The sequence below is a fragment of the Sarcophilus harrisii genome, chromosome 3 (genome assembly GCF_902635505.1).
Source record: "Sarcophilus harrisii chromosome 3, mSarHar1.11, whole genome shotgun sequence".
NCBI classification, from domain to species: domain Eukaryota; kingdom Metazoa; phylum Chordata; class Mammalia; order Dasyuromorphia; family Dasyuridae; genus Sarcophilus; species Sarcophilus harrisii.
In genome coordinates this window covers 312,387,811-312,676,168 of record NC_045428.1, presented here as the reverse complement: position 1 = coordinate 312,676,168, position 288,358 = coordinate 312,387,811, and the positions used below count along the sequence as shown (strand labels likewise).

General features: G+C 34.6%; 1 protein-coding gene and 1 long non-coding RNA gene across 8 annotated transcripts; one reads left to right on the top strand and one right to left on the bottom strand.

The window, feature by feature from the left end:
- Positions 1-52,973: 52,973 nt before the first annotated feature.
- Positions 52,974-85,981, bottom strand: LOC116422391. Its single transcript, XR_004233006.1, has 3 exons — positions 85,940-85,981; positions 80,412-80,521; positions 52,974-53,080 (listed from the first exon to the last, which is right to left on the bottom strand). It is a non-coding gene; the product is annotated as an uncharacterized LOC116422391 (long non-coding RNA).
- A 13,813-nt stretch (positions 85,982-99,794) lies between these two features.
- NMNAT3 (nicotinamide nucleotide adenylyltransferase 3) lies at positions 99,795-251,987 on the top strand. 7 transcript variants are annotated; one of them, XM_003763739.4, is made up of 5 exons: positions 99,795-99,948; positions 197,255-197,405; positions 228,785-228,968; positions 242,467-242,561; positions 250,987-251,987. In XM_003763739.4, exons 2-5 carry the CDS (start codon positions 197,297-197,299, stop codon positions 251,325-251,327), a joined length of 729 nt encoding a protein of 242 aa, XP_003763787.1. In that variant the 5' UTR covers positions 99,795-99,948; positions 197,255-197,296; the 3' UTR covers positions 251,328-251,987. The 7 variants fall into 7 exon arrangements, with proteins under 7 accessions (XP_003763787.1, XP_012400075.1, XP_031815687.1 ...); XM_012544621.3 differs by having other exon boundaries at positions 99,798-99,948; positions 197,255-197,267; XM_031959827.1 differs by lacking the exons at positions 99,795-99,948; positions 228,785-228,968 and adding an exon at positions 202,920-203,069 and having other exon boundaries at positions 197,317-197,405.
- The last annotated feature ends 36,371 nt before the right edge of the window (positions 251,988-288,358 follow it).

The window sequence follows — 288,358 nt, the reverse complement described above, 5'->3', positions numbered from 1 at the left end:
CAAGTCTTTGCTTATTTTATGAAGAGTAATCAAGCTGTTTCACTATAAAAATTTTGGCATATATTTTGGACATATTTCTTTGGAATTTTGTTACAGATGATCCTCTTTTACCTTGAAATGTTTGACTTCCCCACACCAACAACCATTGAAACAACTTTAATAATCATTGAGAAGTTTTCTAAAAGCTACAGCTTTAGCATATTTTCTTGAAGTAATATCCTTTTTTAGAAAATACATAATTAAAAACAAAGAACAATAAAATACACATGCATAGCATAAAATTTAGCACTCAACTTATAAAGAACTGATTAAAATTAGAGAAATAAATTCAAAACAACTTCATACAGATGTTATAAATCAGACTAGTATCAGTAAATTCTCATATGTATGACTATTGCTAACACAAAATGAAACCACTTAAAAAGTATCTTTTCATATATACCAATAATCAAAACAACTAGACCTACAGCCAAAAATATCATATCCAGGAAAATTATTCATAATATTGAATGGGAAAAAATGGACATTCAACAAACTTGCAAATTTTCTGGACTTTCTTTCAAGCAAATGCAAACTCGGTAGAAAATTTACTATATAATAGCCAATATCAAAGATCAGTTTCAAGGAGCTTAAGGATAAGTTGTTTATGCTTTTTACATGGAAATATATATAGTATATATTTAAGATTGACACCAGCAATTAGTTGGCTCAAGAGAAAGATTGGGGCAGAGTTGAATACACTGTTAAAAATAATCAAAACCTCCTAGAAAAGGTAAAAATAAAAATTATGTTATATAAATGAGGTGCAAAGGAAAATTAGACACAGGGGTATTAGAGGGAGAAAGGAGAGCTCAAAGTTCTGAAAACCTATTCATACTGGGAATGTGTTAAGTAGGCAACATTACATATATATATCATCAGGGGTTTAGCATCTCCCAAACTCTATAAAGAAATAAGAGTAAAGGCACGGGCAAAGAGAGAAGCAAAAGGTGGGAGAAGACAACAGAGAGATACATGGGTGAGAGAAGGTTAAATAATAGCAAGATAAGGAAATTTAAAGCTAAAGAGTTAGTTGGAATAGGAAAGAAGACATAAATTAAACTTAAGATTCAATTAAAAGAGAAATTTAGATTATATGTCAGCCATACTGATGAGGTTTTGGATACATGTTTGCATGTGGATGGATGCATTTATGTGTATGTGTGTATGTGTATTTGAGTATATATAGATGTATGCATGTTGCTGTATCTATGTGTATATATGTGAGTGGGTCTGTGGGTATGAATGTGTGTGTTCAGATATATATATATACACATATATGTTGCAGATATATATACACACATACAGATGGGGTATATGCATGTGTATGTGTGTGTGTATATATAACATATATCTGTGATTAAGTATATCCTGCTTGGGAGAGGGGAGGGAATAAAAGGGGGGGGGAAATAAAGTTTTAAGTGTGCAGCAAAGAACAAAAGAATAATCTTCAAGGAAGCACAAAAATGGACACTCACAAATATAATTTATTCTATTATTATATATCCTTTCTTGAATTGGTAACTTATTGTTATATATTTTGAATCCTCCCTGATGTCCTGCTGGGTATTTGACCATGTTCTGGGTTTTTTTGGTCTGTTTTGTTTTGTTTTCCTTTTCTGTTTTTCTTTTTTCTATTTTTTTAAAAAAATAATTTTTAAAAATATCTTTTCTCACTAAATGTTTATACCACTGTGCTTAGTCATAGGACTTAGATTAAAAATCAGATCTTCTGGCTCTTAATTCAGTGCCCTTTAAACTATACCACTATTGCCCTTTCCTGACTGACAGGAAGTGGGCATTTGAGATACTTTCAAAACTTTCTATTTTTGACTCTATCAGAAAGGATGGTTGTCCTTTTAAGAGACAACAATTTAAGATAACAAGGAGAAATGTATTCAAAAATGGTAGGGAAAACATATATCAGTTAAAAAAAAAAAAAAACCAAACCCCAAACCCAACCCACATATATTGTATCACACTTTTACTCAAAATGACAACTCATAGATAAATGTATATTTAGTGTATTAGTATTTTTCATTTAATCTTACCTCAGAATTAAGATCTCTGAAAGTTTATCCTGGACCTCCAGGGGAAAAAAAATGACCTGCTGCTCTTATATCCACGTGCAGAATTCAGGGCCATGCTTCATTTATAACTGAAAGAAGTCTAAGGGAAATGTGTCTCCTTAGCCCTCTCCCTGTTTTCTGCTTTGACCCAGATCCTTTTAAAGGCAGACTTTTCTATAAAGCCGGATCCTTGGAGAATTAACTCAAAGAAGAAAGCAATGTGGTTCTTCTGGCAAGGACACTAAACCATAATTTAGGGAACCTGGCTTTTTATCCCAACTCCACCAACACCTAGTTAGTGTATCTGTTTCAGCATAAAGCTTAATCTTAGTTCTGCCCTCTGTGATTTTGCATATATAATTCTCCATATCATGAATGCTTTCTCTACTCATTGTACTATTTAAAATCTCCAGTCTCTTTTCAAAGCATATCCCAGATTACACCACCTACATGAGGTTTATCTTATCTCGCCCTCAGTTTTAATGTTTCTCTTTTAAATTACTTTATATTTATTTTAATATGTATATATTTGTGCACATGATATGTTCCCTTCACCCCACCTGCAGCAGAGTATAAGCTCTTTGAAGGCAGGGGTTGTTCTGATTTTGTCTTTGCATCATCAATATTTGCGCAAGGTCCTCTACATTTTTAGAGGAGGTGGGTGGGTGGTTTGGATCTGCAATTTCATTCATGTGGTCAGCTCTCAGTACAGAAACTCCATTCACCAAAGCAAATTGAAAAGTCACCCATAATTTATATTCTGAGGGTTAATTAGGTAATATTCTGAGAGTTGAGACTTACCCAATCATATTGCTAGTCAGAGGTGAAACTTTAATTCAGATATTTCTGACTCTAAAGTTAGATCAGTAGTTATTCTTCCTCATGTCTTGCACATAGTATGTACTTAGTGTTTTTTGAATTGGATTTTACATATTTATTTATCTGAAAAAATAGTTGCAAGTTTATAAGGATAAAATGAGAAAATGGGTAGAAAGATGTCTTAAAATATAAAAAGACACATTTTAGCTATTCATTCCCTTGGCCAAAACTTATCCTAGGCTCCATCAATTTTCATATTGTGATCATATCAGTCCACAATGTCAGTCAGCCTGAGTGATAAATGATGTTTAGGCTCTTTTAGCAGCTTTTTTTCTTCATTCTACATTCTTTACTGAGTACCCACAGAGAGCTTAGCCCTCTGTTATGTGGTTGGAACGAGGTGAGCATAGAAAGGACTAAGAATATATGATTCAATTCTTTTTCTCAAGGAGTTCATAGTCTTGCTGAGAGGGAGAAAGGAAAAAACAAAATGAATGTACATGAAACATTTAGAACAATACAGGACTATAGCTACACTACAATTCTATTTGAAAGCTACAATGTTTTCTCCTCTGTGATCTCTGCACCTTTCAGAATCTTTACTGGTACAAAGTCTGTTCAACAATCTCCTAGGGAACCAGTATACTCGAAGTTCATTTTTTATACTTTTCCTAGGGATCAATGGAGATTAAAGACATGGAAGGCTAGATGGACAAAGTGGGATTCCAATGATGAACTCCAGTAATTCTCTCTTGCCTCTAGTGTCAAATACAACCTCTTCTGTTTAACATTTAAAGATTTTCACAACCCGCCTCCAACTGACCTCCTTAGATTTATGCATCACTACCTTTCACATACTCTTTGGTCCAGACAAATTGACCTTCTTACTGTCTCTTATATATAACACTCCATATTGAATTTTTGGACCTTTGTAATGACTTTCCCCTTCTCCTTTCCTCATCTGCACTCCCTTCCTGCCCCCCTTCCTGACCTTTGCCTCTTAAAATCCACCCCTCTTTCAAAGCTTAGCTCAATTGCTACCTTCACCTCATAGTTTTTCCTTATTCTTCTAGAACCTAGGACCTGTGCTTCTTTATTTTCTGTATTATTTTACAAGAGCTTACATACAGCTTATTTCCCCCAGTAAAATGTCAACTTCTTAATATCAATTATTAGTTAATTTTTACCTTTGCAAATAGCTTAGTGCCAGGTATATAGTACTCATATAAATACTTCTTTATTGATCACTGTTAATTAATTATTTTGGTTCTCCTTAATTGGAGTATAGCATGTGTTTTCTGGAGTTACACTATCACATTGGTAAGATAGGATGGGGCCAAATTATGGAGTTTTTGAAACTAGGGAGAAGAGTTTGTATCTTATGCATCTAAACAACAGAGATCATTGAAGGGAGCTGAGAATAGCTTATTTACAATTTTAAGACGTTGGGTCTTATTAAACACTTGTAGAATTGCATACTGAAAATAGCAAGCAGGTATAAATCAAAGGAAATGAACAAAAATAACCAGAATACTGTTGGACTTACACAAGGACCAGGCTAGCTCAGTTCAGAGAAGTATCTCATCAGAAAGATGGCCAGCAACAATTCATTATAACACTTTCTAAGGCACAGAGGGACTGTAATCTGTATCACTAGAGGGAACATTGTCAATAATGAAAATCACGGATTTTTGAAGTGTGAAGATATATATATGTCAAATGTCAGCAAGAATTACAGAATCAGATATTAACAATGAATGAAATAATTTTTGGAAGCTTTTCATATTCCAGAAAAACAAACACCCTTATCTAAAGGGTGAAGTTTATGTAAGGAAAAAAAAAAACTATGAATTAAATAGGGGATTTTATACTTTAAATAGGAGTGATTTAAATGACCTCTAGGGCCCTTTTTTGTTCTAAGATTTCTAGATTCAGTCTTCCAAAATCACTGCTGAATTTGACTTCTGCAAGCATGACCACTCTTTCCTAATACTTTTCCTTTTTAAGGAGAGTGCCATAACATGAAATATTGCTAATACCTGAACAAAAAGTGCAAATGTTAGAATCTCATTGTATTAGTGACTTTGACAACGTAAAGGGGCTGGAATGGGTGGAGTGAATGAAAAAACCTAAATCCAGCTCTTCCTGACTCCCAAATTAGCTTTCTGGCACTAGTGTATCAAGAGTAGGTGAGCAATATATGAAAGTCAGCATGGCATAGTAGAGAGCTAGAGCAAGAGAGAGCATTGTATTTAATTTGTCTGGACCAAAGAATGCAAGAAGAGTAGTAATACATTTAAACCCCCAAAGATTTAGGTTTAAATCCTACTTGAAGTATCAATTTTGTGACCCTAGGCAACCCTTAATACAGGTGTACTTACTAATTGATTAACTCACTGTTATTGGACTTCAATTTTCTTTTCTGTAAAATGAGAATAATAATATCTATGTTACAGTGTTATGAGAATCAAATGAGATAAAGGTTTTTAAGCTTAAAGAATTACATAAATGTGAACTAATTCAAACACATAGAGCTAGGAATCAACTGTCTAACTGTCTTAAATTCAGTTCCCACTTCTGCTACTAAATAGCCAAGGCTACTCTTGGATAAGTTATGTGATTTCTCTCAACTATAATGTGAAGATTGGACTAGCTTTGAGGTTCTTCTCCTGGCATCTATAAATTCCTAAGGGGTTCACAAATAGATTTCAGAGGATCTGTGAACCTGGATGGGAAAAATAAAAATTACATTTTTATTTTCACTAACTTTTGATTTTTTTTTGTAATCCTATGTATTTTATCTTATACATTTAAAAACTTGATTCTGAGGCGTCCAGAGGCTTCACAGACAGACAAGGGCACATAACTCAAAACAGATTCTATTTGGTCTATGAAATCCCTTCCAGATCTCCAAGACCTTTCTGATCTCTAACATTCAATGATTTTATCCTTGGAGTTTGAGAACATTCTAGGGCTCTCATACAAACAATACTCTGTTGCATATTGACTTAAAGTGGCAAGCTTTTCCTTCATGAAATTGAGGGGACAGGGGAGCTAACCATAAAACAGTCACAATTTGCATTCAACATTCCTTATATTTCCTTTTATAATCCCTGTCTACCTTTCTTCCTTTCTGATGAATTGATCCAATCTTTTTCTCCTTTTTTTTTTACCCTTAATACAATATTTTATACTATTTCTTATTCCCTTATTGATTTTTATTCCCCTCTTCCAAGTACCTTGTGACTTTATACTTCCCTCTGATTATATAGGATCACCTAATTCATTGTCCTATCACAACTTATCTTTTCAATACTTTCTCCTTTGTAGATTGCCCCATCCTCTTGGGACATATGAAGTAAAGGGATTTTTTCTGAAGAAATAATTCAGAATAAGAATTTGATGACTGACAGCATATTAATACAATACTTAGACATCTTATCCCCCAAAAGTCATAAATTTGCATTTTAACAAGGTCTTCCAATGCCTTAATCCATAGATTATGTTTAAGGTTAAGGTTACACTTGGGTTCAATAAATCATCTTTACAAGTAAAAGATAGTAACAGTATGACCAGCAGAATTATATCTACAAAAAAACTTGAGAGTGGAGGGAAAATTACCGATATGATTCAAACATGTGATATGGTAGCTGAAAAAGCTAATGCAATCCTTGGCTGCATTAAGAGAGACATAGTGGCCAGGACCAGGGAGGTGGCAATCCTGCTATACTCTACCCAGTTCAGAACACATCTAAGGCATTGTGTTCAAATCTAGGTCCTATATTTTAAGAAAGATATTGATAACCTAGAGAACAACCAGTGAGGGATAAACAGAATAAGATTCTTTTAAAAAAATCAATTTCACAAGTACTGATGGGGGAAGCATGGTTAGACAACAGTTCAAAAAAGATCTTGGGGGTCTTAGTAGACTACATTCTCAATGTGAGTCAAGAATAGATTATGGAAGTGAAAAAAAAAACCTAATAAAATTTTATTTTGCAATGAGAGACATAACATATATAACAAGAATGTAGAGGTCATAAGCCTAATTTTGGTCAAATCATATCTGGAATATTATGTTTAGTTTTGTGTGCCACATTTAAGAAATATAATGATAAACTGGAAAACATCCAGAAGAGGGCAACCAGAACACTGAAATACCTTAAATTCACAAAAATGCTTTGCAGTAACTGGGGATATTTAGCCTAGAAAAAGAAGACTTTAGAAAGGTTTGGGGATGAAAAGCTGTCTTCAAATACATGAAAGGACATGATGCAGAAGAGAAATTAGACCTTCTCTGAATGACTCCAAAAAGTAGAATGAAGAAATCAAGAACACTGAATAGGAGTTGCAAAGAGGAAAATTTAAGTTTGTTTTTTTTTTTTTTTTTTTTTTTTTTTTTTTTGCTTTGAGGGAGAGGAAAAAGCCCTCCAAATACCTAATGATTAAAGCCACCTAGAAGTAGAAGAGGCTACTTTAGGAAGTAGTTGGTTCTTCCTTACTAGAATTCTGTAAGAGAAGGTGGATAAATATTTGCCAAAAATTATATATTGGTGAAATTTCACTCAGGTACAACTTAGACCAGATGGCTTCTGTGTTCCTTTAAGTTTTCAGATTCTTTTCCTCTATGTGTTCAGTTTGGGATGCTATACATGTTAGAAAGGACATTGACAATCTGGAGAACATCAAAAGGAAGGCAGTGGGAAAACTTAAGAATCCTGAGATCATGCTGCAAGAGAATTGGTAGAAAGAATTAGCCTACAGAGGAGAAGACTTGGGGAAGTGGGGTGCTGCATATGCTATTTGTCTGCAAGCATCTGAAGAACTCTCATATGAAAAAGAGATCTTATGCTTAGCCTCAAAAGACAGAAGTTGAAGTAGTGGGTAGCACCTAAAATGAAGCATATGTGAGTTCTATAAAAGAAGTGACAGCATAGAAATTAGAGCTTTCTAGGAAGAAAGGATAAAGTATATTTGCCTTGGGAGGGAGAAAGGTTTTTTTCCCCAGAAGTCTTAAAGTGAAGTCTCAATAGCCACTTGTCAACTTTGACTTCTTGATAAGATATAGATTGAATTAGATTATTCATGAGGTCTTTTTTCATCTTTGAGATTTTGTCAATTTTAGACACTATGCTGACTCATAGAAAGATAATGAATTAATGTAACTTAGTGACCTCTCTATAAATATAAACCAAAACAACTGCCTGTTTTTAAATATATATGTATATGCATATTTGTGTATATATGCAGAGGTTTTTTTTTTTGTTTATTTTTTTAGCAATAGTAGCAGCAGTTGTAGTAATTCATCTTTATATAGTATTTAGCCTCAAAGGTATTTTCCTCACAACCGCCTTGTCAGAGGTTGTGGAAATGGACAAAGAAATCACACTAAAAATGCCAGAGCTTGGATTCTAGCTTAACATCACTTAACTCCAAGTGCTATGTTATTTCCACTTAAACATACATTATTTCAATCAGATTCAATAAAAAGTAATTTCATCAATTGAAATTCTGGTAAAACAACCAAAATTGTGTTTCCTTAGATACAAGAAGAATTTAGGTAATTTCAACTATAATTATAGTTTCAAAAGAAGTCAGGATTCTCATATATAGATATAGATACATCCAAAAAAGATAAGAAACTAATTCCAAAGAAGAGAAAATAATTTTAAACATGCAAAACCCCCAACCCAACCACAATAAAAGATAAGCAGACTAAAAATGCAATTTAAAAAAAAGTATATCATCTGTACCATATAAAGTATCAGAAACAAAACAAATGGAAAAACATTCACGACATCATGATGTTCTCAAATGGTCAAGTGATACAAAGAAATTAAACAAGTGTTAAGACATGAACACATTAGGAAATTATAAGATCAAATAAAAGAAGGGAATGAAAAAAGCAACAAATAATGGAAGGAAATCAAGCAAAAATTAAAAGATGCTTTTAAAAAAAGGATTAAAAGGAAACAAAGAAGAAAATAATCAATGTGCAGAATAGAAAACTCAAAAGACTCAATAGACACAACTAACAAGGGACACCAATGGCAATTATATACAATACAAATCATCTGATGGGAAAACAAGCATAGAAAAATAACTGGGGGGAAAAGGGGAAAGAAAAGACATCCAAACAATTGGCCAAAGAAACATATGACAGACTTGGAAAATGAATCATTCTGTGACTATATCAGAATAGTTGAAATTTAGAAATTTAGAAAAAAACTAAACAACTTTAATAAGCTTTTTAAAAAATCATTTCCCAGAATTAGCAAAAAATAAGTTGTATTATGCAAATTGAAAGCATCCAAAGGACCTCAGAAAGGAAAAGCCTAATATCCAATGCTCTCAAATTCATTATGGTTAAACTCTAACACTATAAGAATATGAAAAACAGACTTCAAGCTTCCAGAACAAAGCTGGAAATTATTTTAGTAGCTTTTTATTGACAGAACATATGCATGGGTAATTTTTTTACAACACTGCCCCTTCTACTCACTTCTGTTCCAACTTTTCCTTTCTCTTCCCCTGCCTTAGATGGCCGGCAGTCTTATACATGTTATCCTAGATATAATATATGTGTGCAGATCCGTACAGTTCTCTTGTTGCACAAGAAGAATTGGATTCAGAAGATAAAAATAACCTGGGAAGAAAAACAAAAATTCAAGTAGTCCACATTCATTTTCCAGTGTTCCCTCTCTGAGTGTAGCTGGTTCTGTCCATCATTGATCAATTGAAACTGAATTAGATCTTCTCTTTGTTGAAGAAATCTACTTCCATCAGAATACATCCTCATACAGTATCGTTATTGCCGTGTATAATGATCTCCTGATTCTGCTCATTTCACTCAGCATCAGTTCATGTAAGTCTCTTCAATACCCTCTGTATTCATCCTTAAAGATGGAAATTATTTACCAAGGAACATTTATTAGGATTACATCAATTTTCTCAATAAAGATGGACAACTGTGAAATTGGAATGGAAGCTATAAGCTTAATAAGTAAGGTCAAGAATCAACAATTACCTACCCATTGAAAATTGATATCCTGTTTCAATGCCTAGTAATCGCTGGTAGTGACTTTGAGGTATAGTTTCAAATTATTTTCCATAAGAACTGAAATATTTCACAATGCCACTAACAGCACATTAGGTATGCCTGTCTTCCTACACCCCCTCTAACACTGTCATTTTCCTTTTTTACAATCTTTGAGTATCTGATGGGCACCTCAGGATTTCTTTAAATAAGAGTTAATCAATTCTAATTTATAGTCTGATTTTTGTCAAATTAAAGATACTATGTAGGCATTAATATAACAAAGAGGTTAGGATAGTTTTTTCAAGTACAGGCTAATAGAAGTAATTATGATAAGAAAGTTGATATTCTTTTCTAGTAGAAAGACTAAACAAAAGGCAAAACTAATTCAGTTAGTCAATAAAAAAAATTGTTAATCAGCCATTGTTGTTATTTGATACACAGATCTTAAAATTGAAAAGTATATCAGAGGTCATCTATTCCAAACTCTAAAACATCCCCAACGAGTAGTCAATCAGCCTTTACCGGAAGACCTCTAATGGAACCCATTACTATGTCCACCTATTCATACAAGCTCTAATTAAAGATTCACTTTTCCCCAAAAGACTTTCTTCTTGGCTTACTCCATATATAACTGTGGATCACTTCAAACTCAGTCAAATCAATAAATATATATTAAGTATATAATATGTGTTAGACTAGGAATTCAGAATAAGTTAGAAGGGCTTGAGAGCTCCTGCCCTCAAAGAGCTCACAATCTAATGGAAGAGGCAACAAGCAAACACATATATACAAACAAGCCATACTAAGGGCAAATAATTAAAAGAGGTTAGGCACTAGAATTGAGAGAAGTTAGGAAAGCCCTCTTATAGTAGATGGGATTCTAATTGAAGCTTAAAGGAAGTCAGAGAAGCTAATAGATGGAGATCAGGAGGAAGAACATTTCTGGTAGGGGAGCCACCAGAGAAAGTGCCTGGGGCTAAAAGAGGGAGTATCTTGTTCGTGAAAGTATAAGGTGTAAGAAGACTAGAAAGTTAGGAAAGGCTTTGTAAAATTGTAAAGGGTTTTGAACATCAGAGTATTTTGCATTTGATCCTAGAGATAATTGGGATTCACTGAAATTTAGTGAGTGGGAAGATGACATGGTCTGATCTGTGCTTTGGTAAAAATCACTTTGGTGACTGAATGAAGGACTGACTGGAGTAGAAAGAATCTTGAGTCAGGCAGACCCACTAGCAGGCTATTGTCCTAGTTCAGATAAGAAGTGATAAGGGTCTTATCCCTTGTGGTGGTGTGAAAGGAGAAAAGGGGTCATATTTGAGAAATATTGCAAAGGTGTACTTGACAGATCTTGGTAACAGATTGGACAGGATGGGTAAAAACAGTGAAGGGTGGAGGATGATATCTAAGTTGCAAGTCTGGGGGATTAAAAGCCTTAATAGTGATATGGACATTTGAAAGGAGGAAGGGTTTAGGAAAAAAGATAATGAATTTACTTTTGCATAAATTGAGTTTAAAGAAGTCCACTCAACATCCAGTTTAAAATGTCTGATAGGTAGATTGAGATGCTATGAAAATTTAATAATCATCAGCATAAAGATGGTAATTCAATCCATGTATAGAGAGGGAGAAGAAATGAGGGCTCAAGACAGAACTTTGGAAGACACCTACAATTATAGGACATGATCTAGATTAGGATCTAGCAAAGGAGACTGAAAAGAAAGAAGCAGGTAGATAGGAGGAGGACCAGAGAGAGAAGTGTCCCAAAAACATAAAGAGAAAAGTAATGATAAAGGTAAGAAAATGGACTAAAATCATCATTAAAAAACTAGGGAACAGATTGGACTGTTTGTCCAACTATGAAGTGAAGAACATTTTTATCAAATAAAAGAAATAGGTTTGATTAAGTACAGATAAAACAATCTTATACAATGAAAAAAATCATTATTTCTAAAATTAAAAAGAACAGAAACAAATTGGAGAAAATAGGTGGTAAATGTATTAGATAAGACTAACATGTAAAAACTGTAAAGAATTGATACAGAAAAAATCTTTACATGGCTTCAAAACATCAATTTTACAAAATACAAGATGGAAGAAACATGGCTAGACAGTACTTTGAGAAAGATCTGGGGCTTTTACTAGACTGCAAATCCAATGATTCAAAAATGTGATATGGTGGCTGGCAAAGCTAAAGAGATCTTGCAGTGCATTGTGAGACATAGCTTCCAGTAATAAGATAATGATGGCCTTTTTTATTTTATTTTGCCCTGGTCAAATAAATTTTGCTCATTCCTGGGACCACACTTTAGGAATGACATTTATAAACTGGATAAGGTCCAGGGGAAGGCAACTGAAATGATGAACAGCCTTGACTTCATGACTTATGAGGATTGGTTGAAGGAATTAGGGATGCTTAACCTGAAAAAGACAGGATTCAGGAAAGATGTGATATCAAGTATTTGAAGAGAATTCATGTAGAAAAAGGGATTAGACTTATTTTGCTTGACTACATAGGGCAAAATGTTAGGAGTACTCTTTCAAAGTTGCAAAGAAGTGAATTTTAGGTAGATGTCAAGAAAAGCTTCTGAATAATTAGAATGGTCTAAAATAAAAAGTGTAACTTTGGGAAGTAGTCGATTTCTACTCACTGGAGAATTATAGAATAATTTTTTGGGGTAGGGGTGGGATAAGAGGGGGAGATGAAGTGAAGTAATGCTGTATTAGGTGAGATTATCAGTATTATGTAGGCCTCTATACTCCACTGTGTCTGATTAGATCTGTTCCCCACCATAACAAGGAGTAGGGCCAGAAAGTATAATTTATATTACTCATTAAATTATATAATCCCAGATTTAGATGAACCATCAAAACTTATTTAATACATGAATTAGAATTCCCTCAGCAACAATTCCTGTGTTTTGTCTTTATTTGAAACTCTTCATTAATAGGGAATTTACTAACTCTAAAACTTGAATTCTTAACCTGGGGTGCTAGGATCCTCAAGAGGTTAATAAACAATTTTCAGCAGGGCATGATTTGGATTTTTAAAATTATTTTGATAATTGTTTTAGCATCATTGGTTCCCTTTGTAATCTTATGCATTTTATTTTAAGCTTTTCAAAACATGATATTGACCAGTGATCTTTAAGTTTCACCAGACTACTACCATGACCTCAAAAAGGTTAAGGATTTCTGCTATAGAGGGAAAATAATCTATTATTAAATAGCTCTAATTGTTAAGGAGTTTTTCTTCATATTGAGCCAAAATTTGCTTTTCTACAACTTCTACCTATACTTCTTTCATCTGGACCTAATGGAAAAAACCTGATTCCACTTCTACATAATAATACTTCAAATACTTGCAAAAAAACTATTATGTTCTCATAAATTTCTTCTAGGCTATACATCTCCAGTTCCTTTTAGGGATTTTTATGTGGTATTATTTCAATGTTCTCCCACAATCCTAGTCATCACTAGTTTCTTAATGTCCTTCTCTAAATATGGCACATAAAACTAAACATAATACTCCAGAAGTGTTCTATATAAGTCCAAAAGAAAAAAAAAACAGAAGGACTATCATGACCCTAATTTTGGATACTTATGTTTTTATTACTGCAGCCCATGGTCACATCAGCTTTTGTTTTTTCTTTTTGGCATTGCCACATGCTACTCCATCCATTAGGGGTGCTTGGGTTATTATAGGACCATAATGTAATAGATCTACAGTTGGAAGGGACCTCTAAGACCATATAATCCACCCTTCTCATCCTTAAATTTTCAGTTAAGGAAAGAATTATGTATCAGAGAAGTTAGATGACCCCATGTCTTCCTGATTCTACCAGTTCTTTATCCAATTTACCACACTACCTCTTATAAGTAATAGTTACTAGTATTGCTCATTTGTTCAATTGTCACCAATTCTTTGTGACATCATGGACCATAGCATTCTGGGTCCTTCTGTCCTCCACTAATATGTTAGACACCTTCCAACCTGAGGGAATCATCTTCTGATGTCATATTTTTAGTATTTTTAATACCACCCATGGAGTTTCCTTGGCAAAGATATTGGAGTGATTTACCATTTCATTCTCCAATGGATCATCTCTTGTCAGAACTATCCCCTGTGACTTCTCTATCTTGGGTAACCCTACACAGCATAGCTCATAGTTTCATTCAGCTGTGTAGGCCTCTATGCCATAACAAGATTATGATTCAGGAACGGTATACAATAGTATCTGAACATAAATGTTTTGGCTTCTGGTTAAACTGGACCTTAATGCATAACATTGAGGAAAACTTACCATATTTTTCACAGTTACCCAAGCCTCAGGATGCTTGTGTCAGGGCCTTAGTTTAGCTTTCCATTTGATTACCAACTAACTAATTGAGAATTCATACACTTCTGTGGTGAATGGCTGATTTTAACTATTAAGCATTCACACTGAAGACTGCCTTTCCCAACATGAGGGTTCTTTCTCTTTCACTTTCACTTTGGCAATTCAGATGTAGTGAGATGTATCTCCTTTATCACCCTTCCTTAAATCATTTACTCCTGAACCTATTGTCTTTCACATGGGTGTACCTCCTTGCCTGTACTTGTCATTAAATTAGGGAATGACAGACATGGCACATTTCATTATATTCCTAGTTGTGCTTTTTATTTCTAAGTGACTTATCTCTTCAATTGGGCTGCAAGCTACTTCTGGACTTTTCTGTTACATAATCATATACACTTTGCTATTTCAGTGCATCCATATTGTCATCTGTGACTTTTTTATCCTGTATAATTTTCATCCATATCTTTCTGAAACTCCTTCATAGAGCCACTGCTGAGGCAATTGTAGTTAAGTGACTTGCCCAAGGTCACACAGCTAGGAAGCATTAAATGTCTGAGGTCAGATTTGAACTCGGATTCTTCTGACTTCAGGGCTGGTGTTCTATCCTTTGTGCCACCTAGCTGCCCCATATAGAGTTGTTTTTAATGTCCATATTACCTCCTTCCAAATCTAAACCACCATGGTAATAACTCCTCCTCTCCTACTCTAATCCAGGTCATTTTATCATCTTATCACCTAGTTCATTACCTCATCCTTCTACTCATCCAGGTTTTTGCTTCCTTTCCCTTCATCCTTCAAGCATTATTAAGTTTAATTTTACATCTCTTGCATCCCATTGTTTCCACAAAGGTGGCCACTCCTCTCATTCAAGCTTTTGTTCTCAGTCTGTTCTCTTTGTATCCAATCTCTCCCCTTTAAAGATTGTCTTTAACATATACTAAAGTATTCTTCCCAAGACAGAGCTATGGTCATATCATTTCCCTGGCTACAAATCCCCAACGGTTCCCTTTTGCCACCTAAGAAAATTGCTTGGTGAGGTATTTACAATCTACAAGTTATGGTCTGTAATCCAGCTCTTCCTATCTTTCCAAGTTTTATAGTAATCCTTTTCATATTTTCTACATTCTAGCCAAAATAAACTATGTGTTCCCCCAGATTCCACATGCCATTTCCTATCTCCTGGCTTTTGTACAAGTTATGCTCACATCTAGAATGCCCTCTCTCCTCATTGCTACCTTTTAGAATTCTTAGCTTCCTTCAAGGCTCAATTCAGATGTGTCTTTCTGCAATGGAATTTTTCCTGATAGAACTTTTCCTTATTTAGTCTGTTTCTTGAAATTATTTTATATACGTAAATGTTTACAGATTATATCTCTCCAATCCAACAGAACCTGAGTGCCTTTAGGGCAAAGACTATTTGGGTTTTGTATTTTTTTGTTTCAATACAATATTTTGAATATAGTAGGCATTCATTGTTGTTGTGGTTGTTCATCCTTCATTCTTGAAGCATTATGTCTTCACTTACACATGAATTAGATTTATATAAGGTAGAGCTGCAAAAAATCATCAGTTTTATTCTCTCCTTCAAAGTCATCAGAGTCTAGAAACACAAAGGTCAAGACAATTGGTGATGGCTCAGGATGCAGTGATCTTGGCCTTTCTAAAGTAAGGTCTTTTCCAAGTCTCAGTTTATCTGAAGCCATATCCATTCAATGACTAAAGTCTGTGTAAGAATTGAGAAAAAAAGATGACCCAATTCATTATTCCAAAGATATCAACCTGGAAAGAGAAGGAGGAGTTTGAACTGGCAGACTCGGTCCTCAGAAGATAGCTACTTATGCTCTCAGATAACATGTTATAGTCAATTAATTCAAATTTTTTTCCTAAGAAGTTAGTTCACTCTTTCTCACAAATATTCACAGCACTGAAGGGAAGAACAGGCTTAAACTTAGACCATAATAGTAGTGGAAAGATAAAAGGTCAAGAATATCAAGGGAAATTTCATGAAATAAATATGAAGGAAGATGACCAAAGTATGTCAGATATAAAACTATATTATAAAAATATAATCATTAAAATAATCTGGTTCTGGCTAAGAAATAGAGTGGTGGATCAGCAGAATACATTAACTACACAGTAAATGATCATAGTAATCTGGTGTTTGATAAATAGAAAGATCCAAGCTTTTATAAGAACTTACTATTTGACAAAATTGGGAGGGAAATTGGGAAGCAATTTGACAGAAACTAAGCATAGATCAATATCTCATAGAGTACATCAAGATAAGGTCAAAATAGGTACATGATTTAGATATAAAGAATGATACCATAAGCAAATTAGGGGAGCATGGAATATAAGCTGTCAAACCTATGAATTTGAGAAGAATTTATGACTAAACAAGAGACAGAAAGCATTGTGAGATATAAAATGAAAAAATTTTATTCCATTAAAAACAATACAGATTAGAAGGAAAGCAGAAAGTGTTTTTAATAAAGGCTTTTTTTTCCTCAAACATATAGAGAACTGAGGCAAATTTATAAGAACACAAGTCATTCCCTAGTTGATAAATGGTCAAAGGGAATGTGAACAGACAATTTTCAGAAGGATAAACCAAAGTTATCTGTAATTATATAAAAAAGTTCTAAATCACTGTTTATTAGAAAATATTAAATTAAAACAATTCTAAGATATTATTCAGTTTACCTAATATGTCAGAAAAGGAAAATGATAAATACTAAAGGAAATATGGGGAAATAGGGACACTAATGTACTCCAGTTGCAGTTGTAAATTTGAATTAATTGACTATAATATGTTATCTGAGAGCATAAGTAGCTATCTTCTGAGGACCGAGTCTGCCAGTTCAAACTCCTCCTTCTCTTTCCAGGTTGATATCTTTGGAATAACGAATTGGGTCATCTTTTTTCTCGATTCTTACACAGACCTTAGTCATTGAATGGATATGGCTTCAGATAAACTGAGACTTGGAAAGACCTTACTTTAGAAAGGCCAAGATCACTGCATCCTGAGCCATCACCAATTGTCTTGACATTTGTGTTTCTAGACTCTGATGAGTTTCTAACTCTGCAGTTAGAATGATCTAATCATTCTGAAAAGCAATTAGAAATTATGCCCAAAGGGCTATAAAATTGTGTGTTCCCTTTGAACCAACAACACCAAAGAGATTTAAGAAATAAAAGGAAAAGGACAAATATGTACAAAAATATTTATAGTAGCTTTTTTTGTAGTTTCAAAGAACTGGAGGGGATTGAGGGGATGCCCATGAATAGAGGAATGTCTGAAAGAAGCTGTTGTACATTAATGTGATGGAATACTATTACGCTGTAAGAAATGATGAGCATGATGCTTTCAGAAAAATGTGGAAAGATTTCCATGAACTGATGCAAAGTGAGCAGAACCAAGAGAACACTGTCTACAATAATAGCAATATTACGTGATGATCAATTGTGAATGGCTTAGCTATTTCCAAAAGTACAATTCCAAAGGACTTAAAATGAAAAATGCTATCCATCTCCAAAGAAAGAACTGATGGAATCAAGTGCAAATGAAAGAATTTTTTTTGCTTTATTTTTTTGGTCTGTGTTTTTTTCCCCACAACATGATGAATATGAAAATATGTTTTACATGATAGCACATGAGTAATCTACATCAAATTGCTTGTTTTCTCAAGGAGGGGGGGACAAGGGAAGAAGGGAAAGAATTTGGAACTCAAAATTTCAAAAAGAATGCTGAAATTGTTTTTACATGTCATTAAAAATGTGCACACACACACAGACAAACACACACATACTAGGGGAAGGAGATCCCGGGTTGGGGGAAAGCTTACTGATAAAAATAGGTAAGCAGATTGTGCCTTTATTAATAGTGTTTGGGTTCTCTGTGGGAAGTCAGCTTTTGAAAGGAAGGAAATTACTATTTCTGATCAGTTGGAGTAACATAAATCCATATAAACTTTCAGAATGGACAATTTGTTATTTGTTTGGCATTTAAAATGGGAGAAGCAGATGGAAATCAGACTTTCTAATGCTCCAGGCCCAGGTTGTCTGAGCTGAGCTATGCAGAGAGGAGAATATCTTGGCTTGTTTTTACGAAGCTCCCTCTGCTGGTTCCGGGGAGATGTTTCCATTTGATCAATCCAATGTGTGAGCTTCACTGTACCTTCTCTTTAAGGGAATACAGGCAATACATTTCATATTTGCAAGGTTAATTTTCTTTTAAAAAATGTATATCTTTTCCAAATATAATTTCTCCCCTGCCCTATATAAAAAGTCACCCATAACAAAAAAATACAAAAGAAAGAGGAAAACTCTGTGCAACAAAATGATTCAATGTATTGATTGCCCTTGACAGTATATATAATGTTTCATACTCAACTCTCCTAACTCTGCAGAGATGGAATGTTTATGCATTTTCTCATCCCTTCTGAGGGACAAAGTTTAGTCATTATAATTGCCCAAAGCACAACAATAGATGCTGCCTACATCTACCCAATGAGACAGCTAACTGGTTCAGTGGATAAAGGACTGATCCTGGAATTAGGAAGACCTGAATTCAAATCTGATTACTAGCTATGTGATCCTGGGCAAGTCACTTAACCTTGTTTACTTAACTTTCCTTATCTGTATATGAGCTGGGGCAGGAAACAGGAAATCACTTCAGTATCTTTGCCAAAAAAACCATGCTAAAGATGGTAATAATATGATCTGAGGATCACAAACAATTGGACACAGCTGAGTGATTCAATAACAACAACAAACAACAAGAACAATATTTGTTTTAAAGTAGTAGAGAGAAAAAAAATTGGCTCCGGAGTCAGAGGTTCTGGGTTCCAATCCAGTTTCTTACATTTATAACCTATATGATCTTGAGCAACTTACATGACCTTGAGCAAAGTCTCCCAACCTACCTGGACCTTAATTTCTTCATCAGAAAAATAGGACAACTAGACTAGATGACCATGTTAAGTCCTTTCTAAATCTATGACATATGTACATTGTTGCTATCATGGTATATCATTTTCTTGGTTCTAACTTCACTCTATATCAGTTCATATAAGTCTTCCCATACTTTTTTGTGTATTCTTCATACTATCCATTATGGTCTAGGACATTGTTAGATCACTCAGTTTAATTATCCACACCTTATTTGATGGAAACTGGCTTTGTTTCTGGTCCTTTGCTCCTACAAAAAGTTTTATTAGAGATATTTTGAAGTGGATGGGGTCTTTCTGTCTTTGTCCTCATCTTGCATATAATGGAATATCTGGGTCAAAGAGGGAAAGACTAACTTTAAAGATGTTATGCTTATGACTCCTTCCAATTGCATAGAACAAAATACTCCTCCTATTATTTACTAAAGCAGAATTCAAACCTGGGGAACATTTTTTAAATGGATACTCAACATGCCTGATAGTTGGAAATGCGATCAAGTGAAAAGAACATTAACTGGAATCAGAAAATCTTAATATGAATCCTGTTTCTGTGTCTTCATTCATGTGTAATATTGGCAAATTTCTTCCCTTAGTTACTTTAACTATAAAATGGTAGGGCTAGATTAAATAATCTCTTGAGTCCTTTCCAGTTGTGTATTTTTTGACTAGATTCTACCCAAATTAGTTAGGAGCAGACTGAGTTTTCAGTAAGTACTAACCCATGACTATACACACATGTACACACCCCTCTTTCCAAGGCTGTAGGTCTCCCACAAAAAGGTCCTGGATTATCACTTACATACACATTTTCCTGGCTGATTCTCAGAATCACTCAAAACACTCCTCTTCAAAGCATGAGCTTGCCAGGAGCAAAGAAGAACATGGGATATTATCAAGAGATGCATGTGGCAGCCTTTGAGGCCCACATTACAAAGCTATTTAAAAATAAATGCATCTATTTCAGTTTTTCTGCCTCCTCCTGAGATTGCTTCCCCCTCAGGAATTCCCATTCCCATTTTTATCTGGAGGATGAAGCATGATTTGTGAACTATGTCCAACTTAACTTTAGCTGCTTGCTTTTTATTCTGTCAAAGGACTCCAGAATTCTCTCTCTTGTCATTAAAACCACTTGAGGTGTAATTATAGCCTCTTTCTGCCCACTAACCCCTCCAAGCTAAGGCTCTGAAGGAATGGAATGGAATGGAATGGAATGTGCTTCTTTTAGATTTCTCGGCTGTTTTCCCCTATAGTAGCTATTTAAAGCTTTATCATATGAGAGATCACTTCATTTCTGTCAGAAGTATTTCTAGCTTTCTCTTGTCTTCCCCCAATTTAGCATTAAAATCCTTAATGGAAGGTATACTGAGGGGAAAATGCATGGCTATCTAGATAATGTGAAATATAATATTGTTTTTCTTTCTTGGGAGCTTTAGTTTCAGAATATTTGTAATTAATAGGGAGTAATATCTACCCTACAGTGTGAAGTTAACTCTAAGCAATTTCACAAGACAGATTCTCTGCTCTGGTTTAGTCTTTATATCGCATATTTGGAAACATCTGGATGAGCTGTTCATTTTTCATCCAGATATGCTTTTTAGTATATCTTTGTCCTTTCCTGAGTACATGGTCAATTTTACCTTACAGAAAGAGAGAATGAATGATATTCACAAAATCTATACTGTCCAGTTCCCTTCCCCATTTGCGCATCAAATTTCATCAAAACATGGTACTAATGTGTAGGATGAAGTTACTGAAAAACTTTGAATTATGTAAAAATTGTATACTCAACTTTATTTCTGCTTTCCCTGGTACTTTTGTACTCCCACAAGCCCAATTCCAATGTCTTCATGCTGTCAGATTCTTCCTATAAGGAGAGAAAATAAATGTGCTATTTCACCAGTAGTAATTGTCTTTAAAAAATTACCAAAAGGAACCCAAAGGAATAAATTTCTAATGATGAAATGTTTCCTATTACTTTTGCTCCTAATGGAAATGAAATAAATACGAAAGACATCTCTACAAATCTTAGTCCAATGAGTTTGACACTCAGAATTTGACATAAGCAAGTCACTTAATTTGTCTGAATTTCCATCTCATCTGTGAAGTAGGGATGATTTCATTTGCTTTAGCTACCTAATGAGTAATGTTTCTCTTTGTTCCTTACAATAGTGAGTAAAGAACTTTGTAAACCTTAAAGTACTCTGCCAATTAGAATTGAGATGGAAAAATATTGGGAGGATAAAAGGTTTTGTGGCCTCCCTTCTTATCTCATAGTATAGGTTACCATATCTTCCTGTTATAGGTAAGGATGACTTTTTTTTTTTTTTGTGATCACACTCAAAATTAACTCCATAGTTAAATTATTCACAACTCTGATTCTCAACAAAATGGGAGCGGTAAATAAACTTTTCATTTTCCATGTTCTCTCTGACTTTAATATTTAGACAAGGATATCTTATTTCCTTTAGGTTATCTCCTTTCTATTGTAATCATAGACTCATAAAATGTCACAATAGGAAAGAGAATTAGTGTTTCTCTCCTCCAATTACTGAAATCCAATGAAGTTGAAGTAATTTGCCCATTCGTAGGACAAAAATTAGAATTCATACTTGAAGTTGACTGAAATACAGACTTCAAATCCAGCAAAGCTTGAGAAAAAGAAATAACTAAACCCTAGCTCTTCCAAGTTCTTAGGATAGGTGTCATTTGGGAAGTAACAATATTAGTCACAGGATGTACTGAAGAACTGTTGAATTAAATGTAAACTGCACTTAATGAGGAAAATGTAGAAGTGAAATCTGGAGGATTGTGTGGAAGATTTGCCATTCATTTCTGTTTAGGAATGGCAATCCAGACTATTGACTTTCTATATTATTTTTTAGGTTTTGCCCAAGGCAACACAATCATCCAGTGGAAAGAGCAAAGGACTACGTAGGAGTCAAAAGACAAGGGTACTAGGCACACGTGATTGTAGTGGGAAATCCTATTCATCTTACCATTGCCTATTTCCTTTTTTGTAAATGTGTGAATCATAATAATTTACATTGCTCTACATGTTTATTCATTTTGATTCAACAGCCTCATTTTGTTATTTTTCCAAAAAAGAACAACATACATTTATCTCTTTCTACTTATTTGTCTTTCAAATATTTTCAGTTTTTATTCTATGTTCCAGGAGGTGTTGGTTGGTTGTTGTCCTTCATTTTCTAAAAAGATCAGTGCCATTATGTCTTGATTCTTTGATGATGTCTTCACTTGTGTGTGTAAATTAGATTTAAGTTTGCCAGAGTTTCATAAAGTCATCAGCCTCATTCTCTCTTTCTACGTCATCAAAGTCCAATGGCAGGAGAAAGGTCAAGATAACAAGCAATGGCCTGGGATGAAATGAATGACCTTGGCATCTTCTATGTTAGATCAAGCTGAATGTGCTCCACAGTTCCTGCTTCAGTTGTCTTCATGGCTGTTGGAACAAATTATTCTATCTTCCCATTCCATCCAGGAAAAGTAGAATAGGGAATAGAGAGGATCTGAAATTTGCTAGAAGAAATTGCTTTAGCTCTGTATCTGAGCAGAAGTGGAAAGAGAATCATAGAATCTCAACAAGAATTCAAGAAGCTGTATGGTTCAAACTAATCAAACCAATTCTTTGATCACTCTCAAGTACTCAGCTAGACTTTACTTGAATAACTCCAATAAGGGGAAGCTCACTTTCTCTCAGGTAACCTATTTCATTTCTAGCCAGCAGTAATTGTTTGAATTTTTAAAAATTATATAGAAATAAAACCTACTTAACAAAAACAAAACAAAGGAAAAAAAAGAAAGAAATCTAGGGAGAAAACAATGACTGACCTTAGTAAACCCTCAAGGATCAGCTAGAAAAGAGGTCTACACTGAAAACGAAAAAAAAACTTCCTAGTCCCAAAGTTATTTTATCAATTTTTGTAACAAAATTATTGTTTCCATAGATTAGCAAATATATTCAAAACCTAGTTCCTAAGAGAGCAAAGATATATAACTTTGCTGACTTCTCAGCTTAAATATTTTTGTGTAGTTTGTGCTCGGTGCCACATTTCCCAGAACAATGCATCATAACTAGAACTTTATCTTTATTTCATTTTTTTGTGCAAAACCCTTACTGAGCATCTACTGAGTGCCTAGCCTTATGCTGGATTCTGAGAGGGATAGAGGAAAAGAAAATCATTAAAGACACTTATTTGAGAAGTATAAGTTAATGTACATGGAACAAGACAAATTGAAAGTATAAAATCCTATGTCTATGTGATAAAGACCAGAAACATCTTTTGTATAATGATCTTTTCTCTCTATTCATACCAACTTCATTCAGGATCTCATAACTTCTCTCCTCTATTATTTCAATAGCTTCCTATTTAGTCTTCCTATTTCAAGTCTCTTCCTACTCCATCCATTCTCCAGGCAGCTTCCAAAGTTATTTTCCTAACACACAATCCTGACTATATCACCCTCTCCCTTGCTAAATGAACTATGGCAGCTTCTTATAAGCTTCTAGGATTAAATAAAAACATTTCAGTTTCACATTCAAAGAACTTTACAACTCGGCTCCTTCCTCTCTTGCCAGTTTACATACCCATTATGCTTTCTTTGATCCAATCACTCTTGTCTCTGTATCTTAGCACTGACTGGTCGTCATTCATGAAATACTTATCCATTATATTCTGCCTCATTGAATTCCTGATTTCTTTCAAGATTCAGTCCAAATGCCACCTTCTACAAGAAGCTTGCCTTGAGCCCCATCCTGCTGCCTGATATCAATGTCTTTCTCTCCAGTGCTGTTATCTTTGATTTAAATATGTCTTGTATTTACCTAAATATGTCCATATGGTCTCCCTCATTTGAATAAAGCTTCTCAAAGGTAGGGACTCATCTTTGTCTTTATATCTCCCATGTCTGGTATATAGTGTAGATTTAATACTACTAAGGAAATATAGGGGAGTTTAAAATATCAAACAATAGGGGAGAGTTATTAAGTTGCAAGAAGGGGGGAAAATTGTAAAGTATCTATTATGTGTCAGGAACCAGGCTAAAAATTTTAGAAATATTATCTCATTTGGAGCTCCACAAAAAGTCTGTATCAGTAGGTTTTATTATTGTTTCTATTTTTATAGTTGAAGAAACTGAGGCTGGCAGAGTAACTTGCCTAGCTAGTAAGCATCTCAAAATGAGAGGAACCTACTACAAGTCGGATGGAAGAAATGAGCCCTATGGCAACTCTGTCCCTACCATAAACAAGTGATTTGGATAAGGAAAGTATCAGTCATTCCCCAACTTTTTATTTAAGCTTGGTCTTAATAGCCAGCCTGAAGGTCTATTGATACTTCATAGGTACAGGAAATAATCTTTTTGGCTCTTGAATTATCAAGATTATCAAGGATTTAACTGAATAAATAAAAACTAGCAAAGGCATTTTCATACATTCATATCAACATTCAAATGAGAACATTTGAGAGTTGAAAATATTCCTTGGCTCATCTTCTTAATCCAGCTCTTCTTGATCTCACCCTGGTCCTTGTCTTCCTCTGAAATCCTTCTAAATTCGAAAACTAACAAATTCTTTATTCTAGATCTCTTGCTCTAAAATTATTTCTACCTTTTTAGTGATCAAGAAAACCTAGATTTTTCCAGAAGAGTCTTCATTCCTTACCATACTGTTCAATGTTAGCCACTCCTTTTACACATTCTGACACACAGAATAGGAAGAATAAGCGCACTGTTTGCTCCCAGTACCATTTCTAGACTTTCCCTCTGCTACTATTCATTGAGAAACTCAGTTATATTTCCATCTGACCTATACTGCTGTCAACTTTTCCCCTTTCTACCCCATCCTTTCTCAGGACCATTTATTAAATACTAATTATGTATTAGGAGCTGGGAAGCAACGACAAAAATGAGATATCCCCTACCCATGAGGAGGTTACATTTTACAAAAATAAAAATACAATGAGGACACATACAAAATAAATACAAAATAGTATACTAAGAATAAGGAGAGAATTAGGAAAGTATCCATAGTCTAATAATCATGAACCCCCCCCCCAACATTTCTAACCTAATTTCACATTCCCTCCTTTCATTCATTGAACATTTTTTCTAAATTGAACTATTAATTATGCCTTGAACTCAACATGCCACCTTCCAATGCCATATTTTCACTTGCCTGAAATGTACTCCTTTCTTATTTCTCCCATTCATGAATTCTCTTTTCTCAAAGATCAGCTTGGGTACCTTTTCTTCTTCATAGTTACCTTTAATTTTTTTCATTTGAAAAGATTTCCTTCTTCAAATTTTCCTGGAGAACTTGGTATGGATCTCTCATCTGCCCTACACTACTGCTTCCTCACTTAGTTCAATAGACCTTTCAATTCCTGAGGTTTAAGATAGGTAATTTATTTAATATAAATAGTATTCAGTAACCACCACTTTAAAAAAAAGTAATTCATCAAAAGATAAAGGCAAATATAAGAACTACACATACTGAATTGTCTGGCATCTCAGGAGTTCCTCATAAGGGCACTGACATTATCTTTACATGTTCCTTATCAACAGGGACCACATATGCATCCCAGGTCAATCTATTTGAAGGCCTAGTTAATCCCAATCTGACCCAAGTCTGTTTTTATCTCATCATAGTTGTGGCTGGTGGTAGGGGAGTGTGGGGATCGAATTCAGCCATTTTACTATTCTGGACTACATCACTTCTCTACCTTATATTATACTTATTTTTGTATATATTGAATTTACTCATTCCTACCCTCTGTATAATGGAGACAAAGACTATTTAATTTTCCCCTACATGTCTAGTTATTATTTTAATGCCTAGTTCATATTGAGTACTTAATAAATACTTGCCGAATTGAGAGAAGAAGGGCCCTTAGCAGCCATAGAGATTGATTTCTCCTTCTTAAGAAAGGGAAAGTAAAGACCAGAGAGATGAAGTAATTTTCCCAAGGTCATTTTGTAGTTAGTTGACTATTTTCTATGTTTAGAGTGAATTGCAACCCTCTGAGATCCCTATGACAGTAAAATTTGGAAGGCTTTTTCTTATGGACAAGAAAGATGAAAAAATATTGTAATATAAAATTTTAAATAACTTTTTAAAATGTCACAATACATAAAGTAGAAAACAAGTTTTCATCTGTGAATTTTTTAATATTTTTGTTTATATTTTAAGATTGACATGACAATAGGCAATTGGTACAACTATTTTTAGAACATAAACTAAGGACTTATAATTTTTTTAAAAAATGTGGATTCAGAAAATATAAAAATGATCCCAACTGTAAAATTACATACATTTTAAAAACTTGAGAAAAGATGATAATTAAATGAAAAACAATCAACAGAATAATATATTTTTCAAAGGAACATCAGAGCAACTGTTTCACATAATAATACCAACACAATAGGAAAGAGGGAAGGAGAATAAGAATAGAGGGAGGCATCCTTGGAGAGAGGCAGCAAGACACAGGGGAGAGCTGACCTCAGCCTCAGAAAGATCGTTTTCTTGGCAAAAATACTAAAGTATTTTTCCTTTCAATTTTCCTATCAATTTCCTTCTCCAGCTGATTTTTACAGATGACAAAACTGAGGCAAACAGTTAAATGACTTGTCCAGGATCACACAGCTAATATATAAAACTGGATTTCAGTTCAGGTTTCCTGACTCTAGGCCTGGAGCTCTATCCACTGTACCTTCCTTAAGCAAAGATCCATTTTTCTCAGATAGGTAGATAGCCCTGAGATGGATAGAGAAGAAACAGGAAGGAATTTCAGCCAGAGAAGCAGAATAAGCAAATGCTCATAAGAAGAAATAAAAATGAGTAGGGTTACAGAATGGACCAACTATGGTCTAGTACAGTTTTGTTGCCATTTAAATTCAGTTTAAGCATATCATAGAATGTAATTTCTATTTGGCTGAGAGATTATATCAATTTCAACTTCTCTGCCTCGTGCTTGAGACCTACCCCAGTCTGGTCACACTCTATCTCTAAGCTTACTATTTAGCTATTCTCAAAATGAATCTCACTCCATCACTCTAGCCAAGCTGTCACTTTACTTCCAAGAAGACATCATACTTATTTCCTCCTCTAGAAAAAAATTCCAGATATAATTCCAGATTGGATTCCAACTTAGCTGATTACTTTGGTCATTTTGAGATTGGTTCTAATACCTACATCTCTCTAAGTCAGTACAAAGGCTTATGTGAACCCCCAAAGCTTATTTTTAGCTTTTTCTTTGGAAAGTCAATATGGGTTAAGTGACTTGCCCAGCATACAGCTAGAAAGTGTCATGTTTCTGAGGCCAGATTTGATATCGGATCCTCCTAACTCCAGGGTCAGTGATCTATCCATTGTACCACCTAGCTGCCTATATTTTTAACATTTTAAGTAATCTTATACCTGTTTTTTTTAAAGGTTAATAAAATCCTGAACTCTTGCTGTTGTCCAAAATTCTTTTAAAAGTAATCTCGATATGTGAGGCCACTTTTAATTTATCTGAACAACCTAGGACAATCATTTTTATTTTCAAAGTACCCAATACTATTCATTTTGCTTTCTAAGTAGCTGCTAATGAAATGCTACAAGAACTACTCTTCCACACCCCTAAAGGGAATAATCATTCTCTTTGCTTTTGATTTTATGAATTCAGATATTCTTCAAGATTCCTCAGATATCTTGTTATAGATGGAACATGAGTAGGGAGTAGTACCCTTTTACTGGTAATCATTAATTTTTTTTTCCAACTTCAACACTGAGATAAAGAACATAATCTGGAAAACAAAGTGTATATTATTATTATACAGCATGGCAACAACTGGACTTTACTTAGTCCTGAAAAGTATTCTTTAAATTACTCTGTTCCCTAAAGAGGTTTTTTACAGGCAGGCCTTCCAAACACTGAAAGCTAAGGCCTAGAGCAATATCCAATTCTTTTTTTTTTTTTTTTCATCAGTGATGTAATTATGAGTTTACTGGTCACTGAGGCACTGCAAAGGGGTCCATTCATTTCTATCCCTTTTTTAATACCATTTGTCCATCTGCCTATCTGTATTGTTTGTATGGCTACATTTGTAGTGTAGTATTAGAATGAACAATGTCCTATAAGTGCATGAAGATATGGAAGAGTCTTTGATTTTAGTGGCAGTGGGGGAACTCCTGCTGTAGAAACCCTTTCCATTAAGGCAGATTACAACTCAGGCAACATAGAGATTGAAGTGATTTTCCTAAAGTCAATCAGCTATTGAATGTTCAGAAACAACATCTGAATCCAGATCTCATTGACTCCAAAACTTGTTTTTTTTATCAGCTATTCCACATTGCTTCTTATCCTAAAAAATAGTCCCATACTTCAAAATACTAATACAATTATAAGAAATTCTTCAAAACTATTCAATCCTCCTGAGACCTTTGTGCCCTCTAGTTCATTTACTCACTTCCAGGCTGGAATAAAAAACATTTCCTTCTCTGAGCCTTAGTTTTCTCCCATGCAAAACCACATCAAGTGTTCCTTCCAGCTTTAACTTCAGAAAAGGTTCTAAACATCTCAAACCATACTATTCAATAATGAAGTAGCAAAAAATATTAGCCAAATCTTCTAATTCCTTTGTCTCATGTTCAAGGACCTTCACGTTATCTTTCTTTGTTTCATATGAATTCCCTTCATATCATTGCATTCTATTTAAATTGGAGGATTTTCAGTCTTACAAACATACATGACACATTTTCATATATATACCTTCACCCATATTGTTCTGTCAGAAATCTCCATCTCTTCTTTTTCACTTATTAAGTTACTATCCATCCTGTAAAATTTAGCTAAATGTCACCACCTTGATGAAGCTTTGTCTAATCCACTTTCCATCCTCCAATTTTCTGCACTGGGTCTTTCCAATTTGTTTTTCACCTCTGTAATATATTTAAATTTATCATTATATCTTCCTCCACATTCACCCATTAGATTAAGCTCCATAAGTATGGGTATTAAAACTTAACTAAATTCTCTAACCTCTCCAGTGTCTACTACAATGATCTGTACTTAATAGACACTTAATGAATATTTGTCGTATTTCATCATACTGAATTGAATGAAAAATTCCAATTCAATTGAATAAATATCAACAGTAATTTTTGCTTACTTAAGATGTTCTCCGGAGTTACAGATGATGATCACTGAAGTGTACAAATGAAAGAGAGATTTCCTGGTCTCCAAATATTCTTATTTACAAATAACTTTGTACTGATTTAATTGAATTATATTGATTTTCATTCAGAACTACTACAAAGCTTCCTCAATGAAGTTCACTGTAACTCAAAGATCAACCTAATCATAAACAATGGCAAAAACCTAATGGATGAAAAAAATGCACATAGTTCAGATTATGACATTCTTATGGGTAAGCAGTTTATAACTAAGTTTCTACAATTAGAAAATTAACCAAGAAAAAACTTAATTAATTGGATATTAGGGAAAATCCTATCTAAGAAACTCCCAAAGATGCTGGATACTACAAAAGCCTTTTTTAAAAATATAGATATTGCTGAAAATCATAAAACCTAGGCTCTGAGAGGAATCAAAATCATAGATGATCTAATGAACCAAAGAACAATTTACCATTGATGACTTGTGCATGAAAAGTGATATAAAAGATGCTATCAATGATATGTATGAGTAGAAAAAGAGGTGGGCTAGTTATACAACAAAAGAGAGAGATAATAGATAGACAACATTAGTGCCACAGGTAATCCACAAAATACTAAAAGAGTCCCCAAAAGACCTTCAGCACATTGAGCAGAATTTGTCAGAATGAGAGAGTATGAGTAGCGGCCATCTGCATCCAGAAGGAGTATGTCCACACTGATGACATCAGGGAGCTATTTAAGTTTTTCTGAGGTGCCGATCTAATCATGTCATCCTCTAGTCAAACTACAGTGACTCCCTATTACATCTAAGATTAAGAGCAAAGTTTTCTGTTTGGCATTCAAAGTCCTCAATGATATAATCCCCTTCTTCCTTTCCAGTCTTCTTACGTACATTAATTCCCTCACATATAAACCCTGATCTCACAATACTGACCTCCTTGCTGCAAGCATCATGAACAAGACACTCCACCTCTTGGCTCAGGACATTTTCCTGGTTATCCCTCATTCTTGGAACACTCTCGCTCTTCTACTTTGTCTACTGATTTTCTGGGTTTCCTTTAAGTCTCAACCAAAATTCTATCTTTTATGGAAGTTTTGCCCAGTCCTTAATTCTAGTGCTTTCCCTCTCTTAATTATTTCTTATTTACTCTGTATATAGTTTATTTGGTATGCATTTACATGTTTTATGCCCCATTAGATTATAAGCTTCTTGAGAGCAGGGGCTTTTGCCTTTTTGCAACCCTAGTAATTAACAAGTACCTAGAACATAACTTAATAAATGTTGCTTGTGTGATTGAAAGTTTTTAAACACACATACACACATGTACACAATCTCTGAGTATATTATTTAGGTAGCAGAAATTCACATGACAAAGTGGTATAAATTTTCACAAGTTTTGTGACTGAACAGATCTTTGAATCAAACATTTCTGAACTCAAAGAACAATCTTAATATATGTCATAGAACACTTTTCAATAATCTAATCCTAAAGAATGAGGTCAATGAACAAATTACTGAAACAATCAATAATTTCATTAAAGAGAATGACAAAAAAAATTAGACAACATACCAAAATTTATGGGATATATCCAAAGAAGTACATAGGGAAAAATTATATCTCCAAATGTTTACATTAAAAAAGACAGAGATAGACAGACACACACACACACACACACACACACACACACACAGAAAGACACAAGAGAGAAACAGAGAGACAGAGACAGAGATAGAGAGACAGAGAGAATAGATCAATGAATTGGACAAAGAAGTAAAAAAAAAAAAAAGGTAGAAAAAGAACATATTTTAAACACCCAGTTAAACACAAAACTGGAAATCCTGAAAATCAAATTGCAATTTACAAAATTACAAGTTACAAAAATATAATTAGAAGTAAGAAAAAAAAACATTGAACTAGGAGCTAATTTTATGAAAAAAGAAACCAATAACATTAATAAATCATTTTGGCAATTTTGATTTTAAAAGAAAGAGGAAAACCAAATTATCAGTATCAAAAATAAAAAGGATGAATTCAAGAAAAGTGAAGAAGAAATTAAAATAATTATTGGGATTTATTTTGCCAAATAATATGCCAACAAATATGCCAATCTAAGTAAAATAGATGAATATTTACAAAAATATAGATGACATATATTAACAGAAGAAGAAATTGAATACTTAAATAAGCCCATTTTAGGAAAAAAAATATGAATGAGCCAAAAATAAGCACTACCCACCAAAAAATCTTTAGGACTAGATGTATTTACAAGTGAATTCTAAAGAACAATTAATTCTAATGCTAAATAAACTATTTGGGGAAATAGGCAAAGGAGTCCTACTATTCTTTTATGACATAAATATGCTTCTGACAACTAAATCTGTAAAAACAGAGAAAGAAAACTATAGGCCAATTTCCTTGGTTAATATTAATTCAGAAATTTTAAATAAAATACTAGCAAGGAGGTCACAGCAATATATCACAAAGATAAATACACTATTACCAATTGAGCATTATACTAGGAATTTAGGCTGGTTCAGCATAAGGAAAACAATCAGCATAACTGACCATATCAATAACAAAAACAAAAATAAAATATGATTATCTCAATAGATGCAAAAATGCTTTTGACAAAATACAACACTCATTCCTATTTAAAACAACAACAACACTGGAATGCATTGGAATAAATGGAGTTTTTCTTAAAATGATAAGTAGTATCTATTTAAACTCATCAGAAAACAACTGCAATGTCAATAAGTTAGTTTTCCTGTTAAAATTAGTAATGAAGCAAGGATGTCACATCTCATTATTCAAAATCATATTAAAATTCTAGTTCTAGCAATAAGAAAAGAAAAAGAAGTTAAAAGAATTAGAATTGTTAATGAGAAAATAAAATTATCACTCTTTGCAGACAATATGATAGTATACTTAAAGAATCCTAGAAAATAAATTTTAAAATTAGTTAAAAGAATTAACAACTTCAGCAAAATTGCAGGATATAAAATAAAGCCATATCTATCTTCAATCAATCTTTGTATTACCAACAAAGTCTAGCAAGAAGAAATAAAAAGGAAAATTCTATTTAAATCATTGCAAAAAATTTAAAATACTTGGAAGTTTACCTGCCAAGACAAACCTAGGGATTATATGAATACAATTACAAAACATTTTTCACACAAATAAAGATGGGTCTAAACAACTAGAAAATCATAATTGCTCATGGGTAAGCCAAGCCTATATAATAAAAATGACAATTTTATCTAAATTAATTTACTTATTCAATTCCATGACAAACTATGAAAAGATTATTTTATAGAAAAGAAACAATAAAAATTAAATGCAAGACTATCAAGGAAATTAATGAAAAAAATATGAAGGAAGGTGATCTAGTGGTACCAGAAATCAAACTACAAAATGATAATCATCAAAATATTTCTAGTACTGGAAAAAAGTAGAATGGTGAAACAGCAGAATAGATTATACTATATATTAGTGAATGACCATAGTTATTTAGTGTTTGACAAAACCATAGACCTAAAATAGTGAGTCTATTTGACAAAAACTTAAAAGCAATTTGTCAATTGCTAGATATAGATTAACATTTCACACACATACTAAGAAAAGGTCAAAATGGGTATGTGATTTAGACATAAAAGGTGATGTTAAAGCAAATTAGAGGAACACAGAATATCATACCCCTCACACTAAAGGAAAATGGAAGAGTTTATGATCAAATGACATAAAGAAGACCATGGAAAGCAGAATGGATAATTTGGATTACATGAAATTAAAAAGATTTTGCACAAACAAAACTAATACATCCAAGATGAAAAGGAAAGCAGAAAATGAGATTGGGAGGTGGGGAAAATTACAGCAAGTTATTCTCATAAAGGCCTCATTTTTCAAATACATAGAGAGCTGAGACAAATTTATAAAAATATGAGTCATTCCCCAATTGATAAAAAGTCAAAGGATATTAACAATCAATTTTCAGAAAAAAATTGAAGTTATCTGTAGTTATATGAAAAAATGCCCTAAATCACTTTTGATTAGAGAAGTACAAATTAAAACAACTCTGATCTCACACCTCATACTTATTAATTTGGCTATTATGACAAAAAAGGAAAATGACAAATTTGGAGAAAGGCATATAGAAAAATTGAAACAAATATATATATATATATATATATATATATATGTGTGTATATATATATATATATATATATATAAAGTAATTCAATCATTATAGAGAGTAATTTGGAACTGTGTCCAAAAGGTTATAAAATTCTGAATACCATTTGATCCAACAATACCATTACTACTCTCAAAGATATTTTTTTAAAATAAAGAGAATGATTGATTTATACAAAAATATTTATAGCAGTTCTTTTTGTAGTTGCAAAGAATTAGAAATTGAGAGAATGACTGAACAAGTTGTGGTTTATGACTGTCAGAGAATACTATTACATCTTAAGAGATGATGGACACAATGCTTTCAGAAAAATGTGAGAAGACTTACAAAAGTCACTTGTAAGCAAAGTGAGCAGAACTAGGAAAACATTGTATATAGTAATAGCAATATGATCAGCTGTGAATGATATAGCTATTCTGAGCAATACAATGATCAAGACCATTCCAAAGCCTTCTGATGAAAATTTTTTTCCACCTCCAGAGACAGAGTCTAAATACAGATTAAAATATACTTTTAAAAAAGCTTTCTCTATTTTTCCTTCTTTTTTTGGCTACATTTTCTTGCAACATATCTAATATGGAAACATGTTTTACATGACTATCTGCACATGTATAATCGATATCAAATTATTTGCCCTCTCAAGGAGGAGCTGGGAAATGAGAGGAGAACTCAAAATTTTAAAGAAACAAATATTTAAAGTTGTTTTTAAATGTAATTAAAAAACATTTTTTAAAAAACTAAAATTCAGTAATGTAATAAAACCTAAGTATCAGAAATAGTAGAACCAAAATTAAAGATTAGCGATAGCTACCATCATGTATTTATTTTTATCTGAAATTTGGTCAAAACTTGGTCTGTGAGTGTTTTTTAATCATAAAAATTATGATTATTAAAACTTTCATTTTCTTACTCCATTAAAATTCCTGATTTTACCCAATTATTCATAATGGTCATTTGTACCAAATGAAATGTTATGTAGACTAAAAAAGAAACAACAAAAAATATAAGTAGATGCTACTTGTTTTACACAAACTTTACAGAAGCAGAATTACCCAAAAAAGCCATTAATTGCTTTTCAAACAATAATTCAATTTTTCATTCAGATTAAATTTATTTAACTGATTTTCAATCAATTAATCTCCTTATTAATGAATGACCATACTATATATAATCAACATAGAAAGATTTTTTTGCCCATATTTACCTTACATTAATACTTTTTTCCTTTGTGGAATTCCTTCAGGGCCTTTATAGGACATGATAATTCTATAGAAAGTCTGAATGAAAAAAATTTCCAGCATCTTCACTCAGATTTCTCAGAAGATATGAAGTGGGCATCTTTTTTTAAAATAATAGCAGTAAAGTTGACATCCTTCCAATTATTTCAAGGTAGCAGAAAACTTGGTGGTCTGCAGGATAGATTGGGAATATGATGGAGACCTAGAAGAAAGACATATTTTATATTTAGTTATATTTAAAAGCTTATTGCTTTCAAGTACCTAAAATGTAATACCTAGAACCCACTACAGTGCTCCCAAGGTGAGCTCACCAGGCCAAATGAGAGTGATCATATCATAAGAAAGCAACTTCTGCTTCTTTTTTGGGGAAAGAGAAGTTTTAAAATCAAAGAAGTAGGTTCAAGTTTCTGTCACTTGCTGACTTTATATAGCTGGGTAAATCACAACCTCAGTGGGTTTCAGTTTCCTCAACTATAAAATGAGAAGGTTGTAATAGATAGTTTTTGAAATACCTTCTGGATCTATGATCCTATATCCTCCCTTTTTCTGGACACTATGCTTATATTAGCACAGCCTAAAAGCCAAATTCTATGGCACACACTATTGACTGTCTCAGAATGAGCCTATACTCATCTGTTCTTTGCCCTCTGGGTTTTAACTGCAATTGAGAAAGTATTCAGTACTTTCTTTAAAAAAAAATAGATTTTGTTTATATCTTTTATTTTACATTGCCCAGATTCTCTCTCATCTCACCTTCTTCCTCACTCAAAGAGCCAGTCTTTATATCACATAATTTTTTTAAAAAGAAGAAAAAACAAAAAGAGCAAAATCAATTAATACATTAAATAAACTTGGTGTTTTATGCATTTTTTCTCACCCAAGAACTCCATACCTCTGCAAAGAATTAGGAAGAACTATCTTCTCATAAGTATTTTTTGTGGCTAAGCTTATTTTTAATAAATTTACAACATTAATTTTCTATTTTTAAGTGTTGTTCTTTTAATTTACATTATTGTAGTCATTGCTTTCATTTATTTTTTTTTATTGTTTCCTGGTTCTGCTTCTTTCACTTTGCATCCGTTCATGTAAGTTTTTCTTTTTATTCCCCATTCATCATTTATTACAGATTACAGTGTATCATTACACTCAGTTGAGGACCACGCTTAAGTGTGGAACCCAGAAAGCCTGTAAAAAAGTTTAGGGAAACTTTATCTTTAAGGAGTGGCTCAGTTTTCCAAAGTCCCCTCCTGCACCACAGTTGTGAATCCCAGCCTCCACAGCTGTGAATCACAGCACAGTAACCAAAGGAATGTTTTGGTAATTTTTATCAGCTCTCTGAGCAGAACTGAACGACTCAAGGAAAGACCATATGATTTAGAAAAATCAGAGGTATTTGTCTGAGATCACAAAACAAATTTACTGATGCAGATGTTGCTTGCAAAAGAATATATGCTTTTATTTTAATAACCTTTTTTTAAACTTTAATATATTATATGTTCTTTTTAATATATTTTAAAAATATTCTTTTATATAAGAATATAACTTTTATATATTCTGTATTGGAAATAGAATAGAGAGGTTAAGAGATTTTTCACTGCAACTGTCTCCCTATCTCCTTATTGTCATTATTTGTCCTTTCACATCATTATTGTCCTTTCACATAACACAATCTATTCTGCTGGTCAGAATTAGATCTCCAGAAACTATTAACAGGTGGCTCTTATGATATTTATGTACCACAATTTGTTTATCCCATTTCTCAATTGATTGACATCTATTTTTTTCAGATTTTAATGATAGTTTTTTTTATTTTCAAAATACATACAATGATAGTTTTCAACATTCACCCTTGCAAAACCTTGCATTCCAGATTTTTCTTCTTCCCTCCCCTGGATGCAAATAATCCAATATAAATTAAACATGTTTAATTTCCTTTAACATATTTTCACATTTATGATGCTGCACAAGAAAAATCAGATCAAAAAGGAAAAAAGTGAAAAAGAAAAAAAACAAGCAAACAACAAAAAAAGGTGAAAATATTATGTTGTGATACGTATTCAGTCCTCATCTCTGGTTGAAGATGGCTCTCTCCATCACAAGTCTATTGGAACTGGCCTGAATCACCTCATTGTTGAAAAGAACTGAGTCTACCACAATTCACCATATAATCTTGTTGTTGCTGGGTAAAATGTTCTCTTGATTTTACTCACTTCACTTAACATCACATGTAAGTCTCTCCAGGCCTTTCTGAAATCATCTTGATTTATATCTACTTAGGTTATACTTCTTTACTATAATAAAAAAGTGCTACTATAAATATTTTAGTGTGTGAGAAGCCTTTCTTTTTATCACAGATATTACTGCTGAGATATATGCCTAGTAGAGGTATCTCCGGATCAAAAGGTATAGACACTTTAAACACTTTATCTGCATATCAAAATGATTTCCCACATAGTTGTACTAATTTATAGTTCTATCAAAAATGTATTAATATTACTTTGCACAAGTTTCCTAATATTGATTTACTCTCACTTTTTGCTATCTACAAATTTGCTGAGTGTGAGGTGAAACTTTATCTGTTATTTTTAGATTTGTATTTGTCTTATTATTACTGCTTTGGATATGATTATTAGTAATGTGTAATTCTTATTTTAAGAACTTCTTATTCAAATCTATTCTTTGACTACTTTCCTACTGGGGAATGGCTTTTGGTCTTCTATATTTCTGTTAGTTTTCCATGTCTTAGACACCAAACTCTTATCAGAGATGTTTAATACAAAGATTATTTTCCCAATCATCTCCTTTTCTCCTTATCCCAGATGCATTAATCTTTTGTGCAGGACTTTCAATGATCTGAAGCTTCTCCCAGTTTGCAAATTTTTCCTATTAATATTCTATAGTTATAAATTATGGGGCACCATAATCTCAGAAGAATCAAGCATAAAAATAATTTTCAAAAGGTTCTTTAAAAGATGTGAATATGACAGTATGGCTCCATGGGGATGACGGCCTCTAGCAACAAGTCACCAATTTTCCTGACAAGGATCCATTAATCAGAACCAATCTAGACAATATGACTCAAAGCTTTCAAAAGTTTACATCCCAGGTGAAGATTTGGAATGGAGGGAGAAAATTTCACATTACACTTTCTGGATGCCAAGAGGAAGTTCTTTCCTTCCCTGGACAATTTTCCCTATCTTCATTACTATTTCCAGAACCTATTTCCAGAAAAGGATACGAGATGATGTTCCTATAGGGCAGGATTAAGAGAAGCAGAAGAAATTAATCAGAGACGTGTGTGACAATCTTAATGATTAATCAGCCACTAATTTGTTCTTGTTTCATTTCATATCAATGATTTTTGGGAAGAAGGAAATATGGTTGATTATGGCCTATTGTCAATGACATTCTGGCTTCCTCCTAAAGCAGGATAGCTACCTTTACTTTTAAAAATTGTCGTCACATTATTATAACATTTTATCACACAAAATTCCTATGCAGTCAGCAAGACAAAAATATTATGCTTCTCTTTGATAGACACAATGTGTATATGGGTGTAGGAGGGGCAGAGTATGTGTATGTATCTATATATCTACATATATGTACATAAATATATCTTTTCTTAACTGTAGCTTGCATGGGGGGGGGTGGAAATGAAAGGGGGGAGTGGAATAAAATAAATAAATTGTGCAGCAGAAAACCAAAGAATAATTTATAAGGAAGTAAAGAAAAAATGGACATTCATGAATATAATCTCTTCTATTAATATATAAATATATATATGTATATATATATATAGATATATATAGATATATATATAGAATCCTCTCTCATGATCTGTGGGCCCATGACAATGTTCTCTTTTGTTTTGCTTTTGTATTTCTTTTATGTTTCTTTTTTTCTTACTCTGTTTTTCTTTCAAATAAAATAAATTTTTAAAAATAAAAAAGAAATTAAAGCAAAAAAGGTGAAATTATTTGTTTGAAATGCCACAGATATTTAGTGCCAGAACAAAGATTAAAACTCAGGTCTCCCCTAGTCCAATACGACTCTTTTTTTTCCCCTGAGGCTATTGGGGTTAAGTGACTTGCCCAGGGTCACACAGTTAGGAAGTGTAAAGTGTCTGAGACCAGATTTGAACTCAGATCCTCCTGATTTCAGGTGCTCTATCCACTGTGCCACCCGGCTGTTCTGACTCTTACTATTAGAATATGCTGAAATCCAAGATTGCATAAGATTGAGAAATTGAGAATACCAAAACTAATTAAAGGATGAAGAGCTAAAATTTAAGCTTGAACTCTGACCCCAAAGGGAAAATGGATTAGAAGATGGTCTCTTATAAGCCTATAACTTACTTAGCAAATCATTAGTTTATGTAAAAATCTCCCAAAGCTGGAAAAATTGAAAGAAAAATCTATTCTCTCCTCTACTTCAGCCCCCAACATCTGCACACATAACTGAACTCTTTCATAATCAGTATGCTATTATCATACTGGTTGTGAAATCTTTGTCCAGATGATTCCAATACTCTCATACTCAGTCTTCCCACTTCTTCTCTCCATCCTTTACATCATTTAGCCTTAGTAATTCTCCTAATGCCCAATGCTGATCACAAACCTTCAGGGACTCCCTATTGCTTACCAAATAAAATAGAATACATGATCCCATCATTCAAGTTCATCACTTCCATCTGGCTTTAACTAACGTTTCTGGCCTTACCCTTTCCCCTAAAATATTATCCTAGTTAAATTGAACACTTCAGTCCCCTCTTCTCATCTTTTTTTCATTTCTGTGCTTCTGCTCCCCTGAATCTCATGCCAGGAAACAATTCCTTGTTTCCTTCATTTCGATGTATTAAAGTTACTTCTTTCATTCTATTTGGGTGCCTTTTCCTCTTCTCCACTTCCATTCCCTGAAGAAAATGAGATTTTCTTCCTCAAATTTCTCATAACATTTTGTCTTTGCCTCTTCTTTGTATATATTTTACTCTCCTTTTCATTCCTTCAAAAGTTGTTTCTGTGTTTGCCTTTTTCTCCAACAAGTTATGAGCTCCTAAAGAGCAGTATCATAATTATCATCAAACCACAAGGTATAGTACAGTGCTTTGTATTTAGGGTTCAATAGTTTTGAAATATAATTAAATAATGTGGTTTATATTAAAATATCCTTTGATTGTGGGTTATTTTTTTTAAAGACATTTAGTAACATATTTCTAAAATTGAGATTAAAATTCTCTGTTATTGATGAATCATCTTCCTTGCCATCAGCATATCATATTTGAATTTACCCTTCCCTTTGTGGCTCCCCTTTATATTTTCTTCCCCCATTAAAATATAAGTTTCTGCAGGACAGAGGCAGAGATTGTCTTGCTTGTTTATATTTATATCACCAATACTTGATACAGTGCCTCACACAAACTGCTTAATACGGGCTCTGTCTCTCGAACTCTAGATCCCCACATTTATTTCCCTGAGTGCTATTTTTATGATCACATAACAAAACAGAAATTGCTAGGTTGGAGATGAGAAAAATTTTATCCTCATCAGTATTATCAATGTTCATAAAAAAACAAGAATAATCAACCAAACCACAAACATTTAATAAATATCCATTTTATATTCCTAACTGTGATAGATACCATGAGATATATAGAGAAGGAAAAGACATTATGGTTCTTTTTCAAGGGAGCACTAATCTACTTGGGAAGATTAGACATGTTAAAAAGCAAATAAGGACAGACATTTTTGTTACATAAGATGACAATTTCTGGGAAATCTTTCCAGGGAATAAAGATGGGGTGAGGGTTGAGCTCAGCCACTGAGCTATAGCAATGCTTAGGCTGAATCTGCAGGATTTGTCATCACTGCGATGATCCCCTCTCTGATGTACTTTGTGTTTGGGTTCCAGAGAAGCTTGCCTGAATACCAACACACAGACATCTGCTGGGAGGAGTGAGAGCCAGTCAGATCACATAAGCTCCCAAAAGTTTTTCTCCCGAAGAACAAGCAGATAGACATGTGAAAAACAAGCACAGCAGAAAACAATAAGCAATCTCAGACCACCAAAAGTGAGCAGCTTCATTAAATTTTACCCTTGTACTCTCCCACATACTATGTCATGAATCTTTTACAAGATGAACCAGTTTACCAAGTGTACATCAGAGCTGGATACAGTATAAATGTAATAATACACACACAGTGTCTCAAAAGTCTTAGTGAAAATTTAAGTCTATTAAAGCTTAAACTTACACAGAGCATCACCCGAGATGATATTATTGTGACAATAGGCTTAACTAAATACAACATATAACTTATGCACATTTTAAGTTAATGAAAGCTTAAATCTGCAGTGAGATTTTTGGGACACTATGTATGACTTTGCATACATTATCTTATTAAATCTTCACAGAAACCCTGTGGTACCAATATTGACATCTCCATCTTATAGACAAGAAAACATTAAAGAAGCTCAAAGAGATGAAATGCTTTGCCTATGATCACACAGTTACTGTGTCACTAGTGAGATGCAAACAAAATTCCTGAATCCAACACTATGTCCCATTATTTTCCGTGACTTATATGCCTCATTTCTCCTAACCTAGGTGTGGGAAGGATCCAAGGTGCTGAGCTCTCATAAATGAGACCATAGAAATAAACCACTTCACAAATATTAAAATATTATATAAATGATAGTTATTAATGTCTGTATTATTATTGTTGTTAGTGTATAGTCTTATCTACCCATTCTACTAGGGAGTTTTCTTATGCTTGAGACAGACACCCCCCTCACTCAGTGCAGGGTTTGAGACTCTTTGGTTACCTTCAACCTGGTTTAGCTGTCAGCCAAAACAGTTTATCGGGGTGTGGCTGCTGTGCACGCTATAGCTTCTTGGAACCACAGGTGAGAAATTAGGCAGATCAGATGGACACCAAAGATGGAAAGCAATCCTGAAAAGGGCTCAGAAGTTCTCATAATAGAAATATCACTCTTCCCTAAAAATACCCTAAATCCCAAGTTGATAGCAAAATAGAAATCAGAGGTCAAATTCTCAAAGATATTGAAGAAACTCAAGAGCTTCAAGGGAGTGAACCTCTTCCCCTCCTTCTCAACAACTCTTTTCTGCCTCCCATATAAGCACAGGGAATTGATTTTCATCAGCAAAGAAAGAGTCCCATATTAATGGACTTTGGGGCTCAGATTACATTTCTCCCTAGCCTTAAATTTTGCAGTTCCTTGCAAAGATCAACAAGGATAAGTCTAAACTTGGCATAAAAAAAGAAAAGCATCAGTGCTTTTAACAAAGGTGATTTTTTTCTAGTGTTCAGGTTGGGAAGGGGACCCCAAAAGTTTGGGATCACAGACTGGTGTCACAAGGTGTCTCAAAAGAATTTGCAGGCTTGAATCCATTTCCAAGTCAAGGGGCAAAGTTTGTGTTTGTAATGTCCTTACAAAGCAGGCTGAATTTCAAAAGAAATTCCTCTAAGAGAGAGGAGACCCCTTTATCCAGCTTTCTATCACTGACAAGCTAATTCTATGATCCATAGGGGAGGAGTGGTCTCCAGAATTTGGTTATCAGACCAACAGATTATCTATCTGAGTCGGCAATGAACTGAGGAGTGGTCTACTCACTCTTATCTCAGGAGTTTGATTTGTGAGACTATCTTGACTGAGAACTGATCTATTCAGAATCAGACAGATTGGGCATGGGAGTTTCCTGAGGCAGACTCTAAAGGCAGAAGATTTAGGATTTACTGACCTATTGTTAGAAGTCCCCTCCCCCCCTAAAATCAGGGGACCACAGAATCATTTTCCATCACTGATATGCCAGATAAGTTACTTTTGGTACCACTGAAACAGAGATATAACAAATGTACGTTGAAATGAAAGGAATGATTTCATAGAATCTGGGAAGACTTATATGAACTGATACAAAGAGAAGTGAGGACAACTAGGAGAACAATCTATCCAGTAACCAGAAATCTTTAAAAAATAATCAATTGTGACTGGGTAATTCTGATTAATACAGTTAGATACCACAACTCCAAAAGACTCATGATGTAAATACTATCTATCTCCAGATAGAGAATTGATGATCTCAGATAACAGACTGAAACATTTTTATTTCCTTTATTTCTCTTGATTTTTTTTGGGGGGGGGGAGGAGAAGGAGTTATGCATGGTTAATGTGAAATGTTTTGCATGATTTCATATATACATATGTACAGAGCAAATAACAAGTAGACATTGCTACTGAACACAACACAAAACAAAGTCACCCAAATATAAAAGCAAAATTAAAATTAAAAATACAGTAATTCACATGTATATCACTAGACATATAATTGCATGCAAGTAAGTTTTCATATGGAAAATCTCAAATATTGTTGCCTAGATACAAGTGAAATTATATCTTCAAGTTTACCTATAACATCATAACATAGCCTAGTGACTGATCTAATAAGCCTAGTTCTGACACTGAAAGATCTCTCAAATCCTATACTAGAGCTAGTACAGTGGTATGAGCTGACCATCAGGATCATTTATAAACTTGTTTGTCTATACTTCGTAGTTATTTTGAATTGCTGCTTTTATGTTTAATCCGCAGTATTAACATTTTCTTGTCTAGGCAATCAATCAAACAATAAATCAAGTCCTTATTTGTAGCAACTTCTGATTTCTAAATTGAAAATTTTCACACTTACAATTTAACAATTAACTTATAATTAACAATTTCTTTCAAGCTGATTAGAGCTGCCTCCTGCATATTCCCAAAAGAATCTCTAAAATTTATTTGTAGTATATGAAGAATAAGATATAGAGATATAAGGAGTCACCTAACCCAACCCCTCCTTTATATAAGTAAGGAAATAGAGCTCCAAAAACATTTTGACTTGTCCAGGAATAATGAGTGACTAATCTGGCATTCAAACCCAAGTCTTCTTATTCCAAAGGCATTGTCCTTTCTGCTATACCACACTATTTCTATCCCTATCTGTGTTCCTCTGCCCCCATACCAGTTGTTGACCTAATCATATACTACTATAAATAGTGCAAATTATAAACACTAAAGGATTTCAAAAGACAAAATGGTCAAAGGGAGCTAGCATAAGGAAGAAAAATTTTATAGAGAAGAAATTGGAGGTAGGTCTTAAATTATATCTCATTTGATGTGAAGGAGGAAAGAAAAGGGGTTTTCAGGAAAAAAGGAACAAAATAAATGAAAATAAAGATGAGAATGAGAATGGGTTGGGGTGAATGGCAAGAACACTGTTTCACTAATAAACATCTTTATTTCGTTAAGAAAGAATAAGAATGGATAGCCAATGAATTTTCATATGTGAAAAGGTCAGTAGTTACTATTTATCCAAGAACTCAGATCTTGGAAAAGCAGAGCTCAAAGCATCATCAATTGCTTCACAGCTAAATTACTTGGGAAATGGACTTTTTAAAATTGAGGAAATGATTTTATTTTTATAAATGATATTCTGATGCTGCTGGGAACTCCAGAAAACTTTACAATAAAGAAACCCAAATTCCCAACGATTGAGGATTTTTAAAATTGGAGTTGGCATTTGTATAAATTTTGCTGAATCTGAAATATTTCCTTTTTTCTCCCCCAGTATGATGGTTGGGAATAAAAGTGTTCCATTTCTAAAGTCTAGGTAAAATACTTCTGAAATTATATCCCAAGGGAATAGATTAAGGCAAGTACCTACTGTTGGTTTCATCCATTAAGACGCTCATGATAGCAAACAGTGCCTGGAATTGATTGCCAGGTTCCAGTATGATGCATCCTGCTTTCACACTTTGAATAGATGTCTCCCCATTGTCTAATTCCATTGCCTCCTCTTACCCACAATCTGGAAGAGAGGAGGGAGGAGAGTGTTAATGAATGGACCAACCTGTTAAGATGTCTCAGGAACACTAGCTTGAAAGAACCACCCCTCAGACAGTGCAAAACGATTTTCAATATTATGTTTTTGATTGATTTTGATCAAGTTCTCTTGAGAGAAGTCACCTGGACTGCTGCAACAACTCTCCTCCTCTCCCTATCCCAAATCTGTTCTATTGATTGCCATGAGATCAATCTTCCTGAATCCATTTTGCACATACCAGAAATGCTCTTATGACTCCCAATTGTCTATTGGATCAAATCTAAGGTTTACTACTTCAGGATGGAAGCTTCTCCATAATCTGTACCTGGCCTGCCTTTATAATTTTGATTTTTAATATTCCTCAGCATGCACCCACTCCTCTAGAGCTACCTCCCTGTCCCCTGCATACACCATTTTTATTTTACCTCCTTCCCCCTGCCCTCCTCCTCCCTCTCCCATTTTCCCACTGCTTGCACCCCATACAATTCATCCCAACCTAAAAAGCCCAGCTTCAGTTCTACCTCCTCCAATAAGTCTTCCTTAATCATTTCAGCCCACTTAATTATCTCTCATCTGAATTACAATAATACTGATTTTCTACATAATTCACTTGGCAATAAATTATAAAGAGCTCTGTAATATGCTTTAATTGTTTCATGTAGGTATGCCTTGTTTCCCCAAACAAGATTTTGAGCTCTAGGAGAACACAGTAGCACAGTGATTGATGTATGGTAGGTGATAGAAAGTAATTATTAAGAAAATAGTTTAATTAGCGTATTAAGTAATGTTGGCATTTTTTGTTCTATGATACATGAAATACTAGGTTTTTCTCTTCCTACATTTTTCATCACCCCTCGAGGCCAAGGCTCACATGTGCTAATTATTAAAGATCAAGAAAGCAAGCATTTATTAAACATCTTCTATGTGACAAATGATGTTCTAGGTATTGGCTGTGCAAAGAAATGAATGAAATAGTCCCTTTCCTCTTACAACTTACATTGTATAGAAGGAACTTGTCAAAACTTAAATTATCAAAGTTAAGCTTAACTAAAATTGTTTTTTAAAAAATATTTTGATGATTGTTTCAAAAAAAATTGGTTTCTTCTATCATTCTATTACTTTTATGCATTTAGAACTACCATTCTGAGAAAGATTTTATACATTTCATCAATCTTTCAAAGGGGTTGTTACTATGACACAAAAAAGGATTAAGACCTCCTGATGTATAAGAAGGAATACTATGTACACAAAAAAGTTATGCCAAAAATTAAGTATGCCAAAAATTAAGGAAACACTCAGGAGAATGGTGACCCTCCTTTGGGTCTACTGAGTTTGAGTCCAAAGGGGGAAGAGACAAAGTGTAAGCAGAAAAGTCAAGCCTGATTAGTGATGAGGTGTCTAAAGAATGCCAGGATTCATGGGACAGAAACAAGTAGGAAATTGCCAATCAGAGAATGCAGAACCAAGGAAATGGATAGGAGATTAGGAAATTAAAATCAAAATTGGAAATAAAGAAGATGTCCATCAATTGCAGAATGGCTAAACAAATCGTAGCATGGGAATATAATGGAATATTACTATTGTATAAGAAAGGATGAGTGTAGTAAATACAGAGCATGGAAAGATCTACTTGAAGAGTAATAAGAGTCAAGAAAATAATATACATAGTCATTACAAGTATGTAAATAGAAAGAACTAAACACCAAAAAAATCAGGAGTAAATGTCACAAAATTATAAAGATCAAACTGCATTTTAATAAAGTGATATGACAGGGCACTCCCAAACCACTCCTTTGTGCATGTGAGAGACCCATAAGTTGTTACACAGAGTATGTTTTCAGATCTTTCAATGTATCAGTCAGTTGTGCTTTTTTTTTTTCCTCTCTGAAAAATACTATTTTATATAAGATAGCTCTCTGAGAGGCAGAGGGGGAAAGATACTTGAGGTAATATGATAATGTAAGAAACAGAAGATATCAATAAAAACCTATTTTTAAAAAATTCAGGGAGTCCCAAAGAGTTGACATTTTGTCTGACTTTAATTTCCTGAAACTTGTTCTTTTATTTTTTTTTAACTTCAGCTGTTTGTGTTCCTTGTCCCCAATGAATGTGGGTCACCCTGCATGATCCCTTGCTGACAGTCACCCCCACTGAGCTGCAGACCCATATGTTTCTAAAGAGAGAAAAAGAAAAAAAAAACCTCATCATAAAAGTCACGGTTTGCTTTTGCTGACATGCTTTCCCCAGACTTCCAAGCAACAGTGGTGAGGTTATATATTATGAGAGGAATCAGAAAACTGCTATTCTAAAAACTCCAAGAATAGATTTTTCAGTTCTGTTCAACACTAGTCCTAGGCCATTCTTGGAAGAGGAAATGATCATTTCATCATCGCTCTGTATAGGTTGCATTTCTGGCATCACTTCTATGCTAAGTGGGATATTTTTAAAATAGTTTTAACAAGCATTCTGACACAGAGTCCATTTTAGACATGAGAAAAGATGTACTCTCAGAGAATTCCATTTAGTGAAACCTGAGTTGCTGTGAGAGAGAACTGATCTCTTGGTGGAGAGTAATCCTATGGAGGGAAAGCACAATACTAGAATTGAGAATGCAGTGTAGGTTTGATACTAATAGCCCTAAATGACTTTCTCCACCTCTCTTACCTGCTGCTTCAGAGATCATGACAATGGATTCATCTATACAAATTAAGTTCTATAAAAGGTCTAGAACCATCTTTCAAAGGTGGTTTGCCTCTAATGAAATAAAAAATTCACAAAAATTATGAAATAATTCATAAAAATTATGAAATAAAAAAGCTCTAATTAGCTTTATAGATGGGTATATGAAATGTTAAAAGATGGAGCAGCTGTCTGAGGATGATATCCCAAGATCTGAGAGCTAATTCTCACAGAATATACATACACACACACACACACACACACACACACACGCCTTGTATTTGCAGACATTTCCATTCCTAACCCAGAAGATAGGCTACCACAGAATGAAGAAATGAAAATGTTACAAATGTCAGTCCTGCCCAGATGGGGCAAGACTCACTAAGGGAGTTGTTTTTTGGTTGTTTTGTATTTTAAATTCTATCTCAGACTCAAACTACAGTGATATACAAGACATTAATGTCTAATCAGACCTGCAAATCCAAGGGGAGAAAGGATGCATGATCCCTGATGCAATTCACACCACCCCATGACACTATTACACGCTAACAATAAGAGGAACTGAGATCTGAACATGATATGTTTTTCTCCCAAGGAAACATTCAGGTCCACAAAGGTATTTATTTATCATATAGAAGCAGGGATTATCTGAATAGCTACGCCATAGCTGTTTACATGATTCAGAAAGACAGAACTGAAACACAAAGATGTTTAATGAAATTAGAGGTGTTATTAGATACAATTGCATATTAGCCCTATGTTGTTTTTTTTAACTATATTTCATTTAACTTGATAAAAAATTGTGTTATGCTATATATGAATCGATTGTTTAAAAATTCCATGGTAGAAATAATAAGAAACTGATTTTCTTGGGGGAGGAACCCCATTGGCAGTTTTTAGGGAAGAGTCTTTAGAAAATATTTTTGGGGAAGAGAATCCCTTTGACAGTTTTTTGGGGGCCAATATTGGAGCCTTGTGGCAAGACACTTGTGAATTAAAGCAAGGAAGCAATACCTGGAAACAGATTCTCTCCATTAAAAGAGAGAAGAAGGTTCAAAGGCCAAAATCAGCTGCATCTAGGTGATGTAGGACATGGAGTATTGAGCCTTGAGTCAGAAAGACTTATTTCTTGAGTTCAAATCTGGCACCATGCACTCAGTTCCATCAACTGTAAAATGAGCTGGGGAAGGAAATGGAAAATCACTGCAATGTCTTTGCCAAGAAAACCCCAGATGAGGACACCTATAATCAGACACAATTGAACAACAACAAAAAAAAGAGCTTAAATTTTGTGTCAATGGTGGTCACTCTAGCAACCACAAAAACAAAAGGTATATCTCAAAACAAGGTATATCTATCTGCCTGGTATAGTGTCTATGCATAGAACTTTTCATGCACATCTTTCTTCTCAGTTTCTTTAGGGCATGGACCTTATCTTTCCCTTTTTTATATCTCATGCAGTATCTATGTTATGCACATGTCAGCATGGCAACTCCTTTCTCTGGCTCTTATTAACTGTATCAGTTTGGACAAATTTCTTCACTTTGATGAATCTATTTCTTCTTCGGATTTTGTTTTAGTTAAGAATTGTGTAATGGGCTGAAGTTTGAGTTGATGCACTGAGGTCCCAAGTACATGAGGCTAAATAGTAATTGGGCTATACTCTATTAATATACATGATTGGATAAAGAACGGTCCCTTCCCACTCTTTGTGCAAGTCCTGATGTGTTGTATAGGAAATGACGATTTTGGTGGGTGGAGGCAGAGAGAGACAGGAAGTGAAGCTGGGGGAGATTGGGCCTGTGTTGGATACTCCTAGCTGCTGGTTGTGTGGCTGCTGGTCGAGCTAGCTTCTTGACTCAGCTACACACATTGCTATCGCCAATTCTCTTCCACCTCTGATCCTTCTTCACTGAGAATAAAGATAGACGATTTTCCCCTAACCTGAATTCCTGACTCCTGCTGATTTTAAAATACGCAATCTTCACAGAATTGTTATTTCATTGATGAAGGAAATTCTAAATGAGGAAGCTCACTCTACCAATACAGAGGGGTATCTCCAGATTATCATTTTAGAGGGTTATCTGAGGACATTAAAAGGTTAAGTACTTGAGTCACCCAGATTTTTTTCAGTTGAGCCAAATACCTTTATTCCTCTCTGGGTAGCAGCTTTCCTTGTAGTAGTTTTAGATTATCTTGGGGTCTCCCTGAGGTCTCCTTTGGAGCAGGTGATCAGATTTCATCTCCTCCCCTCCTCAAGCTGAAGTGGTCCCTAGACTTTGTTTCAGGCTATTCATTTTATATAATAAAATTTCTAGTTAAGACTCTCATGGCCAAAGTAGTACTAGAAACTGTGATGAAAATAGGTAACCTCATCAGCCTTAGGGTATCAAGAATCACCACAATAAGTAGCATCAATCAGTACAAGAAAGTGTGAAATGGGGAGCCATACTATATATTTCTGACTTCATTACTCTAAAAGTTTCAAGAAAAGAACGACTAGAATTTGAGGAGATAGAAGTAAGAGACTTTGGTCTCAGACACTGAACACTTCCTAGCTGTGTGACTCTGGGCAAGTCACTTAACTCTAATTGCTTCAGGGGGAAAAAAAAAGAAGTGAGAGACTTGAGATGAGTCTTGATGACCAAATAGGTCAGTGGTTCATTATGTTGAATATGACCTAGAGCCAAAATGTTTGTCACAGACAAGAAGCATTTGAAAGTCTCTAACTCTAAAGACTAGGAGCATGTGCCATTCTAACACTGTTATTCCTGTGTCGGATTTTCCAGAAACATTTATCATTTCTGATAGGCATTGCTGCATGCAAATGGCCCCTGATGCTCTCTCTTCAATACAACTTTAGAAATACTAACTCTATCCTTATTTCCAGCTTGTTTACTTTTCTATTTCCTTCTGCTCTCAACACTTTTTCTTGCACTGAGAGAGCTATTAAGAACTACCTCCTGGTAGTTCTCTGCTTCTTTGCTTCATGCTTCTTCCTTATCCACTATGCAGAAATATATCTGTACTCTTCTTGGGGGACCTGAGAAAACTGCTATCTCATCCTTCCCATGGGAAAAAAAAAGAAACTGCTTTTTATCTATTTATTTTTTCTACTTTAAAGTATATCAGTGAAAGGCAACATGGTACAGTAGACAGAGAGTTGGCTTCAGAGCCAGGAACATTTTGAATTTTAGTCCTAACTGGATATGTGAACATGGACAGATCATTAAACCTCTCAGTGCTCTAGGCAACTCTCTAAAATTCTTCTTTGGTAGAGGGAGTTTCCTCATCAGAAATCAATGGAATAGAAGTCCAGTTCTTCTCCCTATCCTAAAATATGTTAGTGCTTTGAAAAAATGAAAAACAGTGACCATCTAGACCAGTGGTTCTCAAAATATGGTCTAGAGAATCCTGGGGATCTCTGAAATCCTTTTAGAGGGTCTACAAATTCAAAAATAGTTTTATTTCCAATATGGTAAATGTCTATAAATACAATCCAGATAAACAAAAACGCTTAGAAGATATCCTCAATAATTTGTAATAGGATAAAGATACTGAAAACAAAAGTTTGAGAACCACTGATTCTGGAACCTACATCAGAACTGAATTCTCCTAGTTTTTTAGGAAATTGTTAAAAGATTACTCTTATCTATAGGCAAAGAAGAGTCACCTGTAAAAAGTTATTAAGTAAATACAAATAGGGACCAACCCTAACAAACACATAACTTTACCGTGGACTTGTCACAGTAGCTAAAATTCTTTTATTAGAGATTCATTCCTTTGGATGGCGAAGCTTTTCTTTTTTAAATCTCTTGTTAGTGTTTCTGTTTGTCTGTGGATTTCTCCCTCTAGTGGGTAGATACTGGTGGGATCTCACAACCTTGACATTTAGAAACAAGATCTGCTGAACATTAGCCAGTTGTTAATGCTCATCACCAGATCCTGGAGTTCAGAACTGGAAACAGTCTAAGGGTTCATTTAATGCAAACCCATAATCTTACAGGAGAAAAAACTGAATAACTTTCCTGTGGCCAGCAAAGTAATAGGCTGTAAAGACCGGATTCAAACACTGATCTTCAGAGTCAGCAGCCAGTTCTCTTTCCTTAATACCAACCAGTGTTACCATCATTTTCATAATCAATGTTTTGTATTTTTGCCCACTTAGTGAGTTGTTGCAGCCAAACCATATGTCATCTGATGGCCAAACCTCTGATGAGCTTCTTTGCCCCAAGGAAGACATATAGAGTCATGTCTGACTCCTCATAAATATATGGACCACACTATATATGAAGTTTATGTTTTTGACAAAAGATACTGGAGTAGTTTGTCTTTTCATTCTCTAGTGGATTGTATATATTATATGGATATTAAACTGAGGTTAAGTGACTTGCCCATAGTCATATTTCTGGTAGTATTTGATTAATGTACTATGTAATATGATTTCTAGTAGTATTTGAGGCTGGATTTAAATTCATGTCTTCCTGACTCCACTCTTGGTGCTCTGTCTACTGAGATATGTAGCTGTCTTACTCTTTTAAGGAAGACTAGACCTAGTTATACATTATCTATTATTGTTATTAATGTTATTTTCATATTTCCCATTTAGCAGACTCTCCCAGAGCCTCTGTTCTTCTCACACTTCTTTTGAGAATACAGAATCACCTACATATAAGGCAAAGAGGCCTTTAAGATATCATTATTGTTCTTTCCATTTATAATAATAATGATAAAACCAATATACATTTAATAAATGACTGATCCTCCTAACCACCTAGTATGCTAGATTATGTAGATGTTATCATCATACTACAGATGAATAAACAATCTCAAAGAAATGAATCAACCTTGACTTAAGTCATATAGCTAATGAGGGTGCTAGAACCAGAAACAAAAACTAAGATTTTCTTAGTCCACATACAAGATTCTTTTTACTCTTTCATGCTATGTCTTAATGGCTCTTTAACTAACTCATTGCCAGGCTCCAAAACCTTTCTGTCTAATCCACTATAGTGGGTGAAAGATGAAATGACTGAGGAAACAAAAATTAAAGCTTCCAAGTATTTTGATTTATTAAGCAATGTACACCAATTCTCTTTTTTATTTATTTATTTATTTTTATTTATTTAATAGCCTTTTATTTACAGGTTATATGTATGGGTAATTTTACAGCATTAACAATTGCCAAACCTCTTGTTCCAATTTTTCACCTCTTACCCCCCACGTCCTCCCCCAGATGGCAGGATGACCAGTAGATGTTAAATATATTAAAATATAAATTAGATACACAATAAGTATACATGACCAAACCGTTATTTTGCTGTACAAAAAGAATCAGACTCTGAAATATTGTACAATTAGCTTGTGAAGGAAATCAAAAATGCAGGTGGGCATAAATATAGGGATTGGGAGTTCAATGTAATTGTTTTTAGTTATCACCCAGAGTTCTTTCTCTGGGCATAGCTGGTTCAGTTCATTACTGCTCCATTGGAAATGATTTGGTTGATCTCCTTGCTGAGGATGGCCAGGTCCATCAGAACTGGTCATCATATAGTATTGTTGTTGAAGTATATAATGATCTCCTGGTCCTGCTCATTTCACTCAGCATCAGTTCGTGTACACCAATTCTCAACAAGCTGAGACCACTCCTTCTCAACTTAGGCCTGGACCTTGAATACAGGAGAAACAATCTTTTATATATTAAAAACAATTAATCAAGTAATACAAATTAATTAAAAGAAAATAATTAACCAGGACAGAAAATTAGGCAATATTATTTCTAATTGAGGGAAAGATTAGGGATTTTCCAAGTTGAAAGGGTGAGAGTGAACAAGTGTAATTCCCAAAATCATAAAAAGAGGTATATCCCACTCCCCCCAAGACTGTGTGAACAATCAAAGGAGCATAGAAACAATACTTGTTTGATCAGTACGGGACTAGTTTTCAAATAAAACATATGGGTGACTTGAAATGTATAATGTTTTGAAAATAAAAAGCTTTAACAAAAAAATAAAATCATAAAATAAAATAAATACATAATGTGAGAAAACTCCTTGCATCAGTCTTTGGATCTGACCAGGTTTTTAGTTAGTATAACCTAAGTTCTTAGTTAAAGATCACTAAAGAACAAGTAGAGGTGTTCCAGCTATCCAGCCTAGGTCCAAACAGCAAGGTAAAGTGTACTCCAGCTCCCACAATTGAATAGTTTTCTGGTTAGACAGAAGTTGAACCCATCATTGAATAGAAAGGAAATTGAGCTGAGAATTGAGTTACAAAATGGATTCATTGTGGTTCACTTAGATCTCACAATTAGCCATTTGCTATCTTAATCCCCTTAATTTACTGGCCAATGGAACTTCCAAAACTGAAAACAACTCAGAAAAACTGGAGACAACTGATGCCTCTCATGAACTAATTTCCAATCCTTGATAACACTTAGCACCAGATTCTTAATCTGGTGTTTGTAAATTTATTTTATAACAATTTTATAACTACTTTAATATAACTTACTGCCTTTGCAATCTTTTGTATTTTATTTTAGCATTTAAAATAATTATTCTGCAATGGAATTCATAGACTAGCCAAAAGAGGGGTCCATGACACAAAAAATGGTTAAGAACCTTAGCACTAGAAAGAAGAAAATGACTATCAAAAGCTACAAATATAGAATGCCTTGAGTAGGTCATGCAACAAAAGGTCATTCAAATTGCATAGTATCAGCCATTTCTTTGAACAAACCCCTCTCTTGGGCAGAAATTCAAGTGAAACAACAAGGAATAGGGTCTTTTTCCTGGGTTTTATATAAATGGCCTTATATAAAGCCGGGCCAATACTGGACGAAGCTGCTACTCTATATCACAAGCCGTAGATAGAAAACAAGACAGTCTATTTACAGATTAGCTATCTATGTCCAGGACAGGCTGAGTCCTCAGCTATTGAACATGGTTCTGGTGCCTTAAAGACTCAGAACCATAATCACCTACCAGATGCTTTTCTTTGTCTCCGAGTTCCCATTAAAATACAAATACCCATGAGAATGTATCAAACTTGGGCCAGCCGTTACCTCAGCCTTTCTGTCACCATCTCCCACAACCTACCACCTCATGGTCGGATCTATATGTGCTGACTTCAACTCCTCCTCCTCAACCCCCATTCTAGCGTCACTCCATTACCGCATACAGTGGGATGGCTCTACACTGTGATTTATTCATTGACTGGCAATTCCATGCCTGGAATATTTATATGGTAAAAAAGGTCCAATCCCACTGCTCCCCTGTCATACCCTTTCCAGCATGGAGGGTACGGATTGTTCATGGAAGGCAGGCTCCTCTGGTAGGAGGGTTTCCTTAATTAAGCCCTTTTCAGTACTGCTCATTCAGGCTTCAGTGTTCTCCTCTTACCAGGGTCTCAGCTGTGACTCCAGGAACACGTAGCATGCACAGGGACCACTCCTTGGTAAAACTGTCTTGGCAGATAGATAGACTAAATAAGGTTGAGGACAACCAAGGGGCTTTCAAACCCATCAGTTTGTTAGGGGGATATTAAACCTAAGCATAGGGAGACATCCCCCAGTGGAATGAGTGGATGAGAACAATGTGTTGCAATGGTCACAAGACTAGAGCATTTAGAGCTTGGTCAGACATTGAAAATTCCAAAATCATCCACAGCAAAGTGGGCCATCACCAGAAGTTCCAACTTTTGTCTTGCCACTGGAGTCTGATGAATCTGTAAACCTGATTTTACCTGACTATGCAACTCTGCTTCACATAACTCCAGTTCGTGCAAGTCATCACCCTATGTCATTGGTTCTCTTTGAAAATGAAGGACAAATAGCAATACCTCTTCAGTGATTCTGAACACCCAGGTGTCATTGAAATCTTTATGACCTCTTTCATCATTGCCCATTCACTTATTCTCATTTCCATTAAATCAACCTGCCCTCCCTCAGGTCCACTCAACGTGGTCTCTATAACGCATGCTCCATAGGTAATAAACTTGCTTTCATCTTGAACTTTTTCCTTTATCAACCTCAGGCACTTAACTAGTTGTGTGATCCCAGGCAAGTCATTTAATCTTTGCCTATGTTTCCTCAAATGTAAAATGAGAATAATAATGGCACCTATCTTCCAGGGTTATTGCGAGGATCAAATGAAATATCAATTGAAATGCACTTAGTACAGACCTGACATGTAGGAAGAGCTATATAAATGTTAGTTATTATTATTGTTATTATTATCATCATCATCATAATCATCAACATTATCATCAATCCTCCTCTTCTTGAACTTACTGAGACACAATTTCATTGGTCATCATTTATAGCACTGGTTATACTTTCACTCATAATCCCCAACTCACTGGTCATGGTAGAAGATTTAGAATTTTCCTGACTTCCCATTGTCATTTCCAAGTTCTCCATATACTTCTATAACTTAGTAACCTTTCCTCCTTTGAGTTTCATTCAAATCATATTTATCACTCAAGATTTTGGTGGCTGTTATCTAGGTATGATCAATACTTCTAAGAATCAATACTTCTAATAAATCCATTTCCTGGTTCACAGTCTTTCTCTTCTCTCTAAATTCTGTCCTCATTCTAGGAGACCTAAGATACATGATACTCTTTCAAATCACAATTCCTCAACTTACTCATTTCCCATAATCTTAGCTATGCACAAAGATAGTCATACTCTTGATTCTACCATCACTGACAAGTGTTGCACTTTCACATTCATGAATTCTGAAATTCCTTTATCCGATCGTTGTCATCCACCTTTCCCTCTGCCTTGCAACCCTAAAATCTCCAATCCTTCAATTATTCAATTTTTTCTTAGGCCATAATCCCTGATTCTTTCTTATATTGCCCCCCCCTTGAGAAACCAGGTTAATCTTATGGTATTCTCTCTTCTAGAGCCCTCTGCCCCTTATTCTATCTCCTATCTTGACTTGTTATGCCTCAGCCTTAGATTACTACCACAACTATTCTCACTCCTATTCACATGCTCCTAAATAAAGATACCCACCCTTTGACTGGGTCCACTACAAATTTTACATAATTTTAACTAGACCTTTACTATGACAAGGCAATCTTTTTATATTCCCTTAAATAATTCATTATATCACACTCAACATATCAGCTTTCCCATTGCTTTTCATGCCTCTAAAAAACTTTATAACTCTCCCTCCACCCCCACCTCATCTGATAACCCTGCCTCATATTTCACTGAAAAAAAACTGAAACCATTTATCAATGTTTCTCTCTTTTCCCCTCCTTATTTCATATTTCTTAGATGCTTCCCCACTATTTTCTCCTTCACTGAGGTGATGAATTCCTAGTATGGAAACTCCCTTCCACCAAGACAGATCAGTAACTCATCAATAATGTATAGTTTTAAAGCTCCATCTGGGGTACTGAAGGTTTAAATGATTTGCCCAGGGTCACAGAGCTACTAGGTATAAACCATACAAATTGAACTTGGGTTTCTGGTAAGTCATTTATCCACTGTGCCATGATGTGTCATGATATGTATAAAGTGTTTACATGAATTATCTTCCTTAAACTTCCTAACAGTCTATTATGCATTACTATCCCCATTTCACAGACAAGAAAACTAGCTTGGAGAAATTAAAGTGCTTTGCCTAATTCACAAGCTAGATATTAGGGGCAGAAATCTAGCTAAGTAAGGTCTACCAATCAAAAATGCTATGCATTATGTCCTGCCTTACATCACTGGATGTAATAGATAAGGTGTTTAGAATTTTCTGATTGGTAATCAGGAGCCAATGAAGGTTATTTTTAGAAAATACGCAAAATTATTGAATTTGTGCTTTAAGAACAATCTATAGTCTAGTTTAAGATGGATCCAATCTGGGAAAGATGTGGAAGAAAGATAGAGATGTTGGGGGACTAGTAAGATACTAGTGCAACAAAGCCATGGCCTAACATTATTAACTGGCATATCGCCCAAATCTTTAGGACATATGTAACTAAAATACAGGTTCATATAGGTACAGTATATCCATACTTTGTAGAATTCAGGTGTTTCACCAGATGGTGTAAGGGTATTCCAGAAGGACTGGTGCTTCTGACATGAATGCTGGCTAAACCCTTTTCAGGAATGCTCATTCACCTTCGGTGTCTCCCTGGCTCTCAATTCTCACCTGTGGTTCACCTGTATCAAGAACAGAGGCCACATCCTACAAAACCGTTTTGGCAGATGGGCTAAACTAGGTTGATGGTAACTGATAAACCTCAAATCTGTTGGTGAGTTAGGGGAATATCTACCCCAAGCAGGTGAAGACTTCCCACAGTGAATGGGGTGGGGTGGGGAGATAAGAACAAGTTATTCCAACAGCCATGAAGCTATCTGAAGCAGGAACCATAGAGTGTTTAGAGCTTGGTCAGACATCAAAGAGAGCAAGGTCATCACTGTATCCAGGCCATTGCCAGTCATCCTGTCTCTTGTCCTGCCCTGGACCTCAATGACTGGAAGACAAAGTGAAGTTGACAACTCTGTTTAATCCTGCCTCGCTTAAATCCAATTCACACACAAGCCAAGACATCACCCCACACAACCAGCCTAATCCTAACATCCTCTTGCTCTTACTTCTTCTTACAGGTTCTCTTCTGCTATCCTAAACCCAAACCCGTAAATACTTTAGGACTTATCATAGTGTTACAACAAAAATTAAGGCCATGGTGAGCCCTGTTCTCTCTAATCCTGAAAAACCTGACTCTTAGATGCATGGGCTCAAAATCCATTTTTATCCTTTACTGACATTTCTCACTCTTTTTTGTCTCAACTCTGACCCTTCTTATGTAAGTACAGAGGCAGAACTTATATATACTATATAAGCAGAACTGTCACCTTAACTGGAGTGAAGTACCTTACTGGCCAGTCATGGACCTCCTCATTTAGATCCTCCTTTAAAATCTCTTAGATTTGACTGTTACAGCTGGAAGAGGCATTAGATTCAATTCCTTCATTTTACAGATGAAGAATCTTAGACATAAAACAAACAAATGTATTAAATCTGCCAAAGCTCATGTTCTTAACCAATGCTTGTTATTACTGAGACGGTGTCTCTAGACTCCATACCATCTTAAGCAAATAATTTAACATGACGGAAGAAGGGGATAGTCTGTCATACACAGTGCTCAATACTGGTTCCCGCTTTACTTTTGATGAAAGACTGGGAATAAGCCCAGTTGATAAAATTATATAGGTAACTCTAAATTCAATCAGAAATGCAGTTTAATCACTGGCCATATTCCCTGATTCTGGAGCAGATCAAAGCACAATTCCAAACCAGCAGATATACCAGTAAATACCCCATTCCCATTACAGTAATAACATAGGAGAAGGAAAATCCCCAAAAGTTTCAACATCAGAGGCATCACTGTTAACTATGCTTTCTAGTCTCACCTGTCTGTTCCACCTACACTCTTACCACACTGAGTTCATTATAATGTTCAGGTTAGTTTGATCAGAGTACATCAATTTTATCTCTGCTCTTTGACTGCATAACCTGAATAGCCTCAGCCTCTGATAAAATCAATGTTATAATCGGCCTTCAACTTGATCCTGCTTTTCCTTCTCTCCTGATGCAATGGAAGTATCCCTAGGGAGTTTTCCAGGCTCCCTGGAATTAAAAACAAATTCCTTTTTTTTTATCCACGTCTGTCTCTGGGGTCCATAAAGTCCCATCTCCCTCACTCCCCACATTATGCTGGCTGTCATTAGAAAACAGAGAGGAAAATGAGGAATTCTTAAGAATTCCCTAACTTATAGTTTAAGATTTGGCCAGATATGACCCAGGACATTGTTTATATCTATGTATTTGTATATATGTACATATACATGTGTATATGTGTAATATAATAATATATAGTATAATAATAATATAATACATATGATAAATAATAATATATAATATGTATGTAATATATGTAAATACACATATATTATATGTCTACATAAATACATATATATGCATAGACATTCACACACAGATATATATATATGTATATGTAAATGTAAATTACATACAGGATGTTCCAAAAGTTTAATTATGTTACTAATGCTTAAAACTGCACTAAGACTTTTGAGACTATATGTATATGTATGTATATATAAATACATATGCATATATATGTGTGTGCTTATATATAGGTATGTACACACCATTGTATATGTGTGTTTTACACATATGAACACATGTATATATTATGTATTGTGTGAATGAATGAATATATATATGAATGCATGTACTATAATCCAGAGCAGAGTATATGTGTGTGAGGTGGGATGGGGGATAATAATGTTACAATCCTTCTCTAGATAACAGGTATTGTTAATCTTTTTATGTCATAGATCGCTTTGGCTTCTCTGAAATGATCTAGTGAAGTCTATGGGATCACTCTCAGAATATATTTCAATACATAAAATGACTAGTAATAAACAAAATGATAAACATTCTCTGTATAAAACACCATACACAAATGCATAAAAGAAACCAATTACATTAAAATATAGTCATCAGAATACTTAAACAAGTTCACAGACTTCATGCTAAGAACCTCTACTCCAAAAAAATTAATCAATACCCACCCAAAAAAAGTCTTCAACTCTGATGCCCTCATAAAAACAAAACAAAACAAAACAAAAAAACAGTAATTGATTCAGAGTCTGGGGATTAAGGACTGAGTCATCCTGATATTCCTTTCCAGAGATCATAAAAAGAGAACAAGCAAAGAGACAATTACTCTAAATCTACAAATCTGGGCTACAAGTTTCAAATCCTATTCCTGGGGCAGCTAGGTGGCACATTGAAAAGAGCACCAGCCCTGAAGTCAGGAGGATCTGAGTTCATATCTGGTCTCAGGCACTTAACACTTCCTGACTGTGTGACTCTGGGCAAGTCACTTACCCCCAATTGCCTCAGGGGAAAAAAGAAAGAAAGAAATGAAAATCCTATTCCTACCTATACCTACTCTTTTCTTTTCCTCTGTGTTCCAAAAATATGTAAGAGAAACAAATTTCACATTCAGCTTTTTGCTGTGAATGGAACTGCTGCAAATAAGAGCACACCTCCCCCTTTCCCATTAGTCAACTAAATAAAACACTTAATATCTTTCAGTGATAGTTAAAAACCCAAGTGAAGAACAAAAATTGGACTTGGGAACTAGACTGAGCTGAGCTATTCTGGGATTGCCTAAAGTTTATGTTCAGTAATGAAACTTGGGTGATTCTGAAAGACTATTTTGAAGGAAAAGAAAAAAAAAAAACTTTATAGAAGGTGTGCCTACACAGTTCAGGCAAGAGAATGAAGACGTGGACTAGGATGAGAGCGATAGAAATGAAGAGGGGGAAAGATGGAATAAAAGTTTAGAAGTGGAATGTTAAAAACTTGAAGATTGATCAATTAATTGGGTATAAACATAAGAGCAGGGTGAGGAAAAGAAAGGAATCAAATATGTGTAGCCTTCCTTTATGGTAAAGAGAGAAACCTTCAGTTTCGTCTTCCCACAATTCCTTTATACTCTTGGAGATTTAGCTGAGATTTATTCTGAGTAGAATAGCGATGCCATTAAGGGAGAGAGAGAAATTGGGAACAGGTTCTAGAAAAAGAATAATGACTTCTGTTTTAACTTTAAAATTTATTGCATAGCACTAATCATGCCAATGATTCATTTCAGTATACTGCACAGTGAAACCAAGTGTTTTACATTCCAAAATACCAAATTAAGTTAAAGCAAATTCAGCTACTTTATATTTAGATCCCCTTCAAAAAGTTTTATCATAATTCAGATTATTTAGGTGAAAAGAGTTTGAATTTTGGTTTGGTTTAATTTGGAGAAAGGGAACAGGATTTATTTAAGTTGGAGGCTTAATTATCAGAATAATTTTCTCAGTTCTCCACTTCATTTCCCACCAATAGACTACAACCAATTTAATACTCATCTCTAAATATCAAACAGTCATTTTCCTGATGTGAGAACCTTTTTTATGGAGTCCATTGAAACCTTACCCAGGATCACTGCTTTTGTGAAGTATTTGATTGTTCTAATTTGAATTTTTTTTTGTTTGCAGAATTACTGCCGAGAATAGCTAAAAATTATAAGCACACTATATATGTATGTATATATATATACATACATATATATGTATGTATGAGTACACATATGTGTACAAGTATGTATATCTTCATATATAAAAATATGACAACACTCTGACTTTAGTACATTCATTTGTACACTTGAGTATACAGAGCATTTGTTTGTTTCTAACAGATATCACAACAGTTCCTGAATTTCATTTCAATGGTCCCATAGTCCCATAGTGAACCCTGAGTTCACTTCAGCATCTCTTTCCCACCTATTATGCTCCTGGTAGTGAAGTTGTACCAACTAATCCAAGGATATGACATAAGTTTCCCCTTATATCCTAGTTCTCTCTCCTTTCCAGGGTTATCAAGACTATGTCTTCAGGCTTTGGAAGCCTTCTTGGGCTTCAACAGCCACACTGTCCAAAGCTTTTCAGGATCAAAAGCCTGTCAGGAACAGTATCATTGAAGTACTGGGACTGCAAAGCTCTAAACTGGCAGTTCTGGGGAAAACAGGCTCTGAATTCCTGGTGCTAACTGAGGAACAGAGGAAGTGAGACAGGTAATCAGACAGCACTGTGCATGTATGAAACTGTTCACAGTTGCTGTGAACCACCAGCCCCGTAAAAAAGAACCAGGATGGGGAGGACAGGGGAAAAGTTCTGACCACCTGTATGTAAGTCAGATGGGGACAGAGAACTTAGGCTGGTAAACTGTGAATTGTGCAATGCTTTGAGATCCAACACCCAAGGAAAAGACTATCACAGGGGAAGAAGTAAACAAGTGAATAAGGAGAACAAAGGGAAGAAAAGACTGAAGGTACTAAAATTTTCAGGAAAAAAAATCTCAGAGATCTTGACCATAAACAAATAAGTTAAAAGAAAAAATACAATAATAGAAGTTTATATGGTCTCCAGTGCTAGCAAGTGAGTAATGAATAAATCTATAACTATGAATAAATCTGAATAAATACTGCAAAATAAAGGAAAGTCATCTAATACTTTTCAAGACAGGGGATCCTGTGAAATTTGAAGAAAACATGGAACTACCACATGCTCTTCCTGAGTAGTTTGAAAGAAAAATTGTAGAGGGCCACAGATAGTGGGGTAACTCTGGGTAAGGTATAAGACCCTTCAGCCCAGAGGAAACTTGCTAACAATATCTGGTTTGGCTCCCCATTTCCCCTAAGGCTCCCAGTCTTCCTGAGAAGTCAGGGGGCAGTGACAACCTGTATTGTGATTAAAGTAGAGTAAGACCAGGTGGCAAAGATAGCAGGTGGCAAACCACACACAATTGCAGTTGTTTATGTGGTCCCATGTGCAGTATATACTTAGCGCATGCCCAGTGTTACTTTGGTTATATAAGGGTATGAGGGTATATAAGGGTTAGAGAATTTGGAATAAACAGACTCCATATTTCAACCATCCTTGGGAGTCTCACCTCCTCACCCCTCCACTAAGATGGTATGTTTTTTTACCCTGGCATGGAGGCTCTAGAAAGCACAGTACATCTTGTCACCCCAACTTAGGGGCTTTAGAAAGCAGGATACAACAAAAGATAAGAATTGTAAAAGCAGAATTTGACCTACACAGCAAAAATAATGAGCAGAATAGAAAAAACTTGAGTTTTTACTGGCAAGCCTTGGGGAGGGAAGTGAGATGGGGAGAAAAATAGATTGAAAATGCAAATACATAGAAATGAAGGACAACCTACAAGAAGAGAAGCAAAAAACAATAATATTAAAAAATGTTCACTATTCAAGCAAAACATATAGATCTAGAGCATGGATTTTGCAGAGGCAGGTTAAGAATCACAGTTCTGAGAAGAACATGATAGAGCAAAAAACCAATAATATTATAAGGAAGGAAATGATAAAAAAAAAGAACTGCCCAGAGTGTCTGAACATAGAAAATGAAATTCCAATGGAAAGACTTGACAGATTATTTATACACAATTAAAAACTCAAAAATATATAGTAGTTAAATTTCACAATGCAATTCAAAAACAAGTTCTATAAACCATTCAGGGAAAGAACTTCAAAATACCAAGGAAAGGACATTCAAATAATGTAAAACTATTTTGTACCCACTAGAAAAAGGGAAGGTGGAATAAAATAATCTGTCAAACATTCGAGCGCAGGATGCAGTCCAGAGTGGCCTATCCTGAAATCAATCTCATCATTATTACTTCTTATAGAATAAAAATATTCTATTACACTTATATATTGTAGCTTATTCAGCCATTCCCCAATTGATGGACAGATGGATGTTCAATTATAAGGAAGAGTTTGAAATATTTTTATAAAGAAAACCATACTGAAATAGTCATTTGCCTCTCAAACATCCTCAAACACAGAAATTCAAGAGGATCAAATAAATGCAATGGGCAAAGATGGCAACAAGAGTGACCATAGAGCGACCAATGAGAGGTTTTTGTTTTTCTAAATATGCACAAGGAGACTGGAGAGAAGGCAGAAATCTTATAGAAAGAACAGTGAAGAGGACAGGGAGTATTATAGACAATACCCTGTCTACTATGAGTCAATGATGCATGGGCTGAGGGAATGGGGAGAACCATATGACAACTTGGGAGGGCACATAAGATAGGGGGAGAAGAGCAGAGAGATAAAAAAGAGTAACAAATACACTAGTATTAAGGGAAGGGTCAGAAATGAGAGGAAGGTGACCTCTATGGTCTCAAAAAGAAAAAAAGCCTACAGGAGAGTAAATAAGGAAGAAGGAGACAAGACTGAAAAGTGAGGAAGCAAAAAATAAGGCTTTACTGGGAAAGTGGGAGGAGATTCCACTGATAAATGCGTCGGTGGAAGAAGAGACATGGTGGATAAAGGAAAATGAGAGATTTATGCTAAGGCCTGGAAAAAAAGGGAGTTGGAACCCCTAAGAACAAATGGCACATGGAAGAATGCGACATGAGCAGAAGATTTCCTTGAAAATATCTAGAAAATTGGTCAATAAGAGAGAGTATAAATTAGTGATGAGCTAAGTAATCAGGGATGTAGTATAGGAAAGGCTCTATTATATAGTGCAGTGTCCTCCCTGACATTACAAAAATTGACATTGTTCTGGGAGTGAGGCATAATGGGGAAAAAAAGGAATACATGGGGTAAGTCCTATAAGGCAGTGGCAGAAAGAAGCTAGAGGAAAAAGTTTACAATGGATACCTTAGAAACTGTAATTGTATGAAGAATACAGAGAGAAGAGAGATCAAATAATTATAGGAGTCATGAATTAGGGAATAAGAGTCTAGAATAAACAGAAAGAGAAAATGAATAAGAGTGAGAAAAATACTTTTTTTGGAAATGAGTGCAAAAATGAGATTTTAAAAAGTAATGAACAGGATTAGCTGAAAGAGAAGAGAAAAAGGAGAAATCTACTTGATTAACTGAGAAGAAAAAAGAAGTAGGAAATATATAACCAAATAAAAGCATAAGAAAAAAAACTGATAAATAAAACTCTAAAGGAAGAGGGAAAACAACCAAAAAGAGGAGCTCAAGAGTAAAGTGAAGAGAGTGAGTAGGAATAAAGCCAAATTTAAAAAAAAAGGATAAAAGTAAAATAACTGAAGTAATATAATACTATTTGTAGCAGAAGAGGGAACTTGAAACCAAAAAACTTATAGGTAGACAACATTAATAGAGAAAGATAATGAAAGTGATCAAACAGGAAAAAATATTTGTATCAAATTTCTCTGAAAAGGGTTTGATATGTAAGATACATAAAATACATGTGTTAATGAATAAATAGAATAAAAACAAAGGTTTTGTGTGTGCATAGAAATATATAGCTATATGCAATTGCCATTCCCAAAAAAAAGGGTCAAGAGATATGAAAAAAAGTTCATCTCAAAAAAATGAATTGCAAGATACTTTCAACCATATAAAAGTGTTTTAAATCAATAAGAGAAACACAAAACAAAACAAAAAACCACAGATCTAAAGTTTATCTTATGTCCTATAAACTAGTTTTTAAAAACAATCCAAAAAATGGCAACAATCTTTGAGGAGTTATGGAATGGCACATATTGTTAGTAAAACTATAAAATGGTACAGCTATGTTGAAAAGGATCTAGAATTAGGCAATTAAATAAAATGCTCATTCCTTTTGAACATAAGACTGATATTGGGTTTACACCTTAAGGAAGCCATCAATAAGGGGGAAAAAACTCCTCATATTCTACAAAATATTTATAGCAGCACTTTTTCTTGATATCTAAGATTTAGAAACAAAGTAGATACCCATTAATTGGAGAATGGCTAACCATAAGATCTTATATGGATTGCTGGTGAATATGGGATATGAATAAGAAAACTGTGGGGATAAGTCTTTTCCAAAAATAAAACTAATGACAGGCAAAAAGAACATGAAAAAAGAGATTTGAACTCCCCATGTTTTTTGACCTCTTATCCAGTTCCATCCCTGTTTTTAACTTGGGTTCTGACTTTCTCACCTTTGACAGATTAAATCTGTTTCTCTTGCAGCACCCCACCCCCAACTGGAAATTTCTATAGGAATGAAATGTATTGCAAACTTGGGTACATACTCTTTCAGGCAAATCACAAAAATTAAAAGAAATGATAACTGGCTTTTTTGTACTCTCTCTCTCTTCCCCACTTTCTCTTTCCCTCCTTTCTTCCCTCACTGATCCCCATAACTATGGTGGCTTCAAATATCTTCTCTATGTAGCTGTTATCTAAATCTAAATATCCAGCCCTCTTACCTTTTCTGAACTCTAAGCTCATGTTCCCAACTCTCTTCAGTTACATACATGCTCCATTGGCATCGCAAACTCAACATGTTCTAAAATTAATTATCATCTACTTAGGATCCCCGTACCCACTAATTTTTCTTTTTTCCTTGATGATATCACCATTCTTCCAATCACTCAAGTTAGCAACTTCTATATAAAACCTTATCCCTTCTATCTAATTTATAAGTTCTCTCTAGTCTACACTTCATCTGTTTAACCACAATCATTCTGGTTCAATCCCTCACTACCTTTCCCGTGGTCCATTGACTGCAATTGCTTCTTAATTGGTCTCCCTAAATCTAACCTCTCCTTGCCATCATCCATTCTCTATACTTTGCCAAATTGATCCTACTAAAGTACAGTATGCTCCTGCGATTCCCCTGCTTAAAGAACTTCAGTGGCTTCCTTTCATTTCTGGGTGAAATACAGACTTATCCATTTAGCATTTGAAGTCCTTCATAATTTCACTCTAGTCTGTCCGTATGATAGCCACATGTCAGGTCAAGATTTTTGCAAAGCACTTTACAAATAACTATCTCATTTGATCCTCATACCTACCATCAGAAGTTGGTGCTTTTATTGTCTCCATTTAATCATCCCCATTACTCCCCCCCATGTACTACTCCACATTAATCTTCTTGCTCTTCCCATTATGACATTCATCTCTCTGTTCCCTTCCTTCCTTCCTCACCTCACCTTCATTGAATCACCTTTTCTGCAAAATTCAGCCCAAATGCCATCTTTAGGCAGCTAGATGGTGCAGTGGATAAAACACTTAAACCTTGAATCAGGTAGATCAAATCCTACCTTAAACATTTAATGGCTGTGTGATGCTAAGCAAGTCATTGATTCTTTGCCTCAATTTCTTCAGCTATAAAATTGGAATAACAATAATACCTATCTCCTTGGGTTGTTGTGAGGATCAAATGAGAAATTTAAAAACTGTTTTGCAAATCTCAAGATATTACATAAATGCTAGCTATTATTACTCTCTCCTAAAGGAGACTTCCTGATTTCCTTGATTGGTAATGTCCTTCCTCAGAGAATATTTTGTTTTTATTTTTGTGTATAGCTTGGATTTAGTCATATGTGTATTATGTTGTATCCTCCATTGAAATGAACAAGTCTTTTAGGCCAAGGATTGTTTCATTTTTGTCCTTGTACCCCTAGCACCTTGTCGGGCACGTAAAAGGCATTTGATAAATGTTTATTGAATTGACCTGAATTCTTCTTGAATGCTAAACTCCTAGATAAAGTTTACTGTGGAGAAAAGAGAGAATTTCTTTTAAAAAGTTTTTTTTATTTGCTTAACTTCCAGAATCCAAGCAGAGAAGTTAAGAGATGAGTGAGAACAAACTAATTGTACAATATTTCAGAGTCTGATTCTTTTTGTACAGCAAAATAACGTTTTGGTCATGTATACTTATTGTGTATCTAATTTATATTTTAATGTATTTAACATCTACTGGTCATCTTGACATCTAGGGGAGGGGGTGGGGGGTAAGAGGTGAAAAATTGGAACAAGAGGTTTGGCAATTGTTAATGCTGTAAAGTTACCCATACATATAACCTGTAAATAAAAGGCTATTAAAAAAAAAAAGAGAGAGAGAGAGATGAGTGAGAAGAAGCAAAGGGCAAGAGATAAAGGCAAAATGAAGGGGAGAAAATTTGGACCATGTTTTTGACTAGCACTGTGAGTTACCTACTTTGTAAGTCAAGGGAAAAATATTCACCTTTAAATTCTTTCTTTGGTAGAGACAGAAGAGATCAGAATTCTGGATGACTAGGTCCTTAGCAAGATGGAATTCAATGGAAGGAAGTTTTCCTTTAACCTCTAGTAAACATAAGAGGAAGACCTGGGGAACAGTTGCTTAATTGAACAAGTATTTTAAATGTAGATTGCTATATAGATTGAGTAGAGCCTAAAGGGAGGAACAGAGGTCAATTCTCTAACAACACTAAGGGTTTTCCCCTCATTGGAGGAGGCCCTTATCCATAGAGAAGGTAGCATGGATCTGGCAGGCTATATAGTGAGGGCCAATAAGAGAGGGGGGAAAATAGTTGTTTTGACACTTTTTGAGAGAAGATTTGAGTTCTTTTTGTTTTGTATTTTAGTTGCATTAAATAAAGCTTCTTTTTATACTTGATGTATTCTTAGCCTGAGGGCTTGCCTGGAAACTAAAGGTCCCTTTACCCTTTCTATACTAAAGATAGAAACATGCTACAATCTAATGAGCTAAAAAGTTGGTTTTGTTAGAAGTGCCCTAATAGTTACTCCAGTTGTATAAACATAGTCTCAATTCGAGGTTATAGGTTTTTGTTTGTTTCTAATCAAGCCAGCCTTGCTGAAACTAAGGAAGAAGGAAGAAGAAGGAGAGAGGGAGGGAGGGAAGTGCCGGGTAACTTAAATCTCATATATGACTTAGACCACTATTTCTCTTGGAAATTAAAGTGTTCCACCAAACCAACAGTCTTGCTTCCAGCTCAGCTCCTGCAGCCATAACTGAAAAGCAAAATCATTTCCGAGAGAGCCCATTTTCCCCAATCACCACCGGTCACAATTGCTCTCAAACTGCCACCAATAAGCAGATAAGTACAAGAGTGAAAAAAGTAGTAGCTCTTCCTCCACAGCCCGACTATTAGTCCTGCTTTCAGCCCAGCCCTCCTAGCCCTCATTCAAGGAAGCAACTTTTGTAGAAAAGGGGCAATCATCCTTGTCAACTGCCAGCTGACTGCCACATACAGAGCAGATAAGTCATCCTAGCTAAAACATCTTGAAGGAAAGATTGGACCTGCATATAACAAGTAAATCAAACCAATACCATCACCTCAACCACTATCTCCCTTCAGACTGAAATGGAGAAAGTTCAAGATCCTAAACCCATAGCAATGTTTTTAGCCCAGCATACTCTGTCATCCTCCTGGAAAGCAACCCCCATAGAGATGCAGGCTGGCAACTGCTCCTGTAGGTGCTATAAATATAGTAACAGATACTGAAGACCCAGAAAAGAAAGTGCTTTCTGAAAGTCTTTATTACTATCAAATGGTTCAACATCATAAACTGATATCATTTTAACATTTGAAATGAGATTAAACAGGGGTGGGTGCCAAGGACTGTCTCCGCATATATATTTTGTTTTTAACAATAGATTTTTATTTTCAAAATACATGCAAAGATAGTTTTTAACATTTACCTCTGCAAAACCTTGGGTTTCAAATTTTTCCCCTTCCCTTCCCCCTGCCTCCCTCTCCTAGACAACAAATAATCCAATATAGGTTAATCATATTTTGCATGTATTTTGAATGATGGAAAGCTATTATAAAAAATGAAATATTAAAGAAGAGACTGTGACATCTACTTTACTGCTACAATCTAAGGACTATGGGATCTTTCCATATGACTTAAAGGTGAAACATTCCATATGTGTTGGCTGTTTCCCCCATTGGTATGTCAGTTCTATCCTGTCTTATTTTTCTATTTGTATCCTCAGTACTTAGCATAGTACTTTTCATATAGTGTTTAGTCAATATTTTTCATTCATTTATTCTCATCTTAAGTTCAGAACTTACTGTTTTAGTAGTAAATTGTTTCTGTTTTCTTTGAGATATTCATAATCAGGTTCACTGTCATTAGCCATGTAAGTCAGCACAGGAGGTAATGTAGGTTAGATAAGCATGGACATTCTGAGAGGTGGGGTGCTTAAATTGTGACTCAAATTCTTCAGGTATTCAGAAGACTGGTTATCTATATTGTTCCTATTCTAATGCAAGAGAGAACTTGAAGAAATAATAAACAGGAAATGAATACTGATTAGATGTGATTGGAAATGAAAAGAGGGGAGTCAAAGATAATTGAACTTTCAAGCTTGGCTGACTGGTAACATTATACTCCCTCATTCCCACCTTGTTCCATCTTCCTGACTAAGGCTATTTTCATTTTTCTCTGAGATTGTCCCACTGTGTGCAATGAGTTTTACCATGGACAGCACCAATAGTGTCCATATAAGTTTGAGTAAACCATTTAATATTACCACTTATCGGTTTCTCCATCTATGTAATATAGGCAGTGATTGTATCTCTTCTACCACTTAGAAGAATGCTGAGGATAAATGTGATAATAAATAGGGAAATTCTTTGAACGTAAAAAGGCTATGTAAATGGAAGGAATCATTTATTATTTGTTTTGCTTAAATTTATTATGTGTTTGGTCTGATCTTAACCATTAAAACATTTCTGGCCAAATCTATTATAATAATCTATTTCCTTATGACAACTTTTTAGAAGTGACCTCAAATCAGGATAGCTCCCCAATTACAAGCAAAGATTAATCCACCCAGCTTAATTCTTTTATTTTTTTTGTTTGCACTATCTCTATTTATCCATACAAGTTAGAGCTACAAATGAAGATCTTCTAAATCAAAGCACTTAAATACTTCTCCTACCCCTCAGAAAAAAAGGCAGTAGTAATCATAAAAAGAGAAAAAGAATTGTTCTTAGGCCAATACTTTAAAAAAATCAAATTAAGAGTTCTATTCCCAATATGGAGTGGGAACCAAAGATGAATTGAAGGACAAATCAGGGAAATTGATCAACTTATGATCTTCCTTAAAGTATTGTGGGTTTCAAGAAAGCCATTTATATCTATTTTCAAATATATGTACTTAAAAATCCAAAGCCAACTGAACACATAAAAGATTTTTAGATTATCCACCATTTTGAACAATCTGTACCAATTATCTCCTGCTTTAATTAGTTCAAGTAGTAAAGAGCCAAAAATTGACTGGATATGCAATAAAATCTAATCAAAGATTGAAATGGAAAAGTGTAAATAATGAGCAAAAGAATCACAACCACCTTTGAGAAAAGATGCTTATTTTAAAAGTTCTGTTTAGATACCACTAGCCTGTCTAATTTTTCCAGACTTTCAAGACAACCTTCCTTTCCAGTTAAGAATTGTGCAAACATTGCACATCTTCAGCATGCCTTGCTAACCACAGATTCCATTATATGTTTAATAATTGACTATTCAATAGAGCATTGATGCATTTTTGTCGGGAACTAATTCACCTTTGTCTGTGCATCAGCATGAATATACAGCGAATCACAGATGCGATCTTACAAGTGCTTTCAAGGGCTCCATTCAGTTCAGTGTTTTCAGTGTTATTCATGCCAGGCACTGTTCACAAAAAAAGCATTCTCACATGCTAAAAACATCCTGCAAATGTGATTTATGAAAGCAGGCAGATTGTAAGACTACACCTTCTCCCTTCTAATGAGAAAGAACAAATCACTATATGCAAGGTGCTTAACCCATCCACGAAAATTGTCGAATGCAAAATTAACAAAAATGAATACCCTTACAGCCCATTAAAGCAGGGGACCTGCCCAACAGGAAATCAAGTTGAGATAAGTTGGAGGAGAAAGCAAATATTTCATACATCTCAGCTTTTCTGAAGTGAAAAAAAGGAGGCAAGGAAAATCCCCATTGTATCCGGTGGAGATTTCACCCTCCTTTTATCGATTTGAATTTATGAATTTTAGAGGGATTGCAAACAGCACAAATGGTGCATAATATTTTGATGAACTGGCCGCATTGTCCTATGTAATGCTTTCTTGTGAAGGAGAACTCATAATCTTTTGGCTGAATAAATAAGCCCAGGGCTGATGGTGTGGATCAGATGTTTAGGATGATTTGTATTATATTAACTTTGCAGATTAAAAAAAAAAGTTTATGAACTTATTCCACAACCATTCTTATTCACTGCCATCAGTATAGCTATATTAAGTCAATTTCTCTAGACTTCAAGTGAGTGCTTGCTTAGCGGATGCCTGCTTATTCAATTAGATATAACAAAGAAAGAAGACTTCCTGCTAGTTCTGGTTACAAATGCCCAAAGTTCAGCCTGTTTTAGGGGAAGAAAAGAATCAGCTGTTAGAATAGGTAGCAACATAACTCCTCTGCAATACATCTTTTGAATTATCAAATATTCTGGGTGGGTGAAACAGTATTCTTCCTGACTTTTGCAGAGGCTAGGCACATGATTTGATGAGTCATGTGTTGTTATTCATAAGATTAACTGTTCCTTTCAAATACCTAATCACAAAATCTGATTCAACGACTTTCTCACTATTAAAGCACAGGTCACAATTTGAGATTCTCTGCTTGGGTGTTGGGGGAAGAAGTCTAATTTTTTTCTTTCTGAACTTATTCTAAATGAATTATTCATTAATTCCATCAAGGAGCTCTTTGTTATCACATTTTAGACCTAAATGAAATGAAGTTGTTGTCTCCACCCCACAATTTTCTTTGTGTTCTTTGTTGCTTTCATAATTTTCATCAAATTGACTCTAATACCATCACTGAAAATTAGCATGGACTCAAAAGTCTAAAGCCTTCTGAAAGAAACCAAACTGTGTCTCTTAACTCACAGAAAATATAACCCTTCTTCTAATGCTTATTGGAGGCTTACTTAAAATTCACCTCGGTTGGAAGAACAAAATCTGATGACTACTAATTAATATTACATTAATGTAATAAAAGCCATTTGAAAACTTTCCAAACATTATTGCCTTGTGTTCACCTCTCAAATTAGTCTACCTAATGTAATATCCAAAAAAGGACCATGTCATAGACAATCAATTGGATGTAAGATTACAGAGGCTGTCCAAATCAGAAGCCAACCAAGCTCTAAACAAATAATCAGATTGAATTTTTCAAATCTCCAGTAGCTAGAAAGCAGAATCAAGTTAAGAAATTAGTATGTGATGACACAACAGGAGACATTTTAAAAGTCTGTCTCCAGAGATTGGGTCTTTTATGGCAACCACTTATAGGTTGTTGCTTTGAAGGGTTTTGTCTCATTCTGCATTGATATGCTATCATGCTCCTCAACCCCAAAAATGCTGTGACCCTATCTGAACTAGTGATTACATATAACGGTATATGGCTTCAAAAATATTGTGAAATCAATTTTATTTCCTGAACTGCCCTTTCCTGGGTTCTTAATAATTGAAAGGCTATTTAAACTCCAGAGATCCCTCAAAAAGTCCAAATAATTTTAACTATTTCAAAAAAAGAAACCATATAATATAACTGAAGCAATATGGTATAGTATAGCAAGGGCACAGGCATTGGAGTAAGAGGATGGACCTGGGTTCAAATCTTGCCTTACTTTGGAAAAGAAATAAACTCTCAGAGCCTCAGTTTCTTTACTTATAAAATGAGGGAATTGAATTAAATGGGCCTTGAGGTCCCTTCTAATTCTCTATTTATAAACTTAGAGTAATAAGCTACTGATACTTCACTGAAAACTTGGAGACTTTAAATCATATGGTAAAGATTCATTCATTCATTTAAAAGGTACTTATTAAGCAAATATACAAAAGAAGCAGAGTAAAGGTAAAAGTTGACCTTAGTGTCAGGAAATCTGTGTTCTGTCCAGCTTCTGACCCTTGTTAAATGAGCCACTCTGGGCAGTCACTTAACCTTAATGCAAACAATTGTATAAGTTATAGATTAGCTGCCAATCTACTTTGGTAGGTGGAATTTGATAGTAAATTTTTATTAAGAGTCTGTTGTGTTTCAGGGACTATGCTAAGTGTTGCCTACAGAAAGAGGCAAAAAAAAAAATCTCTATCCTCAAGAAGCTCATAATCTAATGGGAGAGACAACAAGCAAGCAAATATGTACAAAGCTATATACAAAGAAAAAAAGAGGGAAGGGATTAGAATTAAGAAGTTAAGAAATGCTTCTGGTAAAAGATTGGATTTTAGCTGAGACTTGAAAAAAGTCAACCAGTAGATAGAGATGAGGAGGAAGAGCTTTCTAGGCATGGGAACAGTCAAAAAAATGTGTAGACCTATAAGATGGAATGTTTTGTTCATGAAATAGGAAGAAGGCCAATATCACTGGATCAAATAGCATATAGTAGGGGGTAAGGTGTAAGAATAGTGAAAATATAAGGGAGCAGTCCTATGTTATGAAAGCTTTGAATGCCAAACAAAATTTCGTTTTGAACCTGGAGTTGATAATTAACTGGAGTTTATTGAATAAGGGATTTGGATGGTCTAATTTTGGAAAATCACTTTGGTAGATGAATGGAGAATGGATTGTAGTGGGTAAAGACTTCACACAGGCAGACCAGCAGGCTATGATAATGGTCTAATAGTAAGTTGATGAGGGCCTGCACTGGGGTGTTGGCAATATCAGAGAACAGGAAGCGTATTGAAGAGAGATTGCAAAGATGAATTTAAAATAGCTTGGCAACAAATTAGATAGGGATGGGGGAAAGTGAGAGAGAATAAAGTTAAGGATGACAAGTAAGTTGTGAGCCTGAGAGATGGGAAGTAGGGTTATGCTCTTGACAATAACAGGATTAGGAATAGGAAGGAGGACACTGGGGAAAGATAACTTCAATTTTGGCCATGTTAAGTTTAATACATCTACTGAACAACAGTTTGAAATGATTGAAAAGCAGTTGGAGATGTAGACAGGAGGGCAGCAGAGTAGCTGGGACAGGATAGGTAAATTAAAGAATCATTAATATAAATCCATGGGAGCTAATGATATCCCAAGGGTAGGGGGGAAAAGAGAAAACAGCCTAGAACAGAACATTAGGAGACATCTATTCTTACTTTCACCTGGATGAGGATCTTACAAAGTAGTTTGATAGGTAGGAGGAGAACCAGGAGATAATAGTGATTTAAAAACCTTGAGAGAAGAGAGTATCAGGGAGACAAGGAAGATCAATAGTCAAAGGCTAGAGAGAAGTCAAAAAGAATAAGGATTCAGAAAAGGCTGTTGAATTTGACAACTAAGAGATCAAAAATAATTTCAGAGAGAGAGAGAGATAGTTCAATAGAAAATTAAGTCCATACTCTAAGTTTCCATATTAGGAATTTGCCATCCTGATTAAATCACACTACTAGGTAACGCTTTCCTCAACAAAGGTTCACACTACTGTGACAGATGCTAGAGGACATGCAACAACTTTGTCACTCTACTGAGTCTGGTTTGGAATATGGTAGTTGGAAGCTGATAATTAGAGCTATTCCTATCTTATGGAGAACAAAGATGATGACTTGGACCTCAGTCTTAAATACACAGTCACAGGCATGCACTGATTAGGATAGTGTTATACCACATGCACACTTCACATATACAATATACATTCCTTTTCTTAATCAGAGAGTCAGGACACTAACAGTGGGAAGGAGATAACTGTCATACTTCCATACATTCCTTTGGCTTTCTGTTAGTAAATTCTTTTCCACCTTCAAGCCTGTTCTTGAGGTTCTTTTAAACTCCATTTGTTCTATATAACAATGTTTGGAGAGGTGAAAACATACTCTGATTTGCCTAAGGTACTTTGGCTCCTAGAAGTGATTCTGATGATGAGATTTATTGATTGCTTCTTGTGAAAGTTTTTATTAATTCTTTGGTTATTTCCATTATTGCTCTGATTCTAGCAGCAATTTGTTCATCTGCTTGTTTTCTCAAAAGGGTGGAGAATTCTTAAAGACACTGCTTGGGATTTTGAGGCTGAAATATTTCAAATTGGATTTCAGTTCCTAAATATCAGGTACATAAATGAATGAATAAAATTGGATAAATAGGCAATGAAATTGACACTGTCATCAATTTAGTCATCTATATGGGAATGAGCTACTACACAGATTATCTTATATTGAATTTTAAAATATTAGTTTTGTCTCTCCTCCCAACTACATCCCTGTGGCATAGTTAACAAATGACTTATCAAACTCTCTAAGAAAAAATCTCCAGGACCAGATGGATTGCAAATGAATTCTACCAAACAATTAAGAACAATTAATTCCAATACTGAGTAAACTATTTGGAAAAATAGGTAGAGAAGAAGTCCTATCAAATGCCTTTTATGACACAGATATGGTATCATATGACATATGACATAATATGATGCTGATACCTAAACTAAGAAGAGTGAAAACAGAGAAAGAAAATTATAGACCAATTTCCCAAATGAATATTGACATAAAACCTTAAATAAAATATTATCAAAAATATTACAGCAATTTATCACAAGGATAATACACTATGACCAAGCAGGATTTATACCAGGATTGCAGGATTGGTTTTATATCAGGAAAACTATCAGCATAAATGACCATATCAGTAACAAAACAAACAGAAATCAAATGATTACCTCAATAAATGCGGAAAAAGTATTTCACAAAATATAACTATTATTACTAATAAAAGCACTAGAGAGCATAGGAATAAATGGAATTTTCTTTAAATTGATAAGTAGCATCAACCTAAAATCTTCAGCAAACATTATATATAATGAAGACAAGCTAGAAACATTCCCAGTAAGATCAGAGGTGAAACAACAATGCTCATTATTAGTAATATTAATATTATTGTTGATATCAATTATTATATTAATATACTAATTATTATCAATATTGCTAATATTATTAATATTAATAATATTATTGATAAATATTGTATTAGTAATATAAGCTTTAACAGTAAGAGAAAAAAAAGAAATTGAAACTATTAGAGTAGGCAATGAGGAAAAAAGCTATCATTCTTTGTAGATGCTATGATGGTATATTTGGAGAATCCTAGAGAATCAAACTAAGAATCTAACGAGAAACAACTTTAGCAAAGTCACAAGATATAAAATAAACCCACATACATTTTCATAATTTCTATATGTTACCAACAAAGTCCAACAGCAAAAGATAGAAAAAGAAATTCCATTGAAAGTAATTATAGACAGTATAAACATCTAGGAGTCTACCTGCTAAGACAAACCCAGGAACTATATGAACACAATTACAAAACACTTTTCACACAAATAAAGTTAGATTTAATTGGAAAAATATCAATTGCTCATCAAGGCCAAGATAATATAAATGACAATTCTATCTACATTAATCTATTTATTCAGTGCCATAGCAATTAATCTGCCAAAAATTTCCTTTATAGAGCTAGGAATGTGTTCAGAAGAATTGTACATGTTTAACCCCTATAAGACTGTTTACTTCTTGGGGAGGGAGAGAAAAAATTTGGAACACAAAATCTTGCAAAAATAAATGTTGAAAATTATTTTTACTTATATTTTTAAAAACCCCACTATTGCGAGGGGAAATAAAACAAGTAACCTATCTTTCATATGTTTAGGAATTATCAATTACTTTTGATATTTATATTTGAAAACCTACGCCAACAAAAGCAGAAAATGAATTTTGCAGCTAAAATCTTGAGAAGCATATCCTAAAGGCATATATGTATTTTAAATTATCAATGCTATAAGGGCAGCTATGTGATGCAGTGGATAGAGCACTGGTCTTGAAATCAGGAGGACCTAAATTCAAATCCAGTTTCAGACACTTATAAGCCATGTGATCCTGGGCAAGTAAATTAACCTTGATTGCCTCAAAAAAAAAAAAAAAAAAAAAAAAAAAAAAGAAAAGAAAAGGAAGAAATGATCAATGTCATAAAGCATCTTCTCTCAATTCACACATATAATCAATATTTGAGTAAATAGTAAATGATCAAGTAAGATTGTCTATCTCAGATATCAGAAGAGTGGTCCAAGTATATAATTTTTATAGTGCATAGTGAAATTGATGATAGATACTAATGATATTAAGTATGGTCTTTACAAAATTTCTCTTCTAAGTAGCTCATTGATCCTCAGCTACCTTGCATCATACAATTTTGTGTCATGATTGAGGTTTATAAGAAGCACAATATATTGAAAAAATGCTGAATTTGGAATTGAAAAATCTTGGTTAATGTTCTGAATCTACCTTGGACAAGATCACAGCTATATGAACTTGTTCTACCTTAAGACCCTCAATTTCTTCATCTATAAAATTAAGGACTTAGGGAAGATAAATTCTAAAGCTTAATATTCTGAGATTCTGTGAGAGCAAAAATAGAAATTATACAACCTTAGATTTTCAACCTAAAAATTAGATACTTTACAGTCAGTGTAAAATTAGGGATTCAATTATGTTTCATGAAATGCAGTTAGAATCTATAAAAATCAGATGAAATCTTCTAGACAAATTTAGGAATCATGTCTCACTGTTTTGAAAAAGAACAGGTTTTCTCACCATCTATTTCTCAGTCGTCAGTATTAGTCAATGTTCCTATGTAGATATGCCATATTTGAGTCAGTCTCACTTCTGTTTCTTACCTTTTCATTCCTTAGGTGAGTATATTATATAGTATTTTGAATTTGCTTCTCTTGATGGTTATCCACTTTGAAACTTCCTACTCTTGCACATAATAGGCACTTTATAAATGCTTATTGGAATAGATTGAATTTCCTTATTGAAGACTATAACCTTCCAGTTCTTGATCTGGAAGAGAATGACAGCCCCTAAATTCAATGGGTTAACTGCTTCATTTTTTACTAAGCTTCAAGCCTAGATGTTTTGTGTTAAAAACTTAATTATTCAGATTTTTAAAAACTTGTCTAAGTAAAATACGTTTATGATTCAAGAAAATGTTTTTTCTTCTGTTTGCAGGTAATATTATTTAATTTTTGCGGTAGAAAAGGGATTTTATTTAGGAAGAAAAGAGGAAAAAAGAGAAAAAAATTTTGTTGAATAGAAGACCTAGGGGAGATAATTATAGAAATACTGCAGATTCTGCATTAGCTAGAAAATTGTAGCCATTTCATTGTATGAGTGAGGCTATTTTCTTTTGTTTCAAAGGGCATACTTCACCTTTCAAAGGGCTAATTATGGCACTGACTACATGTTCCACTCATGTGCTCAAATTTCATCTTTTCATTAACAATAACAAATAACAAAATTGTGGCTGAGCTGCAGAGATATTTCAGTTGATGGTTCATATAACAAGCAAAACGAACACTAATCATTTATTTCACAACTAAGCCTAGATTCTGCGTTATTGACTTAGCTCCCCCACCCCCATCCATGCCATTAGGATACTACCATTTGCCTTACCACACATATATACGCATATACCTTTTGCAAAACTGTGGGAATATTCACAAAATAAAGTCATGGAACAATAGGAGAATGGGATTGCTTCAATAATCATGTACCAAGGACAGTGTAAATCACAAGTTATAAAATAAATGTTTTGCTTGTTAATACATAACACTCCCATCACATAGAAAGAATTTCTTTACTGCACAGGAGGTCCAATTCTGAAAGCATATTCAACTATTTGAATTCAACTTGACCTATGTATATAAGTCTAGGAAAAATGAATAATTTTTATTATATACACATATGTCTATGTAAAGCTGTAGCATCCACAGCAGCCAGACTCTAGGAAACCATCTCGATAGATGGGCTAATCCATGTTGAGGGTAACCGATGTGACTCAAACTTGTCAGTAAGCTAGGGAAATATCTACCCTAAGCACATAAAGACTTCATTGAGAGGAATGTGTGGATGAGAACAATTTGTTCCAGTGGCTTTGAAAGCAGCTGAAGCAGGCCCTGTAGAGCGCTTAAAGTTTGGTCAGACATTGAAGATATCAACACCATCCACTGTTTCCCAGGCCATCACCACTTGTTTTGACTTTTGTCTTGCTACTGGCTTTTGATGATTCTGACTGAGAGAGAGAGACTGTCAACTTTGTGCAACTCTGCTTTACTTAAATCCAATTCATATATAAGTTATACAAACATTGTGATGTCATTGGTCCTCTTTGAAAATGAAGGACAAACAACCGCATATGCATGTATATATACATATACTGAAAAAGAGAGAGAGGAAGGGAGAGACAGAGAGAGGGAGAGAGAGACACAGAGAGAGAAAGACAGAGAGGGAGGGAGGGAGAGAAAAAAGAGGGAAGGGAAAGGGAGAGAAGAAGAGAGGGAGGAAGGAGAAAGACAAAGAGAAGAGAGGAGAGGAGGGGAGGGGAGAGATGAAGAAGAGGGAAGAGAAGGAGAGAGGAGAGGAGAAGAGGAGAGGGGAAGAGAAGGGAAAGGAGTAGAGGAGAAGGGAAGGAGGGGAGGAGGAGAGAGAGAGAGAGAGAAAGAGAGGTAGGGAGAGAGGGAGAGAGGGAGAGAGGGAGGAGGAGAGGAGGAGAGAGAGAGGGAGAAAAAGAGAGGTCTTGACCAGAGTATGAACATAAAAGCACACTTACCCTTTCTGAAAATGATCTTGTGGGAAAAAATTCCTTCTTGAGGGTTTATTTCCATAGTGGCTGCCAAAGGAATAGGGCAACCTGTCACATCCAGTCACCATCATCTGATCCTGATTTGCCAGAGGAAAGACAGGCCAATTAGTATCTGGCAATAAGTCATCAGGTGCAAATGAAGGGAATATGCAGTCTGTTTCTTCCTTTCTCAAGAGGCACTTAGCCTCTCTTCTATAGCAGTGATAACTTGAAGCTCTGTTGCAGGTGCCATCTGGCACCTGAGCAGAGCATGGGCCTGGGCCTAAATGTGAAACAATAAAGATGGATGAAAGACTCAGGGCTTCGTGCAACCAATTACCAACATTTTGTGTGAGATCTGAGGTAATCAAACAACCCTTCACAGGTGATCTGTGTTCTAACACATGATATTGATTGAATATAGATTGAAACATGCTAAAAAAATGAATGAATGAAGAAAGACAAAAGATGGAAAGGAAGGAAAGAGGGAATATGGAAAAAGAGAAAAAGATATGCTGCCACGGAGAAATTACCCAGCCAAAAAGTTGGAGTTTCAAGATAAAAAGGATATATTTTGAAACTTGGGAGTGCTTGCAAGAGGGAAAAAAAAAGGGAGAATTGCTTTTTCATTGGAATTAAATTTTTATGTAAGTGTATATTTTTTAAAGTAACCCAGGGTTGTGATAACAATAATCTCTTAAGAAGACTACAGAATGACAAAATTAGAAGGGATTTGAGAAGTTATTTACTTTAAATTTTATCTGATGGATTAATCCTCTTGACATCAGTTACCCAAAAGTTTGAGGCATAGCTTAAACATTCTTTTAAAAAACCCTCTCACAAAAGAAAACTCACTATTTCAAAAGGTAACTCATTACATTTTCAGATCATTCTATTTGTTGTGTAGGTATATTGAGCTGAAGTCTGCTTCTCCAATTTTATCATCTACTAATCTTAGTTCCACCTGTAGTTATACAAAATATGTCAAATCCCTATTTCCCCAACATGATAATTCTTCAAACACTTGAAAAAAGCTTTCACCCAAAGTTTTATCTTTCCCAAACTAAATATTATGAGTTTCTTCAATTGATACTCATATAACTCATTTTCAAGTCAACTTAATATCCAAGTCCTTGTCTATCCATTAAATTCTCTCTCAAAATACAACACTCAGAATTGAGCACAATGATCCCAAAATGATTTTACCAAGGAAAGAAAGGTGGGCTTATTACCTCATTTATTTTAAATATATTTCCATTAATACACTTAAGTTATATTAACTTAAGGAAAGTTAAGGAGGAAGTGGGGAAGGAAAGAAGAGATTGCTGCTACATAGCACGGTTCTCTATTTAGCTTGCAGTCGACTAAAATGCCCAAGCATTTTTCACATGACCTGTGTGTAAAAGACCTGTGTATGAAGAGGGTGTATTAAAGTACAAAGAATATGAAACTAGACATGAAGCTAGACCTATATGAGTTTGAATTACTACCTTTGACTTTTACTAATTGTGTGGCCATAGGCAATTCAAGTTACTTACCTCTCTGATCCTTGCTTTCCTCATATATAAAATGGAGTGTATTCTTTTTGTACCTACCTCAGTTGTTTTGAAGATCAAATGAGATAAAAGTATATAAAACACTTATGAACATTAGCTATCATTATTTATATCTCTCAAATTCTATGCACGTGTGTTTAATTTTTTTAACTTAAATGTAAGACTCTGTAATTATACCTATTTCATATACTAAAATGCAGCCCATTGCTCCAAAACATCAAGATCTTTTTTGGATACAGACCCTACCATCCAGTATAATAAGTATGTTTCCTAGATTTATGTCACTCTCAAATTGAATGAATATGTTAATTATTTAATAAATAATTGAAAAAAAAATTTGAACAACAACAAAAAAGGATTGGTAAGTACAGTCTTACAATAAGTTACCACAAGTCTCTCTCCAGGTTGATATATATAGTAATCATCTGGGAAAGTCAGTTTATTTAACTATTTTTTTTTATTTAGCCTACATCTCTCCATGTTGTCCATAAAGATATGTTTGGTTTGTTGCTAAATTTCAAATAGATAAGATTTTCAGCATACTCATTAATTATAATTTGTAGCACCTATCTTCTTTCCTCTTTTAAGAGAATAGTGGAAGATAAAATCTAGAAGAAACCTAACAAGCTCTCTAATACAACCAGCATCTAACCATAATTCCCTGTGGCAGCATCACCAATAAATAATCCACTAATCTCTATTTAGTTGCTTGTCGATTCTGACAGCTACTCAACAGATCCTGTTCATTCCTAAGGATCCAAGTTCTGGGGTAGTCCCAAGCTCATCCTACATGTTTGTGCTTACTCTGTTGGACAAAAATTCTAAATTGTGTTTATTGTTCTGGGAGATTCTCAGAGTATCACACAACTTTACCCTTGTCTAGAAGGCAGAATTGATTCATTGCCAAAAGATATGTAGATGATCCAATCAGAAGCCAGATCTCAAGCCTCTACCCACTAATGAAAGCTGCCTCCTTTAAGAACCTGCCTTATTTCAGAAAGCCTTAGATATGATATCTTGACATAGTAGAGACAACTCTCCATAAAAGTAAACAAAAATGCTTAAGTACTATATACAACTAAGTCACAATGTGTTTAGAATCAAATTTGCTAAAGTCATATTTTATTATTTACATGCCCTTGAAAATAGATTGTCTCAAGAACTCTGAGTAACAGACATGATAAAGTAGCTTTTACATATTCTAAATATTAATCTAGGACATTATTTTTTCATTTAATCATTAAATGTAAAATGTTGCAAATCAGGATAAAATATTTCAGAGAATAAACTCAAGGACTTTTGGTAGTATTAACAAGACAAGACATATAACATATAATCTCTGGAAACCTTACATAAGGGATATTATCAGTCTGCAATATTTTAAACAAAGTTTTTTTTTTATTCCTTGTTGTCATAGTTGCAAAACAGTTTCATCCTCATTCAATAATTCTCTTTCGTTTTGTCCTTGTCTCTGCCTCTGTCTCTGTGTGACTCTCTCTCTCTCTCTCTCTCTCTCTCTCTCTCTCTCTCTCTCTCTCTCTCTCTCTCTCTTCAAAATTTAATGTCTATCCATATATTCTACTATTTTTAGGAGGAAACAGAAAACTGATTTGCTGAATGGAAAGCAAACCACATAGCTACCATCTACCTAGCTGCTCCAGAAAAACTTTGAAGTTTACACTAGACAAAGTAATGATCAAGAAATTCAAAGGGAAAATATAACAAAAGACTTCTTTCTTCCAGCCCTAGACAACAGGTTAGCCCAAGGGCAACCAATAAGTCCAGCTACCAGTAAAACTAACATTAACTCAAGGTAGGCTTTAGCAAGACATGTAATTCTTCAAGACTCTTTGTCCAGAGGCAGTATGAGTTGAGGATTCCACTGACCAAGTTCAAGAGTAATAAAAAAAAGTACCAAGGTAGGAAACTTAGAGGTGTCAGAGACTGGCAACAACTATAGCAGCATAGCCGTGTAGACAGTTCTTGTTTTCTATAAATTCACATTACATAAATTCACAACATAAACATTTGATTTTACATAAAAAATACTGAAAAAAAAATCTTCATTCCAAAAAGTACTATATTAACTTTGCTGTACAGAACCGTATTTTCTCTCCCTGTACCTGTCCTGACTGTGTACTCTACACTTCTAGAATAGAATAGGACCTTGACTTCAAACTTCCCACTCTCTCTACCAACTCATTTGCATATCCAGACCCTAGAAGTCTGCCCCTTTGTGTTTTTTCCTCTCAATTCAGGCCAGGTTCCAATGTAGTTAGCCCTACTCTCACATATTTGAGAGCGGTCTGCAGTTAGACTAAGACAGCCCAGGCACATGAGGACATGGAGATTCCTAGAGTTCTGTCCTAAAATACCATAGAGAGTCTATGAAAAATTCTCAAATTTATAGATTGGGGAGGAAGAAAAGTAACTGCCAGAAGTGGACATTAGTGCAAGAATCCAGGTGACCTAGGGTAAGACTAAGCAGGGTCAACCACTTTAGCCAAAAGTACAGCAGTCAGAAGAGACATTTTAACACATTTTATAGTAGATAATGTCTTCTTTGATTTTCTTTTCAGCTCTAGTTCAATGAAAAAAAGCCCCAATTTATCAAACTAGAGCTGAAAAGAAAATTAACCAAAGAAGACATTATCCACTATAAAATGTTATTTTATAACTAAAGATGCTTTAGCCTAGAAAGAGAAAATTACTCTGACAACTATAAACAGAGATCCTAAGAAATAAATGGATTTTTTGCATGGACTATATGAATACCTAAAAGAAATGAAAAGAGATAATAAATAGAAATGCATACACATGAAAGAGAATCATAGGGAGTGATCATCCCTTGAGTCTTGCTTTCATCTCAATTGACCAAAGAAGAGTAGAATAAGCAGACACATACACATACATGCACAAAGAGTTTGGTGTAGAAACATATTCAACCTCACAGAGGAATATCAGTGAAAAGAGATAAGGGAAAGAAAGGAATAAGAGGATGCATAAATTCAAGAAGAGATTAATCACAAGCAAAAAAAATCCTAAACTCAGAGAGGGGATTCTGAAGAGATGTATAAAAGGAAAATAAGAAAGAATAAGAATGTATAATAAAGAGAAGATAGGGAACAAAGAAGATAAAAGAAAGCATGAGAGAACAATAGGATGAAGAAAAATACACAATTAATGATTATAACTGAATATAAATGGGATGAATTCACTGTTAAAATAGAAGAGTGCACAACATCAGAACAACTAATATCTTGACATCCTTTCTCTCACCTACAATTTAGGAGCTCTAGGTATGCTTAGGTAAGCTCCTTAGGGAGTTTGGATATAAGATGACCTGAGCATGCTCCAAATTTCTTATTATAAGAGCAAAATCTATCATGAACTAAATAAACTATTATGAACTCAATAAAAAAACATGGATATCAATCATAACATCAGAGAAGGAAACAAAAAATGGCTTAACTAAAAGAATTAAACAGGGAAAACTACATTTTGCAGAAATATGCCATAGGCAATGAATTAATTTCAATGCTAAGTGTATATGCACCAAATGGCAGAGCATTAGAATATGTAAAGGAAAAACTAGGAGAAGTGGCAAGCAAAATTATGAAGTAGAGGACTTCATTGTACTCCTTTTAGAACTAGGCAATTTAAACAAAGAAAAAAAGAACAAGAAAAAAATTAAGCACTTGAACAGATCTATTGTGATTACTAAGTGAGAATAAAAGGGAGTATACATATTTCCCAACTATATGAGGAACCTTTACAAAATGTGACTCTATATTAGATAGATGGTAGAACAGTAGATAGAAAATTGGGCCTAGAGAGAGAAAAATTTAAATTGAAATCTGGCCCCAAACCTTTAGCAGATTTGTGATGCTAGGCAAGTAATTTAACTGATCTTTGCCTTGGTTTCTTCAGTTGCAAAATAGCAATGATAATTGTACTTACCTTGAAGGGTTGTTGTGAAGCTAAAATGAGATCATATTTGTAAAAAGCTCTTAACAAGTTCTTGGCATTATATAAATGTTTATTCTCTTCCTCTCCCTATAAATTAAAAACATTAAGATCTCATAGCAAATGCAGAATAACAATGGTATAAAAGAGATACATTACTAACAAAAAGTGGACTAATATATATTCAATAAAGGACTATCAAAGAAAAGATTAAAAATGAACTTGAAGCTAAATAACTTGGTGAATTAAAAAAAAACAAATCATAGAAACAACAGATAATTTTATTAAAGGCAATGACAACAATAGGATGATATGTAAAAAGTCTTGGGATTTATCCAAAATGATCATTAGGATACATTTTATATCTCTAAACACTTTCATCAATGAAATAAAGAATAGATGAATGTACTAAATATGTAATTTTTTAAAAAACAAAAAAATTTAAAATACAATAATAAAAAGTAAAAATCTTGAAAATCAAAGTAAAGATTAATAAAACTGAAAGCAAAATTACCACTGAATTAATAAATAAAACTTACAGATTTTTCTTAAAAATTTAATATTAGAATAATCATTAGCTAATTTGACTTAAAAGAAAAAACCAAATTACTAGTATCAAATATGAAAAAGGAAAATTCACAATAAATAAGAAAAAAGGCTTTCATTAGAATCTATTTTGCCCAATGATTTACCAACAATTGACAATTTATACACACACATATACATACACACACACACACACAACCCAAATTAAAATTAAAGGGATAAGTAATAAAGAATTTAAATAATACAATCTTAGAAAAAGAAATTATCCCCCAAAGGGAAAAAAGAGCAGAAGGATTTATAGATAAAGTCTATAAACATCTGAAGAACAAGTAATCCCAATATTGAACAAACAACAAAAGAAGACAATCTACCAAATTCCTTCTACAATAAAAAAAATGTTCTTGATGCCATAACAATAAAGAACCAAAACAGAAAAAAGGGGGAAAGAATGTGCATTAAGCAACTATCATGTACCAAGCACTGTACTAAGTTTTATCTCTTATAACCAGCTCAAGATGGAGTCAAGATGACAGAGAAAAGCCAGGAAGTTATCTGGATTCTGCCCAGGTTCCATTTGATGTCAATATTAAATAAAGCCTCTAAATGGAGTCTGAAGTGACAGAACATACAAAAAAAAAAAAATAAATAAAACAAATTTCTAGTTTAAGATAACTTAGAGGGATTTCAAGAAAGATCTGTCTTACTTGGGCAAAGGGGGAATGCATCCCAGTACAGATGGTGTCTGGGCAAACCAATAGGAGGTTCTTAAACACAATACAGACAAACAGGTGATGCCCCTCAAATCTAACTCATCAGGCCAGTAGCACAAAAGGTTAGCTGTGAGGCCTTCAGCTCCAGATCAGAAGACAAACTGAAAGAAACCCTGACCATAGAAAACTACTGTGGCAACAAAGAAAATCAAAACATAAACTCAAAAGAGTACAGCAATGTCAAAATGTCTACATGTGAAGCCTCAAAGGGTAATAAAAATTGGTCTCAAGGACAAAAAGCCTTCCTAGAGGAGCTCAAAATGAAAAAGTGAGAGAGAAAATAAAATAAATGGGGAAGAAATACAGTTGGCAATAGTAATTATGTCAAGAATTTTGAAGCAAGTTTATCTGATAAAGACTTATTTCTTAAACATATAGGAAAAGGAGTCAAATATATAAAAAGTAAGAGCTATTCCCTAACTGATAAATGATCAAAAGATATGAATAGTATTCAGATGAAGTAATAATCATAGCTGTGTATAGTCATATAAAAATACTCTATTGATTGGAGAAATGCAAATTAAAACAATTTTGAAGTATTCTCTCTTACTTATTAGATTAGCCAGAAAAGGAAAATGACAAATGTTGGATGGGCTGTCAGGGAAAATGAGTTATACTGTTGGTGGAATTGTGAACTGATTCAACTATTTTGTAGAGCAATTTTGAGCTATGCCTAAAAAGCGCTAACAATACCACTACTAGGACTATATCCCAAAAGAGATTTTTTTTTAAAAAGGAAAGGACAAATATATAAAAAAATATTTATAGCAGTTCTTATCTATGAGCGAAGAATTGGAAATTAAGGAGCTGCTGCTGATCAGTTGGGGAATGGATGAACAAACTGTGGTATGTGATATTGGTGGAATATTATTGTGATATAAGAAATGATGAGCAGTATGCTCTCAGAAAAACGTGAAAGGACTTCCATGAGATCATGCAAAGTGAAATGTACTATGTATAAAGTAACAACAATATCGTAGATCATCAGCTGTGAATGACTTTGCTATTCTTAACAATATAATGATCCAAGAGTATTCTGAAGGACTTATGATGAAAAATGCTATCCATACCCAGAAAAAGAACTGATTGTATCTGAATAGATTGAAACATGGTTTTGTTTTATGTTATTTTTCTTGAAGCTTGGGGTTTTGTGGGGAGGATTCTGTTTTCTTTCATAACATAACTTTTATGGAAATGTTTTACACAACTTCACATGTGTCTTCTCACTGGGCAGAGGGAGAATGGGGAGAAAGGAAGGAAGAGAATCTGGAACTCAAAGTTTTAAAAACAAATGTTTAGAAATTGTTTTAGATGCAACAGGAGAAAAAAAATATTAAATAATGTAGAAAAAAACTCCAACAACTGTAGGGTGAACAAGACCAATGAAGATAAAAACTTGCTATTCCACGAATATGTGAATATTGTGCCTTTCATTTTTTTTCTCCATTGTCACAATCTTTATTATGTAGTGTGAAAGTGAAAAAGGTTACTAATAAAATCAGTAAATGCTTAAAGTAGTTAAAGTTAAAGGTCCACATGGTGAAGATAAACTATATGTTTGAGAACAAAAGTCAATCCTCAATAGAACTGTGGTCATTGGAAATGAAATAACAGTTCTTAAAAGAAGAATTATAAAGTATGGACAACCAATATGAAAGAATACTCCAAATGACTAATAATAAGAAAAAATGCATATCAAAATAACCCTGAGGTTTCACCTTCTACATTGCAAATGGAATAGTTAATTTTAGAGGAATTGTGAGGATATAGGCACACTAGTACATGGTGGAGCTATGAATTAGTACAACTATTTTGGAAAGCAATATGTCATTATGTGATTAAAGTGACTAAAATGTCCATAAATTCTGACACCAGGATTCCATCAATGTGGCTATTATTCTATTATGTATTTATTTATTTTATATATGTTACTATATAAACCAAAGGAAGTCATTGATAAGAAGAAAGCCTCACATAGGCAAAAAAATGGGAACAAAGTAGATGCTCATTGATCAGGGAATGGCTAAAAAATCAAGGTACATGAATGTACTGTACTATCATACATATCATATATTACTGAATTATCAAAGATGATGAAAGTGATGAATAGAGAGAAGCATGGAAAGATCTGCATGAACTGATGCAGAGTAAAGTAAATAAAATCAAAAAAGATTATAAACAATGACTGCAACAATGTAAAAGGAAAGAAACACTTCCGCATACACATATACACACACACACACAGACACACAAATCAAAAGTGAAATATTCACTTTTATATAAACAGGTATGTTTATATAGAACAGGCATGGTTACAAATAATAAATTTGAAAAAAATATTTTCAAACTCTCTCCTTTACAGATGTGGGAGGTTCACAAGTATTGTCCATTGTACATATTTTCAGACACATATTTTTTGATACAATGATTAGTTATGCTCATTTTAATCTTCATTTTCATTTTTTTCTGTGTATTAAAAACTGCTGTTCGTTAGAGGATGGCTCTGGGGGCAAATAAAAAGGAAGGATATTGCAGAAAGCTATGGTGATTTAAAAAACAAAAGACATCAAAAAAAACTTGGTTTAAAAAACTATATGAATGCTAAAATATAATTACCTCTTCTAATCAAAGAAAAGTCTTTTCTTTTAGCAAATAGTTGGTGTTTAGTCACCATTTATGAAAATTTTAAGTACAAATTTATTTTGAGGGAGAGAGTTGCCACTAGTCAGAATAAGGCACAATTAACTGTTATTTATTTTATTATTATTATTATTATTTTTAAATTAGTGTGTCTTCTATGGTAGAGCCAAATCTATCTGTTCCTTGCTGATTTTGTAATACAAGATTGTTTCATTTTTTTGGAGCACAGACTATATCTTCAAGGAAAAATTATTTTGTTACAATGCTAGTAGCCCTAGTTTATTCTTATGTTCTAGCAAAAGATCATTGTATTGCTGCATTTAATAATCCATGAAGCACTTTTATTACATTTAGTATATGGTTAGTGCTGCTGAAGAAGAAAAGTAGAACACCAAAATAAAAAAAAAATGTAGAAAATGAAAATAAGTGGAATCTTAAATATTTGATCAAGACTTCTATTTTCAGGTAACTAGTTGCTATCTTGAGCTTTCAAGTGTGAATTGAGTAAAAAAACACTATTCTGAATTATTAACATGACTCGAGGAGTCTTTGTTAGGGGGAAATTTATTTTTAACTAGAATAGTCTTCTAAACCATTCTTTGCTTAAATATTTAACACATGGATTTTATTTTTAAAAAGTATAATATATTCATCTGAAATTGGGAATTAGATTTCATCATGGATCTAAAAAGAAATTTCTTTCTAGGCATAGTAATTTGAATCTAGAAAAAAGCAAGTAAGGATTACTGAAAATTCTGGATTCTAAAACATTCTTAATTTTTTTCATTTAAGATTTAGATAGATATCTATCTAAGATAAGATAGAAACTGAAATTATAATAAAAAATGATATTAATAGAAAATGCTTTATATAAGAATATTTGTTGATTAGCAATATTTATTATTTAAGGTGTTTGTTTTCAAAATATTTGAAGGTGCTTAAAAAGTTCATTCTCTTATTTATTTTAAATACTCTCCCCATTCTTTTTGTTTAATATTTAAATATTGCAGTTAACTTTTTCTTCTCATTAAGTACAGAGTTAAATTTTAGTCTACTCCAAGGAAGTAGACTAAACCATATCATAAATTCTGGAGCAGAATTTCTCTTCACAGTAATCCTAGGAGATAAATGTTATTGTAATCACCATTTTATAGATGAGGAAACTAAACTATGATACCAAACTGCCTCAAGCTAGTAGTGCCTCCTCTATTAAAAGACTTCAATTTATAAGTGAAAATTTTAAATAGGAGGCCCAAAGAAGGGAAGTGATTTGCCAGCTTCATGCCTAACTTTGTGCTATGAACTGAAGATGTTAAAAAATTATAAATTAATATTAAATTATTATTATTTTATATATACACATATATTTTATCAATTTAATTTAAATTTATTTTATATAAATATATAAAAATTAAATAGTTAAATTTATTATGGTTATTATTTAAAAATTTAAATATAAATTAATATTAATTTCATATTTTTGTTTTTATATTATATAAAAATAACAATATCTATGATATTTTGCAATATATTAATTTTATTTAATTAAAAGAGACTTTCAATCTAGATATAAAAGTAACCTAATAATATAAAACAGAGAAGTGAAGAGGAATTTATTAAGTAGTTACTATATACTAGGCACTATACTTAGCATTAGGAATATAAGCAAAAAAATAGGTCCCTATAATTCCCTGTCTTCAAGGGATTTAACAATCTAAGTGGACAGGAGAAGAAGATGGTGAATAACAGGAGGTGAAGATTAAGAAACCTTAGTGAGGTCATGGAAGTTCTGGTCACTGCCTAAAAATGGAGATTTTAGGAGAAGCACAACAACAGGAAAGGGAAGCACAGGGACAGTGGAATGAAGTGAAGTATGGCTGGCTGGGCACTTTCTAAAAATGGAGGTTCCCAACCTATATGTATTAAAATATTTCTAGCAGCTCTTTTCTCAGGACAAAGAATTGAAAATTGAGAGAATACCCATCAATTGGGAAATGTCTGAATAAATTGTGGTATATGAATATGAAGGAATATTATCGTTCCATAAGAAATGATGAGCAGGATGCTGTCAGAAAAACATGGAAAATCCTCCATGAGCTCAAGCAAAGTACTGTATACATAGTAAAAAAACAAAGTTGTGGGATTATCAGTTGCGAATGACTTTGCTATTCTCAGTAGTCTAATGATCCAAGACTACTCTGAAGAGTTTTTAATGAAAAATGCTATTCACACTCAGAGAAAGAACTAAATAAAGACTAAAGCATACTTTTTTTAAACTTTTTTTTTTCTTCAGGGTTTTTTGGGGGTAGAGGAATGTGTTTTATTTTGCAACATGACTTTTATGGAAATATTTTGCACAATTTCACATGGGCCTTTTCAATGGGGGATGTGGAGAGGAAGAGAATCTGCAACGCAAAATTTTAAAAACAAATGTAAAAATATTTACATTTACATTTTTGCAACTGGGCAAAAAATTTAAAAATATTGTAACTAAAAAAATGGAGTTTCCCAGAGGAATTCAGTAAGGGAAGATAGAGGCCTTAGGGATATAGCAGATACTGGTATAGAGAAAAGAGAATCCAAAGACCTCAGCTCTTGGTTCTGTCTATTGACTACACTGTACAAGTGAGTGTGCATGCAAACAAGCAAACGCATAAGCATATATCAGTCTCCTCATATATGCAGTTAAATCTGATTCAGATATGAACTCTTCTGTTGGATATTTAAAGTCTTCAAACCTTGACTCTGTCCTATCTTTCTAAGGTTCCAATACTTTACCTCTGTTCAGTTATTTTGTTATCCAGTCATAAAGGCCTACCTCCACAGGCACACCCAATGTATCACATACCATATTAATGTGTTTGTATTAGCTGTTCATTCTCTTTTAGGAAATTAAAGCAATAATTAGGAGTTATTTTACCCAATTGTATGCCAATAAATCTGATGATCTAAATGAAATGAATGAATACTTACAAAAACATAGATTGACTATGCTATTCATAGGTTCTTCTGAGAACATCCTGCTCATCATTTCTTATAGCATAATAATATTTCATCATAATCACATACCACAGTTTATTCAAATATTTCCCAATTGATGGGTATCCCTTTAACTTCCAATTCTTTGTCCCCTAGGAAAAAAATGCTGCTATAAATATTTTTGTACATATACATCCTTTTCCTTTATGTTTTCATCTCTTTTAGGATACAGTCCTAGTAATAGTATTGTTAGGTCCAAAGATATGTATGGTTTTATAGTACTTTGGTCATAGTTTCAAAGTGCTTTACAAAGTGGTTGAATCAGCTCTCAATTCCACCATTTTTCCTACATTCCCTCCAACATGTCATTTTATTTTTCTGGCCTATTAGCTAATCTAATAGTGTGAGGGAGTACCTCAGATTTGTTTTAATTTGCATTTCTCTAATCAATAGTGAATTAGAGTATTTTTCATATGGCTATAGAAAATTATAATTACTTCATCCGAAAACTGTTTATATCTTTTCATCACTTATCAGTTGGGGAATGGTTCTTATTTTTATAAATTTGACTAAATTCTCTATGTGTTTGAGAAATGAGGCTTTCTTCAGAAAAATTTACTTCAATTTTTTTTTCACAATTACTTATTGCTCACTCTATTCCTCCCCCCTCCATTTGTTTTATTTTCTCTCTCTTTTCACTCTGACCCTCCTTAAAAGTTTTGCTTCTGACTACTCCCTATTCCAATATGCCCTCCCTTCTATCATACTTCCCCTTCTCTTATCTCCTTCCTCTCCTACATTCCTGCAGGTTTAGATAGATTTCTATACCCAATTCAATATGTATGTTATTCCTTCTTTGAGTCAATTCTAATTAGAGCAAGATTCACTCACTTCCCTCATTTGCCTCATTATATCTTTTAGTTGTTTGATTTTTTCTTGATTTTTCATAAAATTATTAACTTTCATTTCCTCATTTCTAAGTTTTAAGGTATTATTTTCTTCAGTGAACTTTTGTACTTCATTTCCCATTTATCTAATTCTACTTTTAATGGAATTGTTTTCTTCAGTAGAATTTCTCTCCCATTTGACCAGTTCTACTTTTTAATGAATTTTTTCTTCAGTAATTTTTTTGTTCTTCTCTTTCCATTTGTTCAATTATGTTTTTTAAGGCATTCTTCTCCTCACTGGTTTTTTATACTTCCTTTACCATTTCAACTAGTCTGTTTTTTAAGCTGTTATTTTGTTCGGTATTTGTGTGTATACATGTGTCTCCTTAACCAAGTTGTTGACTTGTTTTTCATGATTTTCTTGCTTACCCCTCATTTTTCTTCCCAGTTCTTCCTCTACTTCTTGTACTTGATTTTCAAAATTCTTTCTGCATTCTTCCTTAGCCTGAGACCAATTTTTATTGTTTTTTGGAGGCTTTGGATGTTAAGAGCTTAGACTTTATCTTCCTCCAAGTGTATATTTTGATCGTCCTTGTCACCATAATAACTTTATAATCAGAATTTTTTTTCTGCTGCATGCTCATTTTCTAAGCCTATTACTTGACTTTTAAAATATTAAATAATAGCTTTTTATTATCAAAATATATGCAAAGATAGTTTTTATTAACATTCACTCTTTTTTGATTCTTTATTTTTTATTTAATTATTATAACTTTTTATTTACAAGATATATGCATGAGTAATTTTTCAGCATTGACAATTGCAAATCCTTTTGTTCCAATTTTTCCCCTCCCTCCCCCAGATGGCAGGTTGACCAATACATTAACATTCACTCTTGCAAAACCTTGTGTTCTAAATTTTTCTCCTTCTCTCCCCTAACCTTTCTTTTAGAGTTAACAATCCAATATATGTTAAACATATCCAATTCTTCTATACATATTTCTACATTTATTATGCTGCACAAGAAAAATCAGATCAGAAATGGAAAAAATGAGAAAGAAAACAAAAAGCAAGCAAACAATAAAAAAAAGTAGAAATACTGTGGTGTGATGCACATTCGGTCCCGACAACCTTTTTTATTGTAGTAAGTTTATTTATTTCTAATACACATTGCTTTATGAATCATGTTGGGAGAGAAAAATCAGAGCAAAAGGGAAAAACCATGGGAGAAATTAAAAAAAAAAAAAAACAGAAAAAAGTGAACATAGCATGTGTTGAGTTACATTCATTCTGCTTAGATCTTTTTCTGAATGCAGATGGCATTTTCTGTCCAGTCTATTGGAATTGCTTCAGATTACTGAACCACTGAGAATAACCAAATCTTTCACAGTTGATCATCGCAATTCTTGTTGTTATTGTATACAATATATTTTTTTATTCTGTTTGTTTTGCTCAGCATCAGTTCATGTAAATCTTTCCAAGCTTCTCTATAATCAGCTTGTTCATCATTTTTATAGAATAATAGTATTCCATTACCTTCATGTACCACGCCATTCCCCAATTGATGAGCACCGAAAGCTTTTCCAATTCTTTGCTATGACTAAAAGAGCTGCTGCAAACATTTTTGCACATATGGTCCTTTCTCCTTCTTTATGATTTCCTTGGGATACAGACCCAGTAATGGCACTGCTGGGTCAAAGGGTACACACATTTTTATAGCCCCTTAGGTATAATTCCAGATTGCTCTTCAGAATGGTTGGATTGTTTCACAACTCCACCAACAATGTATTAGTGTCCTACTTTTCCTACATCCTCTCCAACATTTATCATTATCTTTTCCTCCAATCTGAGAGGTATGAAGTGGTACCTCAGAGTTATTTTAATTTGCATTTCTCTAATCAATAGTGATTTAGAGCATTTTTTTCATATAACTAGAAATGGCTTTAATTTCTCTGTTCATATCCTTTGACCATTTATCAATTGGGGAATGACTTGTATTCTTATAAATTTGATACAGTTCTTTATATATTTTAGAAATTAGACCTTTATCAAAAAAATTGGCTGTAAAGAATTTTCCTAGCTTTGTACTTCCTTTTTAATCTTGTTTCTATTGGTTTTGTTTGTGCAAGAACTTTTAAATTTAATGTAATCAAAGTTTGCTATGGGCCAGAACTCTGTACTTAAAACAAGTATTCTTACAAGGTGTTAAGTCAGTGGAATTGACAAGACAATAGTTATCTAGTTAAGCATGGTGATTAATAATTCTCTAGGTCAGTATATATTCCTAGTATTTAATATAATTCTATAAGATTGACACCTATTCTACAAGATTCACACCTATGATAATGTAATTATAATAGAGCAGATGAGCTGGGACAAACTCAGCCAGACAGGTTCATTCCATCTCACACCACCATGGTGGAAGGCCTGTCCTCCTTCATTTCTCCACTGAGACAAAGGCACATTCTAGAGACCTCAAGAAAGCTAGCCTGGGCCCCAGGCAAGGAAACTAGATTGTAAAAGAGACAATAAAGATTTTTGGACTTTATCTCTGGCTATTCTAGTGATTACTCTGAGGAAACGAAGGCTAGGTGAGAGACCTCCAGAAAACGAACCAGAAAACTACAAAAGTTGTCCATTTTGCCTTTCATGATGTTCTCTGGCTCTTCTTTGGTCACAAATTCCTCCCTTCTCCAAAGATCTGATAGGTTTAAAAAAGGGGGGAAGGGAGGAATACTTGTTCTCCTAACTTGTTTATGGTATCATCCTTTATGCCCAAATCATGTATTCATCTTGACCTTGTTTTGGTATGGGTATGAGATATAGATCTATGTCAATTTTCTGACATTATTTTCCAGTTTTCCCTGCAATTTTTGTCAAATAGTAAATTCTTATTCTAGAAGCTGGAGTTTGGGAATTTATCAAATACTAACTTGCTATAGGCCTTGATTGTGTCATGTATATCTAATCTATTCCACTGATCTACCACTCTATTTCTTCTTAGCTAGTACCAAATGGTTTTGATGACTGCTGCTTTATAATGTAGTTTTAGGTGTGGTACTACTAAGTCACCATCTTTTATAATTTTTTTTTCATTAATTCCCTTGATATTCTTGACTTTTTGTTCTTCCAAATGTCAACAGTCCTTTTTCTGGATGCAGATGACTCTCTCCATCAGAAATCTATTGGAACTAGCCTGAATCACTTCATTGTTGAAAAGAGCCAAGTTCATCACAGGTGACATCACATAATCTTATTTTTGTTTTGTACAATAGTTCTACTCACTTCACTTAGCATCAGTTTATGTAAGTCTCTCCAGACCTTTCTGAAATCAGCCTACCAATCATTTCTTATAGAAAATGGAATAATATTCCATTACATTTTCCCACTGATGGGCATCCACTCAGTTTTCAGGTCCTTACCACTTCAAAAAGAGCTGCTACAAACATTTTTGCACTTGTGGGTCCTTTCCCCTTTTTTATGATCTCTTTGGGATACAGACCCAGCAGAGATATGGCTGGATCAAGGTATGCAGAGTTTGATAGCCCTTTGGGCATAGTTCCAAATTGTTCTCCAGAATGGTTGGATAAATTCACAACTCCACCAACAATGTATCAGTGTCCCAGTTTTCCCATATTCCCTCCAACATTCCTCATTATCTTTTCCTGTCGTCTTAGCCAATCTAAGAGGTATGTAATGGTACCTCAGAGTTGTCTTAATTTGCATTTCTCTGATCAATAGTGATTTAGAGCATTTTGTCATATGACTAGAAATGGCTTTAATTTCTTCATCTGAAAATCGTCTGTTCAAATCCTTTGACTATTTATCAATTGAAGAATGGCTTGCTATTACTTGACTTTTAACTCTTTGTTAAAGCAGGGGTCTGTTTCTAGGATGGAGGATGTAATATCCCAAACTTCAGGACTTTTTCTACAACTCTTTTCAGAGATTCTTCTAGGGACCTGTAGGTTTTCAGTTCTTCCAAGGTTGCATGATTCCATTACATTCCTAGCCTGTGCTTTGGTCTATGAGTAACCACAAGTAATCTTTTCTGCCTGGAATTTTGAGAAGGGTCCCAATTCCATTGTGGCTTGTAAGCTGTGTTATGCTAATGCTCCATCTCATCCTGGCACTGCCAACCAGAACTGTGACCCAGATCTGAGTAGAGGAAAAGCAACAGAGTCCTGCCTCAGTGCTAGCAAAGAGATCTCTGTACTTTCTTTCTGATTAGTTGTTTGACCCCCTTTACCCACTTAGGCTGAAAGTTCTGGAAATTGCCATTGCTGCTACTCATTGAGTAGCTCCCAAAGCCTGCTTCTGGTTTGCTTGGACCAACTGTGATGGCTCTATCTGCATTGGAATGTGCTCCACTCTCATCCTGATAGACAGACCTTTTCTGGTGATGTTGTCATGGTCTATATAAAACTGTTTCACTCCATTTTTTGTGCATTTTACTACTCTAGAATTAGTTTAGAGTCATTATTTAAAGGTATGAGGATGGGATTGGTAGAAAGCTCAGGCTCTGCCTTTATTCAGTCATCTTGACTCCACCTCCCAAGAAAATGATTTCTTAAAAAAAAACATTAGAATTGGCCAAATGAAAACTAATGACTTTATGAGACATCAAGAAACAATAAAGCAAATAATCAAAAAAAAAAAAATGAAAATATAGAAGAAAATGTGAAATACCTCATTTCATTGGAAAAACAACTAACCTGGAAAACAGATTCAGGAGAGATGATTTAAAATTTTCTGCACTACCTTAAAGCCATAACAACAACAACAAAAAGAGACTTTCATGAAATTATCAGGAAAACTGCCCTGATTTTCTAGAACCAGAAAGTTAAACAGAAATGGAAAGAATTCCCCAATTACCTTCTAAAAGAGATCCCAATATGAAAATTCCCAGGAATATTACAGCCATACTCCAGAGCTCCAAGATCAAGGAGGATATGCTACAAAGACACAGAGAGAAATACTTAACCCTAAGTGCGCTTTTGTTTTGGCTGTATGCCCATCTCTAGCTAGGGTGCCTGGTTCATTGCAAGTGCTCAATAACTGCTTGCTGCTTGCCTTTCCTACAGGCACAGCAGCACTGCCTGGATTTCTTCAAGGCCCAGCTCAAATCTAACACAATTTAAGTTTTTGCGCTCTCCCCTTATAAATCCTACCTGGCGTCCCTATTTTATCCTACTTGGCTCTTGTCTGTTCAGAGTGGTTTGCGCGCGGTCTCCCCTCAAAGACTGCGAGTTCCCTGAGGGCGGGGGATGTCTGTGGCTTTTCCATGCGGCTCAAAGCAGGAAACAGAGTAGTCTCTAAATAAAATGCTCGCTGACGGGCTGATTGACAGCTAAATTCTAGAAGAAAGAGGCCTGGGAGTACCTGCACAGGGGATCGTGGAGGGGCCAAGCCACGAGAAGACAGGAAGAGCGGCACCTAAGGCCCGCTTGAGTCCACGCGGATAGCTAAGTGCAGGAGGCCTCCGGCCTCAAGAAATAGGGAAAGCCTCCTGCCAAGGAGAGGAGGCGGGGAAAAGCAAGGAGAGCGCGTGCGGCTGGTGGGCGGGTCCGAGAGCAAATTGCGGGGGGCGGGGCCCGAATGGAGACAAAGTTATTTTGGGGGGGGGGGGGGGAGGGAGTCGGAGTCCTAAAGGAAATAGGGATGAAGAAGAGCGAAGTGGGAAGGATGCTGGACGGAGCCTGAGAGGGGACACAGAAAGGAAAAAAAAGGCACAGGGCTTTCGGAGCTCGCGCAAGGAAGGGCTTCCGAGAAGGCAGTCAAGGTGAAAGTCAGCAGACCAGGAAGGCTAACGCCAGGTGCCAGAACCGACAGCTCCCCGAGTCTGTCAGGGCCCACCAGGTGTTTCCGCTTCTTTTCTTAGTAACTCGGCGATTGGAGAACCTCGATAAGTCCCGCCTTCTATGAGATAGTCTGACCAATGTCTGAGAAGTAATGGAGGAGGGGCCTCTGAAAGGGCGGGGCTTTGCTTTCCTAGTTCTGCCTTCTCCCTTCCCGGGATGGGGGGAGGGGGGAGGGGGGGAAGCTCGAGGTAGTTCTTCGCCCGTTTCGCGCCCGCTCTGCCCCGCGCGAGCCCCTGCCTGATTGGCAGGCCTGCTCCGTCTAACTTGTTGGCAGGATTAGCTGGCGGAGCTGCGCCCCCTTAAATCATGAAGCCTCCCAGGTAAGAGTCGTTGCCCCTGCTGCCCTTCACTTGCCAACAAGTTTTCTTTTCCACTGTTGCTCTCAGCCCGGACACTGACATAATTTGTCACCGCGCGCTTCTATCCAATGAAAACGTTTCTAATTCGGGGCTTTCCCTTTCAAGCCACTAGTGAGTTGTTCCGCTCTAAGACCTCCTAGACTTTCTCATTACTATTTAGATATATCCAGTCTTTCTGTTGTGAATGTGAATTTATAAGAAATGTTTTCTCAAACTGCGGGATCCTCACGGGGGGGGGGAGGGGCGGAGAGGGGAGGGGCGGAGAGGGGAGGGGCGGAGAGGGGAGGGGCGGAGAGGGGAGGGGCGGAGAGGGGAGGGGAAGGGCGGAGTCCCGTCCGTCAACAGCAGGAAGTATTAGCGCATCCCAACTCGACACCCCTTCATCACGCTAGAAAGAGAAGCTGTGCGATGCAATGGAGGGAATACTGAACTAAGAGTCGGTGGATCCATAGATTTAGAGCTAGAAGCTTCGTTTACTCGCCTAAGCCCAACCCCCTCGTCTTAAATTTAATTCCCAGATGGGTGAAGGGACTTGGCCAAAGTAACTCAGTACTCAAACTCTAAATAAATCCAATCCCCTTTCTGCTGTCCAATCTAAATTAACAACTAGATGACATAGGAGGCAGAGCTATCAGACTCTTAGTAGCTTTGTGATCATGAAGAAATCATTAATGTTGTTTGCCTCATCTGAGTTGGAGGAGAAAGATAGCCCAGTATCTTTTCCAAAAAAAAAAAAAACCCAAATAGGTTCACAGAAGAATCAGACACGGCTGAAAGGACAAAAAGTCCTAAACCCAAATCAAGTTAGTCTCTGTAAAATGACACTATTGAATTACAGCCTCCACTAATTTGAAATGATTATAATTTTTTTCTGTTACTGTACTTAGTCCTGTCTCTGTTCTTTAATATTTAACCTCCTCCTTCCCCAATTATCTCCTGTTTCTATTTAAGTTTTCTCTAATTCCTTGAAGCTGTCCTGACTATTCAGACTCACTGAATGTGTAGGTGGTACTTAACATTTAATTATTTAATGATTCCTCACTAAAGTTAGTTATGTGCTGCTAAATAACAAATGACTACCCAAAAAGTACACACAAACATTTTTTCTATCACTTTCCTAAGTCTAGGCAATCACCCAATCTGTGCTATATAGGTGTGTCATTTCCCAGATGTAAATAGAGAGAAACAATTTGTCTGCTCCAACACACCCCCTGACTAAAATCCTACTCTAACGGAGAAGTCACTTAAGATTTCTTGATTTTACAGATCAGGATAAACTATGGCAAATCTTACTCAGATAGAAAGTCTTTTATATGGATCCCATATTGATTCTTGCCTGAGGCTAGCCTAAATTTCCATTGGAGAGGCACCTTCCCAGAAGGTTGGCTGCCAGGTGATGAATTTTTTACTCCAGTGATTAAAAAAAAAAATCTTTTAAGATGTGAACTACTTGCATGGTGGAGAGAATATCTGTACTAATGAAATCATGAAACTTGGAAGTATTTGCCATCTGTACTGTTGTTTCATGAGGCTTGTAAACGTATTGAGCAGGGAGCTTTTATTTCTCTTGTATTCCTTAAACTAGGCCACAGGAGCTCTTGGTAGATGATCAGCAAATACTTGTTGGTTGTTTGATTTATTTTCCTTTTTTTCATTTATGTTGATTCAATCGCTTCCATCATTTTGTCTGTATAGATATAGGCCATTTGTTTGATGAGAAATAGAGAACAAACAACAAGAACAATTTTTTATTAAACAAAAATGTGAAGCAAATAAGAAGAGTATTTGTTCAGTCCTCTTTTCCTCTTTCAAAGCAATAGGTAATATCTCAATAGCTTGAAAAAATGAATTCACCTAATTAAGTCATTTATTCTTCCACGGGCATCTTCATATACATATGTATGTGTATGAATATATATGTGCATATATATATATATATATAAAACATTTTTTAAATAAGGAAAAATAGGAGCATTCATGAAGCAGTGGATGGAACACTAAATTTGGAGTTAGAGGCCTTTTGAGTGATCTTACTGTCATTTATGATTAATCTTTTAGATTTGTATTCTCATCCATAAAAAAGAGAAGTATGAATTAAATGACCTCTAAGATTCCTTTCAGATCTAGATATATTGTTCCTAAAATGGATAAAAATTAGAGGGATAATGTTTATTGCAGTTGTATGAATTTAAAGGAGAAAAATATACAAAAATGTGTTATTGGATAAGAGCTACTAGTAAAGAAAGTATTAAGCAAGAAACTAATTGATTTTAATTTTGAGTCCAAAGTCAGGAAAAGGAAAATGTTTCTGACCAAATTTTACAAGTTACAGAAACTTAAAAAAAAAAGAGTTGGGATAAAATGAAAAAATATTTGTAATCTTTGTCAGAGCATGCTACTAGTTAAATGGAAAGAATTACTGGGGAATGGATAACTCTTTAAAAGTAGAGAGAAATGAAAAAAAAATTCACATTTTCACTTTTAAAGCATTTGACTGATTTTTTTAAAAAACTGGATGAAATTGTTATTTATGTACCTTTCAAGTTTTAGTTTCTTACTATTTAGATATATACAGTCTTTCTATTGTGAATGTGAATTTATAAGTAAAGCCATTAGACTACTTAAGTCAATCTTCTTTAAGTTACCCTCCATTCATTTAAAGAATTTAAGTTTTTCCTTCATATAACCTGCAGAAAGTAATGTTTAATACTACCAAGTTATTAGACTAAAGAACATGCCATTTAACACTTTTATTTTTCTATAGAATGCTGTAGAACTATATCGGTTTCATGATTTTAAAAAAAATGTCATTTTTTGTCATGGTCAATGTGTGTGTGTGTGTGTGTGATTGTTACTAGGGAAGACTCACTGAGGACGGGAAGGAAGTAATCAAAAAATTAATATATATATTAAAAGCAAGACACAAATTTCTTTTTCTTTTAAATAGTATTTTTCTCAATTACATGAAAAGACAATTTTTATCTTTCAATTTTAAAAAAAGTTTGAGTTCCAAATTTTCTTCTTTCTCTTCCCCTCAAGACAGTAAACAATTTAATATAGGTTATATATGTACATTTCTGTAAAACATATTTCCATATTAGTCATGGTGTGAAAGAAGAAACAATAAAAAGGGGGGAGGGAGAACTGCAGAAAAAAAATAAAATGAAATTACTATGCTTCAATTTGCATTCAGACTCCATCTGTTCTTTCTTTGGATGTATAAGTCTTTTGGAATTTTTCCACTATAAGTCTTTCCAGTATAAGTCTTTTGGAATTGTCTTGACTTATTGTATGTATTGCTGAGAAGAACTAAGTCTATCATAGTTGATCATTGCACAATGTTGCTGTTACCAGTAAAACTTAAAAAAAAAAAAAAAAAAAAAAAAAAAAAGAGTCCTTAGATTTTAGTCCTTCTAAAACATTGTATCCCACTCTAGGTCAGAAACATCAGTGTGTAGAGAGAACTCAATGATTAGATGAGATCCTTAAAGCCATAAGTATGCAAAGAATTGTTATTTTGCTCTTTATTTTGCCCTAGATTGAGTTATCCATACTTTTTCAGCTAGTAAGTGTCAGAGGTGGAATTTAAATTCAAGTCTTCCTGACTTTGAGGCCAACATTGCATCCAATATGATTTATTGCCTTTCTAAATATATGCAGAAGAGATTGAGAGGAATAAAGCAAAATTTCATTTTAAAATTACTAATTTATAATAATATAATTTATAGCTTTTTTCATGAAATAATTTTCCTAATCAGCAGATACTACTAAGGTAGCAAATAGCACATTTCTATATCCATATTTTTAATGCCTAAAAGATGTTTTTCCATTCCCTAGTTGATAAATGGTCAAAGGTTGTGAACAAGCAGCTCTCAAAAAAAGGTATCTAAGCTATGAAGAGCCATGTGAAAAACAAAAAACAAACAAAACACAATTATTAATATTCAGATCGTTAATATTTAGAGGATTGTAACAGATTCCTCTTTATCCAATCCATCAGGATTGTTAAAGTTAGAAAAGTAAAATGACAGTTAATGAAGGGACTGTGTTAATTTGTTAATGGTGTTGTTGACTGAGGGAGACTGAGGAATTGATTGATCCCTGAGGCACCAACAGAGATCAGTCCAGCTCCATGGTCCCATCCTCGGAGGAGGTCCTCAGTCGAAATCCAAGTAATGTCTAACTCCTGAGACCCAACCTCTGCATAAGTCTCCAGCAGTCACACCTTGCCATGCCCTGTCAGAAATGTTCCTGAGGTTAAATTTTCCCTAAAAAATCTACTTATGGGCCATCCCATGATTGCTGCCTTCCTTTGGGTCAGTCCACCACAGCATCCTGCCTCCTGATATTTTTCCCCTTCCCCTCCCTCCATGCCACATGGTATCTCCCCTAACTCCACTATGCTTCCTAACCCCACTTCTTACAACTAATAACTTTAAGGTGCTCAGTCCCATTCAGGATTTAGCCTGCCAACTAAGGGCATTCCCCAACCTCATGGGGTGCTCCCCTTCTACTGGGTAATTGTGACTTCCACCCAGGAGCTTGTCTTTCATATGCTCTCCAAACTCTATTTCATATTTACCATTCCTGGTGTTTATTGTATCTCTTCATTTTGTTTATAACGCCTTCCCCTAAATAAATCTACCTTTTGCCAAAGAGAATGGCCATTGTGGATTCCTTGGTGCCTGAACCCCAACTTTTGGTTCCTGCCATCATCTGGAGTCTACATTACCTACATTATTTTAATCCTCCAGCCATGTCATTTGGTGCCCAACCCCCACATCATAAACCACATCAAGAGGGCTTTTATGTGTATAACTGGTAATCTGCCAGTGTCAGTTTACGCCCTTAAACCAGTCTATTTCCTGTTGGTAAAAGATGAAGACTAGAACAGAAAGTCTTTAAAAAGCAAACTATGTCTCATTAATACTCTTATTATTATATAATATTATTTTATTTAATTTGACAAATGAATGATTAGTTCCCATGAATCTTAAACTTTGATCATTTTACTGTCTCCCCTAAAACAAAGAAAAAATACTCATTATTATATAGAAACTAAAAGTTAACTATCTCTGCTGGTGTAATTATCAGCATAGTACTTTTAGGTTGGTGGGGTTCTTAAATTACCTTTGTAATGGAATAGCTCCTTATTAGTAGCAAGATTTAAGCAGAAAGGAGAAAGGAGTTCCATTTACATTTTTCTCTAAGAGTAGTACCCAAACAAATAACATTTGTATCTTTTGAAAGTAAATATTAATAGTAATTATGAAGAGATTCTCTCAGAATAAATTTGTTTATCAGTAAACCTAGTATATAGTTAGCAGTTTTAGATTTTTTTTCTTTTTAATCCAATTGTTCTTTCTTTAGTTAGAAGCTCTAGTTTATTCTGATGACCACTTGAAGATGGAAAAGGAGGAACCCTGAGAATAAAACATTTCTAGCTCACCACAGGAAATATGCATTTAGGATCCATATAAAGAAAAGAAAGTGATTGAGGTTTGATGGGAAAAGTTTAACAGCTGTAGAATTGATACAGCTTTAGCTAGTTTCTAGTCATGAGCTCATGTAAAAGCCAGAAGGAGCAGGTGTTAAGATAACTCTGCAGTGTTTGTTTCCTTTCATTGGGTTCTTTAACTCAGTAGCTCATTAGTTGATCTTCTTAAAGTTTAAGAAACACAGTCTGGATTTCACTCTATGTATGTGTGTTGGGGAGGGTGGAACACCAGCTGGGCAATTGGGAGAGGGTTGAGATAAGGGATGGGATTATGAGAAGTTTAGAGGCTCTAGTTGCTTTTTGCCCATTGTTCTCTAAGAGGACCAATGACATCCTGAGAGTGATGTTTTGACTTGCAAGTGAATAGAATTTTTAAGTGAGGTAGAGCTACCATCGTCATCAGCTTTACTCTCTCTTCCAGTCATTGGAGTCCAATGTCAAGTTATAGGTCAAGACTACTGGTGATAACCCCAGTGTAGTAATGATGGAGTGAATTAGTCCCTGGCAAAAAAACCATGTTCCTGAGAGCAACCTAGTATCTGGGTGGGCCATAGGAAGGCAAATTGACAGGAAGGCTTTGGTTGAATTTAAGTGGAATTTAAGTGAGCCTTTGTTGGAATGGATCCTACCTAGCTGAATTCCCACTGCTACTCCTTGATGCAAGCTAAGAGGAGCTCTTGAATTCTTTGTCAAATTCCTTGTTTAATTCCTTGCATTGACAAAATTATCATTGACCCCAGAGTTAATGGATCCAATCAGAGGGCCAGGTTATGGTGTCAACTCCCAAGGTTATTTTTCCCCTATAAAAGAACCTACCTGTACCCCAATCTCCATCCCCAACTCCTTTTAGGACAATCTTTTTAGAGATAGAGGCCAGTCAATGGTGTAATCTTCCCTGATCACAATGGCTAACTCCCAATTCATTAGGAACTACCCATCTTTTAGCAGCAAGTTCTTTGCCTGCCTTATAGCATCTTTTTTCTTGTTGTACCTAACTCCTTTTAGGGTTATCCCACCAGTCAATTGCACAATAATAAAATCATTGCTCTTGATTTAAGCCTACAAATTCTTTTAGACACTTCATGATGCTATGATGATGGGGTCCAACCTCACTTCCCAACATTTGGTAGATCATATAGGGATACCTAATTATTTGGGGACTTATGCACCCCTGTACTCAATAATTAGGAGACTGTGGCCTGTATAAGCTAAGGTCTTTCCTAAGGTCTAGGTTTCTCTGAGGCAATAACTATGAATTAAAGGATAGGTAAAAATTGAGGAAAAGAATGACCTAATTTGCCTTCATAAAAAAATCAGTCTGGGAAGGGCAGACCCTCAGAATTTCTGACCTGAACAGTAGAGAATAAATGGATTTGAAACATCAAATTTTTATCTGATGAATTTTTATGTGATAAAAGGGAATAAAGAATACTTGTTCTTGATTTGAATCCTAAATGTCATTTAGTAGTAGTGTAATTACTTAACAAGTTGTTTAACTTTTTAGTTTAAGTTTAACAGAACTGGGATCATAATACTTGGCAATGCATACCTCATAGGGATCAAATTAGAGCTATGTCATCCTAAAATACCATATAAGTATTTATTATCATTATTTTTAAATAATAGGTTTTTATTTTCAAAACATATGCATAGATAGTTTTCAACATTCAACCTTGCCTTGTGTTCCAAATTTTTTCTCTCTTCTTTTCTCCCATCACCTCCCCTAAATAGCAACTTATCCAATTTATGGTAAACATGTGCAGTTCTTCTATACATATTTTCACAATTATCTTGCTGCTCAAGAAAAATCAGATCAAATCAAAAAGGAAAAAGAAACGAGAAAGAAAACAAAAAACAAGCAACCAACAACAAAAAAGGTGAAAATACTACATTGTGATCCCCACACTCAGTCCCCACAGTCCTCCCTGGATGCAGATGGCATTCTTTATTGTGATCTTTATTAATAAAAATGAGGTACCAAATTTATTGGATGGAGAACTAGCCTCAGAATCAAGACCTAGATTCATATATTATCTCTGCCATATACTAGCTGTTTAATCCTGGGCTAGTCAGTTAGCTTCTAAGTGCCTCAGGCAACTCTTTCAGACTATAAATTGTAGAACAAATTTCTGACCTGCCTTGGTAGAGGGAGATTTCTCATTGAGAGCTGTCTCTACACCAAGGAAATTATAGGTCCACATGGGGGTGGGGGAATGGGGAGAAACACCTTAATGATTAGGTTTCAGAGGTACATAATAATTCAATTTAAGGATTTCTAAGGCATGCACAGTATACCTGTTTCATAAATTATTAAACAGGAATTTGTTATCATGGACTTTGAAATGTTATAATAGACTTATTATAATAGAATTTTTTGCTTATAATCAAAAAAGATTTTTTTTAAAAACAGGTGGCCTTCTTTTATCTTCACTTGATTAACTTTAGAGGAGCCATTGACCATTCTTTGTCTTGGTTTGTTTGTCATCCAAATACTTGATGTGTTCAAAGGGCCTTAAATAAAAAATGCATTTTTATATGCATGGCTTGTTTTTTAAAGAGACGCAGATTTGTGGACATTGACTTAATTAAATTAAAGATCTAGACCTTGTATAGTTTTGGGAGCAAATAATACTTAATTTCTACATCTAGGTTCAAATTAACCCCATTCTCTGCTCCCAATCTTTTCCCTAGCTAGGGGAATTTAACCACTACCTGATAGGACTTCTGCTAAAATTCTAACCCTAATTAGCCTGCTGTGGAATTAATACACCTCTAAGGGATATCTGGTTCAGCACTATATCAGTCTTGCTGCTGGATCTTAGGCCCCCAGTAGAAACTTCCTGACATTTCGAGCTAATCTGTATGTAATCAGGAATTCTTGAGTTCCAGCCCATTTTATCTGAATTTTATTTAGACTAAAGGAGTATTTAAAGCAAAAAGGGACAGTTCATTTAGTCCATATTCCTTATTTTCCAGAGGGTCCCAGGAAAAAGACAAGGGACTTATCAAAGTTCACACAGAAACCAGAGACAGAGCTGGCAAACTAGCACTGAACTTAGGTCAAGCATCTCCAAGTTTTATCATATTTTTTCACTTCATCAACCTGCTTCATCCTATCAGGAAACATTTATTAAGTTAGGCACTATGTTAGGTACCAGGGATACAGTGACAAAAATGAAATTGCTCCTGCCTCCAAGAGCTTCTACTTTATTGGGGAAGGTGTATAGGACCATATGGGACTCCCTCTGGCCTCACTACCCCTAATTCATTTTAGCAGTTTGGGGAATCCACAGCCTAGCTATTACTGTTATTTCTTCCAGATCTCTAGGGGTGATTCTGAAGGGCCATTCATGAATGCTACCATTTATGAGCCCTAACAATGCGTTTCTCATCCTCCAGCCTTAATTAGATTTAAAACAGTGTTTACTGAGCAGCTGTAGCTGGGACAGTTGTTACAGACATATCCCCAGAATTGTGAAGATGCATACTTCCTTATACAGTGACCTTAGGGAGAACTGGCCCAACAAAGAGATTACGTGTGGCCCAAGGGGAAAGTTACAGCTACTGTTAAAGAAAAATTATGCTATTTAAATCCAACCTTATGTGATTGAAGATTGTCCATCCCAGAATGTCTCTTGATCCCAGTAACTCTAAGACTATTGAGACAGTTCCAAAAGCATTCTTGTTTTGGCTTACTATGCCCAGTTGTGATGACTCAACCAAGCTTGTGTTTTGAGTTATCGTGTATTTCAGTTAAGTGGCTCCCTGGGCAAAATCTTTTACTATGGATTATGAGGGTGTTATGAGGGTATCTTTGTCTAAATCCTATAGAATGTAAACCTTCCAGAGCCTGAACCAGGGGGAGCCATACATACCTCCTCTCCAGCACAAATTTCTTTCTAAACCCCATTTCAGAGATGGGGTTTGTTCTGTAAACAAGAGTCATTTTTTTCCCCTCTTCCTTCATGGAGTCCTAATCTAGTCTATCTCATTTTACACACAAGAAAATGAAGCACCAGAAATTAATGTGACTTATCCAAAATTACACAGGTGTTAACTAGAAGAGTCAAGATTTGAACCAAGTTCTTTGACCAAAAATTCAGTGCTCTGGATGCTGCTTCCACTTTTATTTCCAGTTCATTTGTTTGACAGAATTCTGAGAAAAACACAACCTTGTTATAAAATAATACTTCTCTTATTCTAGGAAGAAATTGTCTAGGTTATTACTGTATGTTAAAAATATTAGAATTCCCTGAAACTGTAAGATGGGATTCTCTGAAAGGGCCGTGTCACTAGAGGTCAAGAACCAATTATGAAATGACTCATCAGCTTGTGAATCTAGGAAATTGGTGATTCCAGTAGCTGGGTCAGGCAAAGATTTGAAATATAAATTAGACCACATGGGTGTCAGTCTTTTCAATTTTGCAAATGAATTGAGAATTAGTGAACACTGGAAGCACCTCTGGCCTGAAGTTATAACCTAGTGAGAGGTGTAGCACAGGGATTTAATTCCAAAATTAGAAAAGAAAGGCAATTTTTAAACTGAAGAGACAACTATGTGTTGAGAATAGGCTTGTGGGCTTAAAATAGGGTTAACCAAATATCTAAAGGCACATGAACTGAGACTAATTCAAGAAGCTAGTTAGAAGTAAAAGATCTTAGTTTTAACTGAAAATAAGAATCAATTTGCTTTATACTTATGTTGGATGTAGTCCCAAAGATGCATCAGAGGATGAAGATTACCCTAGTAAAGATAGATCTAGGGGTAGTGAAATTAATTAGCAAAATGCAGGATGAGTTAATATGCAAAGGAATGCAAAGATAGATACATTTAAAATATTTTTAAAAATACATTTTAATGACTTAAAATTGCATTTTCTATGGCAAGTAGGTTGTGTGAACTATAGTGAACTCCTCAGAACCTCCAGTGGATAATAACCCTCTGGGGATACAATTTTCAAACTTTGCTTTAGGCATTCAGATATCTCTTTGTTGTTCCCCAAGTAGGGTTAAACGGAAGATTTTCATTATATCTTTGTAATTCAATGATTCTATACTTAGGGTTTTTTTTTGGGGGGGGGGGGTTTGATGGTGGTTGTTTTTTTTGCTTTCCCACTTAATTCTTTAGGAAAGTTTTTTTTTTTTTTTTTTAACCTTGTTGAATTTCATTTGGATTGAGGGAGAAAGAGATTTGCTGACATCTGGTCCAGAGAGTCAGAGGGAACATTGACATTCTCTTGGTTATCTCCCATGGGATATTCACTTATCTCATTATTCCATCTCATCTCCAAACTCAACATTGCAGTCTTCTACTCTATACCTTCATATAAACTATGCATCTTTGCCAGTAATCAATCCCTTCTTCATTACCATCTTTAATAATATCTATTTTTGAGTCAAGGTTTAACTCGGGTGCAACTTTTTCTCATACTCTTCCCTAATCCTCTAGGGTTTTTTTTTTGTTTGTTTTTGTTTTTTTTTTTTTTTTTTTTTTTTAGTATTCCCCTCCCTTTTCAAATCACCTTCTCTGTACAATACAAATGCCTTGAAGTAATTAACTGTTTAATTTTTGTCCTGTACCTTCTCTATACATAGTAGATTATAGATCCTTCATCTAATTAACTTTGGTGTTCTCTTCAATGACATATTACAATCTATTTATGCCTTCTTGTCCTGTGTGATTCTTGTCTATATCCTCCCATAAATTTGCCACAGGGATCCATCTGGTTTGCTAGAAGTCTTCCTTGATTTTTTCTGTCATCAAAAGGATACCCAATGGAGCATTTGGACTATTTCTTTCTGTTATCCCTTTCTTTGGACATATGATCAACCAATTTTCTTTTTTTTAATCACAAATTTTCCTGGTAACACATTTTACTCAGATTTATCTCCAGAGTTCCATATTCATTGTATACTGAGTCCCTTTCATAACCCCCATTTTCCTCTCCATTGCCCTCTATATGTTATTCATTTTTAATTCTTCAGAAATTAAAGTCTTCCATCATTGGAAGCCATGCAATAGTAATGTTATGTTCAGGATAGCAATTCCTAGTTCCAAATGATGTGTTTGAGGTTTAGCACACTAAACATTGAGATTAACAGTCACTACATGTTAGGGTTCAGTCAAATTCACAATGGCAATTCTCTTTGACAAAAGGTAGGTTTATTTGGGAGAAAAGGTTTCAGACAAAATGAAGAGGTACAATAGATACCAGGAATGACAAATATGAAATAGAATTGGGAGAGCACATACAAAGAAAGGGGTTTTGGAAGTTAACCATGGAAAAGACAAGTTAAAGTGGAACTCATAATTAACTAGGAGAAAGGGAATACACCATGAGGTGGGAGTATACCCTTACTGGCAGGCTAAATCCATGAAGGAATTTAGCACCCTAAAAGAATTAGCTAGCTAAAAGGAGGAGAAAGACACTGTGAGGCATGGGGAAAGAATGAGAGGAAAGACACTGTCAAGCATGGTGGGGGAATAACAGGAATGATACCATAAGGCAGAGTGCTGTGACAGGCTTACCCCTTAGGAATTCAGGAAACATGGCCTGTACCATGGACAGATTTATAGGGGAAATTTAATCTCAGGAGTTTGACAAGGTGGGGCTACCCATGACCTCCACAGAGGGTGAGACTATAAGGTCAAACTGATCCCCATCAATATCTTCTCCTGCTTGCCTCAGTACTTTGGGCTGTCTTTGCCAACCTTTCCTAGTAATCCAGGATCTCATCAGTAATATTGAATATTAATATTAAGGATGAGACTTTACTTCTGAGAGAAGTTTATGATCATTAACAGAAATTTTGAGATCATTAACAGAACTTTGCAGTTTCCTAAAGACAATCCAGTTCACTCTATTTTCAATATAATTCTAGACCCCACTAGCTCTTTTGTACCTTTATCATTCATACATACATGTATATTTGTTTGAGTTTATATAGAGACATTATACATATACAGGTTCAGATGTATGATTGCATTGGTCTACAGAGTTCGCCTAACAAGAAAATTTCATCCACTGAAATAGAGCAACAGCTATTCTGCAACTTATAATCTTTTTTTTTAATAATATTTTATTTTTCCAAATACATGTAAAAATAGTTATCGATATTCATTTTTGTAAGATTTTGTATTCCAAAATTTTCTCCTTCCCTCTCCCAACTCCCCCAAGACAGCAAGAAGTTTGATATAAATTTAACATGTATAATCCTTGCAAACTTATTTCCATATTTATCATGTGCAAAAAAAAAAACGGGGGGGGGGGGCAGAATGAAAGGGAAAAAACCACAGAAAGAAAAGGCAAATAAACAAAAAAGGAGAAAAAATGCTTTGATTCACATTCAATCTCCATAGTTCTCTCTCTGGATGAGGATGGCATTTTCCATCCCAAATCTGTTAAAATTGCCTTGAATCACCTCACTGTTGAAAAGAGCCAGACTCATCATAGTTGATCACCATATAATCTTTGCTGTTACTGTGTACAATGTTCTCCTGCTTCTACTCATTTCACTTAACATCAATTCATATAAGTCTTTCCAGGCTTTGCTGAAATCAGCCTATTAATCATTTCTTATACAACAATAATATTCCATAACATTCATATACCATAACTTATTCAGCCATTCTCCAATTGATGAGCATCCATTCAGTTTCCAGTTTCTTGCCACTACAAAAAGAGCTGCCACAAACATTCTTGCACATGTGGGTCCCTTTCCCTCCTTTAAGATCTCTTTGGGATATAATCCCAGTAGTAACACTTCTGTGTCAAAGGATATGCACAGTTTTTAGCCCTTTGGGCATAGTGCAACTTATAATATTAAAGAATTGAGACCAACAGGATGATTTCAGAAAGTCCTGGAGAGACTTACATGAACTGATGCTGAGTGAAATGAGCAGGACCAGGAGATCATTATATACTTCAACAACTGTGGTGGTTTTCTTAGAGGCAGCCTTAGTTTCAGTTGAAATAAATAATTACTCCAAAATGCAGCCAGCTGGTAAAAATGCAAACGTTTATTTCTCCTTCCAAATTAGCCCGGTTAGTTGAGGCCTATCTCTCTGCTTGGTTCCAAGAGATCTTGTAGCTTTGTCCTTGGCTTCTGCCTCTTCTTTCTTCAGCCTCCAGCCAGCACCAAGTTGGAAGATGCAGTGAATCTCTCTGTACCTCCAGTCAGTTCCACCAGAAGAAGTAACTCCAAGCTTCAAGCTTCAAAAGCTCCCTATATTTATGTGATCTCCCAAAGGTTAACTCCACCTTCTGGAGGGAGAGGGATTCTGGGTTATCTCCCAGAGTGCTCTCTGGTCCTAAGGAAGGTGTGAATTCAGATATCTCTTTCTAGACCCTGAATCTCCCAAACTGTGAACTCCATTGAGTTCTTAGAGCTCTCTAAAGGTGTGAACACAAGCATTGTTTCCATCAGTTGTACTTAGTACCTAGTTCAAGTTCTGGCCCAAAAAATCTTCTTCTAAGATCAAATCAACTCCAATGTCTTAACACTTTGTAAAGATTCCAACATCTCCCCTTTTCTTTTGATTTAGAACATAGGCGATCATAATGTCCTTGACTTCTTAAGGAGGTGAGAACTCCAAAAGGGTGATCACGCCTTCCCTGACATCTCAGGAAGGGAGATGAAAATACCAAAGGAAATAGAAAATCAAATCAGATTAGGAGGTTTCTAAAGGGGCTCACTTGAAACAAGGTGTACATAAATCCATCAGTATGGGAGGCATTACACATAGTTACATAAGCACATAGTAATATAACACAGACTAGTATCAATGTAACAAACAACATGAATTAACATGAGAATTTACACATTTAAACATTGTCTATTAGTTCATGTGCCAGGAATCCAATGATTCCTGTAAGCTTTGAAATAAACAATTTTTCATAACATGAATCAACATACAGAATTATACATCTCCATAAATCCTAAAAATAGTCCCAAAGAAATCCATTGTCCATTAGTTAATGTGCCAAGAATCCAATATCAGCCATGCTCTTTCAGTGTCAAATGTTTCTTAAATCTTCTCCTTTGTTTTGAAGAACTTGAAATGGTCTCTTCTGTTTACCCCTTTTGGGATTTGTCTTCATCACCTGGTAATTACATTGGAGCTGTTTGCACTGGACACTGCTCTGTTGGGTTAAAAAATCTATATTCTCTCCAACTGTAATCCTGATTGCTTTTCTGTTGATTAATGACATCAGAGTCCTGAATTTCTAAAGACTCTCTGGGTGTAACCTCAGCTGCTATCATGCCCCACATGTCCTTTGATTAATACTTAGGAGCTGAGCTTTGCCTTTTCACTTCTCTGAGTCAATCTACATTTACATTCAGAGGCCCAATGAAAGCCTTGATTGCATTTTGGACATGGGGTTTTGGGTTTTCTCTCACCCTGTCTTCTCATTCTATCTCCATATCTGCATTGGGCCCTCAAATGTCCAACTTTTCCACACTGAAAACATCGACGAGTTTCTCTAGAATTCCGTTGCCAAGAGGGACTCTGTCTTGCCATATTAATCATAGTTTGGGTATAATAAGCATTTATGCCCACTGTGGCACAGCGTCTTATGATCTCCTCTAAAGGAGTATCTTTGTCTAGTCCCCATATAATTCTTTTGCAAATCTCATTGGCATTTTCCTTAGCCAGATGTCTCGTCATTATTTCTGTAGCAGCATTATCTCCAATGGTTCTGATTATAGCTGTTTGCAAGTGTCCCACAAAATCTGCAAAAGGTTCATTGGGACCTTGCTCTATTTTTGTGAAAGCTACCCCTAGATCTTTTTGTCCCCGGAGGGAACACCAAGCTTTTATTGCAACCTTAGAAATCTGCTCATACGCTGTTATGGGATAATAAATCTGTTCTGAATTCTCTGCATACTGACCTTCACCGGCTAGTTGGTCAAAAGTGATTTGTCCAATAGTTCCTGTTTGCCTATTATCTAGCAACATCTTCACATAAGATGATGTAGCCCCATAAAGAGTGCAACCCTTTTTCAAATCTTTAAGTTTTTCCAGATTAAAAGGAGTGTATTGTCTTTCTTTTTGACCTGAAGAGTCAATCTTTTCCATCACAGGATATGCATGTATAAAATTAGATATATCTTCTCCTTTATTTTTTGCTTTAATTAATGCTTCTTCTAATCTTGTCATATTCTGCTTCATAGGAGAAGCTGATTGCTGAGGGGGGGTGTGCTGGTGCTGTCACTGCCTCCACTCCCCCCACCCCCCACTGCCCCTCCTTCCTCCATCCCTGAGGGTGGAGTTGATGGAGGAGAGTCAATCACTTGCTCCTGAGGTGGCTGCCTCCTGAGGTGGAAAGTCACCACACCCTTGCTCACTTAAGTCTCCATGCCCTGTGGGGATATGGTCATTAATCTCTTCATTGTCTTCCTCCTTAATATCAGGCTTCCCTATTTGGCTACTCTGAGAAGCAACTTTTTTCTTTCTTCTAGGGATAGGGTTTCTTAGTACTAACTGAATTATATTGCATAAATAGAATGCCTCCATGGAAATTGAATGAGGACCGTTTTCATTGTAATATGCGGACATCTATTGTCCAACCAGGGACCAGTTATCTCGAGAGATCTGCTCCTGCTCTACAAACCAAGGGGAGATGCGGTTTAATGTACCCAGAAGTCTAGCTACCTGTCCCCAAGTTATAAGTAGCCCTTGTCCTTCTATCAGCTTAAGCATGCTTTCTATAGCACCACTCATGGCTGGGGTTGAAGGGGTTGAAGGCGGGGATGGAGAGTCTTTAGTTAGCATTTGTCCCATTTTAGTCAAAATTCTACTTTAATTCTTTCAACAAAATTTCTTTGTTGTACTCTCTGATTTCTGAGTTGAGAAGACTTTTCCACTCGATCAGGGTCACAGGCTTTTCCTCTTAAATCAGGATCGGAGCTTTTCTACTGAAATCAGGATCAGAGCTTTTCCACTGAAAATCAGCTGAGGGTCCTGTCAGTCCCACGTTCAGGGCGCCAAAATGCGGAAGTTTTCTTGGAGGCAGCCTTAGTCTCAGTTGAAATAAATAATTACTCCAAAATTGCAGCCAGCTGGTAAAAATGCAAACGTTTATTTCTCCTTCCAAAATAGCCCTGTTAGTTGAAGCCTAACACTCTGCTTGAGCTCTTGCAGCTTTGTCCTTGGCTTTTGCCTCTGCTTTCTTCAGCCTCCAGCTCATCTGTGACTTGTGGCTTCTCAATCTCCAACTGAGGCAAGTAGTATTCTGTATCTCCCAGAGTGCTCTATTTATGTTACTTCTTTGAGAGTGGGATTGTGGGATATCTCCCAGCATGCTATCTGAAATCTCCCAAACATGTGAACTCCATTGAGTTCTTAGAGCTCTCTAAAGGTGTGAACACAAGCATTGTTTCCATCAGTTGTACTTAGTACCTAGTTCAAGTTCTGGCCCAAAATATCTTCTTCTAAGATCAAATCAACTCCAATGTCTTAACACTTTGTAAAGATTCCAACAAACAACAATACTATATGATGATCAATTCTGATGGATGTGGCCCTCTTCAACAATGAGATGAACCAAATCAGTTCCAATAGAGCAGTAATGAACTGAACCAGCTACACCCAGCGAAAGAACTCTGGGAGATGACTATGAACCACTACATAGAATTACTTCTATTTTTGTACACCTGCATTTTTGATTTCCTTCACAGGCTAATTGTACACTATCTCAAAGTCCGACTCTTTATACAGCAAAATAACTGTTTAGACATGTATACATATATTGTATTTAACTTACACTTTAACATATTTAACATGTATTGGTCAACCTGTCATCTCGGGGAAGGAGTGGGGAGAAGGAAGGAAAAATTTGGAACAAAAGGATTTGCAACTGTGAATGCTGAAAAATTACCTATGCGTATATGTGTAAATAAACGCTATATTAAAAAAAAAAAAAAGAATTGACTGGAGCACTGATATTAAATGATTTTTTCAGGGTTGAGAAATCACTCTCTGTTAGAAGTAAGGATTTGTGCCCAGGTTTTTATGACTCTAAGATGGTCTTTCTATCTGTTATGTCATGTTGCTTCTGATGGACATAGATGTTATCTATCTAACACCAACATATTCTAGGTAATTGATATTTTTGATCCTTTTGGTTGTTCTTCTGTGGATAGTTAGACCAAACCCTTTTGATTACTAATTGGTTACTGATGACTACAAGGAAGCTTTAAAGTACATATATAATAAATAAATATTTATTTAATTTATGTTCTCTGGACCTACTCTTGTGCTAGAATTTAGCAGGAATGCCCACAATTCAAGGGAAGACAACTATAAGCACTCAGGGAAATCTATCCAAACCACCAGATTTCCCACTGCTACATTTCTATGCCAGTTTTCTTCTTTCAAACTAATCTACTCTGAGAGAAGGGGAGAAAAAGATTTAGATTTAGATTTAGGAGAAAGATTTAGAGAGACAGACAGAAACAGAGAAACCAAGACAGAGACAGTGAGAGAGACAGAGACAAAAGTTGATAATCTCTTTAGAAAAATTTGCAAAAATTTCTGCTCCATAATGAGAACTCCATAAAGGGGTTCCTTTGCCTTTCTGATATCATGGAAATTCTTATCATTTTACTGCTTTATATTATGACTTTGTTAAAATTTTTGCTACATCTTGCTAGAGTTTAGGCCTTCCCAACCAACTCTGTAACATATGACAAACTACCCAATATGTGTCATCTTCTCCCGTTATACTTTTTGAGGGTAGGGACTCACTTGTTTGCTTATATTTATATCTTTAGCACTTAGTTTAGTGATTAGTATATAATAAGCACTTATAAATGCTTATCTATCTACTATCATTATACTGTTTTGTATTGTTATCTATCTATCTATCTATATTTGTAATTAACAGAATATCTAGGTATGTGTATATATCTCCTCATTTATATGTAAGCTCCTTGAGTACAAGGACCTTACATATTTCTTTCTAGTATCTATCATTGTTAACCCAGTGTTGGACATGTATCAGGCACTCAAACATTTTTTGATTAATTGACGTTCTGAAAAACTCCAATAAAATATACTTACCTCTCTAAGGGGAATACCTAAAATAACTCTGAATCAGATATTTTTATTGCTTTCTATCAGAAAATTAGGTTTTTTTGTTAAATTTAGAAAAACCTCTTGAAGGTGATTGGAAATTGAAGTAAATGAAAGATGTATTTAGTTTTAACGATTTTTATGGAATGCACTACATAGAGGTGATTCACAATTCTTGAATTTCAGATTAATGAGAACAAATATAAATTAGGCAAGCAGAAAAGTAGAGTTAAGAATAGCTTTGCTTAGATTAGACATTGTGATTGTCAATAAGTATATTTATATTTCTTTATGTATACTGGCTATTTTCCTCCTGTTTTTCTTTCTTTTTTCATTTTGTAAAAACGACTTGCTTCTTTGGGACTGGAAGAAGTCAGAGGAAAAATGACTGGAAAGGTGCGAGATGCTTGGAAGTGGCAGATGACTCTAAATGGTAATTGAAAAGGAGTGAGGACATCTATGTAATTCCACGGCTGAAAATCTAGTAAAAATGAGAATTTTGAGCAATAATGTTAGCAAAATAAATATTTGATAACAGTGCTACCACATATCTTCTGGCTACTCAAATTCATGTTAGTTCTGTAAACTTGGTAAGAATTATTTGCTGGTAAATATTTTCTGTGTTACTCCTTTCTAATCTTTGTGATATTGAGAGGAGCCTAGCTTCAGATTAATTGATTAATCCACATTAATTCACCATCCTTTAGTAAATCTTTTATTTGAACTCTGAAGGATTCTGCCTAGAACAATTGTGAACACCTTTGTCAAAAAAATTCTTCCTGAAGATTGTTGAGCAAAGTTCTCTTTGATCATATTTTCAAAGAAAAATTATTAATATCATATTTTGCATTTTAGACATGAGTCTTCCAGAAACAAATTTTATTAATTTAACATTATTCTTATTCCTAGCATTGTTTATTTATTTCAGTTGTGTCTGACTCTCTGTGATTCTATTTTGGGGTTTTCTTGTTAAAGATCCTGAAGTGGTTTGCCATTGCCTTTTGCAGAGGAGGAATAGAGGGAAACAGGGCTAGGTGACTTGTTCAAGTTCACATAGTTAGTAAGTCTCAATCAGGATTTGAACTCATGAAGACCCCAAGTGTTCCCAAGCCCAGTGTTTTATCTACTGCATTACCTTGCTTTCTAGTTTAGAGAGAAATCTCCAAAATGGCATAATATCTTCCCCTTCCTTCCCCCATATCCTTGGACATCTCTTTATTCCCATCACAATGTAAGGTAACATAAGAATCTTGAATAAGGAAAAGCTCATACCATGTTAAAATGAAATTTTAGGTTAATATTAGAAAACAATAATCATCCTCTGTTCAACTAAAACTACTTAGTTCCTTGCTTGGCCCCTGTCCTTAAGGACTGTTTCCTCAAAGTAATCAATTTCTCAATCCTTTTTGAAATGAAGAAGAGTTATAGCACCAGTCTCTTCATGGGTCAGTAAGGCAATGATCTTAACTATAAAAGGGATATAAAAGGGATTATTTGTCCAAAAAGCCTCCAAAAAGAATTGCCTCTCAGATAACAAAAAGATGAGGAAATGAGCAAGCATTAGAAAAAGGGGGAAAAAATCTCCTAATATGATAAACAAATATTTTGGATTTAAAGAGAATTTAAGAAAAAGGGGAAAGAAACAATAACCTCAATAGTTTCCACAGAAACAAAGCTGGAATTAGCACAAGAATTCAAACTTGATTTAAAAAAAAAAAAAAAAACCTGTTAAAAGAAATGAAAGATGATCTGATTTTAGTAAGGGAAGATCTATTTTTTTTATTAATAAAAACAATAAAACAGACTGATATAGTCAATAAAATGAAGAAAAATAGGACAAGTGTTTGCTGGCTATTATTGTTGTCTTTAAGCATGTCCAACTTCATTTGGGGTTTTCCTGGCAAAAAAGCTAGAGTGACATGCCATTTCCTTTTCCAGCTCATTTTGCAAATGAAGAACTAAAGCAGAGTTAGGTGACTTGCTCAGGGTCACCCAACTAATAAGTGTCTGAGGCCAGGTTTGAACTCACTAAGATGAGTTTTCTCATCTTAGTCCACAGTGATCTATCCACTTTTCTACCTAGCTGCCCATTTGCTAGCTAAGCAGATGTTCATAAATATTGCCATGAGGGAAAGCTTTGTTAGGAGCATCACTGGTATGTGAATAGTCAAAAGAGTTCTAGAGAATTTACGTAGTTCATGTCCCTTTAGCAACTATATATTTTGAGATCATTAGTTATCATCACAAATAAGTCAGCAAAAAAATTCTGATTTTTTTTTTTTTTTGCACTGTATTACTTTGATTTCTCTCCAGCTAATCAAACTCATTTGTGAATTAAAGCCAACAGAATTGAGGGGTACAAATAATTGAAACAAAAAATAATTGTCTCAGTTATAGGGAATTCTGCATTTAGCAAAAGATTAGATACTATTTTAGATTTATTCTTCTATAGATTTTTTTCCCTTCGTGATGGTATTCTAATGCTGAAATATTTATTTTAAAATTCTTATTGTTCAGTGTCTATTCATATTACATATTTCCTTGAAATTGTGTACTGTTTCAAATTACTAAAGTAAATTTTCTTTAGCAAATTCTGTAACATTGGAATATTATGACATAGAATTTAGTAACCAATTGGATTTGAAATTTTGAGGGGAAGGATAGACTTAACACCAAGATTTAAAACATGAGCTACTGGATGAATTTTGGTGTCACTTTGAATGAATGGATGAACAAAGCTCTGATTAAGAGCTTACTGTGTGCTCAACACTATGCTAAATAACCAAGATACAAATAGAAAAGTAAAACAGTTCCTGTTTTCAATGAAGAGATAATACATGTGAAAGGTTTTAGCCGCAATTTGAATGGAAAAGTCCCACGATCCTTAGGGTGCAGCAGAAAAGCAAAGATTAAGATAGTCACAATTTCTGACATTGAACCATTTGACGTTGCCAAGCTTTGGTGAAAAGAACCTTCTCTCCTGTATCTTCAATACTTATAGCCCTCTGACCAACAGAAGCAGTTGCCAGAGGGATGATCGAGGGCGTAGGCTAGATTGCTATCCTCAAGGCTCTTGGGTTCAGGCCCTCAGCTGGGTCCATCAGGCTTCAGTTAGAGAGGCTTCCTGCCCTGTTGGAGGAGATAGCTTGATCCTTCTCCACAAAGTTTCTTCCCTGGGTAACAGCTGTGAAGATGGGGCTGGAAGCAGGAGCGATGTTTTGGAAGGTGCTGCCGCTTCTAGGGCTCCTGCATCTCTCACAGCGGGTAGCGGTAGTTATTGCTGTCAGTAGTAAAGAAGGTGGACTCTTTGTCCGCAAGGATTTCTAGGCTAGAAACAGGTCCGGTGTTTTCGATGAGCGGGGCATTACTATTCTCAAGGCTTTGGGGCTCGGGGGTGAATGATGATCAAGGTGGTGGTGATCTGATTTGCTCTGCACATGCGGCTTTCTCTTTCTCCCGAGGGGTGGGGTGTGTGTGTGTGGGGGGGGGGGGGGTGTGTGCTGTAGCTAAGCTGGCGGGTGTGCCCTTTATGTGACAATTGGCTAGTACTTTGAAAATAGTCACTTCAGTAGAAGGGGCGCGTTTGGAGGGAAAGTTCGGGTTTGAACAAACTGAGTTGGTGAGACATTCGAGCAGAAATATTTTGCTAGCAGAAGTAACAGTTTGGAACTTGTGAGAGGTCCAAGGGAAAGATATAGATTTAGGTACCGTGGGAGAAAAAAGAAGGCGGCAGAATTTAGGGGAATAATCTTATTATAGACACCTAGCCTTGGGCAGATGTATCTTTTACTAATTAATGTTTCAGAATTATGAAAAAAATCAGAGCCATACATGGAAACTTAGAATTTTAAAGTTAGAATGATTCCATTCACTTCAGATAGTGAATCCTCCTTGTATGCAACCATTATGGACCTACTGACCAGCTGTGTCTATCATGTGATCAACAGGCTGACCACTTAATTTTGAGTCTTTTAGTAGTGATGGACCATAAAATAGATTAAAAATATAAAATGGTCCTTAGTCCTGGGCAGCCCTGTGCCATTTCCATATTCTTTTTGTGAATAAGGAGGGAGGGAGGTAGTGGAGAGGGAAGATATAGGATACTAAGAATCAAATAGGGTTTTGTTTTTCTTTTTTTTTTTTTAAACCATTTACAAATATCAGTTTAATTGTTGTTACTCTTAAAGGTAGGCATTTATCCAATAACTAATGAGTTAAGAGACTGCCAGATTAAATAATTACAACAATTCTGAACTTCTCCCCCCCCCCAAAAAAAAAATGAAACAGAAAGGTAAAAAAGTTATAACTTAATAGAAAGACAGCTCATGGGATCTGGTTAGAGAGGTGAATAAATAGAGAGATATTGGGAAAGTTGGTTTTATATTTGCCCAAAGACAGAAAGAAACATCCTTTTATGAATCACTTGGTCATATCAATTGAAGTATATTTAAAAAAAAAAAAAAGACCACTACGAAGTTAACTGTGGCTTATGTAACAACACCTATTGAAAGGATGACAAAATAAAGAAACTTGGCAAGATCCTTCAAATCAGGTCAACATATATCTGGAAATTCAGTCATTTCCAATATGAAACACAGGAGAGGATAGTAAAAAGTGTTCCAATCCAAAACTATATTTTACGAACCCACTATGTATAAAGGCACTGTGCTAAATTCTAGAAATACAAAAATGAATGAGAAGTAGGCTAACATTAAGCTTGCATTCTTTCTTTTTTGGGGGGGAGGGGAGATTCAGCATGTAAATATATAAGCATAGACATAATTTCCTACCTCTCCAATAAAGGAACATTTCCTTATCTCTTTTCTGGGGGCAAAAGTGAATGATATAATCATCTAATTTGGGGCTTTATTATTTTTTTCAATTATGAAGTGGTATATTTTCAATAAACTCAACAAAATGGTCTCCCTACATAAGCATAAATTGATGGTCAGAAGGTATGAAGAACTAGGAACTACAAAGAATGAAAGCAGAAATAATAATAGGCAGTGAAGAAGGCACTAAAAGGGAATCAAGAATTTTTTTAGGAAAAATTTATTTTATGATTCTAAATAAAAAAATATGTATGTATATGCATTGTGCAGTTTTACAGAAATATTATGTCACGAAAGTAAGTATATCAGATGAGGTAAAGAGATACTTACAAAAGTAATGTTCCCAACCTTTATGTCCATCTAATTTCCAGAGTAGAGACAGCAACATTTCTGAGTTTAGATTATGTTTCTCACTTTTCACTATTTAATTTGACCAATTTGGTCCTTCCAAACTTCTGCTTGCTCTTAGACACACTAATTTATTTCATTCACTGCAATGTACTTTGATTTACTTGCATAATACTTAGTATTTTTTGTTATTACCAAAAAAAAGGTGGGGAGGAACCATCATAGACTCAGGCAAAAGCCAAGTTATATGTGGACTTGTGAATTCCATAGAGGCTGGTTAATGAAAGGAGCTCTGGGTGTGGATTGAGAGGATCTGGTTTTCAGATTCAAAAGAGAATTCAAGTTGCAAGTCTCCTTCTGCCTGCATGATATTGCATGTTTTGACCTTTCTGAGTATGTTGGCATATACATAAAATGAAGGAATTGGACTGGATAATCTTTGAGGCCCTTTCTAGCTCTTAGAATATTTGCAAGCCTGGGCCATCCAAAAGTGGTCAGCCTGGGAATCTACACAGGAAGTCACATAGATAAAGAATGGCTATTTTTCAAATTATAACATACAGTTAGATAAGCAGCTCATTGAATTAGTCCATCCCTGCATAAAAGCATTGCTGAAGAATTGTGAGTTAGGCTCAGAGATGAATAAAAGTCAGAGAGTTGAATTATTTATGAAAAACTGTGCAGTGATTTCAGCAAGTTCTTGTTTTTCTTAGACACAGAAGCCAATCTTTTAATACCAGTGTTTTTCAGTGAAGTTAATTGATTGGGGATCATGCAATATCACAATCTCTCACAAATCAAAATTGTGTATATCTGAAAGGTCAATGGAGATCTATAAAGTAGATGTAAGTGAGCTACAATACATCACTAGTGATGATGTATGAAAGGATGGCATAAAAAATATCAAAGATATGTTTGACAAGGGAAGAAGATGAAGTAGTCAAATTTGTAAGAAGGAATAATAAAGCTGTACTAGTATCCAAAAAAAATTTTTTTTAAAAATAACTATAGGAAGATCACAAAATTAGATACAGATTTTTTGTGTTAGTCTTATAGGACATGTTCAAGAACTGCTGAGGAGGAGAAGGTTCTGTTTTAACCTTTTGGACTTCAAAACCATGATCACTCTGCTACTGTGGTCTCTTTGTCCCAGAACAGGTGATATGTCCTGCTTATACTTTAAGATCTTCCCCCCTCCCACATACTCCCAGATGATTCTATTGATGAATCCTTCCTGGAGCCTCTGTTTTGGGAGTTTGCCTTCATTCTCCTCCTAGCCTTGTTCTTGATTTTTCTGGACTGCAAAACAGGCACCCAGTACCATACTTGCCATCTCAGCTCTCTCTTGTATATTATCTTCCCCCATTAGAATGTAAGCTTGTTAAAGTCAGAGACTATCTTTTTCCTTCCCTCCTCTCTCCCTTTTTCCTTTCCTTTCCTTCCTTCCTTCCTTTTCTCTCTTCCTCCTTTTCTTTTTTATTTCATTCTTTCCTCCTTTCCTTTCTTTTTTCCTACCTTTCATTCTTCCTTCTTTTTTTTTTTTTTCTCTTCCCTTCTCTTCTTCATTTTACCCAAACTGGGTAAGAGAGAGAATCCATAGTAATGAGGTTGTGACTCTATTGAAATATAACTTAATAAAATTATAATGTAGGTTACAACCCTTGCAAATGAAAAGGCTTTTTGTAATGTACACAATGTATCAGTGGGTACTAAATATGCAAGCTAATAGTTCCTGAGTCACATTAGGGAATAGTTGAGTGGCATGTAAAATGCATGGTTAGTTAGGGTTAGACTATTTGAATAGATTGTTTTGGTCTTGGCATTTTAATGCCTCTTTCTTCTAGGTATAGCCATCAAATACTCTGTAACGATGGCACTTCTAGGAATTCTTATATTTGATTCCCCTTCTTAGCTCATAGTAAACTATTGCTAAAATGGTTTCTGAGGTTATCAAAGAAACTCCTTTATTTCTTTTGATGTATTCCTATATTTAGGACAGGTAATGGTACAATGAATAGAGGGTTCAGTCTGGGGTCAAAAAGACTCACATTCCTGAACTCAAATCTGGCTTCAAATACTTCTGACCCTGGACAAGCCTGTTTGCCTTTGTTTTCCTGTCTGTAAAATGAGCTAGAGAAGAAAATGGCAAAATATTCCAATATTTTTGCCAAGAAAGCCCCAGATGGGGTCATAAAGAGTCAGAAAAATTGCTGAACAATGACAACCGCTATATCTATAGATTTTAAATGATATTGTTCTTGGGATAGTGGAATCCACTAATTAGAATAATCAGTCAATGTTCATGAATGCCCTGGACTCTATACTGTTGACATCCTTTTGTTTTGCCTGTATAAGTATGCAAATAAAATAAATGTTGTAAGACATAACTACAACAAAGTATAAGTTAATAATAATCACTGTTACTTTAATATGTTGATTCTATAACAATATGTAAATAAGCAGATTATATATAAATTATATCATAATGTATTAATTATAAAATGACATTAATATGTTGATAATATATCCTTTATATAGTAGATTAAGGTTTACAAAGTGCTTACAGTTTCTGTCACAACTGGAAAGTAGGTGTTCTTATTATCTCCTATTTTACAGATGAGAAGACTTCCACAGATAGAGATTAAATAACTTGCTCTGGATAAATGTTTGAAGCTGGATTTGAACTTGAGTCTCCTGACTTCATGGTCAGCTTTCTAATCACTGTGCCACCTAGCTTCCTGTTCATTTCCACTAAAGTAAAGAATCAGTAATTTTGAGAACTTGCTTATACATGAACTTTATTATCTCTTTGCTATTAAATACATATACATCTAAATGCTGGATGTTTCAAGCATATCGGGCAAATAAAACCATAAATTCAAATCTGGAAGATAACATTTGGCCTTGTATTCTTATTTTCCTAGGTTTAAAACTTAATATGTATGAAAATTGTGAATATTTTCAGTTATAAGGCCACTTCCAACTCTAATGTTGTATGGCTTGAATAGAAGACAGGTGCTTACATATTCAAATAGACTTTTTATATAGTTGGTGTTTAGTGTTAAAATAATAAAATTCTTCAATTTAGTTGAATTTTAAATTTAAAGTAGAAAGTAGCTAACTATACATTCAGAGGCATTTTCCTATTTTCTTATATTTAATTAAATGTTTCATTGCCAATTAAGGTTGACTATCAATTAAATGGTACATTAAGCTGCAAGTAACCTCTTTCCATGAAAAATTCTAGTCCATTTCACTCAGGATGTCTTTGATTGATTGCATTAAATTCATTAGTTGTGATGCATTGCCTCAACAAAGCAGTTTTCTCCTCCATGCTGCTGGCTTTATTTTTGAAAGCATTGAGATAAGTTTTTGATCCTTGAAGAATTCTTATTTTAACATGATCCAATACTTAGATCAAATACTTAGATTAGGATATCCATGCTTTTTGACTTCTTAGTAAAAGTAGAAAAGTAAGTGCTTGAATTTTAATATCCAACATACTAAAAACAGTCCAACTTCCAATTAGTGGATTAGAATAAGTTTTTTTGGTGATATCATTGTTTTGTTTCACTTTAGGTAGATTGTTGGTGGATATTGTGAGTGACTCTCAAATGTCTGATATAGCAATTCTTGTCTAACATAACAGGCTAGTTTATATTTAATTTTTAACATTTCTATGTTATTTTGCTATAGGCAAAAGATGTAGTAATACTTAATCCTTTCCTATATCCATAGCACAACAACTTGGAAAATTTAAAACTGCTTAGTTTCTTTCTTCATCTAGAGAAGTAAAAATAATTATAATCTAAAATGGGTAATTTGCAACTCTAATGCCTGCCTGATAATCAAAAGCTTTTTAAATGGAAACGTGAGCATATGTTTAGCATTTCTTGAAATGAGTAAAAGATTAAAATACCTATGATGTTCTTAAAGGGGGAGGCTATTATTGTTGGGAAATCTTGGTTGGAATGCTGCTTGCTATTGAGCTTTTATGATGATTACATCTGCAGAACAGTATATAAAGCAGGTTGTTTTCCTTGGAACTGCTTAGCATACAATAGAGTTAACTCTCATTTATCTTTTTTTTGAATTATTTGTATGTATTAAGGGAATGCAGAGTAATTTTAATATTACTCTTAAAAATAATTATCAAGGCAAGATCTTTCCTGTAAAATCAACATGAATTCCAAAGGTTAAGTAGGATTTAAGAATTATCTATTGATTTGGATTATTTTTATTTTTGTTTGCCTTCATTAATATGAATTATTGACAATTGATTGTATGATAGATTTATTCCATTTTCTAGCCATACACAGCATTTATGTGGAGCAGTTTTGTTGTACCTTGCTTTAAATCATTGAAGAGTTTATAACAAAATAGGTTTGAATTCATCTTATTAAATATTGTTTTTGTCATAATTTTGAAGTATTGAGATGAATAATAGAGAAAAAAACAATGTGAGCTTAAAAATGAGATGGGATATCCCATACAAACATAATTGTATGTAAAATATTTTTTATATTTGTTTGATTTTTTAAGTAGTTAGCTTTATTGTTTTTTTTATTTAACTCTAAATCAAGCTTCTTTTTTTCCTCCATAGTTGAGAAGATCCCATCTGCTAATTTTCAGATGGGTGGGCCCATCTGCAAATACACTGTGCTCATATCAACCATAACAAATAAATTTCCCTTAGTGTATTCTCCCTTTCATAGATGAAATCCAAACAAAAACTGCCTATACTAATAGCCTTCATTTCCTCCCTGCTCACTAATTTCTCAGTTCTGCCATTTAAATGACATTACTCTCTTCAAGGTTATCAATGATTGTAATAAATATAGCTTTAAATATAGCTTTTACTAAGTCCTCATTCTTCTTGACTTCTACACAGTGTTGAACACAATTGGTCTATCCCTTCTTCTTTATATTTTTCCTCCCTGGATATTCATAATATTTGTATTCTGATTTTTCCCTAGTTTTTGACTTCTTATTTTTATTTGCAAAATTAGCTATCCTTGTCCTTTTCCCTAAGTCTATGTGTACTCTAAGGCTCTGTTCTTGAATCTTTTTCTTCCTTCCCCCCCTCATCTCACTTTCTCCATTCTCTTTTTCTCTTTCCCTGTTTTTACCTTCCCTTCCCTCTCCTCTCCTCTTCCTATCATGGATTAAATTATGATCTATTCAGATGACTTTCACAGCTACATATTTGTAGCTTTCATTCTCTCCTGAGCATCACTACTGCAGCACTAACTACATAATAGACATCTCCACCTAAGTGTTCGATAGTATCTCAAACTTTCTTGTCCAAAAGGAATTTGCCATTGCTTTTCCCCTTAAGTTTGGCCCCTTTCTGAACTTCCCAATGTTGTACAGGGTGCTCTTATTTGACCAGTCGATGAGTTTGAATTATCTTTGAGCCTTTGCTATCACTCACCCCCAATATACAGTCAGATGCCAAATCTTCTGAATTTTATTTCCTCAATATGGTTTGCATCTATTTCTCTTTTTATTCATTCTAAAATCACCCACAGTCCACAGCATTTTTCACCTGGACTATTGTGGTAGTCTCTTTGGATCCACTTTCTCTTTGCGTCTAGTCTCTCCAGTCTTTACACAGTTGTCATATTAATATTCCTAGATACAGGTGATGATGCTTTTATTCCCTTTCTCAAGAAGGTTCAATGGCTTGCTATACTTTAGGATAAAATATAGACTCTTTTTGTTTGCCATTTAAAACCATTCATCATCTGTCTCCAACCTCTGTCTTTCCAGACTGGTATAATTATTCAAACCCTTTGTGTACTCTACATTCCAGCCTGACTGGCCTACTTGGTGTTCCTTGTACACAGCAGTTCATCTCTCATCTCTGTCTCTTTGCACAGGCTGTGTCTTTCATGCTTTTCATTGTTCTTCCTCACTTCCAATTCTTGGAATTTCTGGCTCCATTTAAAGTTCACCTCAAATCCTATTTCCTACATGAGAGCCTTTCCTGATTCTTCCCAATTGCCATGGCTTCCCTCTCCTTACTCCTTCCTTTGGCTCCCAGTACTTTATATGTGTGATTTATCTATATACTTTTATTTATAATAATAGCTTTTTTATTTTTCAAAATACATGCAAAGATAGTTTTCAACATTCATCCTTTTTTTTTTTAATTTAATAGCCTTTTATTTACAGGATATATGCATGGGTAACTTTACAGCATTAACAATTGCCAAACCTCTTGTTCCAATTTTTCACCTCTTACCCCCCCACCCCCTCCCCTAGATGGCAGGATGACCAGTAGATGTTAAATATATTAAAATATAAATTAGATACACAATAAGTATACATGACCAAAACGTTATTTTGCTGTACAAAAAGAATCAGACTCTGAAATATTGTACAATTAGCTTGTGAAAGAAATCAAAAATGCAGGTGTGCATAAATATAGGGATTGGGAATTCAATGTAATGGTTTTTAGTCATCTCCCAGAGTTCTTTTTCTGGGTATAGCTAGTTCAGTTCATTACTGCTCCATTAGAAATGATTTGGTTGATCTCGTTGCTGAGGATGGCCAGGTCCATCAGAACTGGTCATCATATAGTATTGTTGTTGAAGTATATAATGATCTCCTGGTCCTGCTCATTTCACTCAGCATCAGTTCGTGTAAGTCTCTCCAGGCCTTTCTGAAATCATCCTGTTGGTCATTTCTTACAGAACAGTAATATTCCATAATTTTCATATACCACAATTTATTCAGCCATTCTCCAACTGATGGACATCCATTCAGTTTCCAGTTTCTAGCCACTACAAAAAGGGCTGCCACAAACATTCGTGCACATACAGGTCCCTTTCCCTTCTTTATAATCTCTTTGGGATATAATCCCAGTAGTAACACTGCTGGATCAAAGGGTATGCACAGTTTGATAACTTTTTGAGCATAGTTCCAAACTACTCTCCAAAATGGTTGGATTCGTTCACAACTCCACCAACAATGAATCAATGTCCCAGTTTTCCCACATCCCCTCCAACAATCATCATTATTTTTTCCTGTCATCTTAGCCAATCTGACAGGTGTGTAGTGGTATCTTAGAGTTGTCTTAATTTGCATTTCTCTGATTAATAATGACTTGGAGCATCTTTTCATATGACTAGAAATAGTTTCAATTTCTTCATCTGAGAATTGTCTGTTCATATCCTTTGACCATTTTTCAATTGGAGAATGGCTTGATTTTTTATAAATTAGAGTTAATTCTCTATATATTTTGGAAATGAGGCCTTTATCAGAACCTTTGACTGTAAAAATATTTTCCCAGTTTATTGCTTCCCTTCTAATCTTGTCTGCATTAGTTTTGTTTGTACAAAAACTTTTCAGTTTGGTATAATCGAAATTTTCTATTTTGTGATCAGTAATGATCTCTAGTTCTGCTTTGGTCATAAAGACCTTCCCCTTCCACAGGTCTGAGAGGTAAACTATCCTATGTTCCTCTAATTTATTAATAATTTCATTCTTTATGCCTAGGTCATGAACCCATTTTGACCTTATCTTGGTGTACGGCGTTAAGTATGGATCAATGCCTAGTTTCTGCCATATTAGTTTCCAATTTTCCCAGCAATTTTTATCAAACAGTAAGTTCTTATCCCAAAAGCTGGGATCTTTGGGTTTGTCAAAGACTAGGTTGCTATATTTGTTGACTGTTTTATCCCTTGAACCTAATCTATTCCACTGATCAACTAATCTATTCCTTAGCCAATACCAAATAGTTTTGGTAACTGCTGCTCTATAATATAATTTTAGATCTGGTACAGCTAAGCCACCATCATTTGATTTTTTTTTCATTAATTCCCTTGAAATTCTTGACCTTTTGTTTTTCCATATGAACTTTGTTGTTATTTTTTCTAGGTCATTAAAATAGTTTTTTGGGAGTCTGATTGGTATAGCGCTAAATAAATAGATTAGTTTAGGTAATATTGTCATCTTTATTATATTTGCTCGCCCTATCCAAGAGCATTTAATATTTTTCCAATTGGTTAGATCAGACTTAATTTGTGTGAAAAGTGGTCTGTAATTTTGCTCATAAAGTTTCTGATTTTCCCTTGGCAGATAGATTCCTAAATATTTTATATTATCAGTAGTTACTTTAAATGGAATTTCTCTTTGTAACTCTGACTGTTGGATTTTGTTAGTGATATATAAGAATGCTGATGACTTATGTGGGTTTATTTTATAACCAGCAACTTTGCTAAAGTTGTGGATTATTTCTAATAACTTTTTAGCAGAATCTCTGGGGTTCTCTAAGTATACCATCATGTCATCGGCAAAGAGTGATAATTTGGCTTCCTCATTGCCTATTCTTATTCCTTTAATCTCTTTCTCAGCTCTTATTGCTATAGCTAGCGTTTCTAATACAATATTAAATAGTAACGGTGATAGTGGGCAACCTTGTTTCACTCCAGATCTTATTGGGAATGGTTGCAGTTTGTCTCCATTACATATGATGCTTACTGATGGTTTTAAATAGATGCTGCTGATTATTTTAAGGAAAAGTCCATTTATTCCTATACTCTCAAGTGTTTTTAATAGGAATGGATGTTGGATTTTATCAAATGCTTTTTCTGCATCTATTGAGATGATCATATGGTTTTTGTTAATTTGGTTATTAACATGGCCAATTATATTGATAGTTTTCCTAATATTGAACCAGCCCTGCATTCCTGGTATAAATCCTACTTGATCATAGTGTATTATCTTGGAGATGATTTTCTGTAGTCTTTTTGCTAATATCTTATTTGAGATTTTAGCATCAATATTCATTAGGGAGATTGGTCTATAATTTTCTTTCTCTGTTTTCAGCCTACCTGGTTTAGGTATCAGTACCATGTCTGTGTCATAGAAGGAATTTGGTAAGACTCCTTCATTCCCTATTTTATCAAATAATTTATATAGCATTGGGGCCAATTTCAACATTCATCCTTGCAAAACCTTGTGTTCCAAATTTTTCTCTCTCCCTTCCCCCCTTCCCCTTTCTCTAAACATAAGTAACTAATGTAGGCCAAGCAATACATGTTTTTATCTTTGTATCCCTAGCACCTCCCATAGTAAGGTATTTAATGGCTGCATACTGAATTGAATTTTTGAATTCATATAAATATGGTTTTGTCAGATTGGGAACCCACTGTTCATAGAATTCTCTTCCTCAAGATCATAATTCTTTGATGATGATTTAGTATATATATATATATATATATATATATATATAATATATGTGTGTGTGTGTGTGTGTGTGTGTGTGTGTGTATCCTAAAGAATCATGGGTAGAAAAGATAAATTAAATGACTTACCCAGGATTTTCCCTGGGTCTTCCTGCCTCCAAGCCCAGTACTTTACCCACCACATTACTGTAATTGGTATATGATATTTTAGACAGGTGATGAGAGTCAGATTCTGGAAAGCCATAAATGCCAGGCTTTGGAGTTTATATTTTATCATTTAGACAAGGCAGAGCCATAGAAATTTCTTGAGCAGGAGGGTGAGACACAGACTAACTATTGCAATATATTCTAATTCAACAAAGCATTTATCAAGTAATCTACTATGTGCCTAGTAACTGTGCTAAGTATTGGAGATACAATGGCAAATAATGAAATAATCCTATTTCTCCCAAATTAACTTAGTTCTTATAGGGGAGACAGCTGCCAAATATAAGTATGAAAGACACACAGCAGACACAGGATAATTTTGGATGGGAAAGTGCTAAAAACAAACAGGAGAAGGATTATTTGAGTTGTTTTGAAGGCAGGTGGAGACTTTAAGGTGCTTAAGTGTGGATGGGAAGAAAGGAGACTATGACAGATATGGGGGGATAGCCTAGAGGTACTGAATCATGAGATGGGTTGTTTCTGTATGAGGAAAAGCAGGCAGATTGTTATGGTTGGACCACGGTATGTGGAGAAGAGTCATATTTAAGGAGACTGAAAGGGCAAGCCTGTAAAGAGTAAATGCCAAATACAGGGTTAGGTTTATACCTGAGGGTATAAAATTTCCTTTTAGGAAAATCATTTTAGTGGCTACATGGTGAAGATTGGATTAAGGAAAATCTTGAGGCAGGTTATCAGGAGGCTGTTTTAGGAGTCTAGACAAAAGTTGAATTGGCTATGTGAATGAAGAGAACAGACTCATATAAGGGGTATGGAGGTAAAATGAACAATATTGGGCAACTAATTGGATATGAATTATGTGGGTGAGGGAAAAGTCAAACATGATTCCATGACTATGAACCTGAATGACAGTAAGAATGATAAGACAAAAACAGGGGAATTAAGAAAAGGAGAGTTTAGGAAGGGAAATAAATGAGATCCATTTTTTTAAATGTTGAGTTTTGATGTGCATTTAGGATTACATTAAGAATAATAATCTTACTGATGACCCTTTAATCCACTGGAGCAGATATAATCATTAATAGAGAGAATGAAGAAAGCAGAGAGTTATTAGTATAGAAACCTGGGAAACACCTTTAGGGTATACATGGCATGAATAGGAGCAGGATATGGATAATTATGTAACAGTATATTGGGCAGACAGGAAGGAACAGAACTAGTACAGGTGTCAGGGAAACTAAGGAAAGATAGAACATCTGGTAGAATAAACTTACCATTTCAGTAGTTTGGTGCTTTTGTTAAAAAAAAATATGAATTTAATAGAGTGCATTATTTTTGTTCTTTTTGGAATCTACAACTTCAAGAATTGACATTTTCTTTGTCTACAGAAAAGGGGAGATCCAAATTTATGTATTTTTTAGATTATTCTCATAAAAGTATAAGGGATGGAAATATTCCCTGTTGTTCATTATAAGAAAGTGTAACATAATGTTTTATTAAAGGATAAAATTTTATGGAATTTAAAATTGGGTAAAAATTAATTTTCTGAAAGTTCCTTGAAAATAAACCCTTAAAAGGGAAAACAAATTGGAGAAGGGATCCAGGGGAAATTTAGGTGATTTTAATATATATATATATCAATTCAAAATTTAAAAAAAATGAGATTATTTTTATTGACTGATTATTTTTTCAGGCTTAATTCCATCAAATGTTAATCAGTAAATTTATTGATCATGGGGTTATAAGATTTATAGTTTGGAGGTAAGAAAATATTAAGTCCAAGTGGCTCATTTTGTAAATGAAGACTCTAAAGCATAAATTGGGTAACCTTCCCAAGGTCACATCAATACTAAGTAGCAGAGTTAAAATTTGGACCTAGATCTATATTTTACAATCACAGGATAGGGAACTACTTCAAAGCACATCTAGCCCAACCTATAGTTGAACAAGAATCGCCTCTATAACATCCACAATAAGGACAACTTTAAATAAAATGGGGGTCACTGAAATTTGTCCTCATTCTTTCATAGTCCACCTTCCCTAATTTTCCCAGTTTCACATTTACTCAGGGCTTCCATTGGAGAAATCCATCCTGATCAGTTCTCTCTTCTCTTGTCATACACCATATGTCTCCTAGTCTCACAGCTGGTTGTTACTAAACTCTTTTCTCTAATAAAACTCCTTTCCCCCCCCCCCCCACCCATTCAGATAAGACTCTGTGCCTTCTGAGATGATAATTATTCTTTTAAACACATTTTTGCTGGTGTGTTGGAAAAAATAATTCAAGACATTTTTTAAAGTTTAGTATACATTTAATAAATTCTTGTTGGATTAGATTAGATTGTACTGAGTTGTTTAGAAGCAACCTTTTCCTCCCAAGCAATATCTGCATTTTTAACAGTGACCTTTTGGAGATGATGCTTCTGCCCTTGTGGTTTAATACAAAGTAATAACTAAAGCTCTTCAACACCAGGCAGAAGTTGCATATGCATGGTATTGTACTGGTTATCTCTCTTATACATGAAACAAGAAAATAGACTATGCTATTTAGGTCTTCTAACGTCATGGAATAAATGTTGGATTGTGATTCTTGGTATTTTTCACATTTTCTAGAAATCTGTAAATTTTGCTTTTGAGATGAGACTAGCTTCATATTTATGTTACCATTGAAGTGATTATTATGGTGTTCATAAAATTTTTTCTCTTCTGAATTAATGTAGTATCACATAATTGATCATATTGATTTTTTTCTTTAATCTAATCAGCTGTTAAGATGACTGAGTCAACCAGAGTGAATCTTTGTGATCCAGTTATTTCTTTCTTTGAGTTTGACAGAGCTTGAAATGGAGTATTCAGAAGAGTGAGTACAGTAATGAAAGTTTCAAAGGATGCCAGCTTGAGGAGAAGAGCAGACTATTCATAAGAGACTCATTCAATACACTGTAAGCCTTCATTGTGTTTGCTGGTTTATTAAAGGTTATTATCTGCAAACATTCCTCTCTCAGGAAGGTCTTAATGCTTGCTATAGCATTGTGTGAAAATCATTTTAAAGATGTGACCGCCAACTTCCAGAAGTTCCTCAAATATAGTATATCTCATTTGGAACAAGAATACTGTTTATATGACACGTATCCTGATCATTACCCCTTTTCTTTTTCACTTTGGCACTGATGCAGTCACATTTCACAGTTAGATATATATCAAATGGCATTTCCTGCTGCATTAGCTACTTTAGCAAAGACTAAATTTCTTTGAATTTAATTAGAAAGAAGTTATGAAAATTCTAGCTTTTTTGAATGTAACTTTATTTTCATTAGCCATAGTGGGTATTTGTACAGTTAGTGCCTATTGGCTACAGCAATCAGTTGTGGACAGTGGTAATTAACTTGGCTGTTTGAAGTTCTCTTCAGAGTTATGCCACTAAATCTAGAATTTACTAAGCCTTCAAAGATAGGAACTAAACAGACGCTGATTTAATAATTTTAAAATGATATAGCCCTCATGGAATGTATTCCAGCTTTCTTCTAGCTTCTATTATATGGCAGGTAGTGTCTCCTATTCCAGTTTTGTAAAGGACTCAAAAATATGTAGATTTAGGTTTCTCTTTACCTCAAAACTCTGATCTTTAGTTTTCATTTCTTACTCTTTATGCTACCAGTTTTATTCTTTTCCTATTCTCTGTGGTTTTATTTATTTACTAATGCTTGGGGTTTTTTTGTTTGTTTTGTTTTGTTTTGTTTTGTTTTGTTTTGTTTGCATTAAATCCAACTAAATAGTTTAGATCTTTGTGAGGAAATTCTGTAATTAAAACTTTGAACTTTTGCCCAGGGCCTTATATTCTTTACAACTAATCCTTAACCTGAGATTCTGATCTGTCACTACCAGCCTATTAGATAATCAGATCCCCTGTTCTATTCCCCTGATATTTTAGGATTAACTTATATAACCAGCAATTAAATTGTAAAGTTCTTAATGTTAGGCGCTGTTTTTCTTTTTTCTTATTTGTGTCTCTAGCACTTATCACAGAGAAGGTTCTTACTAAATATTTGTGGACTATTGGTTATTGATTATAGCCTGTTTTGAATAACACCATGTTATGCTTGCTAGTAAATTGTCTGTGATGTGCTGGGATTCAATAACACTATGATCATATCCAGTTTGGTTAACGCAGAGAATAGACTTCTTTCAGAAACTAGCAAAAAAGAACAAGAAAAAAAAAACTCACTCAGTTAACAAAAAAAAAAAATTGCTTTTTTGCAGCCTGAAAAGCCTACCAGTAATGTTAAAGGTGGTCATCAAATCTGGTTTCCAATATGATTAAACTTACTCCTGAGGTTGTTGTGATATCTACTTTGAACTTTTCAAAAGAAACTTTTTATTACACTATTTTCATTCATAAGGAAGATAGAACTAGATATTACCTTATTCTGCAGTTTGAAAAAATAGGTCAAGAGGTTAAGTTGCATATTCAAGGTCACACAGACAATCTACTAACAGAGTGAAGGTACCAAGTAAAAGATGAACCATGCTTATTACCCAGTGATATTTCATAGCCACAAAGCAAGTAAAGAATTATAGTTTTACATTCACATCATTTAGATATCGAATCTTTTTTTGAGGGACATAATGTCTTAAGACTAGCAACTGAAGAACTCTGTACTCGAGCCTTTAAATTAAACCTTGCCTACACCCAGAGATACTATTATGCTCTTAAACATCTCCAGAGAATACTATATCTCTATGTCTAGACAGTATGTTTACTTAAATGTCTTTCTTTAGTAGGTACTTAATAAATGCTCAGCTGAATTAAATTCAATTGCCAAAAAAAACCCAAATGGAGTTAGGAAAAGTCAGAAGCAACTGAACAACAACAGATTTAACCTAGAAATTTTCTTGACAATCAAGATGTCCTGCAGTGTCCTCTAGAAAAAGAGGAAATTTAAGAGTTACTTTTGTCCTTGCCTGCTTGTGCTAATGTTTTATACTTTAGTTTTCAAATCTTACAGCAAACCTGCAAGCTAATAAATTAAATTGCATTGCTCAGCATTCCAGTGTGCATTCTAGGAATTAATCCAAAATGGCTTAGACTATTGCATGTTTCAGCACAACTGACTTTGGTTGTCTGCTATTGATATAGAAATAAAAGCACAGTGATGTTTGCTGAAAGTAGTATGTTAAAGTATCTTATAATGTAAATGACTGATATTTTGAAAAAAATTAATGTAAATATTTTAGAGAAAAGTGGAACCACAAAAACAAAAAGCAGACAGACAGAAATGCAAAGAATTAAGTAACTCCTTTGCCATATGCTAAAATAACAGATCTTTCTTACCTACTATGGGGAAAATCTGATAACAAAATCTATACTGGTTCCCAAATTTGTTCCCCTGAAGGCAATTAATGATAATGTGAAAGAAATGCACATTCTTTTTTTCTTAAAACAATCAACACATTGATTTTATATTCTTTTGGTGTTTTGTGTTGTCTCTGGGGTACTAAATCAGGGTTAGGAGCCAGATGAAACAGAATTAATTAAAGAAAAAAACTCTATGATAAGCTCAGGATGGATGGAGAAACTAAGGTAAATAAAACAGTCTCTATCCTCAAGAACCTAACAATCCAGTAGGAAAGTATATCACATAAACAAATAACAGAATGAAACATAAGTTCATAATAACTATGAAGGAAAAAGGATTTTTAGAAAGAAAGAGTGGTATTCAGTTTCACACTGCCAGTGTCTCTCTCCAGTTGTCATTGTTGTTGATCTATCAACAAATTCACATGGGAATAGGAAGAAAAAGGCAAATGTGATAGATTAGTGAATTTCTTCTTTCAAGTATTACACATCATTGCTGTCCTATCTCTGTAATGATGCCTTGGAATTACAATAAACCCTATACTCTTTTTTTTAATTTTCTTTTTTTTTATTATTATTATAGTAACTTTTTATTGACAGAATCCATGCCAGGGTAATTTTTTTTTTACAACATTATCCCTTGCACTCACTTCTGTTCATTTTTCCTCCCACCCCTCCACCCCTCCCCTAGATGGCAAACAGTCCTATATATTTGAATATGTCTAGTATATCCTAGATAAATGTTTTGAATCCAAACAGTTTTCTTGTTGCACAGGGAAATTGGATTCAGAAGGTAGAAATAACCGGAAGAAAAAAAAAATGCAAACAGTTTACATTCATTTCCCAGTGTTTTTTTTCTTTGGGTGTATCTTTTCCATCATTATCAATTAAACTGAATTGGTCTCTTTGTCAAAGAAATTCACTTCCATCAGTTACATCTTCATACAGTTCGTTGTTGGCGATATAATGATCTTTGGTTCTGCTCATTTCATTAGCATCAGTTCATTAAATTTCCAGGCTTTCTGTATTCATCTTGCTGGTCATTTCTTACAGAACAATAATATTCCTTTCTATACCAAATTTATCCAACCATTCTCCCAATTGATGGCATCCACCAGTTTCCAGCTTATAGCCACTACAAACAGGGCTCCACCATTTTGGCACATCTGGTCCCTTTCCTTCTTTAGTATCTCCTTTGGGGTATGCCCAGTAGAAACACTGCTGGATCAAAGGGTATGCACAGTTTGATAACTTTTTGGGAAATTCCAGATTCTCTCAGAATGGTTGGATTGTTCACAGCTCCACCAACAATGTATCAGGCCGTTTTCCCATCCTCCAACCCTCATCATTATTTTTTCCTGTCATCTTAGCCAATCTGACAGGTATATATCTCAGAGTTTTTAATTTGCATTTCTCTGATTAATTGATTTGGAACACTCTTTCATAGGGGGTAATGATTTCCAATTTCATCATCTGTTGCTTTCATATCCTTTGACCATTTATCAATTGGAGAATGGCTTGGTTTCTTTAAATTAGGTTAGCTCTCATATATTTTGGAAATGAGGCCTTTTAGAACCTTTAACGAAGATGTTTTTCCCAGTTTTTCTTCCTTCAATCTTGTTTAATTAGTTTGTTTGTCAGAAGCTTTTTAATTTAATGAATCAAAAATTTTATTTTGTGTCAATAATGGTTTAGTTCGTCTTTAGTCACAAATTTCTTTTTCTTCCCAAATCTGAAAATAAACTTCCTTTCCTCCAATTTTTTTAATCTTTCTTTATGTCTTCATGGACCCATTTTGATCTTATCTTTGTTTGGTGTTAAGGTGGGTCCATGCCTTTTCTGCCATATTAATTTCCAGTTATCCCAGGGTTTTTTCAAAAATAATGAATTCTTATCCCAAAAGTAGGGGATCTTTGGGTTTCTCAAACACTAAATTGCTATATTGACTATTCTTTTTGAACCTAACCTGTTCCATGATCAACTAATTTTCTTAGCCAAACCAAATGGTTTTGGTGACTGCTGCTATAATATAGTTTTAGATCATAACTGGGATTTAATTTGTTTTTTTAATTTTTTGGGGTTCTTGACCTTTTATTATTCCATATAATTTTGTTGTTATTTTTCTGATATTAAAATATTTTTTCTTGGAAGTCTGATTGGTATGACTAAATAAATGATTGTTTGGGGTATTGTCATCTTTATTATATTTTACCTATCCAGGGCATTGATATTTTTTCCAATTGTTTAAGCGACTTTATTTGTGTGGAAGTTTTTTTTGTAATTTGCTCATATAATTCCGACTTTCCTTTGGTAGATAGATTGAAATATTTTATGCTGTCGACAGTTATTCTGAATAATTTCTTTGTATCTCTTGCTGTTGGATTTTGTTGGGATGTATAAAAATGCTGAGGATTTATGGGGTTTATTTTATAACCGCAACTTTTAAAGTTATGGTTATTTCTAATGCTTTTTGTGAACCCTAGGGTTCTCAAGTATACCATATATCATCTGGAGTGATAGTTTGGTTTCCTCCGCTATTCTGATTCCCTTTAATCTCTTTTCAACTCTTATTCGAGGCTAGTGTTTCTAATGCAATATTGAATAATAATGGTGACAGTGGGCAACCTTTTTCCTCCAGATTTACGGGAAAGATTCCAGTTTTGCCTGCATATGATGCTTACTGATGGTTTAAATATTTCCTGACTATTTTAAGAAAATCCATTTTTCCCTATTCCAAGTATTTTATTGGAATGGATTTGGATTTTATCAAATCTTTTTCTCATCTATTGAGAATCATATGGTTTTGTTTTATTGATAAGTCAATTATGTTAATTTTTCCCAATATTGAACCAGCCCTGCATTCCTGGTATTCCTACTTGATCTATTATTATCCTTGGATGATTTTTCTGTAATCTTTTGCTAATATTTTTTATTTAAGATTTTAGCATCGATATTCATTAAATTGGCCTATAATTTTCTTTTTCTGTTTCAGCCAGGTTTAGGTATCATACCATGTCTGTTGTAAAAGGGTTTGGTGGATCCTTCATCCTATTTTTCAAATAGTTTATATAGCATTGGGGTTAATTGTTCTTTAAATGTTTGGTAGAATTCAATTAAACCATTGTCCTGGGGTTTTTCTTGGGGAGTTGGGTTTAAACTTTTCTATTTCTTTTTCTAGGATGGGACTTTTAGGATATTTACTTCTTCCTCTGTTAACCCAAGCTTATTTTTGAGGATTCTTCCATTTCATTTAAGTTTTGAATTTATTGCCATAAAAGTTGGGCAAAGTAATTCCTAATTATTCTTAATTTCCTCTTCATTGGCGAGTTCTCCTTTTCATTTTAAGCTTTAATTTGATTTTCCCTTTCCTTTTTTAATCAGATTTACTGGGTTTTGTCTATTTTTTGGTTTCATAGAACCAACTCTTAGTTTTATTAATTAATTCAATAGTTTTTTTACTTTCAATTTTTTGATCTCCCTTTTATTTTTAGAATTTCAAATTTAGTGTTTGACTGGGGTTTTAAATTTTTCCTTTTCTAGCATTTTTAGTTGTAAGCCCAATTCTTGACCTTCTCTTTTCTACTTTATGCAAGTAGGCCTCTAGAGATATGAAATTTCCCCTTATTAGCTTTGGCTGCATCCCCACATTTTGATATGATGTCTCATTATTTCATTTTCTTGGGTGAAGTTATTAATTATTCTATAATTTGCTGTTTCACCCCAATCATTCTTTAGTATAGTTATTTAGTTTAATTATTTTTGGTCTACTTTCCCCTGGTTTTGTTGAGTGTAATTTTTATTGCATCGGGTCTAAAAGGATGCATTCATATTTTCCTTACTGCATTTGAGTTTGAGGTTTTATGTCCTAATACATGGTCTATTTTGTATAGGTTCCATGGAATGCTGAAAAAAAGTGTACTCCTTTCTGTCTCCATTTGTTTTTCTCCGGGTCTATCATATCTAACTTTTTTAGTATTCTATTTACCTCTTTGACTTCTTTCTTTTTTTTGGATTTGTTTATCTAATTCTGAGGTGAAGGTTGAGATCTCCACTATTATAGTTTTGTATCTATTTTTTCTTGCAGCTCTCTTTAATTTCTTTTTAAAATTTAGATCCAACCATTGGTGCAATATGTTTAATATTGATATTTTTCATTATTTATACTACCTTTAGAAGATTAATACCCCTTCCTTATCTCTTTTAATTGATCAATTTTTGTTTTGTTGATCTGAGATCAGGATGGCTACCCCTCTTTGATTCACCTGAAGCATAGTAGATTTTTGTCCATCCTTTTACCTTTATTCTGCATGTATCTCCCTGTTGTGTGTTTCCTTAAACAACATATTGTGGGATTCGGTTTTAATCCATTCTTTAGCTTCCTCAATGGGGAGGCCCTTCTTTATGGTTAAAATTACCAATTCTGTATTACTTGCCATCTTTAAACCCTATACTCTTGAGCCTAAAGCCCACACATATTATAAACTTGAGCCAAAAGGGATCTTGGAAACCACTAGCCCAACCCCAACTTTTATTGAGGAAAATGGAAGGAAATGGAAGCTCAAAGAAGTGATAACTTGCAAATTAGTTAGCATGGCCATGACTTGAATCAAGTTTCACTGACTACAATAGTTCAAAAACTCTTAGAATCCCTACTTTTCAAGAACTCTGGGAGATGACTAAAAACCATTACATTGAATTCCCAGTCCCTATATTTATGCACACCTGCATCTTTGATTTCCTTCACAAGCTAATTGTACAATAATTCAGAGTCTGATTCTTTTTGTACAGCAAAATAATGTTTTGGTCATGTAAAAAAAAAAAAAAAAAAAAAAAAGAATCCCTACTTTTCCTTAAAAACTCAATTCAAGCAGCATATTCTATATGGGGCCTTTTCTTATATTTCCTCATTATTAGTGTTCTCCCTCCAAAAATTTTATTTTGTTTTTGTCTTTTTATTTTTTAATTGTATTTATTTGGGGCAGGGAAGATATCATCTTGAAAGCACACATAGAAGAATACAGAGCTTGGCCAATAAAACATGAGTCTTTCTTCTTCCTTCCCTCCCAAATCTGACTACTTGCCTATATCTTGTATATATTTCTACATGTATGACATGTTTGCTGATAAATGATAAACATATTCAAGTCAGGAATTCTTTCACTTTGTCTCTGTGTGTCCAGTATCTAGTATTTGCTGATTTTTTAAAAATATACATATATAATATATATTTTATTACCACTCCAATCTCTGAACCTGCTGTAGGAAAGAAAATGTTATAATGCTTTTGCCTTTGACATTAAAATTGTCCATTATAAAAATAGTAGTCATTTATTCAACTTTCAACAGATATTAATTAGATGCTTACTCTACATAGAGTGCTATGCCAAGCCTTTGTGAGAGTTACAAAGTTTAGATAAGGAACACAAAGCTTTCCCTTCTGGAGTTCACAGTCCAGTAAAGGGATATAACTCAGGTACAAATAAGTTTAATACAAAGTATTTAATAAGTTCCCTAGAGAGATGTAATTGAAAAAATGTTACATAAAATTAAGATAGGCCCGACTTAAAGGTGGGAAAGTACAAAATACATTCAACAGACAGAGGGTAATAATAGCTAGCATTTATATAGCATTTTAAGATTTACAAAGCCTTTTACAAATATTATCTCATTTGATCCTCACAACAAACCTAGGAGGTAGGTGTTTTTTTATTATTTCTAATTTACAGATTAAAAAACTGAGGCAGACAGAGACTAAGTGATTTCTCAAGGGTCATAAAACTAGTAAGGGTCAGAAGCTGGATTTGAACTGTCTATACTTTATCCACTATGCTATAAGTTTAAGTAAAGCAAAGAAGAGGTGAAGGGAAAAAAAAAATTAAGACTGGAAATGTACCATTGTCTCAGATTTTGGAAAGGCTTAAATGCCAGGCAAAAATCTTAAATTTTATTCAGTAAAATTAGTGAAATATTGAAGATTTTTTGAGCAGAATAGCATAACTGGATCACTGCTTAAAGGCTAGTCTGAAGATTTTATTAAAGCAAAGGTTCTAAACCTAAACTTGGGATCCAATGACTTCACATATAAACTTTGATGAGGGAAATTGCATCTTTATTTGAATATAATTGGTTTCCTTTTTAATCTTCTATACTTTATTTTATGCATTTAATAACATTTTAAAGGGGGTTTATTAGTTTCACTAGATTTCCAAAGAGGTCTGTCAAACATACTTACACGCACATACATACAGGGTAAAAAAACTCTATTAAAGGGAAGGAGAATTTAAGTGAGAAGCCCTATTTGAACACTATTGTTTTGGAAGGCAAATAAAGAAGACAAGCAGTTACAAAAGTGGAGCTTCCTCAAAGCTAACCTCAGATGTTGTTCAATCCTTCAGTCATGTCCAATTCTTCATGACCTCATGGACTATAGCACTCCAGGCCTTCTATCTCTCTTAAAATCTGTCCAAGTTCATGTTCATTGTTTCCATGATGCTATCTCTCCATCTCATCCTCTGCCATCCACTTTTCCTTTTGCCTTCAATCTTTCCTAACATCAGATTCTTTTCTAGTGAGTCCCATCTATATGGTCATTATATGGCCATAGTATTTGAGCTTCATCTTTAGTATTGGACCTTCCAGTGAATAGTCTGAATTGATTTTTTTTTTAAATATTGGTTTGATAACCTTGCTATCCAAGGGACTTTCAAAACTTCAGCACCACAATTGGAAAGCATTGGTTCTGCACTTAACTTTTCTTTTAGTCCAAGTCTCACAACCATAGACCCTACTGGATCTTTGCCATCAAGGGGATATCTCTACTGTCCAGATTTGCCATAGCTTTCCTTTCAAGGAGCAAGTAGCTTTATTTCATGGCTGAGTCACCATCTTCAGTGATCTTTGAACACAAGAATATAAAATTGGACACTTTCCATTTCTTTTCCTTTTGTTTTCCAGGAAGTGATGGGACCAGTTACCAAGATCTTAGATTTTTTTGTTTTGTTTTGATTTTGATGTTAAGCTTCAAGCTAGTTTCTACACTTTCTTCTTTCACATTCATCAAAGGCTTCTTAATTTTTCTTTACTTTCTGCGATCAGAATGGTATTATCAGTATATCTAAAATTGTTGCTCTTTCTCCTAGCAATCTTAATTGTTTGTTTTTATTCTTCCTGACATTCCACGTAATGTGCTCTGCATATAAATTGAGTAAGATGGCAATATATAACCTTGTCATATTCTTTTCCCATCTTAAGCCAATCCACATTTTTTTTATCATTTCTAACTTGCTTCTTGGCCTGCCTACAAGGTCCTCAGGAGACAAATAAGATGATCTGGTACTTCCATCTGTTTGAGGACTTACCATATTTTGTTGTGATCTGTCTACAGTCAATGGCTTTGGATTATTAATCAGTGAAACAGAAGAAGATGTTTTTTCTGGAACTTCCTTCTTTCTCCAGGATTCAGCAAATATTGGCAATTTAGCTGCTAATTTCTCTGCCTCTTTGAAAACCAATTTGCTCTTCTGAAAAGTCTTAGTTCACATATTGCTGAAACTTAGCTTGAAGCATCTTAAGCATAACATTTCTGGCATGTAAAATGAGAAGAATTGTTCAGTAATTTGAATGTTCTTTGGCATTATCCTTCTTTAGCATTAGGATATAAACTTGTTCCGATCCAGTGACCACTGTTGAGTTTTCTAAATTTGTTGGCATATCGAGTGCAGCACTTTAACAGCATCATCTTTTAGATTTTAAGTAGCTCATCTAGGATTCCATCACGTCCATTAGCTTTATTGTTAGCAGTGCTTCCTAAGGACCACTTGATTTCATTTTCCAGGATGTCTGGCCCTAGATCAGTAACCATCGTGTTTTGTTAAACTCTTTCTTCCACAGTTCTTTTGTATGTTCTTGCCCTCTCTTCTTAATATTTTCTGGTGCAGTTAAGGGCCTATCTTTTTTATATTTTATCATTCCTATTTTACATGAAATTTTTCCCTTGATATCTCTAATTTTCTTGAAGAGATCTCTTGTATTTCCAATTCTGTTTATTTTCTTCTATTTCTTTGCATTACTCATTTAAGAAAATCTTATTTTTCCTTGGTATTTTCTGGATTCTGCATTCATTTGGGTATATATTTACTTTTCCCTTTTCTCTTTTGTTTTCCTCTTTCCTCAGCTATTCCTAAAGTTCCATCAGACAGCCATTTTGCTTTCTTAGGGATGTCTTTTTGCTGCTGCTTCCTGTATAGTATTGTGAACTTTTTTGTCCATAATTTTTCAGGCTCTTTCTACTAGATCTACTTCTTGAATCTATTCACTTTCACTTCAAATTCATTCCTTTATGTAGTTTTCCTAATTCCTCCACTTGTAAGTTCTTCTTCCACATTACTTTATATTTACTTTTCTGAATACTTGATGTATATCCCCTCAGTGGCATATAAACTCCCTGAGGGCTGCAACTGTTTTTATTTCTGTCCTTATATTCCCAGCTCCTATACCTTGTGCAAAGTATATGCTGAGTAAACATTTGTTGAATTGAATTATTTTGTCTTTGAAACCAAGAGAGCAAACAATATATAGCAAGAATCAATACATGAAAAATTTTTTTGAAGTGTTTATTACCTGCTAAGCATAGTGCTAAATTCTGAGGAATTCAAATAGAAAAAGTGAGACAGATCCTGATCTCAAAGAGCTCACTCTAATGGGTTAAATAACACATAAAAGAAAGCTTAGTTTTAAAAGGTGGAAAGAAAAGCCCAGGAATATTTAGGATGTCAGGGTCAGATGACAGTGCCCAAGGATTTTCAGTCATAGAGGCAGAACAAATAGTAAGACCTGGGGATGTTTCATCTCACTGGAAGGAATATAGTTCATGACTTCCATTTTATATAAGCTATGTGAACAGTCATATGGCTGGATGAAGTCTGAGAGACCCAGACTTGTGGAAGGGTTGTAGAGAAGGCTGAAGAGAAGGGAGATGTCCCTATTGCCAGCCACCACCCTCCTTGCCTGACGCCTGAAGAACACAAAAGAGCAGGACATATCTGGTGATAGCTGGTCACAGGTTTAGAGCTTGAAAGGACTTTTTATAGACGAGGAATTGAAACTTAGACAATTCATGTGTCTTACCTATGGTCATATAATTGGTAATAAATAGCAGGCCCCTGATTTGAAGTCAGGTGTTCCGACTCTACATCTTGCACTCTTTCCATAGCAATATGTGAAGATAGAGTTGATCAGAAGAGGTCAAAGAGGCTGAGCACAGAAATAAGTAATAGGATCAATCAATTAGGAAGTAACTGAGGTCACTGGCAGGGCCAGAAGCTTGATTGCAAAATGGTAAGGAGAGAGCAATTAGCCAAGTAGAGGAAATTTTTTTCCCAGAAATTTAGTTGTATTGTTCAGTCACATCCAACTCTTCAGTATCCCATTTGGAGTTCCCTTGGCAAAGATACAACTCTTCCCATTTCCTTCTAGAGAATGTCCCCACTGTTAATCTTTCAAAACCTGATACAACCTGGCCCAATCTAGATTTCTAGCCTCATTAGATATTATTCTTCACAAAGTCATTAAGATCTAATCAAACTGGCCTTCTCCTTGTTTCTCATATATTGTACTCCATTTCCCATCTCCCTGGCTTTGTACTTGTAGTCTTACACGACAAAAGTGCACTCCCTCCCAAATAAGGTTTATTCAATAATTTTGTATATATTTGCATTTATTTCCTGTACATTTTTGCCTGTGTAATAGCTGACATTTATGTAGCATTTTAAAATTTGCCCAGTGTTTGTGAAGTGGGTTCTGTTATCCCCACTTTACAAATGAAAAAAAAAAAAAAACCAGGCTGAGTGGTTAAGTGAATTGTCTAAGGTCCTACAGCTTACGTGATTGAAATGGGATTTGTGCTCAGGTCTTTCTGATTCTACTATATCATTTAGTCTACACATGTGTGCATGCATATACATGTATTGTACACATACATATGCACATATATATTGCATGTATAATTGAGTATCCCATTTGTATCATGTATGCATATGTAGTATACATGGGTAATATATTATATGCCTGTACTACATGTCCTGCAAATGTATACATCGTATAATTTACATACATACATGCATACATACATTAACTAGATGGCATAGATGATAGAAAAATAGTAGATACATATACAAGCTAACACAGATATATATATTTGCCAAAAAGTGGAATGTGACAAGATTATCACATCTTCATACCAGTTAAAGTTCTGAAAAGCCCCAAATGGACATGAAGTGGGAATCAGAACTCACAAGAAGGAAGGATAAAGGACAGAGATGGAAAATTAAGTTGTCCTGCCCCCATTGATTGTTAGTTTTATGCTTTGTGATTGAACAGGCCCTAAAGATGACTCGTCCCCTAGGAAACCCAACTCAGCATTCATTGGGATGCTTTAAGACACCCATATAAACCTTTCTAGGAATGACTGGTTAAGAAATGTGTATCCTTAGGGGTATTATTCAATACAAGTAGAGCTAAAAACCTAGATGTATTTATGATGTTCTATCCATAAGGGAGTAGAGTGTAACATCTTACAGTAAATTTCTTAAGTTTAGGAGGGACTTATTACCCTTCTCACTTTATTACTTGTTGACACAGGTTTTGCTTGCCACCTAGGGGTTATGGATTAAATTCTAATAACTTCCAAAACAAACAACAAGGGGAAGTACCATCCTGAGAGCTAATTCTAATCAACAAAGAGGAACCAATTGCTAAAGTATTTAAAAAATAAAAGCTAGCCTTTAGATTATGGTCAAGATTAAAAAACACTTTTCACAAGTTAATCTCATTTGTTCCTCTCAAAAGCTCTGTATAATAGGTATAATAGGAATATATATATATATATATATATATATATATATATATTATATAATATGTATAATAGGAAACTGAGACTAAGAAAAGTTAAATGACAAAGAAGAAAAAAATGGTAACTAGGAAATTTGTTTTAGACAAGAAAAGCAAAATTTCATGTATATTTTGAGGGAGCATATTTCAAAGGACTCAGATTTAAAAAATAGGTGACTTCCAGTATCATAAAATATTACAAGAAATGTCATCCTTAAGAGGGGATGAGAAGTTCTCATGAATGAAATTTCAAACATAAACAAAATTGAGTTCAAAGGAGAAAAAAAAATGTCGGCAAGCTGTCTAAAGAGAGACTTATTGACCAAGTTAAATTCAAAAGGATGTGTACTGAAATAGACACAAGGACAGATAATGGAATATGAATACAAAAGAGGGGTATGTCCCATAAGAATTGTCAGGAACACTAAAATTGAGAATGAGCTGTGTCTAGGGATGAATGTTAAGGATAATTAAATGAGCTTTTTCTTTATTAGCTATGTTAGAGAGAAGAGGGAGGTCAAAGTAGAGATAGGATTGGCCACTGCTTGAGATGGATAGAATGATAATAATAAATGAAATCAGAACTACTGAGCTTTTATCTATCTATCTTTCTGTCTGTCTGTCTGCCTGCCTGTCTGTCTGTTTGTTTATTTTACTCCAAGAGTGAGCTTCAGACCAGGAAGAATAGAATAGCCAAAAAAAAAAAAAAAAAGTTTACTAGGGAGTTGAGTTCAAATTGGTAGGGCCAGACAAACTGTATCTCAGGTATTTAATATCTGTGATCTTAGAGGAATTGTAGAGAAAGAGACAGATATGAGTGACAAGACTGGCAGCATACAAATATTGTCAGTATTAAAAAAAAAAAAAAGATAAAAGAAAAAAATCTTAAGATCCTGGAAAAATTCTAGGACATACTGTTAAAGGAACAGTTTATGAACATTTTAGAAAAATTGGTAGTTGTTACTAAGAGGTAGGTAGAGCAGTGGATAGAGCACTGAGCCTGGAGTTAGGAAGATTCATCTTCCTGAGTTCAAATCTGTCCCTAGACACATACTTGCTGTGTGACCCTGGGCAAGTCACTTAACCTTGTTTGCTTCAGTTTCCTCATCTGTAAAATGAACTGGAGAAAGAAATGTCGAACCACTCCAGGATCTTTGTCAAGAAAATTCCAAATGGGATCACAAAGAATCAGATGCAACTGAAATTTGATTCAATAATAACAATAAATATTGCTTCATTCACAATAGATTGATTGTTCTTTCCTTTTTTGACAGAATTACTAGATCAAGAGATTTCCATGCTACACCTAGGATTCTAGCAAAGCATTTAACATAGTTTCTATTGCTATCTTTGGTTATAAGATAAGACATGGGATTTCAGCAGAATGTCTGACTAGGTTTTTCATTTTGTCCTCATAGATAAGATGGAAAGATATGAGGTAGATATTAGTACACTTAGTTAAATATAGAACTGATTAAATGGCAGAATGCAAAGTGTAATTATTCATTAATGAATCAGTGTCAAGTTGGACTCTGATGGAGTGCTCTAAGGAACTGTACTCTTGAACATGTGCTATTTGACATTTTCCTTGAAGATATGGATGAAGGCCTAGATGACATGCTATCAAATTTGTAAATGACACAAAGCTGAGAGTGATTACTAATATGAATGACAGAGCATAGAATGATGAGTTGAATCTAATAGTAAATTTAATGGGGATAGATATAATCTTAAAAATTAATATCAAGTATAGAGTTGGGGAGATGTAGCTAAAAGACAGGTTATGAAAATAAGATCTGGGAATTTTAGTGAATTACAGTGTTTGTATATTTCAACAATGTGACCAGGACAGAGTTGGGCCCCACTAAGAGAAGTATGGTGTCTGGTATGAGAGAAGTAATAATCCAGCTGTGCCCTATTCTGATTAGATAACACATTATGAAGGACATTCATAAATTGTGTCCAAAACATGATAGCAGCAGAAACTGTGACACACAAGGATGTTTAACTTTGACAAGAGAATAATTACTGGGGACATAAAAGAATTTAAGAAATCTGTCTTGTTTTGCTTGGCCCCAGCTGGCAGAACTAAAACAAAGAATTAAAAGTTTCAGAAAAGTAGAGTTAAGCCTAATATAAGGGAAAATTCACCAATAATTCAAGCTGTGTAGCAGTAGTAGAATATTCTACTTGTAGTAGTAGGAATACTTGTTAGAATCAGTAGCACTCTGATTCATCTATTAGTTGTTCTAAGTCAGTCAGCAAGCACTTATGCCTTGCCAGCCACTGTGCTTAGCATTTATTCATTATTAGGGAGCATCTGGCAAGAATCTTGCCACCAAAACGTAAAAGAGAGAGAGACAGGGAATAATGAATAAATGAAAAGACCTTTGAGGTGTCTTCCAACTCTGAAATGCGGTGATTCCGATTCTATGTGAAGGCCAGGTCATTTCTGATTGGAGTCATCAAGCAACACTACATAGAAGAGGGAGCATTTGGCTGAGCCTAGAGAAATGAATGAGATTTCAATGGGCAGAGAAGAAAGAATTCTCAGTTTGTGGGAAAGAAAATAAGAAAAGGAACAGAAAAGTAAAGTTAGTTTAGTAGAACAATAGACTGGTTTAGTTAAATTGGAAAGTTCTTTAGAGCAAAATTGGGAGATAAATGGAAAGTTATGGGAAGATGCCAGACATAAGATTTTTATATTTTAATTTTCAGGTAATAGATTGAAGTTTTCTGATCAGGGGATTAATATGATGAAAGTGGTATTTTGCAAAGTTTAATCTGATTACAGTGTACAGAAAAGATTAGAAAGGGCATAATAATATAGGAAGAGACTTTTCAAAATATTTTGGAAGGTTGTTAGTTGAATTAGCTATGAAGTAGTGAGAATCCAATGGCATTGGATTTAGAAAGACATAGATAAATGTGAGGGATATTATTTGGATACTTATTGTCATTTTTCTTTTTTGAATCTTCTAGATCATGTCCCCTAACCTTGAATGCCCATTCTTAGATCCTTTTCTCTTCTACAGATTTAGTTATATTTTTATGCTGATAGTTCTTGAAATGTACCTTTTCAGACCTAACTCCTTTGCTGACATCTCCTGTTACTCCTCCACTAGCCTATTGGACATCTCAAACTGAATGTCCTTTATATATATATATATATATGTGTGTGTGTGTGTGTGTGTGTGTGTGTGTGTATATATATATGTATATATATATATATATATATATATATATATTAAACTCAACATGTCTTAAATGAATTCCTTATCTTTTCTCCCAAAACTCTTCCCTCTTCCAAACTTTCCTATTATTGTTGAGGGTACCACCATCCTCCCAGTCCTCTGGGCTTAGAATCAGAATCAGGACTCTTCCCTCTCAATTAACTTCCTTATCTGATCTATTGTCAAGGCCTGCCTGTCAGTTTTACCTTTGCAGCTTCTCTCCTATATGCTCTTCCTCTCCTCTGACACTGCTAGTGCTATGCTAAAGCTAGATAGGACCTTTGAATTTATGAAATACTAGATTACTATGACCATTTACTACCATGTCTTATGTGCCTAATCTGTTCCATTGATGTACCATTCTGTTTCTTAGCCAGTACCAGATACTTTTGATGATAACATTTTTACAATACATTTTGAGATATGGTACAATCAGGCCACAGCCTTCCTTCATATTTTTTCCATTAATTCCTTGATGTTCTTGACCTTTTGTTCTTCCAAATGTTATTTTTTTTTCTAATTTTGTAACATAACTTTTTGATAGTTTGATTGGATGGCATTATTAAGTAAATTAATTTTGGTAGAATTGTCATTTTTATTATATTGCCTTAGTTTTCTCATAAGCAATTGAGATTTTTCCAATTGTTTAAATCTGACTTTATTTCCATTTAATATAACTGTAGATAATATAAATATATATATATATATAATATAATATAAATATAAATAAACATAGGCTACCTATAAAGATAAACCCAGGATCTATATGATACAGAAATTCATACATTTCGTTCCATATTATGATAAATGAATATCCATATCTACCCAAAGGTACTTTATTTCTTGGAAACAGTTGGGCCATATTTTGCATATTAACTAGTTTCACAAGCATTTGTTAAGTATTTACTGTGTACGTGCCTCGGGAAATAAAACAACCAAAAAAAAAAAAAGAAAAAAAGAAATTTTGCCTGGCTTAAGGAATTTACATTCTACTGTAGGAAGGGGAAGGAGGGAAAATTATAACATATACAGAGTTAAGTACATACATAAAATGTGCAGAATAAATGTAAAGAAATCTCTGGAGTGATGATTTTAATAACTAAGAGCATTAGGCAAACTCAGCATTTGAGCTGAGCCTTGAGGAGATTCCAATAAGTCTAGGAGGAGAAGCTTCTGAAATCACATATAGTCATGAAAGTCAAGAAATCCTGTTAGAGAGGAAATATGATGCCAATTTAGTATTAGTCAGATTCTTATTTTTACTTGCAAAACCATTTGTCATGTAAAGGATAAAATACTTATCTCTTGAGAACCGCCCCCCCTCCCCCAAGAAAAGGAGACTGATGTCATTGATGTCAAGATAATTTTTTCCCCCTGTTGAAATTAGGATTAAGAGACTTGTCCAGGGTCACACAGCCAGGATGTGTTAAGTATCTGAGACCATATTTGAACTCAGGTCCTCTTCACTAAAGGACTGGTGCTCTAGCCACTCTATCCACCTAACTGCCCCTAGATAATTTCTTAAATGCCCCTAGTGTTCCCAGAAAGCTACAGTATACAACAAAATAAAGTAAAATAATAAAAAGCTCTAGTTTTCATTGTTCTGTCACAATTAAAAGTTTATGGAGCTATTCTAAGACCAAGCAAAATAGTGACTTTCCCCCTTAGTGCCTCCCACCTCTCTACTTTTTTAAACCAGGAAAGAACCCAATAGCAGCCACTTTATTTGAAGTACCTAGTTTCAACCAATGTATTCTATGTAGAAGGCATTTGTATTTTAAATTTTACTCTGTAATTATGGAATAAGTTACATTGTGCCCATTAAAGGGATTTGAAGGATCAGTAAGCATATGGGGAAAATATTTGAGGTGTTAAGGAGAATTTCTTGATTCTTTTAAAATTATACTGCAATTACTCTTCCTAAGGTTCTGAAGATAAGCCAGCCTTGTTCAATGAAAGGTAGAAAGCAGAGCCATAAAGGACAGTTGATTTTTAAAGAGGCAACATGGTATAGGGGAATAAATTGTGAATTTAGAACCAGAGGAAATGAGTTTGAATTTCAAAATGTATTTACAACCTGAATTACTTTGGAGAAGAAGGCAGCTAGGTACCACAGCAGATACAGGTAAAGAGAATAGATTGTCCTGTGACAATCACAGGAGGGTCTGTGTCTGTCTGTCTGTCTCTCTCTCTTTTACGTTTTGGTTTCAAGATTCTTGCCATATGCTCCCTAATAGCTGACCCCACACCTAGAAAAAGGTCATCTACCTGAGAGCCACTATGGCTTCAGAAGGGACCGAGGAACATCGATATGGCGTTTATTGCCCAACAACTCCAGGAAAAATTCCAGAGGTTTGTATACAGCATTTGTAGAGATGACCAAGGCCTTTAATACTGTCAGTTGTGAGGACTTATGGAACATTAAGTCAAAATTCTGTTGCTCAGAGAAGTTCATTGGGATGGTCCGACAGTTTCATGATGACACGCTTGTCCGGGATCTGGACAATGGGCAATGCTCAGGCTTTCCCAGTCACCAGTGCAGTGAAACACAACTGTATGCTTGGTCCCATGCTTTTTAGAATGATGTTTTCAGCCATGGTGTCAGACACCTTCAATGAGGACAAATATGGCATCAAAGTCAGCTGCTGCACTAATGGTAAATTCTTGGTGCATGACTTTTTGTTTACAGATGATTACGCACTTAATATAGCCTCTGAAGCAGAGACACAACAAAGTATGGGTCAATTCTCTGCTGCTTGTGCTAATTTTGGCCTAACAATTACCAAGAAAACACAGGTCCTCCATCAGTCAGCAGCACACCATCCATATCATCAACCATCAATGACAGTAAATGATGAACTTTTGGATGATGTGAATAAGGTCACTTACCTTGGCAGTATACTATACATGGGTGTCCATGTTGGCAATGAGATTGACACACATATTGCCAGAGCTAGCTCAGTGTTTGGGAGGCTCTAATGGAGAATATGGGAGAGGAGAGAGATTAGACTGACTACCAAACTGAAGGTCTACAATTTGTGCTGATCTCATTGTTGTATGCCTGTATAACCTGGACATTTTACCAGTGCCATGCCAGCAAACCGAATCCCTTCCATTTTGTTCAGAGTCTTCCTAAGATCCCCTGGCAGGATAGATACCAGACATTGAGATCCTTTCTCAAACTAAACTTCCAAGCATTCCAACTGCACTGCAAAGAGGACAACTCCGTTGGGCTGGCCACAATGCTCATGCCAAATGTATGCTTGTCAAAAAAATTATTTTACGAAGAACTCACCCAGGATAAGTGCTCACAAAATGGTCAGAAAAAGCAATACAAGGACACATTCAAGGCATTTCTCAGGAACTTTAGAATCAATTGTATGACATAGGAGACATTGGCACAGGATCATCCAGCATGGTGTGCCCTCATCAGAGAATGTGCTGTGCTCTATGAGCAAAGCAGAACTGAATTAGCCCAAAGGAAATGAAAAATATGCAAAGTTAGAGAAGTCACCCAAATGTTTATATGGACCATTTGTGTCTGACATGTAGCAGAGTGCTCCAAGATTTTATCGATCTGATTAGCCGTAGTCAGACACAGTCTATTCCAACATAGTGATGTCATTTTGGTTCTCTTTGCAAAGGAAGGACAGATAAAGCCCCAGGCCTGGAGTAAGGAAGGCTTATTTTCCTGAGTTCAAATCTGACCTTAGAAACGTACTAGCTATGTGACCTTGAGCAAGTCACTTAACTCTTTTTTCCTCAGTTTCCTCATCTGTGAAATGAACTGAAGAAGGAAATTGCAAACCACTCCAGTATCTTCACCAAGAAACCCCTCAATGGAGTCACAAAAAATGGGATAATTGAAAACAATAAATCTTGGTCTTTAGACACAGGATTGAACAGTATGGAAGCAGAATCTCCACGACCACCTTCTTCCTTATCTACTGCACAGAGTGACTCTGGCTCTTTTTACTCCACCTCCTAATCCCTCCTACAATCCTCTGTATACACCAATCATTGAGCCAGCACAGGATAGTGGGAAGGACCATTTTCCAAGCATGTGCCCATAGAGTATTGTCCAATCAGTAATTAGCCCTAAGTGTGTTGAACCGACCTCAAGGACTCAAGAGTTTCAGCCCTCTACAAAAAAGGAATAAAGTAAAAATTTTGTTTATATAAAAAGATTAGTGATTGTCATTTAAGTGAAGCTGCTTGCCATTTATTCCTTGTTTTCATGCAGTAAAATGACAATTATATTTATTATTAAATATGTACCTGGTTGGTTAATTGTCAGTTTAAATTTTCAGTTACTGTACAAATATACTCTATAATTTGATACTACCCCACTATCTAGCTAAAGTTTACTACTGTGCATCCCCTATACTTGTCAAGGATTAGTAATTGTCATTTAAGTGAAGCTGCTTGCCATTTATTTCTTGTGTTCATGCAGTAAAATGACAATTATATTTATTATTAAATATGTACCTGGTTGGTTAATTGTAAATTTAAATTTCCATTTCCTGTAGAAATCTGCTCTACAATCTGATACCACTCCACTTTTCTAACTAAGGTTTACTACTATGTATCTTCTGTATTTATGTGTGCATTACCTTCTCCATATCTTTTCCCACCATGTTCCCTATACCTAAGTCATTCACTACATCCTGTCATCTTATCATATTCAGTCATCTTGGCATTTGTTCTGCCGCTGGACTTCAAGTAGAAGAAAGAATAAGACTAAGAACTTTTTGCAGTTCTCCCTCACTTAAATTCAAGTCATGTGCTAGTCAAGACAATGCCCTATGATGTCATTAAGCCTCTTTGAAACAAAGAACTACAAGCCTGTGCCTAGAATACTATCCTTCTCTGTCTTTACTTGTTAAAGTCCTCCCTAGCATTCAAGATAAAATTCAGATCTTGCTTCCTGTATGATATTTTCTCTGAGCCTTCCAGTTGAATGTGACTATAGGATCAGAGATTAAGAGCTGGAAAGAACTTAAAAAGCCATGTAATCAAGCTTTATTTTTACAAATGAGAAAACTGAAGCTTGCAGTGACTAAAAGATTTATACAGGGTCATACAGCTACTAAGTGTCAAAATCAGGATTTGAACATAAGTCTTTCTAACTTCAATTTCAGCACTAGATCCACTATACCATGTTGACTCTCACTTTTTCCTTCTTCAGGCTAGTTACACATCTCTCCTAACAGGTCTTCTGCATTTCTATTCTTGTTATCTCCTGGAGGACATTTGTATCTTCAGTGGTCAACATACAGTAAACATTTAATAAATGCTTTTTTATTCATTTCAAGCTAATCTTTGTGCTAAAACCATATCATCTCTAAGTTGACAGGAGCCCCGTATCCCAGATAGTCCAACCTATCAATGAATAAGAATCTCCAAAACATATCCAACAAGTGCTTGTCCAGTCATTGCTCCAAAATATCTACTTAGGGAGGAAACCCACTACTTTTTAGACAATCTATTATGCTTTGGGATAGTTCTAATTGTTAGGAAGTCTTTGTTTACATAGCCTAAATTTATTTCTTTGCCTCTTCCTTTGCCACAGCCCTTTGTAGCCAAGCAGAACAGTCTAGCCTTTCTTTTATATGGTAGTATTTCAGACATTTGAAGATGACCATTTTGACCCTTCTAAATCTCCTCTTTTCCAAGTTAAGCATAGTGAATTCCTTTAATCTGACTTTCTGTGAATCTTCAGTCTCTTGTCCATTTGCTTCTCAATCTGTCAAGTTTATTACTGTCTTTCCTAAGATGTGAAACCCATAACTAAACACCGTACTTCAGTTGTGATCTTATTAGGATAATATGGATCTGGGTTATCTCCCTAGTCCTAGTTACTGTACCTTTCTTAAAATATACTCTAGGATCTAGGTGTATTTTATATACCTATAAAATATGTGTATAAAATACACACCTAGAAACTAAAAAATTAATTTTTGTTTTGTATTTTTTTGGCTATCCAGTCACACAATTGACACATGCTGAGTTTGTAATCCACTTAAATCCCTGGTCTTTCTCAGATTAACTGTTGTGATATTGATTTTTTTGAAACCAAGTACAATTTAATGTTTTTTTTCCTAGTAAACTTCATCTTATATAATGTATATGGGAAAGTAGGTATATAGGTTAGTAGTTGTTGATAATCTTTTAATCACTTTTTTCAGCATTAATAAGGTCTAATTTTTTTCCCCATATTTTGGATATCCTCCTTTAAACCCTTTCAAACACTAATGAAAATATTAGTAGAGAGCAGATTTTCACGAGTAATATACTACAGTGGACTACTTTTTTTTCATCATAAAGTTGAATGAAAGATGTAGTCTACTTGGGCTGAGTAAGTACCTCAAGGACATTTAGGTGGTCTCATGTCTCATTACCCATTTTGGGTATTGCTAAGACTCTATTAGTTATTTTTGTTCTTTTCAAAACCATTCCTTTTGATAGAGAAAAGAGAAACAAAATTAGTTTGGGATAATATCTATTCTTAACAGATCATTTTAGGTATCTTCCATATCTAGCAGCCTCATTTCTGTCCACATAAATCAACACTGCCAAAATGATCTTTTTATACAGAGATTTGGATATGTCCTCCTTCTGCTGAAATAAACTTTTATTGATTCCTAGTTGCTTGCTGAGTAAATTTCATACTCCTTTTCTTGGTATTCAAGAGCCTCTAAAATCTAATTCTATCCTGGATTTCTACCATTATTTCATATTACTCTACTTTACAAACAGCCAAAGTTGGAAATTTTCTCTCCTGCCTTGTGCTGTTTACATTATCATTTCTGCCTGGAATGTCCTCTGACTTCCTCTTTGTTGAATTCTTACTAATATTTTAAAACAAAGTTAAAATGCTTTTCTTTGGTGATTGTGCTAATCCCCTTATTGATAATATGTCTTCTCCTAAAACTCATATAAGTTTGTTTTTGCTTGTATTTTTTGTATGTATTTATGTACTTTTTTTTGTACTTTTTAATGTACTTTTTTATGTACTTTTGTTTGTATTTATGTACTGTTTTTATATTTCATTTATGTTTGGGTCATCTTCTTGGTAAGGTCTAAATGGTAAATTCCACAAGGGAAAAGATAGTATCTTTTTTGAATTATTTATTTCCCTCAGTGTCTAGGGTAGTGTTCTCTAAATAGAAGGTAATTAATAAATATTTGCTTTTTTTCTTGAATATGATGGCAACACTCAGCTGCTTATACTAAAATTTGTGAGCTTGCTCATCAATATAATCAGCAACAGTAAAAGGTATCAAATATTGCTCTAACATTTAATTCTTTAGGTAAAAATAAACAAGCATATCCATCTCATTATACAAATTTCTTTTCCTCTTTATTAATGGTAAAATTATATGTATACTAAAGAATTGTTTTAAAATAAATTTTTTTCTGATTTGTCATTAGTAAATGTTTGATTTGGTATCTATTTTATATACTTAGAGTCATGTAAAAATTTCTTGAGTAAAAAGGAATTGTAAGTGAAAAAAGATTAAGAAATCCTGATATGAACAACTATGGACCAACAAGAGATAAAGAGAGGATAACTTGAAGGTTATCTTTTACCAGATCCTTCAGAGTCATAATTGCTCAAAATGAGAAAACAAATCTCAGAAATTCAATCAGTTCTTCCTTATTCATTTTGGGAGAAAGAACCAGAAATGTAGCTATTTTAGAAAATTAGCCTATCATCAGCTGACCACTCCATTTTGAAACTCTAGTTTGTCTTGGATCTTATGACAATAATTTATATTTCTTCTTTTCTATCTTCCTCTTTCTTACTTCCTATTTACTATCTAAATCTGGATAGTTACCATGATTAGACTTTCAATTATTGGGGGAAATGTGTTTTGTAATCATTGAAATACTATGATAATGTAAAATATTATCATTCACATGTGTATACCTAATCTTTCTAACTAAATTATCATCAGTTTGAGAGGTAAGACTGATCTCTATATGCTTCATTAAACCTTGTACAGAACTTTGTACTTTGCAATTGTTAGATAAATATGTGTTGATTAAATTCTCTTTGAATGACATTCTTTAGAATTCCTTATAAACTAAAACTTTAGTTAAGTAAACCTCCATATTTCAATTTGATTAAATATTCGTTAAGTATTTTCTATATATAGGATGTTACTGAGCATAAGAGATACAAATATAAATTTAGATGTAGGTCCCTATCCTTGAAGAATTTACTATTTATTAGTGGAGTTAATATATATACACAAGTTATTGTAATACAAATTCAATAATAATTATAAAAGAGATGGTACTTCTGGTTTGTAGCCCTGCGCAGATTTTTTGTTCTTGAAGGGCCATGGTCAAATCATCTGTGAAGGCCAGGGCAAATTTTTGCAGCCTAGAGGCAGGGTTTCCACAGCCCTGGGAATATCTGTACTTGATTTCCTGATTTGTAACTAATTTTCTGGCCTGAATTTATAGCCCAGCAAATAGATTTTTACTTCATCTTTGTTCCTAGGATTTTAGAATTTTGTGATCCCTGATACTAATCCAATTTATCCTAAGTGGTACAGTGGAAGAACATTGGGCCTGGAGTCAGAGAGACCTGAAGTAAAATCCAGTTCATCCATTTAAAACCTGTGTGACCCTTGGTAAGATACTTCACTCTGTTTGTTTTAGTTTCCGCAAGTATAAAATGGGGTTATTAATAGCATCTACCTCATAAAGTTGATATGAATTAACGTAATATTTTGTAAATGAAATAATATTTTGCAAACTACATAGTCCAGGGTTTGATACATAATATGTACTTAATAAATGTTTGTTCCCTTCCTTTCCTCTCTCAACTGGTATCCTGCCTCCTTTGCTTCAGATGGGGCCTTTGTGCCCTTGCTCCCCGTCATGAATGTGCCTACATATATCTGGCCTAACTTCAGAAGGATATGATCATTTGTATTTGTATTTGAAGAATAAGACACATTAAATGTTGGATCTGGTGTTAGCTTTCCTTTGATACCCCCTCTCTCTAAAAAGGATTCTGGGCTATTCTTAAACCTACTACTGTCTAATTAAAATAATTCCCTTTCTTCAAGATCCAACTCAAGATCCATCTCCTTCAAAAAATTTTCCAGTATTCTTTTAGTGTGGAACTTTCTCTTTGAATTTCTTATAGCATATTGTATGTTCATGGGGAGAAGTGCTAGGAGCTCATGTAAGACTTCCTTGGATATAGATATTTAGAAAAGTACTTGACCATTTAAGTTCTCTGATAATAGCCAGCAGATCATTACAATAAATCTGATTAAAGTTTAGGAATTATAATATTTCTTGTTTGTAGAAGAGCCCATCAGGCATCCAAATTCAGGTTTTCATGAATGTATCTTTTTGTAGATTGTGATATTCAATTTTGTGAATAGTAATGCAGTTCCATACTGGATCTGGAAGGCCCATTCTGTCCATTGGCATATTCTCCTTCTCCCTTCTCCTAGTCTACGTTCTGATGAATAAGATGGTCTCTTCCAAGTAGTATACCAGATATACTGATATACTATACATAAATATATATATATATATATATATATATATATATATATATAGTGTGTGTGTATAGAGAGAGTGAGAGAGAGAGAGAAAAGAAAGAGAGGAGGGAGAGAAACAGACAGAGAAGGAAGGAGAGAGAGAAAGAAGGAGGGAGAGGGGAAGAGAGAGAAGGAGGGAGGGAGAGAGAGAGAGAGAGAGAGCGCGCCAAAAATCTAAGAGTTACTAGCATCAAGTGCTGATGGCATTCAGCATTCCATAGTTATGGTAAAAAGTCTTAGTTTTCCACTTTTTAACAAATAGTATCAGGCTCAACATTATAAGGAGAGAGCCAATATAACTCCTTTCCAGTTTCAGCATATAGCAATTCTCTGAAACATTTAAGAAGTAACATAAGCACAAATCACAAGTGGGCATGAAAGAGTCCCAATCGAGGGAGTAATTACTATGCCAGTGAAGTAAATGGACTTTAGAATACTGATTGAGTATCCCCATGAAAATGTCCAGCCAGAAACTGGAAGTGGAGACTAGAGGTGAGGATCAAAGAATGATAATTTTTATTTAGAAGTCATCCATATATAAGTGATTGTGAAATTCATGGGAATTCAACTGTTAGACTGTCACCTATTATATCTTCTAACTTCATACTTTCCTCCCTTCAAGATGATACCTCTATTAGCTATGCTCTATTTTGGAATTATTTCTCTGATTTTTTGTGACTTGGAGAAACAAATAACCAAATTGATGTAACCAAATTGTGAAATTAAAAACAGGGATTATGTAGACCAGTCAAACCATAAAAAGTTGACCAAATAATGATGATAATTGGCCAACCAGGGAAAATGCTTGCAATTTGATAGTTGAATAGTGGCAACTAAATGATTCAGTGGATAGATAGAGTACTTGTTTTCCTGAGTTCAAATCAGACACTCAGTGGCTGTGTTACATTAGGCAAATCACTTAGCCTTATTTGCCTCATTTTTCTCATTTGTAACATAAGGTAGATAAGGAAATGACAAACTACCCCAGCATCTTTGCTAAGAGAACCCTAAACGAGGTCACAAAGAGTCATACACAATTGGAACAGAACCAAGAGTCAGATTTTGAATAAGTCTTAAAGGACTGGAATAAAGTGAATAAATATGAACATTATGTGTTTTGTACAGCAATTTTGTCTGTGTAGCTCTTTTTAAATATATATCTGGGTTTATGATTATGTTAGGTATAGTTGAAATTTCCAGAATATCAACCTGATAAAGTGTGACAGTATATTCTTAAGGAATCTAATTCCAAGATTGAGATTTTGAACTTGTTGACAAACATGTTATTTTCTAACATGCATGCATGCACATACACATATGCATTCACTTGAAAACTTTATAAACTTTAAAACCTGGAAATAGCCCAAGTCATTTGAGATTTTGCTAACTTGAAAATATTGGAATATTGTGTCCACAAATTAGAAATATAATAACTCAATTTTGAGGCACAGTTATTATTTGGAAAAAACTCATCGAGGGATGTAAACTCTCTGAAAAGGATTATTCTTCATTTTTATCAAGTATCAGAAAACAGTTAAAACTGCCCAACCATATGGCCAATAGCCATTCAATAGAGAGTCCAATAATTCAACATAATGAATCAGTTTCTAAGAGAAGGCAATAGTGTGGGTTGTTGTGTTACTGAACCATAGAAAAGCAGATTTACTCTTAGAGGGTTCATCTTTTTATTCATCTGTATTCAGTTTTTCCTCTATAAAAAACTGCTACATTTGAAAGTTATTAAATTCATATTTTAGAAAATCAATTACTGTTATTTTCTTGTATTTGTTTTCTTCAAACAATTTCAAATCAAGTCTGCACATCTAAAATAGATTCATCTAGGGCAATATATCTGTATATCAATATAGATACATGTAACACATTTGCATGTGTGTTGTTACATATATACATTGTATGATAAATGTACTTAATTTAATTATATGTATTTACAAAAATATACTTACACATGTGTATATATTGTGTGTGTTTATGTGTATAATGACCACTCATTTTCAGTTTCTTGAGCTATATTGTTGTTCAGTCATTTCAGTCATGTCTGACTTTTTGTGACACCATTTGGGATTTTGTTGGCAGGGATACTGGAGTGGTTTGCCATTTCCTTCTTCATCTCATTTGATAGATTAGGAAACTGAAACAAACAGGGTTAAGTGACTTGTCCAGAGTCACCCATCTAATAAGTGACTAAGGTCAGATTTGAACTCAGGAAGATGACTTTTCCTAACTCCAGATCCAGCACTATCTCTAATACACCACCTAGCTTCCCCTATGCTATATGTGGGTGGGCGGGGGAGGGGAGGAAAGGTATATCTATAAATACATATGTGAATATGTGAATTTATACACACAATTATATATAATTTGTGTGCCATCACATGTGTATACTCATATATACACATATATTGTCCTAGTTGAAATGTGTGTTGCCGAAAAATATTGGAGACAGTAATGCTATTGTATATTAGATAGCACAATGGCTTTGGAGTTAGGAATCTCAGTTCAAATCCTGCCTTTGATAGTCACTACAGATATGACCTTGGGACCCCATTTGAACTTAGAGGAGTACTTTTATTCCTCCATTACTTGTGGTTGGATTTGAACTCAGGTGCTCCAGACTTCAGGATCATGCTTTATCCACTATACTATTTAGCTGCCCCTCTTCCATTCCTTGAGAGAATAACTCAACCCCATTTTTCTGACAATTCTCAAATGATTTAGAAGTATACTATAAGTATAAAATGGCCTTGGGTTTTTGCTCTTACTTTTAAAATCCAATCACTTTTTATTGTTGTTGTTTTTCAACCATTGCCCAATTATCTTGGAAAAACTTATCTATTTTTGTCCCCTCTTTCCCTGTACTCTTCAGCATCTGGAAATGTGGTTTTCTTCTTTCTTAAATATTGACCTCCTACTTAATCCCCTCCTATGGCTTCTAATTTCCCTGTTGAATTTGATGCATTTCTATACCAAGTTATTTCTAGGGATGTGTGTGTGTGTGTGTGTGTCTGTGTGTGTGTGTGTGTCTGTGTGTGTGTGTATGTGTATGTTTAAACTGACTTTGTTTCAGATAAGAATGAGATTCATCTAATACCCAGTTAGCTTCCTCCCCCACATTTTGCATATTCTCATCACATATTCTAATTATGAAATTCCACTCCTTCATCCTTTCTTTCTCATGTATTTCTCCTATTGCCCACTTTTTCTTCCTTTCTGTTCCCTCAGAATAAAAATAATCCTACCTCTTCCTAATACTTCACAAAATCTAATTTTTTCTTGTTTAACTCACTCAATACCCTTTTCAGGACATTAATGTACTGATGGGATTTTTTGTTTCTTCTCCCTGTATGGTAATGTTAACACTAAATCATCATATAACTCCTTCTAGTTGCTCAAATAAGTTTTAACTTTCAAGTTTTCTCTTTATTCTTGTGTTTTTATTTCAGAGTTGCTACAGAGCTTTGGTCTTTTAGTAAGGAATGTTGAAAGTCTTCTATTCCATTAAATATCTTCTTTTTTTCCTCATAGAATTATGCTCAACTTTGCAGGGTAAGTTGTTCTTGAATGAAGCCTATGTCTTTTGCCTTTTGAAATGTTGTGTTCCAAGTTTTCTTTTAGTACACACATACAGGTTTTGTGTTACCTGATTGTAGTTTCTTGATACTGTATCATTCCTGGGATTTTTCCTTTGGAACTACTTTCATGAGGTAATGAATGGCTCTTTTATCTATCTTTCCTTTGCTCTGTGGTTTTGATAGATTTGGATAGTTTTCATTTATGACTTCTAAAAAATGTAATTTCTAAGCTTTGAAAAAAAGTATTTAGGAAATCCAGTGGTTCTTAAATGATGTCTCCTTGATTTTTTTTCAAGTAAATTATATTTAATGTTAGTTATTTTCATTTTCTTCTAATTAAAAAAAACTTTTGACTGTTTTAATATTTCTTTTTGTATAGCGGAGTCATTAATGTCAATTGGTTCTATTCTAGTTTTTAGGGATTCCATTTCTTGGGAAAGGCTGCCATTTTTCCTTCTAAGCTGCTTATTTGTCTTCTAATTCTTTCCTCCACAGTCTTAATAGCATTTTTTAACATTCTTGTTTTATTTCTTCAAAGTATTCATACAGCCCTTTTGGTGAATTTTTTTTTCTCTTTGAGCAACTACTAACAATTTTTATGGAGTTGTATTTGCAATGATTTTTTGATACTTGGTGCTGTTATCTTTGATTTACTCATTTCTCCACCACTCCCCTCCCCCATCTCTGAGGGGGAGCTCTGGAACTTTAGAACCTTTTTGATTTCTTAAGGCTACAAAGTCCTTGGGCCTAGTTTGCCCAAGTCTAAGCACTGTGACACCTTATTCTTCCATATCTTTGTTGTTGCCTGCTGCTACTCTCCAGGAATTCTAAGGTTCTCACAACCCTGGGACTTTCTCAGAAGAGCCTTCTTGTTAACTCAAGACAAAGAGCCTCATAGGTAATACATGTCCTGTGCTATCTTTGGTCACCATGGGAGGAGACCCTGTGCTAGTATTGGCTTTATTAACACACTTCCCTTCCCTTCTGCCCTTTTGTGCTGTTTTTGGCATGAGGTTTCTCAGTGGATTTCTTGATGATTATTGGGTATATAAGAGATGGATAGACTGATGATGACCATTGTGACTAGAAGTGATCCTAGGCAATTTTCTAATCCTAATTAGATAGAAAATGAGAAGATTGCACTGCATTGTTCTGAGGTCCCTTTCTACTAAAAATCTAGAATCCAGGGATTTGTCCCAACTTCTTATTTTAGGAAATTGGTACATACAGGTCCCCAGGTCATATGTACATACAGGTCCCCCAGGTGCTAAGCTAAATAATAATGGTGATGATAAATTCCAGAGTTGTAAAAATCACCTTAGTAATGATTTTGTTGTTGTTCAGTCATGTCCAACTATACATAACCCCATTTGAAGTCTTTGTGGCAAAGATATAGAGTTATTTACTATTTACTTTTGTAGTAAGTGCCCATTCTACAGAGGAGAAAATGAGGCAAATAGAGCTTAAATGTCTTTCTCAAGGTCACATAGCTAGTAAGTGTCTGAGGCCACATTTGAACTCAGATCTTTCTGATTTTAGGCCTAATGCTCTATTCACTGTGCCATCTAACTGTCCCCAGAAGATCATACCATACTTTAGTGAGGCACTACCTAACTCCGCTATTATTGATATAGTAACTACTAAATAAGCTTCCTGAAAGTCCCATTATGTTACCTTTATTGATTGTCATGAAATCTTTCACATATTTTGATTACATGTTTGTTAGTTTTTTCATATTCTGTAAATATGTAAAACAGACGGTATAATCAGAAGACTATAGAATTACGTCCACATAGAAAGCTATTCTTTATTTAAAACTCCAATAACAAAATAATGGTAAGAACAATCTATGTGAAAGTATAGATTTTCAGGAAGGCCAAGCTTACCCACAAGGGGTTTTTTCTACCCTTAATCTATTATCAGCTATCCTAAGTATAACTAAAAAAGAATATCAAGAATAAAGATAACAACCTTTATGTTAAAAAAAAAAAACTTATTGGCATGTTGGAATAATTTCTGTGCATGGAAAAAACAAATTTAAAACAATCAATCACTATCAATGCTATTAATGCAAATTAAAATATGTTTAAAAGGACCATAACAAATTTGGAAATTATTTCAAGAGAAATCTGTACAGTACTTGAAAGACAAGGTCCCATAATCATAAGGCAACTATAGAAATATTAATGCTTCCTTACCAAAAAAGGAAGAAAATGATTGAGAGATATTCTTATACAAAGAGTACATGGTAAGCAGATTAAAAAACAAACAAACAAACAACAACTACAAAAAAAAAAAAAAAAAAAAACCCAACCTTATGGGAATGCTTTTGGAACATGTAGATATCACTTTGCCAACCAATAATAATGACTGATAGTACTTCATATCTTTAAAATATATGTAACCCAAAGTAGCTAACTTTAAAACTAAAAAACAGTTAACATCCAAGGATGGAATCAAAAAGCCCTCTACACAAAATTTCCACAAAACATCAGTCAATAATGTTAAAGAGAAGTAGTGAATAAATGACTGTCACAAAGGTTGATTTGTGAAAATGAAGAACTTATAATAATAATTCAAGACCAGGTCATTAGCACAAGAAATCATAAAAGGGTTATTCTCAATGATGCCAGACTGAGAAGTTACTCTAGTTTATACTAATTGTAAAAATTGAGCACCTATAAAATGTCTATCAAGACATGATCTAGTGGCTAAATTATACATCAAAATCTTTCTGTCTTTCATGAACTGACAGACAGCAATTCTTAATACTACAAATACAGACCTCAGTTAATAAACTGAACAAGAACTGGATCATTAATATAGACTTGATGCCAGCAATTGCCTAATATTCTATTGGTGTCATAAAAACTTAAAAACAGTGTTTTCGATAGATGTTGTCATACTAAATACTCAATACTTGCAATATGCATGGAAAAAATGTTTTCAAAATTTACAATCTGCATGGCAAAATGTTTTCAAAGTTTGCAATCTGCATGAAAAAGTGTTTTCAAAGTTTGCAATCTGCATGGAAAAATGTTTTCAAAATAGAGGTTTGACAGAGAATATAAAAGTCATATAAGAATAGAAAGAGATACACATATTATTACTATTCCATCTGCTACTGCAGTTGTCTTTAGGATGTTTTCAATGAACTTATAGGTGATGATTTTACATCCCAATACTTTTATTGAATTTCAAAGAGCAACCATTTATCTGTTTATGTAATAGTTTGTAGGAATTATGGAATGATTGCAGGATAGCAGCTTATCTCGGGACCATTTCATCTGAATCCCATTAAAAAGTTGAGAATGCAATAATAATAAAAACTGGCATTTATTTAATACTTTGGGTTTGATAAAGTGCTTTATATTTTATTTCCTTTGCTCCTCCCAACAGTGTTGTTATATAAGTGTTAATATTATTCCTATTTTAAAGATAAAGAACAGAAAAGTTAAGTGATTTAATGAGTCACATAGCTAGTTGGTATCTAAAATAAGATTTGAATTCTAGTCTTCCTGACCTCAAGTCCAGCCCTCTGTCCTCTTTACCACACTGCCAGATTTAGGAGTAGAACTCAAATATTCTAACCCTAATTATGCCATGTTGTCTCAGGGGCTACTGAAATAGAAATGACTTCCCTTCAATTCTGTAAATCCAGAAGAGTAGCTCTTGACTGATGTAGCTTTACCTTGACACAATGATCCCCATTAGTAGCTTCTGAGTTTTAAGTGTCTCCTTGTATCATTCCTCCCTCACCCCCCCCCCTTCCCAAATTTGTAGGTTTCTCATCTGTCTACTATTGAATCTTCTCTTTGGCTTAAGAAGAAGCTGCTAGTTGCTGTTTGACCCCAACATGTAATCATTGTTTCTGCCCATCTTTTCTCATCTCTCCTCTTTCTGTGTGTCTACTCTTCTTGTTGGTTCTGTTTCCTGTGCCTTCTGCCATGCTAATTAGCTTCCCCACAAAGGCTGACCTTTGGTAGACATCAGCCACTTTCAAAGTATTCCTTTCCACTCTTGCGGCAGACTACTGAAACATAGCACAGTAAGTTTAATTGTCAGCTATTTGGCTTTTCTTGGCTTTGTTTGTTGCTGAATATGTAGGGGTCCACCTCACCATTGAAGAGGATTGATTTCTGCCACAAACTCTGAAACATGTGAAAAATATGCATTTACCTTTTAAATGTTCTGATGGTTCACCCTTCTTTATGATGAGTGTCAGTAGTTATTTGGGTATGGAAGGATTTAAATTGTCTTTAGGATGTTTTATAAGTAACTCATTTAAGAAAGAATAGAAGGATACATGTATGGGGAGAAGGAAAATAAAGCTTAGAAGTACATGTTATGATATTGTATCTATGCCATAAGTGAACTGCAAAGATGATAATTCTGGGGTTTTTTTTTCATTTTTTTTATTAAAGCTTTTTATTTTCAAAACATATGCATGGATAATTTTTCAACATTGATCTTTGCATAGTCTTGTGTTCCAAATTTTCCACTCTTTCCCCTATCCCTTCCCCTAGATAGCAAGCAATCCAATATATGTTATACATGTTAAAATACATGTTAAATCCAATATATGTAAATATATCTGTACAATTATCTTGCTGCACAAGAAAGATCAGATTAAAAAGGAAAGAAAATGAGTAAGAAAAAATGCAAACAAAATACAACAAAAAGAGTGAGAATATTATGTTGTGATTCACTTTCAGTTCCCACAGTCCTCTCTCTGGGTGCCATCTAGCTCTTTCCATCACAAGATCATAGAAAATAGTATCAATTCATCTCATTATTGAAGAGAGCCATGTCCATCAGAATTGATCATCATATAATCTTCTTGTTGCCATGTACAATGGTCTCCTGGTTCTGCTCAGTACAGAAATAAACTAACAAGCAAAAGAAGTTAAGAGAAATAGAGAAGGATGAATGTTAGACTAACATCTTAATTGAGAAGGGGAAAAATAAGGGAAAGAGGAAAGAGGGAGAAAATATAAAATCAAATACATAAAGAAAAGAAAATAAATAATTAAAAAAGTAAAACCCCATAACTAATGAAGGGATTTGGCAAATGAGAAGAGAAGCAAGACAGCCTAAAGGTATTAGGTTACTTTAAACTAATTTAAAGCCAAAACTAAGCAGAGAGATCATGTACTAACTTAAATGAGAGGAAAATATTTTTAAGAAGTAATACTAGAGATGTAACTGGAGAGAAATGTAAATCTCACTCAATGTTAAATGTGAATGGATGATACAATCCAATAAAATGAGAGGCAAAATGATTTTAAAAAAACTCTATTATTGCTTACCAGAATCATACCTAAAAGAGAAACACAAAAAATAGAATCAAAATGAGAGGCTGGAACAAAATTTACTACTCATCAAGTGTATCTTAAAAGGCAATTATATCATGAGATAAAGCAAAAATAAAAATCATAGATATTGAACCAATAATCATTTAATTTTTATACTTGAAATGCTATAATACCTAATTCATAAAGGAAAAGCAACTAAATTACAAAGAGGAATAGTCACACCATAATGTTAAGAAATTTTAATGTTCCTCAGAACTGAATAACATTAACAAAAAGATAAAAAGGGAAATGTAGAATTGAACAAACTTGTAGAATTTAGGACTAAAATATTTATGACATATTCTGAATGGAATAATTAAAGATATACACTTTTCTCAGAACTACATTGAAAATGTAGAAAAACAGATGTCATTATAATGCCTATGGAAACTGAAAATGAATCGCAAAAGCAGAAATATTAACATATCCTTTACAAGAAATAATGCAATTAAAGGGAGAAGCATTTTAGGGCTCACAAACAAAAGATACAGATTTAAACAGAGAGTTAATAATTTAATATTTAATAACAAGTAGGTTAAAAAACAATTTTTAGAAAAAATTTAATTATAGTAAAAGGCAATAATAATAATGAAATAGCATATGTGAAAATTTCTGGGATGCATATGAAAAAATATATCCCAAACATGGTAATATGTTAGGGGAAAAAAGGATTAATGAACCACTTAAAAAATGGAAAGCCATCAACTAAACACCTTCAAAATAAGAATAATAAAGGATATATTAAAACTTAGAAAGGAAATTTTTTTTTAGTATTTTGTTTTTCCACAGTTACATGTAAAAATAATTTTCATCATTTGTTTTTGAAATTGAGTTCCAAATCTTTTCCCTCTCACCCCACTTTCCTAATTGAGAAACCAACCAATTGATAGAGGCTATACATGTGTGGATATGCAAAACATTTCCATATTAATTATGTTCTTAAAAATATATATAGACCAAAATAAAAACCCGTCAAATAGTTTTAAAAGTATGCTTTGATCTGTATTCAAATTTCATCACTTGTTTCTCTGGGAATGGATAACATTTTTTAATCACTGGTCCTTCGAAACTGTCTTAGATCATTGTACTACTGAGAATAGCTAAGTCATTCACAGTTGATCATCTTACAATATTGCTGTTATTATGCACAATGTTCTCCTGGTTCTATTCATTTCACTTTGTATCGGTTCTTGTAAGTACAGGTTTTCCTGAGAGCATCTAGTTCATCATTTCTTATAGTACAATAGTATTCCATCATAATTATATATAATTCCCCAATTGATGGGCATACCTTCAATTTCCTTTTTTTTTTGTCACCAAAATGCTATAAATATTTGACCATAATTCCAAGTCATTATATAATAGTTGAATCAGTTTATAACTGATAGGAAATAGTTAAATTGGAAACCAAAAATAGTCCAGAACTAATTAGCAAAACTGGAAGCTGGTTCTTTGAAAAGACAAACAAAACTTTATAGGATTTATAAATTTGATCCTTTTTCTATTAATATATTTGGGTTTTAGATTATATTTATTTTGTTTTCAAATGTATCCCTTCCTCACCCACTGAATTATTCCTTTTAGCAAAGATTTAAAAATAATCTACCTCATCAAAACAAACCATCACATTGATCAAGTCTGAGAGTACATACAGTGTTCAAAACCTATCATCCCTTATCTGAAATAAAATATTTTTATGAGAATAGAATCTATGTGTCACAGTTAAGAAAGGAAATGACTGATTGGGAAAAATCTTTCCATCAAGTATCTCTGATGAGAGCCATTATCATTTTCAAGGTAGATATTTCATTATCTTCATTTATTTTTTATCCTTTTTTATTATTATTATATCTTTTATTTACAAACCATATGCATGGGTAATTTTTTCAACATTGACCCTTGTAAAACTTTCTGTTCCAAATTTTTTCCTCCTTCCCCCCATCCTCTCCCCTAAATGGCAGGTAGTCCAATACATGTTAAATTATATGTTAAATCCAGTATATGTATAGAAAGAAAAAAAACACCTGAGAAGGAAAAGAAAAATGAAAGAAAATAACAGAAAGAGTGAAAATGCTATGTTGTGTTCTACCTGTTGTTCCCACCACAGTACTCTCTTTGGGTGTAGATGGCTTTCTTTATTACTGGACAGTTGGAATTGGTTTGAATCAACTCACTGTTGAAGAGAGCCACATCCATCAGAATTGATCATGATATAGTCTTCTTATTGCCATATATAATGATCTCCTAGTTCTTCTTATTTCATTTAGTATCAGTTCATGTAAGTCTCTCCAAGCCTCTCTGAAAACATCCTGCTGATCAGTTCTTAAAGAACTATAATATTCCATAACAATCATATACCATAATTTACTCTGCCATTCTCCAGTTGATGGGCATACACTCAGTTTTCAGTTTTTTGCCACTACAAAGAAGGCTACCACAAACATTTTTGCACATACAGGTCCCTCTCCTTCCTTTAAGATCTCTTTGGGATATAATCACAGTAGTAACACTGCTGAGTCAAAGAGTATGCACAGTTTGATAACTTTTTGGGCATAGTTCCAAATTGTTCTCCAAAATGGTTGGATTCATTCACAGTTCCACCAACAATGTATCAGTGTCCCAGTTTTCCTACATCCCCTCCAACATTCTACATTATCATTCCCTGTCATTCTAGCCAATCTGAGAGATATGTAGTGGTATCTCAGAGTTGTCTCAATTTGTATTTCTCTGATTAATAATGACTTGGAGCATCTTTTCATAGGGCTAGAAAGTTTCAATTTCTTTGTCTGAGAATTGTCTATTTATATCCTTTGACCATTTATCAATTGGAGAATGACTTGATTTCGTATACATTAGAGTCAATTCTCTATATATTTTGGAAATGAGGCCTTTATCAGAACCTCTGACCATAAAAATGTTTTCCCAGTTTATTGCTTCCCTTCTAACCTTGTCTGCATTAGTTTTGTTTGTACAAAAACTTTTCAGTTTGATATAATCAAAATTTTCTATTTTACGATTAATAATGATCTCTAGTTCTTCTTTGGTCATAAATTCCTTCTTCCCCAGGTCTGAGGGGTAAACTATCCTATGTTCTTCTAATTTATTTATAATCTCATTCTTTATGCCTAGGTCATGAACCCATTTTGACCTTATCTTGGTGTATGGTGTTAAGTGTGGGTCAATGCCTAGTTTCTGTCATACTAATTTCCAATTTTCCCAGCAGTTTTTGTCAAACAGTGAATTCTTATCCCAAAAGCTGGGGTCTTTGGGTTTGTCAAACACTAGATTATTAATGTTATTGACTATTTTGTCCTTTGAACCTAACCTATTCCATTGATCAACTAGCCTATTTCTTAGCCCATACCAAATGGTTTTGGTAACTGTTGCTTTATAATATAATTTTAGATCTCGGTATATCTAGGCTACCTTCGTTTGATTTTTTTTTCATTAGTTCCTTTGAAATTCTTGACCTTTTGTTCTTCCAGGTGAATTTTGTTGTTATTTTTTCTAGGTCAGTAAAATAGTTTCTTGGGAGTTTGATTGGTATACCACTAAATAACTAGATTAATTTAGGTAGTATTGTCATTTTTGTTATATTCGCTTGACCTATCTAAGAGCATTTGATATTTTTCCAATTGTTTAGATCTGACTTTATTTGTGTGGAAAGTATTTTGCATACATACAGTTCCTGACTTTCCCTTGGCAGATAGATTCCTAATTATTTTATACTATTGATGGTTACTTTAAATGGAATTTCTCTTTGTATATCTTGCTGTTGGATTTTGTTAATGAAGTATAAAAATGCTGATGATTTATGTGGATTTATTTTGTATCCTGCAACTTTGCTGAAGTTGTGGGTTATTTCTAATAGCTTTTTAGTAGATTTCTGGGAATCTCTAAGTATATCATCATATCATCTGCAAAGAGTGATAATTTGGTTTCTTCATTACCTACTCTAATTCTTTTAATCTCTTTTTCATCTCTTATTGCCAAAGCTAACATTTCTAATACAATATTGAATAGTAATGGTGATAGTGCCCAACCTTGTTTCACCCCTGATCTTTTTGGGAATGTTTCCAGTTTATCCCCATCACATATGACGCTTACTGACAGTTTTAAATATATGCCCCTGACTATTTTAAGGAAAAGTCCATTTATTCCTATACTTTCAAGTGTTTTTATTAGGAATCCATGTTGGATTTTATCAAATGCTTATTCTGCATCTATTGAGATGATTATATGGTTTTTGTTAATTTGGTAATTGATATAGTCAATTGTGCTAATAGTTTTCCTAATATTGACCAGCCCTGCATTCCTGGTATAAATCCTACTTGGTCATAGTGTATTATCCTGGGGATGATTTTCTGTAATCGTTTTGGTAATATTTTATTTAAGATTTTAGCATCAATATTCATTAGGGAGATTGGTCTATAATTTTCTTTCTCTGTTTTCATCCTACCTAATTTAGGTATCAGTACCATGTCTGTATTATAAAAGGAATTTGGTAGGACTCCTTCAATCCCTATTTTTTCAAATAGTTTATATAGCATTGGAGTTAATTGTTCTTCAAATGTTTGGTAGAATTCACATATAAATCTATCTGGTCCTGGGGATTTTTCCCCCTGGCCTTTTATAGTTTTTATTGCATTGTGATCTGAAAAGGATGCATTTACTATTTCTGCCTTTCTGCATTTGAATTTGAGATCTTTATGTCCTAATATATGGTCAATTTTTGTATAGGTTCCATGAACTGCCAAGAAGAAAGTATATTCCTTTCTGTCTCCATTCAATTTTCTACAAAGAGGTATCATACCTAATTTTTCTAGTAGTATATTTACCTCCTTAACTTCTTTCTTATTTTATTTTGTGGTATATCTAGTTCTGAGAGTGCAAGGTTGAGATGTCCCACTTATAGTTTTGCTGTCTGTGTCTTTTTGCAGATCTCTTAATTTCTCCTTTAAGAATTTAGATGCTACATCACTTGGTGCATATATGTTTAGTATTGATTTTGCTTCGTTATCTATGCTACTCTTTAGCAAGATATAGTGTCCTTCCTTATCTCTTTCTAATTAGATCAAATTTTGCTTTAGCTTGATCTGAGATCAGGATGGCTACCCCTGCCTTTTTGGCTTCACCTGAAGCATAATAGATTCTGCTCCAGTTTTTTACCTTTACTCTGTATGTATCACCCTGCTTCTAGTGTGTTTCCTGTAAACAATAGATTGTAGAATTCTGGCTTTTAATCCATTCTCCTATCAGCCCATTTCAATCCATTTTTGGGGGAGTTTAGCCTATTCTGTGTTTCCTGCCATCTTATTAACCCCAAATTAAAATTTTCTCTTTCCTTTTCCATTTCCCTCATCCCCAGTATTTAACTTTTGGGCACCATTTGCCTCAAACAGTCCTCCCCTTTTAGAATCCCTCCCTCTTAGAATTCCCCCCTCCCTTTCGTACACCTTTCCCTTGCTATTTCTGTATTTCCTTCTATTTAGCCCATCTCTTCCCTTTTTACTTTTTCCCTCCCACTTTTCTATAAGGTAAGAAAAGTTTCTTTGTAACCCAAATATGTCTAATATTTTCTCTTTGAGCCAAATCTGATGATAGTAGGATTCACACAATATTCATCCCCTTCTCATCATTCCCTCAAATGTAATATATTTCCTTTGTAATAGATTTCCTTTGCCTCTTTGTGAGATGTAATTTCCCTCATTTTATCTCGACTTTTCCTTTTTTCTGGTATAATCCTGTTTCCATCTCTAGTTCCCTTTTATATTATAATAGTAAAATCAAACTATACATGCACGCTCATACCCATAACAGAAATACAGTTCTCAAGAGTTCTTTTTACCTTTTTGTGTTTCTCTTGAGTTTTATATTTGGATGTCAGATTTTTTGTTTAGCTCTGGTCTTTTCATCAGAAATAAATGGAATTTACCTGTTTCTTGAATGCTCATCTTCTTTTCTGGAAGAAAATGCTCAATTTAGCGGGGTGGTTTATTTTTGGCTGCATTTCAAGTTCCTTTGCCTTTCAGAATATCAGAATCCAGGCCCTTTGATCCTTTAAAGTAGAAGCTACTAGAGCCTGGGTGATTCTTATTGTGGCTCCTTGGTATTTAAATTGTTTTATTTCTGGCTGCTTATAATATTTTTTCCTTGGTGTGATAATTCTGAAAGTTAGCCACAATATTCCTTGGAGTTTTAATTTTGGAGTCTCTTTCAGGAGGTGTTTTGTGAATTCTTTCAGTGGCTATTTCCCCTTCTGATTCTATGACATCAGGGCAGTTCTATTTGATCATTTCCTGAAAAATAATGTCTAGGCTCTTTTTTCATCATAGTTTTCAGGGAGTCCTACAATCTTTTTTTTTTTTTTTTTTTTTTTTTTATAGTAACTTTTTATTGACAGAATCCATGCCTGGGTAATTTTTTTTTACAACATTATCCCTTGCACTCACTTCTGTTCCAGTTTTTCCCTCCCACCCTCCACCCCTCTCCTAGATGGCAAACAGTCCTATATATTTGAATATGTCCTAGTATATCCTAGATACAATGTTGTGTGCAGATCAAACAGTTTTCTTGTTGCACAGGGAGAATTGGATTCAGAAGGTAAGAAGTAACCGGGAAGAAAAACAAAAATGCAAACAGTTTCACGTTCATTTCCATGTTTTTTTTCCTTTGGGTGTAGCTGCTTCTGTCCATCATTGATCAATTGAAACTGAATTAGGTCTCTTTGTCAAAGAAATCCACTTCCATCAGATTACATCTTCATACAGTATCGTTGTTGACGTATATAATGATCTCTTGGTTCTGCTCATTTCACTTAGCATCAGTTCATGCAATTCTCTACAAGCTTCTCTGTATTCATCTTGCTGGTCATTTCTTACAGAACAATAATATTCCATAACATTCATATACCACAATATACCCAACCATTCTCCAATTGATGGGCAGCCACTCAGTTTCCAGCTTCTAGCCACTACAAACAGGGCTGCCACAAACATTTTGGCACATACAGGTCCCTTTCTCTTCTTTAGTAGAGTCCAACAATCCTTAAATTGTCTCTCCTACACCTATTTTTCAGGTCAGTTATTTTCAAACCAAGTAGGTATTTTACATTTTTCCTATTTTTTTCTTTTTGTGGTTTTGCTTGACTGATTCTTGATGTCTCATAGAGTCATTAATTTTTATTTGTTCAATTCTGATTTTTAGTGAATTATTTTCTTCATTTACTTTTTATTGCCTCTTTTTATAAATTTGTCCAATTGAGTTTTTAAATGAGTTGTTTTGTTCTATGGAATTTTTTCCATTTCACAAATTCTGTTTTTTAAGGAGTTATTTTCTTTTTCCACTTTACAAATTCTGTTTTCCTGGAAGTTCTTTACCTTTTCCAATTCACAAATTGTTTTCCTGGGAATTATTTATCTTTTTCATTTCACAAATTTGGTTTTTCAGGGAATTATTTTTTTTCAGTTTTGTCAAATTTATCTTTTAATTAATTATATGCCTTTTCCAAACCCTCTTGCAAAGTTTTCTTTTCCCCATTTTTCTTCTAGCTCTCTTTTGAGATCCTTTTTAATTTCTTCTACAAGAGCCTTGTGTGGTGGGGACCAGGTTATAAACCTCTTTGGGGCTTCATGTGGAGACAATCTGCTTTTAGTCTCCTCGGAGTTTGAAATCTGTTCTTCTCTTTCACCATAGAAACTATCTATAGTTAGAGTTCTCTTTGCCATTTTACTCATTTTTTTTTAAAGTAGGGATCTGCTTTTAGGGCAAGGTAGGTTTTCCAAGCTTCCTCCACAAACCTTGAGTAGCTGGGATCGTGTTGAGTCACTCCAGGTGCTGGGGGGGCATGGCCAGGTCCCGTGAGACTCCTGCCCTTCGGGGTTCAGTCTTTACCTGTTGTGTATGTGTTGGGTGTTCTCTAACTTCTCTGCTGAATTACTGCCTTGTAACCAGAACAGAGTGGCCAACACTGTGGTAGAGTCTTCCCCATAGATAATCCACTGCATGGAGTCTGCACCACCCTGCAGAGACCACACCCTGCCTGGAATCTGTACAGCATGTGCTGGCCTCCATGCTCTGCCTCCCTGCTTGTTCCTGGCCTCCTCCCATGTCTGACCAAAACAGACTTTTTTGGCGATCTTCAAAATTATCTTCTGGTAATTTGCTGCACTCCCAATATTCATGGATTCTGCCAATCTAGAACTATTTCAGAGGCTGAATTTCATAATTATTTGAGGGTCTTTGGAGAAGGTCAGAAAGAAATATGTGTCCATTTCACCATCTTGGCTTTGCCCCATCTTCATTATTTTTTTACAAGTGACAAAAAAAAAAAAACAAAAAAAAAAACTGATAAGCCTTTAGGCAACATAATTTTTTTTAAGGTGAGAACTAAAATTAACAAAATAAAAAGTGAACAAGTTATCATCATAATATGCCTAGAAAAAATAACCACAATTATCAGAACATGTCATATCACAAGTATATGTGTTCCCAACAAAATTGGAAACAAAAAATAGAGAACTATCTACCAAAAACCAAACCAAAACAAAAAAACCCCAATTGACAGAAAATCAAATAGATACCCTCTAACATTAGAAAAGAAAATTTAACTAGGTTAAAAGAAATAGAAAAAAAGTTCTTGTCTAGATGTATTTTGATGAATTCTCCTAAACTTTAAAGAGCAATGAATACATAAACTATACAAGTTATTCTTAAAAAATTCAGGAAAAGAAGCTTCTCTTAAATTGCTTTGATAAGACAAATATAGTCCTAATGCCTAAACCAGGGAAGGGCAAAGCAAAGAAAAAGATTACAGACTTAAAATTTTAAAATATCTATTTTAAAGTTTTAAATTTAATCAGAGGAAAAATATCATAGCAGTTAATCCACAAAACCATTCAATATAAACAAGTTAGATTTCTACAAGGAATGTAAGCAAAATATATAGTATTAGAAAAACAATATAATCAATTGTAGTAAAATCTAAAGCATCCCCTTATCCCCCAATCACACAATTATTTTAGCTGATAGAGAAAAGCTTTTGTCAAAGTATAATAGTCACTTAGGCTAATAAAGATCAGACAAAATAAATGAGTAGGAAGATTTATTTTCTTAACATGATAAAAATTCATGTATCTAAAATCAGACTCTAGCATTATCTGCAACAGGAAATCACTAAAATATACTAAAATGCACCATAATATTCCCAGTATATACAAAAGTAAAATAAAGATACCTTTTGCTCCATTAATTATTTGACAGATTTTTAAATATACTAGCAATAGTAACAAGTTAAGAGAAAGAATTTAGAGGCATAAAAATTGGCAAAGAAGAGATAAAACTATTGTGTTAACTTGAACACATGAGTTTACTAAATTTACTAAAATAATCCTAGGAAATCAGCAAACTAATTAAAACAATAGCTTCAGGACAGCTTTCAGAAAAAAATCAATAGTATTTCTGCATTACAGAGAGCCATAATAAAAAAAAAAAAAAAAAAAGAAAATGCTATTCAAAATAACTACTAAATGCATAAAATAGTTGGGTGTAATTTACTAACACACCCTCAATACTCTTATGAAATAATTACAAAACGATCAGTGAAGAAAAAAAGCACAATTTAAATAATCAGAACAGTTTTAATACCTGTGCCTTGCCAATATAATTTAAAAATATAATGCTACCAAAATTAATAAGCATATTTAGAATTTTACCAAACTATCAAAAGTATATATTATAGCACTAAATAAAATAGTAACAAAATTCATTTGAAGGAACAAGAAAAAAAAAAGGTGAAATGGGGGAAATGAAAAGGAAAAAAAAGAAATATAAGAGATATATCATTACCATACCTCAAACGATATTATAAAATTATGATTATCAAAAACATTTAATACTGATTAAAAAATAAAAAAGTTCAATATACAGATATTTATTAAGTGCATAATTTATGTCATTACTAAGTTGCCTGGGATAGAAATACAAAATAATTAAAAATAATAGAGTTCAATAAGCCTTAAAATATATATTATTTAGCTAAGTATTTCTATTTAATAAAAACATCTATGAAAACTGGAAAGAAATCTAGCAAATATTAATTATAGACCAACATGTTATATTACATAATAAACTCAAATTATTCGAGACAAATATTAAAGATCATCTTATTTTTAAAAATTTTAAAAACATCATATACCCTTTAAAGTTTTGAGTAGGTAATAAATTCTTAAGGAGTAGTCACATTTATAAAACATAAAGTGGGTAATTTTGATTACATTCAATTGAAAAATATTTTCATGAACAAAATTAATGCAACTAGAATAAAAATGGAAGCAATCAATTAGGAGAAAATCTTTATATTAGATATCTTAAATAAGAGTTTGGTATCAGATACATAGAAAATTAAATAGAAATATATAAAACTAAAAGCCATTCCCCAGTATACTTAAGTAGACAAAGAATATGAACAATTCTCAAAATTTTTTGTGAACTGATTCTCCTTCTGTAACACAATGTGGAATTATGCCCAAAGGCTTATAAAACCATGCATACCCTTTGACCTAGAAATATAGCTGCTAAGTCTGTATCCTTTACAAGATTTTTTTTAAAAGGAAAAGAACTTATATATACAAAAATATTTATAGCAGCTCTTTTCCAGGGGTAAAGAATTGGAAATTGAGGGGATCTCCATCAGTTGGGGAATGGCTGAAAAAATAGTTGTGTTATGTGATTATGATTACGATCCAATACTGTTGTGCTGTATAAGAAATGATGAGCAGGATGCTCTCAGAAAAACTTGTAAAGACTTACATGAACTGATGCAAAGTGAAATATAACATAAATAAACTAACAGCAATATTGTAATATGATCAGTTGTGAATGACTTAGATATTCTCAAGAAAACAATGATCCAAGACAACTCTGAAGTACTTATGATGAAAATACTATCCATAACTAGAAAAAATCTGATGGCATCTGAATATAACTGAAACACACTTTTAAAAAAAAGTTTTCATTATTTTTCTCAAGATTTGTTTTTTGGAGTTTGGGGTTTGATGTGGTTTGTTTTGGGGTTTATATTTTTTTGGTCTATGTTTTCTGTGACATCACATGTATATCCTATATTGTATATTGAATTGTTTACCTTCTCAGTGGAGAAGGAAGGAAGGAAGAAGGGAAGGAGAGATTTTGGAAGTGAAAGTTTTAAAAACAAATGTTAAAATTATTATGTTTTTGTTTTTTTGCTGAGGCAATTAGAGTTAAGTGACTTGCCCATAATCACACAGCTAGGAAATGTTAAGTGTCTGACGTTACATTTGAACTCAGGTCCTGGTGCTAATCCTCTATCCACTGCACCTCCTAGTTGCCCCTTTTTCTTTAGTTTTTGTTTTTTAGGTTTTTTTAAAATTATTTTTACATGAAACTAGGAAAAAAATAAAGTATTAAAAAAAGACTATTAACAATCACATGAAAGAACACCCTTAAATTATTAAATCACTCTCACACCCTGCAAATTGACAACAACCAACAAAGATAGAAGGTGTGGAATGACAAAAACATTAATACATTGTTGTGGGACAGTGAATTAGTCTGTCCATTCTGGAATTAATGAAAGAAGTGATTAAAATATCTGTGACTTTTTTATCCAAAAATTCTATTGCTAGAAATAGAATCAAAAGAAAATCTACATATTCAACAAAATATTTATAGGAGCATTTTTAATGATTGCAATGCACTAGAAATCAAGATGTTTCATTAACTGATGAATGTCTAAACAAATTATGGTGCCTGAATGCTATTGTGCGGTAAGAAATTACTAATGTGATCAGTATAAAGAAGCATGTGAAAGCATAGCAGCTGATAGAGAGTATAATAAGCAAAACCAGGAACAATAATAACACATATTTGTGTGTATGTGTAAACTACAACAATATAAAAGAAGAAAGCAATAAAATATTCAAAACTAAATACTGCCAAATTACAATGATCCAGCTCAAACCCAAAGAAGATAGTCGAAAAAAATACATTCCTCTATTCCTTTGCAAAAGTGATAGGCTTGGGATATTGCATATAATTTCAGAATCTTTTGGTATGTTTAGTCTTGAGGAATTTTTTGTCTTTATTTCTTCATACTTTATTATAAAGTATATCTTTTGAAGGAATAAAAAGTGGAATACAGTAAGAAATATGTAAAATAAAAATGCATGGATTAATGAATTAATGAATGAAAAACATTCATTAAGTGCCTATTATGTGCCAAGCATTGTGCTAAACTTTGAGGATACAAATAGAAAGAAATGAAATAGTCTTTGTAATCAAGTGGCTTATATTCTAACTGAGAGGTGGAGGAGAAACAATAAATAAAAAGAAGTTCTAATCGCATCCAATATGTCTGAGCAGTTAAGCCTCTAGATGCGTTTTAGTAGCCGGTGGGAGTGGGAGACAAGGGGGCTCCACATCTGGCAGTCCCACTATCTTATTGGCAAGTTAGTGCCATACCACCCAGCTGTTATGTGTGGATTTTAAAATTTAAATTAAAAATAAAACTTTTATCTTTATAAGTCATTTCCACCCCCCCAAAAAAAAAGTTTAATTCAGGAAATATCATCAGTCCCCACTGAATATTACACCATGGAGAGTGCAATCCATACTAGCAGCCTTTCCTCCCTTACTGTTATTCTGACTTTACTCACTCAGCAATTACCTGGTACTATGGCTTGGTTGTGGAAGCTCTAGTTAGAACACAATCCCAAGCCTATTATTCCTCCTCCTTTTTTCCCCTCAGAAATAACTTTATTTGTTTTTAAACCTTTATATTTTATGAAAATCCTAATTTATAACCTTTGTCTTTTGTAAACATAAAGAGCCCCTCTCCGTTAGAAGACAAGTTGGAATCATTTTGCTGATTTTTATTTACTTGACAGAAATCCTAAAGTAACATTTATTTTATATCACATACTTCCCTTTCAGTGAAACAAAATGTATTTGCTAGCATCACCTGACTCATGAATAGCTCACAAACCTGCCTTCCTTCTCTATTTTTTGTATGCCAGAATTCATCATTTGGTTGCAAACTATTTTTTTCCTCAAATAGTTAACAAATTTGTAAAGTTCTTAGAATTAAAGTTATCACTGATGGTATTCCTATGTGCCTCCAGTAATTAGCACGATTGCTTAATTGGTATGTTTGTTTCCTCTAAGGTATGACAGATTGAGGACTCTAGCCATAAGAAAATATGTAGTGTACCCAATTGCTTTTAGTGACAATATATGTCCATAGCAATAGCAACTGAATTTAACTAAGTTTAAAAGAAAAAAAAAAGTACTCTGAGTTCATGTGAAGGTTGATTGCCTTAGAGAAGTTTACAAATCTTGTACTGATGAAAACGATTTCCCTTGATACTGAAACATTTTGTTGTCAACCCAACAAATACAAACTTGGTATTTTTTGTTGTTGTCAAGAAGAAGAGTCTGGTCAAGAGGTTTTTATTATGAAAGATGTTTATAGAATCCATTTCCATTCCACCTAAAGCAATCAGTTTATGTCTATTAAAAAAAACACAGCAGTGTTTTCAGCTTCTTTAGTTCCCTCAGTACATCTATAGTAGCTCACCACAGGAAAAGGTAAATTGACCTCCTTATCTCTTATCTAGCTTATTGCATGATATCTTGAATAATAACATTACACTGAATTGACCTCCCATTTGATACCCTGGAGAGAATCAATAAAAATGCAATTATATATCTGACACTTAGTTTGATTTTGATGTACTTGATGCTTCTGAAACTAGTATATAATCTAAAGGCAGATTTATTATATTTGAAGTCATAGCATAATGTTTATCTATAAAGATGATACTCTGGGTTCACCATAAGTAGGATATGACCTTGGAGTTTTGTTTTGTTTAGTATTTTCTGATGGTGGGTTCCACTGAGGCTTGATATAGTTTTGCTTGACCCCTAAAGCATTTATGAGAAGAATGGCCAGGATTACTCTGGTGGTTTATAGATGTGAAACAGGGGAAAGCTAACAGAATGAGGTGATGAGGCAGTTTTCAAAGGATGGAAAGAGAGTTGGCTTGGAAAATCAAAGCTAAGAAACATTTCCTCATATTCTCTGTGTCATGGACAGGCACATTGCCCAACTACTACTATGCAATTATTACATTTAGAGAGGTGGAGGTAGCTGATTTTATGAGTAATCTGGAGTTTGAGATATATAGTGTTTAGATCCACTACTTTTGTGCAAGAGTACTTTGCTGTCTGTCCTGTGCTGTCTTGTTCTGCTCATAATTCTGATCCAGTTTTGTCCATCATCATTCCTTCCATAGTTCCCGGTAGATGATACCCATCGTCCACATGGACAGTAAGCCTCTGACTGCCATGATCAGTGAAGCTCTTGACTTGCCATTCCCAATAATTTTGAGTCCTTAAGAGAGGCTGTCCTTCCCCATGATTTCTTCCTGTCACAGGTCTTCCATAGTTCTGTGCAGTTTCTCTCTGCCAGGTCTCCACAGACTTTAGCAGGTGGAGTGCATCATCGGTTTTTACATTTCTCACCCAGAAGTATAGCTCACCAGGTGAAGCTTCCCCAACAAACCTATTCCACAATTAGAAGGGAATCTTGAACAGTATTAAACCCTTACTCAGCTGCACCAACCTACCACATTTCCAAGTGATTCCTGAACAGATTAAGATATATTTGGTAAATGACAAAATAAATAAAAATATAATAAGACATAGATAATGTTAATAGGTGGTTTTCCAAGTCAATATGTACCAATAGGAACCTTTATGTACACTTTAGTGACTCCGGTTTCTATTTGAGTCTGACACCCCGGCTGTAAAGTTTCTTTATCTTGTCCCGATCCAATGCACTGTCAGAACTGAGATCCTGATCTGAATTTATTTGTGGTACTACAATTCTCCCTGACCTTTGACCTCAGAGATACTTGCCTAGCAATCAACAACACCACTTCTTTTAAGTAGTTCTCCATCCACAACATTAAGTTTGAGTGAATTTTATAATTTGATGCTCTCTCTCCCAACATATAGGCAGTACCTCTTGTCCTCGTCAGTACTTCCTGTGGTTCTTAAGGCAAGAGTTCTCTCAGCATCATTAAAAGTAACACCATGAACTACACTTATACCTCCAAAATCGATTGGAAAAAAATTATTCAAAATCCCTAGGGCCATTTCTGGGGCCATCGATAAGGATGGGATCGGACTTGGAAAGGAGAGCTATTCTGGGGATGGGACAACCTCACCATTCCTGCTGCATGTACATGAATATGTGACTGTTGGTGAGGTTCTTGCTGGTTTGGGTTGCAGCTTCTCTATGACCTAGTAGATGATTTTGGAGAGTTGTGATTAAGCAAAATGCACTATATATAAAGTAATAGCAATGTTCTGGGATGACCAGCTATAAATGAGTTTGGTATTCTCAGCAGTACAATGATGCACAAGCACTCTGAAAGACTTATGATGAAAAATCCTATCCATACTCAGAGGAGGAACTGATTATGTCTGAATACAGATTGAAGCATTCCTTCTTTCTCTCTCTTTTTAACCTCTTATTTTTCTTGAGGGTTTTTTATTAGTATAGGAGATCTGTTTTCTTTTACAATATGACTTATGGAAATGTTTTGCATAACTTCAAAAAAAAAAGATTTTTCCAGTTGTTTTCCTTTTAAGCAGATTAAATTAAATTAGATTTGAGAATAGTTGTGACTGAAAAATGTGTCACCTTACAACTAGTCTGGCTAAACACAGACAGGTCCTCAGATGTTAGATATACATAACACTTTACTAGTTTGGTATAACGCTTGTCAGATAGTATACCTTATTGGCACAATCTATAAGGCCTTTAAGCTACCTCCACACCATGGTGGACAATGCAATAGGAATGAATTCAGTGGAAGAATACTAACGTTTTAATATTTCAATGGATTTTTTTTTATTTATATAGTTGCTCTCTCAAAGAGTGCAAATTACAATCCACCTTTAGTTTCTCCTCCTGTGAAATTCTTATCCATCTCCTCCATAAATCTTCAACAGAGACTCTAGTAGAGTTCAGGACTTCCTTTTGGTCTCCTAGCATTAAATCAATATCAGTATGTAAGCTTTCTCTGTATTTAGCCCTCACTCCTGCTATATAACTGGCCTGTTTCACTTTCTAGTAATGTATCTCTGATACTTTTTATGCTTTTACATGGAATTTGCAATATGCTGTGGCCTATGAATAACTACCATATGTCTCTCCATTGCTTTTTGGGAAACCCTTAATTTTGATTCTTTAAGAGACTGTGGTATTAAATGATTGATAAAACCAATATATTTTTGACCATCTTCTCCATGCCCATCTTTTCTTTGAAGCCAATACAAGAATTTTTGTATCTTTGCAATGGATGTTGGTTTAGTTATCATCATGATAACTTTTTTTTTGCTCATATACATCATAAACATTAAAAGGTAAAATGATCAAATGTCCTATGAACTAAGGTTTCTTGTGTTTAAATAAATTCTACCTTTTATTCACATTTAAAAAAAAAAAACCTCATCATCCCTTCATTTTGCTATTAACTTAGTTTTTGTCTTATGACTTCATTTTATAGAGAGAACATTAATATTGATGTTATTCAGTTCTTATGTTTTTCAATGTGTTGGTCATTGGACATATTTAAAGTACCAAGAATTAAATTAATGTTTATAGATAGTATAGAATGTTAATGCTCATTTCCCTTTTCCATCACTTCAATACCATTACTTCATAAGAAAAAGAATGGTCAGCCTGCTTGAACTTTTCTATACTTAGGTGGACAAATCCTTAAATAGCAGTCACAGTCTATTACCAGGACAACATTTGAAGTCTTTCCATTTTGGCAAACTTTGCAAGGATTTGCATTCTTCTATTCCCTTCAGAAATATAGTACCTTTCTCTATCACAATGAGGCATTGCAGTATGATTTTTTTCTAAATAATTATAATATTAATTCATTTATACAGTGCTACATGGTTTCAAAGTACTTCAAGTATGCAATCTGACTTGATCACCAAAGCCTATAAAGCAAATAACACAAACATTATTATTCACATTTTACATATGAGAAAATTGAAGCCTGTAGAAATAAATGACTTACTGAAGGTCACATGTCTACAAAGTAGAACACTTGTGAACCAAATTCATGTCATCTGACTTCAAATGGACCATAATACCAGACTGTCAGGGAACATGGTTTCTTGTTACATTTAGATGTATGATTTCTTTCTCTATCTTGATTTGAATTAGGCTCTGAGAGCAGGTGTTCTCATACACTTAAACTTAGTAAATTCTTTATCATGTAATGTTATGATCTATCCTCTGTCATTACTTATTAAGTTCTTGTTGTAATTAACTTTTTGTTAATCCCTAAGATAGTTCTATCCCTATATACCTAGGCTATCTGTTTTTAATACTTAGTTTCTATCAACTTTTTTTTATATCAGTAGCATATATGAAACATAAATGATGTACTTGTCAATACATTTCTTTATGTTGTATTAATCATATGACATAGCCATGGTAAGAATTTTAACTCTGTGTTTCAATCATAAAATTGCATTTTCAGAATCTATGCAAGTGAGATTAACATTTGTTCGTTGTATTTAATTTAAGTATAATTTGTACAATTGCTTCTCATTCAGTTAGTTTAAGAATGTTTGTATGCAGGATTATCTGGTTATAATAACCTAGGATATAGTGTGGGTGGAACGTTTCTGTTTTAAAAGAGTCCAGCATCATGAGGAAAGAGTATAAAAGAAAGAGACCTCTTTAATGTCATTTTAGAAAAATGGATAGAAACCTCAGATTTCCTAAGATGCAATATTTAGATATTTTAATGGATCTATAAATTATGTTTTTCCAAAATAAAATAAAATTTTGAAAGATTTGTTTATTGTGAATAATATTTTATTTTGTTATAGTCATAATGATGTTGTTCTTATGAATAGTTCAGAATACTTCACAAATAAGATCTCATTAAACTTTACAACATCCCTGGGAGGAAGATTCCAATTACTTTTTACCTGCATTATTCTTGCTCAGCATGTAATACTTCTATTGACTCAAATGTAGTGCTAATCACTGAGAAAGAAGCATGCTAAAAGAAGAAATCTCTTCATCTTTGTTATGCTGTTGGGGAAACTAAGTTGCAAATATCTTGGGCCCATTTCTCATGTCTAAGTGTCAAATCAGAGAACTGACTAAAGAGCTCTCCCTAGTTCTGATTATTTAGTTCAGCCCCAATCAACAGGTGGATAGCTAGATGATACAACAGATAGAGTGTTAGATCTAGTTTTGGGGAGACTTGCTTACTGAATTCAAATCTGGCCTGAGACACTTACTAACTGTGCGATCCTGGGCAAGTCACTTAACCCTATTTGTCTCTGTTTCCTCATCTGTAAAATGAACCAGAGAAAGACGTGGCAAACCACTCTAGAGTCTTAGCCAAAAAAACCCCAACGGAGATCACAAAGAGTTGAACATGACTGAAAAATGACCAAATACATCTAACAGACCAACCACCCTGGACAAAAAGTTTCATTTGATACAGATATTATGATGGATTGTTATCCTTCATCCTCGAAGAGGACCAAAATGAACCTAACTATGTTGGGGTCAAGGTACAGTGTGTCCAACTGTGGCTGATCAGACCAACATGAGCTTAGAAGGCTCTACTACAATTGGGCATAAATAGTCTGCATTAGCATTTGGAGTGGAAATGTCTCTAAATTAGTCATTTCACATTTCTTTTGAGCTGCTGCAATTCTTCCTTGTTCATAGTGTACAATCCTTCTTTGATACAGGCACATCATGCTGAATGTTCCTATGGCAGTGTCTCTGCTCACAATCGATTCCAGAGTTCTTCAAAGTGACCTTGAGAGAGTTCTTGTAATACTTCTTCTGACTCCATGTGAGCACTTGCCTCGCTTCTCAATAAAATGGTCTTTTATATAAATATATGTTTGGTAGCCCATCAGAATTGCTCTCTCTGCAGTATGGTTTAAATGCTTGGCAGTTCAGCTTGGGAAAGGACCTCAGGGTCTATTGTCAGAATCTTCCCAAGACATTTTAAATGGAAGCAATTCAGTTTACTGGCATGACATTGGCATATGGCATACTCTCCCAGGTATACAACAATGAGGTCTGCACAATGGCTATGTAGACCTTCAGTTTGGTTGGCAATTTAATACAGCCTTTCTCTACACTTACCTTTGGACAGTGATCTAGCTCTGGCAATGTGTGCATCAACTTCATTATTTTGGTACATTTCTACAAAGTAAACTGCCAAACTCAGTGAATTAATCCACAACCTTGAAATTTTCTTCATTTGCGATAACCAATGGTTCTACAGATAGATGGTACTGGCTGGTAGAGAACCTTTATTTCCTTGATGTTAATTGTCAGGCCAAAAGTGCCCAAGTGGCAAAAAATAATCCATACTCTGTTGCTTCTCAGCCTCAGAAGCTGCATTTAATGCACAATCATCTGTCAACAAAACATCACACACCAACTCTCCCTCCACTTTAGTCTTGACTTGTAGCCTTTTCAAGTTAAATAAATTACATTGGTATGGTAGCTGACCTTGTTGAAGGTATCCAGTAACATCACTGAAAATATCATGCTAAAAAGCACGGGAGCCAGCACAAATTCTTACTTCATTCCATTGGTAACTGAGAGAGTGCTAAAGCGTCCTCCATTATCCAGAACTTCTACATGCATGGTATCATGAAACTGAAATACAGTACTGATGAACTTCTCTGGGTGAACAAATTTTTCCATGATCTTCCATAAGCTTTCATAGCTGACAGTATCAGAAGTCTTGGTCAGAAGGGTGAACATCCACAGAATGCTCCTGGAGTTATCAGGGTGCACATACCCTACAAACTGCTCCTTACCCTATCTGAAGCCACTGGCAATGGGTGAAGGTGAAGGACCAGCCTATCAAGGAGGACCCTGGCAAGAATCTTACCTTCTAGGGATGGGGTGATGGGGAAATAGGATGACCTATTTCCTTCTCCTTTATAGAGATGGACAGTGGAAATGTCTTTGAACTCTTAGATGATAACCTCTTCTTGCCATATAACCCAGAAGATTTTAGTCAATTTTTATATGAGTAGTAGACCTCCTGCCTTGTAAATCTTAGCTGGAACAGAATCAGCACCAGGTGTTTGCAACACAAGAGAAACCTAAAGGCATGCAAAACATCTTTTTTTTTCAATAGTATTTTACTTTTCCAAATATATGCAAAGATGTTTTTGACATTTACCTTTGCAAAACCTTGTGTTCCAAATTTTTGTCTCTCCCTTTCTCACCTCTTTCCTCCCCAAGAGGGCAAGTAATCCTATATTAGTTAAACAGGTACAGTTCTTCTAAACATATCTCCATATTCATCATGCTACACAAGAAAAATTAGATCCGGGGGGGGGGGGGGAATGAGAAAAACAAAACAAGCAAATGTACAACAAAAAAGTGGAAATACTATGTTTTGATCCACATTCAGCAAAAATCTTTTCTTTAGTTGGAAATTTGACTAGAAAAGGATTAGTTTCAACCTGAGGTATACAGTCAATGGTTTTAGCATTGGTTAATGATGGTGTGTTGAGAACACTATGGAAGTGTTGAGCCCATATGTCCAAGATCATGTCCTTATCATTAATCATTGTGGCTCCATTAGCTCTAAATAGTTGAGATATAACCTAGGTCTTTGGTCCATAAGTAGCCTTTGGGGTATTAGAAAAGTACTTTAGATTGTTACTATTAGCATAAACATGAATTTCGTCTGCCTTCTTACTGAGCCAAGAATCCTGCATCTCTCTAAGCTTCACTTGCAATCTATTTTTGATGCACTCTACTTTCTTAGAGATGTACAAATGATCCTGAGTTCTCATTTTTAACATATATACCCACAGAGACACAGATACTAGAGAGACAAGAGAGACAGACAGACAGATTCACTTACATATACATATAAATACACATATATACATATATAAATAAGTTCAGAACTCTTTATAGCTGAAAATAGAACAATAAGGTAGCAAAATGAAAATAAGGTAGCTTGACCTGAATAATGAATATGTGTTTCTCCTTAATCTCTCACATTTATTGAAATCCAGAGGGAAGACCATCACTTTTACTTCCTTGAATTTAATATGCTTGGATATCTGATAGTTTTTCACTGAACTTGCAGAAAGATATAGAAATAATGAAGGGCTCTCTAATATTCTGTGTTTGGTGGTTGCATTAGGCCCTTGTCATTTCTTGTCTGTTATTCCTGCCTCAAGTCCTGCCTCCATCCATTTCAATCCATATTTCACAGAGCTTCCAAAGAAATTTTCCTATGATGCCTGCCTGATCATGTTATTGTCCTGCAAGGTAAACTACAATGACTACCTATTATCTATAATATGACCTCTTTTATACCCGGTATACTAACAAACATAATTTTTATTCACTCCTACCTAGGAAATTTTTTTACTATATTATATGAGATAATCACAGAAGATAATTACAAGAAATGTGCTTTTGTGGCCCTTAGATATCTAGGACCCAGCAGCAGTGATAAGGTTTGAAAAGACACCTTTTCTTGTGGTAGTCAGTAGTGAGAGTTTTCATGAGCACCTGAGAACTCTGGCTTCACTTAACCTCTAACCTAGATCTAACTGCTTTATACAAGAAGATGCATATGTGTTATATTATGAAATATTGACAGATGAGAAAAAGTAGAACTATTCTAGTCCTGTTTGTAGAAAATGACAGGACTATGAGAAAAATTGAAGCCCATGATTGGTGAAAAGATGATAAAAGAGTACCTAGCTATTTGAAATTAGCTTGGATCTGTCAACTTGGACAAATTGCATTCTCAATGTCAGACCTTGTCTTGTCAAAGCATTACAAGAGAGTAAAGGCTCCCAGCTTAGTAGAGGTCAAGACCACATTTGAGTCCTTGTCAGCAGCTAGTAAGAACCAATGATACCAGGAAATCAGGTGGAGTGAAGCAGGGCTCTAGGTGGTGAACCAAAGTGCAAGATGTAAAGTGACAGCAATAGGAAGACAAGCTAAGCAGGAAATTAAAATATAAGAAGCCAGGATCAAAGTTATAAAGTCAGACTTCATAAAGGCAGGTCACTGAAGAAATAAGTTATGTTACATTTTGTTAACTCTGCCTATGTTCCAGAGACCTAGAAGCCTTCTTTAAAATGGGGTATCAAAGGGACCAACATCCAAAGAGCTAGAGTTCTAGTAGCAAGATTACTTAAGAATTTGCAAGTGCATTTGCCAAGCCACAGTGAGTGATCTTTGCAGAATTCTGGTTAATGTAAGAGTTGCCAGAGACTAGAAAATGGCAAATGTATGGATTTTCAAAAAGAGAAGAAAGTGGATTCTGCCAAGCTTTTGTAGTCAAATTTGATGTCAATCCTCAGGAAAAAATTTAGAGTAAATTATTAAATGGTTGATATGGAAAGATTTAGAAAGCAAAACAATATTCACTAGATGTAAGCACAAGCTCACTAAGAACAAGTTTTTCCAAACTAAATTTCTCCCTCCCTCTCTTCCTTCCTTCCTTCTTTTATTTTCCTTTTCTTTCTTTCCTTTCTTTATTTCTTCCTTTCTTTTCTTTCTTCCTTTCTTGCTTTTTGCCACCATTACTAGTTTGGTAGATCAGAAGAATGTTATAGTATATATAAATTTCATCTAGGCACTTGACAAAGCCTTTTTCAACATTCTTTTATAAATTTTAATATGTTGTCTGAGTTGTAGTTTAAATAGATTCAAAAGTGGCTGATTTATAAGACCTAAAGTATTAGTTAGCAAAAGTTGTTGGTGTTTGTCCTTTGTTCTTGAAAAGAATCATGATATTAGGAAGACAATGTCATGACTTGTAAGTAGGCAAGGACATGCAAAGTCACCAGCGTCTCTCTCCTCCAGAGCTATCTGGATCCAAGATCAGGACAACTGGAAATAGCCCTCAATGCAGTGGGAGACATTGATCTCTTTCCCAGATCTGAGTTTGATTGAGACAACTCCCATTCAGTGATAAGGTTAGGTAAGAAATGAGACAAAGAATGACCTCTTTTACCTGGTATGTCAACATGAAGAGGACACAGGAGGCATGTTATAGAACTTAGCTTCTTTAAATATTTTTATCATTGATTATTTGAAAATATAGATGGCGCACTTGTCAAGTTTAAGATGACATAAAGCCAAGAAGGATAACTAGTTGTTCTTTGTATGATAGATAACTTCAATCTTACCTTATCCCCACAAAACCCCACTCCAGATGTCTACTTTTTACACAACGCTTTCTTGAACTCCTGCTCCTTCTGTCTTTTGACATTCACTAATACCTAAGTCCTCCTCTAAATAAAGCAGCATCCCTAGCCATCCTTTCCAGGATTGGCTACTTCTTCTCTCAATATCACCATTAGTCCCTGTGGAGGGATAAAAATAAACCTTGCTCTCCATTGTCACTTCCATCCTGGAAAGGATGACCAAGGGTGCAGGATTATTTAGATGGGGACCTAAGTCTCAGTGAATGTCAAAAGATTGATACTTTCATGCTGGCAGGAGACATAAAACTGTAACTTGAAACATGATATCATGGGGTGGACCAAGTCTTCCACAAATTAGCTGTCTGATTTCAACTGGACCCTCACTGTAGGAAAGTAATCTTTCTAATCATCTCTAATTCATATTTTATCCCCCTCATCACAGTAAGTATTCCAAACCTTTTCTTCTCTTTTTGAGCATCCCCTTTGCTTCACTTGGGAATTTGAAAACTTTCCCTTGTACTTAATACTTTACAAAAAAAAAAATCCCCTCTCCTCATCTCACTTTCCCCTGATTTTATATTACACAGGGCTGATCACTTAATTATCAAACCCATTGGTCTAACAGGATGATTTCAGAAAGGCCTGGAGAGACTTACACGAACTGATGCTGAGTGAAATGAGCAGGACCAGGAGATCATTATATAAAAACCATTACATTGAATTCCCAATCCCTATATTTATGCCCACCTGCATTTTTTATTTCCTTCACAAGCTAATTGTACAATATTTCAGAGTCTGATTCTTTTTGTACAGCAAAATAACCTTTTGGTCATGTATACTTATTGTATATCTAATTTATATTTTAATGTACTTAACATCTACTGGTCATCCTGCCATCTGGGGGAGGGGGTGGGGGGTAAGAGGTGAAAAATTGGAACAAGAGGTTTGGCAATTGTTAATGCTGTAAAGTTACCCATGCATATATCCTGTAAATAAAAGGCTATTAAATAAAAAAAAACCCATTGGTCTTTTCACAGTCTTCATTATTCTTGAGATCTCTGCATCATTTGACCTGTTTGCTGCTTTCTTCCCTTTGGAGACCCTCTTTCCTTTGGAATTTTGTCACACTGCTTACTTTTCTTTCTCCTATCTATCCTCGCAGTCTCTTTTGCTGGCTTTTCATCCATATCATGTATCCCCCAAGTCTCTGTCTCTGCTTTAAATCCTCTTCTGTTTTCTCTGCCTCACCTCCCTCAAGTGTAAAATTGGATTAATAGTAGTAGTAGTAGTAGTAGTAGTAGTAGTAGTAGTAGTAGTACCTGTCTTACAGACTTGTGAGGATCAAATGGGATAATATTTTTAAAGTTTTTATTAATAGTTTCTGGTACATAGTAAGAGTTGATTAATAAATGCTGTCATCCCATTCCTTCTCTCCATACTCCTCCGCCCCGCCCCCCCCAATCTCTCCCTCCAATAGAATTTTATGATAGCAGAGAACTGGAACAAAGGTTCATCAATTAGGTTCTCATTAAATAAATTACTAGATCTGAATGTTATGAAAGGACCAATGGTCTCCCTGGTGCAGCTTCTTTCCTACCACATACAAAATGCAGAAAATTGCCTAAAACAAGACAAAATTGTCCTGGGACCTGATTGGCCCCAGCTTCTCTGGTGTGATTTTTTTTGGTCATCTAGGGTAATAGAAAGTCCCATCCAGGTGAAATCTGAACCCCTCAGACTTGGTGGATACTTAAGATCACACAAATTGCCATATCCTGCTGCTGATGACCAGGTACATTTCCATAAGGAGATAAGAAAGCTTCTAGAGAAACTAATTGTATCCTTATTTCCATTTCCTTGCTATGTTAGACCTTCCTTCTTTGTTAAGATATTTAGTGATTTATTAGTGCCTTATTTGATGTAAAATTAAATGACAAGTAAGAGATTGGTAGCATTAGAGCTCTGCCTCGAATAAATATAATAAAATATTACCATGTCATAAGAAATTATGAATATGATAAATATAGAGAATATAGAAAGAATTACATGAAGTGATGCAGATGACATAAACAGAACCAGGAAAAACAATATGCCCAATTTCTAAACAATGCAAGTTGAAATAACCACAATAGTAATACCAACAAAATCAAAACTGAATGATGCAAAATTATAATAACCAGGCTTGTCTTCAAATAAAAGACACAATGCTGTACCTCCCCAAATCCCTTGAGTAGGAGTGAATTGTTGCATGAGTATGTTAGTTTTGTTTTTTTTTAATGCATTGGTTAGTTTTTGCTGAACTTCTTTTTCTTCCTCATTTCTATTTATTACAAAGGATGGCTCTTTGAGAGTGGTGGGGGAAGGAGTGCAATGAAAAATAAATCTGATGTTAAAAGATATCACTAAAATCCATTTAATTTTTTAAAAAATAGGCTGCCTATTGTGGTTACTGAGTTACATTATATTGGTACCATTGAAGCTGAATCTGGATGACCATTTTTTAGGAGTGCTGTAACAAGAATTCAGCAAATCAGGAAGCGGTTATATTAAAATTGCTTTCAAAGTTCCTTCAGACTTCCAGACTTTGATTCCTCTGCTGGTGCCAAAGCATACATTTAAAGGCTCTTTCCTTTACCTAAGTTGAATGTTAAGTGGTATAACTGAATATTTGTATATTTTATTATATCTGAATGTTGAATATATTCTATATATACACACACACACACACACATACTTTCACGTTGGTTGGATTTTTAACTGGCTAGTCATACAAGTCTATTAATAACGAGACACTAATTTGAAAAAATATTATAGCAATGTCTGTTGACTCTCATTTTTTTTCTTTTAGGTGAGCTGTGCTGGTAAGCAAAATTTTGATGCTCCTAACAAAATGAGATGCAAGATTCCCATTATTCTCCTTGCCTGTGGTTCCTTTAACCCCATTACAAATATGCACCTGCGTTTATTTGAAGTGGCTAGAAATCATCTTCACCAAACAGGTCAGCAAAATAAATCTGTTGTTGACAGTGCTGTTTAGATTGAAGAAAGTTGACATTTCAGATGCTTTGAGTTTTGGCTATTATTGTTAAAACTACTGCATTAGGTTAGTAATTTACATCATCTCCAGTAAAATGTACTGACCAAAAAATATATACTTATTTTACCATTTTCAGTATTTTTTTCTAGCTAAATAGTACTTAAGCAGGTCATATTCCTATTATAGTAATTATATACTTTTAGTAGTTCATGGCAGTTATTACATTGAATACCAACAAGAGGTTAGATACTCCATAGAACATTTGGTCCCATCATTTCAATTCCAATTTAAAATATGTAATAAAATTAGAAGGTAAGGTATATACTTTATAACTTCTATCACAGGATGGGTATCCAAGCACATTAATTGATGGTGATATTGACATTTTCTCTTTTGTGATCATAGCCTTTTCAAAGGTCACATCTAAGGAATTAATAGCCACACACACACACACACACACACACACACACACACGCATACTCACACACACATACACTTCTGTAGAAGATCACTGAACTATATTCTCTGGCAACAAGAGACAAAATACATGTTCATATTTATGACTCTAGATAATTAACATATATATATATATATATACACATACATGTGGACATACATATATAGATATATAGATAAATCTGTTTATGTATATTTTTTCCTATAGATGTAGATATTTCAGCTTCAATCTTATTCTATTTCAATCCTTTTTCACATACATTGTTTTTGGTCTGAACTTGTAAGTTCATCAATATAGGAGGACTTTATTGAAACTCTTTATAATTGCAGATGTTTTATAGCATCACCCAGGATGTCATTAAGCTATGATTAGCTCATACCCAGTGTTGTCAGAGGCAGGATCTGAACTCAGTTTTTCTGCCTTTGAAAGTAGTCTTTTCCAAATCACTATTGATCAGAGAAATGCAAATTAAGATAACTCTGAGATATCACTACACACCTGTCAGATTGGCTAAGATGACAGGAAAATATAATGACAATTGTTGGAAGGGATGTGGGAAAACTGGGACACTGATGCATTGTTGATGGAGTTGTGAACAAATCCAACCATTCTGGAGAGCCATCTGGAATTATGCCCCAAAAAGTTATCAAACTGTGCAAACCCTATGATCCATCAGTTTTTCTACTGGGCTTATACCCCAACGACATACTAAAGAAGGGAAAGGGACCTGTATGTGCCAAAATGTTTGTGGCAGCCCTGTTTGTAGTGGCTAGAAACTGGAAAATGAATGGATGCCCATCAATTGGAGAATGGTTGGGTAAATTATGGTATATGAATGTTATGGAATATTATTGTTCCGTAAGAAATGACCAGCAGGATGAATACAGAGAGGCTTGGAGAGACTTACATGAACTGATGCTAAGTGAAATGAGAAGAACCAGGAGATCATTATATACTTTAACAACGATACTGTATGAAGATGTATTCTGATGGAAGTGGATTTCTTTGACAAAGAGAAGATCTAATTCAGTTTCAGTTGATCAATGATGGATAGAAGCAGCTACACCCAAAGAAAGAACACTGGGAAATGAATATAAACTGTTTGCATTTTTTTTTTCTTCCCAGGTTATTTTTACCTTCTGAATCCAATTCTTCCTGTGCAACAAGAGAACTGTTCAGTTCTGCACACATATATTGTATCTAGCATACACTGTGACATATTTAACATGTATAGGACTGCTTGCCATCTGGGGGAGGGGGTGGAGGGAAGGAGGGGAAAAATCGGAACAGAAGTGAGTGCAAGGGATAATGTTGTAAAAAATTACCCAGGCATGGGTTCTGTCAATAAAAAGTTATAATTATTAAAAAAAAAAAAAAAAAGAAAGAAAGTAGTCCTTTATCCACTATACCACATTGCTTCCCTTATCAGCCATATAGACATAATTCAAAATGCCTGACATGATTGAGCAATTAGGATAGACAACTTTAATTTGAAATGCTAATAAGTGGTTCTCTAAAATGTGGTGTGTACTGATATATAAAATATTTACTTTAATCTCTCAGGTAATAATACTAAGCACTGGAAAGGCAAAAGGTAGTTCCTGCTTTCAAGAAGGTAACAGCCCAACGGAGGAAACAGTATTTAAATAACTATAGAAATAAGTTACATGTAGTATAAATTAGAAATAATCAACAGAGGGATGGCAGTTGCATTGCCCAACTAGAAATGGCCAGTTGGATGCTCCGGTGGGGTAGCTCATACTACTCTCTGGTTGTTATTTTTCCTTTGTTCTCAAAGAGGACCATGATGTTAGATGATATTTTATCAAGAACTTAAAGTAAGCTGAAGAAGTCAGGAGATGGAGATTAGAAGAAAAAGTGTAAAAGGTATTTGTTTATTTGGAATGTCTCTTTGAATTGCTGTGACTTGAAATGACATAGAGTTAATCCCTAATTACTTTTTTGCAGAAAGAACCACAACTACCAATAACCATTTAAAATAACTATCAAAGAAATTCTATGAATTTGCATGTCTATTTGGAAGGAAAGGTCTTTGTTATTAAAGTGCAATTAATTCAGTGTTCAAAAAGAGAATGCAATATCTGATTATTTCTCTTTTTAAAAAAATACTTTTTTACATTATTTTCAAAGAAATATTTTCTAGTATGATCAATAAACTTTGTTTTTAATAGTATTTTATTTTTCCAAATACATGTAGTATTTCCAAATACATGTAGATAGTTATCTATATTCATTTTTGTAAAACTTGTGTTCTAAATATTTCTCCCTTCCTCATTTACCTTCTCTCTCTCCAGACAGCAAGCAATCTGATATAAGTTAAATATGTGAAATTCTTTTAAACACATTTGCATATTTGTTAGATTATGCAAGAAAAATCAGATCAAAAGAAAACAAAAACCATGGGAAAGAAAACAAACAAACAATGATGACAAAAAGGTGAAAACACTGTATTTCAAACCTTGTTCAGTTTCCATAGTTCCCTCTCTGGATGGGATGGCATTTTCCATCCCAAGTCTCTTGGAATTGCCTTGAATCATTGCTTTGTTGAAGAGCCAAGTTTGTCACTGTTGATGAGACAGATAAACTTTGTAAATGCAAAGCTGACTCCTGCCTGCTAGGAAAGTTTAAAAAAAAAAAGTCTAGAATCTATCTGTCTATATGTCTGTCTTCTCTCTTTCTGTATCTTCCCAAACCCCACCTTATTCATCTTCTCATTCATATTCTATCTCTCTCTCTCTCTTTCCCTTCTCTCTCTTTTTATTATTTTTTTATTTAGATAGGTTAACCACTGTTCCGTAATTAATAAGATACCAGATATATCTTTTATAAATCAATCTTTGCATTTTAATTACCCTAAGAGAACTTCCTTGATTATAAGATTATCATAAATCTAAATAGAGAACTATTATTCTCCACATTGATTTAGGAAGGGATTCTAGATTTTTGTCTGCAATAGAGTACATAAGATACTTCCATCTATTTTGTGCCCTTTAAAGTAACTTGCCTTAATTTGATATACTTGTTTAGTGTGCTATGAAAACTAAGCCCATCAATTATGCCCAAAGGACTATCAAACTGTGCATAGCCTTTGATCTAGTAGTGTTTCTACTGGGTCTGTACCCCAAAGAGATCTTAAAGGAGGGAAAAGAACCCACATGTGCAAAAATATTTGTAGCACCCCTTTTTGTTATGGCAAGGAACTGGAAACTGAGTGGATGCCCATCAATTGGAGAATGGCTGAATAAATTGTGGTATATGAATGTTATGGAATATTATTGTTCTGTAAGAAATGACCAGCAGGTTGATTTCAGAAAGGCCTGGAGAAACTTACAGAAACTGATGCTGAGTGAAATGAGCAGAACCAGGAGATCGTTGTACATGACAACAACAATATTGTATGATGATCAACTCTGATGGATGTGGCTCTTTTCAACAATGAGATTATTCAGGCCAGTTCCAACAGACCTGTGATGATGAAAGCCATCTACATCCAGAGAGAGGACTGTGGGACTACAACATAGCATTTTCACTCTTTTTGTTGTCATTTGCTTGAATTTTATTTTCTTTCCCTTTTTTTCTGATTTTCTTTTGCACCAAGATAATTGTATAAATATATATATGCCTATTTTGGATTTAACATATATTTTTACCATATTTAACATATATTGGATTATATGCCATCTATGTAATGGGGGGGGAGAAAATGGGAACACAAGATTTTTAAAGGATCAGTATTGAAAAATTATCCTTGCATATGTTTTTTATTATTATAGCTTTATATTGACAGAACATATGCATGGGTCATTTTTCAACATTGACCTTTGCAATCACTTCTGTTCCAACTTTTCCCTTCCTTCTCTCCACCTCCTCCCCTAGATGGCAGGCAGTCTAATACATGTTAAACACTTGCATATGTTTTGAAAATAAAAAATTTCAATTAAAAAAAAAGAACTAAGAGAACATTGTATGCAGCAACAACTAGATTATATTATGATCATTTCTGATGGACTTGGCTCTTTTCAACAGCGAGGTGATTCAGGCCAGTTCCAATGGTTTTGTGATGGAGACAGCCATCTGCATCCAATGAGAAGATGTGAGGACTGAGTGTGGATCACAACATAGTATTTTCACTCTTTTTGTTTTGTTTGCTTGATTTTTGTTTTCTTTCTTATTTTTTCCTTTTTGATCTGGTTTTTCTTGTGCAGTATGATAATTGTGAAAATATGTATAAAAGAACTGCACATGTTTAAGATATATTGGATTAGTTTCTGTTTAGGAGAGGGAGTGGGGGGAAGGGAGGGAAAAATTTGGAATAAAATTTTTTGCAAGTGTGAGTGTTGAAAACTATTTTTGTATATATTTTTAAAATTAAAAGCTATTATAAAAAAAAAAGAAAAAGAAAACTAAGCCCATCATCACTGGTGTCAAAATATATGCTGTTATATATCTAGCAATGATGGTGCTATATCCTGTCTGGTTAGCATCCTTATTTGTCCCAACATTTTTATGGACAATGTTACTCCCCTTTTTGGATTCTTTTTAATAATGCTATTCCCTCAGCCCTTTTTTCCCCCCCAGAAGTAGCTTTCCTTTCAAACCAAGCCAAGGAAGAAGGCATAAACCTCACATCAAAGCCAGCTCACCTAATCTCAGCAACTACTCTTGCTGACTCATTAAGTAGAGAAACCCCAGAATACATACTCTCTCTGCCCAGGGGAAGTTATAAAAATGAATCATTAACTTTTCTACATATCTTAGCCCACAGACAAAAACTATGATTTGGAAAAATATTGAATTTTTTTGTCTCCCTCCCAATAAATAACCTAATCACCTCTTTTTAACCATATTCCAGCAATAATGTGCACAGATTTGATCACAATTGCTGTTTTAAGAAACAAAGTACATGTAAATACAGAAAGACAAAGACACAGCCATGGTTAGAGACTGGTGCTAATGGTATCATGGTAACTACCCTCCTTCCCTTCTTCCCCTCTCCAGGCTCTATATGGTCTCTCTCCTTCCCAAAATTCTTTATGATGGGAGTGACAGGACTGTGAGTCATATCAATTGTCCCTCCCATCATGAGTGTGTGAGCAAGACTCTCCAAAAGTTGAGGAAAACCCTGGAGGATTTCAGCCTGATCAGAAGGTATTGATTGATTTCATGTCCTAAGAACCTTAGTGTTGCACTGATACGATTACAGATTAGTAAAGCAGACATTCTGCAGTCCCTACTCTGTATCTGACTCTGGATATAAAACTCAAGAAGCACTTATTCTATTGAGGGAAAACAACACGGACACAATTAAATATAAATAGTGCGTATTATTGCTCAATTGTTTTTCACTTGTGTCTGACTCTTCTTCACAAATGGGACTCCATTGGCAGATTGCCATTTCTTTCCTCAGCTCGTTTTACAAATGATCAAACTGAGGGAATCAGTCAGATGACTTGTCTGTGAATCCACTGCTAAGTAAGTGTCTGAGGCCAGCTTCAAACCAGAATTAGAAGATGAGTCTTCCTGGCGCTAGGCCTGGCACTCTATCCACTGCCCCACCTAGCTGCCCACCTAAAGAATGTATTTTGATTTAAAATAGAGGTGGGGAGAGAGAATTTCATTTTTCTGTAAGTTTGAAGCAAAGGACAGAGTTGGAAAAGATATTAAGGGGATTTTAGATGAAGAAAAGGGGAGAAAAGGTGTTGCAGAGCAAAGGCCATTTCTTTTGTTTCTCTCCTATCCCATACTCCAGCTTCTAGTACAGGTTTATGAGCATTCAGGTAAGTCTGTTTCATCAGAATAGGGCACTCCTGTTACACATTAAAAAAAAAAATGATACAAGTATTTATATGTCCAACAAGTACTAACAAGTATTTATTCAACAACAACAAAAATGACTGAATCAAGTTATCAGTTTTAATCATTTTTTCCTGTTTTTCAAGAGTATGTAACTCTACTTGACTCCCCACAGTGGATCTTATTCTTTCATTAACAGTGTTACATGAGTTTGGTATGTATAGATATTCCAGTAGCAGAATGTAACTAGGTGAAGAATAATATTAGTAATCCCAACAAACATAGTAAACAAACGTAGTAAAAAGTTAAATAGAGCTCATATAAATTAAACAAAAATATTTTAGTTCTGCATTTTTCCCATAATGATATTTATGTACTAAATAAAAATGTCTAAAAGGGGTTATGATCAATCAACAAAAAAAACCAATAATTTTCTATTAAGAACTTACTATGTGCCAAGCACAGAACCGGGTATATAGTAAGACATCAAAGAAAAAACAAAAACAGTCTCCTGTTTGCAAAGAGTTTATATTCTAATAGCAAAGATAACATAGCACTGTTATGAATTATGAATAATGATTATAATTCTTTATATTTGTATATAGCACTTTGGAGTTTTCAAAATACTTTCAAATGCATTAGTTTACCTAACCTTAACTATCCTTTGAGGAAGCGTAGTATCACTATTCCCCCAAGAAACTGAAACTTGGTAAGATTTAGTGAATTTGCCCAGAACAACAAAATGTTTAAACATGTGGTATGATTATCATGTTGTCATGTCTTTATTTTATACATTCCTTCCAGTTACAGAATATGTGCATTTTCAAAGAATATGTCAATTTGCCAAACTATAAATCCATAGCACTGCTACCAGTCATGCTGGATAAATATTGTCTAAGAGAATCCCTATGAAACATCTCAATATAAAAATGGAGGTGAATAAAATAAGTTTCTAATGGATCCAACAAAAAGTGAAGGATACCTCATATTTCATGTTTGACCTGGAGCAACGTTTTTTAAGTACTGAGAGAATAGAACTCTCTTCACTGCATTTTATCATTTACCATTCACATCCTCATTCTAGTAGCAATATCAGCCTAAAAACATCAAAATGGACACAAAATAAAGGTAGGCACTATTTCAAAATATTTTTGAAGAAACTCTTAAAAGCTCTTCAGAGATTCTTATGATTTCACAGACCACAGTTTGCAATGTCTATCCAAGCCTAATATTCTTTGCTGCCTCTAAAACTAAGAGTTTTTAATGTGTTTTATGTCATGGATCCCATTGACATTCTGGTAAGGTGTGCCTTTTCAACATGTTTTTAACTACATGAAATAAAATATATTAGTTGGCAAAGGAAACCAATTATATTGAAATGAAATTACCAAAAAAAATTTTTTAAGTTTACAAATCCTAGGTTAAGAACCTCTGTTTTAACCTGAGTTCCCTAGTTTGTTAAAACCTGGCTGATAAGAGATTCCACATCTTTTTTATTGAGTACTGTACTTAGGTCTGTTTCTACCAGCAAGAGGGAATGAATTACTCTTTATTTTAGGTACATATTCTTTGGATTGGACGAGATATGTCATGTGTTTGTTTATGGCACCTATAATGAATTATCACAGAAATGGATTCATCCATATTAACAGATATCACAAGCCATGAAATATGAGGACATCTCTAAACTTAGGCTATTTTTAGGTTACTAAGGAAAACAGTGATACTTATTGAGTGTAATATGGATGTAAAAAGTATTATTTATGGAAAAAATTCTCCAAGTCACTAATAAGATAAATGCAAATTAAAACTATGAGATTTCACCTAATGTACATAAAGTCAGACAAAAAAGGATAGCTATGGGAGTTGCTGTGGTGATGGAAAGGGAAATACTTGCGTTAATAGTGGAACTCTATATCATTCCATCCATTCTGAAAAACAATTGAATCTGTACCTAAAATGTCACTAATTTGTTCATCTTTTTTGACCCATTAGTCTTCCTCCTTAAAGAGCTCAAAGAAGGAAGAAAAGGACCTACATACAATATGTATATTAGTTCTTTTTGTAGACTCAAAGAACTGGAAATTTGGGAGTGTCCATCAGTTGGGGGATGATTAAACAAATTATTGTATTAAATCTGGGAAAACATTTATGAACTGATTTCAAAATGAAATGAGCAAAAATAAGAGATCAATTTATATAACAATAGAATTATAAAGACCAATCACATTTTCAAGTCATTGGTAATGAAATACTCCACCCTATCCTAACAGAAAGATAATGGATTTATGATGCACAATTAGAAATTCATTTTCTGCCAAATGGCAGAAAAGTCTAGTATGGGGTTTCTGGATGGTATATAACTGATATAAGGGTTTTTTCTCCCTTTAAATATAAGGAGAGGGGAGAATAAAGAAATGTAATTATACATAGATTTAGCAAAATAAAAACAAAGAATGAGAAAAAGTCATTGAAGCATTTTTAAATGCATGAGAAATGTTAGATTTTAAAGGTCAATAGAAAACAAACCATCAGGACAGCTTTGAAAATAATGGATTTATTACACTAAAAAAATAAGCAAACTATATATGATAGGTTTTTGGCTACAGGTAGAATTTTCTTTCTGTTATATATATGGAAATATTCTGCTTGTTTAGTGTTGGTTAAGTTTAAATGTTGTAAAAAAGATGGAACAAAAGAATGAGTATATGTAAAAAGTGAAAGTAGACACTGTAGAACATTATTTCTAAGAATCTATCTTAGTCATCAGCACTATCATTGTCAAAGAATTGAGTTTTTTGTTTTGTTTTGTTTTGTTTTTTGGATAAAGGAGACCTGAATATGATTACAGACAGAGAGGAAGGGAACAGTGAAGTAAGAAGTTATACCTGGTGGAGAAAGTGGACAGAATTGCTGGCACAAGGAAAGAGAGGATGGGACTAAAGTCACAAGTCTCAGAGTGGTTAGCTCTGGAAAGGAAGAATGGAAATTATTCCTCTAAACAGTATGAAAAGAAAGTGGGCAGCTTGGTGACTTAGTGGATAGAATACCAGGTCTGGAGTCAGGAAGATTCATCTTCCTGAGTTCAAATCTGACCACAGACATATTAACTGTGTGACTCTAAACAAGTCACTTCATCCTAATTTGCTTCAGTTTCCTGATCTATAAAATAAGCTGGAGAAGGAAATGGGAAACTATTCCAGTATTTTTGCCAAGAAAACCCTAAATAGGGTCATAAAGATTTGGACATGACTGTAAAATAAACAAAAAATGTGTAAAGATAGAGGTGAATAAGTGTTATTAAGAGATGGAAGAGAGAAGAGGTAAAAGAGCTCACTCCAGATGTCCTCAATCTTCTTAGTGAAATATAAAATAAAGTTACCTGCTGAGAATGAGAGAAGAAATAGAATTGGATCCTTGCTCTGTCCTGGACTTCCTGCTGCTATTTCCTTGGCCACTTGGGCTTTAACTGACCTCAATATAATAAGTGAGCCACAGGGAATATTCTGTTCATTTCACCTTCCTTGGATTGACCTCCAATTTAAGAAGTTGCAAATGCTTGGCTTCTTAGGAAGAATAACATTCCATACTGTAGTGATTAGATCAGTTTTATTTAGTATTCCTATATCTCTATGAAGAAGTAAGAAAACAAATTTTTTCTGATATTTTTTTATTATCACTCCACAATACTTTATGAGACTATTTTCTAACTAGCATGCCCCATATACTGTCGGTGCTGTAGAATGAATTGCATCATAAAGATAACAATACAATCTAAAGCTATCCTTTTCTTCCTTTGGCAACCTCAAAAAAAAAAAAAGGAAAAAAAGATGTTTTATTGCTCCCAATTTTTTTCCTCTAAGAGTTTAAGTTGAAATTGAAATGTATTTATTGTAATAACATTTAAACTAACAATTTTCTTTGGTGAAAGAAAATGTGTACTCCCTAGTGGTCTGATCAGTGTCCAACATGATGAATTTCACAGTGGCTTCTGCTGTGACTTTAACTTTGATTTTCCATTACAAAATGTATGCTGAGAGAATTAAATATCTTATGATAAGGTGATGCAATATAATCTAGACATAAGGTTGAAGTGTAAACTATAATAATTCCATTTAAGACTACAACAGTGCCAACTTCTATGCTCCTGAGCTTTAGAGGATACCGGGGTACCTAAAATAAATATTCTGTAAACTCAGTATGTTATTCTAATATTGGACTAGCTCAGAAAGTTTTTTAATCAAATAGAGCCATTTAATATATATTCATAGATAATTTTTCAGGCTGTTCTGAAGCACTAGTCATTTACACATTTCTAATTTAAATGACTTTTTTTCTGGAGGAGACAGATTAGAAACATTGAATCAATGATGTTCAAATTCTAGCAGTCATTCTAAGCCACTTTCTTTCTTTTTCCATTTAGATAGAGTTTGAGGATTTGAGAGCATAATTATATCTGAAATTTCTTAGAGTGTTAATTTTAACTAACAACAAGCCAACATTTTTCTTACCCTTATGGTTCTGCCCTGATGAGTTACCAATTAAAGTATGTAAGTCATAAGATTTAGAGCTGGAAGTGACCTTAGAGATCCCTTCATCCTCATTTTGCAGATGAAAACCTTAATCCCAGAAAGGTAGGGTGACTTGTCCAAGTTCTCACAAGTGTAATAAATAAAAGATTTTGAGAGTTGTTCTTAGGAAAATATGGTTTTTTTATGCCTCATGTAGTAATATTTTGCTATAATACTGCTCTCAGGTTACATGTTTGGGGACTATTCAATGTTTAAGTGTTTTATAACAAGGTCCTTAGCTTCTTCCTTTGGACCCCATTCAACTCTAATCCCTGCTCTCTTATTAACAAATTCTTCTTTATCCTGAATCTCTTTACTTCACATTCTCTCTGTCTTCTTGCACTTGTAGAAATTCAGATCTCCAAAAAATAATGCTTCCCTATCTATTGTCTCCAGGACTCTTCCCTCATCCTTTCCTGTGGTGTTCTCTCTTTTTTAATAATATGATTGTTCTCTCTGGGAGCAAGTTTCTTGGGGAGGTTTCTGGAGGCAGCCTTTGTTTCAGTTCAGATCAATAATCACCTCAAATATAGCCAGCTGATAAAACCCAAACATTTATTTTCTCCTTCCAAGTTTTGTCTCTTTCCTTGAGCCCGGTTAGCTTTCTTAGAGGCCTCTCTCCCTCCTTGGTTCCAAAAGTTCTTGCAGCTTGTCTTTTGTCACCTCCAACTCCCTCTGAATCTTTCCAACTGACGCTCCCCTCTTAATCTTTTCAACTGAACTCTCCTGACTGAGCTCAGCTGTTTTTATACTCTTTTAGAGGTGTAAACTCAAAGGTTGACTCCTCCTCTGAGAGTGGGATTTAGGAGGTGTGAATTTGGATATCTCATACTGAACCCTGAAATCTCCCAAATGTGTGTGAACTAATGTGTGAGCTAATGTGTGAACTCCCAAAGGTGTTAACTTAAGCATTGTTTCAATCAAACTAATGATTTAACACCTTGTAAGGATTTGCTCTACTGTATGAACCAATAAGTATTGTATCAATTCCATTGAGTTAACACTAGGATTCTAACACTTTCTCACCTTCTAACCCCAAATTACTGGTTCAGGAGGAAGAGTCAAATTCTTTTCTCCTCATCTCACTTGCATGTTGTTGCTTTATCAATTTATTCATTAAACCCTCCTTTTACTTATTCTATGTTCATCTCCCATCTCAATCCTCTACACATCCCCAGCTCATTCTTCTTTTATCAAGATATTCAGTTGACCTACATTCTTACTCTTCTGCGTTAACTCTAGTCTTCATAATTGATGACTTCATGTATAACTCTTAAAATCCAAAACGCCAAACCCCTCTCTCCAGTCACAACTCCCTGGCCTTCAATTTCTCCTCTTGCCTCCAAAAGTATTCTTTCTCCTCATTATAACTTCCAGTCTCTTTACTTGTCCTTGTTCTTACAGTCTACCACCCCTACCTACTGTGTGTCTTCTTTCATAAACTTGATCCTTTCAACTTACCATTCGAGTCTACATTATCAGCTACCTTTAAATACCCTGTCTTCTTGTCAGATCTCTAATTATCTTGCCAGCATCAACTCTGAATTATCTTCATCATTTGCATTCTCTGCTCCAACCAGTGTGCTACTTCCTGGAGAAAGCCATATTACAATGCTACCTGGGTCCATTACAAATTCACAATATCTGATATCAACTGCTTTATCATTGCTGTATGACAAGCCTTTTATTTCTCCCTGGTAGGATCTATTCCATTATCTCTTTTCTTCTCCAATCTCCTATAACATTTCTCTACACTTCCTATACTTCAAATAAGAGAAACTTAATGATATTATTTTGGTCTTCTTTGAGAAGGAAGGACAACAAGCAACCAACTAAATAAAAAGGAGACCATATGTCTTAAGTTCTTTCTTCCCTACCCTGTTTCCCTCCTCCCAATCTCCTCTTCAGTCACTTCTTCTTTACTAAAGTCTTTAGCGAAGAGATATTTGTATTTTTTTGCTTTAGCTAACACATCTTTTTATGCTTTGATTCTGCCTTTTTCTGTCTCCCTCCACTGATCAGCTTTCTCTTTGATCTCTTTATCCACTGATTCATTCTTGTCCATCTACAAACATGTTCACATAGCTAATATTATGTTATTAAGAACCAGACATTTCTTAGGCCAAGGTTTACTGACTTTATCAATAGAATACAGTTACTTAGTGATAGAAAAGGAGCCAAAATTCAGGTTACCTAGACTCATTTTTGAGTAATGAGCAAACTAAATTTTTGGGTAATTCTTTAGGAACTGTAAATTGGTCTTATGTTTATCATTCATGGTGCAGCATCTGGAAAACTGGCCTCAAAGCCAGAAAAAGCCAAAGTCTTTTCAGGTCCCACCTTGAACATATTTTGATTTTGTGACCCTAGGCAATTCAGGGGTATGGGCAACTTAGTAAAATTTTTAAGTTGCAGCAAAGTTGCTGACTTGTATTGGTAAAAGTAGTTTCCTTACATGGGAGTTCCCTATATCAATAAAATAAAAGTCCAGTCCTTAGCCCTATCCTGTACAAGGGAAAATCATCTTCTGTCACTGAATTAAACAACTCAGTACAATAGACATTAATAATAAATATAATAAACAATAAATGTCAGGGATTATTACTTTTAAGACACTAGGGTCTGAGGGTAAAAATATAAAATAATACACAGTCTCTGACCCCTAAAAGAACTTGCAGTCCAGTCTAACACCTATATACAAAAGGTAGTAAGTATAGAGGAAAGGTCAAAAGTTTTGACAGAAATTCAATGAGAGATCACTTCTAGCAGGGAACAGGATCCTGTTCTAGCAGGTACAAAACAAGGAAAGCTTTATTCATTGGCTTTAGGAAGACTAAAAATCTTCTTCTGAATTAATGCCTATGATTGGAGTCGTCATTTTAACTCCTTTTTCTCTCTTGTGGAGATCTTTATGAAGTAGTCCCCAGGCTATGTACTTAGCCCAGAGGGGCAGCCCCAAAAGACGATATTAGACTAAAAGACAAGAGCATTAGAGAAAGGATTCTATTCAAACCTGCTGTGCAATAGAAGTGCTGACTTGAATAAAATAAACACCATCCGGGTACTGGAGAAGAGAGGCTTTAACTCACCATGAGCTAACATGGAGTTAAAAACAGACCTGTTTGATCAATACCAGGTGAGAGCATTCCCATAGACTCTAAAGAGTTCTTATTGTGTGAAAACAGGAACTATAGAACCCGGATGGGCTTAAAAGATTTCTTCTGAAAATAGAGGTAGGGGATACTAATATTCAAAGGCTCCAGTGTGGACTCTATAGTAAGTGCCTAGATATTAGAACACTAGCCCCTTAAGGCTAGATAACAAAAATTTGCTAGTGAATGGAAAACCTTAAAAGGTTTTGAATCAAGGGTTTTTAAATTAGCCTCACATAAGATGTACCATTGAAATTAATGTATGGGTTCATAATCCATAAATGTGTGTTATATTCTTCTTAGATTATGTTTCATATTGATGGAATTCATACCTTTTGGCATTAAAACGGGTTTTTGTCATTATGATTTTGGAGTTGGTAATAGGAACTGGTCCTTCTATAAATCAATGAAAAATCACACATCATACTCATATTCATACTAAAATTATCATGTCCTGCACTGCCATGATCTTTTGCTATGTATCAGTTTTTGTAACAATATAATACAAATTCCTTACACTTAGACTTAGTACTGGCCTAGAAATGGTTCTCGTGCCCTATTTTACATAACCACCAATATTAGCACCAAATATATAATCTTGATGACCCATGCAGTGCAATTGAAGAATTAAAGGATTTACTAACTGATTATTCAGCAACATTTCGTCTTACTGAGTAGAAAAGAAAGCTAAACTGTTTTAATTTTGTCCATAAAATTATGTTCTGTGTTTAGCTGAAGCATTTAACTTAGTGTTGACCTATTTTATAGAATCCAGTTATAAATCTTAGGCTATCCTTCAGTATAATAATAAATATATTAAAAATTTTTATTAAAAATTAAAAGGATGCTAAGACATCTAAGTTCATTAAATGGCTTACGGTATAAAGTTAGATCTCACCTGAATTTCAAAAATAAATCACACAATGGAAGGCATTAACTATTAATAAAATGTTTTCTCTCAGATCTATACAATTTACTTGTCTTCTTATCATATTTAATGGAAATAAGGATGTTTGGTGACAGGAAAAAATCCTGTCCTAAATCAATATGGTCATTACATTTTCAGGAGTGATCAGGAGTGGTTAGGGAGAGGGAAATGATTCAACAATAGTCAACAAGAATTATTAAGTGCTTACTATTTACTAAGCATAGAAAAGTGATTAAATACCTGAAAAGTTACTTATCTCATAGAACTGATATTCAGAAATTATAGGTTACAGATGATCTCTAGATTAAACCTTGTTTCCAATAAAGCTTCTGTTAACCTAGTTCAGATAATTTTTGAAGTTTCTAGCTTTTCTGGGTTAAGCTCTCAAGCAAACTGAGGAATATATTCCAAAATACTCCCATGTTGAATTGGATAGTTTGAGTCCATAGTTGAATGACCCAGAACTGAAATTCATTTAATCTGCCCTTTATAATAATGTTATCCTTAAAAGCAAAACTGCAAAGCAGTAGTACATACACTGAATATAATTATACCACCTTCCTCTTCTTCTCTCCATTCTGTGTATGATTAGACTAAAGATAAGCAGCAGAAAGTAGCAACAATAGGACTGATGAGGTTAGTGGGAGTTTAAAGAATTGTGGGAATCCCCTTCTGATCAGTGCAGGTCCTTCATGAAAGAATTCTTGAACCTGAAATATTGAATGGCATAAGGGAAGTTTATTGTTGGATGAGAAGTCAGCTTTGCTAAGAAGACTGACTTCCTAGTGGCTAAGTGCTATTAGGGAAATGGAAGCTAGCATTGAGCAGAGAATGTCTTCACAGCAGGTAGGAGTCCCAGCAGTTATGCCAAAGAGGCAAAGCATACTACTTTGGACTTTCTGCAAAGAAGTGAGCAGAAACCTATTTTATGAGCAGATCTTGGGTGGGGGACTGGGGACAGTTTGAGCTGATTAGACCAGGATCTCCCAATTGAATGAAATTTCTTTGAATACTTTTTTAGCCTGAATTTGAATGGGAATCCAGCTATGAATGTGTGTGTGTGAGGGGAGGGGGAGGTGATTTGCCTTAGAAAAGGCCAGCTAGGAGGATATGTCTCTCTCATAGACTCTGGAATCTGGGAGGCCAGGAATCAAAGGGAACAGAATTTCAAAGATTTAATTTTACGGATCAAAAGGGGAAAGTGTTTTTTTTTTTAACAGAGTTTACCCGCATCAGGGCTAAAGACTAAAGGTAGCCCATGGGAGGAATGGTCGACTTTTGAAAATCAAGAGGCCCTATGATTTAGATGTTTTCAAAACTAGAAGATTTAAGTTGAAGAGGAGTAAGTATTATATATAAAAGGGGGGAAAGAAGAGCTAAATGATCAAAAAGGAAACTAGAAAACTGAAGCATTGTTGTAAGATTTTAATACATTAAGGGAACTTAATATCTAAATGAATTTGAAATCATTTCATCTGTAGCCTATGCCTCCCAACTTTGGATTCTCCTTAGGTGTTTTGTTCATTGTAACATATTATTCAATTGGCTCAAGCCCCTTTACCAGTTTAGCTGGGTACATCCAAATTTACCTAAACTCAGTTTGCTCTTTACTAACTGACCAAGAGCATGCAATTTAAAAGTAAAATATTTAACTGGGATCAAAACAATTAACAAACAAAGGGAGAAAACTTCACACATTCCCAAGGTTTAGTGCAGTTGTTTTTTCCATCATGTCTGTGTCTGACTTTTAGTGATCCCATTTGGGGTTTTTTTGGCAAAGTATTAAGAGTCTAATCTCTGCCTTTCCTTCCATCCCAACCACACCAATCTCTAATTTTGTAGATGAGACAAAGAAAACAATTGCTTCAGGGATAGAGGTGTAAAACTCTCTGGGATGGTTATGACAGGTTCCAGCTCTATTCACTGGTACCCTGAATACCGATTCCTAGTATCTCTCAGTGTCTATCTCTACACAAGTTGAATATCTCCTCTACTTGCTCTTTGGCAAGTCTCTGGATTCGGAGGATTAGGTCAGAATTTCTAGGCTGATGGCTGGTACCATTGGCAGATTTCACATAGCTATCATATTCTCCAGCTCTGAAAGTCTCCTCACACCACCCTCTGCTTTTCCTGATAGAATTTCCATTCTTCAAAGGCATTAAATCTCTTGGAACATCAAGTCCTGAGAAACACTATGGAGGAAGTGACTTTGCTCTGGTGAAATGTCAAACCTGAATTAAGCCATTTCTCTCTAATAGTTAACTCTTTAATATGACCCAGTGAAACAACAAATACTCATTAAAGATGTGAGGTATATAAAACACTAATGTAGGCCCTGAAAGAAATTCAGAATTTAAATAAAATGTGGGGTTTTTTCCTTCATAGAGATTATAGCCTAAGTAATAAAGACTGTTTAATAATGTAAAAAGCGCAAGGATTTTAAATTGCCCAAAGCCAAATGATTGAGAGGAGAAACACAAAATTGTTTGTAACAGGAGAAATAGCAAAGAATACTAAAGATCCTTCTATGAAAGATCAAAAAAGGAAGTTTAAAATTATTAAATAAGAGCAAAATCTGTTGATTCTTTGCCAAGTCTTCAGAAACTGCACATAAAAGAAACAAGACATTTGGAAATGAAAGAAATAAATACCTCATACAGAAGATGACATGTACATTAAAAAATTTTTTTCAGAGACCTGAGGAGCCTTTATATTCTGTATGTAGCATCTAAGTTAATTCAAAGAAAAAAATCCATGTATAGAGAAAAACTAAAGGAAAATCAGCACAGAAGAGAAACAATTTCAGAGGACACTGAGGAGTATTTGAAAGGACCTCACAGAATGAATAACTTGAAAGGAACTAAGCTCTGGTTCTATTAGGACTAACTCTTGTTCTAGGCAGTTTATATTTTACTTCACGTTTAATTGATAGAAACTGAATCTGTTTTTCATCTTGCACCCTATCTTGGTGGTGCAGAGCCAAGTATGAAACTCTCTTTGAAACTGATGGAAACCTCATGCTAGCATTAGTCCATGGGGATGTAGAGCAAGACAAGAAATGAGCTGTTTAATTATTTTTAAGTTTTATTCATGACTTTAGGCTTATTTGTTTGGTTATTTTTTTTAATCCCCTTAGTCACAGGCTGTCCCTGATCTCTGGAATACATTTCTTATTCTTCTTCTAGAATCCCAACCTTTTTTCAAAGTCCAGATCAAATGCCACTTCCTGGATGAAGCTTTTCCTGACACCTGCAGCTCTTTGTCTTCCAACACTCTCTACTGCCAAAATTGTTTTATATCCACATTGTATATATTAGGTATCTGCAGAATGTTATTTCCCCGATAGACTATAAATCCCTTCATTTAGGCTGGAGACTTAATTTATTTATTTATTTTTATGCTCAAAACTTAGCACTGTTCTTGGCAACTAGTAGGTGTTTAATAAATGTTTGTTTATTGATTGATTCTGCAGTCTAAAATTGGGCATTGAATTTAAGTTGGATATAGCAGTTTTTGATTATTGTTTTTGTTTCTGCTGCTGTAGTCATTTTCTAGTCATTTCTAGCTCACCTTCACTCTGTGTTAGTTCATATAAATCAAATTCCTCATGTTTTCCTTTTACATAGCATAATAAAATTCTTTTTCATTAACATATCATAGTTTGTTCATCCATTCCCCAACAAATATATAGTTACTTTGTTTCTATTTTTGTCCCCACAAAAAGTTAGGCCAGCTAATTGGTTTAGAAAATGTGTTAATAAATTTTTGGCTTGAGAAATGTAAAACTTTGTACATAAATCTGCCAAAGAAAATTAAAATAGAAAAATATGCACAATTGGAACAAAACTATCAAACATCAGCTAGATTCATTTCATGCATATTTGGTTTTCGAGCCAAGTTTATTTTAACAATAATACTGATGATGATAATAATATTAGTATTTACATAGTGGTTTAAAGTATGCAACATCTTTACAATTACTCTCTAGTATTATCCTTAAAACAACCCTCTGAGCTGAATGCTATTATCACCATTATATAGATGACAGAATTGAGGCAGAGGATAAATAAGTTATCCAGGATCATACAACTAAGTGTATATCTAAGAATGAATTTGAACTTGGGTTTTCCTGATTCCAAATATAATCCTTCCATCCACTATGGCATCTAGCTTCCTTGTTACAACTATGGTCTTCTTTATTTAATGGTATAATCTCTTTATTAGCTTATTTATAGTACCAACTGATTCATTTATTTTTGGATAGGTTTTGGTATCTGTGGTCCCATCTCCTAGAGTCCTATGCAGGGAAGATAGTCAGGATGGAAGAAGATAAAGAAAGGGACCAAAATAAAAAGCCATCTCACTGAACATTCTAGGGAATTTATCTTTCCCAGCAGGAAAGAGCTGTGTGGATAGGATTGTGTAATCAGAAAAAGAGAACTGAGCTATTTTGAATTGATACTCATTATTAATGTCTTGTCTTTGCCTTGCTGGCCCTCATTTGCCTCATTCAAACCAGAATACATTTAATTGGCTTTCTGTTGTTCACCCAAGCTTATGCTCATCACTGATTTCTGTGGTGCTCTCTGTTTAATATATAATTTCAATGCCACATTTAATGTTAAAGTCTTCTTTCTTCACCATGATCTACAGAGGCAATCCTAGGATTGCCATAGATTTTATGTTTTTCTTCTCAGTCAGATGTAGCAACTGAAGTTGAGAGAGCCAGGTGTCTGGCCCAAGATCACACAGAAAGCTAATGGCAGAGCTAGAACTTGCAAACTCCAGGGTCTTTACCCTATTTGTTTTTCCTTTGAATGTCTCCCTTCCATTCCTGTATGTCCATAGCTATGGTTTTTCTCCTGCTTGAGTCTGCTATCACAGCCAGATTACCAGAGGGGCCTCTTATTGGCCTTCCTGCTCCCAATTTTGTCCTTTTCCATCCTTCTCCATGCTGATGAATTAGTTTTAAAATACTTACATACTTAAAATACTGCTTTCATCATGTCATTTTATCCCTCACAATCTAGTAGAGAAAGTACCACCATACCTATGCAATATATTGCAGTACCCCTGAATCATTATAGATTAAAATACAATGAGAAGCACAGTGTCTAAGAATAGCAAGATCATTTCTGAGTCAAGGTGTTAAGGGAAAGTTTCATGAAAGAGATAGCATTTGAACTGGCCTTAAGGGTTAAGATTTCAAAAGTTAGCCTTGGGGAACAAGAAGACGGCCCCAGTTCAAATCCTGCCTCAGACACTTACTGTCAGTGATCCTGTGCAAGTCACTTAATCCAATTGTTTCCAAAAACAAGAAGTCTTGGGTATGGAGGAGTATTCTAGTTGTAGAGTACAGTTAAAGTCATAGAAGTGAGAAAGCATTAGATATATATATATAGCAAACTGAGAGTGCCAATGGGATAAAGTTTCTGTTTCTTAATCTGACATTTAAGGGCTCATCTATCTTTCAAAAAATAAGTTGTCCCTTTGTGGTTCTCCTCTTTAGAGTTCCCATTCTGTGCTTTAAGCCCTTTTATCCCTTCCACCTGATCTTTCACTCTCCTGGCGCTTACCTGTCCTTTATGGTCCATTTCAAATTCTAACTCATTCATAGAGCTTTCCTTAATTAAACAAATCCATGATTAAACAAATCTGTGATGATCTCTGCCAGGTAGAATACCCTATGTTTCTTTGTATTACTCTCATGTAACACCCAGCATGATGCTTTATTAAGTATAGGCAATTAGAAACTATACTGGCTGGTTGATTAGCCACTTTTCCTGCACTTAAGTTGTCAACTCTTGAACAATCCATTAAGACAGAAATTTAAAGATCAAAATCGAAAATTAATATTACATACTATATAAGGAATAAATCCCAATTTTAATCTTCCTAAATAGGAAGTATCAATCCATATTTTTATCTCTTTTACTTAGAAAATTATAATGGTAGAGTGTAATCAGAATGAATAATATTCAACTCTTAGTCCTTGAGCCACTTGTTATTCTCTCACATATAACTTATGGCCATTCAAGATCTCTATATTAGAATATGGTATTACATTAGACTCTACAGTATATATAGTAGTAATGTGGATTTCTTTGTTAATGGTGATTGCAAAAGCAGTTCCAAAATCACTTAACTATGAGGACCACTGATCAAAGTCATTTAAAATCTGGCAAAGCCTCATTAATTCACATTAATAACTGGGCAACACATTACAAATTACCAGACTTTGAACATTAGACTACATTATAATACAAAATATAAAAGCAGTAACATTACAAAACATTTTTCTCAATTGTTTTGACAAGTGTAGTTTTGTTTTAAATATTTATAGTAATTTGTAATAATAGGGTGATATAAATGTGCTGAGGCATACTTTGTGAAAATAATGAAATCTTTATAGTCCAAAATGTTATTAAGCCATTGCCTCAGAGGAGTATGAGACTGTAAGAATGTTTTTGAACGCTAAAAGAATCCTTTTAAAGTGCTGGCAGAAATCAATCAATTTGTTCAAGTTTCTAGAAGCTGATCCTAGCTTTATCCCAAGTAATTTTATAGGGAGATTTGGGGCTCTGAATTAATCAAGTGAGCAAGTAATAATTAATATTTATGCTATATACTGTGCTAGATTCTGGGGATACAAAGGAAAAAATGAGACAGTCCCTACCCTCAAGGAATTTACATTTGTTCTATCAGATGCAATATATAGAGAGATATGGTATTTATAAAAAAAAAAAAAATCAAGTAATTGCATAACAAACAATGCAGGTAATTTTAGGAAAGAGGATACTAGCAGCTGCACTGAATAGAAAAGATTTAATGTAGAAAGTAGTGTTTGAGCTGCAAATTTACTGAAATAATGGATTGTAAGGGGCAGAGATAAGGGGCAAGTGCATTCCAAGCATAGGGGACTATTGGCTAAAAAAAAAAATGTACTAGAGGGTAAAAGAAGTCAGTTTGGAAGAACTGTAAAATGAAAGAATAATATATAAAGAAGCTAGAAAAGCAGTTAGGAAAGTGTTTTACCTGATAGACAAATTTATGTTTGATTCTGAAGGTAATAGGGAGCCACTGGAATTCACTGAATAGAGAGACGTATGACAATTATACTTGAACTTTATGAAAATCATTTTATGAAGAACTCATAAAATTGATTAGGACCTCCCTTGACCAATCTCCTTTACATATATGTAAATACAGAAATGTATACTGGGCTAATATAGTTAGAAGTACAAATAAAGGAAAACCTATGCAGGAACAATTTTTTAGATATAATTCTCCATATGTGACTTGACATTTATGACTCTTTCTTGCCCAACACTACCATAAGAGCTGCCTTCTTCTCCTGGTCTCCAAAGACCCTAGATCACACCCAGACTGAGTTGGATCATGCTCATTGGTCCATTAGAGAATGATCCCAAATTCATTCTCAGCCAATAAAGAAGTCTTTTGATTGCATGATAGGTTTTTTTTTTCTTATGCTCTGAACCAAAGACAAAGAAATATAAATAGACAAAATTAGTGTTCTCATTGGCTTGAAAATATGAATAATCCAAAAATATTTTGAAAGTACATACAGGGAAACTTGCTCATTACAAAGATCATCAGGGTTTAGAGTAAAAATTTAGACATTAAGACGAATTGCATATGGAGCTTTCTCTGTACATGTCCTGGATCATGTCAAGAAATTGTATTATACAGGGTATCCCAAAAAGTATTAGTGTAGTTTTGTTGCTGTTCAGTCATTTGGTTGTGAGTGACTCTTTTTTTATAGCTTTTTATTTATAAGATATATACATGGGTAATTTTTCAGCATTGACCCTTGAAAAACCTTCTGTTCCAACTTTTCCCCTCCGGAAGGGTTAACCCTAACCCTAATCCACCCCCTCCCCTAGATGGCAGGTAGACCAATACCTGTTAAATATGTTAAAGTATATGTTAAACACAATATATGTATACATATCCATACAGTTATTTTGCTGCACAAGAAAAAATGGACTTAGAAATAAGGTGTAAAAATAACCTGAGAAGGAAATCAAAAATGCAAGCAGACAAAAACAGAAGGAGTGGAAATGCTATGTTATGGTTCACACTCATTTCCCATAGCTGGGTATAGCTGGTTCTATTCAATATTGAACAAATGGAACTGATTTGGTTCATCTCATTGTTGAAGATATCCACTTCCATCAGAAGTGATCCTCATATAGTATTGTTATTGAAGTGTATAATGACCTCCTGGTCCTGCTCATTTCACTCAGCATCAGTTCATGTAAGTCTCTCCAGGCCTTTCTGAAATCATCCTGCTGATCATTTCTTATAGAACAATAATATTCCATAACATTCATATACCACAACTTATTCAGCCATCCTTTAATTGTTGGGCTTTCATTCCATTTCCAGTTTCTGGCCACTACAAAGAGAGCTAGCACAAACATTCTTGTACACACAGGTCCCTTTCCCTCCGTTAAGATCTCTTTGGGATATAAGCCCAGTAGTAGCATTGCTGGATCAAAGGAGATGCACAGTTTGATAACTTTTTGAGCATAGTTCCAAATTGCTCTCCAGAATGGCTGGAAGCATTCACAATTGCACCAACAATGCATCAGTGTCCCAGTTTTCCCACATCCCCTCCAACATTCAGCATTATCTTTTCCTGTCATCCTAGCCAATCTTGAGAGGTGTGTAGTGGTATCTCAAAGTTATCTTAATTTTCATTTTTCTGATTAATAATGATTTGGAGCATTTTTTCATATGGCGAGAAATAATTTTCATTTCTTCATCTGAAAATTGTCTGTTCATATCCTTTGACCATTTATCAATTGGAGAATGGCTTGATTTCTTATAAATTAGAGTCAATTCTCTATATTTTGGAAATGAGGCCTTTATCAGAACCTTTAACTGTAAAAATGTTTTCCCAGTTTATTACTTCCCATCTAATCTCATCTGTATTAGTTTTGTTTGTACAAAAACTTTTTATTTTGATATAATCAAAATTTTCTATTTTGTGATCAATAATGATCTCTAGCTCTTCTTTGGTCACAAATTCCTTCCTCCTCCACAGGTCTAAGAGGTAAACTATCCTATGTTCTTCTAATTTATTGATAATCTCAGTGAATGACTATGACCCTATTCGGGATTTTCTTAACAAAGATAGTGCAGTGGTTTTCTATTTTCTTCTCCATTTCATTTTACAGATGAAGAACTAAGGCAAACTTGCCCAAAGTCACATAGCTAGTAAGTGCCCTGAGCCAGATTTGAATTCTTAAAGATAAATTGTCCTGATTCTAAGCCCAGTGCTTCCTCCATTGCTAGGATAGCAATTGATAGGAGGCTATCTGCCCTAGTTTTAAACCACCAAAGCTTAAAACTACATTGACATTTTTTGGGATCCCTGTATAATTGTACACCATTGTTTTTAATTAGCATCTGAAAATCTATCAATCAAACAAACTAGATAGTTCTAGCAGTAAGGATGTAGTTCTATTTCAAAAGATTGGAGCTAGCCTCTAAAACTTGGATTATCATTCTCTTGGGGAAAAACCTGAGACTAAAACCCTGATATATATTCCTAGGAGTGTGTCTTTAATTGAATAGTTGAGGTCAGAAAGGCTGCCTGGTTCTGCTTTAGAACTGTTAATCTATTGGGGAAATATTAGGAAAGTCACTTCTCAAGAACTGATAAGGGGGGGGAGATAAATCTGAAACTTAAAACCCTCAATTTATAGATGAGAAAACTGAGGCATCCAGCCTTTCATTTAATAATGAACTAACCAACAACTTTATGCCTAACTTGATTGGCTCTCCTGTTTCTCAAAAAGACAGAAAATTCTAATAAAAAAAAGTAGTAAGAGTGAACAGTGCCACCACATCTCTAGACCAAAAAGGACTGAAATAAGAGTTAATGCCACTAGCTGGAATGCTGAAGCAGCTTATTGAATTGTTGCTGGATTTTGACAAGGAATAAGAAGGTGAGGAAGGGGGTGGATCGTAAAGGGGTTAAGCTTCATGAGGACCATTGACTAAACTAAGAGAGAGGCTTATGCCTTAGGAACAACAAACAGGATTCTAAAGTACATTGACCCCAAAAAAGTCTAGATCCCGGGATTCTTACTGAGAGTTTGGAAAACTTTTGGCAGAAATACATTTATTATAGAACTTTTATAGCTAGAAGGTACATAAGACGGAATCTAATTCAAATCACAACTAGTAAATTGAAGCCCTTTAGGTATCTAATACTGTTAATGTTAATTTAAAATATGTACATATCCATTGTCTAAATTTTTATCATCACCAGGCAATCTGTTGCTTCCCTATCCATGTTAATAAGAAGTGATATAGAGTCTTTCTTGATTTACTATTTCATGATTTTCTTTGTGTGTGTGTGTGGCTCATTTATTTTTATTGATTTATCTCATCTCAATGCTCTTAACAGTAATCATTGCTTTTTCAGTATGCAGACCAATTCAGAAAGATTAACTAAATCATCAGATGTAGTGTCTTTGTAGAAAGAAATGACAGAAAACAAAAAATGGGTATCAAGAGATTTCATATATACAGAATTATTACATATTGGTATCTTTAAAGGTCTGGTTCAGTTGCCCCCAGATTTTCCATGAAATCCTTCTTTAATCTATAAGTGATGACATACTCTTTGAAACTCTCATATGCTTTATTTGTACCCCTTTAATGTACTACATTCTTTTCATTTTTCATTTTTGTCTATATGTACTATCCCTCATATAAGCCTCCTTAAGCGCAGGATCTATGTCTTATTTCATCTTGGTATCACAAGAACTTTGCACAATGCTTTGTGCAGACTAAGCATTTGTTGAATTTCTCAATTAAGAGCCCAATTCTGGGTTTTCAGCTAAGCTCTTTGAAAGCTACATCCCTTTCATTTTAGTGCCTTTTAACACTTTTTTTTTTTTTTTTAGCAATTTAGATGGCACCAAGTTTAAGAAAATTGTTTATTATTCTGTTATGATTTTAAATTAATTTTTGGTCAGCTTCCTTTTTTTCTTTAAACAAGCTTTAACACAATTGCCTTCTATACAAAAGAATTTGTAGATAAGCCAACATATCCTCCAATAGAGGCCCATCAATGAAATCCTGTGAATGCATCTAACCAACCAGCCCTCATTTAAAAATACACTAACAAGACCAACTGATTGAATTAAACAAAGATTCTTAGGCTCTCTCTCACATGTAATTATTAGCTTAGGACCTTGATCCAGGTCCTGGTTCTACCTTTTGATCCCTGTGGGTGTCTAATTGCCCAGAGGCTTTACCAAATTACATGGACTCTTGGTCTCCTCTGAGAAGGATACTTGAGGACAGAAAGTCTACCTGAGTCTACTGTGTCTAGAACTAGAACTGTTTCTATTGGGAAAGTCTCTTAGAAAATAAGTTACATGGATAGATATGTTTTTTGCCTCTCATCTTTCGTACCATTTTGATTGGCCATGGGGATCATAGGATAATAAAATCTGTTTCAACTTTTTTTTTATTTTACAGAAGTACAGAATCTGTTGCATTGATGCTCTCTCATACTTCCCAGCTCCCTAATTCCTCAATATCCTTAAATTCCATGACATAATTTTTCATTCCATCTCAGCTCTATATAGAGATATCACCCTCTGGATCTCAACATTACTAACAAGTGTTCCATTTCTTGAATTGAAAACTTTGATATTCTATCTAACCATAACTTCCTATCATTGCATCTCTTTCTTACTCTCTTAAACCTATTCTTTGTTCTCACTATGATTGATAATCCCAATGCTCTTCCAATCCCTCCACCTTCTAGTCCCTCTACTAAAGCCACCATAATGGTCTTTGACTTTACTTTCTTCCCTTTCTAATCTCAACTCTACAGTTGGTCATTTTAACCCTAAAAGATGCTCTGCTCACTAATTACCTCATTGCTTTTCTCCTATCATCATCATCTTTTCCCAAACTTCATCTCTGGATTGCTCCACAACCTCCTTTCTTGCTCATAGGCTGGAACCCAGAACAAAACACAAAAACATGTTGAGTAGGTTCCTTATTAATTAATGTTATTCCAACTTCAACTGGGCTCTCCCTGCAGTGAAGAGACTCTTATTCCTCTTTAACTGAGTAACTTTTCTCATTCCCCATAGAAGCTATTCCCAACTATCTCTTTTCCTCCCCAGACCATTCACACATCTTTCTCCTTTAACCATCCCTCACCTGAAATTTGTTAACTTTACTAAGAAAAGTAAGGCCATTTACTTTACCTGTTACTTTACTGAGAAAAGTAGGATCATTTAACATGAGCTCCATTTTCTCTCTTCCACATCTCTAACCCCCTTAGAATCATCATTCACTCTTCTCTTTTCCTCCAGCCTCTAAGAATGAGGAAACCTTCCTTTTTTCCAAGGCCAACCTCTCTTTGTGTACTCTTGATGCCATTTCTTTTTTTTCCCATTAAAATAAAACCTCAAACATCCTCTCTCTCTTGAATCTCCAACCTCCCCCATCCACCGCTTCTTTCCCTTTTGCCTTCAAACATGCTTAAGTCTCCTACACTCATAAAAAATAATCCTTCATTAGATCCTACCATTCCATCACTCATATCCCTCCCCTCCTTCTTGACTATATTCCTAGAAAAAAGCTTTCCATACTAGCTGTCTTCACTTCATCTACTCTCTCTTCCTCCTTTTGCAATCTGTCATCTGTCCTAATTCAATTGATAATGCTTATTCCAAAATTAACAATGATCTCTTAATGACAAAGGCTGATGGTCTTTTCCCAGTCATCATCTTACTGAACCTCTCTCCCACATCACAATTGACTACTGTATGTTTCAAACTGGGCATTTTCTGTACAACTCAAACTTAACATGGCCAAAATTAAATTCAGTATCTTTCTGCTCCCAAACTATCCCCTCTTTCAAACTTTGCTATTTCACTCTAAGAAACCATCTTTTCTCCAATCTCCTATCTCTATAACCTCAGAATTGTCTTTGAGTTCCTACTCTTCCTCACCACAAATACTAAGTTACTATATCTTACTATATCTTTCTCCATTTCTTTCTCATTTGATCCCCTTCTCTCTACTCACACAGAAAACACCTAAGTATATAAAATCTGCTATCCCCTAGATCTTTACGACATTCTCTTAATTATTTTCCCGGCTTCAAGTCTTTCCACATATCAGTCTATCATCCAGGATTGCCATCATGATTTTCCTTGAGCACAGATGTGACCATGTCGTCTTCTACTTAATTAATTCTGGTGGATCCCTATTGCTTTTAGGATAAAATACAAACTATTGTTTTTATTCTATCTTATTGCCATTCTTATTTATTTATATATATTATGTGTATTGATATAAATTTTCTTAACATATTCTCTTTCAAAATCTTTTACAAACTGATACTAACCTGTTTTTTTCCCAATTACATGAAAGATAGTTTTCATCTTAAATTTTTGTAAGAGTCCAAATTTTTTTCTCCTTCCCTCCTTTCCCCTTCCCCTTCCCAAGACAGCAAGCAATCTAATATAGGTTTTACATGTATAGTCATTTAAAACATATTTCATTTAAAACATATTTCCATATTAGTCAGATGTAGTCAGAACACACAAAAAAAAACCCATGAGAAAGAAAAAGCAAACAAAAAGATGAAGATGGTATGTTTCAATCCACATTCAGTCTCCATAGTTCTCTCTGGATGCAGATGGCATTTTCCATCTCGTCTACACCAACTTGTTTTTCTAGCTTCAGTGTATTACTGTACATCCCACATTCTACAGCGTAATGAAAAGTAGCCTTTTTATCCCTCACATATGATACTCTATTTCCCATCTCCATGCCTTTGACTGGTCATTCTTCATGCCTAAAATGAACCCCTTTCTTGCCTCTTTCATAACCCCCTCTTCCTTCATAAAAGGGCTTGAGTACCACCTTCTACTTCAGGCCCTTTCTTAACTCCTGAATTGCTAGTGCCTTTTCTCCCTAACTAAATTGTATTTAACTACTATGTGTTTATTTGTAATTATTTTCTTTGTATTTGTTATGTTTATATTTACATATTACATATACACATATGTAAACATGTACACCCCTATTAAAATATAATCTAATTGCAATTCTGGATTGTTTTATTCTTTGTATTTGCATCCCTAGCACTTGGTATATAGTAGGGACTTAATCAATGCTTGTTATAGATTGATTGAGTTCAGGATGCTAGAAGTGGAGACTTTCTGGACAGGGCAGAAATCTGGACAGAAATCATCCATTTGTTTCTATTCTTGTTTCCTTCTCCCTATCCCAGAGAGATGACTCAATGGGGTTCATATTTTGATAAGCTAGCCCTTCCAGTCCTAATAGAGTACAGGAATTGCATGAGAAAGGAAACTCAAGAGAACATCCCAGGAGCTGCCTTGACAAATGGTAGGATTAGAGGGTGTAATCAAGGGAAGGAATAGCACTATCTATGAGAACCTCAGTTCTGAACTCCGAGCCTAGGTTAAGGATGCTGATCATAGATGAGAAGTGTTAGTATAATCAGTGTGCTAAAACACCCCTGTGAACAACAAACCTACAGGGAGTGATTCCTTTATTTCCTTTTTTCTTCTTTCCTTCCTTTACTAGAGAAAGCATGTCCCTGTTTCTTAAAACATCTCTGGTTCTTAAAGTTGGGTTTTGTTTTTTTTTTTAGTTGGGTTTTTTTTTTAATCTTTCTGCTTAGTCTCTTTTATGCTGGTGTTCATGATAAATAAATAACCACCATATTATTCACCTGTGTGTGTGTCATTGTACTAACACAAAGAATAGAGACAGTATGGGAATGCTCAGGAGAAGAGATAGCAGATGTGAAATTTGCCTGTTTATTTCTTCCAGTGGAGTTTTCTAAGTAGGGGCTCAGAGCTATAAAAGGAGAATGACTGATTCATTTTACAAATTCCCAAAGAACAAAGGAAACAATTAATACTAGAATCTTCCTCTCTAGGTAATGTGTCAGAAGCCAAGGAAAAGCTGTGACTAGCTATCTGCAATTGGAAGAAGAAAAATCCTGTGATTTTTCTTCTCCTTATCTCCCACAACCCAGTTTTAAAAAAACTATTCCTTCCAGAGGAGGAACTAAGGAAATTGTGGGGAAGAAAGCTATGCCAAAGGGATAAGCCAATGGACTGACAGGGGAGAAGTAACAGCCCACTCAAAGAGAGTAGAGGCAAATAAGAGTAAGAACCGATTACTACCAGCAAGATAGCACCATTGAACCACATCTTTTCATCTGAATCTATTCAAATGAAAAACTTAGTGAATTTTCCTAAAGTCACATAAATAGCAGATCTAAGATTCAAAACCCAGCCTTTTTCTCATCACTGACTTCTTTTTTTATGGACAAGTTCTGTACCTCAGCTAAACTACTAACAGTTGAGTAGGCCCAGGCACTTATGTTGTACCTTAAGATGCCTACACAAGCACCCTGGAAGATTCTGATGTCCTGCTTTCTAAGACCACTCTCTGCAAGGCCCAGTTTCTGATTTTTAAAAAATGAATGTAACTTTCTGGCTTTTAGTGAGTTATCTCTTATTCTAAATTTAGAATGTCATCTTCACTTGTGAGTTCTTGGAGTGTTTACTTCTGAATTGTTTTTCCAATCGACAAACTTATTTTCATATTTCATTAACATAGCTACTCAGATGGAAAGGAAGCTTCTTGTCAGGCAAAGTCAGGGAAGATGGTATACCATGCTTATCTGGCTTTAAGTATCATATGTCTATTACCTTTTCTAAAAATCTATCAATTTGTGGCCAAAGGAATCATATATAGCTATGGTTACCAGATCATTAGAAAATGAAATGATCCCATTAAGTAACATACAGGTAGTTGTTATTGTTGTTCAGTTGTGACCAATTCATTGTGATCACATTTGGGATTTTCTTGGCAGAGATAATAGAGTGATCTGCCATTTCCTTCCTCATCTCATTTTACAGATGAAGACACTGAGGCAAACAGGGTTAAGTGACTTGCCCAGGTTAAGTGACAGCTAGTAAGCATTTGAGACTGAGTTTGAACATTTCCTGATTCCATCTCAATCCATTGTATTATGCAGGTATCTAGGAACCAATACTGTTTATAACAAATTCTTCATTCTGTCATTCAAATTGCTATCTTGGTGCAATTGTTTGAATTCAGAATTCACTAGCTTTATTTTTAGTTAGCCTGACTCTCTGTTTTGTAAATGAATTTTGAGAGGAGTTTATATACTCATTCAGCTCTTTTTTAATGTTGTTTAATGGAGCTAATACTCCCATAATAGGATTTTGAACAGTATAAACTGATGAATACATACATTGATTTTTAGCACTTGCATAAATTTCAGAATCCCATTATGTATATCCATAAATGGATAAAATATCTCTACTTTCTCTTACCAAGGAATGTACCAGGTGATTGAAGGCATAATTTCACCAGTAAATGACAATTATGGAAAGAAAGAACTTGCAGCTGCAAAACACCGAGTCGCCATGGTACGACTAGCACTACAGACATCCAGCTGGATTCGAGTGGATCAGTGGGAGAGTGAACAAAAGGAGTGGATAGAAACAGTAAAAGTGTTAAGGTAATAATAGCATTCTTTTTTTGTCTGGGAAAGATGACAACCACAAGAGTTTACATGGAAACCTTTGGATTAAAGAAAAACAAAAAAAAACAATAAGCCCAGAAAAAGTTGACAAGCAGACTTAAGGCTAAGCCTTCTTGAACACAAATAAGGAAATGTTCACTCCTTGAGAGATATTAACAGTTAAATTGTTAATAGTCATTTAGCTGTCACAGTGCAAAATACATGCATTTTTAATCTTTTTTTTTTTTTTTTAAGTAGACCAAAAGCCACTATTGGGCTGTAGACTGGACAATGGATTTGATAGGTGCACTATAAATAGTGATTGCATTTTCCCCATAGTCTACATAGAATCAAACAGCATTTATGTGGCACTTTAAGGTTTTTAAATCATCTTATAAATATTATCTCATTTCATCCTCAAAAAGTTGTCATCCTTACCTCTATTTTACCAATGAGAAAACTGAATCAAAACTTAGATAACCTTCCCAGGATTACACAATTAGGTAAATGTCCTAGGCTTTATTTGAACCCAGATTTTCTAAAATTTCAAAGAAGCAACACCTTTAAAATGACTTATTGGATCTGTTTATTACAAAATGTTTGATTCTAAGAGAAGTCTTGGAGGAGGGTCAGGGAAGTGGAGTCCTAATAACTGCCTTCTGTGTTCAAGAAGGAATATTCTTGTTGTTCTTTGCATTAGGGAGCAAAACCTAATACAATAAGTAGAAGTTGCAGAAAGATAAATTTTAAATAAGAAAAATCTAAACAGTTAAAGCTGCCTTACACTGAAATGGACTGCCTCAAGAGGGAGTGAGTTTCCCTTCCCTGGAAATTCTCAAATGGAACCTAGACAGCCACTTGTTAGGGATGTTATAAAAGGAATCTTTTCAAGTTCCTGTTGGACTTAGACGTTCTCTGAAGTCTCTTTTTCAACTCTGAGAACTTATGGTGGTTTGTCATCTGCGATCATAGACACTATAAGTTTTATGTCATGTGTGAAAATGCTGATTGGCAAATGAAAATCACTTTAAACAGTGGATCAGTTTTATATCATTATATTACAGTCAATGCTAACAAGTGCTAACAAGTGCTAACAATGCTAACAATAGTGATAAAGAGGAGAAAATAGCTACATAAAAGTCCAAGAAAAAACAGACCCATCTTATTCACCACTAAGCCTACATCTACGATATTATCAAAGCCATCTTCAGTTTTGTGTTTGTTTAGAAAACCATGCAAAAACAATAACAGCACACATTTGAAGGTCACAAAAAGTGACATGTGACCTCAATGATGCAGATAGGACACAATTGGTCTAGTATGGAAGGTATTGTAGAAGCCTGGAAAACAACCCTAGACTGAATGAATTCCTGGACATAGGAATATCTGGATTCAAATCATGCCTTTTATACTTAATAACTATGTGACCACAGACATGTAACATAAATTATCTGAGCCTCCAATTTCTATAAAATGTGAATTATACCTTTGATACTTAACATATAAGATTACTATCACCTTCAGATAATATAATGATAAGTGCTTTGCAACTTTTTAATTTTTTTCTTATTCTTATTTCTTATACTTATTTTCTTATATATAAATATATAGGTGGTGATATGTATGTATATACATACACATATTTATATATATACATATACCTATATGCATATCTATCACATATATACATATGTATATACACATACATAGACATGCATCTAAAACAATATTAATATGAATGACATATAGATTTCTCCATTGAATGAATCTTTAAGTTTGACTTTAAGATCAATGATTTCTACCTCTACTTTTTTTTCTATTGACTTCTACTACTGATCCTTGTTATTGTATTTGTGTATATCTCTCATTTTCTTATCCCTGCTAATTCTATTTTAACTCTAATATTTAACTTGCCTTGCTATTACTTAACTGCACCCCACCCACAGATCCCTTCCTTATCTTCTCCCCCTATCCTTTTCCTCCCTCTTGATCCCATTCCCATTAATCTACACACCTTTTCCCACTTCTATTAATCTAAACACCCCTTTGTACCCCAACTTATCTTATGCCACCCTTTCTCTTTCTTTTTATCCCTTTCCCATTAATCTATACAACTAGTCCCACTGACAGAAATCTACATACTTGAAGAAAAACACTGGTGAACAGGGAAAGGATGAAAGGAAAGAGAAAAGTATAAAAATGGTATGGCAGGAAATGCAGGATTAGTAATTATAAATCTGCATATCCTTTTATACCTCATGTTATCCTAATTCCTCCTCCCTTATTTGTTTATAGATTTTAGAAAGTGCTATACTCTTCATGGTGGATATATTTGTATTGTTTCCCATTTAACTCATTGCCAATATGAGTAGGTTTTCAGAATTACCAGGCTTCCTCCCCATAGAGTAATATTTTTATGTCAGTTCTTCCTCTGTACCTTATTAAATGGCATAATTCCTATTTTTACCTTTTCCTAGATGGTGTAATGCCAGAGAAACTGAGGCAAGATAGAGATTGGTTTTTGATCTTTTTAATGTGGAGAGTTTTTTTTAGGCTAGCCAGCCAAATGAAACTTATGTTCAAAAATCATTCAGCACTGAGGAACTGAGGCAGGGAACTTTTATAGCTAACTAAGGTTTGCAAACAAAATATATAATCTGACTATACAATCTTAGGGGAAACAAAGGTAAATGGGAAGTGGGGGGGAAGGACATTGGGAGGATGGACAAGCCATAATTCTAGGAAAGGATCATAACTTAATCCTGACAGGATAAGGGTCAAGATAAGAAGGTGGAGGACTGGAGACATGGAGGTGAGGGGGAATACTCAAATGGAGAGGTAATTATTCTTGCAAAGATCGAGATAATCCACCTGAATTTTATGATACAATGGAATGTAAAGTGGCCAGAGCTTCAAGGTTTTTCCTGACTCAATTCTGCCAGTCTTAATGGCAAGGAAAAAGAATTGGGGGTGGAGGGGAGAGCTATAATAATTTTATTCAGGGCATAGCAATTCAGGGCATAACTGGTTTTGCTTTGTAGAGTCATCATATTTAGCTATGTCCCAACATTTTCTTTTGGACTACCCAATTACTAATGTCATTCTTAGACATATGGTTTAGATTTCCATGAACAGTTTTCCACAAACAGTTTATTATTACTGAGTCTCTTAAAATTAATCTTTGATGTTGACTCTTATATGTTAAATTTTCTATTGAGTTTATGTTTCATTGAGATAAAATCCTGAAAATCTGCAAGATCATTGAATGTCCATTTTTTGTTGTAGTTATTGTTGTTCAGTATTATACTCAGTTTTGCTGAATATGCTTTTGGCCATAGGCTTAGTTCTTTTGATTTTTGATATGTAATATTCCAGGACCTGCAGTCTTTTATTTTAGCTGCTAATAAGTCCTGTATAATTCTAATTGTAGCCCCATCATATTTGAATTTTTGTTGTTGTTGTTGTTCCTTGTAAAATTTTCTCTTTGATATGGAAGTTTCAAAATTTTGCTGTACTGTCTTGTGTCTTCCTTATAGGATCTCTTTGAGAAAGTGATAGGTAGATTTTTTTCTATTTGTACTTTCTCCTCATGTTCTATAACTTCAGAACAATTTTCTTTGATTTTTTTTTTTAATGGTGCCAGGGTTTCTTTCTTTTTTCTTTTTTTTTTTTTTTTTTTTTTTTTTTTTTTTTTTTTTTTTTTTTGGTCACAGCTTTCAGATAGTCCAGTTCTTATGTTTTCTCTTCTTGATCTTTTTTCCAGATCTGTTAGGGTTTTTAAACAAGATGTTTTACATTTTCTTCTATTTTTTCATTCTTTATATTGTTTTGCTATTTCTTGGTTTCTTATAATTTCACTGGTTTTCCCTTGCCCAATTCTAATTTTCAAAGAATTATTTTCTTCCTTAAGTCTCTGGATCTCCTTTTCTAATTGATTGACTTTCTTTTTATAATCTTCTTGTTTATCTTAGATGGTTCTTATTTAATTTATTTTAGTTTTTCCTCAATCTCTTTCATTTGATTTTTAACTGTTTTGGGGTTTGGGGGATTTTTTTGTTTGTTTGTTTTTGTTTTTTGAGTTCTATGATTTTTTTTTCCTGGACAGGTAGCCATTTAACATTATTCTTTGGGGTAAAAGAAGTCTTTTTTACTTCACTGTCCTTCTCTGAAGATGACCCCTGGTCTTCTCTATTACCATAATAAGTTTCTATGGCTGAATTTTTTCTCCTTTGCCTGTTCCTTTTTTTTTTTCCTTCAATAAGAGCTTATTAGTGTCCTCTACCACCTCTAGTCCTGCAGTGGGGGGGAGGGGAATGGTGCCTCTGGCTCCACTTTAGCTCAACCCTCTGACCTGAAACTCTAAAACAAAAGCTCTACTCCCATGTGCAGTTTCCTTCTCACCCAGGACCCCTCTCTGCAGCATAGCTGGGTCTAGTGTTCCTGCTCAGCAAAGGTTCCCTCCTGGACTCTTGTACTTTGGAACCCAGCTAGCCCTGGGACTCTTAGCTGGCTGTATCTGCCCAGCTAACTGACATAGGGGAGGGGTTGCACTTCACACTGACTAAATCTTAATCATGGAGTTTTTCTTCCAGTTTTCTCAGAGTTGTCCCTGGAGGAGTCTTATTCTGCCCCAAGTCTTATCTGTTCTTTACCAATCTATATTCAACCTGAGACACAATTTTATTTTGTTTGTAGGGGAAATCTGAAAATTTGAAATTTGAAATTTTGGAATTTTCTAACATACTCCACCATTTTCCCACAATCCTCCCCTTGCTTTTCAGCTTTTAAGGCACTACATGGATATAGCCAGTGTCTCAGAGAGCATCTCTTCCCACAAGGGGATCTGAGTTCAAGTAGTCCAAGATTCAGTTCTTACGGAAGCTTGATCCCAAAGAAAAGAGAATAATATTTTTCTCATACTCTATCATTTATTCCTCTGGCCCACTGTTCTAAAAGAAATCTCTTAAGTAAAACTGAGGTATGGCTCACATCTAGGACTTCCCACAAGGGATTAATAAATTGCCTGATAGAAAAGATACTCAGTGTACAAAGTAGATATAAAGTATGACAGCTTTTTATTTCCTCCATATGAAAGAAATGCTTAAAACACAAAAGTCTCGTAACTACACATTGACAAATACTTAAAACATGAAACACTAACCAACCTCCTATTATATACTCCAAGGAGATAAAGACAACTTTATAGGGTGGTTAAAGGATATTTCATGTTCACTTTGGGTTTCTACTGCCTGGAAACTTACAAGTCCAGATATATTGACCGGCAAAATCTAGCTCTTTAAATCTTTCAGCTTTAAAATTTTACTAACAGTGCTGTCCTTTCCCAAGAAGCTGTGTAGAAATCACCTTTTATCAGAAAACTAGTTTAGGAATTCTCCAACTAACAAGTTGACTTAAGTCCATAAACAGCCTCCTCTCAGGATTGCTCTTTAATCTCCTGTCTTTAGGGAAAAGAGACACAAAACAGAAGCAGCAGCCAGGGTCTTGTGGTTCATTCTTTCATCTAGGCAAACATATATTCTCATAGGCCCATGAGATATTCCCAGCAGAGAGGACCGTGAAGTTCCCTCCTTCCTCCGAGTCCAGAGAAAGCTAGGTTCCAAACCAAGTGAGAAAGGCAAGAAGACAGACAGGGCAATAGAGAAAAAGCAGGATGGGGAGAGGGAGGGAGGGGGAAAGAGAAGGAGAAAGGGAGGAAGGAAGAAAGGAGGGAAGGGAAGAAGGAAAGAAGGAAGAGAGGTGGAAATAAAGAAGGAAGGAGGGAAGGAAGAAAGGAAAGGGAAGGACAGAAGGAAGAATGGAAGGAAGGAAAGAAGGAAGAGAGGGAAGGAGGGAAAGACAGAGAGGAGAGGAAAGGGGAGAGAAAAGGAGAGGGAGAAAAAGGGGAAAGAGAAAGGAAGGAGGGAAGGGAGGGAAGAAAGAAGGAAGGGAGGAGAGACCAAGAGAGAAAAAGATCAAGAGAGAGAGAGTGAAATGAGAAGCAGAAGGAGAGATATGGAGCTTTTCTCCACACACAGTTTCACTTAGAGGCTATCAAATGGACAGTCATTTATCCTCCTTGATATACTCTAATCTTGGGGCCAAGAAATCCCTCAGAATTGCTACATTGCTAATATACAATAGACAGGAGCCAAGTTCTATACCTCAAACAGAATTCAGTTCCCGTGGTGCTCAGCTTGTTGTTGCTACATAAACATAAATTAGCATAATCCCAACTCTTATACATTCTCCATACCACAGTTTTTGAACCTCTAGTTCTCGATGTATAAACCCCATTACCCAACTCCACCTTCTCTGTCTCCTACTTCCATCTACCTCAAAACAAAGCCCCCAATACCCCAATCTAGATCTGCCTTACCTTTCCACTGTATTCTCTGATACGCCTGCTCCATAATTAATAAATTTCTTTTCATTATAAACATTTCTCCCTACTTACCTCAAACCACTCACTGAGACCTAATGCCATCCTAATGATACCATTTCCCTCACCACCAACCTTTATATACAGGAAGTACTTTCAATAATACCCTGAACTCACTGCTTGTGGTGAGGGACTCAATACTGCCAGTTCCCCATTGCCACCTCCAGATTCTCCTACTACCATCATTCTCTCCTCCACTTAGTTTATAGTATCCAATTTTATTACATAATCTAAATCCTGATGTCCATTTCTATCAATTCCCAGGAATTCCATAATACTCAAATATTTTCTTCCACTATCCCTTCCTTCATTTCCCTCACTAACAATGAAGAGTTGGTCCTTTTCTTTAACAAAAGAAACCTTTGTACATGCACCCCAATCTCATTCTTTTCCAGAAGATGACCTCTCAATTATTCCCACATTATTTCATAAGTTTATCTCCTCTGCTGGCTTCCTGCAAATACATCTATTTCTCTCTTCTCCATAAAAAATATTCACTTGGTCCTGTTATTACTGATAGCTATTGTCCCACATCTCTCTTCTCCTTCTCACCTAAACTCCTTGAAAAAGCTATCTATTCTAGGTGCCTCTGTTTCCTCTTGGTTTCTTCCAGGCTTTCTGCAATCTGACCTTCATCCCATAAGTAAAATTTCTCTCTCTGGTGTTACCAGTGAAGTCTTAATTGCCAAATCTAGTGACCTTTTCTCAGTTTTTATCCTTCTGGACATCTCTGCAGCACTTGACACAGTCACTTTTTTCTTCTAGATACTCCTGCCTCTCTAGGTTTTATGGGAATTGTTTTCTTTGAAATTCCTCCTATATCTGACCACTCCTTAATCTCTTTAATTGATCCTTTCTTCATTTCATATCCACTAACTATGTATATCTCCCAGGAGTATTTTTCTGGCCTTCTTTGTAGTAATATACATGGTGATCTGATCAACTCCAATAGGTTCAATTATAATCCTTGGAAATGATTCCAAAATCTATATATCCAATCCTACCTACTCATTCTCCCGTGCTGCAGTATCACATCACTACCTGATTTTTGGACATCTTCAACTGGATGTTAATTAGGTATCTCAAACTCAACAGGTTCAAAATATGTCATTATCTTCCTCCTCAAAAAACAAACAAAAACAAAGAATTTCCCTTTTGACTCCGTTTCATATTTATATAAAGAGCACTACCATCTTGGTTAACTAGGCTCACATCCCTTATACATCATCCTTGGTCCTCAGTCACCCACATTCCTCATCTCACGCATCCAATCAATTTCTAAATCTTGTTTTATGTTCATAATATCTCTAGACATCCCCTTCTCTCCATTCACAAAACCATTACCCTATTTCAGGCCCTTGTCACTTTTAAGATGGACTGTTGTGGTAGCCTGCTAATTGATCTTGCTCCCACAAATCTCTCCTAACTCTGATTCACATTGCACTCAATTTCCAAAGCTGTTTTCTTATATGCACGTCGTACAATGTCTTTCTCTCTCTCTCTCCTCTCTTTCTCTCTCTCTCTCTCTTTCTGTCTCTCTCTCTCTCTCTCATTAACATTGTAAATTCCATTGAAAATCCATTAAATTCCAATGATTCCCCAATTTACTTTCATAGTCAAATATAAAGTCCTTTGTTATTTAAAATTCTTTATAATCTGCTTCCTCCCTACTTTTCCAGTCTTCTAGTTCTCTTCTTCCAACTTCCTTCCTTCTTTGATCTCTCTATTGAACTAATGACTGTCCCTTAAACACGACCTTTCATCTTTTTAATCTGCCTTTTTACTGACTGGCTGAAGTGCTCTCCCTCCTAACCTCTGCCACTTTCTGATTTCCATCAGGTCCCACCCAATTCAAATCCAACCTTCTGGAGGAGGTCTTTTCTATTTCTCCCACCTGCTAGTGTCTTCCAATCTCACATTGCCTTCTATCTACTGTATTTATATCCTGTATATGCCTAGTTATATACATGTTGTCTTCAGTGTTAGAATCTGAGAGCTCTTGAAAGTCAGGGACTGTTTTATCCTATTTTGTAGCTGTAATATTAGCATAGTGCCTGGCACATCATATGAATTTGAGAAGTACTTCTTGATTAACTGATAATTTGGATGCAGAGGACTTACTTTCACATCTTAAGTCTGCTTTTAATTATTCTTAGGATGATAAGCAAGTCTTTTTTTTTTTTTTTCCGACAGCTTTCAGTTTTCTTATCTACAAAATGAAAGAATACTAGACGATTTCCGAAGTCCTTTTTATTTCTTAACATTGTATAGCTCTATTTTAAAATTTTGATTTGAATTCTTAGCTCCATGTTCTCATTTTCCAAATCTTGGGGCCTTCAAATTCAGGTTTTTATTTAAAGTAGAAAAAAAAAAAAAACAGACTATAAATCTAGAAATATTTATTCAGAAGGCATTTAATTGGATTTTTTAAAGTTGAGATTAGTGCACAGCATAGATAATTTAGCTATTTAAATGATCCATGCAGTTTCAGTATGCAGGCTCTGCATATTAGTGTAATGAGTTATTGACTTGCATTTGGGAGACTTTAAGGGAGAGTTGCCAATGAAGCACAAACTCATGCCTGTAAAACTTGAAAATGTTTTTGGTATCTTGTTGCCAGAGGGCAAATACCATTGTAGTATTTATCTGCCAAGTCACGATGGCAACAAAGCTCTACTGAATGGAATTGTAAATTGAGTGTTGTAGATTTTACTTACTGTGGATCACTGTGGCTCTGAGATAGAGAGGAACAATTGATACATGAGAACATATTCCTTATTAATCTGGGTTTCATTTTCATTTTACCAGAAGGAAGAGGGCTTCAGTCACTAAAAGAAATATCTGCTTTACTAATTGGTTTATGTGCACTTTATAGGCAAAATAGTCACACTATATTCATACCTCTAGTAGAACATATATAGAAGGTATAAATTGAACTTTATTATATGATTTTTTTTAAAAAGCCATCTATTGTTCTAAAATAAAATCTTGTACTAAAAGTTATCCAGGAGATCAATTTCTGTATAACATCAATGTGTAGAGATCATTTTGTAAGAATGAGAGCAATGGTTATTGTCCAAATGACATCACTAAGTTGAGATCAAAGTGAGATGTGATCAGATGAAAGCAAGCTCAGAAAGTTCTTCCAGAAGTCAGATTCAAATAATCCATATGAACATTTGTTATAGAGATGTCTTTAAATTCACACATCTCATGTTTCTTTTGAGCTACTGCAATTCTGTTTTGCTTATAGAACCCATCACTTTGATGCAGGTAAGGTACACTATGCTGTGCAGTCTTGTGCCAGTGTGTCTCTAGTATCTCAAAATCGATTCCAAAGTTCTCCAGAGAGATTTTGAGAGTATTCTTATATCAATTCCTCTGAAGCAATATAACTCCCTTCTTTCACTTCAAAATAATAAGAAATATTAGATATCCTTCAGAAACGATAAAGTAATAAAACCAGCAATCAATAAGAGAAATACAAGCAAAACCTAAAAAAATAAAATGAGTAAATAATTGGGAAAAATTATTAAGCTCTTCCTGTATGCCAGGAAACAGACTAAATGTTAGGTATACAAATACAAAATTTCACCTCTTGAAGTGCTTCCTTTCTAAGATGGAGAGATAACATATAAAAGAGAGTGAAGGCCAAGGAAGAAAGTTGTGGCCTGGAAAGTCACAAGAATGATGAGTTAGTTCATAGGGGAAGTAACTGAAATGTCTTTTTCAGACCACCCTTCCCCCCCAAAAAAATTAAAGTATTAATTAATATACTTGGAATAGGAGGTAGAAAAAGCGAGTTCTGTGGAAAGGAAAGTAGTATCAGGGCAAATAGCAAGATGTCCTGGGTAGATGGCTCAATGTGATATGAACATAACCTGACTTAAGGGTTTGGCTATATCAGTTGGCTAGTTAAGTTTATACTTGCTCACGATTCAAGAAAGCTTTGCCATAGGACAAGAATTCAAAAATTGAATTGGTTAATGTCCAATTGTGATTTCTAAAAGGTTGTGATTTCTAAAAGATTGTTCTTAGAAATACAATTCCAGGCAGGGAGATGTGGAGCAGCAGCAGAGTAAATGGCAAGGTAGCACAAAGTAATGATATCTAAATTAGTGAATGAGTTAATGTCATAAAAATAGCTAAAGTTGTATTAAAGAAAATTGTAAAAATGAGACAACATGCTAAAAATATGTAATGCAACTAATGCAATAATAGGGGGAAAATATATCTTTAAAAATTGCATTAAAAGTAGAAAAAGAAAGGAACTATTAATTAGGTATGCAATTTTTTTAATGTAAAATTAATAAATTAACCTCCTCCAAAATAACAAAACAGAATCAGAAACAAAATTAAAATAAAAAAGACTACTGAACTGATAACCAAAATTAGAAATTTTTTTAAACTAACTAAATTAATAAGACTTTAGAATTTTAAAAAGGAATATGAAACTACATTGCTGAAAAGAAAAAAAAAAGTGAATTAATGACTTGAAAGGAAATAAGGAAGATTGTAAGACACTTCAATATCTAAGCATATGTCATCAAAACTGAGTTTATAAAGTGGATAAATAGCTATAAAAATACCAAATTACCAAATAACTAAAAACATCTCTTACATTTTTACCGATTTTATATAAAACATAGTAAAAATAGCTATAGTAGTTTATCTACTCTGTCCCTCCCCCCCCCCAAAAAAAAAATAATGTTCATTCAGACTATAGTGGGTTTCTTTGCCACATGTAAAAGAATTGTTCATCATAAGGAAAACCTTTCCTATTATTATATATATACTAATATACATATGAATATATATGAAAAAGAATATGATTGTGTCAATAGATGCAAGAAGAACCTGAAACAAAATGTAAAACTCATTTATGCTAAAGAACAGTGGGAATGAAAGAGCCTTCTCTGTGTTGAAAATTGACCATTGGAATTGAAGTAACTTTCATGCAATAGGCAAAAATGGACTATGATTAAATTTGCTACATTTTTTGGCTGTTTCTACTCAGCATTATAAATCCAAATGACTTGAACCCAGGCTTCATTATTTTTTTAATCCAAATTTTATATCACTTAAGATGAGCCTCCTAGCTTAAATGAATTGCTTCACAGTTTGCAAAAGCACAACTACTATCATTACCAAATTGATGGTTCAAATTATATTCAAGTGTAGCTTTAATTTGCATTTCTCTGTAGTTTTTATTGATAGTTTGGATTTTTTTTCTTTGAAAATTGTTTCTTCATGTCTTTTGGTCAATTATTTATTGGGAAAAGAATCTTAGTCTTACACATTTCTGTCAATTCCCTATGGATTTTGGACACTAGCATTTTAAAAGATATTTCCAATACAAAATTTTTCCAATCAACAATTTTTCTTATTATAACTGAATAAGATTTTGCTTACAGCACTCCTATAAAAAAAAAGGGAGTAAAAGTGTTATCCATTTTCCAGACGTGTAAACTGAATCTCAGAAAGGGGAATAAATTCATCCCATGATAGGGATTAGAGTCAATTTGGACCCAGATTTCCTGACTTAAAGTATAGTCATTTATCTGTATTTACTTTTTTTTTTTTTCCTTATGGTATCCTACTGGTATATAACAGTTCATAAAACTAGTTTGGTTGACTGAAACAACTGAGCAACAAAAGAGTATGTTAAGTGCTGAGAGAAGTAAATAGATGGAAAATTAATCAGGGAAGGCTCTCTAGAGGTTTTGAACCATGAGATAAACCTTAAAAGAAGCATCATTTAATATGTTTAATGTGATTGTATTTTAATGTGATTGTACAGGTATAACCTATATCAGATTGCTTGCTATCTTGGGGACGGGGAACAGAAGGGAAGAAAGGAGAAAAGTCTGGAGTTCAAAATGTTACAAAAGTGAATGCTGAAAACTATCTTTACATGTAATTGGGGAAAAAGTAATATACTGTTAAGTGGGGGGTAGGGTAGGATGGAAAGACACCAGTTAGGGTAGAAAAATTAAGCACTTTTTTGTGAGAAAAAGGACACTACTGTCATCTAAGCCACCTACCTGGAAATCTGAACTCATCAATCAGTTAACAAACATTTATTAAATACCCACTATATGTTAGGTACTGTGCTTGGTGCAGGAATACAAATATGTTTAACTAATACCTGGAATATCCCCAGTTCTTATTCCTCATTAACCCCATTCCCACTCCAATTTTACTTTTCTTTCCTCCAGCCTAATCCCACTCCTCATAAGGAGAACTTCATAAATCTTGCCTATCTTAGACTGACTCCTCACCCCTCCCATATCACACACATCTCTCAACTCTTTTTCCCAATTTCCATCCCTTTGGAGCCCTTGACCCAACAGAGATAGCTTTTCCCCCAAGCTTCTTGCAGTACATGAGAATAAGGAAATTGTCATTCTTGTTATCAATATTGTAAGGAAACCAGAGTATGAATACTATATTTCTGACACTCCAAGCTGAAATTCTGAACATACTTTGTCAGGGACACATTATTATGTGGTAATTTAAGTACTAGCATATGCTTAATACTGTAGTTCTGATACATTTTAGACTAAATGTGTTTTTTTTCTTGTTGTTGTTAACTGTTAGCCTAAGAATCTAGCCTCCTATGTAATAATGGGGAAATGCTTTTAAAATTCCAAGAAAAAGATTAATAAACACATGGTGTTTTTGAATATATAACCCATTCATCAGTTGGAAGTTATCTAATTTGATTTTTCTCAAACCCAGGAATGTCTGCATTTTCTTTGGCAATCATTGCATCCTTTATGAGATGTCTTTAAAATGGGTGTGTGCTCTTAGTGAAATAAAGACTATTCAACAAATATTTTTTTAAGTGGAAAGACTTGGAACATTCTGTATCGTTTAATTTATTTCTAACAGATCTTTCAATAGATGATGAATATAATGCATTCATGAATTGCTTCATTCAAAGCTAAAATAAAGTCAAATGGTGGTTTAAAATCTGAAAATACAAAGTCATCCTTTTGTGTGTCTGATGATCAACTTATGCGGAAATGTTTTTTTTTTCCATAAAAAATACAGACATCATTATAGTGAATTGCTCAGGAAAGAGGCCACAAACTCCAATGCAGGTTCTGAAATACCTACTGAGGATATTGCCACTCCAGCATATACAGGTTTGTGATTATTGTAAATAGTACTTTTTTTTCCCTTAAATGAAGAAAATACTATAGAACAAAGAATAGAAGCACAAAATGTTTGAGAAGCTAGGTGATGCAATGGATTTGAATAAGAGAACTGGATTTAAATCCTAGTACCAACAGCAGCTAACCACATGAGCTTTGGAAAATCATTTTACCATTGTCTGCCACCTCAGTTTCCACATATGTCAAAAATGTAAAAAAGTTCCCTAACCAGCCATAATGTTATCATGCTGATCACATGACTAGGTCTAGAAGATCAAACCTACCTTCCCCTAAACCACCATTTTACAGATAATGTAACTGAGATTAGCAAGGCAAGGATCACATAATTAGTGTCAGAGCCTAAATTCTCCTGACTAAAATTCCAGTGACCTTGTAATGTCATAAGAATGTAATTCTTATGGAATTGTTATGATTTGGCATTGCCAGTTCAAAGTAAGAAATAGCACTTGTAGCTGCAAAATGAACAAGAGTTCCTATTACATAGACACTTATCTATTTGTTATCTGGGTGGTGATGTTTGTTGTTGCTTCAAAAACCTCTGAAATGAAAATTCTTTATTGGAAATAAAATGTTACTGTAATTTTAAACAGTAAAAGCATTCATTAAAAGAACTGGTTGTTCAAAATAAAGTTGATTTTTCCCACTCCCTACCCCCTACCTCTCACCTGCCAGACATCCCCAAATGCTGTTTCCTCCTCCTACCAACAACCCTTGCCCCCAAAATAAAGTTGATTCACCAGAAGATGAAACATTTTGAAATTTTAAACACAAAATTGAATGATGATGGTATGAAATATGTGAACTTTTCTTGTTCCTGTTAATTCCCAGGTTGTTTTTTGTTTTGTTTTGTTTTGTTTTGTTTCCAACAGTGTTTACAAAGCATGCCATAAATCTCTCATGGCAAAGTCAGGGAGACATTCTGATAAAACAGTCTTCTGAAAAGGAAGGTGATCTACTTCCCTTATTATCTGAGTGACCCTGGGCAAGACATTTAAATCTCTCTCTCACCTTCTTCATCTGTGAAATAAAACGATTGGACTAGATGGGCTCTGAGATCCTATGTATAAGATCCATCTTAAATGCTCTTTCATAGTGGCTGTAGTGTATTTTTCCAAGCTAACTAACATTTCTCCCCTTTACAAAGCCTTTACAACCAAAGTGGCTTTCCTCATTTTTCTCCTACATGACAGTATGTTGCTTGCATCCATATTTGTTCATAGGCCAACCATCATTGTGCTTAGAATAACACTCTCACTTCAGCCCGGACTTAGAATCCCGTGAAGTCATCTCAAAAGCATCTTTTTTTATGAACCTTTTCTTGATTCTCCCAGATGCTCATTCCTTTTTTTAAAAAGTTACTTTGATTTATCTTGTATTATACATATATGTCTGCATGGCGTCCCCAATGGAATGTGATCTTCTTAAACGTGAGAATTGTTGCCATTTGGGGGGGAACTTCTCACGTATATCTCATATCCAAACATGAAACTCCAGAAATTGTCTAGATGTAATTCGGTATCCATGAACCTTAGGAGCCTTCAGTGGGTTCTCATTTGGAACTTACATCTCTAAGTGCCCTTTCTCATTATCTTCATTATCTCATTCTCTTCATTATGCTTCTCTCCTGGAAGTCTGAGTTTTCTTAAAAAACACAATAAGTGATCTGGCCCAATTTCATTTACATTGTTATCCACAATAAAAAAGTATTGATTAGATCTTTGTTGAAATGTTTATTTTTGAATACTAAACAATAGGAGAACTGGCCAAGGTCTCTTCTAGCTTTAAACCTAAAATCTGCTCCTAAATGTTCAAGTTAATGAGAAGTATTATGTAGAGTGGCAGCTTTTTAGACATAGAAATTAAGAGTCTTGAGCATTCTTTTTCAACATTGTTTTTAAAAATAATAGTAATTAATAATTGAGGTTATAACATTTGCAAAGCATTTTATATATATTATCATTTGCTCCTCAGAGCAACACTTTCAGAAAATCTCTAGAAAACTTCCAAGGCCTCTAAATAACCAAAAACAGCTTTAAAAGCCTTTTTCTTGCTATTTTAATTCCATGTAGCTAAAAGAAATTTTCATCAAGTGAAAATGGGGGTTGTTAATGTAACATAATTTGGCTTCTGTGAATAACAGGCATACGTGTGTGTGTGTGTGTGTGTGTGTGTGTGTGTGTGTGTGTTTTAAACCTTCCTAAATGCATGTTATTCTATTGTTCAGTTCATTCAATAAATATTTTTAAACCTCTACCTTATGCAAAGTACTGTTCGTGGCTCAAAGCTGGATATAAATAAGATTAAGTCAGATTCCCTGACCTCAAAGAACTTATACTCTAGTAGGAAAGTGAAAACATCTCCCCAAATAACTCTAATATGAAATAGAATATGAACATGTAATTAAAGACACAAAGTCTATGGTAATAAAGAGAAGGGAGAGATTATTTGGGGGAATGCAGAATGATGTAATACCATTTTTCTTTTTATCTACCAATGAATTTGCTGTCATGAAATCTCAGAGTTTGAAATGGACTTTAAAGATCATAGGATTCAAAACAAAAAAAAAAAGGACCTTATTGATCTCCTGGGCCAGCGTTTTTAGTTTACAGAGGGTGTGCTTTAGACCCAGTGAACTGAAGTGAGTTGCCCAGAATCATTCAGGTAGTAAATAGTGGTTGGCTATTGTCTAAATCCCTGTTCTCTGGCCTCAAACCCAATACTCTTTTTTCCACTGTTTTGGAATTATGAATCTTCTTCATGAATTTCAGTTTCCAATGATCATCCTGCTCCAGCTTGAATGCTTCCACTACTTCCAGAGTCAACAGACTTGTTCTACCATTCTCATAGTTAGAAAGGTTTTCCTTATACAGAGTTGAAATCTACCACTTTTTAGTTTCCTCCCATTGATCCTCATTCCATCCTGTGGGACCAAGCAGAACAAGTTTAATCCCTCTTCCCTGTGAATGTAGCATATTACATTCTGCGGTCTCATTTTCCTGCTGCCAATAGAAGTATATCTCCCATCATTTTTGTGATTTGCTGCCCTCCTTAGACTCAGTTACATATTCTTGTTCATCTCTGAACTCTGTTCTACTTTAGTTTGTGAAGCTTCTAGATTGATTGTATCTTAAGTTCCTTCACTTCCCCCTTGATTCTTATATATGATTCTCTAAAGGATGTGTTCACCTCGTGGGTTGCTTTGCTGAATTTAGCTCCATGTACTAAATGGTATTTCCTTTCCTTTTTTATAAGAAGAAACACTTGATCTTGTTTCACTTTAAATTGAATATGCTGTATTCCAAGGCTCTGAATCACCTGATATGAATGACTTCCTTGTCACTTTTCTAATCCTTTCCCACCCACTCCTCTCATTCTGTCTCTCATTCTGTTTCTGCTTCTTTTCTCTCTCTTTTCTCTCTCTGTCTCTGCCTCTGTGTCTATCTCCCTCTCCCCTTCTCCCTCTCCCCCTGTCTCTTTGCCCCTCTCCCTTTCCCCCTCTTCTTCTCCCCTTCTCCTTATCTTTCTCTCCCTCTCCCCTTCTCCTTCTCCCTCTCTCCCTCTTTCTTTCTCCCTCTCCCCTCCTCTCTCTGTGTCTCTCTCTCCCTCTCTCTCTCTCTCTCTGTCTCTTTCCCTCCCTCCTCCCCTCTTTCCGTCTGCCCTCTCTCTATCTTTCCCTCCCCCTTCTCTCCCTCCCTCCCCCTCTCTGTTTGTTTCTGCCTCTCCCTTTCTCTCTCTCTCTCTCTCTCTCTCTCCCCCTCTCTCTCTCTCTCTCTCTCTCTATCCCCCTCTCTCTCTCTTTCTTTTATTCTTTCTTTCTGTGTCTCTCTCTCCCTCCCTCCTCCCCTCTCTCTCCCTCCCCCCTCTCTCTATTTCTCCCTCCCCCTTCTATCTCTCCCTCCCTCCCCCCTCTCTGTTTGTTTCTGCCTCTCCCTTCCCCCCACCCTCTCTCCTTCCCTCCCTCCCTTTCTCTCTGGCTCTCTCTCCTCTCCATCCCTCTTCTTGGCACCCCTGTTCTTATCTGACTTCATCTAATGGAACCCTCTCTTAATTAAGCCTTGCAATTTCAAGGATACAGACACATCCTGTGGGTTGCCAGTGGCTGTTGCTCCTTTGGCTCACCCCTTCTCCTTCCCTGCACGACACCACCCAGCTTTATAATTCACTTCTGTGATCATTATTGATTTGGAGCCACCAAACAAAACATCTGGAAAAAAAATGGTGCAGAATCTTTGGCACCAACTGAAGTTTTTTATGCTCATTTGAATTGTAGCCCAGCAGAAGCCCACGAGCTTTAGGACCATTATCCTTTGAGGATGCAGCCTTTCCTTGTTGTTATTTAGTGAGCTGCCAGAGAACACTGAGGACATTATATTTGTTTCACTTTATTGCCTTTAGGACAAGTTATATTGGTCGTCTTTTTGCAATACCAGCAATTTGTTCTCTTTGAGCTTGAAAGGCAGAAGCTACTCAGTCTGGAGAATTTCATAGGAAATATTTGAATTCCTTTGTTAGGATGGATGATGGCTTTGCCCAGAGTTGAAATCTGAAGCAGGCTTGGCCGCTAGAGGCAATCCATTGTAATGTACTGCTTTGCCACCGTGGAACAGGAAGGACTGACATGCAAACGGTAGCATTGATGTGATGCTGGGTACTCTCTTACCCTATAGGCAATATGATTGAGATACATTCTTCTTTATTTTCATCATTAACTTAATGAATAAGACCCAAGCCTAAGGTGCTGAAAACTCAGTGCCCAAAACTTCAGCTTCAGATTGAAAAGAGGTATCCTCTCTTGGATGGCTAGGAAAGAATTATTCAAGAAGAGGTAAAATGACTTCTCCAGGATCACATGTCTCAGAACAATTAAACATGAATTGTCTAAACACTCTGCTATCTAATCCTTAATCCATCTAGAAATTACCTGAATATTTTAAAGTTGAGAGGGTAGTGAGATTGCATGTAAGTAAAGGAGTAACAAAGCACAATCTGATTCTCCAATATCAGAATTAGATTTGTTTTTTATCAGGGAAAATCAAGATGTATAATCAAGTATTTCACTACCGCACTCCAAATCACAAACTCCTTCCATCTGACTTAGACCTTCCTCATGTATTGTCTCCTCCTACAAGAATTATGAACTGCAATTTGGAACCATGCTCAAAAAGTTACCAAACTGTACATACCCTTTGATCCATCAGTGTTTCTATTGGGATTATTTCCCAAAGAGATCCTAAAGGAGGGAAAGGGACCTGTATGTGCAAGAATGCTTGTGGCAGTCCTTTTTGTAGTGGTCAGAAACTGGAAACTGAGTAGATGCCCAATTGGAGAATGGCTGAATAAATTGTTGTATATGAATGTTATGGAATATTATTGTTCTGTAAGAAATGACCAGCAAGAAGATTTCAGAAAGGCCTAGAGAGACTTATAGGAACTGATGCTGAGTGAAATGAGCAGGACTAGGAGCTCATTATACACAGCAACAAGATTTTATGATCAATTCTGATGGACTTGGTTCTTCTCAACAATGAGACGATGCAATCCGGTTCTAATGAATTTGTGATGATGAGAACCATCTACACCAGAGAGAGGACAGTGGGAACTGAGTGTGGATCACAACACAGCATTTTCACTTCTTTTATTGCTTCCTTGAATTTAATTTTCTTTCTCATTTTTTTCCTTTTTGACCTGATTCTTCTTGTACAGCAAGAGAATTGTATAAATATGTATACCTATATTGGATTTACATATATTTTTACTATGTTTTACATATATTGGCTTACTTGCCACTCAGGAGAGTGGGTAAAGGAAAGACAGGGGAATTGGAAGGGTCAATGTTGAAAAATTATCCTTGCATATGTTTTGAAAATAAAAAGCTTCAATTAAAAAAAAAAGAATTATGAGCTGCTAGAAGAAAGGAGCTGTCAACTTTTTTATTTATATTCCTAGTATTTAACACAATGCTTTACATCTAATAAGTTCTTAATAAATGCACTTTTGTTAATTCATTTATGAAGGATGTTAGAATCTAGTCTTGGATCTAAAGGCCTCATATCTAGGTTTTCAGCACATGCTCTTCTCCACTGAAATCCTTTTCTGGGAATTTCTTTTTGTACCATATTTATTAAATTTTAATGAATTATCACCCTTCATTCCTTATCTTCCCTGATCATTGAATGAACTAAAGGTACTGAGCTCCTTGACTTCTGAGTCCCCAAGCCAATTTGAGTCTTTGTAGCAGAGACCTGAAGCCAGGGATTTCTAATTTATCCAAATATTCTAAGTTCTATTTACACCTCTCCCTGTTTGCTTCTGCTTCTGCAACTATCTCTGATCTTAGCACCTGCTTTTCTTTTCTCTTTCTGCCACATAGTTTGGACAGCAAGAGTTTGTTTTGTACAATTATTTTGTAAAGCAAAAGAAAATATAAAGATTCATAGAGTCATAAAATCATAGATCTAGAGCCAGAAAGTATTTCAGCATCTATCTACTTCACCTCCTTCATTTTACAGATGAGGAAACTGAGACTCAGATAAGTTAAATGATTTATCCAAATTAATACAACTACTGAGCATCAGAAATGGGATTTGACCATGTGTCCTCTAAAGAAAGACACTATTTTTTCTCATTTTGTGATGTCTTTCAAACACAGTAAGTAAAGCTTATTAGGAGTTGTAATTAAAAGAAATTTAGCCCTTTCTAGCTTAGTTTTCTGGTCTAAATCTTTACTGAGGCGCTGTAGGTTTAGCACATTGTTCTATTTTTCCTATCTCAGATTCTTTTCCAGGGAATCAGGAAGCCTGATATTTGGGCTTCAGATTTCTAGCACTACTCTCTCTCAAGGAATAGGCAGGGCAGTACTAGTAAATAGCACAATATCTGTCACCTCACAATTAGAATTCATACAAATATACTAATCACCCCCAGAGTTTACAAGAGGCATCTTTCTTTTTACAATGGCAAGAGAGTTACATCTGATAAATTTGGACCAACAAGTCAAAGAATTTTAAGGACATTATGGAATCTAATTCCATCTTTTTATAGGTGACAAGACTAAAGCTCCGAGACTTGATGTGACTTGATGTGAAGTTCAGAGCCCAGTTAGTGGCAAACCTGGGGCTCAGATCTCAAGTCAGGGCCATTCTAACACAGCTCTCATCAACACATTTATTGTTTGCTATGAAGCCAGTCTCAAATACTGAAAAGTATGAATTATAGAGTAATTTAACATCGTTGTATTACTTTTAAGTATATATAACAGGAACTAACCAAATTCCAAGTAGAGGTTGTGCCTTATTGAAAAGATAAAAATCGTTGGTAATTAATCCATTCATGATTGATAATTGAAGCTGATAAAGCTTTTTTATAGTTTCCCCTATTGACTAAGTTAAACTTCTTTCTCATGATGTTTTTGTACTCTTATAAAGAACTTTTCACCAACACAGATGGCATAAAAGTAGTCGTCTACTTAAACTGTGTCCAAATTACCACAAATTCTAAATTAGCAGGATTACTTTGTGAGGCTTTAAAGGGTAATATGAAAGCATGTCCATTTTTTGAACTAGTTCTTTCCCACTATCTCCCTCCCCAGGATGTACAATTGTATCTGAACTGCAACTTCCTACTAGCAAACTATGGCATTCCATTGGAATGAAATGTGTAATGTTGAGAAGATGGAATTATTTTATGAAAGAAGGAAAAGACAAATTCACTGTTTAAATGAATTTTTAAAAAATAAACATATCCTATCATATATATTTTTATACTTCATAATATTGCAAACAAGAGGAAACTGAGTTCTGCTAAGATAATAACTACCCCCAATGTACTTCTAAACACACAGTGTGGTTAAAGTATATATATATGAAACAAATATCAACAAAACAAGCTCCAAGGAATTGCCCAGATTCTTTGGTTCTATTTGAATTTCATTGAATAGGATAATATTGCAAATGTTGATTTTTCAGACCAGTTTGCCTAGACCTTTCCTTCATAGTAATATTACTTTCAGAACTATTTGTATCCTTTTCTATTCCCTTTCCCCATTACTAAAATATAAGTTCAGTGAGATTCCTAGAAAATGGAAAGTGTTGTACATCTCCTAGGCTCTTAATGAACATTTATTGGATGGAACTGACGGTAGCCATAACACTATAATCAAAGATTCTCTTCCTTACCTTACAAATTACTTTCCAAGTGTTAAATGACAAACTAACTAAATTTGTACTTAAGACAGTTCTAGGTCTGTTTATATTTTTATTTTTTTAAAGCATAAATACCAAAACATTTGAGTACCTTTCATATCAAAAACAAAAGTAAGTAAAACTTTCCAAACAAATATAACATCATCTTAAAAACAATCTCTGTAATTTCACAATGAATCTCCTTGTTTTTTCAGCTGCTCCTGAGTTAAAGCTGCTCTGTGGTGCAGATATCCTGAAGACTTTTCAAACCCCCAACCTCTGGAAAGATGAACACATCCAAGAAATAGTTGAAAAGTTTGGCTTAGTATGTGTTAGCAGGGCTGGCCATGACTTTCAGCAATATATCTCTGAATCAGCCATTTTAACTCACTATCAACATAATATACACCTAGTTAAGAATGTGGTACAGAGTGATTTGAGTGCCACATATGTAAGACAAGCCTTGTACCAAGGACAAAGTGTGAAGTATCTGATTCCAGACTCAGTCATTTCTTATATTAAAGACCATGACCTCTACCGGGAAGAGAGAAAATAAATATAATTAAAGGAATGGAATGATGAAGGAAAAGTGATGTTAAGAAGTTGTTGGGGCTTCTCTATTCTACATGTGAAATTCGGTTCCACAGTTATTAGAAACTTTCAGAGTTTGCACAAATAATAAGTTGGGTTTTTTTTTTAAATGGCAAAGTGTTCCTTGTTCATACAATATTGTGCATATTGAATTCTTTAATGAGTCTTTAAGCACAATATCCTCTTCTTTATTAGAGATGTTTGACAGGATACTAATTACTTTAGAATGACTTGGTAAGCTTTTGTTTTGAAAAAAATAGTACTAATAGAGCAAAATCATAATGGGAAGTTTAGTTGTGACAAGTGTGGACTCTTTGTATATTCAGCACTTTCCTAAGCAGTATTGGATATTCCACAGAGAACCATTTAAGAGGAATACATTTCTATTTGGTATTGAAAATTAAGCTATTTTCTAAACAAATGTTTTTATGTATTTTAATATAATAAATATTTTAATACTGTTTTTAGCAGGAAACATGATATTCCTGACTTTAAATGCCAATGTCCTCATTTCCAAGATTTCTTTAAAAAAAAGTTGATTCATTTAATTTTAATAGGATCTTTTGAGTGTTTCATGTCTGCATATTGGCAAACAAAAAATAAAATATCACAAAGTTCTAATGAATTGCTATTTATTTCATTTTCTTTTCTTTTTTTTTTTTTTGGCATTGTTATGAATAATGTAACTCAGGTTGCTTTTTTTATTGGCCATTCAGAAATACTAGTTGGTGTGCCACTCCAACTTGAATGCACTGAATTCCTCACCTGAGGGTACCGAAAAACAGCAAAAAACTTTGCCCTGTTTCTGAATGTAATCAGGAATGTTTTATAATTTGAGCCAGTGCTAATGCTTTTATTCTTTTTCTTTCCACAAGGGAGCCTATTAACATATGTTCATTTTACTCCTGGTTTGTTAAAAGACTTTCATAGGGATGAGTTTATATTTTCATACTTGCTGAGGAATTTCTAGTTCTACCAGTGAGCATGTATACTTACAGAGATTTTGCTTATAGAAAATTTACTTGTAGAAAAGTATGCACTAGTGATTACATATTCTTTCACAAATTCAGAAGATATTATTTCACTCTGATTTTTCTTCGAATCCATGAAATCTTCTGATCCTACAAGCTCATTGTTTCCCAAACTGAGGCATAAGGAGACTGTTGAGTCTGATCATCCTCCCTCCTTCAGGGGCTGCTCTCCAGGTTACTGCAGATTCAGCAGCATTAAACCATTCTCCTTTCAGAATCATGCATGGCATGGTAAAAAAAGAGCATTAAAATTTAAAAGAAGAAGGATCTGGATTTAACTCCTAGCTTGGTAATGTCCTACTTTGTAACTATTGACAAGTCACTTTCCCTCTCTCAGTTTCTTCTTATGTTTTTAACCCTTGTGTTAAAGGTTTTCTCCTGACCTAAAAGATGTTGAGTACATTTTATGGATTTCTCCCATCTTTGGTTCTTTTTTTGTTGCTCAGTCATTTTCAGTTGTGTCCAATTCTTCATCACCCACTTGGGGTTTTCTTATCAAAGATGCTAAAATTGTTTGCCATTTCCTTCTTCAGCTCATTTTGCAGATGAGGAAACTGGGGCAAATAGGATTAATTGACTTGCCCAGGGTCACAAGCTAAAAAGTGTCAGAGATCAGATTTGAACTCAGGAAAATGAGTCTCCCTGACTCTAGGCCCAACATTCTATCCACTACACTATCTCACTGCCCCTATTTGGTTTTTTACCCCTACTCAAATGAACTAGGGATATCAGTTTCAGCTCTTCCTCAAGAATATATCAGCTTGCCTTATTTAATTCACCTTGGGACAACTCTGTGAGACAGCTATTATTCCACTTAACATTCATGAAGTTTAAAATGTAAAAGTTTTATTTACAAATTATTTTGCACATAAAGAACTTGCATCCAAGACCCTAGAGAGTGAAGAGAAACCCTTTTTTTTCCCCAATAGACAATCTTTTCATCAGAAAACTGTGATTTACAGTACCAAACTCAATATGGGACTACAGGAAAGGAGTAGAAAGAGCAAAGTGGGGTTTGTGCCTCTACGCCTATGTCTGATTTGCCATGGACCAGTATACTGTCTCATGAGGTTTTCTTGACAAAGATTCTGGAGTGGTTTGCCATTTCCTGTTCCAATGGATTAAGTTGTTAAGTGACTTGTCCAGGATCACACAACTTGAAAACTTCTGAAAGCAGGGTTTGAATTCCAGTTTTCCTGACTCCAGGCCCAAAACTCTATTCACTGTGCCATCTATTATTTTGAAACTTTATACAAAATACCTAATAGATTCTGGCTCCAAAAGGTCTCTATAATATTAATAACAATAGCTGATATTTATTCAGTCTTTTTAAGATTTGCAAAGCATTTTATTTTAATTATCTCATTCACCTGAGGACAACCCTGTTCAACAGCCAGTACACGTATTATTATTCTTCCAGCTGTAGAGGGTATTATTCACCCTCAGTTTCCTCAACTCTCCCATTAGAGGGCTGGAGGATAGAGCACTACAAAGCTTTCCTTTGAAGGGACTTGCAACCTTCCTAGAAACTCCATTCTCCATCATCAATTTCCTGACTTCTATTCTATGGGACACATCCCGGTATTCCCCCCATCACTTTTCAGCTTCCTTTTGTGTATTGTCTTCTTTCATTACATTGTAAGCTCCTTGAGGACAGGGCTGTCTCTATTTCTTATTTCTATCCCTAACCCTTAATATAGTACCTGACACAGTAGGCATTTAATAAATGCTTATTGAATTGAATCATTAACATGTTTAATCATTAATTAACATGATCAATCATTAGGAGAAGCTTCTGACTTCAAATTCAGCACCATATCCACTAGAAAATACCTTTTCTCTGACACATCCCTCTTGTAGCAATCCAATAAGTATCTGTTCTCAAAATAACATGTATAAGTATTTTGCATACCTTAAAGCACCATTATCAATGCTAGCTACTACTGTTACTAGTTTCAACATTAGGCTGACTTAGGGTGATTTATGTAACTCTTCTTTCCTCCATCCCTGAACAATCTCCTCCCATATATATCAACACTGGTTTCCAAGTTAAGGGAAACACAGACCTTGTTTTCTACTCCCCATCGTCCCAGGGAACAGCTGGGAGGCATTATTTGAATTGCTCTAGAAAACCCTTTTGAAAAATTTCCAAAAGAGATGGGAGGACCAGAATCAGCTGCTCTTATGCCAAGGGAGAATAAAATATGGAGTCCCTGGTATATGTTAAATGATAGATTTGGATTATTTTTGATTCCTATCAGCTCTAAATTCTAATGTCTTACAATCCATGCTACTCACTTCCCTTTCCAGCAGGCACATACCTTTTTAATCTAGCTTTTTCTTAGACTTTCTTTTCCTAAATCAGCAGTACACATTGGCCTAGGTGATAATATTCATGAGGGAGTATCATGGTACAGTGAATACAGTGGTAAATTTGGAGTCAGAAAAACCTGACTTGGAATCCTTCCTGGGATATTTATATAGCTGTGGGATCCTGTAAGAGATTTAACATCTCAGCCTCAGTTTTCTCATTTGTAAAATGAAGATAGTAGCACCCAAGTCACAAGGTTATTGGAAGTAACAAATGAGATACTTATAAAGTACTTTGCAAACTTGAAGCAAGTAAGCTTAAATATCATCTATGAGTTTAAACTACAGGAAGACTTTTGGGAGGCTCTATAAATGTTAATTTATCATTACTGGTCCCTCTCCTTTTCCCTTTTCTAGCAATATTCACAACCTGCTTTGAGCTTACCTTCTTATCTGCATTGTAGACAGCAAAGTAGAAAACAACTTCAGGGCACAGTGTTGGCCATAAATGTGGCAGATATGCTGTAAGAGCATGGATTTAGATTGATATATTCCTGTGTGTTTATGCATGGGTATACACTGTCAATTCTAACTAAGAAACATATGATGACATCAAGGAAAATAAAATTAAAGATGCATTTACAGCTGTTTCACCATTATACCTTAACAACCATGGGACATTTCCACTTGACTTTGTAGCTGAAAATGATATTATCTCCCCTTATCAGAATTTGAATTCTCTGAGAGAAGGGTTTGTTTTAATTTCCTATTTTTCCCCAATATTTAGCATAGTGTTTTCCCTATAGTAAAAGCTTAACAAATGACTTTTTTCTTGTTTCATTGATTTCTAGAAGGCAAAGAATTGTGGGCTCTACAAATGTGAAATTATTCTTAATGAAGGGGTGGCAGCAGGGATCATGAAATGAAAGATCATAAGGTCACCAATGTAAGTAAAATCTGATTACATTGTAGAAGTCACTTTGTCATCGGCAGCATCCTTGGAAATATGTTAGCACAATATCCACAAATCCTCTCTAATAATGGTTTTAGTTTATTCCTTTTGTAGTAGGTAGTGCCTAGAGTAATTTTCCCTTTCATGTTCACCATGGGCTGAGTCTAATATCCTTGACTGCATACTCATATACAACCCAGTAAGGCAGAAAATCTCACATAAGGCAAATTCTCTTTGGATTTTATCCAACGGGGTTATCACTAGAAGTACTTGAAAGAACTCCTTATTGTCTCACTTCACTTATGCTTGTAGACAGGTTATTTAACAAAGCCCCAATTTTACTAGAAATCCATTGAAAAACACTTCAACTCGATAAATATTCAAGTGCTTACTCTGAGAGTTGAGAGTATATACATAGATCCTTGCCTTCAGTACAATTTAGATTGGATACACAGCAGATAAATAACTGACCTCTTGGAGCTTATTTTCTTTTGGCTGAGACAAATATAGAAATAATTACAAAATCAATACAAGGTAATTCATATAGTCTAAAATGAGTTGGTAACAGATGGGGAGACTCAAGAAAGGTCTCATATGGAAGGTTCTTGAGCTGTGATTTCTATATATATAATTTATATACTTATATATAAATATATATATTTTATAATTTATATACTATTTCCCTAGTTAATCTCTGTGATTATAAGCATTTCACTAGTTGGCAAGTCCCCACCAAACCCTTTACTCTAAGCTTTTTACTTGGCTCACTTTTTTATTATCTGGTTCTAAGGCTATCAAGGGATATGTTCTGATAGTTCTTCAGAAGTTCATAAAAATCTATAATTCCCCTCATTAATTAGATATCCCAACTCAGAAATCAGAAAAGGCTTTTTCCCCCCCTTAAGCCATTTCTCCTATTTCTCAGACCCCCTAATCTCAAAAGACTTCACAACATTATTAGCTATACAACTTGATAGCAGAGGAATAAAAATTATATAGATGTGTATTTAAATATTTCAAATATTTAATTACAATGACAAAAATGACAGCCAGAGAGTCACCTCTCATCATTAACTACAATTACAGATTTTTCTCTTCAATTCAGTAAATATAGTCTCACCATTCAGCTCTCTCAGGAATTCTTCAGAGGATATTTTCTCCACAATAAGTGTTAAAAATCAGTTTTCTCTGAATCTCTCTCTAGTCCTTCCCAAATATGACAATTAACTGAGTCTCTCAAAAAAGAATTTTTCTTACTCCTTTTTTTCAGTCCCTCACAATCTATTTCCAGGTAAGACTAGTAAGAGTCAGCACATAACAGTTAAATTGCCCCTTTCTTCAAGATTCTAGTCTGTCTTAGAGATACAGTAATAGTACCCATATCCTTCAGAAAAGTGGGGGTGGGGGGCACATAACTGAGACTGAGATAACATTTGTTTATATTCGTTCTCCCAATAAATATAAGTTCCTTGAGGGCAGCAACTGTTTCATTTTTGTTTTTATGTACCCAACACATAGTAGATACTTAATAAGTATTGATTGACTTACTGCTCATTACAATCTATCTTTTACTATGATAATTTATATGTGAGATCCTCTACTTAGACTATAAATTCCTTGATGGCAGAGCAATAAGCTCCACTTTCATGAGTTATATCAATTTTAATTGTTGATCTCATCAGATACTGCTTTAATTTTAATATCATCCATATGGGAACTATCCCTCTTCCCAGATGCAGAGCAAATTCACCTTTTTGTATCTCAGTAGAAAGTTTCATGAATTGTGACAATGAACAACGTATCTCCTGATACCTCAATTGCTAAATGTGAAGTTCTCCCTATCTAGCAAGACTATCTCTCAGCCATACATTATAACTTCTATTACTTAGCACTTCCAGCTTAGTAAGACCAGTCCCAACTTACATAATGGCTTTCAAGAACCCAGGAACACATTTAATTTGGTTCTCAGGGTTCTTTAACATGTTGAGGTATAAAATATTACCAAAATATCCATTTCTAATTTTTCAGTTTTTTAATTCTTGTTAAATTTTAAAATCCATTATTTTCCCCAAATACTATACAGTAATTGTATTTTCTAATGTCTTTTTATTAATTAATATAAAGATAGGTATCTGTGTATATATATATATATATATATATATATATATATATATATTACAGGACAAAAAATACAATTATGATTTCAATACATTACATAGACACTGATCCCAAAACTAGATTTTAAATTTTCTTTCTATTTGATCAAGTTCTTCTTTTGCATTTCATTAGCTGGGATACATTGTTTATGTTACAATAACTGAAAAATAGTAATTTTATCTCCTGGGCAAATATATATATATATATATATATATATAGTCATCTTAGCTATACTTCTCAACTTCTTTCTTACATCCATTTTATCTTATGCCTAGGCCCAGGAAACTTGAACATCTTTAATCAACAACAATGTGGGAAACAGATTTTTCATTTTTATTATCCTCTTTGTCACTTGGGATAGGAAGATGTGAAATCACATTTTAAACCCACAGTGTGTTCCATACTGGCAAGGTAAGTTCAGTAATTAGGTTAATATATGAATATGAATTTCCCCACCACTTCTCTCTTACCTCCTATTGCAACAGTATTTTGATCCTCACTTTTTGTATGGATCTGCTTGCATTTGATTCAGTTTCCATTGTTTGTTTTTAAATTAACATCACATCTACATATATATACATATATATGTATATGTATCTTGATCAAATCAAATTTATATGTATATATAAAAAGTTTTATTTTTTAAAAATGTATACACATTATATGCACACAAATATGTATTTCATATGTATTGCTATAGTTCAAACAAAATTATCACTTGGGAGTCTATTACAGTAAAAGAATATTTCCTCCTTGTTATTTTTGTTTTACATATTGGAAAAATTATATTGTTATAAAAATTGTCTAGGAAAGATAAATCCCCAGTCTATCTTGTGAAATGCAGTTCCCTGCTTGTGTTTATTTCTGTGTGGAATTGAGAAATGTTAAATAGCTAGATCCTCTTAGTTGAGGTGTTTTCATTGCTTCTTTTAATTTGACTTTCTCCAGACATATTACTAAGGCCTCAAAGCACATACAGTCAATTCGTAATTAATTTCTACTCCCATGGATGTTTTCCTTTGTCTCCATCTAAAAAACAAAACAACAAAACAAAAACTACTCCAATCTGTGTGAAATCTTAATGATTCATTGTCATATTATGTAAAAGTATAGCTCATTCTAAGATAAGTATATATCCTTAGAATTTTAGTATGTGAATATATAACATAAAAATTATGTTAAACAAATGAAAGGAGATTAATGAATTGCAAATAAATTCTTTACACTTTAATTCTTTTAAATAGCAAGCACTTATAGTGAACTTTAAATAAAGTTCTTCTTTTTTATAGAATTTAAATGCATATGTAACTTTCCAGGACCATATAATTGACATGCCAAAGTATAACCTTATTGTCTTAATGTTTGCCAAAGCAAAAATGTATAATAAATGTATTTTAGCTATAATTTACATAAATTATTTTCTCAGTAGGAAAATAAAGTTAATCACATTTAGAAACAAAGTGCGTCTGTTAATAATGGTGATAATAACTGTTTTTTTTCATACCATTTCAATCCTTACAAAGCATTATTTCATTTTAATTTCACAGTTCTGTGAGGTAAGAACTTTAGGTCCTAGATATTATTTCTCCCATTATATAGATGTAAATCATCCCTCCATTAGAACATATTTATTATTTTTGTCTTTTTCTTCCATCTTTTTATGTGGAAGTGCTTATAAATTTGTAAATTAAAAAAAATTTATTCACAATCCATATTACTTTAACAGAAAATGTCAAAATTAAAAAGGGTAGTACAGAAAGTGTTTGGACTGAAGGAGTTAGGGGAAGAATGATGGAGGAGATACAGGAAAGGTGAGGATCTGATCCAAAAATGAATTGATCAGAAAGTTAAAGGAATTTTTAATTCACATCTCATATTTTATTCAGTTGCCATTAATAAACACATAGGAGGAGCAATGAATAGAGGATTCATCAAAGAGAAATATAGATAATGAAGTAGTACAGTCTTTGTGTAATATAATTATAGTCACCAGCAGAATTGTTTTTGGCATGAGCTCATTAGAAGGAAATGCCCTTTTATGTTGTGATAGAAGTGTAAAGATGTATGTAAACATGAATCAGTTATAACAATTTTTCAGTCACAAGAGTTGGTACTATAAGCCTTGATAAGTCCACAGATGACTCCTAGAATTGTTTCTGACTGCTTCCTTCCCAATTCCTTCAGAACTCGGATCTTCCCCTGCTTTCTTTCAGATCTGAAGTTCTGAAAGTTCTAACCTAACACAATTAATAACTCTAGATTTCCTATCACCTGATAGCAAGCTTCGATTTTCACACAAGCAAAATTTATGTAAGTAGGATGAGAAGAAAAGCAGTCCATTTGGGGGAGGGTGGGAGGGAGAAGATTTTGTATCAAATTTCTCAGACAAAAGTTTGCTATCTAAAAAAATATAGAACTATCTAAAAATGAATAACAGAAATATATAAAAACAATTTTTTTGCCAAGAAATAATTGATCTAAGAATATGAACAAAAAGTTCTCCAGAAAAATTTGCAAACTAGTAACAATCATATGAAATAATTCTTCAAATCACTAATAAGAGAAATGCAAATCAGTTTAATCTTGACGTTCCACTTCACACTCAGAAAACTGTAATATGACAAAACATGGAAATAGTTGTAGAGAGGTTGTGAAAATAGATACAATGATAAATTGGTAGATTGGTACAACCATTTTGAAATTAGAAAAGAGGAGGGACTAAAATGTCTTTTGACCCTGAAATCCCAGAATTCTAAAGTTCCCTGGATGGGGAGTCAGAAGATTCAAGGAGAATTTTCTTGGGAAGCCACTTTTATGAACCTTCTTGATTCCACTCTTTGCTAATTTCATTAATTACATACTTTCTTCTCTTCTATTAGATTTGTGTGTCTCCATTGCTAAGTACATATCCCCATGGAATCCCTAAAGAAGTCACTGATGAAATGAAAGTTTTCATAGACACCAGAATATTAACAGTAGCATTTTTTGTAACAGCAAAGAACTGGAAATATGAGGAAAGTGCATTGTAAAACATAAAGTACTGTGTGATCACAGTCTTAAAAGGCACATTAAATATATATATTAAAAATGCACATGTGAGATAAATGGAAAATATAGTTTACAGTAAAGTATCACATAATATGGACAATTAGAGAATCACATAGAACATAATAAGGGACTACTCATGTGACACTTCAGAGCTCTCTAAATAAGATTCATTATTTAAAGTTTAGCCAGACAACCCACTGTGGGTTGTCATCCAAGTAGATGAAGAAAACATATTGGTTTGTAATTACATTTATGGAAAGAGGAGGATCAGAGAAAGGATAAAACTCCTGCTTGGAGTGGATGGGATGATGATAACTGACAGCAGAGAAACAGAAGAGCAGTTCAATCCTTCTTACCAAAATTGTCTATTCGTGTTATCTGTTCAAGATGTATATATTAATAAATCAGCCACATGGCATTTCACTGTGCATTGTAGCTTTCTTCATTTATTTGTTTTTTTTTTCCAGTTAGAATTCAAAATGATCCATCAACCAAGGAAAACTAAGAGCAACCAAGAGGGTGTATGTGTGTTTGTGTGTTTGTCTGTCTGTCTGTGACTGCATGTGTGTGTCTGTTTATATCTATAAAGTTTTCCTATCAACCACAAGTTTTAAAAACTCTTAATTAATATGATGGAGTTCTAGGGCCATTGAAACCATACAGAAAAATTTTAGTGTTTGGAAGAAAAGATTAGATGTTTCTGGAGTCTGAAGTAGCTTTTGGAAGAATAAGACTTCTAGTACCCTTTTTCTTCAGGCCAGGTACAGTTCTACATCCTAGCCTTCACCTCCAGTTCTGTTGATTCTTTAATTTTCTGACTGAGCTGAATTAGAATTAGAATGTAAAAAGTACAGCATCTATATTCCAAACTAAGTCTTTTCATTCTTAGGTTTCCCTATCCTAAGGGCTGACCAAGGCAGAAGAGAAATAGGGTACCTCCTCTTATAGCTCCCCTTCTACAGATGGCTGGGCAAAGGCAAAGTCCACAGGATGTTGCAACCAGATACTAAGAGAAAAACAGGGATGAGGTGCACCAGCAGAGACTTCAGCTGAAAGGAAATCCCTGAATCCCAAAGCACAAGCCTCTGTATTGGTTTATGTACCCTGCCAGAGCATCAAGCCTGATGGGTAAGGGGTTCTGAGTGGGCATATTAAAGATTGCATTCTCTATTCTTAATCCAGAAAGCTATAACCTTGTAAACATCTTGCTTTGTTGTTTTGTGCAATCACCTGCAATTACTATATTTATAGCACAAAATTCCTCTTGGGTTTTGTTTTTTGGGTTTATTTTATTTTATTTTATTTTTTGAGATTGTGAACCTGAAGAAAATGTATAGTTGGTCACATGGTCTGGTTAAAACTAATACTTCCTAAAACCAAAGGGAAGTTGGGTATCTAAAATGAGCAAGTAATCCATAGTAAATAACCCATTCAGCCTTTTCCCTAAGGAAATATAAGGAAAGATCATTACTAGATTTTTTTCCTGCCCCATTAGGTTCAGCAGTACAGACTTCACCCAGAACATAGCACTTATTAAATCATTCTTATCATACAGGCTTGTTAGGTCTTATCATAGTTATTCCTGTAAGGAATTCAATTATCTGCTCTCCATGGCTCCACAATCACATCTTTTGTTTCTGATGGACTCTTGCTTTGCTTGATTTCCTCGTCCTATTAGAACAATCGTTGGTAGAATGCCCATCTGCCTACTGGTATCATCTCAGTTTCTATCTATAGCCAAGCCAAGGTAGGTGGAAGGTAGGGGGTGGAGGAGAAACAGAAAAAGAGAGAGGGGAAGAAGGAAAGGAAGGGAAAGGGGGAGAGAGAGGGAGATAGAAAAAGTAATTTCTGGGTGTGATGAGAGAATATCAACTTGGAGAGTGGATCTATACAGATCTATAGGTATTTAAGATCAGATCAGAGGTATTTAAGCTAAATCGCAAAAAGAAGCTAAGATTCCCAAGAGTCAGAGATAAAAGAGGACATTCCAGATGAGAGGGGAACAGTGTATATAAAATCACAAAAGTGGGAACTGAAATGTTATATGTAAAGCCTAGTTAGCAAGTGGGCCAGTTCAAGTGGAATGTAGTGCTTGAAAGGAAACGATGTAGAATCTCTATAGAAAAATAGCTGAGGGACAGCTATATGGCTTGGTAGGCAGAGGAAAGGGAAGAAGAGAGAAAGGAGAGAGAGGGAGAGGGAGGGAAGAAGAGAGAGAGAGAGGAAGAGAGAAGGGAGAGAGGGAGAGAGGAAGGGGAGAGAGAGGTAGGGGGCAGAGAAGAGAAATAAACTGGAATCTGATTATGAAAGACTTTAAATGATCAACAAAGGAGTTTGTATTTTATCTTAGAGGCCATAGGAGACTATTGGAGCTCCTCAACCAGAGGAGTTACGTGATCCATGATTAAGGAATATCAGTTTGGCGGCTGTGTGGTAGATAAGATTGGGGAGAGTAGAAAATGGAGAAAGGGAAACATTTAAAATGCTCATTAGATCTTACAAGTATTGTCTTATATATCTCCTTCCTTTATCAGTCAAATTCTTTGAAAAAATTCTTCTATATTCCAAGACCCCACTCCCTTTTCTCTTATTGTCTTCTAAATGCTTGGCAATCTGGCTCTTGACCTCATCACCCAGACCTCTCTCCCAGGCACCAGGGATCTCCTAATTGGCAAAACTGACCATCTTTTCTCAGTCTTTGACTTCTTGACAACTTCTGATCCCACTGACCACCTTTATCTCTTAGCATCTCAATTCTAAGGTTCCACACCACTGCTCTTTCTCTTATTTTTCCTCCTATTTGTCTGCTCTTTTTCAGTTTTCTTTGGTGGATCATCATTTGTCTCCATCCTGGCCCTTCTCTCTTTCCTCTGTGCTCTCTCACTTGATGATATCATTAGCTCCCATGAGTTCAATTTCATTTTCATGCAATGAAACCTTGATAAGTCAATCAATCATTCAATAGGCATTTATTAAGAATTAACTATGTCCATGCATTGCTAAGCACTCGGGATACAAGAAAATCCAAAAATTCTTTTTTATTTCATTTATTTGTTTACTCATTTATTTATTTGTACACACATATACACACATAAACATGCATACATATACACATATGTGTATATATTTAGTCTTTAAGGAACTTACAAGGAGCTTGTGGTCTTATGGGAGAGAAAACATACAACTATATGCATATGAAATATATACAGGGTAAACTAGAGATAGTCTCAGTGGGAATTGAAAGTGAGAGAGTGGGGAAGGCTGGGGAATCTATGAAGAAAGGCCTTTTGCAAAAGGAAGAATCTAAACTGAATCTCAAAGGAAGCAAGAAAGCTGAGTTGAGGGATCATTCCTCAAAGAAAAACAACTAGTGAAATGGAATGGAGTTAAATGGTAGAATATGATGTTCAAAAAATAGAACACCTCCCCTCCCCCCAAAAAAGCTCCTATAATTCTGGATCACAGAGTTTATGAACAAAATGGAAAAGTAGAAAAAAGCCATGTTGTGAAAGATTTTGAAAACCAAATAGATGATTTCCTATTTGTTGCTGAAGTTAACTGAGGTAGTAGTCTATAACTGATTGAGTGGGATTCATACCTGTGCTTCAGTCACTTTGACTACCGAGGCAGAGGATAGGCTGGAGTAGTTCAATGCTTGAAGCAAGGAGACAAAAAACCAGAATATTACAATAATCCAACTGTAAATTGAGCAATTCTGTTATTATAAAGGACACCACTTATCTCCAACTCATAACTTCCATTCTCATGTTACCAGACAATTGCCAAATCTTGTTTTTATTCTCACAGTATTTCACATCTGTCCTCTTCTTACTAAGCCACCATCCTAGATCAGATCTTTATCATCTCTTAATTGAATTATTCCAATATTGATATCCCTCCTTCAGGTCTTTCCAAAGCTCAATCCTTCATCACGTAACTGTCAAAAGTATCTTTCTTAAAGCACAGGTCTAACGATATCATTCTCCCTTACTCCTTCATTCAATTACCTGCTGTGGATCCTCTTATTTTCTACAAGAAGATTTTTGTAACACCCCTGAAGATAGGTAAATAGTATACAATGCTGAACTTTGAGTCAGTAAGCCCCAAATTCAAACCCTGCCTCAGACACCTACCAGCTGCGATCCTAAGCAAGCTGCTTAATCTCTCTCCACCTCATTTTCTTCATCTAAAAGACTTTACAGGGTTATTGTGAGGATAGAGTGAGAGATAAAAGCGTCTTTCAAACTTTAAAGCAAATGTGTAAATGCTAGCGCTATTAACTATCCCTGTCCCAACATTAGTTTCCTCCCACCCAAACTACCTTGTGTTAAGTTTTCTTTTTATTATCTCTATTAGATTGTAAGCTTTTTTGAGTGCACAGACTATCTTTCCATTCTTTTTGTATCTCCTATTTGAATGTAAATTCCTTAGGTTCAAGAACTGTTTAATTGTGTGTATATATCTACAAAGATTAATACATTGATAAATAATTAACAAACATCTATTAAGCATTCACTATGCACCAGGGACATAGATTTGGAATCATTAGTGATTTTTTTTAAAAATTGTATTAAGTGTCATTATATTATATAATAACCACTATACTATATGCTAAGATATAGATACAAAAGTAATTGATCAATCAATCAATAAACATTTTCAAGTGCCTATCATGTGCTAAGTTTTAAGGGAACAAAAAAAGGGAAAAGACAGCCTCTGTCCCCAAGGAGCTCTCAATCTAATGAGAGACCATGTGCAAATAAATATATATAGCAAGCTATATACAGGAAAAATAGGAAATAATCCAGAAGGAAAGCATTAGCATTAAGAGAGATTGGAAAAGGCATCCTCTATGTGAGAAGTATGAGAAGTTAGATTTCCACAGATATTGTCAAAACAGGATGGGGGGGGGGGTGGTGAAGTATCTGTTAAAATATCTCCAACCAATAACCCCATGAGTCAAAGAATTGACTAAATATCAAATGTCCTGACAAAGGGGCCCAGGCTTAAAAAAGTGGCCCAAACTGGCTAGGGTCTTTGACATATGGAATGGATGAATAAAGAGAATTGTAAATCCGACCTAATTGTGATTCAGATTATAAAGTTGAGCAATTGTAATTAAATCTAACTATAAATCCAACCAATGCAAACCTTGAAGGGAAGGGTCAGGGACTGCAGTAATAGTATAAAACTTACTCTGACTTCAATATTCTATGTGTGTCTTGCCAGCGAGCATACCTACTTTTCATGAGATTCTTCTCTCATTCTAAAAGAGTATTGATTGTATCACTACTCCTGGGCCAGCTTCCAACTGGGGAAACACGGGCAGTGGCAGCTCCACCTGGGCTTACTCCCCAACCCTGCTGATTCCACAGAGTCTTTTGATAATATGAAGAAGATAAGATTTTACTTGGGACTTAAAGGAAGCCAAGAAAAGCAGTCGGTGAAGATGAAGAAAGAAAGCACTCCAGACATGGGGGGAAACCAGAGAAAATGCCTGAAGCCAAAAGAGGGAGTGTCTTGGTCAAGAGTGTCACTATGTTAAGGCTGGGAAAAGGGACCCCAAAAGTTTGGGGTCATAGACCGGTGTTGTGAGGTATCTCAAAAGAATTTGCGGTTTTTGATTTCCTTCAAAGGCTAATTGTACACTATTTCAAAGTCCGATTCTTTTTGTACAGCAAAATAACTGTTTGGACATGTATACATATATTGTATTTAACTTATACCTTAACATATTTAACATGTATTGGTCAACCTGCCATCTGAGGGAAGGGGTGGGGGGAAGGAGAGAAAAAGTTGGAACAAAAGGACTTGCAACTGTCAATGCTGAAAAATTATCTATGCATATATCTTGTAAATAAAAAGCTATAATAAAAAAAAGAAAGAAGCATAAAAAGGTAAACAGGAATGGAAAAGCATTAATGACTTAATAAAGTTAAACTGTTTACATTTTCAAAAAAAAAAAAAAAAAGGGATTTGCAGGCTTAAACCCATCTCCTTAGCCAAGGGACAAAGTTTATTGTAATAGTAATGCCATTACAAAAGAGACTGGAATTCTAAGAGAATTCTTAGCAGAGAAAGAGAAGCAAGAGATTCCAGCTTCTATCATTGATACACTAATTCTATGGAGGAGTGTTCTCTGAAATTTGGTTCTTGTTGACCAGATTATCACAACAAGATTATCAATCAGTAATGAATTGAGGAGTGGTCTCCAGAATTAGACAGATTGGGTGTCAGAGTTTCCTGAGGCACACTCCAAAGCCAGAAGGTCTAGAGTCACTGACTTATTGCCAGAACAGAAGCCCCCACTAAAATCAGGGGGACCACAAAATCATATTATATCAACTAGATCAAAGAGTATGTGGCAAGAAGTAAAGTAAAAGAAAACCAGAAAAGAAAAGGCCAGGTTATTTGAATGTCAGAGGATTTTGTATTTGATCATGGAAACATAGAGAACTGTTGGATTTTATTGAATAGGCAGAATGAATGATGTGGTTGAATCTGCGCTTTAGAAAGTTCACTTTCATGGCTAAATAGAGGTTGGAAATGTTTCCAGCAGATTCACCAGCAGGCTATTAAAATAGTATAAGTATGAAGTGATGAGGGTCCACACCAGCATGGACCCATTTGAGAGATATTGCAAAGATGAAAGTGATATTCCTTGGCAAGAATTTGGATATGGAGGGAAAGAGTAGGAGTGAGAGAATGTGAAAAGTCAGGAATGACAATTGGTTTGCAAGCCTGAGACTCAGAAGATGATATATATCTATAATAATAACGAAGATAAGAGAGGTGTAGAATTAGGGGAAAAGATAATGAATTCTGTTTTGGGCATATTGAGTTTAAGGTGTCTGCTAGACATCCAGTTTGAGATGGTTGAAAGGTAGTTGGAGATGCAACACAGGAAGTCAGCAGGCACGTTAGGGCAAAATAGGTCTTGGAGGTGGAAGATACCAGTCAGCTTCCCTCTTCCATCCAGCAACTCTAAGTTATGCTCACTCAAAAGCCTCTTATGTTTCAAGATACATACTCTTTTCTAGCTCAGCCTGCCCTGAGTCAATATTTTTGGCTCTAAAGTCAAGTAGAACTCTTTTCATCATAACCTAGGAAGAGCCTCTCTGTCATACATAGACATAGTGACTCTCCAAAGTTGTACTTGTTGAACTGGAACAAGGAAAAAAATATACACATACTATCTATATAATCCATCAAGAAAGGAAAAATTTCAAGCATGATTTAGGATCTAGGTACTCATTTACCAATGCCCCATTACATATATAAAATACTTTGTAAATTCAAAATTATGTTAAAAAATCAGTTATTAAAGGACAATCATTCATGTTAACACTGGAAGTTTTGATAGACTACAATTCAACATAAGTTAATAGGTTAATATGGAGGTCCAAAATACTTGAATACCTTAAGCGAGATAAGTGCCTTTCTCTGATAAAACTCTGATTTGCAAGATATATAATGAATTGATTCCATTTTCTAAGAATTCCCCAAATGACAAATGGTGAAAAGATTTGAACAGTCAATTCTCAAAAAAAGAAATCCAAATCAGCAATAGACATATGAAAAAATGCCCAAATTACTAATAATTAGAAAAATGCAAATTAAAGCAACTTTGACCTTCTACCTCACATTGGCAAAGTTGAAGAAAAAAAGGGAAATTATAAATATTAGAGAGGTCATGATGGGTGGGAGTGAGGAAGGCATATTGAAGGACTATAGACAAAGGTGTAAATTGTTTCAGACATTCTAGAAAACACTTTGAAACTATGAACAAGAAATTTATTAAATTGGGCATATACAATGACCCATCAAAACCATTGTTGAGCCTATCCCTTCACCAAAGAGCTCAAAGAAAGAGGAAAAGGCTCTATGTGTACAACAATATTTATAGCCCTCTTTTTTCCCCTTGGCAAAGAACTAGAAATTAAAGATTTACTCATCATTGAGAAATGGCTGAATAAATTATTGCATGTAAATGTACTGGAATATGATTATGCCATAAGAAATAATGAAAGTATGGTTAGTGAATTAAATAGGATCAAGAAAAATATGTTATAACAACATGTCAAAATAAACAATTTTAAAGATTTGAGAACTCTATGGTGCCAAAGAACTGGAAACTGCAGGGATATTGATCAATTGGGAAATGGCTGAACAAGTTGTGGTACATGATCATGACAGAACACTACTGAGCTATAAGAAATGATGAATTTGTTCACTTGCACAGAATAATGAAGAGTGAAAATGAACAGAACCAAGAGAACATTGTATAGAGTAAAAGCAATAATACTGTTTTAAGAAAAACTTTGAGCAAGTCATTTTGTCTATTATAAGTACCCAAAGTAACTACAAAGGATCTTTAAAAGAAGTTGCCATCTGCATCCAGAGAAAGACCTGATGAACACAACCATGTATAAAATTATTTTACATATATATGGTGTGTGTGTGTGTGTGTGTGTGTGTATAAACACATATTTGTGTTTAATGATAGCTGTGGGTGGAGAAAAAGGGGGGGGGGAAATTACATGATAATTTATTATATAATTAAAAGGTATAGCAAGTTGTATATAATTTTCAGTTTCATTTGCAATCACCTTTTTTTTAATATTCTACTATGTTATGAAAATGCTTATTTCATAAAGGAAGAATAAAATTTCAAAAAAGTTTTGAAAAAAAAAATCTAGGGTTGGATAACTAGAAGTCATCTAGTCCAGAGGTCAAACTCTTATGTAGCAAAACTTCCCAGGAGCACCAAATCAGATTAAAATTTAATTGGGAATCTTTAACAAAATAAACAAAAATATAATACAACATTAAAAAAAAACTCTGATCAATGCAATGATCAACCATGATTTCAGAGGACCAGAAATGATGTATTATACCTACCTCACAAAGAGGTAGTGAATTAAATATGCAGATTTAGAAATTCATTTTTGAAAACAGCCTATATGGGATTTTGTTTTGCTTGCATGCATATTTGTTACAAGAATGTTTTCCTTTTTTTAGGGGGAGAGGTGAGGCAGAAAAAAATAAATGCTTGTTAACTGAAAAAATAAAAATAAGCAAGGATGAGAGGAAAACAGAGAGAAGTTAAGTGTCCCCAGTGATGGAAGTGATTTTCCTGCTGTATTGTATTCAGCTCTGGATATTACAGTTAAGAAGACAGCCTAGATATGTTTCAGGGAAAGGCAACCAGAAATCATGCCATTCCAAGATAGATAGAAGAAACTTGGCCAATTTAGTCTAAAGAAAAGATTTATAGAGCACATGAAAACTGTCTTTGAGTATTTGAAGAGTTGTAACCTGCAAGAGGTATTAGACTTTGCCCCAGAGGATACAAGTAAGTACATTGGGTAGAAGGTGCAGAGAAGTGTGTGTCAGCATGATTTAAAGAAAAACAAATACATGTAGAGCTATCCAAAATGGAGTGCCTGGGGAGGTAAAGAGTTTGCTTTGACTAGCTATCGTCAAGTGGAGACTGGATGACCACATATCAGCTGTGTAATAAATCTAGTTACAATCTGCAAAAGCAAGGGTTTCGTCTCAGCTCCCTAACCTGGAATCCTCTGCCTGTCCCCTCTCAGGAGGCTCCTTTTCTGGAAAGCAATCTGTATAAGACAAGGGCTTTGGGGTAAGATTTTCCAAGTTAAAGACTCATTCTTTCTCTCCAAATCAAATCCAAATATTTATTAAGCCCCTAAAATGTGCAAGGTACTGTGCTGATTGATGTGGTACAAAGAGAAAAACATTATTCCTTACCCCTGTGAAGCTTGTGTTTCCCTCGGGGTCTCTCCTCACTCCTGGAAGGCTGAGCCTCAGAGGTGTGCTGGTAAATATTTAATAAACAGATACTCAAAAGGAAAAAAAATGTTCTATGACACTTTTAAATTTAATGTGTGTTATTAACATTTCCCCTATCACTTTCTGAAGTCTAGACAAACAACAAAGGAATAAATCAAGCCCTGGTTTCTAGCACTTGTAGATTTCCTAAAAATTTAAGAAATGAGCTGGTTCCAGCATATTTCTAGCACCAATGCTTTCTTGAAACTATGATTTTTATTTTTTTTTTTTTGTCATGCCTCCTTGTCTCAATTATCTCCCTTTCCTTCAGATGCTTAATCAAAATGACTACCCTTTCTCCTCTTGGGGAATACCTGGAAGCTAATTCATAGCTTTAAAACACCATCTGAGTCTGGTGCTAAAAAACAACTAACTGACTCTTTAGTACTGTTATCAGCTGCTCTGGAGTATTTGCCTCTTATCAAGGTTTAGCTACTTTGAATTGGCTGGGTTCTTACTTTGCTTCTCCTTCTTAGAACACAATCTGCTTCAATGGAACACTCTTGTTTTCCTGTGTATTTTCTATTTCTATCTCAAGAATTTTTGATCTCACTAATCAATCCTGTCCCAACCCCCAGACCTTCAGAGGAAGGATAGTGACTGCCTCAGACTGTACTATCATAAGCACAAGAAAATCGTCACCCTCTTTCAGAGGAAGTAATCAGAGGTTCCTACCCTGACAATGGTTCTGTAGTGATCTGAGGAATTTAAAGAGCACTTTTCCAAGTCAAGCTAAACAAGAGTCTTTTTCCTAAACAAGGGTCAAAGAAATCTAGATCATACTGGATGGGTCTCCTTCTCTTTTCTTTCAGCCTCTGAGGAAGGTCACACTGGAGGAAATCCCAGGCAAGGAAGTTACAGGTAGAAGAAGCTTGCGTTCTTTCTCTACCACTTCTGACTTCTTGCATATCAGGGAAATAGTTCAAGGAATTTATTTGTCCAAGGTCACATATCTAATTGGTGGCAGAGCTTTGAACTTGAATCCACTGATGGTACATTTTTTTTAAAACCAGATAGATAAAATATTTATTTTTGTAAAAATTAACTAAAAGGTACATATTTGATTAACTAAAAGGCACATATTTGATTCTTTCCAAAAATGAAACAAAAGGTTTCACCAACACTAATTGGATGTGAAATAAAGAAAGAAAAAGCATTTATCAAATGATTACTATGTTGCAAGATCTGTGCAAAGTGTTGGAGATAAAAATACATAAAACAAAAATAGTTCCTATCCTCAGAGAGTTTATATTCTAATGGGAAAGCACATAAGGTCAAATGGTGTCTAGAGAGGGACGCTTTTATATTAAAAATGACAAAGAGTTGGTGTCAGAGATGTAATTTGACATATTTCATCAAGGGACAATGGTACAACTGATTTGATCATAGTTTATGTTTTCATAATTGTGGGAAAGAAGTGGAAAGAAAGGAAAAGGGCTAGAGGATTGGGAAAAAAAAGGAGAACATGATTAGAAAGTCAGGAGTCAAGACTTAAGCATGGATGGGACTTTCCTTTAAATACTGGTGTAGGAAAGGAGGTGATTAATCAGAAAGTAGGGCTTCTAGGTTCTAAGTTTCTCTAGCTGTTTTTCATTCTTACAGCTTCCTTACCCCTATCTCCCTTCTATTTGCACTCAACAAAGTATGCAGCCCTACAATCTGTCCAGTGTATCCCTAAACCTGAAGAGTTACTGAAGAATTCAACAATGAATCTGGGGTTGAGGCATTTACCTTCCCCCAAATCAAAGATATACAAGTTATAATCCCAAAACTTGAATGGAAAATAAGTACTGAAAAATGTTACTTATGAATTGAGAATCTTTGTCTATTTTTTAAAACATATTCTTAAAAACTACTTTGAAGTAAAACATTTCTTTGAGAAATATTTTTGAGAATCAAGACAGAGAAGGAAGAAAGCCCTGGTATCTAACTTTGCTATAAATTGCCAGACTCATTCTTTAGTAAATGGGTTCCAAATTGTAATAACTAGCAAACATTATTGAAAGTTCTAGAAGACTGAAAAAATAAAAATAATAATAACTAGCATTAGAATAGAGCAATTTTTGCAATACATTTCTCATGTTCTCTCATTTGATCTACAGATAGATCTTTATCATCTTGCTTTATAACGAAAACTAAATAGCTAAAAATGGAGAAGGGCTTTCTTGAAATGGAAATTTATTGCTTTATATATTTTTTATTATAGCTTTTTATTTACAAGATATATGCATGGGTAATTTTCAACATTGACAGTTGCAAAACCTTTGTTCCAATTTTTCCCCTCCTTCCTCTCTTCCTCTCCCTCTCCCCCACCCCCGCCCCATGGTAGATAGACCAAAACATGTTAAATATCTTAAAGTACATGTTAAATACAATATATGTATACATGTCTATACAGTATTTTGCTACACAAGAAGAATCGGACTTTGAAATAGTGTACAATTAACCTGTGAAGGAAATAAAAAATGGAGGCGGACAAAAATAGAACGATTGAGAATTCTATGTAGTGGTTCATACTCATTTCCCAGAGTTCTTTCACTGGGTGTAGCTGGTAAAATTCATTATTGTTCTATTGGAGCTGATTTGTTTCATCTCATTGTTGAAGAGGGCCACGTCCATCAGAATTGATCATCATATAGTATTGTTGTTGAAGTATATAATGATCTTCTGGTCCTGCTCATTTCACTCAGCATCAGTTCATGTAAGTCTCTCCAAGCCTCTCTGTACTCATCCTGCTGGTCATTTCTTACAGAACAATAATATTCCATAACATTCATATACCACAATTTATTCAGCCATTCTCCAGTTGATGGGCATCCATTCATTTTCCAGCTTCTAGCCACTACAAGGCTGCCACAAACATTTTGGCACATACAGGTCCCTTTCCCTTCTTTAGTATCTCCTTGGGATATAAGCCCAGTAGAAACACTGCTGGGTCAAAGGGTATGCACAGTTTGACAACTTTTTGAGCATAGTTCCAAATTGCTCTCCAGAATGGCTGGATGTGTTCACAACTCCACCAACAATGTAGCAGTGTCCCTGTTTTTCCACATCCCCTCCAATATTCCTCATTATCTTTTCCTGTCATTCTAGCCAGTCTGACAGGTGGGTAGTGGTATCTCAGAGTTGTCTTAATTTGCATTTCTCTGATTAATAATGACTTGGAGCATCTTTTCATATGGCTAGAAATAGTTTCAATTTCTTCATCTGAGAATTGTCTGTTCATATCCTTTGATCATTTATCAATTGGAGAATGGCTTGGTTTCTTATAAATTAGAGTCAATTCTTTATATATTTTGGAAGTGAAGCTTTTATCAGAACCTTTGACTGTAAAAATATTTTCCCAGTTTATTGCTTCCCTTCTAATCTTGTCTGCATTAGTTTTGTTTGTACAAAAACTTTTCATTTTGATATAACCAAAATTTTCTATTTTGTAATCAATAATGATCTCTAGTTCTTCTTTGGTCACAAATTCCTTCCTCTTCCACAGGTTTGAGAGGTAAACTATCCTATGTTCTTCTGATTTATTTATAATCTCATTCTTTATGCCTAGGTCATGAACCCATTTTGACCTTATCTTGATGTACAGTGTTAAGTGTGGGTCAATGCCTAGTTTCTGCCATACTAATTTCCAATTTTCCCAGCAGTTTTTGTCAAACAGTGAGTTCTTATCCCAAAAGCTGGGGTCTTTGGGTTTGTCATACGCTAGATTATTAAAGTTATTGACTATTTTGATGGTATACTTTTTGAAAAAATGCTTTATGGAACTTTTTAAAAACATTTCCATCTTTCCCTGATACTATCCCTAAGAACCTTCTCTTGTGATAAAGTACAGTTAAGCAAGGACATTGACATATTGATGGCATGTACTCCATTCTGCACCTGTACCAAAAGGAGAGAGGCTCATTTCATCATTAGTCCCATAAGGGCAAAATAAGTAATCACATTAATGAAAATCTGGGGTTTTTAGTATTGTTTGCTTATACATTTTTGTGATCTTATCACTCACTTAACATTTAATAAGTATCTACTATGTGCCAAACATTGTATTAAGCAGTAGGGATACAAAAAAAAAAAAAAAAAAGAAAAGAAAAGAAAAGAAAAAATACATTCCCTGCCCTCCTGATCAAGCTTATATTTCAATGGGGGAGATAATATGCAAACTATGTACACATTTGATATATACAAAATAACTAGAGATTACGTAATCTCAGGGGAGAACCATCAGCAGAGAGGAAGAGGAAGAGGGAGGTGGTGTATTATTGGTAAAGGCTTTTTGCAGAAGGTCAGATTTGAGCTGAACCGTGAAGGAAGTCAAGGAAAACAAGTAATAGAGATGAGGAAAGAAAGCATTCCAGACATGAAGGACAGCCAATGATATGGCACAGAGGTGACTTGGAGTTCTTATCTTCCCGATTTTCTCACACTTTATACCCTTCCATGAACTCTTTCACTGAGTTCTACTGGTCTCCTTGTGGATTCTTAAAGTGCTCAGTTTTCCCACTCTGGATGTTTTCATTGACTGTCATTCCTAGACTTGTTCCCCCTCTTCATCTCTACCAAACTTATCTGGCTTCCTTCTGCTAAAATATTGCTACTCTATTTTCTACTATCCCTTTAATTCTAGCTCATTTCCTCTTTTAATTATTTCCAGTTTATAGTATACAGTTCCTGTATGAAGCTTGTTTGTACTTGGTTATTTGCATGTTGTCTTTTCCATGAGATTATGAGTTCCTTGAAAACCAGGACTATTATCTAACTTTTCCTTGTAACCTGAGCTTAGCACAGTACCTGGTACATAGTAGACAATGATTGCCAACTCAGTGACTGAATGAATGGACTTACTATATTCAGTGAACTAGGACATAATGAGTTAAAGATATCTACAGTATATCCCTTTTGAGATAACCAATAAGCATTTAAGGTCAGAAGAGAACTGGATATACAGTTAGGGCTGGATAAACAGATCTGAGAAACATCTGCATAATTGAATCCATATAAATTGATAAAAATCATCAAGTGAGAAATTATGGAGAAAAGAAAAAGTATCCAGAAAGATCCAGGGGTCAAAGAATATAAATGAGTTAGTGGGGTTTTTCTCAGGTAGTTTCAAATTCTTTCCCAGAATATTTGGACCAATTCACAACTCTATCAACAATGGATGTATCTTTCAATAACCCCTCTAAAATTCATTTCTCCCCCCCATTTTCATCTTTGCCAACTTGATTGATATGAGCCAAAAGAGCATTTCGTTAATTTTTATTTACTTTGTTATTATTGATCTGAAGCATGATTTAATACTGTTATTTATTTTTATTTCTTCTAAAATTTGTTCAGATTTTTGACTTGATGTGTTTTTGTGTGTGTGTGTGTGTGTGTGTGTGTTTGCCAGTCTCCTATATATCTTAGATAATAGTCTTTTGGTTTTGTTCATGCAAACAACTTTTAAAAATTTATAGAATAAAAGTCATTTTATATCTTTTATTATCACCCCTATTCCTTTCCATATGAACTATGCATTTGAAAATCCATGGGAGGTAGTGGTCAGTGATAGAGAAATCCCCCACAGATAGAGATAGAAAGACAGCCCCATAAGTACAGCAGCAACTTCTGGGATCATGACCCCTCCTGACAGGAAAAAATCTGATTATGTACTCTAAAAAGGTACTAGTCTACTAAGTCCAGCCAAGAACTATCCAATAAGGGAAACTTCATGAGGACTCCCTAAAGAGAGAATAGGAGTTCTGAGGACAGTAATCAAGAGGTGCAGAATGAGGCATAAAGACAAAGCCAATATGTTGATATGTCTTGCTTACTTGTCCTTTGTAAAAAGGAAGGGTTCTATTGGGAAGGATAGGAGCATTGGGAAGAGGCAAAAATACAAAGAAAACAATAACAATAAAACTTTTTAAGGTCTGGAGAAGGGAAAATTCAATATGACCTAAAATAAAATAGTTCCAAAAGGCTTCTGGAAGAAGGTAAAATCTGAGCTAGATTTGAAAGGGTAATTAAAGATGTGAATAGATATTAGATAGAACCCCTCCTCCCCCCAAAAAAAGGTATTCCAGATTAGGGGAATAATTTGTGGAAAGATTTGGAAATAGAAACGTGTATATGTAAGGTATTTTTAAGGAAAAGATTAAAATCTTAGTGTTACTTCAGCCCCTATTTGATATCATATATAAAAAATACAAATACATATGCACATAGATAAAACAATATATCTATAAACTAAGTGTGTATAATACACATCTACACATGTGTACATGCATAGATATATATAATGTGCTTCCATGTATGATGTATTTGTTCACATGGGTGGTCTAAATGCAACTTACAGGGAGGCATGAGTCAGAATACCTGGTATCTTGAAGGTCTTCAAGCAAGACTGAGTCCAACCTGGAGAAAGATGATGGGGCTATGAGAATGGTTTTTCTGTTCTACAATAAAATAAAATATTCTGGAATTATATTTATCACCCTCTCCCTAAATTCTACTGGTCTAAGAACACAATTTTTTAAAAACTTCATAAAGAAAAAAAGCTGCCCGCGTCTTTGGTAGCTATTTTCTAAAGGAGGAGGTTAAATTACGCTTGTACTTGCAAACTTGAATCTTTTTCACTAAATGCTGGTTACATGAAAAACCTCATGAATAGTGAATAACAAATAATGAGTAAACCCCTTTATTCAAGCAGAGAGCAAAAATAAATGGTATAAATTCTACAGATTTAGAATGTACCAGAAAATAGTCGAGAGTGATTGAGCTCTTTAGATGGGAACAAAGTATAATCTTGCTCAGCCAAGAGAGAGGACCAAACTGACCCAGAGTGAAATTTCCCCAAGTCTCTGAGAAGGCAAGTTGGAAATTAAGAACAATTTGAGCAGCCAACTTCTCTTTACATGTCAGCATGAGTCTTTCAGTCTCCTCCCTGGAATAAGCCTCTACGAGAGTTTGAAACCATGTTTGCATCTCTTTTTCCTCAAAGAGGGATGAAGAACTCTCCTTTCCAAAGCTCTCACACTAACTCAGTCCCTTATTCAGGCATACAGATTCTTTCTACCAATTAGAGAAGTATTATGCAAAATGCTCCAGGCTTAAAACCTAAATTGTATCCACTTGTAGATAATGATGATATCTCCACTTACTCTTTGCCTGGCTTTTCTTCCCCAAACTCAGTATTTCCAGTTACCTCAGCCTATTATTACATCACATGGTTTTGAATAATAGATTCATAGTCAAGGCAAATCAAGAAGCATGTATTGTTTACTACATGCCAGACACTCTGGTAAACACTAGGGATATAAATAGGAGAAAAAAGAAAAATGGGTCTGTCCTTATGGAACTTATGTTATCATAAAGAAAGGCAACACATAAAAGGGAGCGTAGAAGGGAAAGAAAAAGACAGTGACAAAGACTAGAAAAAAAGGACAGCTGGCTTGTCTCAAAATGGGGGTTCTAGGAAGAATTCACCAGGTGGGAAGAGGGGCCACCAGGACAGAAAGAGAAGGCAGCTAAAGCATGGAAGCAAAATAGAAATTTAAAGCCAGATTAAATTAGAAATGATGTTATCTAACCTCATAATTTTTTGCATAAATTGCATAATTTTATAGATTATGCAATCTCAGAGAAGTTAAAATAAGTTATCTAATATCACAAAACTAGTTAGATAAAGAGTTAGGTTAGGGAGCAAATAATAGAAGATATTAAATATTAGGCTGATAAGTTTGGGTTTTATCTTAGAGGAAATTGGGAACCCTTAGAGCAATTTTTAGTAGGACCACTGAAGACAGTGCTAATTTCTAATTTAGTCCTACTTGTGGGATTTTTTTCCTATATATTTCTGATATCTTCATTGATAAGTTCTGGAACTTCTCAATATTTTATTTTTATATTAGTGTTGTATAGTTATTATTATTCATTTATGTGTTTATTATAATATTATGTTATATAATTAGTTATTTTCATTTTATATTTTTAGATATTTACCCTCTATCCTTATACATAGTAACAGATTCTTGTAGGTCACCTTAACATATTGTAACTACCCTCTATTATTGCTAATGAAATAAGATACAAAAACCCCACTTTGAAGTATAAAGCCAAACAGCTGTCTTCTCAATGCCAGGTTCTCTGTTTTGTTCTCATGTAGGGTTGTTCTTTTGGCAAAGTTACCAGTTCACATGACTGTTTATACTCACTCCAATTTGAATCAACTTTAAAAGAGGAAGATTTCATGGAACTCTATTGAATGCTTTGTAAAAATCAATTTGTGTTACACAACTGCATTCCTTTCATCTCTTCATTGTGTCATTCTGCCCTGAACATGCAAAATCATCAGTCTGGCAAGATTTGTTCTTTTTAAACCTGTCCTGAGCTTGCTAAATTCCATTAATTTTTAACTGTTTATAGATTTTTTTTTTTTTTACTTCTTAGAATATATAGTCGTTGCTTTCATGAGGAATTCAAGTTGGATTTAAATGTCTGTATGGAAGGCACTGCTGGGGTAATTTTGAAGTTAGATGAAATTTGAGTTCCAATTCTCCCTCTTGATATTTATAAGCTGGGTGACCACAGGCAAGACTGGTAATTTCTCTGAATTTTATTTCTTCATCGGTATAAAGAAAATAATAATCCCTATAGGAACTATCTCACAGGGTTATTGTGAACATCAAAGGAGATAATGAATGTTAATCACTTCTGTGCATTTTAAAGTGCTGTGTAAATATCAGCTGTGACAGAGGACTAAGACCCATGTTAACTTGCCATCCTTCCTTTTCCTTAAATATCTTTCAGATCTAGGAGAATCATCCTGACCCCAAGTTACTCTCAATAATCTTTAATATATTTCTTTCATTCTAAGCTAAGCAGATTCATATCTATTTATCCTTTTATACAAAAAATATCTCCAGCATCTCTATAATTGAGGGCTATAGATTTTTAAAGGATTCAATTCAATTCAGCAATCAACACTTACTATATGCCAGACACTGTGCTAATTGCTAGGGATACTAAGGAAGGCATATGCTTGTGTGTGTGTGTGAGACAACATACAATCAACAATATAAAATCAATCTTTGTTATTTCAGTTGGGTCTTGCTTTTTCTGACCCCATTTGAAGATTTCTTGGCAAAGATTTTGAAATCATTTGCCATTTTCTTCTGCAGCTCATTTTACAGATGAGAAATTGAGGCAAATGGCATTGCGTGACTTGCCCAGGGTCACAAATCTAGTGAGTATCTGAGACCAGATATCTTCTGACTTCAGACCTACCACTATTCACTGCATCACCTAGCTACTAGCAATCCATCTAGGTAGATGATCAATTGAAGATTATGAGCAGAAGAAAAGAGCTAACACTGAGAGCTGGAAAAGCCTTCTTGCAGAAGATGGTGTTTTAGCTGGCACTTAAAGGAAATAAAATAAGAAGGGAGAGAATACCAAGCATGGGATTCAGCCAGGGAAAATGCAGGGAGTTAGGTGAAATGTCATGGAAGCCATTATCATCAGATCGAAGATTATTGGGAGGAAAAGTAAAGAACAAGGAGTAAGAAGCTTAGAAAAATAAGAGAGGACCTAGACATTGTAAATACAAAGACAAAAGCAAAGTCCCTCCACTCAGTGAGCTTACATTCCAATATATGTAAATACATGTATACAAGTCAAATATAAGGCATACTAGCAATTGGAAAGACCAGATAAGGTCTGGACCAGGAAATGATCTGAGACTTAAGAAGGCAGAAATTCCAAGAAGCAGAGTTGAAGAGGGAATGCCTTCCAGGAAGGAAAGAATACCAGGACAAAGGTGTGGAGATGACAGATAGAAAGCTGTGTCTAACTTTGGCTGGACCTAGAGGGTATAGAAGAGAATAATATGTTATAAATTTAGAAAATCAAGTCAGGACTGGTTTCTTAAGGATTTAAATATCAGAAGAATTTATATTGAATTCTACAGGTTATGAGTTCTTGGAATTTATTGAGTAGAGGTGGAGGACGATTAGAATGGGGAGAGGCTTGAGGAGGGAAATCCATGTACTAGCCTATTACCAAAAATCATGTGAGAGGTCACTGGGAGCCTGAATTAGGGTGGTAGAGAAGTAAAAGTAAAGAAAGAAGCGTATGGGAAATGTTATGGAGGTAGAAAGACACTTGGCAACTGTTTGGAGAGGGAAGTCATGGAATCAAAACATTGAGTAAATCCCTGCCATGTGCCAGATACTATACTAAACACTGGGAATGCAAAGATAAAAATGAAAACTACCCTGGTCCTTAAGAGAAGAGTTTATTGGAAAGAACCATATAGAAAATTGCAAACACACACGTAAATTCATATAAAGATGGACTTGAGTACTAATAAGGGGGATCAGACAACACCTTGGATAGGAGGTAGCATTCATCTGAGTCTTGAAGGGAGAGAAGTATTCCATGATATAGATGAGGAAGAGGAGAAGGCTCCAGGCCTATGAAAAGGCAGAGACAAGAATTAGTTAATCAACAGGCATTTTTTGTATCTTACCATGTTCAAGGCACTGTACTAAATTCTGGCTTTACAAAAAATAGGAAGGGAGAATAGATGGAATATATAACCTGGGAACTACCAAATAAGCCAGTTGACTGGAAAGTAGAATGTGAAGGAGAGAGTTGGAAGGAGAATGTTAAATTGGTTTGGAAATATATGCTAGAACCAGTCTGTGAAGAAATCTAAATGTCAAAGGACTTTGGATATTATTCTAAAGATAATAGAGAGCTATTGAAGCTTTTTTTTGAACAGGGAATGACATGGCTAAGTCAATGATATAAGAATATCAATTTGGAAGCAATGGAGAAGATGGATTGGAGAATAGACAGACTTGAGACAGGGAGCACAACTGGTAGTCTATTGCTATAATACAAATGAGAAATGATCAAGGTCCAAATCTGAGTGATAGTTGTGTGATTGGAGAGAAAGGAATGTGGTAGTGATAATATGGAGGTAAAATCAATGGGACTTGGAAATTGATGGAATGTTGGAATAAGGATCAGTAAAGATTCTGTAAACATGAGTGAATAGAAAAATGTTGGGGGTTTTTTGACATGAAGTTTAGAAGAGAAGTGTGTTTTAAAGGAAGATGAGATCTACTTTTGACATGGTGATGAGAAAGAATCAGCACTTTTATGAACCTTTCAAATGCATTCACTATTTATTCAGCTATCATGAGTACCTGGAAACCAAGACTTTAGTTAGATACTTGCCTCTCTAAGCAGCACAGCCATGAGCTAAGTGAGGACCTCTCTGATCTTTTCATGTTCTACTCTGCTAGAAAAACTCCATGTCTTCTGGTTGGCAGCAATAACTTTCTATTGTTCCAGAATCTTTCCCTGTTTTTTTTTTCAAAATGACTTTGTCGGGAAAAGTTGATTGAGGATGTGTTATATGCTGCTGGCCCCAGTACAAAAATTGATGGTTACCTATGAGTCTTTTTGTATATAATTAGACCTCGGTTCTAGAACGAGGAGGGATCAAGGGAGTCATCTAGTCCAATTCCCTTAATTTGTAAATATGAATACTCTGGTTCAGAGAATTTAAACAATTTGCCCAAGATCACACAGAGTAGTAGGCTTTAGAGCATAACTTAAACCCAGGCCCTCTGACTCCAAAGACAGTTCTATATTATTGTAGCAAGTGTGCTTTGGACTCACGATCCCAGAACCAGGACATTACATTTCCCTTCAGATTTCTAGAAATACCTCTAAGGAGGTCAAGTATCTAATTCTATGAGTTTCTTTAATACTATTGGCTTGACCCCCCAAAATTGTGCGTCACCCCCCACACTGCTAGCTAACATTGTCACCTAGTTCCATTTAGTAAATCAATTAGTTTTTATAATGGGATATTTACTTCAAAGATATCCCAAGAACAGAAGAACAAGCATTTTCCTCAAATACCTTTGAGGGAAGAGTGGAAGATGAAGCAAATATATAAGAATTATAGGAATTCTGAGTATAGCTGAGCTCCCCCTGCAAAACTCTTGTAAAGAGATCTAGAAAATATATCAGATCAAAACTTAGTCAAAAAAAGTCACAATGAATTATTTGTCTGACCCAGACTGGCATAGGAAAAGAAGTAGAATTGTCTGGAGATTCTGGAGACAGGTTGGATCAGGAGCCTATCACATATAGACACTTCAGTGCCTAGGAGGAAGCTGTATACAAGGACAAAAGGAGGTCCCAGCCCATGTGGAAGAAACACCAAAATCATTCTGGGGCACCATCAGTTCAGTACTGGAGCACAATAAGAGGAACTTGAAGAGCTCTACCCAAGTAGACTTTGCCTTGCATCATCTGACTCTGGGAGCATAACCTGAGCAAAACTCAGCTAAAATTCCTGGAAGAGATGAATTAAGAGTTAACAAAAGATTTTAAATATTTCTAAAAATGGAATGGAAATGCTGGAGGAAATGGGAGCAATGGAAGAAATAATTGAAAAGGGAAAGGAAATAACAGAAAATTGACAAAATCTTTCCCAGACAATAAACTCCCTAAAAAATTAAAATGGACAAAATAAAAACCATTGACTCCATGAAGCAACAAGAAATATTAAAGCTAAGTCAAAAGACTGAAAATAAAGAAGGAAATGTAACATTTCAGAGCAGAAACAACTGACCTGGAAGACAGATTAAAGGGGAAAAAATTAGCAATCAATGGAATATCTGAATGCCATGACCAAAAAAATTCCAGCACATCCTATTTCAAAATATCTTAAAAGAAAATTGTCCAGATACATTACAACTTGAGGCCAAAATGTAAATAGAAAAAAATACAGCAATAACCTCCTGAAAGAAACCCCAAAATAAAGACTTTTAGGAGCATCATAGCTAAAAATACAGTCTCCAAGTCAAATTAAAAATACTGAAAGCAGCCGGAAAGAATTCAAGTACCCAGAAGCTACAATCAGGATAGCCATCACTACAAAGTATCGAAGAAGTTAGTATTTGATGTTTAAGAAGGCAAAAGATATAGGCTTATAGTCAAGCATAATTTACCAAGCAAAAGTGAATATGTTATAGGAAGGGAGAAAAGACCTTTAATGAAACCAAAAACTTCTAAGATATCATGATGAAATGAAATGATTAGTTCTACATAGAAACTTTGAAGTTCAAAAAAGAAATGAAGAGAAACAGAAAAAAATGTAAATATAAATTAACAATGATAAAGAACTAAATAAAAATAACCTGCTCACATTCTGGTATGGGGAAATGATGCTTGTTTTTCTTCTGAACCCTATCATTATCAATACTATGAATAGTATGAATCTAATTAGACTATGCATGGGAGTGGATCTGTTATATCTTGATCTTAAGAGAAAAATAGAAGAGAAAAAAAAAAGAATACAAGGGGTAGATGTGGATGAATCTCTCATAATCAGTACACATAGGTAGATATCTATAGAAACAAGGAAGAGAGATAAGGAAAAAAGCTGACACTTCAACCTTTTCTCATCTGAACTGATCAAACAAATAAGAATACATATTCTCTCTTTCTTTAAATATATATATGTATTTACATAATATACATACACATATATAATCTGAATTTATCAAAGGAAATAAAAATATACATATATTTCTTTGTTCTGTTTCAAAGCTAGGGTTCCAAATTTTTGAAGTTTATAAAGAAGCTTAGTTGTATGGACTTACTAGGAAGATCCAGGCCCCCTCTCAGACAAAGCATTCTTACTTTCTCTGATCAATTCAAATTGTATATATGTTTATATATGTATATATACACCTAAACACATATGTACACATATGTATGTGTGTATAGATATGATATCAACTGAATTGTAGCAAAGGAATCTTATTTCCTTTGATCAATTCTGATTACATATTGCACGTACATACAGACACAAACATGTGTGGGTCTCTCTGTGTGTGTATATGTGTGGAGAGAAGAAAGTAAAGTATATTTCACTCAATAGGAGAAAAAGGAAAAGGGAAGAATGGGGAAAAGGGAATTAGAAGGAGGGTTTATGAAGGGGGAGATTGGTCCTAAGCAAAATAAATTCTAAAGATGTACAAGGTTTTTTAGACATGGAAACATTTTAAGGTCAGGTAGGTAGCATAATGAATAGAGTACCAGGCCTTAAGTCAGGAAGACTCATCTTCCTGAGTTCAAATTCATCCTCAGACACTTACTGGCTGGGTGACCCTGGGCAAGTCTTTTAACCTGGTTTGTTTCAGTTTCCTCATCTGTAAAATGAGTTGGAGCAGGAAATGACAAAGCATTCCAGTATCTCTGCCAAGAAAACCCCAAAAGGAAACAAAAATAGCTGTATACAACCAAAAATGACTAAACAAAAAAACAAAAATGTAGAAATCTAGTTTGATTGACTGTACATGTTTGTAACAGGTTTTGTTTTTCTTTTGTTCTCAGTTGAGGGGTAGAGTTGGACTAGAAAAAAAGGAAAAGCAGATTTTTACTGATTGAAACAAATTTTTTTAATTTTTTTAAAACCTAGGGGTACACTCTCCCCATTCAATCTTGGGGTCTGGAGAAAGCAGATGAAAATTTAATACAGTTTTTACATAGCTTTTATCCCATTGTGTTCATGTCCCAAGGCAACATTGCTAAAGAATAAGATATTATCTCAAGTGTCTCTGGGCTAGGTCTCAAGGATTATTCCTTGGTGGTATGAATATTGGGTTGACTGCAAAATATTGATTTGACTTCAGAACTCCAGGATGACTCACTCCTATGGCTTTTCAAAATTCACAATATTAAAACCTCCACATAACTCACCCCCTAAAACATGAAAACAAGACTAAGGCAAACAGTATCCATGGAGTCAAATGTCAGCCTCCTCTCTTGCAGCATTATCTCTCCTTCCCATTTAGCAGGAAGAAGCTGAGGCTGACTAAGACTTTCTAAATGATTCCATCCATGCTTTGCCCCCTCCTTCCATGCCCTTGCTCTGGCTCCTTAATCACAGCCAATCAAGCAAGAGGCTCCTCTTTTCCAAGTGATTAACATACCAAGAATCAGTTACACAAAATGTATCCTCACATTTCTATATTTCTCCAAAACTCTTCCATTCCACATTCCACAATTTTCCCAGGGACCAGTTCCTCAGCCTCATGCAGTGGGAAACCATTAGATCTTATATATGTCTCCGCCTGATACAAATCCACATAAAGTGAAAGTTCCTTTTCAACAGAGATTGTCTTTTTTTTTCATCTTCGCATCCCCAGTGTTCAGCGCCTTAATAAATATTTGTGGCATTGAAAAATATTTGTTGACAAGTTAGATTTATTCTATTGTTTTTCAATCATACCAACATTTCTCGTATTTTTAAATAAGCACAGTATGTTAGACATAGTAGGGGCCAAAATGAATGTGTTACTTTAGTTTAAAGATCAATTATTAAGCACATATGGGATACTTAGGCATTTTAAAGTCATCATTGATTTTGTTCCCCTTTTCATTTATTAATAGGACTCTGTTTCTGTATATTCCTTGGTGTAGTATATCTGGTAATGTCCTTATTTCCTTAAAATCTTAAAGTTGGTACACTATTAATCATTTAGCCCCTTTTCCTTAACTTTTCTCTGAAAACCTCAGCTTCTCTACTCTTCCATGGAATCTGCCACTTCCAAGTGTTTAACTCTGGCTCAGTTTTTTCTTTGGATCTTACAATTTAATAAAAATGTTTGAATTGACTTGAATCTTTAAATACTCTCTCATTAAATCACACCAATTCCATTTTTTTCCCCTAATGCTTCATTCTCAGAGGTCCCTTGGTCTATTTTGTCTGAATTATGATGATTTCTTTTAGGATTCTTTTCTCTTTCTTCTCATAAGAGTTATTAATTCTTTTCCCCCTCATAGCTCACAAGCACGGCTGATTCACTTTGTATGGGAAATAAAATATCATTTTCCAATGTAAAAGATCATAACAATGTATTTCCTCTCTATTTCTTTCATTTTCTATAAGTGACAGCTTGTTAGAATCATGGAAATCAGCCTTTTGGAGCTGGAAGGATCTCTGGGGAACAAGTCCTAATATTCTCAGTTTTCAGATGAGGAAACTGAGTCACAGAGCAATAAGTGATTTACCCAATAATATTGGGAGTAATACCAAAATCAGAATTTTGACTGCAAATCCAATACTTTTTATATGCTACCATAAGACCTTTCATTTAATACTATTCTGTGGAATGACTCAGGATCTGTTTTTAATAGTGAAAGAATAGGTAGGATAGACAAAAATATGATACTCTTGTCTTAGAGAACACAGAATCAATAAAGTGGAGGAATTTTAAGAAAGTAAAGTCCTTGGTTTATCACAGCTATGGATTTATCATAAAGCATCCAGTCTATTGGTAGTGAGTGTCTCTATGTTTATCCAGGATAGATTCTAAGAAGGAAACAACAATGGACCATATGCAAAGTTTCTCTACTGTGATAGAATCTGCTAGAGCTTATATTCTGCTGGAATTGCCTTATAAAATTAAGTGTTATCTCTATGTTATGATGATGAGGCTTTGGGGCAGGACTTTGTAGATTCCCAATGCACTAGATGGGCCTCCTGTAGCAGATTTATGGGAGAACATGGATAAGAGTTGTCACTTAGGGTTGGACATTAGTTACACAAGTTGGACATTAGTAGTGATTTGTTCCATCAGCTACATACATCAAAGAGAATATCCTCAGCAATAAACTTATAGATGCTCCAAAACCATGGTGTATGTTAAGGATGGCACCAGGACAAGAAAGGAGCATGAGAGAAGAATACATTAAAAAAGTACATCAGAGAATGAGTATGATTTCACCTTTTGACCTGGATTTTAGCCCTCCAAAATGGATATGGATGCTTGTATTTATATGAAGGACTTCTGAATTGCTTTTTTTTTAATGAGCCATAGAATCATAATATTAGCTCACACTGGTGAGTGTTTTAAAAATTGGCAGTTTTTTCTTCATAACAACCCAGTCAGGTTGACAATACAAGCAGGATGATCCCTTTATTGTAAATAGCCAGTCTCAAGGTGCTAGAATTTCTCTCAGCACCTGAGGCTTTCTCATCCTGGAATATCCACCCACTCCTCCATCCCACTTCTCCCACTGGTGAGAGCCTCCTGTGCTTCCATTTGGGGGATTAGCCCAGGGCAACCATGTTCAGTTCTCTTTGTTCTGATTTTGCATTCTTGGGACTTTGCCACCATGCTACAGCCACATACTCACCCTGGAATTTCCCTCAGCATCTAGGTCTTTCTTGTCTTGGGATAACATTCTCTCTTTCCAATTCCTTTCTCCCCTGCATGAGTTATTCCTGAGAACTCTATTTTAACCATAGGTCATCCGTGCTCAATTCCTCTCTTAGTTGTGTATTTGGCTCTCATTTCTTCACCAGTATGGATCATGCTCCTATGCAGCTGTCATCCCCCTCTCTCCTTTTTAACTCCCTCTAGAATGTTGCAGGTTCCCCATTAGAATGTAAGCTCTTCAGGGGTTACTTTTCTTTACTTGTATTAATATTCAGTGCTTAACACAGTGTCTGGAATATACTAAGTACTTAAATGTGTTGCCTCATCTAACTTAAATAAGGGAACTTGACCATAATTTTTTAATAAGTTCTGGAACTGAAACTTCTGGCGAGTGTCCAATGTC

Excerpts from the sequence above, each read along its gene's own strand:
- NMNAT3 (XM_031959823.1), top strand. The coding sequence starts at position 204,707 with ATGTTTGACCTGGAGCAACGTTTTTTAAGTACTGAGAGAATAGAACTC. Across the intron at positions 204,843-228,784 it reads AAAATGGACACAAAATAAAG|GAATGTACCAGGTGATTGAA; the intron begins GTAGGCACTATT and ends TCTCTTACCAAG. Across the intron at positions 228,969-242,466 it reads GAAACAGTAAAAGTGTTAAG|ACATCATTATAGTGAATTGC; the intron begins GTAATAATAGCA and ends TAAAAAATACAG.